General features: G+C 38.7%; 7 protein-coding genes across 11 annotated transcripts; 2 read left to right on the plus strand and 5 right to left on the minus strand.

Annotated features, from left to right (window-relative positions):
• Window positions 1-29,338: 29,338 nt before the first annotated feature.
• DRD5 (dopamine receptor D5) lies at window positions 29,339-31,419 on the minus strand. Its single transcript, XM_058838094.1, has one exon. The coding sequence runs from the start codon at window positions 31,402-31,404 to the stop codon at window positions 29,947-29,949; it is 1,458 nt and encodes a 485-aa protein (XP_058694077.1). The 5' UTR covers window positions 31,405-31,419; the 3' UTR covers window positions 29,339-29,946.
• Window positions 31,420-43,123: 11,704 nt separating this feature from the next.
• On the minus strand, window positions 43,124-56,151 carry OTOP1 (otopetrin 1). Its single transcript, XM_058838714.1, has 6 exons — window positions 55,866-56,151; window positions 50,621-50,757; window positions 47,652-47,710; window positions 45,520-45,650; window positions 43,652-44,598; window positions 43,124-43,294 (listed from the first exon to the last, which is right to left on the minus strand). Exons 1-6 carry the CDS (start codon window positions 56,149-56,151, stop codon window positions 43,124-43,126), a joined length of 1,731 nt encoding a protein of 576 aa, XP_058694697.1.
• Window positions 56,152-58,322: 2,171 nt separating this feature from the next.
• Window positions 58,323-66,035, minus strand: TMEM128 (transmembrane protein 128). Its single transcript, XM_058838974.1, has 5 exons — window positions 65,905-66,035; window positions 64,653-64,794; window positions 62,575-62,736; window positions 61,427-61,535; window positions 58,323-60,061 (listed from the first exon to the last, which is right to left on the minus strand). Exons 1-4 carry the CDS (start codon window positions 66,020-66,022, stop codon window positions 61,436-61,438), a joined length of 522 nt encoding a protein of 173 aa, XP_058694957.1. The 5' UTR covers window positions 66,023-66,035; the 3' UTR covers window positions 58,323-60,061; window positions 61,427-61,435.
• An 8,869-nt stretch (window positions 66,036-74,904) lies between these two features.
• On the minus strand, window positions 74,905-84,156 carry LYAR (Ly1 antibody reactive). Its single transcript, XM_058838353.1, has 9 exons — window positions 84,025-84,156; window positions 83,194-83,351; window positions 82,791-82,905; window positions 80,774-80,881; window positions 79,334-79,417; window positions 77,163-77,499; window positions 76,803-76,907; window positions 75,869-75,954; window positions 74,905-75,552 (listed from the first exon to the last, which is right to left on the minus strand). Exons 2-9 carry the CDS (start codon window positions 83,313-83,315, stop codon window positions 75,418-75,420), a joined length of 1,092 nt encoding a protein of 363 aa, XP_058694336.1. The 5' UTR covers window positions 83,316-83,351; window positions 84,025-84,156; the 3' UTR covers window positions 74,905-75,417.
• Window positions 84,157-84,187: 31 nt separating this feature from the next.
• On the plus strand, window positions 84,188-103,119 carry ZBTB49 (zinc finger and BTB domain containing 49). Of its 2 annotated transcripts, none has more exons than XM_058838350.1 (8): window positions 84,188-84,592; window positions 85,620-85,793; window positions 88,426-89,531; window positions 94,884-94,930; window positions 98,653-98,726; window positions 99,466-99,548; window positions 99,637-99,798; window positions 101,725-103,119. In XM_058838350.1, the coding sequence occupies exons 2-8, from the start codon at window positions 85,642-85,644 to the stop codon at window positions 102,396-102,398; spliced, it is 2,298 nt and encodes a 765-aa protein (XP_058694333.1). In that variant the 5' UTR covers window positions 84,188-84,592; window positions 85,620-85,641; the 3' UTR covers window positions 102,399-103,119. The 2 variants fall into 2 exon arrangements, with proteins under 2 accessions (XP_058694333.1, XP_058694335.1); XM_058838352.1 differs by having other exon boundaries at window positions 84,195-84,247.
• A 16,714-nt stretch (window positions 103,120-119,833) lies between these two features.
• Window positions 119,834-142,894, plus strand: NSG1 (neuronal vesicle trafficking associated 1). Of its 3 annotated transcripts, none has more exons than XM_058838333.1 (5): window positions 119,834-120,081; window positions 120,359-120,598; window positions 124,243-124,359; window positions 135,062-135,172; window positions 140,141-142,894. In XM_058838333.1, the coding sequence occupies exons 2-5, from the start codon at window positions 120,470-120,472 to the stop codon at window positions 140,339-140,341; spliced, it is 558 nt and encodes a 185-aa protein (XP_058694316.1). In that variant the 5' UTR covers window positions 119,834-120,081; window positions 120,359-120,469; the 3' UTR covers window positions 140,342-142,894. The 3 variants fall into 3 exon arrangements, with proteins under 3 accessions (XP_058694316.1, XP_058694317.1, XP_058694318.1); XM_058838334.1 differs by having other exon boundaries at window positions 120,448-120,598; XM_058838335.1 differs by lacking the exon at window positions 135,062-135,172.
• A 226-nt stretch (window positions 142,895-143,120) lies between these two features.
• Window positions 143,121-201,415, minus strand: STX18 (syntaxin 18). 2 transcript variants are annotated; one of them, XM_058838332.1, is made up of 12 exons: window positions 200,827-200,895; window positions 167,086-167,153; window positions 160,806-160,972; window positions 156,844-156,959; window positions 155,679-155,756; window positions 155,509-155,575; window positions 152,857-152,972; window positions 148,328-148,416; window positions 145,990-146,048; window positions 145,197-145,266; window positions 144,537-144,617; window positions 143,121-143,237 (listed from the first exon to the last, which is right to left on the minus strand). In XM_058838332.1, exons 4-12 carry the CDS (start codon window positions 156,950-156,952, stop codon window positions 143,142-143,144), a joined length of 765 nt encoding a protein of 254 aa, XP_058694315.1. In that variant the 5' UTR covers window positions 156,953-156,959; window positions 160,806-160,972; window positions 167,086-167,153; window positions 200,827-200,895; the 3' UTR covers window positions 143,121-143,141. The 2 variants fall into 2 exon arrangements, with proteins under 2 accessions (XP_058694315.1, XP_058694314.1); XM_058838331.1 differs by lacking the exon at window positions 160,806-160,972 and having other exon boundaries at window positions 200,827-201,415.
• Between the last annotated feature and the right edge of the window lie 86,943 nt (window positions 201,416-288,358).

A 288,358-nucleotide genomic window follows, 5' to 3' on the forward strand; every position in this document is an offset into this window, starting at 1 on the left:
ACAATAGAAGTGGGGAAACCCCAGCACTACCTGGAAACTAAGTAAATAAATAAATAAATAAGACTTGAGGAAGGTAGAGACAGAGGAGGGAAAAGAAGGGAGGGGTGGCAATGAGGCCTCCCCACTGAAAGGCTGAAAGATTCTGGTGTACAAAATGCATTACTAGATTCTGGAAGAGTATAATCAACTTACCCCAGACTAAACACTATTCTAATACATGCTGCTTCTTGAAGGTCCTCAATACAAATTATTCTCTAGTTGGATGAAAAGAGTTTTGATGTTTTCCTTTGATGCCTCAAAATAAATTTAAGCAAATTAGCATGTAAGTCTCACATTGTTTAAAAAAACCCCAAAACCCAAGCCCCAAGTTGTTTCCACACAAAAGAGCTTTCATATTAAATTTGAAACATTATGCCTAGTGATAACCATTGGGAGATTGTGTTCTGAACTTTTTTAGCTCTATTAAAAGCTTTGCTACATTTTATTAACTCAGATTTTGCATAGCTGTTACTTGGTAGAAGTTTCAACCTCTTCTCATTGTTCACAGCCTTGGCTAATAAGCATGAGAAATGAATGTTAGTAAGACAGAAAAAAAATTCTAACAATTCAGCAATAGTAGGAGGAGAATCAGCATGTCTGGCAAGCTTGTGTGTTCACTATGAACCAGGACAGCTGCCTCTGTTTACTTAAAACTGTAAAAACTTAATAAGTAAGTAGGTTTTCTAAATATTCAAACTATTTACTAAATGGGGTCAGCTCTGTACTCCAAAGTACTGACTTGAAGAGCTGGAGTCCAAATGGAGTAGGTGACGTTGGCACTCGGGATGTGGGTGGTGCTGAAGAGATGATCACTCTGGAATTCAAAATTGTTCTCAGCTCTAAGACAATTTTTGGTTTAAATTTAGAAGTGACAGAAAATTGTAACACATCATACATGCTTTCACTGTCATTAAGTTACTCAATACTACTTAAAAATCAGATTTTGAAGACAAAGACATTTCTTTTATCTTTCAAATGAAAGACATTGACAATGCTTTCTTTGGTGCAATATTTGATGGCCATTTTTGATCATTTATACCATGAACAGCTTCACTAGGGGAACAGTAGAAAGCTCTTTCCAGCTCCACTTGACAATGCAATGACTTTTAGGTTGCTCATATTTCAGAATCAAAAGAAAAATGCCAAAATAGTCAAATATTAAAGCCATTCACTCTGGAGCTTCACAGCATAGTTCTTGGAGAGGTTTTACCTTTAAATATTGCAGGTGGGATCTGAGATAGGCAATGCTTGGCATTTTACCCTTCCCTGTCATCAAAAGCCAGGATTTCACTCAAAAATCTTTACACAGCACTGAATATTCTCATAAATATTTTTGGTGGTGAGAAAACGATTGATAAGCAACACAAATGAGAACTAATCATAAGGTTAAAAATCAGCAGGACTGGGTCCTTGTTCAGTAAACAGCAGATATTACCAATCTCCCCAGTCTGTGGTCCTACAGATTTATTGTGGAGCTAAGCAGGATACTACTGCTGCCACTTAAGAGGAGTGAAATTCAAACCACCTCTACAAGTTGTTTTCTGCTTTGAGAATATGCTCAGCAGGAATTAGTATAATGGCCAGATTTGCCCTGGGCATTTATCTGTAATATTTTATCTGACCTACATGCACAACTCAGTCAGCCTGTGGTCTGCCCTCCTTAGAGCTGACTGGGTTTGACCAAGCTCCTGCACAGTGTCATTGCTGGCAGCAGGTCACAGATCCACTCTCTCTCCCTCAGCCTGGCAGAAGTGTTTGGTTTAGTCATTTCACAGTTAAAGGACAAAAATCTTACCATTTATTGAGATGATACATCATAAATGCCTAATCTACTCTATGACATTTTGTGATTCATATTTATGAAACTCAATAGTTGCTTTATTGTGTAATTTTTGGTGTTCTCTTTATTTGTATATGTGTTTTTCATAGCAAAAAATCCCACCCTTGCCTCTTCCCTTTAGAAACCTGGGAGATGAGATTCTCTTGCATTAGAAAACAAAACAAAATAAAAATCACACAAAAAAAAAATCTTGTGCAGTATTAATTTAATAAATCATCAAATAACATTATCACAACCCCCTTAAAGTCTATGCTTTTGTCAGGTGGACAGTAGCTAGGGGGCTGTCACAGAAAAAGGAAGAAGCAGCACAAGAGCGAATGTCACAGAAGTTCACAAAGGTGCTGAAGCTGGAAGAGTTCTTCTTCCTCCAGCAGAAGGAGCCAGCTCACCTGCAGGACAGCTCTGGGGGCTGTGAGGCTCCTTCCACATCACCAGGAGGAGCAGGACCACCCTCCCTCACTGCATTCTGCTTATGTTCCCAACAGCTTCCCAGACAAAAAGCAAACTGTGAAAGGCTTGAAATAGCAGCTAAATGCCAGGCTCTGCCAGCTGACCCTTCAACCTAAGGTGCATCCTTAGCACATTAGATTTAACACACAGCATAAGTGCCTGCAAACATTTCTAGCCCAAGGAAAAACCATTTAAATGAAAAAAATTATATGTAACACTCAGACATTGGGTTTTCCTCAGGTTTGATAGCCCAGTGCCAATGACACTGCCATCATATGCCAGTTTGGTTAGACCTCACTGTTACTTGGCAGAGCAAATAGAGTTCTGTCACTGTGGTGACTAATGACTGCATCAGATGTATCCCAGTGCAAAACAGAAGGAAAACATACAGTAGACAGCTAGATATTAGTCAGTTATTCCTTCTATACATTCAGCAGAGTAAGAAGAGTGCTCTTAAAATATCTTCTGCAGTTATGATAGTAGTTGATCTTTTAAAATAATGATTTTCAGATAATTATTCTTTCCAAATGTTTCTTCTGCAATAAATTCAAATCATAGTTATGCACAGAGAGAAACAAGTGCCTCAGACCCAAGGATAGTCTGGCTTAAGGGTCAATAGTGCAGCTATGTGATTCATACCCAAAATTTCATGTGCAGAGGTCTTTTTATTCAAAACAGGGAATGTATACAAAAATATCCTTTCATTTGAATAATTGTATTACAGTTTCTAAATCCTTTCCCAGAATAATGGAAATCATATGCAGCATAGGGGAATAATTATACAAGTTTTTTCATGCAGAGTTTTTTTATTTAGATGATTACATGCATACATATACACACACAAATGCATATAAAATACAACTGTATGTGCTGTACAACACTAAACATTTTTTTTTGTTTCTAATAGCAGTAATTCAGCAAGCTGTATCTCCTTGCACATGTGGATCACATACGATATTGATATTGAAAATTGAATTGCACAAACTGAAGCACTTCTCCAGACCAGTTCAAAGATTTATAAATTATTTATGTATCTGTCAAGAGTTTAGCGATTTGCTTTCTTTAGTTAGAAAGGAGAAGTTCCAGAAATCATCACTGGAATAGTTCTAGTCCTTCAAATTTGAATGCAAATGTATAGAATTAGTGAAGAGGGATTCCAGGTCCCTGCTGCTTTAGCTTTTTCTACATTCACTCTCAGTTATTGATGCAAAATTTGTTATATTTATGTACTTCTGTGAGAGCTGTCCATGCAAATCCAGGGCTAAATAACAATAACAAATACCAATAGGCAAATCATAGTTCTTGCAGAACTTAGAGCATCTTAAAAAGCCACTGAAACTAAGTTTTTGTGAGTTATTTTCAGTCAAGTCCTACACAGAGCATATTCAGAAATTCTCACACAGCTTAACTAGCAGCTTTGAATGCCTCATGAATTTTTATGATCTTGTTAATACTGAAATAGTGGAGTCCTTTCTATATTGCTTAGTTTATATTGGCAGTAGAATGGAGAGTTATATTAATCTATTGATGCCTGCCATCCTTTTCTGTACTCTAGCAAAATGTGCATAGAAAATAACATGATAACACAGATTCAGAGATGTTGGGGCTTGACAACTAAAGCCTGGATTTATACATGACAAGATGGTTCAGGTACAGTAAAACATTTTTAATTAAGTCTCCCAAGCAAAATCCACTGTTTTTGCACAATCTGGAACTGTTCTCCTTGTTTGAATTTGCCAAACAACTTTGCTGCTGCTCAGTCGGTGCTCTCAGCCTGCCTGGCCAGGTCAAAATCCTGCCTTTCAGGGCTTTCAGGGTGTTTTCAGGGCACTGCAAAGGATACAGAGGGGAAAAATCACGTTCTTCAGCCTACACGTTGACTCCAAAATGACACCAAGGTATTGAGAACATCTTTTTTCTTAGTCTCAGCTGCTTCTTTTAAGCACAGTTCTCACAGCACCTTCACTCCCCACATAGTTCCAGCCCACTCTTCATACTATCCATCAATTCCATTTGTTTTCTGCTTTCTATCAGCCTATACACCACTGGTGCAAAAAGCATTTTTCTGGTCTGTGATCCTGCAGGCTTTTGATGAGAATTGTGATTTACACATTTTCACTGCCACTTCAAGCCCACCACATGTGTGTTTGAGCCACTGCTCAGGGCTCGTAGGGAGGTGCAGTTCAGTCCTGCAGGTCACAAACCAAACTGCACTACTGAGAAATGAAACCAATCCACAGAATCCAACAGTTATGGAATCATTTAGGTCGGAAAACCCCTCTAAGACCACCAAGTCCCACTCTTAACCCAGCAGATTCAACACTAAACCTGGTATATCTATCTACATGCCTTTTAAATATCTCCAGGGGTGATGACTCCACTGCTTCCCTAACAACCCTTTGGAACAGGCTGTCCAGGGAAGTGGCTGCATCTCACTTCAGAGATTCTGAGGAAGAAGGCTTTGTGGTGCTGACAGACGTCAGCCTCTGAAGAAATATTGAAAGAACCAGGGCTCAGAATAAAGAAATGCACTACACAGAGAAAAGCCACATATATAAGAGGTTTCTTGAGAAATGGAAGACATAAACTGTGCTCTTGCTGGATTCAACAAGAACTATTGGGGTTGAATTGAAATTTCTTTTTTTTTTTTTTTACCAGCAAGGTCAGCATGGCAGTAGAGTAAATGTCTGTGGGAGATGGGGAAAGTTTTTGTCTTCTTGTACTAAGGAATAAATTGTAGAAAGGTGACTTAGTTGCAATTAATCCCTCTCTAACGAGGCACTAGGCTGCTTCCATTGTTCTCCCTTGGCCATTTGAAACAGTTTTCTGGTGCTCACAGGTTCAAACTTCTGGAATAAATTAGTGGCAACCTGATACAAGGCAGAATAAAACTTTTATCACAACAAGACTATGAGCAGCCAGAAATCACACAGTGAGCAGTAATGTAATGACAATTTCTCTTACTCTTCAAGTGCCCTGAATCCCCCAGCCCTGGCTGGGAGTGAGAAATATGCAGACACAGGTGTTTCTAACTCCACACAGAATAATCTGTGCTTCAGCTCCCCTCATCCTTTTCTCTTTTTCCACACTATAATCAAAGCCTTTCAGTGCAATTTTCCTAACTGACAGAATACAAGAGATAATTGTTGAATCTTTGATTGACTTCACCCAGAAAAGCCTCTCTCCTGTTAATCCATGTATTTGTCTCCAGCAGAAGCATGCTGCACAGATGAGAGGGGTTTTATTTGCTCAGAACTTATTTTACCCTGATTTTTTTTTCTGAGAAACAGAGAAAAAGCCATAGCCATACTGAGTGTATCACTCTGCAAAATGGCTACCTCCTCTCATCTATACATTATTCACAGAGCCAGGGTTTAACTGTGCTACCCCTGGTTGATGGAAAAAGTAAAAAAAAAAAAGGAAATCAATAGGAATGGGGAAAAATTTTAATTACTATCTAAAATTCAAAATGCTACACATATCAGTCTGGAAAGTATCTAGTGATTACACCTGAGCATCACAATATAAAATGCCACAACACTCTGTTTTAAAGCCATGTGGCAAAAAATAAAGTTGCTGCTAAATAATTTTATTCTCTTGGCTCAGCTTTAGTGGAATCAGTGATTTGTGTTCATATTCTAGAGCCAGAGATTCCAGTTTGTGTCATCTGGATGGAACCAGTGGGTGGTGTGAGTGCACTCCTCATTAAGGCAACATGGTTAAATGAAGGAACGAGCTCTACCAAAACCCATTGAGAGCTTTCCAGGTGCCTTGCTAGGCATTGGAACTTGGGAGGCACAAGTTAATCTTCCCAAATGAGTCACAAGAATATACGCTCACACAATACCATGTTGAAAATAAACAGAAAATGTAGTCTCTGCAATGTGTACTCCAATCCCCAACATCTGCTCCACAATAAACAGACACTGCACAGTTGCTGAATATTAGTGCTTTCATCAGCAGAGGTAATCAACGTTGAATAACTATCTACTTCCAGTAGTTACATAATGCTCTACCTTAAATAGCTCTCTTGGAAGAGACACCCTAAGAGGTACATTTTAAAGATCACCTTTCAACAGCATCAGCCAACACTGATGTGACCATGGCTCGATGTGTGCCCCAGGGTCAGCTGTCCCCACGACCTCTCAGCACCTCAGGTGTCACCGTGGCAGTGGCCAACACCACACTACAAGCAGTGGAGTTGTACTGCTGCCAGAGCCAGTGCCACAGGAAAGGGTGAAATGTGCCTGCAGGGAGGCTGGGGAAACTCGGGAACCCATCTGCAGATGCTGCTCATCCTCCTCCGAGAGCAGAGCCGCGGGACTCCCGAGGAGCTGCTTCACCTCCCCTCTTGTCTGCTCAAGGTCATTTTGTCCCCTCAGAGAGGGCACTTGGAGGCATGGGGAGATCTGATGGGTCTTCCCCTTATCAAGATTGTCAGATGAGGCTGAAAGCAGACAGGGAATCTGGCCAAGCCTATCACAGCCAGAGTGCTTCTGAGCAGCAGAAAAAAAACAAATGCAGCTCAGATTGTGGTGGCAGCAGCGGCTTGAGGCAGAAAGGATTCTGCATGGCTCTGTCCACAGCATCCCACCAGGACACACAGTCAGGGGGAGAGGAGACCACTAACATCACATGTAAATTTCACCATAATCATCTCTCAGGCTCTAGAAGCCAGCAATGCAGGTATATTATTACATGCTCAATTGTAAATGACTTTCAAAGCCAGAACCCCCCCCAGTGCCTGTGACCCTTGGGGTGGAAGGGGCCTTCTCTCTCTGTCATGTCTTCCCACTAGTATTGCTAAAACAGGCATTTTGTGGTGCAACAGCAGCAAATCCACTTTATGGCCCATGTCTCATCCTGGGCAATTGCAACTTATCTAAAACATCTGAATGACTGAAGAACTACAGGGGAAAAAAAGCCCAACCAAAACAACTTTGACTGTACAAAGAAAACAGAAGATACTTAAAATCAGGGCAGTGGCCTAAGTTTTACTGCTCATAAAGTCTAAAAGCATTCTTCTAACAGTATAAGAAAAACAAGGGCTAGTTTTAAAATTGCTCCCTCCCACCCAGACCCCAAATCCCACTGCTGGATTCACACTTCTTGTGCTCAGTTCATCCACTGCTCACAGAATGAGACTAGTGACTGGCAATATTTAACTAGCTGGACTTTTTCTTTCAGAAAATACTAGTGATAAAGGACAGGCTTTTCAAGAGACCTTGAAAAACATATGAGCAACAACAGAGGTGGCTAGATTTTGACATAAAATTAGTATGGCAAGTTGGGACATGAGCATCTTTAAAAAGGGCTACTCTGTCAGCACCTGAGCAATGGGAAAAGGTCTGCAAGCAGAGTGGGTTTGAAGTCTGTCTTTTCTAAATTATTCAAAATAGTTTTTAAATGTTATGCTTCGAGTTGGTCTTTAAGGAAGTAATCTCGTGTCAGATTTTTGTAGCAAAGTTCCTGCAGTTATCAACTCTGCCTCATTCAAATTTCTGCCCAGCTGCTCAGTAATCTAATAATCACCTTCCAATTTTTCAGGTTACACAAATTACTTTTAAATAAAAAGATATGACAGACAGGGAGAGAAATGAACCTGAGAATTATCTAAATTATCCTTTCCATGTCTACCTTGACATTGCCTCGCTTTTCAGAGATACCAGGGTTGTTGAAGTCACACCCTTAATCGCTTTGTGCCAGGAATATCAGGCTGGAGAGCTGATAAATGTGTGCAGTTTGAAGATTAAGAAAAATAAGTACTATCAGAACACTGTGGTGATAAGTTTGTGATAGCATTACATTGCCTGCTACCAAAAGCATTGCCACAGCTGTAACCAGGGCTGGATGCAGGGCTTTGTTCCCACAGTCACATTATTAAATTTTAGATCAATGATTAAAAAAAAAACAAAAAGAAAAAAATTTAAAATAGTATTTTCCTGAAGTAAAAATGATCCTCTAAATTCTGGTGAGATTCTAACTGCTATTGTGCCTATGTAAGTTTGCATATATTTGTTCTGGGTGTATATCACTATAATGGTGATAAAGTCCTGGTCTTTTACACCCCTAAAAAGAAATGAAAATTTTATGCTAAGGTGAGATGTGAAAAATTGAAGCTTTTCTGATGGCAAAGAATTTTCATAGGGGGAAAATACTTACAGGCTTTCCAAGGCACTCAGAGACATCCACGAAGGCTGCCCTTAGTCCTGGGGCTGCCTGTCTCCTGCCTGCTACTCAAATTGGGTCCTAGGGAGTCCTTCCCTCCCTTGGCTATAGAGCAGCCGAGAGAATGAGCCCCACCAGGTGAAGGTGAGCATTTTTTTCTGAAACTGTCTCACCAAGGGGTGTTGTGTGGTAAGTGTAGGCCACCACAAGATGACTCAACAGACTTTTTAAAAATTAAGGTGTACAATGGATTAATGTACACATAGACTTTGAACCACCTGGAATAAACTGACCTCCTGGCATTTCCCAGCTACTTCAGATGTAACAGCCAGGTATCTGGAACTGATTTCATTGTAACATTACAGCTGACAGGAAAAAAATGGTCTAGTGGAAGGTACCCCTGCCCACAGGAGTGGGGCTGGAGCTAGGTGACTTTTAAGATTCCTTCCAATCAAAGCCATTCTATGATTCCATGGTTTTTTCCATGTACAGTTTTCTTCGCATAAGTATAGATTTATCCAGATGCCATTTTTTTCTTCCTGGATCTTTTTGTTGATTCTTAATCTTAATCAAGCTCTGTTGATTCTGTTGAAAGCAGACACTAAAGTGTAATGGTAATTACTGCCACTGCAAGCACAGATGATCAAACTATTCAGTGCACAAGATTTCTGGTTTTCAGGAAAAACCATCCCCATCTACTTATGGCATTTATCTAAATGTGCTTTTAAAACAATTTGGCAATGGAATAATTAGTATTGTTTTCACAACTATCAAAATCCTTTTACTATTATCATGTGATTTTCAGTGAGCACCTATAAATAAGCAAGAATGAAATTAGTAAATATTTGAGTGATGTAGGTTTGAATATGGAGACATCTTTATTAATAGAGTTTAAATTTTTGAAATCAGGCCTCATGAACCTATGTTTGTTTGGTCCCTTTTCCTTCCCTCTTCTAATACCATAGGATATGCCTTGTAAGTTTTTAACTAATAATCTCCCCAAAACTGAAACAAATCATAGAAACATAGAATGGTGTGGGTTGGAAAGTACCTTCAAGATCATCAAATTCCAGCCCCCTGCCATGTGCAGGGACACCTTTCACTAGTCCAGGTCTCTCAGAGCCACATCCAACCTGGCCTTGAACACTTCCAGAGATGGGCCATCCACAACTTTTCTGGGCAGCCTGTTCCAGTGTCTCACCATCCTCATGTAAATTTCTTCCTAATATCTAATGTAAACATGATCTCCTACAGCTTAAAATCATTCCACCTTGTGCTATCACTGTATCTATAATGTATTTTAAGGTGTGCCTGAGAGTTAGTGAATTGAAGTTCTGACATCCACACAGCACTGTGCCAACTTCTGGGTCTCTGACATCCTGGCATTTCCAAGCTACTTCAGATGTAACAGCCAGGTATCTGGAACTGATTTCATTTTAACATTATAGCTGACAGGAAAAAACATGTTTTTCTATCATTTCATAAAGTATCTTATAGAATGTAATCAATGTGCACTATGGTCCACAATTTATTAGCTACGAAGACTTGAATTTAACTCCCAAAGCACACACTGTTACTATACAATATAACACAAGTAATTTCTGGAATCATTCTCCTGTCCTTTAGGATTAAATTCAATGTTAGTAAATTCCCCACGTGCCTCAAAACAAAAATTGTGTAAAAGATGGTAAATGTTGCAGTTTGGCCCAAGTCCATTACTAAAATAATAAACAAAGGCGAAATTTATTGTGTATTGGAAACTAGTTTTCAGATCACTTCAGAGAGGACATGAATCTGTTGTGCCAGAAAAGGAGATAAATGTCTCCCTTAATGTATATCTCTCTTTTCACTCCAGCAGAGTAGCAGGTTATATTTAAACTCTAGAGGACACCATCACCTTGCCCCTCTTACTGGCAAAGATATTAACCACTAAATTTGCTCCTAAACAAGTCACTGTTTATTAGTCTCTTGTCCAAAGCCTGACATTCATGAAGGTCTGCACACAAGTCCTGTATAACTCTGCAACTTGCACCTTTCTTGCAGAGCCAGGATTTGTGTTTCAATCAAAATTCTAATAGGTGATGTTCATACCAGGTGCCTCGTCCCTAGTGGGGACCTCCTGCCATACCTCACTGCACACTGGCTGCTCCTCCACACAGTCTTACAGAAAAGCTGCTGGTGGGACCCTCTGCCTCTGCTCCTGGTCCATAGCAGGGGCTCCTCCTGGCTGCACAGCCTCCAGGCACACATCCTTCTGCAAATCCCACGTGGGTCAAGTGGCAACAGAGGTGCACAGAGGAATGGCATTCATCTCAGTGAGATGGTCGAAAAAATAATAATATTCCTTACATTCTCTGACAGTTGAGCCTAGGCCTGTAAATCAAAAGGGAACGTGCCCAGACACACTCTAAATTTACAGCTGTCTAGCTGAATCACTATAGACGTGCCTGGCTCAGTTTTGGCCCATGAGGACCAGCAGCCTCCCAAAAACTTCCCAGGCAGAGGCTGGGAGATGGGATAAGCCAAAGACCATTCCTGATAAAGTTCCTCATTTCTCTGTCATTCCTCACGGGAGATCAATGTGATGAGTTCATGCATCTAGATAATAAGTCAAATTTCCCCACTTTTTGGAGAACATGTTTGTGAGTAACATCATCATATCTCTCAGAAAAATATTATATAAAATCTTCTGGGTTTTTTTATTGGGTTTCTTTTCAATATGGAGCAGGAAAACAGAAAACAAATTCCAGGTTCACACTCATCAATGTTTTCCTATTTGCTGGTCCCTAAAAATTTTCCACTGGCTACAGATTCCTGTAGGACACAAAGCCTGCTGACAGGAAAATTGCTTTTCTTAGACACTTCCACGTACCTTCTGAAATAACAGCTGATGTGCCAATGAGCAGACACAGGGTAAAGCCTGTTGTCCAAGCACAGGACTGCAGTTTGAGGGTGAGGAGAGCTGCCCTTCTGTTGTCTGCATTTTTCATACTGTACTCAAACTCCATAAAAGACAGCTGCCTTAATTCTTTGTGATCATTAAATGGCAGGAGATGACTCATTTTGAGCTAGGAAAAAAAAAAAAAAAAAAACCAAGAAAGAAAATGCCAAAGTTCCCAAGTTCAGCATTCCAAAAATGACTTTTGATTTGACAAGCATGAGTGGAAAGAGCTCTTCACCAGACTTTGAACTGCATCTCTGCTTAGCTCAGGAGCAGCAAAGTACAGGTCAGGCCAGTGAAATACACAACAGAGAGCAAAACAGAAAACTGACAAGGCATTTGCATTCACAGAAGAAAAAGAGAGGAATCATTCTGACATAAACTTAAAAAACCAGATGAGCATTTTGTTTTTAACAGGAATAAAAGAGGGGTGGTACACAATTGTGTCTGTTCCCTAGGAGTAAAGCTTTTGCCATTCTCCAGAATATCTCCAATGGTGCATAAATCAAAATCCGGAAAGCAAAATTAGATGATTCATCTCTGAGATGGGCATCTGTCTTGCTGAGAGCAATGCAGAGCAACCAGTTGCATTCCTGGAGAAGGTATTCTGAGGAAACAGACTTATAAGCAAACTATGACCAGTTGAAGGTGCTGTCTGGCGACAGTGAAGTTTTCTACATGTTATAAGTTTTGGTATCTTTTCAAGCCCTTAATCAAATTATTACATTCATATATTTCTGAAAGCCATGATGTGGAATGATAACCTTTCCAAGAACATTTTCTGATTTGATTTCAGCACCTTGGTAAAGAAAAATTAGCTTTTCTAGAGAGGTAAGTTTGCACTCCTGGGGGAGGTTACACTAGTGCTCAGGTGTGGCAAAATAAAACACCCACATTTTGGGCAGAAACAAACACAGCTTTAAAACAGCAATGCAAAACAGTCTGTTTGTCTGCATACAGTGGGCATGCACTTTCTGTTCACAAGAAGCCAAACAGAACAAGATGTGGAAGAATATAGGAAGATATCTCTAATATCCTAAAACAAGCTAACAGGTTAAAAGTTGTAACTAGAACTATGCAATAAATATAGTTTACTGGCTCTCTGGGCATTTTTGTCTTCACTTACTAATCTATCTTCCATTGTGACCATCATTAACATTTCAAAATGCCAGCAGCTTTCAAAGAACCACTGTGTCTTTCAAAGTGAGTAGCTTAAAAAAAACAAAACTTCCCCAAAGTTCATTAGTAATGCACTGCTGCTGCAGTAGCTGATGCTAGTGCATGATAAGGTGGAAGCATTGTGAACTAGCATCTTTTTATTTTATCTTAAACTAGAGGAACCATCCCATGAAGGCTCACTGCAGGTTAAGGACGGCTGCCCAAGCTAGAGAAGTCAAGTTGAGGGACAGCCCTTCCTGTTGCAGACATAGCAGTGAACAAGAGACCAAAGACAAAGAATTTTTAGACAGCTTCACTAAAGAAAGTTTTGCATGGATGAGAGCAGCTCCAGAGCAAGTGAGTGAATGACATGATGACAACTAGATACACAGATGTATTTTTTCCCAAATACCACAAAAAGCCTGTGATATAGGGAAGGCCAGCAAAATGTGCACAGGAACTAAAAAACAGGAATCCAGTGAACTCTTAGCCTCTCCACAAGCCCTAGCTGAAAATTCATGCAGTTGCACACAACCAAGTGGTATTTTGTAAAACAGAGTGGAGAAAGAAAACCTATTTATAGATGTGTCTTTCGTAAATTGTCTGTTATGGAGCAGGCCTACCTGGTAAGCTAAGTCATGAATTTATGTTTTCTCCATCCTTGGCAGAGCAGCATGTACTGCAATGGCATTTTAATGGCTTTAAACTAAATGAGAGTAGGTTTAGACTAGATGCTAAGATACTTAGAATAAAATCAGTTCCATACCTCTTAGCCATGGCTTGCTTCATTCCAAAGATCTGAAATCCCAAACACAGCTGCAAAAATTTGCATCATATAAAGATTTCATAATGGCCAGTACCTGAGTATAAAATATCCAGGCAGGAAAGCCACACCTGAGCTGCTGTGGTCTAAGGCCACTGAAGGACTTTGTGTCCCCAGGGGAGGGAACACAGCCTGGCCTCCAGGCTGAAGTGCAAAGGAACAGGTATCTGGCTTCCAGCCTGTGGGAGAACTCCACAAAAGTGAAACACAAAAAACCCATGGCATGTGGAAGAGTGCTGTCCAGAGGGGGTGCCAAATACAAGTTCTTGGATTGAAGCTTGGACCTCCATTCTGAACTGTAAGATGGGCGATGAGCTTTCAACCTTTGCAGTCCAGAGACTGAGATCTGCTGGGAACATGTCAAAGAGCTCCTCTGAGCTCATTCCCTTCTGTGTCTCTCACCTGGCATACAAAAACCTGGTTAAAGCACAGCAAGAACACCTGGATTTATTGCTTCACTTTTGTGTGAGACAGGATGTTCAAATTTCAGCTTCGCAGGAGAAATTTAGACAAGGCTGCTAAACATCTCTTCAGCATTTCTTAGGCTTCTGGGGACATGCCCCAGGTGTCTTCTTCATCTTTATCTCTTCAAACTAAAGGGAAAAATGTGTTTTTCTAGCCCTAACTAGGAATTGCTCTATTGCCAGCTCCTCAGTTCAGATCATGACTCAAGCCTGACAATCATGAGACAGAAAAATCACCTTGTAGTCTAGGGGAAGCTAGGATGGTGAAAAAAATTATCAAATTTCATCACTAGTCTCTCTACCTTTCTTTTTCACCTCCCTTTCCCACATAGCTGTGATAACTGTTAACGTGTTTCCTTGCTAATCACACAGAGAGTGAGTTTACTTTTATTCTCTTCAAAAGAAAATTACAGTAATTTTCAATTACTCACTTGATTAGTTTCCTTCTTAGTTTCTTACCTCCAATGTGTGAACATCCTCTCCAATATCCCCCTGTCTTCCTCCACATTCTTCCTTGCCTGCAAGAGAGCCTCCTGGCAATGCCAATCCAACAGCAAGTCCTTCAGCTGAGGGCTCTGCTCTCTCCCATTCCTCCCTCCTTCCCCTCCTCACTGGCCATGGGTATATCCCTAATTTACACTGAAGGAGAAAAGATCCCCCAAGCCACAGCCAGTCCTTTGTTGTCCCAAACAGCAGCTGTACCTGCAGCCATAGGACCAAGGTCAGCGTGATGGCACTCGGGTAAAATGACCAATGCTTGGGATCATTCACAAACCTCAAATTCAGGGCAGCATCCCACAATCACTTCCATTGTTCAGAATTTCCTGCCATGGAACGTGACCTTTTTTTGTCTGTAGAAACCTGAAAAAATAGACATTAATGAAAAATTGATGAGTTTTTCTATCCTGGTTGCTGCTTCTTTTTTTTTTCTTTTCCTTAGAATCAGTGTGGGATTTACCATATATATATATATATATACGTGAGGTGTGTAGTCCACTCTTTGTTTGCACTTCACTGTGAAGCTGCATGATTGTACAAGACATCTGACCCTGCCCTCACCCAGTCCCCTCTGCCCCTGGTACTGCACTAAAACAAGTGATTTACCTCCCCCACTGTTCAGTAAACTCACCCACAATGACGGCTACAGAGTGACCAAGGTAAGGGGAAAACAATGGTGTCATCAGGGGATCAGTAAAAATAGAAATTTGTCTACTTCTGTCAGCCTATGTCATTTTTATCTGAATTAGAAAGAAAATTTTGAAAATAATTTTTTACTTGGATTTGAAATGGGTATCTGAAAATTAGCTTCTATATAAGAACAAATGTAGCTTAATAGAGTGGTGAGTCAAATTGGCAAAAGAAATAGAGAAGATTTCTTTTTGTAACATAATAATAATTCCACTGGCATTAAGTATCTCTCAATGCATGATGGAAGGTAATACTCAGACAAATGTCTGCATCACTGAAGACATAATAATGACCCATAAATTTGGGGCATATTCAAAAACTTGAATTTCATCAGATCATCCGTGCAAACAGCAAATTTTTCAAATCAGCCTTCCTTCATCTTGCTCTTCCCACCTACAAAAGACATCATTCATCAGCTCTTCCCTTTCTCAGTTTCTTTTTCCTCTTTTTAAGGCAAGTTTCCAGTTCTGGCAGGCTGCTGGGCTAAGATTAGATACACTGTGGTACAAGCAGGGAAGTGACAGGGGCCATTCCTGCCCACAAAGAACCAGAAGAGAACAGGTCCCAGAGGCCCATGGTAAGAGGCACTGTGCCCTGCCCACCCCAGCCACAGCTGTCTGAGCCTCAGGATGGGGGGTTCTGCAAGCCCCACGGATTTCATAGAGCTCCCTGGGCCTGGGGCCATTCCACCCAGCTGCAACTGCCCCTAGAAGTCTTGTCTTTAACTTGCATTTTTTTGTGGGGGAGGGAAAGAGCTAGGGGAAACATAATACTGCTGATAGAAATTTCCTAACGATTTGGCAATCAATTGGAAAAATACAAATTACTTTAGATGCACCTGAGTGAAATATTTTTACTTGAATTCTCACATATCAATGTCTTGTTTGCAGTCCGAGTTATTGTGATTTGGGTTGGGAAGGGGGAAGTGAGCTTCTTATCAGATCTCAGCTGTCAGCTGCACCTTGAAATCTGTGGATACGTGACAAGTTCACTTCTGTCATACGTCACCAGCTTTAGAACCAGCTTTGTCCTAAGAAGGATATGGAAATTAAAAACCCACTCAGTTACAAAACTAGTTACTCCTACTAGAGCAGGATGCTGCAGATACTCTTTTGTTGTTGTAGTTACCTCCAAATTTTAACACTGAAAGACACAGTCTTCTGCATTTCAGCTGTGGGAAACAGCAGCTGGCCTTTGCAAGGAGCCTCACACATGTGGCTCCTGCCGCTGCTGCCACTTGCACACCCACCAGTGCCAGGCAGGGGTCCTGTGCTGCACCATCCACAGCCTGTTTTGTCATTAAAACACATTGATTTCCTTCTTCAGCCTAATACTTCTTTTTTCCTCCACTAAATCCTCCAGGCAAGGAGGGAACACTGGCTGAAGAAGGTTTTAATGGCATTTTATCTGCTCAGCACTGACTAGAATAGTTAATGATGCATGGGGACGTTAAATAAAACTTGCCATTTTCTTTCATCCAGCCTTTTACCCCCTAGATGTATAATTTTAAAAATAACTTTAATGTTTTCCCAGATCTGCACAGGGCAAGGTAGTTACTCTCAAAACTTCCATAAGATTGAAAATACTTAGGAAAAGAAGACAAGTCTCTGTTCAATGTTTCTGAGTTGCATCAGTGCATCAAACTCTGTCTGAACCACATTCCCTGCTTCTCCTTTTTTTTGTTTTGTTTTGTTTTGCTTCACTTCTCTTCCCACAGCTTTGTTATCAACTAATCATCCTTTGTTATCAACTAATGAGTCCTAATAATCTATTTCAAATTTACACCTGTGCTTTTACTGAGATTACACATTAAGATGGCATAAAAGTGCCATAATTCACCTCCAAATCAGACCTGCAATATGCACAAGATACCAACATAACTAGGGAGGCAGAACTGTAGTAGGGCACAGGTTCTGCACAAGAACTATGAGAATCATAAACAACTCCATGGTAAAGTGTAACTGAAAGTTTGGAACCATTTATTTTAAAAGCACAGAAACTCACGAATACACCAGACTGGGAGGGTTTGGTCTCTTTGCCATGTGATGTAAGAAATAGGGAAGCAAAAGATGAAACAGATAGGCAGTGAATCAAAAGCTGATAACAGGAACTAATTCTTCCATTTGACATCCTCAGATTTGAAAGGGAAACTGTAGTTGGTGAACTTTTAAGACCAAGCTGTGTATTTACAAAATCTTCAGCAATAGTTAAAACTGTAGAGGAATCACTGCTCATCAAGGCTTCAAGCACAGCACTATTTGTAGCAGGTGGTGATATCTTTTATGACAAACAGAGACTTTCAAGCACACACACGTTGCTTCACTAGATACGGAGGCAAAATACTTCAGACCTGAAGTAGGGGTTTTGTTCCCAGAAATTTGACTGTTATTGTATTGGTTAGACAGAACATATCCTAGCTTTTTGGGGATTTATAATACTCAATGGCAACAGAAATCAGGGATGGAGTATAAAACATCATGCCTCACACACCAGTATTTTAAGAAGAATTTAACAAGGAACAGCTATAGAAAAGGAAATGTCTTCATTTTGAGTTACAGTATTTGAAAGGGTTTGACAAACAATGCACACAACTTACCAAGGGTGACAGCTCCTTTTGTCTGGGATTTCAGTGCAAGATCTTCCTGAAGACATCAGCAACCTCCCTCCCCAGAGGGGGAAAATAATTATTGGCTCTTTTTCAAATGCCTTCAATACCAGACTGGCAGACAGGACATAGACTTACTTAACTCTGGAAGAAGTTGAAACTAACACTTCACCACACCCACGTTAGGGCTTATTAAAAGTTTGACAAGTGACATTTAAGTCACTTTTTGGTGCTTTTCCTCCACCTCTCCCTATAGGAAGAACTTCATGCTGTGGGAGTACAATGATTTATCTTTTATAGGTCGCTCAATGGACTTCATTGATCTTGTAATCACTGGATTTCAACCAGAGGCCAAATACAGAGATATTTTGTATAATCCACCTTCTTAGGTATTTTGTGTTTCTGTATGAAATATTGGCTAAGAGGTGGGAGTGGGAGGAAACAGCTGAGGCTGAAATGAAGCCAGAAAGCAATCCAATTACTGCTTGCTAAGCCTACAATATTTTTTGTTGGGCTTTTTTTTTTTCCCTTAACTTTTTAAGCGTAGGTTTACTTAAAAAGCCTGGACATCTCATCTTTCCTTCTAATCAAATTCAGAGTTTTACCAGTAGGGAGGAAATTAAGCCAGTGGTGTGGACAACATGGTCTGCACAGCACAATAGTCAAGAGGGTAAAAAAGCATTACAATTTCCATTTAACTCTCAGTTTTGGAAAATCAAAAAATGAGTGGAAGTTATGGGATGGGAATACCACACAGATATTTATATGGAGGACTTTAGATCTGGACTGGGCCTTTGGTGGGAACTATAGCTGGGCTAAGCTCGCAAAGGACATTATTTACACCAGGACCCACTGAGCTCTGTCCACTGTGAGAGGAGAGCTGGACAGAGAATTTCTGCTAAAATTAGTTTGGGTATGAGCTGCCCCCGAGACTGTCCTTGAAGGAAGGAGATACCCAGGTGTAGCCAGCTCACAAAAAGCCAGTCTTGCATGTGGTGCTGAGACCACAAATTGTTAAGTCTCTCTGTAGCTATTCACTTTGTGTTATATTTCATCCTTCTTTCCCGTATTATCTTTTTGTGTATGTATGTTCTAACTCACAAAGACGGCGACTGGCCATACTATGTTGGTCATCCTGTAGAGAAGGCAAAAAGGGGGCACATGAGAAGATCCACTGTTCAGAGCCTTGATGGATACAGTCTGAGTCCACAGTGCAGGCAGGTGGTGCAGGTCCCACCACCTCCAAGACAGTCAGAGTCACTTCACTGAAAAGATGAGAGCAGCAGGAACTTCATAACCTGACACAAGCAACACATGAGACCTCCAAGGGCTCAGGAAAGTATGCTCCTCTTTTATCAAAAGAGAACTGATTCTTAAAGTCTGGCTCCAGTACTGGACAGAACAACCCTGATGGACCTTGAATGTTCCATCCTCACTTGAGGCACAGGTCAGTTACAGGTAAGCCAGAAACCCAATTCCAGTCTGGCCTGAGATCACTGCTTGCCAACTAAAGAGAATGCACAAAGAGGTGTTTTCATATGACCTGGAAGCTACTGACTTGAACACAGAATGAGATGTGCAGAATTAAGTGTCCTCAGTTTGGAGCTCCTTTACAAAGAAAAAGAATTTGTGAAGGATAATTCCTAGCAGAGAATCCTATGTAGCTGTTGAACATGAAAGAAGAAACTTCAATTTGAACATTAACAGGCTACCAGAAAACTGGTATGGAGAAACAGTATCTGAATCCAAACTTTTGACTCTCAAGCAGAAGCCTTCCATTGCAACCAATACAGACAGATAAATTTTGATAAAATCTGGACTGAACTAAGGTGCTGGGTTATCCCAAATAACCAGTAATAAAGAAGTGTAAAGGAGTCATCAATTGGCTGATCATGCAATGTGCTCCTGTGGTGCTTGGGGTTTTGGAAAGCAGAGGTGGTGCAGAAAAGTAGAGTTCCCAAAAATAAGACATCTTGGAAAGAAGGGAGCACAGAGAGAAGGAAGATAAGATCTTAGCTAGAGGAAAGATCTGGAAAGTATGCTTCTTCCAGCTACTGATTAGTAGCCCCTAAGGAGATTATCTGACACTTTCAGGACAGTTTATCATATCTGATGAAGTAGAAAAAAAAAACATTTCCTCCTGTAACTAAACAACTGTCTCTAGTGCTTCAGCTAATATGCTTGGAAAGAGAGTAGAGGGAGAAGGAGAGGAAGAGGAGAGACAAATTTAGAATGGCAGTCACCCCTTTTAAATCAGCTTCACCACTGAATGATCTGTCCTAGTAGATTAAAGTTACAAAGTTTGTATTGCTGCCATCACTGTGTTCATTCCATTTGCTTTTATACACAAGGCATTGAAGCATACTATCTCTTAAAAAAGCAACTGAAAGTCAGCTGTGCCTCTTTGAGTCACAAAATAAACCTCTTGGCCCAGAAATGTGAAGTTAAGGGCATCTCTCAGGTTCCCCAAGGCTGCCTGAATGCTGTGCAAAGAGGCACTGATGTAACACAAGCTGTTCTTTGGCCAGGTCAGGCTGGGGAGCACATCATATAGAATGGTCATCATATACATCCATTGGTCCCAGTGCTGCAAAATTCTGCTCCAGGGTGTTTTAATAACCCCTGCACATGAATCAGTGCAGCAGTATGTGGGAGGCAGTGGTTTGCTTCAGCTTACTGTGAGAGAATTTAAAGCAGATGCTGAACCAGGTGATGCTCACAAATGAGAAAGAATGATCCCACCCAATCTAAATTTACAAAGTCGTCCACTTTGTACATACACACTTAAGCTGCATTTAAAATCTTGTCCAACTGGGATCCAGATTCAGCTGCAGCATCTACGGGTGTACATGGGAAAATATATCTGTAACCTAGAAGGTATTAAAGTTCTTATATTTTCATTTATATGGAATTTAGGTGCCTAAGGCACAGTCTTTTTTCCAACAGTCTTGAAAAAAACCTTGCTTCCACACCCAGATGATTTTTAAGGCAATGTTGTCTCCATATGCCTAAAGCTGCACCATCAAGTACACCCCACTGGTCTTCATTTTCGCTGAGACATCTTCCCACCAGCTCTGGCACCTGCAGACCAGGTGTTCCTGCACTGCTCCCACTTGATTTACTGAGCACACTCAGAACCTGACATTTAGCTTGACTCAAAAACATCCAGTAAGGAGAGTTATTTGCAATGTGTATCCACTCTAGGGTTAAGAGATCCTGTTGAAAACAGATTAAGCTTCTGTAACCTCCAAGGAGAGCTCCTGAGCAGCAGGGTGAGCAGGGGCACTGCCTCCTCTTCTCAAACCTGGGGTACGGCTGGGGTGTGCACAGATCTAGGAAGGCAGATTTGAGGTACTGAAATTTACCTGGTGCAGGTCTTTGTGCTAACATGGGAACATATTCAAGCCGAGGTATCATCACCTCTCTTTCAAGCAGTACATCAGCAAAACATTGACATTTTGGAGTTTGCTCTGAAAACCTCTGCAGACTGTTGCCATCACCTGTATATCTTGAAAGATACTAAAAGATTTTTAACAAAAAAAGGACACATTCTGTAAAGATGTAAGACAGCATGAGCATTTCTACTTTATACACTGAAATTTTCCTATTAGATACTACCTGATATATAAATATTTATGTATGAAGTTAAGATTTCTGTCTCTTAGGCCCATTTCCAGCTGTCCCATCACTGTACAAAACTATCTTTATTCAACAGACATAAATAGTAGAACTTGGTACCTCTGTATTTGAAAAAAATATTGCTAATACTTTCATTTAGCAGAAAGCAGAGCCCCCACATCTCTTGTACTTACACATTGGCAGATTTAGGCTTGAGTCACTAAGAGTCACCTCCGTCTCATCATGTTACAAGTCACCACAATGAATATATGCATTTAATACATAGCACCAGATTTTGACTATGTTCCTTATGCACCTTAATTGCATAGATTAAAAAAATCATAGCACAGACACACTGAGGGCCATTCTACCTGAGATTTCAAATAGGCACCTTCAGAAAGTTTCTGAAAGACACACTTGCTTCCAGCAACCCAGCAGAAGCAGCCTCTAGAAAGAAGCCCTTACCACTGTAGAGTGAAAACAGCACCATACAGCACAGCAAAGCCCTCTCTGCTCTCCCCTTCTTGAGACAGCCTTCCTTGCAGGATAATGTAGGGTGCTGCTGTGGAAGTTATTTTCCAAGCTCTACCACAATGGAATAAGTGTGACAGCTCTTCCTCTGCTGCACACAGCAGACAGACACTTGAGTTGCATGTGTTTAATGATAAAACACAATGGCACTACTGAAGTTTTTCAGAGGTGGCAGGAGGGGGTTGCACAGAGCAGTCTGTGGATCCTGGCAGGTGGAAAGGACTCCCAGCCCTTCTATGATGGCTTCCCCATATGAGTCTCACCCATCTCTGTATGGCCTCCCCGAGTCCCATGAGCCCTTAGGGACAGTCCCTGCCCTGGCCCCATCCTGACCCCTTCCCTTTCACCTCCTCACTCCAAAACCTGCTGACCTCTATTATCATCCCTGCCTCAGTCATCAGGCACCATAGCACTTTTTCCTGGTCCCTTGCCTTCTTCAGCCACCACCAAATTTATGGATTGATGGACTCTCATCTGGTTTTTCTAATTCCTCCTTAAATTCTTTCCCTCCCTTCTACCCCACTATTTTCTTTCCCATGCTCAGACAAGAGCTCTGCTATTGCCAGGAATTTCAATCCTGACACTTTTTCCAGTGCTGCTGAGCTGATCCTGGAATTTGCACTTTTATATCTCATTTGACCCATGAAACCCTATCTGCAAATACTATTTTTTAAGAGAATGGAATTATTTGAATTATCAAAGGAATTGTTTAATACAGATAACTCTTCTACCTAAGAAGCCATTTAACATTCAGACACTGTCTTACCTCAGTTGAATGTTTGGAGATTATGCAAAACATTTTATCTTCTGATGAAGCAGAAATTCTTTGCACACTGTGAAGAAGTTTGCATCTTTGTTCAACTGATCCAGAAAGACAAAAGCGTTGTATAATATTCATTGTTGAGAGACCTCCAGAGGTACTTCTAAATCATCTTCTTTTCGTGCTGTCTCAGAATGCTTATAGATAAAGATTGATTAGCAAATCTTTTATAAAACTGTTTTGATTATAAAATAGTTGAAATTTGCAGTGGGATGTTTTATCTAGGAAGACTATGTACTAGTATTTTATTCTTGTAATGAAAGATAATAAAATGTTAATATCTGACTTGCTTCTTCTGGATGAATATGTACATTTTGCATTTGTAGAGAAAAAATATATTTAATTACCCTAGAAATATGATTGAATAGGGTTTTTTTTAATATATATAAAAGAACCTATGCATGAAAGTATATAAAAATCAAATGCATATATTCTTCACAATGAAAATATTCAACATTTATTTCTAGAAAAGCCAAAAAATTAAATATTTTTTAGATAAAACTCCATTACCTCTATGTCTAATACTGATCCATTCTCACCTTGTATTCACAAGCAAAATTCCCATGAGCTTTTAAAAAAATCCATTTACTCTTGTCCTCTAAATTATAGTTTTGGCAAATAATCTTGTGTTAAGAAAGGAAACGCTGCTTGGGAAAAAAACACAACTAGCAACAACAACAAAAAGAGCAAAACCTCTAAGATTCCCTTTGGGCAGAGAAATAATGTAATTTAAGTGTAGCTTGAGGTAGTTCCAGATCTGGTGACAATAAGGTACCTGAGCAGCAAGCCCCATGCCAGGAGCTTCTGCTCACCAAAGGAGATTAATTATATCAAGTCAACAGAGAAAGCAAAAGGTCAAGGCCAAAGGCTAGAAACTTTGATTTTGAATCTTACTGAAAACCTTTCAGATTGGAAAAATGAGGTCAGAGGGTAAAAGCAAGCTGAACTTCCTGGTTAATATTGATTCATGGGACATTTTCAAAACTGCATCAGGTGAGCTGCAGAACGAGCTTCTCCAATTCCTCAGAAGCAGCCAAGCTCAGGCTGTGGTCAAGGCTCATCTCTGCTATGTGACTACCAGGGGCTCTGGAAGAACGATATGAATCTAGAATAAGATTTCTTCAGCTCCATATTGGGCCCCTAAACTATGACCTACATGCAGCTCAGACAGAAAGCCCCGAGCAGCTCTCGTAGCCACATCCGTTCAAGCCACAGCCAGGCACCAGCTATGCCGGAGAGGCCATGTCAAGCAGGTCTCATTTGAAACCACTTTATTCAGAGCATAACCTCAGAAAAGAAAATGTGGTTTCTCTTTTATTTAGCAACCTAAAGCATCTATTGTTTAAAAAGTTCAGATTTCCTGTGCATCACATGGAGGTTTTGAGCACCCATCCTGGGAGCAAGGGGCCTACCAAGGAGCAGGGACTGTGGAGGAGGGTGAGGCTCCTGTGTGTCAGGAATGGCTCCCTGCCCTGCAGTCCCCTGCACTGCCTGCCTGGCACCAGACTGATTTCATGCACACTGAACTCATCTGCACATGCTTTTGCCATTTCTTTCCTTGTTTTCAGACCACCTTTCTACCATGAATCAGTAGATTAATAGTAGAAGATTCAGAGTTTTCCAGCTGCTTCTGGTAGCAATGAGGGCACAGTTCTCAATATAAACAAGTATTTGCTGTTAAGTGCAGGGAATAATTCACAGGAAGAAATTTTTTTCACAGACTGGAATTTTTGTTATGATTACTTCATAGTATTTTATAAATCTCATAAATGTGACTGTGATGGCTATGATATAAAGATTAAGTCCATAAAAGTATTTATCCTCCTTAAATAACTGCTTACTATAAATATTATTGAATGTTATCTCCATTTACAACTAAGAATGGATTTCAACATATAACAATATAAAATCATCTTGTAAATTTTCCATTAAACTAAACTATCCTGGGAGAGACAGCAGGTTCTCTTAAAAAAACAATCCATTATCTGCTTCCGATGATATTATTTATATTTCCACTCTTGACACACCTAATACTATTACTCTTCACTACCATCAACTGCAACAATACCACTGCAAAAATAAACAAAAGGCTGAAGAAAGAGACAAATCTTCAGTGTCCCATTAACAGGAATATCCTCATTTATAGGGGTTTTTTTTTTGTGCACATCATTATTTTTAAACCATAAGTATACCCTTATCTTTAAAAGAATTTAAACTTGGATAGTAGAATTCTGTCAATAAATACATAGTGCACTGTATAGTTGACAAGGCACTCAAAATGCAATAGCTGCTGCTGATCTATGATCAAAGTGGAGATTGTCTGTGTGGACTCCATGAAGTTTCTGAGAAGTTTGAAAAGTCTTCCAAAGTTTGAAAACAAACAGACATCTGAATAAAAAAAATAAAATATTTCTGCATTGCAGCAGGTGAAATGTTTTGTCCAGCGTGCCATGGCTTCATCCACTATCAGAAAATACTAGTGGCAATATTCACAAGAGACAAGGAGAAATAATTTCATTGCTCTGTGACCTAAGCACACATTCATCCCTGAGGTCTTCTGCTGAATTAAATAGACACTGGATATTTTTAAAGATCTTATGAACTCAATTAAACAGTAGTAAAGATGGCCTCAGAGGAAAGAAAAATTTCTGTGTAATTATTAACACATACATTGGTGTGTACCCTGCTTTCTGCGTGACAGTGACAAAAATGGCCTCCTTATTAAGAGTGGCAATTTTGGTACATAGAAACAGCTGAGGAATTTGTGACCTCTCAAACCTCCGGTCTGATGGATGTTCTGAACACTGCCTCCAGTCCTGTCAGTCTTGAATGCTGAGTTGACACATGATTGACTCCTAAATGGTGTAAGATTGCGCTTAGTGACATTGCTACGAGAAGGCCTCCTAATTTTAAAGCCTTTTTGTTACATGTTACAAAAATGCAGGAATTCTCTGTAGGGAGCCTCCCTGCAGACACACATCTGATGTGGCTGGCAAAAGTAAAAAACACAATGAAAGCAAAGCTGTAAAGTACCGGACTTACCAAAATTGCTGCAGTAATTTTTCTCCCTTTGGAAAGTGTTTTGTGTTCACCTCTCAGAAAGACACCTACATTTCTTTAGCTTGTGGGGAAAAGAAACAAACACTATACAACCCAACATCCATTGTTAAAGCCACAGCTTTTAAAAGCTCTTTGAGGGTTTGAAGAGTGAAAGAGTTTACATGGTGTTTGCAGATTTTACATAAAACACAGTACTTTCATGTTCTCCATGTCCCAGCTTCTTAAAAATTAAGATACATTCCCATGTTCTGTTCTTCCAAAGAAGACTTAAAATGACTGGTCTGTAATTACACACAAAGATACACATAAAGCCTTAGAAATACTCTGACCCTCCTTAGGTATGGTGCTATCCAGGACTAACAGATTCAGCTGGCTACGAGGTAATTTAAAAGTGAAACAAATTATAAGGTAAGATTTCAAAAAATAATACAAACCAGAAACTGAAAACAATTTGGGACCTTGAAGATCAGCCACCACTCAGGACTAGATTAAGTTAAAGTCAAATTGTATCAGAAATTTGAATCATTTCGATAGGAAAAAAAAAATTCAGATGAAAGGCACAGAACCATAGGCATAGACAAATTCCAGAGAAACACCACAAGGATATGAGGATTATAAAAACCCACTTGCACTTCCAGTGAACTCCACTCTATATATAAGCAGATGCATTAGTCCTTAAGAAGGAAACCATTAAAAAAGTAGGGCAGCAGTTTCATCTGAGAGAAACAAGTTGGAACAATCCTTTTGGGGATGTTTTCATTAAAACAGGCTGCCGCTTTTTATAGTTCAAGGCAAGATACACATTTCTTTTAAAAGTTTATCTTACTAATTCTGAATACTCTAGCTTTGTCAGTGGCAAGTAATTAAGACATTAAAATGCAGCAAATTGTCCCTATGAGTTAAGAAAATATTTTCTTTCAGATCCATAAGGTCATGCTCTGCTTCCAGCAAAAAAAGTACCTTCTGTCTGTCTTTTGAAGCAGAAATGTTCCCTTTCTGATGCTCCTAGGCTTTGAAAAATGAAGCCCCCTGTCAGACACATATTTCAAGATGAGAGATTACATCATAGAGCCACCATTTACCAAATGAAGTCATGAAATGAAAATTACTAATGGAAAGTGGCAATTTGGCCAGTTTTCTGTACTGCCCTAATCATGCTCACAAAAGCTAGGGGCTGGCTAAAAAACACCTGTTGCTAGTGGACACAGAAGTGTGGATTCAAATCACAGCAGCAAAGGTTTCATCCTAAGAAGGCAGAAGACCTTATTTTGGGGTTTTCAGCCCCTTTTATAAGGTGTTCTGATACAGGCTTAACATAAAGGGAACAACACCTCTCTGGTCCCATTGGTGGAACAAGAGAAAACACTCAGGACATCTGTACAACATTTTTTTGAGAACCAAAAACCTATTTACAAAAAGCAGTCCTTGAGAGAAACATGTTCTCAGGAAACTTTCCTTTGGGAACAGATCAGCCACTGACAGGCTGAAAACTCTCTCAGGCTCAGAAAATCATACCCACAAATGCCTTCCTTCAGATGTAAGATAAAGATTGTTTCTAATATTCTGCACAAAGCCGTTATATAAACCCACCAATGGAGAGGTCTTCTTGCATCCCAGAGCCAGCTCACCCACTCATTCCAGAAATCCAGGCAGGTAAAGCCTCCACAAGGAGAACACTGGTCAAGGTGATCATCTTGCATACACCTACCCCTGTGGCACACCTGCAGGGAGCTGCATCCAAGGCAGCTGTCACAGCCCTGCACAGGGGTCACTGTGAAGCTGAAAGGACACATGGGCAGGTGGGGGACACCCTCTGCTCTGCTGCTCTGTCGCTGGAGCAGGGGAACCACGCAGCACCAGGCTGCACAGCCTGCTGGCACCCAGGTGCTCAGGGAGAGATCATGATTTCCCTTCCCCATTTCCTCAGGCTGCTTCTGATTTAACGTGGAAAAAAATGGATAAAATACAGGCATTGCCCTGGGAGCTGGAATCAGCACCAGGCTCCTGCACCTCTTGCATCTGGATATCGCTGGTTTTTTGCGCAAATCCAGCTGAAAATTATGTACTAGCCTCAACATTAGAGTAGTAACTGGAAAACACAAAAAATCTAAATTCAGGTTGGGATAATTCATTTCTGCACCACCAGAAGCAGTTTCCTTCATTTTGATTTGGGAAAATTATTTTATTCTGCACAAGTTTATCTAACCATCAGGGCTAGAATTGTGGTTAACTGTAACATATAATTGTTTTAGCATAGCAACAGTAACATATTTTACTTGATGTCAAGCCAATAGTCGATTTAACCTGGTAATGGGCATGAGATTTGTTTTTCAAGCTTCCCTAAGTCACAGTCACAATACCCTTCCCTAAGGACAGCTGTAAAGGGATATTACACTGTGATTTCATATCAACAGCAAAGAAAATGTTCAGGTAGATGTCAATCTTCAGTGACAAGCAATTGAAAAGGTAATCTAAGTGATATAACTAATATCAAAGAGTAAATACATAAAACATTGCTTGCAGACCAGATTGCAGCAGAGGCCACCACAAAGGGATTTCAATCACATGCCTCCTGTGCTTCTCCCACCCCAGGTAGTAGAAGATAACCCCCAAACCAGTATTGAAAGTTTGATTTCCAAGCAGGCTCAATACTAAGCCCATAACATTCATAAATTCCAGCATCTGGTTAAATTTCCCCTGAACCATGCAGATCCCACTTTTCCTCCGTGTATCTTACAGGGGCCTTCAGCTCCCAGTTAAGCAGGATGGGGAATCTTAGGGTCAGGGCCATTAGGAGGAAGGGCTGCAGAATCCACACCTTTCATTCAATGTAAATCTGCTCAGCTCATGGCACAGGTATTTCTAAAGGGTAAATTAATTCAAGTGTTGTGAGCCAAAACTTGAAATAAATATTGATATTGCTTTTACAGTCTTTTATCATTTGTTTTGGAAATAGCATCACTTTTTATTTCTGAACTGAAAGCTTACAACTGTTTCTAATATTCCATTTGATGCAAACAATTCAACAGAAACAGAATCAAAAATACTCTTCAGTTTTAAAGATTGCTTTGAAATGTTTAGTATAGTCAAAGTATCTACAGCACCTTTAAATTCCAGTTAATAAGTAACTAAAAAAATACATTAACAGAATTCTTTTCTTTTCTCAGTGTGAATGAGTTCCCTAGCATCTATGCTGGGAAATAATGATTATTAATACTACTTTGAAACATAGTTATTGTTTTTAGACACACCCAGCTCCTAATTCTATCACCAAACTCTTTACATTAATAGCATTTTTTAAAAGTTCAAGTGCAGAATTAGATGGAAAGTTTTAATAGCTTATACATATGTATACTTGATATTCTTGGCTGCAGAAAGGGATAGCATTACAATATTAAAGAAAAACATGTATAAATCTAGCTCTAAGAGCCATATAAACAAGTTCATCTAAGTCAAGAATTCCTTTGAGCCTCACTTTTATTCAAAAACTGTATTTTCTATACAGACTATTTGCTTTTGAATAAGAGGGTTAAGCTGTTAGTCATTCTAACTATTCATATAGAAATGTTAGTTGGAATACTTGTTGTAAACCTTTCAAGGTGACAAATGAAAGATAATAAATTCTTGATCAGCATAACTTTTATTTATTCATCCAGGAACAGAGGATATCATAGGCAACAACGCCGCCTAGGAGAACAAGAATTTCACATAAACTGTTTTGGCAGAAACACGCATTTAAATAATCATCCAAATTACCACCTCACTATCTCTATCTTAAAAAATAAATAAATAAAATCAGAACTAAACAAACAAGAAAATTGAGAAAAAGAAACACAAAATCTGAACAAACAAACAGCCCAGAATTATATTTTTTTATTTAATGCCTATGCCAGCCACATCTCTCCCTGATTTTAGAAGTCATAATACTTAGCAGTGACAATGGCACCTTTCATTCTTAAACACATTATAAACATAAACTGACTGCAATTATACCACAAAATACCTCACCACAGCTAATCAACATGACTGCCTGGTCTGCCCTCAGCCTGGGGGAGTGCTGATTTAAGTTTTTGCTGCCAGCCCCCTGTATGACAATGTCTACATCCTGCAAAGTACTACCCACAGAAGTGAATTTAGCATAAACTGACTGACCAAACTACAGCACATCATCAAGCAGGTTTCTCCACTCAGTGCTAATATTTGCTTTTATAATCCAAGAACTGACCAGACCAGGGCACAATTTAATGTAAACCATTTGGAGTGAAAGGTGTTATCTTGCCTAGCGAAATCTCCCCCTCACAGTCCAGCTCACAGGCAGAGTCAGTGGCAACCTCGTGGTCAGGGGAGATCTGGGACATCCTATCAAAAGGGTCCTCGCGATTTTCCTCACAGTCAACCACATTTGGGATCATGTTAACATAAGCAGTCACTATCTCCTTATGGTAAAGGGTGTCCTGGTTGTAAGAGATAAGCTCATTGCTTATATTAACAGTCTCCACTGCAGTACCAGAGCAAAACTGACCGCATCCCAGGAGGTTGGAGAAAACCTTTCTAAAGTCAGCATTGAAGGCATAGATGATGGGGTTAAGAGAAGAGTTAGCCCAACCAAACCAGACAAAGATATTAAAGGTGGTCTCACTGACGCAGGGGAGGCCAGCGTGGGGGTCACTGGGTGGGCTCTCACAGAAGGGAACCATGCAGTTCAGGATGAAGAATGGCAACCAGCAACAGACAAAGACACCCATGATGACAGACAGCGTCTTTAACACCTTGGTTTCTTTCCTGATGGAGGACTTGAGGCTGGTGTGATGGTGGCAGTCAATGTGGCTGCTCCGGCAGCTCTGTGCATGCTCGGCTGCCCTCTCCAAGGAAGAGATACGACGAATCTGCACCTGGGCAATGCGGTAGATTCGAGTGTAGGTAACTATCATGATAGCCACCGGGATATAAAAACTGATCAAGGAGGAGGAAATAGCATAAGTCCTGTTGAGGCTGGAGTCACAGCTCTCCGATGGTCCAGTGAGGGTATCGTTGCTGCCAGAGGTCCCATCAGAGGGTCTCACTGCTGCTAATGCCACCCAAGTGGTACTCATATCTTCTGCCCAGGTGGTGACTGCACCTGCTGCTGCCCAGGCAGTGCCAAATCCATCTCCAATATCATCAGCAGCAACAACATCCCCACCTTTGTGCCAGTTGAGCTGGACAGGGATGAAGGAGATGAGCACAGACAGTGCCCACGCCACGCTGATCATCACCAGAGCCAGCCGCTGGGTCATCTTCCTCTCGTAGCGGAAAGGGCTGGAGATCGCCCAGTACCTGTCCACACTGATCACGCACAGGTTGAGGATGGAGGCCGTGGAGCACATGATATCAAAGGCCACCCATACGTTGCAGAAAGCCCCAAAGGGCCAGTACCCAGCTACCTCTGCCACCGCCTTCCAGGGCATGACCAGCAGGGCCACCAGTAGGTCCGAGACAGCCAGGGACACGATGAAGATGTTGGTAACCTTGCTCCGCAGGTGCCGGTAGCGGACGATGGCCGCGCACACGAGCACGTTCCCAAAGAGCGTCCAGAGGATGAGCAGAGCCAGCAGGCTGCCCGCCGCCACCTGCGCCGCGCCGGGAGCGCCCGCCGGTCCCCGTGCCTCGCTGGGGGGCCCCGTCGCCGGGGGCAGTGGGCTCCGGCCGCCCCGCAGCATCGCTGGCGGCTCCCGCCGGCGGCGGGGCGGCTCCGGCCGGGATGCGCCGAGCAGCCAGCGCCGCCCCGCCGCCCGGCCCCATGGGGCCGCTGCCCCCCCGCCCCGCCGCCACCCCCGCCGGATGGCCCCGCTCGGCCGCTCAGCGCGCCCCCGGCTCCGGGCTCCGCGCCTCGCCGCTACCGTCGCGCCAGCCCTGCCGGGGTCCCTCTCCCGCGCTCCGGGGGCCCCGCCTGGGGTCCCCGCCCCGCGGCTCAGTGCAAGTATCTCTGCTCGGGATCCCCGCCCCGCGGCTCAGTGCGGATCCCCCCGCTCGAGGTCTCCGCCCCGCGGCTCCTTCCAGGGGTTCCCGCTCCGCGGTTCGGCGCGTCCCCCTGCCCGGGGCTCTGTCCCGCGCACCCCGCCTTGGGTACCCGCCTCGAGTCCTTTCGCTTGCGCTCCGCAGCTCAGCGCTCTCCTCTCTTCCTCAGGCTCCCTCTCCGCGGCTCAGCGCGGACCCTGCCCGTGCCACTCGCTCCGCGCCCGCTTCTTCTGGGCTCGCTCTGCGGCCCCGCACTCCCGGTGGCTCCCGCCCGGGCTGGCGGCTCCGCTCGCCCCGTGCCCGCCCGGGCTCCCAGCGTGGCAGAGCCGCGCTCCCGCCCGTGCTGCCCGCCCGCTCCCGCTGCCCGGGCCGGCCCGCCCGCCCCCGCCGCCCTGTGAGCATGCTCCGCCAACAGGGTCCGGGCCGCCGGGCACCGCGGCTGGCGGGGGACGGGACCGGACGGGACGGAAAGGAAAGGTGCAGCGGTGGAAGCCGCCCTGCCCGCTCCTTCCCTCCCTCCGAAACCGAGTCACCCTCGCAATTCCTCGGTGCCGTCCCCGGCTCAGTGAGGCCGCCCGGCGCAGCACGAGAGAAGAGCGCGGTCCCACGGCAGGGAACGGGGAAATGACCCCCAGCATCCCCGGGGGAAGAGGGGCTGTCCAGGACGGGTACGGACACAGCTCGGCCGGCCTCTCGCTGGGAGCGAACGGGGCTGAAAGGTGCGGTGCGGGGAGCGGGACGGGCTGGGTGTCTTCCACTGGGATTGGAAATAGGTGCCTCCTTACTTGTTCCAATGGCTTCTACTGGATGGCTGAGATACATTACAGGCAGAAAGCCCGGCAACTGAAAATCCGATTCTCTCTCCAGCTGTATGGGATGAATCATCCCTCTCGGTAGGGCTCCAGTACTACGAGAAACAGTCTATGACCGTGAGCATTGCAGGTGTTAATACTCTTGGACTCACCGCGTGCTAATGTCATGCTTGAATTTCTTCAGAGAACATATCTTAGTTATTTCTATTCAAAATATAATTGATTTAGTTCCTCTGAAACTGAACTTCTTTTTAAAACCGTTGCCAGAGATCAAACCCAGTTTTGACTCAGCAGCCTGTTTTGGCACTGAAAGGGGTTGAAGAACTGATGCTCTCCACGGGCCTTCCAGCTGCTTCTCCAGGCAGGTTGGGAAGGACAAGAATCACTATACCTTGCTGGATCCACAGTGACATGAAGAAAGATTAAGTGCCAGAGCTACTAAATACAGAGGGAAAAGAAAAAAAAATAAATTCTGAAACCTTTTAGGTAATTTTATAAAATTGTCACAAGAAAACTGAAGCTTCACTTTAGCTCTCACTTAAGAAATTGGCACTACTTTTCCACATTTAAGCAGAGTTATATTTAATATTGGAGGAAGAATTTAGCTTTTGTCACCACTGAATTCTAAACAGTGTGACTAAAGCTCTGATGCTGAGGCAACGTGTCGCTTGCACAAACTCTGCTTTCCTAAGCAATGCCTCCTACAATTTCTCTAAACGAAGGAGCAGATTGCACAAGTATTTGTGCACGTGTCTGTTGAAGCTGCTAGTCATGGGGATATTTTGTAATGTAGTTAATGGGGATGCTTTATGTCAAAAAGCAACGATCTGATTTGCTTGTTTAGCTTATATTCATTGCTTCAGCAATGTAGAGGCGTGTGCATATGCTCGTGATGTGGTATCTGTATGTATGTGTGTATTCACACGTGTGCTGCCAGTACGCATGAGTTACTTAAACACATGAGCAGGTATCTGTCTCAATAACAAAAGTAGCCCAATAAAACATAGCCTGCTCACAGCTCAGCAGCCCCTTGCCCACACTGGTAGTTTGGTACAAATTAGAAGTGCAGGTGTGCATTATCTCCTGCCAGTTCTGCTGGGTCTGCTGGAGTCAGGCACAGAGGAGGTGCAAGCAGATGGGAAAGATGCCTTAACCCATTGAAACAGAAATTGTAAGAGCTCATTTGTCAGATGTCTAAAGAATGAAGTTTTTCTATGCTTTGTTCTTTACTGTCTGCAATAGGTGGACCCCAAGTGGAGGACTTTCCGAAGTATCCCATTTATTGGCCAAGAATTGCATTTGGCATTCTGAATCCTGTAACTTAGAATTTAGAGGATATAATATCCTTTCCCACCTTTTTAATATTTAGCAATCATTCTTGGTTTCCAGCTGGTGTGAACTGATGTTGTTCACCAAAGCTCCCTGTGGATAAAAGTCCAGCATTGAGCCAGGGGAAGATTTATCACCCAAAGGTGCACCTGTCAATGGGTGCATCAGTGACACAGTCTCCAATGCTGATCCAATGTTTCATGCATGCATGTTCAAAACTTTCTTTCAAAGCAAAGGAATGCATTAGGAGATCAGGAATATTTTCGATAGTAGTAGAAAGAAATACTAGTTTGTGATGGGATGGCATGTGAGACTAAAACCCCCATGCTGACAGAGTCAGTGAGTTGGGAAGAAGCGGAGCAGGAAGGAGCAACAGGACAACTGCTTTGTTCTTTTACCAGATCATTCATAATGCCATCAGGTCAGGGAAACAATCATTTAATGGGGACATTTGTGGTTTGTTATAACATTCCATCCACTGCCATCAAAATTTTTTGAGCCTGAGATAAAAACCTTTCACATTTATAGGTTATTAGCATCCTCTTTTAACTTTCTGTAGGCAGTTTGCATATAAATCTCATTTTAAGAATAGTCCATTAAACCCACAGCTGTCACTTGCTGAGAGATTTGGGGTGGGGTTTTTTCATCCTGAAATCATCTTTGTAATGTCTTTTGTGCTTTTCCTTCAGAGCTTTGCCTCACTTTTCTTCTTTTTATTCACCTGTTAAAATTGCAGTTCTCTCTCACAGCTGGCAGATTGGAAGTAATGGAATTTAACTGCTAGTGCAATGGTTCTGAGCAAAAAAAAATCTTTTCAGTTCCTGATTTTAGAAATGTATGTTTTACTAGCTCTTTCCCTTCATTGCCACTTTTTCTATTTCCACTTCAAAATACAAATACTCATTGTTCTGCCTAATAATATTTATTTTAAAATCATCAATACTCATAAATTCACACAATCTCTCATCTAAGAGATGTCTTTACTTGATGTAAAGAGATAAAAAATAATGCTGAAAGGAAATTAAAATACAGAGACACAGGTGTACCACTGTAGAGGTTTAGGCTATAAAAACCTCCCATTACAGCTAGGCTCTTAAATAGAGAAGAAGAGGTAGTAGTAGAGGTGGAGGAGGCTGGAAGTCACTACACATCAGGCCAGTTTAGCAAAATCACTGCATGTGTTCTGAAGTGTAGAAGGATGCTCAAGTGGAGCTGTATTTAGGAGCATGGCTGAAATATGTTTAAGGTCAGTCAGTTTTACTCATGGACACTGACAGTCTATTGCACAGATGCAGGTGTGTATGTATCCATGTGAGAGCACTGAGGAAGGAGGGAGATAACTGGTATCACAAATTTATGGAGTACAGAAAAATCCATGCAGACTGGGTAGGGTTCTGCTGCTCATGTTTCAAACAAAAATAAATATGAGCAATTGGAAAATGATCAGAAATGAGTTACAGGAATTATGTCTGGGAAACTGCCTCAGCTGAGCAGAGAGCAACAAGAGGGTTAGAACAAGTGATGTCTGACAAGGGGAAAAGTTTTCTATAACAGATGATTTAATATATCAGGTAAAGTTAGAAAAAACTTCAGAGGCTAAAAACTGGATCTATGAGAAATCAGGTAGAACTGGGGTACACATTTTTAACAGTAAGGAGGATTAATGGCTGAAGCAATTGATTTTGGATTTGAATAGATTTGCCATCATTTGCAATCTGAAAGACAAGGCTGAATGCATTTCTCTGAGGCTGTGCCTCAGCTCATCCCTCAGTTCTGTCTTGATTCCCAGGGTACCAAATAATACTGTGTAGTCCATGTTGTGGGAAAAGTAATTTTGGATGGTTACAGTTACTCCTGCTATTAAATCCTATTTAAGTTTTTGTTGATGTGATTAACCATACGTAACAGGATCTGTAATGAGTGTGATATAATTCCTACATCAGCCATTGATCACTCAGGGAAATCATTAAATTATTTATGTTAACAGAAGAAATTTCCACAGCTTTTTTTGGGGGGGGTCATTTGTTTGTTTGTGTTTTGTGTTTGGTTTTAGTTTTGGTTTTTTGGGGAGGTTTGTTTTGTTGGGTTTTTTGTTTGGTTGGTTTTTTTTAAACTAAGCTTCACATCATTTAAACCAATGGTAAAAGATAAAAAGTTAATGATATCCAAGGCCAAGACCAAAGGGAGCAGCATTTTTAAAAATATGATTCCCACTGTACCATCTTAGTTAATTCTGGGGCTTTTGTCTCATAAAATATCTTTTCTTTTTGGATATTCATAATCATGTCTTAAAAATAGCATCATTTTTTCTAATCAAGCAAGAGTTCACATGAATAAAAACTACTTAAGATAAGTCACATTTGAAAGAAATAAAAAGAGGAAAAACCCTGCTTTTTACAATTCAGGAATTTTATTCATATTCTCTGAGTGTGCATGGCCCTATCCCAGGGGAACAACTGCTCTGAGAAAATAAGATGAAAAAGATTATTTTAATTTTCTAATGCTGAACACTTCAAGACTTTTATTTTGTCTTTTGCCAACTATACTATCAAATTGCAAATAAAAATCAGGCAGGCTTAATTCCCCAGGAAGCTGCTGTAATTTTGGATCTGGCTTCAATAGTGTAACAATTTGCCCTGCAGAGTAATTTTAAAACAAATTTATTTTCTGTAGTCTGATTTCTCTCCTTCTTTAACCTACTGTACATTATGAGGATCTATGAATTTTATATTGAATGTGTAAACTACAGACTTTTTTAGTTAAATAATTCTTATTGGAACTTTTACCAGCAACATCATTTATCTTAGGATTTTACCCTCTCCATTAACATAGCATGAGATTATTTCCTACAAGATGAGTAGGAAAACCAAATCCTTCATGGAATCAAACAGTAGTTTCAGCAATGAAATCAGACACTATTGTGAAGACTGTTAAGTCTGATAGAAAAGAGAGGGCTCAGAAAACAGAAGTCAGCAGCTGGGTGTCTGCCTCTCAAGGAACACAGATGATGTCTCATAGGGTCAGACAGTGACTCATCCTTGGGCTTCCCTCCTCCCAGAAGGCAGCTGCTGCAGGGAAGGGAATGGGGTTGGGAAGCAGGACACCCAAACCTCATCTGTTTCACTGGCACTATGGGACACCTGTATCGTTGCAGAAGAGCCTGTTGCAAATGCTGCACAGAAAACTGCAGAGCAAGGTGATTTTACAAATGTGTCAACAGAGCTGATAGAGTTTCTAGTCTGTACTTTTCAGAATTGTGTAAGACCAGCACTATATTTCATAGTTCAGGATTTATTTGGAGAAAGAATTCCAGTTTCAAATTTTTAAACATTAGTGGTAAGGATGAACAACTTACTTTGAGATAAACAGCAATTAACTGGTACTTTTACTTATTCCTGCCTTTTCCCCTGCTTAAGCGGTACTTTGCTCTTTTAGAATCCTTCTGGTTTCTTCTTCAACACACATAACAAGGGTCAAAGGAGTTTCAAGTTCAAGTGGAGTATCCAGCACCCCTGTAGTGCCTTTAAGACCCTCCCATTCTTCTGGCTGATGCACTACAAATAAAAGGCAGGAATACACAGGTTGAAAAGCACATGCTCAAATAAATCAAGGCAAATACCCCAAATTCAGCACAAAGTCAATGTATTGCTGCAGTAGAACAAATTTCACTATTTCAGATGCAGCCAGCTCCTCTTGACGTAGTGAAATTTGGGTTCTTGACTCTTATTGGATTGGAAAGGTTTTCGAAACTGGAGAACAAAGAAAATAAAATTCAAGGTTTAGAGAGAAGAAAGACATTCTGATGCTTGGAAAGTACTTGAGGACACATTCAAAAGTCTGTTTGGCTAATGATACATCTTTTAAAATTATTTCTTGGTTATTAAACTATTAGATTCAAGCAGGCAGTGGTGGAAAACTCTACCTGGGGAGCACTGCAGACATGCTTCTTGTACCTGGGAGAGGAGCATTCAAAAGGAGGAACAAGGAAGGGGTTTCATGTAACCAGGTACCATTAAGATGTTGTTACAAAGCTATTGCTTACTGCATCATTGCTGTTGGTTGCTGCCTTCCTACAAAAGTCATCTGCTGAAGTGAAATTACTAAATTCAGAAAATTATGGACTCAAGTTGGAACCTGACACAATGTGCCTTAGCCTTTGGTATATTAATCATATCTGTGCATTCTTAAAAACATTATAATCTTCAGTTAAGCCTGGTAAATATTTGATAGCACAATAATTTAGAATAAAAAATTATGGTATCCTTGAAAGTCCTGGCCAGCCACTCACTCCCTCCCCCAGAGTGGGATGAAGGAGAGAATCATAACAGTAAAGGTTGTGGGTTGAGGTTAAGACAATTTAACAGGTAATACAAAAGGTGTGTGAGCAAGCAAAGTGAAACCAGGAATTAATTCACCACTTCCCATGGGCAGGAAAGCGTTCAGCCATTCCCAGGAATGTAGGGGTCCATCACAGAAGAGGGACTTGGGAAGATAAATACCACCACTCCAAATGTGTGTCCCCTCCCCCACTGCTTCATCCTTCTTCCCTCTGATTTATGCTCAGCATGAAGCCATGTGGTGTGGGGTATGGTGTGGAATGTCCCTGCCTCAGTTGGGGTCAGCTGTCCTGGCTGTGTCCCCTCCCAGCTCCGTGTGCAGCCCTGGCTCCTCACCGGTGGGGTGGGATTGATGGACAGAAAAGGCCTTGGCTCTGTGGAAGTGCTGCTCAGCAATGGCTAAAATATCCCTGAGCTACCAGCACTGTTTCCAGCACAAACCCCAAACACAGCCCCACAGCAGCTGCTGTGAAGAAAATGGGCTCTAGTCCAGCCAAAACCAGCACATGTGGATAGGAGCCGTTCCTCACTCGGATTAAAATGCTGATGTCATTCATCAGAATTAATGATTCTATGTGTGGTTTTCACAAGATGGCTTTTTAATTCCAGGTGTATTGCAGTGACATTCAAGCAAAGATTTATTGGAAACTAAATGTAAAACACCCACTGCTTTGTTACAAATGAAGTAGAGGAATAGCAGCTGGTTTTCCTGCAATCCCTGTTCTTTAAAACTTTCCACCTACTGCATCCATCTTTATTTGTACTTGGGTATAAATCGTGGTCCATTTGCTTCTGGAAAGAAAATGAAAATTGTTTTGATAAAGATTTTACCAAAGCCTGTATTTTAACCATCAAATTCAGTTCTCTTTTAGGAGAAGAATAGTAGTAGAGGAAGGCAGGAGGGATGCCTTCTGTAAATTTTGCTTTAAATGTCAGCCAAATTAACATTATGGGACATAACACACTTCCTAATTAAAAAACAAACAAACAAAAAACCACAACAAAAACAAACAAACAAAACCCAACAAATATTAATAAAAAATATTCTAATCTACTGACATTGAAGTATCATCAGCTTCAGGATTAAACCTATCCTTTAGAAGCTAATAGAGCCAAACCTCTCTTTTAAAGTTCTCCTTAATAATTGCAGCTGCTTCAATTCTGTTTAAATCCAGATCTTGTTTTATTCATGCATGCATAGAATGAGGCCAAATGCTTGGGGACAGGGGTTCCAAGGGAATAAGTGATCCAATGAGCCATCTGTACACACATCATGCCTAATCAGGGTGAGGTGGGGAAAATAAAAATTATTAGATTGTTAAAATCTTGAAGTTTGTGAATCTTTATTTTATGGATTTTTTGTGAAGATTAATGAATTATTTAAGCTAGTGATAAGAAACATGCAGTTACATTACTTGGGTAATTTCCCTCTCTGCTGTTCTCTGGAGCCATCTATTTCTCTGCATTTATATAGTCCACTCAAAGTCTATGGAACAAAAGTGGTTAATACAACACACAAATATTTCCAGAATTATCAAAATGGGCATTATTTTTTGCATGATTAAAAGAGAAAATTCAAAGTATTGAGAAATACTAGTAAAAGCAATTCACTTCTTTTAGAAGGCCTCAACCATGAGTCTTCAATTTTCTTCTGTCTCAGTGTCATTTACACAAAAAAACCACTTGGAAAATCTGTGGTCATGCAAGCTTGACTCTTCAGGTAAATTGAGGATTGTAGTGCTCTTTTTGCACCTTAGCACCCTTTAATTCTGTGCACATATGAGTTTAAATGTAAGCCAAGCATGCATTATTGAATAGATAGAATTACTTAGGAAAGAAAGGGAAGGAGTGGAAGAACCTAATAAAAGGATGAACATAAGAAAATTAATTTCTGGTTAAGATTATGCAGCAAAAAATCAGAATCCTTTGCATATCAAGTGCATTTAGCTAAAGAAATTCCCTTTTAAAAAGGTCTCTTTTAAAGTAATATTAAATGGGAGCACCTCAGGAGCATATCAATGAGCAGCTGTTAGACCTCTCTCCTGGGTAAGCAGGCTCTCATGCCTCCTGTCACATGCTTGAGCAGATAGGTAGGCAGAAATAGGGTACCTTTGTGCTATTTATTATATTTTCAAACCTGTGAGAAATCAGCATTGTCAATATATACTAGAGGAAAAAAAATTAGAAAAGAGTTGTTTGAGAAAGCCCAGGTTTAGCATTGAGCAGAGAGCTAGAGGTCACACTATGTTAACTGCATTAAACGAAGTATTTTTCCTGGTTCATAAAATCAGTATTTCTTAAAAATTTATATTCTCAAATATTCAGAGCTTCATGACTCACTATTGCTTCAAGAGCAGTTGAGCTGAGAGCTGCTTCCATAAAATACTCCGTATTTGGATGAAACAACATTTTTTGCGAGAAGTCCTGTTGTGAAAACCTCTTAAGCATGTCAGGTCAAAATCAAGTCTCTGGTCCTGAAACAGAACTATTTTAGTCAGCGGGATTTCATCAGTGCAGCTCGGAATAGAATTTGCCCATTAGCATGTTTAAAGCATTTGCTCACTGCCAGAGTGCTACCTTAATTCACTTTCCCGAATAAACTTCAATTTCAGCACTCAAAAGCAATTTAATATTGTGGGAAAATGAAATTATTTCAATCATAATATGAAGAAGCAGAAAGAGCTAAGTAATTGCAAATGAAATATAACTAAATAAAGATGTTATTTATTTTTGAAACTTCCAAATGTGTGCTACGTGTTTGTAATAGAGCATATGGCCCCTTCTTGGCCTTAGGGATTTAGAGCTAGCTCTGCTTTGGCTGAACACAAATGCTGGAAATCAGCTAAAGAACACCAGCTCTAGCTGAAGAATGACATGGGAGCCATCCCACAGGAGCAGGGGAAGAAGAAAGAGGCTTCCTCTAGCCATCTTTATGAGCACCTGAAGGTTGAAATGGACTTTTTGCCCCTATCTAGTGAAATTAATTTTTTTTCTAATACTGGAATTAGCTGTAGAGTTTGTCTGGGACGGCAGATTAAACCTTTATTTCATTATCTTGATGACCCTATTTACTCAAATTGTAGAGAGACAACTGAGTGGTCAGAGCTGGTATTTACGTGGAACTAGGTGAGATCAAGCTACTGAGTTCAAGCAGAAAGATAGAAAATGTTACTGTCCAGAATGAATACAAGAGCCAAGAAAGGTGTTATAAAAGAGCATGACAAGCAACTGTAGGGCCAGCAGAGATTACAGCGATGTAAGATAGTGTATCTTCCTGAAACCACTTAAAATCAACAAACTCAAAGTGCTTTGCAGGAAGACAGGAGTTCTCATGCTCAGTCTCCTGATGCTTCATCTAATTCAGACTTCACCTGAGACTTCAGATGGATACTTCTTTACCTGATCTGGGATCTGCAACAGGTAAAGAAGGTAGTAAAAATTCCTAACCAGGTTATGGCTATGTGTACCACAAAACAGAAATGAAGATTAATTATTATGTGAAGCAATTAGTGAAGCAACCTAACACAATCTGATAATTTATCGAATGGTCTGTGTTTGCCATCTAGTGGTAAAAAGCCGACATTTTTTTTCTGCTGCATGAGGGCAGATACAATTGCAGAAATCTGTCTCAGAACCAAACCTCTCCTGCACGGAAATATTCCTGCTCTCAGGATGATGGAGGTGATATTTGTACGGCTTTTTGTACCGCTGTTCTTTCAGAAACCACGAGCAGAAATTTTTCTGGCCTTGACCCACCAGATTTAGGACTAAGTCATCGACAAATTAGTAAGGATTATACAATAATTAATTGAGCTGTAGCTCCAGTATCCTGGTTACTGCTCCAGCCTTCCGATCTTGCAGGTGCAGATTCTAAGAATATTCAGGCACCCAGCTTTTCACTGCTTACTGTGAGAATTCAAGCAACTCAATATCACAGGGGTTTGAGATTATATTCTTACATCTTGTAAACCACACTTATAAAACTCTCAGCTAAAGACCTTCCAGATTTCTAGAGGCTTCAACTTTGCTTTATAGCATCTCTGTATGAAAACATGATTATTTTCCAACCAGAAGACTGATCTATAATGAAATGAGCAGCTCAATTAAAAATTGTGCAGAGAATACATACCATTCTGGAACTGAAACACCTATACCCAAATATGAGCTATCAGACCAGGTTTTTTCTCTTAAAACATTTTAAGAATATTTGAATAAATAATTAAGTAAAAGGATTAATTTTATTTCTCAATTATGTCATAGTGTAAATACAAGAAAATTAATAGAAATATATTTTATCAGAAAAAATTATATACAGTGTGATATCTAATCATACATGTTACTCACCTGGATTTCTTGCTATCTGTATCTATCCACAACAAAATAATTATATATTGATTTTCATCATTAATAAGGAACTTTAAACTAATTCCCACACCCCAATTATACAGCAAATATTTTTAAGTTTAACTATTAAAAAAAACAAAGCTAGGAATTAAGAGTTGGAGTTTTCCTAGTATCTGTGATTCAAAAGAAGTTCTTCCTGGGATTTTCTGTTCTAAGTCATACAGAATTTTTTGTAAGCCCTTTTCACAAGTCACAATAAATGAGAACAAAGCCATAAAAATTGTATAGAGAACAAATCCCAGTTGACTAAAACAAAGATTAATGAGATTGAATTAACTTTACAATGTAGTGTTAATCATATTAACACTAATATGATTCTGAAAAGTGTATTTATACAATAACACCACATATATAACAAAACATGTGGAAAGAAAAAAAAATTACATGCTATTAGCTATGGTCCCTTCTTTAAAACAAATTATTGAATCTTCTATTTATTGAGCAGCTGCTGCATTCACTCTTTCATTCATCCACTCCCTCAACTGTTATTTATGTAATTAATTATTCAATCAATTGTTCACTGAGGGACCGTATATGATCTATGTTTTACAATTGACCTCAAAGAGCGAGGCAGCTGAATGCATCCGATAGAAAATAGAAAAAGGCATCGCAAGGTTCACAACAATTATCCAGGGTTCAAAGCCAAAAACTATTTCTTCTAGTCCATTGTCATATTCCGGGCGGCACCCGAATGCCGGTGGTATCCACAGCTGCAGGGAAAGAACGCGAGGCCAATATTAATCACCAGCGGTACAAGTCAATAGCCCTTAATGACTGTGACTCCACAAATTGGTTTCAGGAATCCCTAAGAAATCCCTCCCTGTTGCTACTGGGGCACGCTGGTGGAAGAGGGTTTCAGATTCTGCTGCTGCTACAGTTTTTGGACCATTACGGAAAGGAGCCACATTTAAATAAACTTTGTCCCCCAAAAGCATATTCACCTCTTCCAGAAGTAAAAATGACTGTCTACAAACTACAGAACCATGAAATTTTAATATATTCATCAGACTTGAAAGGATGGGAAGCTGTTGGGTATTAACTTGTGAACTACATTCAAAATGTCTTACCGAAAGGTTGCAGAGGAATAAAAATGCAGCGATGTTCTTCAAAATTCTCCTCTTGCTGTTAGTAACTGAGTTTCTACTGTAAAATGAGAAATCTGAGGCTGACTGCATGACCAAACTATTGTCCTGACTCGTTTCTTCTCTGGCAACATCAGCACCATCGTTTTCTCTCCCACAGATGCTGCCCTTAAACAGACAGGGTATGTCACCACTGTCACGAGCAGCTCTGCCATTGTAAACCTCTTTGTACAAGGGGGTGAGGGACAAAGTGCTCCCCCGAGATATGGTCACTATTCGAAGAGTTTTAATGTCGTCATTCACCTTTTCCTGCTCACGGTGGATGGATTCAATGATAAAGAGGTTCTGAATGTATTTCTCAATAATGACCAGAACGGAGTAGGGCAGGTTATACCAAGTGTATTTGGGATGACCTTGGGCACAGATAATGGCGAGGATCGAGCCCCAGGAGAGCAGCCAGGACCCTGCAGCTGTGCCCACCAGCAGTTCTGCATCCAGTTTTCGAGCAGGATTCTTGGAATTATCCAGCGATCTATCTTCCAGTCTGTAGATGAGAAGGGCGACGGTTCCAGCTGTGCACATGAGAGCCAACACAAAGATAGCGTGCAAATAAAACATAGTGAGTGCTAACTCGCTCTTGATTTTTGAACCTCCAATCTGAATTAAATACACGACAACTATGGCTATTGTGCTAGTTAACACGATTAGTCCAAAAATCATTCCAACAGTTATGCCATGGAATTTGAATGGAGTTTTGTTTTGCTGGTGGTGCTCAACTTTACGGCCAATGTTCTTCCACAGGACATAGAGCATTGTGGAGGCGAGGATGTGGTACTCTATATTAAAGGGATATAGGTAATATATTCCTTGAGAAAATATCGAGCAGAGAGTTGTTGTTGTACAATTGCATTGAGGTGCATGATCATCTAGAACTAAAGAAGGAGAGATTAGTTGTGTGCATTATAAAGATTCCTTGGTTTAAGTGAATAAATAAATCATAAAATAATGAAACACGAAAGGTAAGATTTCAGTCAAACAACACCCAGCTACCCACCTAAGAAAAGGCCCCACTTCTCCATGCTTCACTGGAGTTTAAAAGCAGAAGGCATCCCCAGCAGTTGTCACAGAATGGCCTAGGTTGGAAGGCACCTTCAAGGTCATCTGTTTCAAACCTCCCTGATGTGAGCAGGGAACCTTCCTCTAGACTGGGCTGCTCAAAGTCCCATCTAACCTGGCCTTGAACATTTCCAGGGATGGAACATCAACAGCTTCTCTGAACAACATATTCCAGTACCTCAGCACCCTCTGAGTGAAGAGCTTTTTCCTTATATCTTCTTTATTCTAAATGTTTGTAAACTATAGCTTGCACCATCTTACCAATGGAGAAAATGATGCATTATTAGAAGAAAAACACCCGGAGCAAAGTCTTTGTCTTGTAAAACAGCACTAATGGATAACTTCTATCCCTTTAAGCCATCCCACTGAATCCTGCAGGACCACAGGCTACATGTAATGATTCTCCTGGGAAAGATTTTAACACCTCTATGTTAACTTATTACTCTGTGATTTAGTAATAAAATAGCTCCTTAGTGATGTTCCTCAGTGATGTTATTCCTCAAAATAAATATTCTTTAAAAATCTATTTGCTTGGAACTTAGAAGAAAACTACTGCTTTGATCACATATAGTATAATGATCATATAACATTTTAGTATCAGCTAATTACCAGAATGACTGTCTCAGAATGACTATGCTGACATAGTCATGAATGACTCAGCTACATCTTACAGTGACAGCATTTTGCATGAGTGTGCTAGTGCAGGAATTTCAAGATGCACTAATCCTTTTGCTTACCTATAGTTATGTTCCCAAAACCAAGAGTGATTAGTCTTTCCTTATGTTCATTCAACTGATGTTTTGACTCCGTTAACACACCATTTGTCCACAGGAGCAAATTTGTGAAAACAGAATGGATAACACCAAACCTACAAAATAAAGTAACTATTGAAGGAATCTGCACAGACTGTATCATGTGAAATATGTGAAATGAAATGAAATGAAATGAAATGAAATGAAATGAAATGAAATGAAATTAAATTAAATTAAATTAAATTAAATTAAATTAAATGGATTAAATTTCTATGTACAAGCTACATGGCACTATTTATTTGTCGGTGCAGGGAGAGGGTTGAAAAATAATCACCAGTCTCTAAAGATGTTCTGCAGTCACTGAATATCAGACTTCCAAAACCTTACAGAAATGCAATGTATAACATGGCATAATGTATTAAACTATTAACAGGATACTTTTATTATATCTTATATGATGGGTTTTATTCTTTGGGCTTGACAAGCTTCATGTCAGTGATTGAACAGTCTGAACAGGATGAATTTCTTTGCAAACCATATTTCAAAGCCTTCTGCAGTGCTCCTTCATATTCTGTGTCTGATCTTTCTTCACAGACACCACTGCTTTCTCCAACTTCTGGCCCATGCATTTTTATCTCTTGGAGAGAGCTGAAGCTAACAGAGGGCTTTATTCCATTTGAAGTACTGGTACAAATGAGGGTAGGTCTCCGTGCATTTTTGAGACTCCTGGCCTCTGACAGGCCAATTCAGCTTGGTGAAACAGAATGGCATTGGAGAAAGAAATGTATTAATGGTTCTGAACTTCCCAATAAAATCCAGACAAAAAATGTCCTCCATTGCCAAGCAGTCGCTTTTTTGTAGGAGGTTATCTATCTCATTTCTAGGCACAATCCTTTCATGTACTGATGCCAGGTGTCTTCCTGCACCTGAGGCTGTTCATGTTTCTTCAGCAAGAAACAGTTCTTTATTACAACATTGTTCTCAGTGATAAACCTGTTAGTTAGAAATTTTTTTACATCTACTTATAAACAGAGCTGATAGCACCAGCTGACATTGCAAAGCCTTCTGTAATCACTCTCTTCTTGAGCATGGCGTTTGAACACTTACCCAAAAGAGCAGAACAAATGGAAAACCTTCAGCACAGATGATGTTTCTAAGCAAGTTTATTTTACCTCCTATAGAAACTGGTCAGACCATTGATAACTTGAAATAAGTACTTTGAAAATTACCATGTTTGCTTCCTTATGTTCTATGTACAGACAGATTGATACACATTAATCTGCCTTCCCACAAAACCAGAAAAGACATTGGATCTGATTTGCTACATAGGATACCACCAGGGAGGTTGTGCTTCCAAATGCATGTGCACAGCTGCATCTACCGCAGCTGTGAGGTGTGGTTGACATGCCTGAAGGATGGGATGCCAGAAGGACCTGGGTGAGCTCAGGAATTGGCCTTATGAGAACCTTACGATGCTCAAAAAGGCCAAGTGCAAGGTCCTGCACCGAGGTCAGGGCAAGCCCCAGTATCAACATGGGCTGGAAACACTCAAGGCTGGTTTGGATGGACCTCTGAGCAACTGGATCTAGTTGAAGGTATCCCTGCTTATTGCAGAGGGGTTGGACTAAATGACTTTTAAAATTTTCTTCCAACTCAAACTATTCTATGCATCTAAGACCTAGTTTTAAAAAGGTGCTTTCCATAAAATCAATATAAAATACCTCACTTACAATGCATTGACTGCAATGGTTGGTGATACAGGTTCTCTTTCAGTAGGTAAATAAATAAAACATAATATAATGCATAGTTTTAAAACACATACATGATGCTTCCTTCTTAAGTGACTCTGTGGTATCATATATTGCCATTTTCCTCTCTCGTGAGAAAAATGTATGTATTCTATCACTATTTTGTATTTAAAAATACCAGTGCAGGTTAAATAAAGGTAAATGGAGTTACTTTCTATTTAACTATTCTATTTCTTTATACTTAATGCAATCAAGAGGAGAATCAATCTCTATATTTTCACTGTCCCTCATACAATAAAACTTTGGTGTTAAAGCACTGTGCAGACCTACACCTATTAACATGCCAGATGAGGGTCAGATCCACTTTACCTTTCAAGTGTTTTGAAAGACTGGATAACATCCTTGGCATGACACCACAGAAAGTACACCTAAATGGAAGAAAAAAAAAAGAAAGGTCATTACAGTAATGAGCATGTGTTATGCTCAGAAAGGAAAGTGCACATGTAGATATAAATTCCAATTTCTATCTTCTAAATTCTATTCTAATTTTTAAAACTTCTGATAATATAAATGGAGACAGCTCCATCTCCACACATGTGAAAGAGCTCATGATTTCCTGTGCTATTTACAAAGAACCTGAGATTTCTTACATGAAAAATCAGTGGCTTAACAGTAGAAAGTCTAAGTATCACTCACCAAAACACATTTTCCTTCTGTATCTGAAGAGACTTTTATTTCAATGACAAATGAAATAAAGCCACTAGTTGTGGATAGAGGTATGATTGCTGCAGGGCATGGTGATGCTAAGTTTGAATAATTTATGAAATATATTAAATTCTATGGAGGGAAGGAGATTGATGAAAGGATGCCAGACTTGACTAATAAAACAACAGATGCCCAGGAAGCATGAGAAAAGTTTGTACTAACTGCCTGAGAGACAGTCCCTTTAGAAGCACAGCAGTTGCACTCAAGGATAGTGCAGAAAACTCAAACAAGGAATGAAAGAGAGAACAATAATGAGTCAGCAAATCAAGGACAGAGGAATAAAATTAGAACTCTCTGTTTGTGAGAGCATAATGGAGACCTCAGAAAGAGATTGCTGCTGATACAAAACCAAGTGTGGATAGGTTCAAGACGAACTATATCAATATTCCTCAGGGATGTTAGGGTGACACTGGGAGTCTGTTTACTCCCAATAGTTCCAAGGATACTGAACTAGTCCATATGTGAACTATCAGGAGAGAAAGAGTCCTAAGATTTCTCTTAGAAACCTGCCTGTTTTGGTGTTCCAGAAATGGTCTGAAAAGTGACAAAAACTTTGGGTTCTTCAGCAACCAGAGTAACTGGAAGCCCATTTTTCCACAGCATCCATTACTTTAGGATGCCTTCACAGCCATTGTTTCTGAGGCATTCAATGTCTTAATTTGGAAAAAGCTAGGCAAATGCAGCTCTTTATGGCAATAACAATTCCTCTAATGAAGCATTTATCATTGAGAAGAATGGCTGCTGTAAAATCCTAGGTGTAAACACTATAATATTTCATGTAGACTTCAACTGAAATCAAATTGAAATTACTTCAGTCTCTAATGCCATATTCAATTTCCCATCCTGGGATAAATGCAGTAAAATCTGCCAGCAGATCTGAAACCATTTTTTAAAACTTATAAAAACTTCTGAAGATTTGATCAGACACAAGATAGTGGGAAGAAATAGGAAAAGACAGTGAAGAAATAGCATAAAATCCAGTTTTTGCTCATAGAATGCTCATTGCCTCCAGGGGACTTCTGCCTGCAGAAGAACATAATGCACAGCCTGCCCTGGGAGAGCAGGTACTTGTTAGCTCATAGATGGGTGCAGAACATATATATTAATTTCATGGCATGTATCAGGATGCCTCAGAGTAAATGACAACAGAATCTGATATATGTATATATATGGTAGAAAACAAATTATTTGGTTTTTAGATGACACATATTAAGGATGTACTCTGCTGTGATTTCATCCTCTATTTCAAACACATGAGAAGATTTGTCTTAGGTAAGAGGTATCTGGTTAATTACTTTTTAAATTTAACTTTTTCAGTTAATTGCTCAGGCTAGCACTCAAGTGTTCATTATTTTAAGCTCTGTAGATGATAAATTCAGTGAGACTGGGTGATGTAAAATTTAAATTAGAATTCTTGTTGCCTTTGTTGAGCATTTTTATTCACCATTTTTCCACACTCCAGCTCATGATGGCTGGAAACCTTGTCAGCTCTGGGTCACTGGCTGTAATGAAGAATGCTGTGTTCAGATCAGTGGGGCAGAACTCTTAATTCCATTGGTTTGTGTTTCAGAGATGAAATAAAGAAGTTTCAAGACATGGAGGGTGGATATTACAAGAATGTGAAAATAAGATTACTTCAACCAACTCAGAATTTCACCCTCAGAGAAAAGCATAGATGGGGTGAGAGTTTAAATTTCAATGCTTTTTTTTTTTTTAACTGTTGAAGAAAGCAGAAAAATGTAGGTTTTTCAAAAGCTCATTTACATGCAACAACAACTGCTAGGAAAACATTTATTTTCTTTCTGAATGACTTAAACCTCTTGGAAATTTTATAAAAGTGCCTGGCTATGATTGAGCATCTCAGTTGAGTGGCTTTTTCTTTCCTTCTTCCCTACAAACCTGATGACAGGAGTTCAGAGAAGTTAAAGCGAGAAACAATCAGCTCTGGAGGGTCACCACACACTGTAGACCCAAAGCCTCATAACAAACAGGCAGCTGGAATATTTCACAGGATTCACTGACTATATTTGCTACTGTGCAGCCACTGATAAGAACAGCAAAATGCTTCTATAAGGAACATCCACGTTCATTTGTTACAGGAAAGTTGTGCAGGTGTTGTACAACCAGCTAGGAAGGGTTTTGTCCCCTTTAACTCACCAAGCCTACACCTCTAACCACAATGGAACAACAGGTTAGACAGATTGAATTGAAATTGTGCGGCAAGTCCTACATACATAAACAAGGAAATTGTCTTTAGTGAAAATACTCATTTCAGCCTGAAAATTCTGTATGTAATTTCAAGTAAACAAAAAGTCCACCTAACTTCAACTACAGGAAAACATTTTCTTATTATTCTTTCTTTCAAACCCATGTTTAAAACCCATGAATTTTATGGCTAAGAAACGTCAGGCTGCAAATCTTGAATTTACTATACATGCACAAGCATTTAGTCCTCAAAAGTATTCTGTGATATGCTTAGAAATAAAATTAGTGTTATGTCCACTGATGACAAAATTAAATATTTTTTGGTAAGAAACAGAAATTAATACAAAACTGCAACCAGTGACTTTTACCTGTAAGATGGTGTGGACAGCATGTGTAACAGGAAAAATACCTTCAGTTGGTGATAAACAGTTTGAAAAATCAATATAATATCCAATTTTGAAGGAGTCCAGAATTAAAGTAATCACTGCAAATAATGTAATCCCACCTACAAATGAAAAATATATTAGAAAATTTTAAGGTATAGTTATAGTGTCTAGACACTATTTGTAAAATACACAAAAATCTATTTAGGGGAATGAAACTTGATCAGTATCTGTGTTCTTGTTCAGGGAAATAAGACTAGGTGAGTGTTCATGAAGATAATTGACTCCATTAAATAAATGCCTCTCATTTGGACAGCCTCTGCCCAGTAGGATAAGCAAGGTCATCACTGGGCATCCCCTGCACGGCCAGTGAGGAGTCGCCAGCCCTGCAGTGCCCAGGAGTGCCCAGTTCTGGGCAGGGTCAGCTCCCAAGTGACAGTGGCACAGCAGCAGCCAGAGAGAGCACAAATGACTGCTCTCAGCAGCCCCACAGCACTCTGGGCAGTCCTGGGGAGCCGAACAAACACCTTACAGTCTCCCAGCCCAAAAGCTGTGGGGAGTAACACAATCATTTGGTGTGCCCTCCCCATGGCTCAGGGGTCACGCTTTAACTCAGAGACCACAACCACAACAAGATGTATGGTTTGTTCTCCAAGAAAGGAACAAAAGATTAAATTTCAGTATTTATATTTCACACATACACAAAAATATCTTAACATATTAGTCTAAATACTTTGAAACATATTAGTCTAAAAACTTTGAAATATATTTCCCTTTGTTTATTTTGTTTTTGTTGCTGTTGTTATTATTGGTTTAGAACCGTATGACTAAGTACAACTGGCTGCAAGATTACTAAACCAATCTCTAAGGCCCCCATTTCCTTGGTTTTGGTTTGTTTTGAGGGGTTTTTTTTGTGATTTGGTGGGTTTTTTTTTTTCCTTTTTATTTTTTAGGCTTTTATTCCAGCAAATTTCACTGGATTTAAATTGGACTTATTTGAATGAAGACTAGATAAAAATTTATCCATGTACCTTAACCAGACCTTAAAATACAAACCAGCATCTGAATCTTTCTTTACAATTCCTCACAGAGTAAATAACATCACTAGTGTTGACTCTGATGAATATTTATCTTTTATATGAGGCCACAACCTAACTTCCATATAAGTACCATTTGTTCCACTTGACTTGTGGCAGTAAAAATGTAACAAAAATTAAAATTTTATTTAATTAATACCCTATTGTCAAAATTACATTGATAAAAATTAAGTAGAAATTATATAAACACACTGTAATTTTGTTTATTATTTCATTGACCCTTTAAAATTAAACAAAAATAGACTCCAGAAACCTTTTTAATCACAAAGGTATGAATTCCAATAGGATTTTATGGTTTTATTTTACAAACTGTCTATAATAAAAACATTGTCGAGTGTAATTTCTACCAAGAGCTAAAAACTTTTGCTTTTATATTGCAAAATCTAAAACCTCAGCTCTGCATGCATGTGTATAAACCAATAAATTTTTTAAAATTTATTCTTCTTAGGTCAGCTAATTTGTGTTCTAACACACGTAACAGGACTGGAGCCCATGTTTTTAAATAGAGATGCCATTCATTGTGTATGAAAGTAGAATGGTATTATAAGATACAAAATTATAGGCTACTCTTGAGATCAAATTATATGTTTCCTTCCTTATCTAAAGAATGTTAATAATTCTGAAATAAATTAGAATTTCAAGTTCTGATTATATAATTATAAATATAACTGATTATAAATCACTCTGCCTGAGGTAACTAGACATGCTCTGAGAAAAGTGTTAGACTGGCTGACCTTCAGAAGTTCTTTCCTACCTGAATATTTCTAAGATTGATTTTGTGATTTATGTTTTATATAGAAAGTATGCAGGAAACAACCTATTTGTCTGAAATGCATCAGTTTGAGGGATTTCACATGTGTTATGATTGTTTCAATAAGAAGGCAAAAGCTATCTTCTGAAGCAAAAAGATGATAGATTACTGACCTCCAGGGATTAGAAGACTTTATATGACTCTTTTAATTTTAGATTGTTTCATTTATTCAGATGATATTTAGATATTTCTGCAATCACCCAGGTGGCCACACTCCAAGTGTAAACAAAGTGTCCAAATTCAAAATTTGAAAGAGAATGATTGTACTGATTTTCTTCGTCAAAAATCAAAGCACAACCATAATGACCATGCATGTGGTATGTTAATAGTTTTTCTGTCAACTTTTTGTAATGAAAACTTCAGTAGTATGTACTAATACTAAATGGACGCCAGTAATTTCAAGGAAGATAATTCCACTGCATGATTATTTACATTTAAAATTTTAAGAAATGTGAAATTATTGTTCTTGAGTGCTGCTTCATTGTTTTTTCTTTTCAAATGTTCATTGAAACCTGTGTGTCTTAATAGATCAATAATAGGATTTTCAATATTGTTAAGTGCTGGCTCATTTCTTCCTAGCAACCATAAGCAGAACAAAAAAACCCATAATGATACAGTTGCAAAAATACCACTCTCACTTTAAAATATTGTTCAAATAATTGACAATTCAATGCAGGCAGTAAAAAGATACAAGTTGAAGTATGTCAAGAGGTTTGACATTGACCAGTTGTCAATGCTTTAAACACAAATTGTGCTGCTAAAGAATGTGATAAAATAAAGCTGTTTGTGAAGCAAACTGATTTTTGTTTTGAGTTCTCTGGTTCACTTCACTGAACTTCCCTAAAAAATGGTCAGAGAGCTTTTCCTAGCAGGAGAGCATACTTCGGGGAATAACATTTGGAATAAGTCAAGGAAAGACTTTCTAAGGTACCCATGGTTATTTGGGTCAGGATAACTGTGTCGTATTAAAGACACAGCTCTGCCACAAACTTTTCCCACATTCTGACTCTAGGAGTGGTTCTTGGCCAACCATGAAGGTGGGAAGACAACCAAGCTTGAGGGCTCATGCAACTGACACCTTGGTGCAGAAAGGCTCAAGGAAACCTTCCTGTGAGCAGTTCTTGCAAACTGATCATCTGTCCTTCTAGCATTGCTAAACATGTGCAAGGAGTCAGTTATAGGAGGTTTTTGTTAAATCATTCCATTTCAACATTTGTCAGAGCAAAATGGTCTAAGCAGGCAACTGCCACCACTTTTACTAAAATGATATTCACAGTTTGAAAGGAGTCATGAAAATACACTCATTTTACACTGTTTAATACAAGGACATTTGCTCTTACAATTACAGCAAGGAGATGTTCTTCAAAAGTAGCTGATAGAGCTAGTAAAAAATTGCAGGAAACTTTCCATGGAAAAACTCAAACAAAATATGTCTGTCCCACTCCACCCTCTCCTTTCCTTTTTGGACTTTTGATCTTTCAGGTAAAAGATTTCTATGGCAAAAGCACTGATAAAGAGGAGGGCAAGGGGGATCTTGGCAGAGGAATTGTCACCTGAGTTTTTCCTTAGCTCAAATAAGTTTTCTTTTACCAATAGAGGATAAAGGAGTTGTACAGACTTGTTGTAACTACAAGAAACTCCCAAGAATAGGAAAGTGTAGGTCATTCCCTAAGGGCAAATTTGTTGAATTGCAGCCTAGACATCCAAGAGAAGCCATTGGAAGCTACACCACTTGAGAAGCCAGTACAAAGAGCCATCCTGTGCTGGTAAAAGAAATGGATAAGGTAACCTAGTAGTTCAATCCAGGATCTTATTTCTAAGTTTCTGTGTCTCCTTATATTCTGTAGGACAAATGAAATGCTGTGAATGCAGCACCAAAAGAAAGAGGGCAGGGAATTCTGCTGTACTTACCCATGCTAGGCAGTATTTATTCCATATTTAGGAGGGGAAAGCTACCCAATGAGTAACAAAAGCTTAGCTTAGTCCAAGGTAGGATCAAATAAAGCCTTACATGAATTTCAGGCGGTTGTAAGGCACATAATAATGAAAAATGCTTGAGAGACTAATATTGCCTTGAAAAATAGTAAATAATTGAGAGGAACAATTTAACAGTTGGTATGTGAACTACATACATTTCAGAAAAGAGTCTACAGACCATAGCTGTACATTAGATGTTAAAAAAAATAGGCTTCTGTCAGCAATTCGAACAAATGTTAACAGTTGTGAAGAAAATAAATGATACACAAGCACTGAGATTGAGGACAAACTACATTTCCACAGCACAACTTTGCTTTTCAAAATAATCAGGTTTCAGCTGTTCTTGGAATTTTCATTTTGATATTTCATTAGCTGCTGTGAAAATTTAGCTGTTGTCTCATTGTCAGTAGGTAGAAAACATTTTTTGGGAAAGCTGTCATAACATTTCACATAAATACTTACTTTCCAATCTATCATTCACAGTGCTGAGACTGGAAGAGTAATCCCAGTAAATCCCAGTAAAACTGGGATTGTCTATTATCCCTCAAGCACTGATGTAGGCTGTTTGTTTTCCTTGGTGCTTGAAAACACAGCATTCCTGTCACTACGACTCTAAGATGGGCTCCCCAAACACCTTCTCTCAATATACTTTATATCCTCACTCTGGTACGCACCTAACTGCAGATAAAGGCCAGCACATCCCACCACTATCCTTGCAAATTTGTATACTTTTTCTGCAAGCAAATGCTCAGTTTAGATTCCTCATTTAACTGTTTTATGTATTAAGAACAAACTGATCTGGTCAGGCATTTTGTCCTCTTCTACCTAACTCTAGATGTTTTGAAAGCATCACTGTACACATATAAACAGGAATCTCTGATATACATTGGTATAGAGAGCACTTGAAGACCTTTCTGACCGGTACTACTATAAAGTAAATTGTATTATACCATCTGGAAAAGGCGATAATTCCTCCAAAAGAGATGTAAGGCACCAATAAAATTGTCTCTTCCACTAGCTGTATTTAATTTTTCAAGTTTCACCAAACCAGACTGGTAAGGAAGAAAGGCGCCAGAGCTTTCAGCACTATAAATGGCAGGTCAGAAAGTGAGGATGTTTAACAAACAGCTTCCCATTACAATCTCCTAGTATTGTAGTATTATAGACGTATTCAGCTTATGCATATATTTACTTTAGAGTGCACTGCAGCATGTGCATTCAGTTCGTGAATACCAGGATGCCTCCCGGTCGGGATGGAGAGGGTAACAAAGAGGTAGCAGACACAGGTGATGGCACAGATGTTCCTTGTGCGGTACCACCCTTTGTGCCACCGGCCCGTACTTACACTTCAGCCAGCGGGCTCCGGCGTGTGTGTCCTTGTCCCGGATCAGCCTCCTCTGCGTGCAGCTCCTGCAGAGGTACCACAGCATCCACAGCAGCTGGATGAGCATCAGCGTGATGAGGTAGGAGAGCAGGTGGCTCTTGCTGATGCCCACGGCATGCACAGCCCAGGCGAAGGTGAGCAGCAGCCCGGCCAAGAAGAGGTTGATGCCGTACTGGCTGCTGAGGATCTCGGCATTTTTCTGCGGGTAGCTGCCGCCCACCGCAGGGCACCCGGCGGCTTGCTCCATCTCCCCTCCGCCGGCCAGGTGCTGCAAGCGGGCGGCCCCGCTTCCCCCGGGGAGCCCCGAGGCGCTGCTGGCCCGTCCCCCACGGCGGCGGGGGCGGAGCGGGGCCCTGCCCGCCGGCTGCTGAGGTTTTTGCGGGACACTCTTGCCTGAGAGTGACAACAGCTGGGGTCCAGACCAGGGTAAGGAGAAGCCACTCGGACGAAAGTTAGTTTGGAGCCAGCCCTGCCCGGCTGGTTTTGGTGCGAGACATGGGGGTTACGTCGGTGTTGAGAGACCTGCGCGGTGTAACACGTTCTCTGCACGGGAAGATGCGAAAAACACCGAGTGTGGCACAAAACCCCGGCCCGACGGCTGGAAAGCCGAGAACGGCCAAAACCTGGGAGCCGGCGAGGCTGGAGCCTGCCCTGCAGCCAGGGAGCCACCAGCTACTGATGGAGCTCCTTCCACGGTGAGGCAGGGGGATCACCCCCCTGCTTCACACTCTGGGTCCCACAGGCCATCTTCTTTTGGCCAGTCGGTACCTTCATTGGTAGGACAGAGCCTCAGTTTTCAGGAATTCTCTAGACCTTTCAAAAGTGGCAATTTACCCTGTTATTTTTAGAAACTGTTCTTGTTGTCCCGTTCTGACAGCACAGTACTACAGGAATTGCTAGCTGGAGAAGCAACTACTCAGCTCAAAGTAGCAAAACCCTCTGCAGAATTTAGTCCACTTCTTATACATTTGTTTTCCCAATATTTATGCACACTTTCAGTATTGACCCTTTTCTACTTAAATTGAATTCTCTTAACTTAAGGTATTAGGGTACTGAACATAACTTGTAGGCCAAACGCCAAGGTAGACTGGTCCTTGTTCTGGCCAAGCAGGTCTTACATTTTTGCTCTGTATCTGTTGGTTGCATATTGATTACCGAAAACATTGGTTTTTACAGTGAGTGACCCACACCTTGTATGAAACTAAGCCACCAGTTCATCTACAATAAAAATTTTAAAAAAATAAATAAATTGAAAATACATCTATTTTGCTCCACTTCCTTGGCAAAGGAGCAGATTTAAGCTTTTTCTCTTCTGAAGCCAGATATTTATAATAGAGGGGTTTTTCTCATATGACAAAGGGCACTTTTGAACTTACATAAAAGTGTCTGGGGTTCACAAGCCTCTTAAAGAACATGGAAGAAAAATGGCAGAAAGGTGGAATGAGTGAATTCTGGACAATCATCTATTTAGGTAAACATAAAGAAGTAGTAGTTCCTGTCCTTTATTCATTTTGGCCTGTTCTCAAGAAACAGGTATTTTAAGCCATCTGCAAATTTTCCTTTTGAGGAATGCACTTAACAGGAGGGCAGCCCTATGTCTTTGTCTATATGGCCTGATAAGAGAAATAAAAATCAAAAGCGTAACTAGTCAAACAGTCAGGCTTCAATCACCTCTAGGTCACAGCTACATCCATCATTATCAGAAATGGCATTGTGGAAGTGTCAAATCCTACGTCTATTTCATATGATGTAACCTTTAAAGAATAACTAAGGAAGATGCTTCCATTTTACAGAGCTTCGATGTGTAACGGTGATAAATAATCTTCACTACATGGTTACTACGTATTCTACTTCAAATCATCCAAGTGCATCCCTTGTCACCTGTGAAGGAAAGAGATTTGGTGCTGGTACACATCCTCATCCTGAAATGAAGCAATGTAAATGGATACAGAAGACAGCTATGGTGGTCTGAACCAAGAGAATACATTCAAGGAGTTCACAGAAGTGGCACAGAATTGTGTCAGGTTACAACAATTAAAATAAGCATTGTTTTACGTTCTTACCAGATTTGCGACTACTTGCTTTTGAGCATGTAAGTGAATGAGTATTGTGCTGGATACTCAGATCTGTTACTGAAAGACTTTGCTGGACTTTGTACAATGAGCGTATCTACCCGGGATTCTCAGAAAGACGTCAAAGTAGTCAAAGGCAAACAGCTCTCCAGAGGTGAACAGAGTGCTATTACACCTTCAATAAACCCAGCTGAGGGGGCATGAAAGACAAAGATACTCAGAATCACGTACAGTATTTAAAATCTACATGAACATCTATTTTATAGAAGAAGCAGTAAGATGGGGTGGAAGTCTTCAAGAAAGTATAATTAAACAGTTAAACAATTAAATACCGAACAACTATTGATCACTTTTGTACAAAGTTTATTAAGATGTTCAGAAGAATGAATTTGAAAAATCATGTAGCAAATAGTAATTTTAATTCAGATCACAAGGCAACTTAAAACACCTAGAGCATTTATATAGCTGACAAATAAAAATGCAGCTATAAAACCATCCCTGAGCAATACTGCATTTTAAATATTATAATAAAGTTACTCAGATGTACCTGTGTATGCAGACATAAAATTGTTAAAACCTTTTAAAAGATGAAGACCTGAAGCTAAGCAACTTGCACTTTAAAGATGTGAAACATGACAGGTTTTGGCAAACTTAAATATTACATTTAAACAAATCAATACTAACCCTACAAACTGCTTCTAATAGTGCTGAATGCACTTTATTTTGGTTTGTCTGATCCTCTGTATTACATACTATTGGGTCACAACTTTTTTTCGTTAATGGAACAGTAACAGCCAAAGACAATGTGTATCCCTTTCATTACTAAACATTCCATGTATTTAGCAATGGTGTGAATTTGGGAGTCAGAATGAAGAATGCATTATCTTTTGACAGTCCAGACTTTAAGCAACACTCACAAGGAGTAGATTTTAACAGGTTTCAATACACAATTTCTACATTCTCATATTTTCCAAAAGGCATGGGTGGAAAAGTATTTACACAAGGATCTACATAAAGTGTTCTAGAAACTAGATCGTGCCCAGGTCTTCAGATAGTTAAGTAACTCAGTCAACATGAACAGACACCTAATAAAAATAAAATGCTATTTTATTTTCCCAACTGAGTATAACTAGTAGCTTTTAAGTTAATATCAGCATCTTCATTGCTGAGGAAGGAAAATGGCAACTTCATTAACAAGCACTGCTAAGAATGAAAAGTTAATTTACAGAAGAAAAAACAACCTGAATACTGAAAAACATTGCATACATCAAAATAATTTAATGTGTGCTCCAAATTTCTTGTGTAGTGTTAATATTGTTCATTGTATTGCTGATTATTCACAGCTTGATTATCTACCTTTGGCTGTGGACAAACTGTATGAGCACAAGCAGAATTTATTTGTTTAATTGATGGCATTGCCAAATGTCAACCAGCTTTCCCTTACCCCTATCCATACTTTTTTTTTTTTTAAACACTAGCAGATCTGAACTCAAGACATTAGATAATAAAGTATTTCCTACATGGTAACATATATAACAGTAGAAATTTAACAGATCAAGAAATGTCTCCTGTAAGTAAGTTTACAAGTACAAACACAGGTTCCAGATAACAGTATTTTACCTGTCAATTCAAATGGAAAGAATATAGTATTAAAACTCCACAACACTTGATTTAAGTATCACTTACTTCCAAATCAAACAACATGATTTGAGCAGGAAGTTCAATTAGGTGACCTCTGAGGTCCCCAGAGATAATATTTAAAGGTCCCTTTCAACACTAACTACTCTGTGGTGATATTACTTACTACTCATGTGTTTAATATTCAAATATAAATAGAAGCTTTACAAAGCTTTACAAAATGAAAGGCCTCATGTTACTAAGAGATGTAAAACCTATTTATCTTCCAATTAATCACTAATCAGTTGCTTTTTCCTATGGTTATGTCCATTGATTTATAAATCAAGTAGATTAAGAATTACTGTATTAGAGCAAAGAGCCAGTATTAGAAACAACAGAAGTACTGGAATGTAACAAAAGTGACATACACTTTGCAGGATTACAGTTACTTGAGTCCTTCACATGAAGCTGAAAGAAAAGAAAAAAAAAAAACAAACCAAATTTAACAAAAATCTTTGGAGGTTCTATATACTGCACAAGCTGTATCATGTACTAAATGAATTAATGATTTTGGAACACCAAGTAATAACTTGTCCCTAATTATTAGACAAATAATTATTTGACCTAATACAGAATTTTCCTACATAATTCAAGTGTTCAGAAAGAACACAGCTAATGACAGAACCAACAACATAGATACGTTTTTATCACCAAGTGTGACCCACGTTCCCAAAGTAAAGAGGTTCTGAATTAAGTATTGTATTTTTCAGAAGTCAGAGTTTTGTCAGAATAGAAGTTAGTTAATTATCTCCTTAAAAATCAGGTTTCTTGATCTCTCAAAAATAGAAAGGAAAATGCAACAGTGGTGCAGGTTGTTATTAAAAAAAAAATAAATCTGAGTTTCACCATCTCAGCCATTAAACACTTTTTGCCTACAACTGTGTCAGTACAAGAGGCTACACTCTAAGTCCAGCAATCCAACACAGTTTTCTTTTTGCTGCACTCCTAAAAATGCTGAGGGATCTCCTCACCAGGAAGGATTTGTGATGGCAAGTAAAACCAAACAGACTTCCTCCTCATTCCCTTGAGAAGTACAACAAACAAGATCTGCTGAAGGAGTAGCTTCCCTGGATGATATGAGACGCCTGTGATACAGGGGACATCCTTCACCCTATTTACTGAGCTGTATTTGATGTCTTCGTTAGCTTTTTACATTTCACTGGATTCATTTCATAAGTATTTCCTAACCAAAGATGTGGCAGTTATTGAGAATGCATTTTTCAAGTCAACAAAGCAGATGGGCTGGCCTTTGAAGAGTTCCTTTTAGAAAGAACAAAGAACTTCTCATATCTGGCAATTTTCCAAACAACAGGCTGATCTGGGCTGTGCATCACAGAAAATGAAAACAGCACACTTGCAGACAAAGATATGACAAAGATTTTTAATTTAAAAAAATAGAGGAGGCCTTTGCACATGGATGTTGATGTCTTCTCCTCTTCACTATGAGGTCAAGCAGCTTTACTAAGAAGTTCTCCCAGTCTAGGTAAAAGCTGCAAGGTTTTGGCTTGTACATCTCCAAACTATCAATTCTCAGTAATGTTTTTTTTCAACATCTAGAATGGAATTTTAGAGAAGCGCAAAGGATATTCTTCCCCTTTGGATAACTGCAAATTCTCTGGTTACTCTATATGCCACAAAATATCAAAATTCTAAGAATGTACAAAAAACATAGAGAAGGAATCCCTAAATGGCCTCCCAATCCTTAAATGTCTAACAAAGCATTTCCCACAACAAGATAAATACATTTATGCGCTTAAAAATTTAATTATTTACCTGAAGGGCTTATCCCAGGAGTGACACAAGCATCACAACACCCATAAACTGAATGAAGAGCAACACAGGTGTAAAAAATGACCAGACAGGCCACAAGGCAACATTGAAACTGCAAATAAAAGCAGAAAGTATTTGGTAAGTTCAGTTCTCATATTACAGAAACACCAGGCATACAAAGAAACATGTCAAAAGAAGTAAAATTTAAATTACTTAACCTGGAAATACACTTCTTCATTTCTGAAAACAGAACACATCAAGGGTAAAGGGTAAAAATACATTTTACTTTCATAAAATCTGTATCTGAAGCCTTGAAAATGACCTGCTCTTTGATTTTTCCATGGACACACATGGCAGCTGAGAGAAGCCTTCATCTGAACTTTCATCCAGATTTCAGTTAACTGAAGAAACAGAGGGGAAAACCCTTATTTTACAACTGACTTACAAGAATAACAGATTTGACTAATTATAAAACATAGGGAACCTTTATTTTCTTTTATCTTCCTTTTTTCACCATTGCAACAAACACCAACTGATACTCCGGTACAATAGCTAAACAAGAGGAAATCAGTTTTCATGTAGAAAGCAAATAAATATACTGGCACAATGTATGTCATTTTCTTCATCCACATTTGCTCAGCTCCAACTCATATAACCACAGAAGTAAAGCAACTCTCACTAAAAGTACCATTCTCAGATAAAATATAAACCCTTAAAGCTCATATGGCAATAGTCAGAATTCTAACATTTTGTGTATGTTTGCTACTTAGTTTGTTTGATAACGAAGAACTCTGAAAGAAACTGATTGAGCTGAATTTTTTCTCAGATAGGCTGCATCTTTGTCTTAATTTGTAAACTGCACAAGCAGTTGCCATAGGTGAGAAATTTACACTAACAAAGACAACAACTTCAGTTTTCCCCTAAATTTTCAAGACAGAAAAGATCCAGTACTTCTCTAAGTACGCCATACAGTTTCAACTGTTCCAACTCTTGCTTTGTGGATGAAAGTGCAAGAAATTATGCTACATAGAACAGGTATTGTCACTAATACACATAGCAGAATTACAGAAATTATACTTTTTATAAAATGAGACTGTTAACACACAGACTTGCACAGGTTTAGCAGAAGTTTGCACAGTGTTTGAACTTACCAAATTGCTGCTGCTATAAAGGTAGCTGTTGTGATAGGAATCAGTGCAGGGTACTGTTCGTCATAGTCCTGAATTCCACAGTACCACTCAAGATACAGTATGCAGTAAAAGGCAACAGACAAACATGCAGCCAATAAACAAGTGCCACAGGAAAGCCACCAGCTGCAGGAAGAAAAGCACATTAAACCATGTTTAGCACAGTCACATTGCAGTTTGCACAGTAACCTGCAGTCTACAAACAGAACAGGCAATATCTGTTAAATACACAGGTTGTGGCCTAGAGTTCCAGTAGGTTTTACCTTAAATTAATATTACAAAGCACTTTTTGCCCTTCAAAGCTGTCTAATATAAACCACTGAGTTTAATTTTGCAATGAAACATTCCTTTCATATATTGTGCCCTAAAACATGTTGGAAATTCAATGTGACAGATCTTGTCAGGAATCTACTATACCACCACACCAAAACCACTTTGTCACTAATAAAATAAAATAGGCTCCACTGCAACTGTGCTTTTCACTATAAATTAGGCTGGTGATCTTTGTGCAACAGAAATGCTGCAGAATGCTTTAATATGGTTTCAGTTTGTGAACTTCCAAATTTAACAGACAAGAAGCATGGAGATTTTTGTTTGTAACTGCTGAAGAAAACCATGGAGAAATCCAGAATTTTAAACTCAGAATCATAAAAACACAGGGTATGTAATTATTTAAGGAGACACACTTCTGAGCCTCTTTGAGGATACTCTTCAAGATTAGTTCAGACAAGGCAACTTGAGAGGAAGATGCACTTTAATAAAATTTTATCTGAACTTGTATTAACAAATAAAAATTTTGAAAAATTAATTATTACCATAACTTGGTTACTAAATTACAAAGGGTAATCAAGGATCTTCCTATTCAGGTAGCATTTGCTCTGGAATGGTACAGCAAACATAATATGCTACTTTGAAATCTTGTAACTACCAATTGAGGATTCTGCACTAAGAGAATTGTTGCCATGGCCTACCTAGACAAGCAGTGCAGAAAGACAGGGTCCTGACCCCAAATTTTGATTACACCTTGGAGTCACTGGTTTTGCTTTCACAGTCAGGTGTATGAAGAGTGTAACTAGCCTGGGAGAGCAGCTCCTGAGAACCTCACAACACAGAGCAAGGGCCTGTGCAGCTTCCATGTACTGATATAACAATGACAACAGCAATGCTGTTTTAAAAGCACTTCCAGCTGAAGCTATCTAAAAACATTTAACACACATCAATCTCATCGAAAATAATTTAATAGATTAGAAATAAAGATTACTACATTGAAATTATTTCACTAATCTTTTGCTGACCTACTCAAAATCATCTATAGATCTTCTAGAGAAATGAACTTCTGTTTGACCTTTAAGGAAGAATTTCAGGGAATTTCTTGTAAAAATCAAACCAAAATCTAAATACTTCCAGCAAAATAGGCAGCTATTTCTTGGACTTAAATGAAAACTTGAAGGTACAGTATTAAAATGTCTGGTATTAGAGCAAACTTTGCACATACAAAGATGGCTCAGTAAAGTTTATAGAGAAAAAAAAAATTGTAGCAAATTTTAAGCATTGTATTTACTTTAAAATTAGTTCAATAATATCACCTTAGGTGGTCATCTGGTCCAACCTCCCTGCTCAAGCAAGCTTAGCTACTGCCAGTTGCCCAGAAGCATGTCCAGATGGCTTTTGAGTATCTCCAAGGATGGAGACTCCACAACCTACATAAGGCAACCTGTTCTGAGCTCAGTCACCCTCACAGTAAAAAAGTGTTTCCGGATATTCAGAAGGAACCTCCTCCATTTCAGTTTGTGCCCACTGCCTCTGGTCCTGTCCTGGACACCACTGGAAAGAGCTTAGGTCTGTCTTCTTTGCACCCTCCCTTCAGGTATTTACATGCATTGACAAGATGCCTCTGAGCCTTCTCTTCTCCAGGCTGAACAGTCCCAGGTTTCTCTATTCCTACTGCAGATCTTGTTCATCCATGATTTAAAATACAGTGACCAGATGTAACAAACTGAGTATGACTAAAACACACCTTTTTGTAAGAAAAGATACCTTACCTATCTGCTTGCATAGTTTCTTTAATATTTTTTAAAAAATCAAAGTAGTATGTCACAGCTATTGATGCCAAAATCCAGAATGCAGAATGAATATTCAGTCTGTTAAGAGGCCTCATCGTCTTCTCTACAGCTGTAGACTCTTCTGTAAAGGAGAACATAATTATAGCACTAAAGCCAGTCATTAAATGGAGGATGATTATAGTTATGTAAAGCATGATGCTTCATCTTTTTAATTCATTTATCTTGGGAGATTATTCTACACATCATAATACACTTTGTACTACAAATATTCTAAAAAGCTTTGAACATTTACTGAAACAGACTAAGCAAGGTACCCTTTGATAAATGAATAAAGCAGTAACAATCAGCACAATATCTGTATCATTTTAGGAAACAGCTGACTAGATTTTATAAGTGTTAACTAATTTAAACCCTCTGGTGTTATTAAAGCATTTTTATTAATCTAGCATATAGCATTTCAGGTTATTATTTCCAATTACTAATTTATTTGTACCCTTCTTTATGAATTTTAGTATTTGCAAAAATATTGCAGGCATAAATAATTTTCTTTTTCTCAGTTGCAGATAATTCACAAATTTTCAGCTGCAGTTTCAGGAGCTAGCTTGGCTTACACTGCACACTTTCAGCAGGCAAACTACAACTATCATTGTGCAGGAAACCTTCTCTTTTTCCCCTCATTGCCATGTACTGTTTTAGAGAGAGTGAGACATCACAGCAAACAGATGAGAAAGCCTTTTTTTTTTCTTTTTCTTTTTTTTTTTTTTTTTTGTCCGCGACAGTAACCATGTAACACAGTATTTATACACACTGTCCAAAAAGGTGTCAGAGGTGGTTTTGATGTCTCACACTCCGAAGTTTTATCACTAGGAGTTCCTGGTGGCCTGTGTGCCTTCAGCAGTGTTACATGCGCCGACTCCTCCACACGCACCGCCACTAGCCGAGCGTAACCACAGCTCTCCTGGACCTTACAGGCAGCTTTATTTTTCATTTCCTAGATTCCTGCTCATCCTACTGGAGCTTGGGCCTGGAGCATTCGCGTACTTCATCCGCGTCAGGCAGTTCGCGGCTCCAAGCCCCTGGCGTCTCCCACACCCAGCTCGCAGGCAGGAGCGGACACCTGAGGGCAGCCGGGGCCGCGCTCCGCGCCGCTCTACCCGAGGCGGCCCCGCTGCCGTCCCAGCGCCCGCCCGGCGGGGCCTGGCACCGCTCCCCGCGCCCCGGCAGCACCCACCGGCCGTGCCGCCGCTCCGGGCAGGCGGCTGCGGCTGCTGCGGGTCCCGGGGCTCCGGCCCGCGCCGCCCCGGGCGCCGCAGCCTCGGCAGCGCGTCCCCGCCGCCGCCGGGCTCCATGTTGGGCCGCTCCGGCAGTGACGCGGTGGGGCGGGAGCGTGGCGGCCGCGACCGCCCCGGCGTGAGGGGCAGCGGCGGCGGCCGTCGGGCCCAGCGAGCGGCTGGAGCGAGGGCCCGCCGGCACGGGATGCAGGAACAGCTTCGGCAATTGCACTGATCCCCTGGAGACGGGGAGTAGTGCCGTGTACAGCCGAGTGCCGCAGGGAAGGCTGTGGCGCCGAAATTATTCCAGAGGGAAAAAAAAAAAAAATATATATATATATATATATATAGAAACTGTGTGTAGAAATGTTTTCCTCATCTGCCAACCAGATGTTCTCGAGGGCAGATGTTAAGGAAATCTCAATTTTTGTAACACAGACCAGTGGTGTATGTTTAAAAGGATTGGAGCATGGTGCCAATAACACCAAGTTCGTAGGTTCGATCCCCGCAGGGCCGTTCACTCGGGTTGGATTCCATGCTCCTTCTGGGTCCCTCCCAACTCGGAATATTCTGTGATTCTGTGAAATGCAAAGCCCTGGGAGGTTTCCAGAGCCACGGGAATCCTGTAGCACTCGAGACTGCAGCTCGTAACTGGAAATAATAAACATATTTGCAAGATAAACTAGGTAACAGTTAAATAAACTACTAAAATGGTATAATAGATTGTTTCAGTTCTGTAGTTGATTTCTGCATAACTACAGTCACATCAGCATGTTTCTACAAACAAAACCTTGAAACCAATTATATTAACAGGGCTTTCTTGTTTATTCACATGAACAAACTCAAAACTAGTCAATTTTGCTGGCAGATTAACCTTAAGTCTGGTCCTTATAAGAATACTATGGATATTAAGAGTACTGTGAATATCTGTACTGTATCTTCTGGGGTGTGCTCAGTTAATTAATATTAAAAGCCATTAATATGGCTTTAAAAATTGAAAATTGTTACTAACAGTAATGATTCATTAGGTTAATTAGATGACCCATGTGATTGTTACAAAGCCTGTGCTTTCTCAGAGAAAATTGTGTGGTGTAACATTCCGACTAAAGCAAAAATCCTGCTGACTTCAAAGTGGAAGTACCTATCCAATACAGCACCTGTTATGTATAGCCTTTCTTTACAGTGGGATTAAATATAGAAATATTCAATAAAAACTCAGATTATTATAAGGGAGACTAATTTCAGTATGTGTGTTTTACTTACCAAAATCAAATTTACAGTCCTTCTAGCTGTATATAGATCAAAGTTCAAAATTCCAAGTGTTCAATAACCTGATTGTACTTTCTCTCAGAAGGCAAAATATTTTGCATTAAAACAATGATTAGGAGGAAAGAGCAAAATTTTCACTTACCACATGCCTTCTTTGCATATTGTGCAACATTTATCAATAGAAATGCCTAGCAGATAATTCCTCTGTAGTTTTACGTTGAGAAAACAGGAAAATCAAAAAGAATGGAATGTAGGTTGTGGTTAAATAATTATATATTTTATCAGTAAAACCTAAAAAATTTGAGGCTATCCTAAGGGGTGCCTAAACTAACTGGTAGAAACTAATTAGGGTTAAAGCTAAACTTTTTGTGACTTGCACTGTTTTTAAGCAGTTCTAAACCTGCTGATATTTTCCTAAATATACTAATGTTTGTTTTATTAATGAGTGAGATTCTAGGGACAAAGGAAAACAGGGTTCTGGTCATTCTTTATTACTGCTCATTGAATCTGAGTAAATTCAGCCTAAAAGATACAAGAACAGAAAAAAAAAAAATTCTCTGCAGAAAGACAGGCCTTCATTTACATCTGAATTTCATGTGAAGTTGTCATGGTAAGTAGAAATTGTTTTCCTAGCCTCAGAACATGTCTCACATAAGGGCCAACTACACTTCAGTCCTTAGTGACTACAGGGATTATTCTTTATGTAGTTCAGTTGAATATTTTGAAGTTAGCAGCTCATGGAGATCAGAGCTCTGCTTTCTTATCAATGAAATAGAGGTTTCTTTGTTTTATTTCCTTTGAGTGAAATGACTACCTCCGCCTTCACTTTCATCTTAATGATTCAAATAAGAAACAATGGAAATCTTAATGTACTTTCTTTGCAAAAGCTACTCATAGGATATATCTTTGATTTAAACGTAGCAATTAAATAAATATATGTGCTTAGAAAGGTTAAGATCTGTCAGTGTTGTTAAACTGAACACTTCTGTTTACCTACAGAATAGGTATTGTGCAAAGAGCTGAAATAAGAGCTTCCTTCCTGGACTCACTATTGACCTTAGCTGAGACCGCTCATGTTCTGTTTGTAGAGCTGAGATGTTTTCTGTGATCTTTTCACAGAGCTTCTCTGATTCAGAAATTATTAATCTGCCAAAGAATAGATAACGATCAGGAGCTGAACCAAGACTGTCACAATATGAACAACATAATTAACAAAGTATCTAATCAACAGGCCTATTATGGATAATTAATTCTTCCAAATTAACATTTAAGAATCCCTACACAAATGTTAGGAATAATTTTAAAATGTGATGCTTGATGTGATAACTTTAGTTAAAAATCTGTGAAATAAATTAAAGAGTTTGAAGATTCAGGGAAAGAAATGTACAAAGAGCAGAGTTTGCAGCAATTTTTTTGTAATCTATATTCCTGGTCTTTTGCATAATGTGATTAGGTTTTCACATCTTGGGAACTGAATTCAATGCCTTCACATTCTTTTATTTTAAATAGAAATAATGCTTTGTATGTTAGTTGAATGTCTTTAAATATCCAGGTTTTATGGTTATAAGCTGAATTTTTGCAATCTATTTGGATATTTTGAATTTTATTTTCTTGATGCTCACTGAATATTTGCTGCTTAGTGATAAGTTGGTTATATGTTGATTTACAAGTAATTCTTAATGACACACAAGTGTGGTAGCTTTTTGTGTCTCTTGACTGGGTAGATACAAAATTTAGAATTGGAATTGCCAGTTATATTCTCACTTTTAGGAAGTCAAATTAGTTTTCTAGTATTCTAGCCAATATTCATAAAATTTTCCCTGTTACAGAAATCATTAGCTAAATTAGCCCAAATGTTATCTGTTCGCTAAAGACCTGGTTGGAATTTTCTTCATTCCATATCGAAGTAGGGCAGGCTCTTTCTTAATTTTTAGCTGAAGTAGGTTGGATACAATACAGATGTATTTTTTCATTTTGGGGAATGATTGTGCTACGCAGTCTGTGCTTTCTGTTCATGAACTAAGTAATAATAAAGTCAGTAGTAGTCTGCTGCTGATCTTGCACTGTCAGGAGTAAAAGATTGGATGGGAAGATGTTCTCAATCCTTTCGGAACCTTGTCCTTGGACTAAAGTATTGTGCATCCTCTCTTACATTGGGTGAAAAAGTAAATACATTGTCTGATTCATCTAGGCAACAAAAAAGCCTCCAAATAGTACAAACAGTTCCCTTGCTTTCATCTTCCATTCTTTTAACTATTTTAAATTCAATACAATGGAAAAGGACTTAAAAGCACTTGGTGTGAATAACTTTATGAAGATCTGAAAAACAACTGTGGGGTAAAACTCAATTGACTCTGAATGTGGTCAATATACAAACTCCTGAACTCAAGCTGAATTCTCATGCGAGTATTAAATTGCAGTGCAGCCTTGGATTGAACCTTTAGGAAGGAAACAATACATAGTATAGTGTGTTTGATACCAGGAAGGCTCTATATTTAAGCATGCAAGTATTTGAACTTCATGAAGACAAAGAAAGCGGAGAAGAAAAAGGCAGTTTAAAAGGTGAAGAGGGCATTTAGGAGAACAGAAAAAAATGCACAGCATAAAGCTATCTAATTTATCTAGGTATGTTATTCCTCACCTTGAAGGTTGTCAGCAAATTACAAAAAAACATAGCTGATCTGAAGTATTTATTTTATAGAAGACCATCTTAACCCTCAATTATTCTGATTAAAGATGTTAGATAGCTTCAGTGTTTGACATTTGCGTTTTCATAATCAGCAATATGAATATAAGACTGTTCAGTTCATTCCATCTTTAAATGTGCAAACAAAACCAAAATATCCAAATTTATCCAAATATCCAAAAATAATCCTATTTATCTAAAATAAATCTGAATAAACAATTCTCCTGCTATTAGCTAAGTAAATTTTCTTACTCTCTCTCTTCTAAATAATTTGTTGAGTTTAATTTCACTTAACTATGCTTACTTTCTTGAGGGAGTACAATGGCTTTCTAAATGTTTTCCCAAGACTACAGTTTAATGATACAAAGCGCTTGGCAGCAATACTCCAGCTATAATTGTTCTTGACTACTCAATCCCCAGTAGTGGTACATAATACCTCTCAGTTTGAAGATTTGATCTGGTTTTAAAAGCCTGCAAAAATGCAGGGGGTGGTGGAGAGGCAAAAACAAATGGCCAGATGTGGGAGAGTGGGAAAGAACACTTGGGACTTACTGAAACCGATTTCTTTACTTATGAAAAAGTCTGTCCAACCCTGCATCTGTAACAATATGAAAGTTATTTCATACTTAGGGCATTTAGGAACATGCTAAAGTGTGTTTTTTGAATAATAAACATCAGATCTAATTCACACAGGAAAGACTATCAATTGTGGGAATGGGCATTCAAGTGCATCATTCAAAATTTACTGTAGAGGAGTTTTAGTCTCTTTTGGTGTGACACTTCATTTCTATATTGATAGAGGTTAGCATTATTTCAGGCTGTGATAGAATATTGTTTTGGAGATGTCGAGTGTCACCACTGTCTGTGATTTGACTGATGTACTAAAGCAGGGACAAAGCTTCTTGGGCACGTGGAACTCACTGTTAACAAGATTGGAAAGCATAGCAACACCTCACTGCTGTGTATAGTGTGGGATTCAGCTCATTCTGTTTCTGTGGAGTTTTGAAGAAAAAAAAATAAACACAAAAAGAAGCTCTTACACACTTCATTCATGGCAAAGGTTTTCTTTACCATTGTCCTTCACAGTCCATTACCACTTACATATTCTGTAGGGTCAATTTTTCATGTATTTTGAACAGGTATTGTAATTCATTGGATAACAGAATTAGAAGGAAAACTGACTTAAGTGCTAAACTGTCCAAGACAGACAGGAAGAGAACGATGTTTCCTTTATGAAGACCAAATTCAGCAATTTGAATTTTTGGCTGGAGGATGATAGCACAATTCACATTATTGTTCTGGATATATAAATGGGTCTTTAAGAACATCAGCTGAGCTCAAATTTTTTCTTCTAATGGAAAACTTACCCACTGCTAACCTCTGAAACCACTTCAGTTCTGAAAGTTCACTAAAAGAGCTGTAACTGTCAAAGGTATAATACCTGAGCCAGAACTGTAGGAGCAAGAAGCAGAGGAAGCATATTTTCATGGTATAAAGAGAAAGAAAGAACAGTCTAGAAGAAAATCCCGGTCCTGTCTCATCCACAGAAAACGTGAGCCTTTGTCATGTATGGATACTAAACAATATCAATAGGTGTGCATTCCTCCTGGAATTCCTTCTCATCAAGACAAAAGGCCAGCAGAAGACCCAAAAAATCTGAGTATAAAAGTGCACTTTTGTTTGTACATTAATGGCTGGAAGGAGCAAGTTCATTGTGTGGCTACTGCAAGGAACAGAATGAAGGAGTAAACACAGCGTGGTTTGAGCCACCTGCAATGCAGGAGGAATTCTGGTTCTTTTTTATTCGGGTTCTTTGTCACCTAACTGAGATGTAGTGATCTGAATACTTTCAAGTGGATTTCATGCTGCCAGAGAGGAAGATCCCATTATGTTTAAAAGCACCTTTTTTCTAGCAAACCAAATATAGGTGAGTTGAGTTTGACTGCAATTTGGGCTTAATTAGGCTTTTCCGACCAATTTTGTACTAATGCATTCCACACAAATGTTTGAGAAGAGGGGTTTAATGGGAGGGTAGGCATACAGACACCATTTCTGGCTTTCTATAACTTTCACATAATTTCATTAACTATAGAACTACTTCTGTTGGAAGTCAGTATTTTACTTCTTCTGTAGCTCAGACAAGAAGTTGTGTAGCATGAAAAATTACTACTGAGATTCTAATGAGAAGGGCAAAACACACCAAAGACAGGAAAATTCTAAATCTTCTAAAATAAATTTTAAAAGGAAATATTTAAAAAACTATGTGTTTGGAAAGGACTAAGATCTGTGATCTTCAGTCCTGAAGAAAAAAGTCCAATTAAGCAAAAAGCTTGAAGGTTTTTCAGTCTTTGCTGTCTGAAAGCATAAAAGCATGAGGATTCAGGAATAAAAGGAATTACATCTGAGAACTGTGAAGATTACAAGGGGCAAGAGGAACTGTATCTTAAAAGTGCAAGCAAAAGTTACTAGTAAAACTTCCTCTACTCCAAGTGAAATTTAGAATTCAATATAAAGTAACACTTCCTGTAAAAGTACTAATGGGAAACATAATATGCAGCTTTTCTTGGCTGACAGAGCAGAAAAGAAACTTAGAGGACTTATTCCTGTTTCTTTCTTAAAGGCTAATCTGGGAGAAGAAAGAGGTAAATGTTGAATATATTGACTGAGATATCTTGTAACCTGTGAATACAGCTCAATGTACAGAACAATATGCCTTTTTTTCACTTATCTTGCACAAAAAATTTAATATTTGCTCTCTTATTTCCTTAATAAGGGTGAGTGTTACAGACTTAAAAGTTTCCGAATGAAATCGTGTATTGGGTCTCTGTATCCTGTGGTCATCAGCTACGAGCCACTACTCATGTCAGGCTCCAACTACATTGTCCTGATGCAAGTGGATTATAGCACCAGGTGGGAGGATCAGTTTTCACTGGAGAAAGAACAAACTACTCTAATGCACCAGGACAGTGGAGGGCCGAGCACAACAAATAAGTAGCTGTCCTTTGAAGCTTTTTTCTTCCAGTGATTAAAGTGCCTGCTTGGGTGCTTATGCTATACTTATAATGAAAGCCATTAGCTTTAAACAATTTTCTAATTTCTTCCTTCCCCCACCCTGCCACAAAGATATTCGACTTTCAACACACTATTTTTGAAAGGAGAATTTCAACAATAAGTTATAATTATGGAACTATGTTATGCTGTTTAAAAAATCAGTAAAACATATCCTGGATTAAAACAATACTGGTAAATATACTGCTTAATTATTGAATAGAAATTAAGAGAGGGCCTGCTGGTTTTCTGTCTTCTTGAAGGATTCTTAATGATCTGTGAGGGATTATGCCTCCCTCTGAAACAATTACCACCATATTTGTAGTGACTACAATCTGATCAAGACATCATTAGCTGCAAGGAGTAAATTAAAGTCCAGATCTGTTATAAGGGGAAAAGCCAATTTCAGTTCTCTGAATACTTCATTAATTGTCTAATGAAAAAACATCGAAGTCAAGGTTTTTTTCACTGGAGAGCTGTATGTCAATAATGCAGCCATGCATGGATTAGAATAGCACTTGAAGCCTTCTACAATTAGAGGCATAGACTCATTAACCATACTACAGTATTCCCAGGAACATCCAGAAAGAAAAACATGCCTACAAAGCATACTGCTCCCTTCCCCTGCTTTCTGCCAGGTAATACTACTGCAGGAAGGACAGTCATAAGAGGGTAGGTTCTTGTGTAAGACAGAAAAGTTGGAGATATTTTTATCCATGCTGGAGCTTCTCTTGTTCAACATACTCGCAAAATATCTGACAAGTGGACAGAATATGTTTCCAATAACAGGGCTTACTTGCAACAGCCTCCCACCAATGACTGTCAAATAGAGGCATGCATTGGATTCATGTCTGCCAAATCATGAGGGGAAAAAAACCAAACATCAGCTGTTGCTGCTTTACCCTTTACATCGAGAGAAGAATAATTTACAGTATGTATTACTTACTCCACACAGGTACCACTAACCCAACCATGGCAATGCACAGGGGAGTACACCCTTTCAACTTTTAAGAATAATAACAGTTAAAGCAGGAAAGAAAATTACAAGGTCACATCCTACTCTGATAGCTCATCTGCATACTGTTGATTTGATATTCCTTCTTTCCAGCTTTCCATGGTATTTGAACACTTAGCCTGCTGCTTTGCTTCATTCAGTGATCACTGCAGTAAACCCTGAGCATCAGACACCAGAACTCTGCATTGGTAGGAGCCAAGATTCTGGTTATCTGTTAAACTGAATAAACAGAACTGTTGCACAATTTCAACAAACAGCCAACACTTACTGAAGAGATCTTGAATTCATTAGGTGCTTTCTTGCACCCTTTAGAGTAAGACAAATATGCACTCAAAAAAACCGAACCCAGTGTATCACAGTTAATTTTTTAGTATTTATACCTTTAATATATTCAATATTTCTATGAATTCAGACAATTTTACTATTGAGTTTTATAGAAGTGTATCTGCTTGAAATCACTAAGCAATTTTTAAAAACACCATATGACTGACTGCTTTATAATGCTGTTTTTAACAGCCTATGTCATAATAGGAAACTTCCTACATGGAAGTAGTTTTGCATTTAAGTAAAAACCTATAAAACTTGAAGTAACTTTCCCCAGGCAGCTCTGTCCCTTACACAGCTGTAACATTTCTTGCCTAGCTAAATTGTTTTGGTGACAGCAATTCAACAGCCTCTTCAAATTATGTATAATTTGCGGATTTATTATGCAATTATAAAGTGAAAAGATGCATTATATTTAAGGTTGTATTTTAAAGTAATCTATTTCTATTTATGACTAATTTCATCAGTCAGTTTTTAATCCATGTAACCACTTCTATTGAAGTCAGTTGCATTACTAATCAACACTTTCAATGTATAAAAAGTATCAATGCATACAAAATAGCAATGCATACAAGGGTAACTCAGTCTTTAGATTTTCACTGAATGTGCAATATTGCATACATAAATATGACACCTTATTTATTCATTTTACAACACAGAATCAACAGTTTATTAAAGGCTGCATACGCTATCTATGTGCATAAAGTGGGTATCAGTCATATCTTTTTGAATTTGCATAACAAAACATTTATTCCACAGTGGGTTTTTGAATATGAAAATCCTATTTGCTTTGAAAATAGTTCCTGCAAAAAGCCACACAACCCAGGTCCTGAAAAACATTTATGCCTATAAATTATATTCATTACTGGAAGCATTTTAATACAGTACCAGCAATTATTTTCACCTCTTAAAACTTGTACAAAAAATATACATTTTCCGTAAAATCAAAAAATATCTGAAAATGTTCTGTGATAAATCTAAAAAAAGGGGAGGAATCCAGTATTAAAAGTTAAATTCTTCTTTCACATACACTATTTAATGATACCAATGCATAATATCTGTACAGCTGACAGAAGAGTTTGACTCCGTCTGCAAGATTAAAATGCAACAGCTATGAAAAGTAGGAAAACTTTATTTCACAAGTTTCACTTTGTCTTTTAAAACTCTAAATTTGGGATTGTTTTTCACTTTCTTATTGAATATGACTAGGATCTCCTCTTCTGTTTTGTGCTGTTCACCAGCTACTGCATAATATTGAGCTATCACCTGCACAAAGACAAGAGAAATGGATTTTAGTCCTTGAAGATTATTCCATTGTAAGCAATAATACATTTACATTACTGCATTAAAAGTGGCATGAAAGCTATTGTGCTATTATTCCTTTGCAGAACTAGCACTGAATTTCTTGTGTAATTTAGTAAGCAATAAAGAATCTGTCCTTCAACTGACATTCTGTTAATTTATATTCCACTTAAAATGTTGAACTTTGTTTATGCAAGCCAAAATTTTCTGAGTTTCAGCATTATACAAATAAATTCACAAGACCAAAGGCAATTAAAAAAAAAAACATGTTGTAAAGTACCTTTTTTCTTAGTTTTTTAATTGAAATTTCATTGTCTGGAGCCTGTTTCAGAACTGCTTTGATGGTTCCCTTCCAGTTGAATTTACCTAGAAAATAATCAGGTGTACAACATGGTTAGTAAAAGCAGGTATTCTGTGTCTTCTTCTCTACTAATAACCAGCCATCGATCTCCTAATTTTGGAATCAGTTTGCTACAACAGTTGTTAATTTACTGACCCTACAATAGGAGGGTGTCTTATACACAAAGCCTGAATATGTAATGGAATAGAGACAAAGAATCAACACAGCACTTGAACAACAGGGGTCAGAATTGTTTTTACTTAACTTCTGCACTTCAGCTATTAAGTAGAAGCTCTTAAATAATGCAGAAATAGTAAGATTCTGTCTCTTCACACTTAAAGCACAGGCAGTCAAATTTGACCATACCACCTTCAGAGGTCATTAATTGGTGGTTTCCAAATGAATTATCTGTATGTTCAAACAAAGAGTGTGTCAGGTGATAGGCAGAAGTAGGTTTATCTAAGCATAAACTAAGGTTCAATGTCTCTGATGTCAAATTTATGATTCACTGAGTGAAAATGAGGATATGAGAGATACCAAGAGGTCTAAGAGTTGTTACCCTTTTTGTTGTGTTGCCTAAGTGTAGGGCAGCAGGGAAGAGACCCACTGTGGTGAAACCAGTGCTCACTGGAACCAAGCATAGCCAATGGCTGCCAGCACAGCACAAACAACAAATTAGAGAAGTAATGAATTATCAGGTGTTAAGAGTAGCACAGACTACTCTGGAACAGATGTGTATACTGAACATACACACATTTATGTATACTGAGGCACAATTTATTTCATGGCTTCCTACAGAAGCTGTATTTGTATCATGCATTAGGTCTTTTGCAGAGTACTTTTGTAACAATCTAAATCATTCCTTCAAGAATACCTTTATCTGTTCCCACATTTTCTTCATTGTCGTTGATGTTTTCTGTTTCCATGTCTTCTGAAATGCTTTCAGTTTTCATTCTCTTTGTTTTGGTATGAGGTTCCTCTAGAGATGGAATTGGAATATAGACATACACAAGAAAGATTTAAAACTAGAAGTTCTGACTTGACTTAAGTTTTTGTTCTTGTAGTATGAGTTTATATTTGCAAAGTGGTTCCAATTTTATAAAAGAAAAGTGCAATCATTGTTAAAAATAATCTAATGGGCTACTATTGAGCTATTGAGCTATTATTATTGAGCTTTGGAATTAAGAAAAAGCATCTTCAAAACAAATTAGAATATAAGTTATATGATAGATACCTTCTACATGTTTATGTTTGCGTTTCTTTACATTTGTTTCCTCTTCTGCTTCACTGTGATTGCCATTTCCATTTATTTTAAATTCATCCTCCACACTCTCTTTTCCTTTTTTTGACTTTTTACTCTTTTTTACTTCTGCCTGGTTTCCTAATTTTAGATCTTTTTTCTCCTTCTTTTTGTTCTTTTGTCTCTCTTCTTTTCGTTCTCTCTTACTCTTTTTTCTCTCAGTTTTTGCCTCTGTAATTCCATTTTCTTCTGCCTTTGTATTTTCCCCAGTTTCTGCAGACTCTTGCTCTTCCTTCTGTTGTGGTTTGTCTTGTTCTTTTTCATTTGAAATCTTTTGTTGAAAGAAAGATTATTAGCTTTTACATGGGGTTTTTGACATTGCAACATTCCTCTACTAGATCACTGGTAACTGTTCAGAACACTGATATCCTGAAATCAATTAAATTGCTCACATGTGATGTCACCAGTTACCTGAGAAGCAGCACTAGTGAAATAATGTGCCTGATTCTTTTAACTTAAAAGACTAAATGCTAATTCACACCGCAGAAGAAACGTCATCTTACCACATATGTAAATTAGTAGTTGAAGGAAGTGGCTACTGTGTTTTAAATTATTTGCTAAATGCAATTAAGGAAGTGACAACTCTTTAATTTACACAAACAAAAGTAAAGCACATTACAGCATAATGCAGAACTTATCTCCAAATACACAGCCCTTGAATAACAATCTCTTTTGCCATCCACTTCCCTGTCATGGTCAACAAACCGTTATGGCATGATTCTAAGAAAGGCACTCCTGGTTGTTTTAATTATACGTTTCTCAACATATCTGGTTTTCTTTTAACATTCCTGGGCTCATAATGATTTTATTGTAGAATAATTAATATATTAATGAAAAATTTAGTGTTCAATTTAAGCTTTAATTTTAATAATTACAAGTGAAATAGAATTACTGAAATGTTAGTGTAGCTATTTAGAAAAAGAATACATCTCTTTACAAGCAATTTAACACCATCATGTTTTTACAAAGAGTTATTGTAATTAAATTTGAATTCTACTTAAGAATTTCCATTGAGTATATACACTTCAAGGTATGTATTACAAATCACATCTTAAGATCTTTTTCAGGATCCTTAAAGATGAATTGAAATGTTACGTATTTTACTTTAATGCTACGCTCTGTGGACAGTGTAATTGTTTAAATAAAAGGTTTTCAGATTTAAGACTTTTTTAGAAATTAGTTAAAGTCAAGGGAGAACTGCTTATGACTTTAGTGAAGTTGTATCAACTCAGTATTAATGCTCCAGCTAAACAGTGTACTTCAGTGTCCACAGTTTATGTTATGTTCCTATCCTCTAGTCAACGTGCTTTTTTCTTTCCTGGCTCTTATGTTTGGATTCCTCAGAAAAACTGCAAATAAACTTAACTGGAATCATCAAATCAGAAACACAAAGCATCAACAGGGGATTAATGCCAAAGCTATGCCTACACTCTTCCTCAAAAGAATGTGGGGGAAAGCGGGGAGAGCATCTTCACATCAACTGAGAGACGAGAACTTCTCCAACAGCTTTCGAGTAGCAGCAATAGATGCAAACAAACAAAACAACACCCTACCAAAACACGCTAAGCTAGGAACAAAATACCAAAGAATTAGGCACTGACAAAAGGTCAGAGTCCACAATCTGAACAAAGAAGGGAGGAACTTGTGCCACAAACTGGAGGATCTCTCTCCCCACTAACAAAACAGGTAAACCATGTGCTTGTTAATTTCTCACTCCAATACACATAAATTTGAGACCAGTAAACTCTGAAAGATATCTTTTTCCATCTTAGTGTGTGCTAAAAGATTGGAACAAAGACAAAGGCAGTACTTTTTCATTTTTTAATGTACTTGTACCATAAATTAGCCTTCTGCTTATCGTGGCACAATGGTGTCAGCATGTCCAAGTATTCAGTCACAACCTATGCAGCATGAACAACTATTTCAGCAACAGTTTTGTGTTCCACAAATAAACAATTTAGTCAAGAAATGTTACATCATAACAATCTATTGGAACTATGGGAGACAATGTTTCCACTAACATCTACAAACAGCATCTGAATGGTTTTCCTTCAAACACTCTGAAGTGCATTCCCATTCTATAATGTACCTCCAGTTAAACTTACGTTTCCGGTTGCTTCTGAGAAAACATCCCACACCTGATCTTGCAAATTGCTGTCATTAATTCTCAAACTGTTCTTGATCCAATTCTGTGCATAGAAAAAACAGCAATAACTGAAAACATGCATGGATTTTCTTTCTTCATTACCATATAATTGGTTCTTGTTTTTTTTATTTTTAAGAATCTAACCACTGTTTTAACTAAGATCTGCTTAGAGGTTACTCCTATCAATCTCTCAAGCCTCTTTGCTAAATTATTTCACATAATGTCTAGGTAAGAAGGCTACACCATATATCTCAGTTGCCTCACCAACAGCTATCCCCAAGTGGTAAATATATACAAAAGATAATCCTCAAGCTTTTGATACAAATGGCTATGTTAAGGTCCTACCAATCTTCTGATTGTTCCCATGAATTAAAACATTAATGATCTGATCTTATTTATTTGACATATCCTAAATGGATACCTTAGTTTATTACAAAAGAGTATAATTTAAGTAATGTATCACTGCAAACATTTGAAAGTTGTTTGGGTTATTGCAGGTGTTCCTGGTGAAAATATAGCAGTAAATTATGCTGTTCACACTCTGCAAGAGATCAACTTTTAGAAATGTGGAATTCAATGTTAAGTGTAATGTAAGGGTTTTTGTATTGTAATGAAAACCCCAGGAAAGGTGCATTAGTAAACTGGAACACTTAACTCTAAAAACTTTTGGATCTTCCACCACAAGGTATCTTATCAAAAAGAGAGACTTCTGGAAAATACCATTTTTCCTGCTCAGAAGATTAGTTCTGTAGGGAAATATTCTGTTCTTCAGCTTGCTAGCGCAATTTCACCACAGCTCTACTAAGTTCTGTTTGAGTGTTTTGGAAGCAAGCCTGATCTTCTCTCAGCCTCACAATCCGAGGCACAGAACAGAGAGGGGGGTAAAAAGGCCAGTTTGTGAGTAATTATTTACTTTTAATGAAATTCTTTATACACACTAAATTCTCCACATCTATAATTTACTTTAGTGAAGCATGCAGAGCAGAAGATTCTGTCAGAATACTGAATAACAGGAAAACTCAAAGCAGGATCTTGCCTTCAGGAAAAAACGAAGCCAAAGAAATAAGAAACCTTTAAACGTATGTCTAAGAATCTGGACATTCAATAGAAATAGCAACAGCCAAAAAAGAAAGGTACTGAAAACAGAACAAACCTATATATGGAGATAAAGTTTAAAAGGTAAGTCTCTGGCTTCATACCTAATTCAACCAAGAGTCCTTTTAAGCAAATAAATGTATTTTACAACCACTGCCTATTTGAAATTCAGTTATTACACAATCTATATGAATGCCCAAATAAGCAATTTGTCCCACCTTTGTTAAAAGAGAGTGGCACTCCCAATAAAAGTCTATTTTTATGCTCACTGTATGGATTACTGCAAGTCTCTATTAAAACATACCTGAAACTTTACTTTTTTTCTTGGAATGTTATTAAAGACACGCATTTGCTCCAGGATGTTCCGTACTTTAGGGCTTATGTTTGGTTTCTTCATTACTTCATGAATTTTCTGAATGAAGAAAAACAAAATTAAATCAGCAAAGCAGCATAAGGATCAAATGGTACATGTCAGGTGGGCAAGTCTGAAATACACTGGGTAGAAATCACACAGCACCTGCAGCTGGTATAGTCTGCTCATAAGAAGTATTCAAAAAACATAAGAAAAACACTGACCTTTGGTTCGATCATAGTTACATGTGTCAAAGTTATCTGTAGAAACATTTATACCTATGTAGTAAGCAGAGGCAAGCAGCACTGCTCATTGGTGCTTTCTGAGGAATAAATTACAAACTGTGATAAAAACATTTCAAACTATAGTAACCGTATCACAGCTTCATGTATTCATTCAACTGTATGCAGTTTCATTCTTGCAGCATGAAAAAGGCGTGCATTAAGAAAGGCAACTTTTTGGTTTTGGAGTTAATTATGAAAAATCAGGCTCACTTTTGATGCCACAGCTGACATATATTTCTTCTGGCAGCAGTGCCAGCTTCAACATGCATTTATCCCTATATGACAGCTCTGGATATTCCTCTGCTGTGGGTGTCAGCACAAGAGAAGAGAGATTAGACCAGGGCTTCATGGCAGTCCCTGGAACGGCACTGCTGCTTGTGGGGAGAAAAAGGCTCTGGGCTTCCCAATACTTAGAGTGCAGCCACTGGCCACTGTAGAGCCTTCCTCTACTTCCGAAAATCTGATGACTGAAAGGTTTTGTGAATATGTTAAGACTATCAGAAAAAGGTGTCTGGTAATAATCCCTCATCCTTCTACATAGGCATTACTTACTACTGAGGCAGGCTACCAGTGTTCATAAGCAACAGCACTCACATTATGCTGCCTTTACAACTGTCCTCAAACAATGTTCAATCTCCACAAGAGCACTAATCTCTGACTTTAATGGTATTCATCATATGCTTCAATATGTGTGTATCTTAACACCTTGTTAGGATGTGTGCTACATGATAGAAATCAACAATTCCATGCATAAATGTGACCTAATGGGTTTCAAAGATGTGTTTGAGGTCCTTCCAAAAACCTTTGAAGGACAGCCATAAGAGGGTAGGTTCTTGTGTAAGACAGAAAGGGTAGCAGATATTTCTATCCATGCTGGAGCTTCTTCTGTTCAACATACTTACAAAATATCTGACAAGTGAACAGAAAATTTTTCCAATGATATGAAGCTACTCAGGATGAGGACCATGAGGATTCCAGAAAGATCTTAAGAAAATGAGTGACTAGGTAATAAAAACGGTGGAATACATTCAACACAAATTCACATAAAGCAAGAAAAAAAGGAAAAGCAATCCTAATTTCACATCTAAAAAGGCAGGCTTTAGTTGACCATTGGAATTTAGATATAAGATCTCAGGGTTAAAATAGCCAATTCCATGAAAATGCCAACACAATGATCAGCAGCAGTGAAAAAACCACAAAAAAAATCCAAAAGTAGATTAACTGACAAAAAACAGAGAGGAATTAAGGACACAGAAAACATAATGATATGTGGTAAATCTATGCTTCACTCATACATTGAACAGCATTCACAAGAATACAGTAGAGTAGGAAGATTTTTAGAAGACTTACGAAGAACAACTGAGCAGGGTAGGATTTTTGAGCCTTGAACAAAGAATCTTAGATGGGGAGGGATGCCTGACAGAGGTCTACCAGAGCATAAATGGCATGAAAAGAATGGCCAACTGCCAATATCTCTTTGTATGCAGCTAGGAACATTACAGTAAATCTAACCAGTAAAAGATTCAAAACAAAAAACATTTTTCTTACCAGGATAAACACAAAGCTACAAGGAAATGCCAGAAGACAGCAAGGGGTATTGGTAAAAATAGATCTCTGGCTTGAGCCAGTATAGGCTCTTTCCTGTCTTTGATAGTTACAGACAATAGTTACTGTACAAACCATACCTGAATCCACTCCTGCTGTTTAGCATCTCCTTTGCTAGTTTTGGCTTCAAAGCCTTTCCCACCATATTTCTGGTCTTCACTTACACATTTCACGTGTTCCTTATAGTCATCACCCCTGAATACAAAGAGATTTTTAACCACAGGTCACTGAAATGCTTTAGTCTTCAAACTATGCAACACTTTGCTAACCAATAAGCTGAAGTAATAGATGGTTTAAATGAATGGATCATTTAGACCCTGTTACTCTCAATGCTTAAATTATTAAAATGTGATATGCTTAAAGTACATGCTTTTAAGACCACAGACAGCTCTGTCATGCTACAGCTTTCAGTAAAAATTTCTGACTTGCATCTCTTGTATTTGTGACAAGAGTGAGCAAAGCCATTTCCCATCCTTTACATACCAGAAATCCTTGCCACAATCCATGCAAGACAGGCACTGACAGTTTCTGCAGATGTTCACATGCTTTTCAACCTGTGCTTTCTTCACAGCTTCTCCACACGCATTGCATGTGAAAACCACCATGCTGGCGAGCCTCTTCCTTCCCACAGAAGTGCAACTCTAGGAATACAAGAAGAACATCTTAATTCACAGCTTGAAAGAAACACTTGGAGGGCCGAAGCGAAACGCACCGGTGCAAGCACCGACAGACAGGCTGAGCAGCTCGGTGCTGTACGCGCAAGAGCTCGTTTCACCTGATGCCCTCCCTGAGCGCAGGAGAGATCGGGGTTCCGGGAACCAGCAACCCCTGTATCCGCCACCCCAACAGGAACCAGTAACCCCCAACCCAGGGACCAGTAACTCCCGTACCCACCCAAACCGGAGAACCAGTAACCCCCGTACCTGCCACCCCAGCTGGGGAACCGGTAACCCCCGCACCCGCCATCCCAGCCCCAGAGCCGGTGACCCCCATACCCATCACCCGAGCGGAGAGACCAGTACCCCCTGTACCTCCACCCAACCCCGGAACCGGTGACCCCCGTACCGCCCCACGCCGATACCCCGCGCCGGCGGCGTTCGCCGTCCCCCTCCTTTCCCCTGCGAGACCCCGCCACTCCGTCCCGCTGCCCGCAGCTGCACACCCATCTCGGCCGGGCCCCGCCGAGCGGCTACGCTGGACAGTAGCCGGCTGCTGCCGGGCCGTGCCGTGCCCTACCTTGACCTGCCTAGCCCTGCCCTGGTTCTTGCCCTGCCCTGCCCTGCCGCCCCCGCTCCCGCTCCCGCTCCCCCGCACCTCAGCGGCCGCCGCCGCCTCCCGCAGCCGCCCCGCGCGGCACGTGCCGCCCGTCCCGTCCGGCCTCGCCTCCCCGCGCCTGCGCCGCCACCGCCCCCGCAGCGGAAGGGGAAGGGAAGGAAGGGGAAGGGGAAGGGAAGGAAGGGGAAGGGGAAGGGAAGGGGAGGGAGCGGCGGCGGAAGCGGCCGCTGGCGGGGATGGAGCTGGGAGGTGGTCGGAGCCGGTAAGCGCTGGGCTGGGCAGGGCCGGCTCCTGCCTTTCGGCCGCTGTCCCGCCCGTGCCAGGCCGCGCCGCGTTCCCCCGCCCGGGGCTGCGGGGCCGTGTCCCCCGGCACCGGCCGCTCGCCCGCCCTGACCCCGGGCAGAGCCGGCCCCAGCGAGGCAGATCCTCCCTCTGTCCCCTTCTGCGGCACGTCGAGCCCGGCTCCAGCCGGGCGAGGCTGAGAGGAACTTAGCCATAAATAGCGGCTGTGGCGGAGGGGTTCCCCCTGCTCGGGAGCGGCTCCCCGTGCCCGCCGGCCCCGTGAGGAGACACGCACCTGATGGATGAGAGGCAGTTCACTGTCAAAGTAATTGCAGGATGCCGTGGTGGGAGATGCACACAGAGAAAGCAAATTGATGTGCTTTATTTTAAAGCCTGGTCAAAACATGATAAGCATTAATAGAAGAAAAGCACAATATAATAGCCCTTCCATGTAATACAGCAGAAGGCAGGGAATCACAGAGTTACACAGGATAAATTAAAATGCGGAACCCTTATCGTTCCTGAAATTTGAAAATGGGGCGACCACTATCTGGTTATGCTTAGCAGAAGGTGGTTTTCCTACTTCATTCCTTAGAACAGGAAGGTTTTCTTCCTTCATTCCTAGTTAGAAGACTAGAAATTCTGTTTATCCTAATAGTTGGAGTTGTCATGTTTACAAGTGCACAGCGGAGCATTACATCCTTGTTACAAAAAAAAAAAAAAAAGGAAGCATGGAATTCAATGTAAATGTGTTGTGTTCAGATGTGACTTGTCTTTTCAACCTGTTTAGAGGGGATTTTTTTCATTTAGATATTACATTGTATTAAAAACAATACCATGCTAATGTGTCTAATTAATCAGATCCACAGTGGAAATGTATGTAGCTAGAACAGCAACAAATGTCTCAAATAATACTACTACTGTGTTCTCCCTTTTGAGTTAGAGGATGAAGAATCTGAGGTTTTCCTCTACAAAAGCTACTGATTTTGTACATGCAATATGGTTTTTGCATTAGAATCTAATTATTGTGGAAGTTGTTTAAATTGGGGTGCATTTTTTTTTTGTGGTTATGGAGCTCAGTTTATTGGCAGGACCGTTGCATTTCTGTGGATGCTCTTCTTTGTAAGCAAGGCTCTGTTAAAATCAGTATTTCATATCTATACTGCTGTGTATCTGTTGGTGAGTGATACTGTGACTCATCTTTAACCAGAAAAATGTCATTAGCAATCAAATTGCAGGTGTAAACTGAAGTCTGTTTCATTTGAAAGCTAAAATAAATGGCAAAAATGTTCTTAATATTTTAAATAAATTTTGCAATTCAATATTCATCTTAGCATTTTATTTCATTGCAGGTAATTGAAGTGATTTTCTAGCATGGACACTGTTGCTAGCCATAGCTGTCATCTTCTTCAGCAGCTACATGAACAGCGCATTCAGGGGCTTCTCTGTGACTGCATGCTGGTGGTGAAGGGTGTCTGCTTCAAAGCACACAAAAATGTATTAGCTGCTTTCAGTCAATATTTCAGGTATGTGATAGAAAATTCTTTTCTTTAAAATGTTAACTAAATGCTGCTGGCTGAGGTTTTCTCTGAGAAGGGTATTTTTTTCTTTTGGTCACAGACTGAGTTAACTCTTGGGAATGTAAGGAGAAAAGGGAAATTGTGCAGAGATAAAGCTGTGTCAAGTATTCATAGTATGCTCTTTGATTTTGACATTTTTTTTATTTACTTGCTTATCGTGCTTCATATAATGAAACATGGACCTGCATTCACTATTTCACCAGAAAAATATAACTGCTTACAAGGAACATAGCAGAGTATATGAACAGAGCCAGATAAGGGATATAATTGATAAAAAGTTATCCATTTCCAAATAATGGGACTTGTTTCATCAATTATTTTCTAAATAAAATGTGACTATATCAGTTATTAGTAAATCTCTGCTAATTCAGATTCTCAGAGACAACAGCTGTGTTTTAAAGTATACAGGTTACACCATTACACCACATCACTGCGTTCTTTCCCTTCTGTGCTGCCCTCAATTGTGCCCGTGAATTTTGGAGGGTGCTGGATCTCCCAGTTTAGTGTTTTATATTATTTATGAGTAAGCTGTTAGATTGGGCAGTTTTTAGACCTTGTTTTTTGAAACATTTCTAAAGCTTGACTGCTAATTCATTTGTAAGAAACCTATTTTTATGTTATGAACAGGAAAACAAGATAAGAAGTTCCTTTTTCTGCTCTAGTGGTATACTGCTGATGAAGTGCAATTATGCTCAAAGACCAAATTTTTAAAGTAGTCAAAAAGAGCTAAGAGCTCAACTCCTCTTAAAATTCAACAGGATATAAGTGGCTAATTAATTTAGGCTCTCAACCCAGATATATTCATTATAGTTTTGGTTTTAATTTAGATAGAATGGTCTAGATTTATGAAAGAGCTTGAATGTGGGCACTGGCTTCAGAGGATCCCCTGCATTTCTAAAGTTTCAGCATAGACTCACATTTTCTTAAGATTTAGAGCTCGTTGATATCATGCCCACTTTTAAGCAAAACCAAATTTGAGATTTAGCCCAATCCTTGAGGAACCATCAAGTTTGGGGCATTTTTTAGTGTAGGAAAGTGACTATATAAGAGTGACCTGACCCCACTTATTTGTCATTATTTACTGTGGGAGTATCAGGATTTTAATGGACTGGTACAGAGTTCTTGGCTGAGAAGGAGTATGAACCCACTTAATCTAGGACTGCTTGTTCATGTGAAGAGTTGTATCGCTGATACTGAGAGTACTTAATGTTGCAGTGTGTTTCTTGTTAATGGTATGTTCTGTTATTGCCCAAGTTGAACGTTTGGTCCAAATTATCACCCTGCCCAGACCCTCCCACCCCATGTTGTCAATCTACCCTGAGTCTCGTGTCAATCTGTCTTAGGCCACCGCATGCTTGGAATTCCACTTTAGAAATCTGCTAAACTTCGACGCTTGATTAGTCCATGTGACCAAATTTCTCCCCGCTACCTCCCTCATTGGACGATGATTTTGTGAACCCTGCCTTTTACCCTCCCCAGGATATCTCTGATTAGGTGATGCTTTGTACCCTCCCTTTGAACCGCCTCCCTATTTCAGCTGTTGCACGCTTGCATTTTCGGTCTTTTGCCCCCAGGATTCCCCAGAGCAATAAATCCTCTATTATCCCATGCAAAAGACCTCCCTCTCATCCTTGTCTCCTCAGAGCGCAGACTGACAGACAAAAAAGCCGTAGATCGAGTGCTCCAGTCACACCTCGGGTCATCCTGCTCCTGGGGTGTGACCCACTCCTGTCGCAGGCCGAAGTGATAGAGCCAGATAAGCTCCTGGCATTAACTTTACATTTACATTCAATAGTAAGAACTTTTGTGAATTCATTCAGTTTAAAGATTCAGTGACAATTCAGTGGGTATTGGTTGCACTGCTGTTTTAGGATTGTGTACCTGTACTCTTTGTTATTCTTTTACTTGGTACTTATCCAGAACCAGTAAAAAAAAAGTACTTTTTTTGATATGAGAGAATAATTGAAAATAATGCCATCTTCTTGTTTAATATTGCCATCCTCTTGTTGTATTTGTGGAGAAAGAACTAATGCTAAGAACTTTGGTAGGCTTGCTGATGGAGTTCAATGGACAAACTCAGTTGCCAGGGAAGAGTTTAGCTGATTTTGAGGTCTGTCTTCTCCATTTTGCTAGAAAATTTCTTATGTTCTGTTTGATTTGCCACAATGAAAGGAGAAAAACCATTCTGAGTCAACCAGTTCTGCAAATTGTCCATAATACACCTCTGCACCTAATATGTGAAGGACGGTGGATAAGAACCACAAGCATAGGATGTTATTTGAAAACATAGAGAAATGCAGAATTAGTTAGATAAAAGATAAGTTCGATAATGATCCTTTATCTAACTTATTCTTTTACTTTGATTTATACTTCAAGTGCACTAATGTAGGACTAATATATAAGACAAGTAATTGAGCAGTTTTGAGAAATTCATCTTCAAAAACACAGCAATCTAGGTAAGGCTTTAGAGTACAAACTTGTTTCATACCAAGCAGCTTATCTGAAATGCATGTATGTTTTTCTTATTGAAGTGTTTGGGAATTGTGTTTATATTTGAATATTTGCCTTATTTTATCAGGACCCTTTTCCAGAATTCTTCAGGCCAGAAGAATGATGTGTTTCACTTGGACATTAAAAATGTAGGCGGCATAGGCCAGATCCTGGACTTCATGTACACCTCCCACCTGGATCTTAGTCAGGACAATGTACAAGCTATGCTGGACATTGCACAGTGCCTCCAAGTGCAAAATGTGCTGAACATTTGCCACACCTTTTTAAAGTCTTCCACAGCTGTGGAGCAGGCAGCCAGTATGCCGTGTAATAGTGTATTTTCACTGCAGAATGCTTTGGGTTCAGATACCGGCTGTGCTGGTGACGGCTATGGGACAAACCTATTGCCTGAGTGCTCAGCTGACACACAGACTAACAAAGTCTTGGCTGAGCACCACTCACATGCATCACAGTCTGTTAATCTGCACACCCCATCAGGTGATGGACAGAAACCACCACAAGATTCCTTAGATGGCAACTGCACAGAGCTTCCATTTAAACAACCAAGTTACTACTATAAACTACGCAACTTTTACAGCAAACAGTTCTATAAACAAAACGCTTGCTCTGATCACGAGAGAGGAGCAGAACCATCCTTTTCTTACAACACATCCACAGAAATAAACACAGTGGAGAATAATTCTTGCACTGTCAATCACTCTGAGTGTATTCTGGAAACCACTGATCATTTACCATCAAACTTTCTGGTTCAGTCTGCAAGTGAAGCTGCTCCAGACCAAAATGCAGAGAGCACAGTTCTGCAGCCGACCAGACAAATGCGACTGAAAAAGGCAATACACCTCAAAAAGTTAAATTTTCTAAGATCTCAGAAATCTGCAGAGCAGCCGCCTGAGCCCCAAAGAGATGACAGTAGAGTGACAGAAGTAGTTGAACCTGTAAATGAAAGTATCACGGACACGACACATGTTAGAGTTACTGATGAAAAAGAAGCTGAAGATTTAGTGAATTCAGAGAATTTTGAACAAACTGTTGAAGTGGAAAGATCTCGAGGTCCTTTGGAACAAGAAGGACAATCACAGACTCTTCAGTCACAGAAACAATATACTTGTGAGTTATGTGGGAAGGCTTTCAAACATCCAAGCAATTTGGAGCTACATAAAAGGTCTCATACAGGTACAGTTACCAGTTACTTGGTCTGCAGGCCAAATATTTCAATTACAGAGAATATCTTGCAGTGTCTCTTGATTCAGAGATGCTGTTTAAGGGTCTACTTTCAAAAGGCTGTGGTTTGTTTTGTTTTTTTAATGGATAATCATACAGGAATAAAGAACTGTAATACCGAGTTTTGCTGGGAGTTGTAGAAAAGATTTCTCCTATGTATTTGGGGATTTGGCTGCTTTTTCAAAGAAAATTGTGTGAATTTGATGAAAATGACATTTCAATGAAAATTTTGGTTTCTTCCTGCATTTCAATGAGTCATTTCTAGTCAGTTTGTCAGGTGGGCTGGATGTTTGAGCCAGATGACAATAAAAGGTGTAAATGAATAAATGGTACTATAAGTATACTGGAATACCTCTGTTCTCTCTGGTCATATATTCATTGTAAGATACAAGTGATTGGGGCTTGGAAGTAATTTTTTTTTAACCTGTAGAAATATGCCTTATAGCAACTTTAATTGTGTTTACCTTGAGAGTAAGGCTCCTTCAGGCTGCAGAGTAAATGAGAATTTTGAATTAATGTACTTTGTTTTAAAAGTTTACAGGTAATATTTTTAAACCTAACATAGATTTATTTTTAAGTATATTTTTATTGTAGTGGAAAACAAGACCTAGTTTAATTTCAAATTAATTAGTTTGTCTGTTCAATTTAACCAGCATTATTAGATATGCTTCTTTAGAAGAGTTTTTAAGAATTACCTTGTCTAGGCAAGGTAAAAAAATTGATTCGAAGTCCTTGAGATGATATAATTCCTGGTTAAGCTGTTGAATATTTTTTGCTTTTCTTTTTCCTTGTATTAAATATACAAATGCATCTCTCTCAATCTTGTCAAATAAACATCACTTTGGAAATGATCATACACGTATTGGTAATTTGACACATATTGGTAATTTGACACTAAATGTGAAACTCAGACATTAATTTATTTTAACTGATCCTTAGAATTAAAAATTTATTTTTCTATTTTACTCATAGAAAAATCTTTCCAGAATCTGGTAATATGAACATTTTGCATTAGCTTCCTGAAGTTTTCAATTGTTAGCTATAACTGCTTCTGTATGCTCATGTTTCTAATATTTTTTTTTAATTTGTTCCCCTGTGAAAGAGTAGCATATGCCTCTTACCTAGAGCCTCTTTTTTTCTTGTATTTTTTGAATCTTATCTGATTTGAGCTGGTATCATCAGGTATATTTTAATACCCTAGATTTTCAGGAAAATACATGATCAGATAGAAGACAAGAGCATCTAGAAAAGTTCCAGCTAAAGGAGAGACTGCAGTAACATCAGTTTGTGCTAGAGAGACCCCAGGGTTTGGGAATTCTCTAATGCTTTTCACACACCATTTTCTTCCAGTAGTTTTCAAAAACTCCAGATTTGAATGCTAGTTAATAAAGCACTAGCATTCTTCTATGGATGACAAAAGTGTAAGAGCCCAAGTTTAACAAATAATAAGCACATCAATGGATAGAAAAACTGAGGCAAGGATATGAGTAGAAATGCCTGTTTGCTTCCCTGTTATTTTTGGGAATTATTCCCTGTTATTTCCCTTTTATTAATGTTAATTTATTTTTAAATAGCCAGGTAGTGCAAAAAGAGTATTTGGAAAATTGCAGTGGATAGTGAGTAGGATGTTGATACTGGAAAGAGCTGTAGCAGAAGGTACAGGGCACCTCTGTGTTGTTACTGTCAGGTACACTGGTAGTACGTAATGTAAGTGTAGTAGTAATGTAAGTGTATGCTAAAAGCCATTTCTGTTCATCTGCCTCTTCAGAAAGCATAACGGATTACTAGCTAATCCATTTTATTAAAAAACACTAATTTTCTTGAGCTAAGCAAAAGGGTTAGCAGGCATTTAAGTATTACAGTGCTCACTGAAAGCCCTCCCAATATGACTTTGCTGAAGAGATGGAAGAAATGGACATGTCACACTGGAAAACCTGTTTTTAACCCAAAAATGACAATTCTTACACCACAAGTGCTGGGGTGGTCCAGTTGTCAAGAAAAAGCATGTGTGAAATTCTCTGTCCCTGTGCACTAGGAACTGCTAAAGAATTTGCAGGTTAGCATGGGTGCACTGATGAGTTCTCTATATGAAGGCAGCCAAACTGTTCAACAGCCATTGTCCTGGCATGTCTGGCTGTTTGAGTTGTATTGCTTGTGGACATTTAAAGGAATCTCTAAACAGAGAGTACTGCACTGACTTAGGATGATTTTGACTGAATGTTATAATTTGCTCTTTATTATTATATTGACTTGTCTGAAAAAAATGAAGCAAGTCTGTACTTGTGCAGGAACATCCAGTGGTTTTGTTGGGGTATTTTATGTATTTTCAGGGAGCATCTCAAAAGACCAACCCAAAACAAACTTGGACCAATGGAAAAAACTCTTGGCAGGATGGAATGCAACAGGAAGGGAGTAGCACTGCCATGTAATACATTGTTGATCCTCAGCCTTTTCATTCCGAGGTTTGCTTGAGCAACTTCCAGCATTCCTTGCCTTAGTGAGTTTAGCTCCTCACCTTTGCCATCTCATCAGGAGCACCACTTCTGCCTTCATGCCTTTCTCCTCAGGAGCTGACATGACACTGCTTTGATCACTGTTGTGATCACTGTAGTTTATCTTCACCTCTTCTTGCAGAATGTTGAACAAGAAAGGATGCAACAGAATATAGAAAGGACAAGGCAGCACAGGGGTTCAAAAGTGAAGTCCCCTGGGTTAGACACTGTCTGAATTGTATTCAGTTACTACTTTTCTCCAGTTTTTCTGTATTGCTGTTGATCCAGCCATGGGTCCCACTATTGTGTACTTTATCTTCTTGCAGGGTGTTGAACAAGAAGGATACAATCCTGGTACTCCCAGATGAGGTTTTTGGTTTGGAATTTATTGACAGTTGTAGAATCATAGAATAATTTAGATTGGCATGGATCTCCTCAGGTAATCAGCTCCAGTTTCCTGCTCAAGGCACATCAAGTTAGATTGGGTTGTTTTGCTCGTGACCATGCGTAGTGAAAATTTTGGACATCTCCAAACACAGAGTTTCCACAACCTCTCCAGACAATCACTCCCAGCGTCTGACCACCCTCATGGGGTAAAAGATTATGTATCTGATTGGAATTTGTCATGATCAAATTGCATCTGTCACCTCTTGTCCTAAGACTGTGTACCAGGAACAACCTGCTTGCATCTGCCTTCTCAGGCCTTAGGCAGCAATGAGATTTCCTGTTTGCCTTCTTTTCTTAAGGCTCCAGACATGGTCTCACCAGTGATAGGTGAAGAATAGTCTTCAGCTTATTAGTTCAGGTAGTGAGGCTAATTGCTTCTGAGCAATAGATTACTTGATAAGCCCACTGGTTTGGAATTCTATGCAAGTGCAAAATTGTTCTCCAAAAAGGAATTTGATGTTTCTTTTTTAAAAAAAAAACCTTTGTTTTACCTTTATCTTCGGGGGAAAACCTCCAATTCATTACATCGGTGCAGTTAGAATGAGGCTGCATGCAGCCTACAATAATAGTTTGGAGCAATTTGAGCCTCCAATTCCTCACCTCTCCCTCTAGGCATTTCAGAGTGGATTCCTGTTCAAATACTATTCTCTAGGTCTCCTGTAAGTTTTTTTATAGGTAATTTCTGCAAAAATTGCTTACTAGTGTTTTTTGTCCTCCATTTCCTATTATCTTGATGCTTTTATGGCTTTCAGAATCCTTTCAAGTTGCTACAGATCTGGCTCCCTGTTGGTTTCATTTATATTTGTGTTATCAGTATCAGAATTTTTGGTGTTTTGCAAGTTTAAAGCCATAATGAAATCAAGCCTCAGTGCTCTTTATAGTTGAGTGACTTCATAGTTGATTTACTGGTTTCATTATTTTTGTCTTTAATTGAAGGAAAGCTTTCTTAAAACTACCAGATTTCCATTCTTTATTAAGTAGACAAAGTAGATAAAGCCTCAAGCTGTCGGACAAATTGCAAGGTTGCAATCTGTGAAGTAACATAACTGTGTGTTTCCTGTGTTTTAAAATCTAAAGAGAATTGCATTTAGTCCTTGATCCTAAAAAATGTTGGAAGAACTTCATCAGGAGGAAAGGAAAATGGAATTCACACACCTGGATATAATAGATGTTGCTTGTAACACTTCCAAGGATGGAGGAAAAAACTGATGTAGAGAATACTTAATGGAAGAGAAGCCAAGAGGTCTTCTGTAAAGTCAGGAAAATTAAAATTAAAGAAGTAAATAAAAATCTTTAGACAGATTATTTAATCATGACCAAGATGAAACACAGTGTAATGTTGTAAGATCTCTTTTTCCCTTTAGAAATATTCTGTTTTCAAAATCACATGGATTTACACTAGTTTTGTTGCCCTGCACATGTGGGACAGATTGTAAATGTCCTTTAAATGTGCAGTTAGACTCATGAAAGATGATAAGTGTGTGTCATTGAATCAATGGTATTTGAGCATCATTTTTGTTTTCAAAATTCTAAAAGATGCACATAAAATTTTATCAGCAGTGTAGGAAACCAAGAACTAAGATGGGGGAATTAAAAAACACCTTTATGAAATACTGTAGAGGAGAAAAATTACTACAAAAACGTATTTGTCTTAACAGCAAGAGAATTTAAGTGTTGTACAATCACATTCTAGACTGAGAGTCAGGTTGTTTTGGAAAGCTAATGTGGGCTCACCAGTTTTTACTAAAGCTGCCAATCTGTTTTTGGAGATTGAAGGATAACAGTTACATGTATAAATTCAGAATTTTGGAGCAAAATGCTTAGGCAATATTCAGGTACTTCTATATATATAGGATGAGAATTTGAAGGCAAATACATATTTTATGGAAGTGAATGGCTATGTGCTGAGCAGAGATGTATGGTAGACATTAAAATCAGAAAACACAATTCTTCCAAATCAGCTTCCCTTCATTCCTCCTCTTTTATAAGAATGTGTCTCTGTGCAAGTGAAAAATCAGGTGCCCTTCCCATCACTGTTGTTGTTGGACCTTGTCATCTATTCTGTTCCTCCTGGTGATATGATACTCCTTTCATTTCAAATCAAAAGTATTTTCAAAAGATTAAAACCTGCACCAATCCATATCAAAACTCTTCCACTTGTTTTGAAGGATAAATTCTGAACAAGTCTGCTTTAGAAACTTAGTGGTAAAAGCTGTATTTACCTCTTGAATTTCCCCTTAAATACATGGGTAAGTGTCCTTCTGGGGATATTTTTTGCTCTTACATGTTTTAAAAGGAAATGTACCAATTTTATTTATGTTCTACGGCAACTATTAGAAGTTCTGTGTTCTGTTTCTTCTTTTAGGTGAGAAACCTTTTGAATGTAACATTTGTGGGAAACACTTCTCACAGGTGGGAATATTTTATGTATTATGGTACTTTGACTTGAAATGCATCTGTGTTGATTCTAAAAATCATGCATTTAAGATTAGATTTTTTTTTTTTGTTCAAAGACAGAATTCACTTTAGGGATAAATTATTAAAATGTCTTGTTTCAAAATAACACATCGAATGTTTTAGATTTCTTTGATGCATTCCATGTCTTTGATTCTGTCTGCTTTCAGTAGATGTGTTATGTACTTTACCTTCAAATGAATGTTTAAGTGTACAGAGCCACAGCTATATTTGAAATACAAAGAACATTAATTTCCAAACTGTTCTTTTGCTTTATGCTTAGAGGTATGTTGTGACTAGCATTTTTACAATATCTGAAAAAAGTGGAGGTTCAAATTTTATATAATGTTGTATTCACAATACAGTTTCATCTTCCTAAATGGCATAAATTATTAAGTAGATTTGAGTCAGATGAAAAGAATTTGTATCCATATAACTGGGCTCAGTTTCTTTCAGTGAGAATACCACCACATCTCTGAAGTGACAATACTCAACTATGATTAAAAAAGCTTCTGGTGAAACTCCCTACTTACGTACAGGGCCTAAACTTTAGCTGCTTTATTTGCCCTCCAGTGTTTACTTCCTCTTCTGGGTACAACAACTAATTTTGTATTTCTACAAATTTCATGCCTAGTTGTCTCACATTTCCAAAATGTCTATTTACTTTCTGATTTTGTGGTTGAGATGTGCACGTGTAAGTAGAGCAGAGAGTAATCAGGTGCATATTTTTATACTAAGATTACATAATTATTGTCAAAAAGCTTTGGCATTTCTTATGGGTCCTGGTTTAAGAATTGGAGCTATGTGCTTTTTACCTACCCACCCACCACTGGTTGTGCTGCTCTTGCTTCATTTTCACAGCCCACCAGTGGGCCTTGTTTGACCCATGAATCTGATGCCTTTGTGTCCTCCACCTTGTTGCTAAATATGAATATAAGAATGCATCCAATGAAGAATACTGTTTCATCGTGCTTATTGGGCAATTTTCAGAAAAACTGGACCTGCTTTTTAGGCAAAGAAGAGCATTTTCATTAATTTTGATGGCTGAACTTCTAGTTACTAAAAGAAAAACATGGATATTTCAAATTCTGTTAGTAGTATTTTTGGCAAATAAAGTTGGATTCTGTACTACTACAGTGGAGGAAGAGTGCCACACAGAGTGTATGACAGGCATGACAGACTCCTCATGCAATAGTCTTTGTTTGTCTTTAATTACAGAAACAAACAAAACCCCTGACAAAACTGGAAATTTCTGCCTTTTAATGAAACTTCCCTTCCCTCCATGTTAGCTCACTTGCCTGGAGGTGTGGGTAGATAAATATTCGTGGGCAATCCCTACACATCCAGCATAGCGCCAGAGCTTTCAGCCTCTGTGCTGCAGTTCTTCTCTGCTCATAAAGGGGCCTTGTATATTGCTGGGGTACTTGCCTTTGAATCCTGCAAATAAGTAAGATTCCACTCACCAGAAAGTAAGATGCAAGGATAATTATTATCTACTTTTTGCTTAAAATACCATCTCCAATCTTGTCCTTTATCTTCTCTGTCTGAAAGCACAGAAATAGAAACACTTTTCTTATTTAAGCCTTCATGTTCTGTACTTTTGAGACAGTGCAGCTGTTGGGCCTGGTGGGTTGTCTGCTCCTGCTGAATGTAGCTGATGTGCTGTGTGTTGGAATGTGGAGCAGAAAATGAAAGAAGTAGGGGGAAATGTTGAGGGAACTCGTAGTTGGGAATAAACAGCCATAAAAGTCTTTGATTTTTTGAGGAAAACATTCCTTTACTTCCAAGCCTGGATCTTCTCTTACTGCTTGTACACAGCTTGTTGTGATGTGAACCCTCTCTGGCTGGTGATCCAGGATATTGTGTTTTACCTCCTCCTGCAGAGATTCTTTCAGGGACCCACTGCATCAGTTGCTTCACTTTGGAAGCTTGCCACTTACAAAAGGACTAACTCTGGTGTATCTCTCTGGTCTCCAAATTTTTGAGGAGGTCTATGCAACCATTTAGAGGATTCTTCTGAGCTTTTTTTTTTTTTCTTGCACTGAAATGGGGGCAGAAATCACCTTAGGGTTTGTTTTTCATTGGGGTGGCATGTGATGCTTTAACCAAGCATCACATTGTTGTGTGCTAGCTTTAAAGCTTAAGAAAGGATACAAGCTAATGATGTTTTTACCGTGATTTGTCTTAGAACAGTTAGTAACAAGCTTAGCCCTCATTAGAAGGAGAAGACATAGGCTTGTAACAAAGAAACAGATCTACTTGCAGCTTTCTGCAAAATGTCTTTATTCTTACTTAATATATACCTATATTAATATATATACTTATATATTATTAATGTATACCTAATATGCCTTTGAGGGAACTATTTCAAGATAGTTGTTTCTCTTCAAATTCATCCTCTGTCTTTATCTGGAATAACTTTCAAATGCCCATGAAAGTGTTTGTTTGTGACATGGATAGACGTAAAGGTTCTGTCTTTTTTTTTTGTATGTTTTTCTAAAACACACTGTGGCATAAAATTCCTTGTCTTTGAAAAGCAAAAATTATTCCATGGTTTATCTTCTTCCCCAGAAATAAGTACCTAATGCCTCTCTTTGAGTGGATTTCAGTATTAGAAAGTTTGGCCTTAGAGAGCAGTTGTTCAGTCACACCGTTGTCTGAAAAAAATTTATGGGGGTTGAAGAAAGCTCTTTCAGGGTTCAAACATTGATCCATTCGATGCTGTCCTGTGTGTGTGTGTCTGCAGTACTTGAGTTCTGGTACATGATAAGATCTGATTACAGTGATAGATCACAACAGGTAATTTATTATCTAAATGAGCCAGAAGGAATTCGTCTGGGTCTTATTTTTGTTATCTTACTGTGACTGATGAGGACATGATAATCTTTGCATCCCAAATTTTCTTTCCCAATGTAAAGGACTTGATGTTTCCTTAGCCAAATCAAAACCAGGCAGTTATCCATCAAAAAGGTTTAAAAACTGACTGTGGAAGTGTGCACAATGTATGGAACATCTGCAGCTCTTCCACAGGGTGTGTCTTATTGTTTGAGAACTGGACTCAGTGGAGTAGCCATTCACGAGGACCAAGTATTTTCTGTACTTCCTGTTCTGCTTTATTTTTGGTATGAGTAAATAATTTCAGGTTAGGAGCATCTGAGTATTTTATGGATAGAAAAATATTTTCCCTGTTATTTTCTTTTTGTCCACCTGATAGGTGAATTCAGACATGTATTGTTACATATGTGTAACAATATTTTATTTGTAGGACAGGGAAAGTGAAACTAACATGAACTGTATTGCTAGTAAGTTAGTAAATTTTCATTTCACATTCTTTGCATTCTAGATAGTGTAATTTTTATTTATAATTGGATCTGCTTTCAATTATAGGTCTTTCTTTTCTCTTAGCATTTCATTTCAGGCTTCTTGTTTTTTATTTTTTTCCCCTATTTCTCTTCTTGTCAATGGATAATTCCATACATAAACAATTTGATGTTGAAGTGCATGGTAGTCTGTCTTTACTAGATAAGAATTCTTGAGTTCGTACATGCTTTGTAGTCTTCACTGCCTTAGAAGTAAGAATAAGAAAAGCCAGTCTCATAGTTCCCATCATTGTTTTGGTTTTTTTTATCTGCATACAACAGACAAGCTGAATTTAAATGCCTAAATTGCTCTCCCTTCAGGCAGGTAATCTCCAGACACATTTACGACGACATTCTGGTGAGAAGCCGTACATTTGTGAAATCTGTGGGAAGAGGTGAGAATTGTTCATCTTAGTAAAGATAACATGAAAAAAATTCTTCATGTTTTCTCCTAATCTTCATGATAAACTACAGGCCAAGAGCTAAGGCAGCATGCTGTTCAATTTTGTTTAGAAGGTTCTGGGTTTAAATGTGTGCTGATGGGATTAAAATATATAAATGTTTGCAGCTGACTTGCTGTGAGTAAGATAATCATGTCACCAGAGCTTGTGGTCTAAATTTTTTGTGTATTGGTATGTAGATAAGAATAGCATTGAGTATATTTTGTTGTGTTGTATTTATTGTGTTGTATATTGTTGTGTGTATTTTGAACAGTGTGAGTCACAATAAATCATGCAGGTTTGTACCTTTCCCTCACTTTTTTTCATTACTTGGTGATATTTTTATTTTTATTTTTTTTCATTTCATGATATCCTGAAGTATGGGAAATTTGACAAATTTAAGCAATTTATTAGCAATTAAATAATTCTGCTAGCTAACAGGTGACATAAAATACACTAATGCAGGAATAGCATAAAATACAGAGTGAATTAGTAACATTAATGATAAAAATGTTTTTTTGGAAGTTTTTTTTCTGTTTAAAAATGTTTTCTTAGTTGCATCCATTTATCTGTGTTTTAGGTCTTAGTCTTTGTTTAGAACATCAGGCATTCATTCAAGCCAATTTCCATATGATAGTTTAGGGAAATAAGGGCCTTATGAAGACACTAATTTGGTTTCTGTGTTGTGTTGCAGATTTGCTGCTTCTGGTGATGTTCAGCGTCATATAATTATTCATTCTGGAGAAAAACCTCACCTGTGTGATATCTGTGGCAGAGGTGTGTAAGAACCAAAGTTTCTGCCTTGAGTTTTTTGACTGAAAAGTGAGGAGTCGTTTTAATCTCAGAGTCTGTCACATTTTTCTAGGTTTCAGTAACTTCAGTAATTTAAAGGAGCACAAAAAGACGCATACAGCAGATAAAGTATTCACCTGTGATGAATGTGGGAAGTCATTTAATATGCAACGAAAATTGGTAAAGCACAGGATAAGGCACACTGGAGAGAGACCATACAGCTGTTCAGCTTGTGGTAAGGTTCACTGTGCATTGCTTGGTTGTGCCTTTGCTTTTCAAATGATGAGTTAAAGTTCCTCTGTCAACAGAATAACAATTAATCAAAACTGTTTTAAATTGAAGTACCATGTTGTGAAAGTCAGTCACAAAATTTTCTATCTTGCATGCTTAACAGTCTTTCATTTTGTGTAATAAACTCCTTTATTTTTCTCATAAGTTTAAGGAGAATTTCAGTTGAAAATTAAAGAAAATAAGTCAGAGGAATCAACATTGTATGTGGTTGCTAACATATTTGCTAAAGAGCTGCTCATAGTAGCTGCTTCAGAAATAGATTTATTTTCAGAATAGTCCTTTCTGATGGAAAGTTAGGTTTGACATCACTTGGCTATTGATGAGGTCTTTTTTTTTTTCCATTTGCATACCAAATGCATTGATTTTAACTCCATGCACCCACAGAGTCTGATAATAACAACCTTTCATTAGTTTGCTTCAGACTCTGGAATAAAATCAAAACTTGATCAGACCACCCATTTTCAAAATCTGTTAGGTACACCATACTGACAGGAGGTCTGAAAATGGCTTTTGATCAGCTCCAACCTGATCTCACAGGTTGCTTAGCATCCTACACAGTATTTTTTTCTTTGCCATTATGTGCTATTTTGACAGAATTTCATTCATGTTTTGAGGAATTAGCTTTGGAGGAGTGTAGCTTCATATGTTCAAATCCAACTGCAGTATGTTTTATTTGCAGTGTCTTAAGGCACAAGAAAAAGCAAATATTATCAGGAGGCCTTGCATCAGAATGACAAAATAGATACACAGGATACGAAAGTAAAAACAATCAGTTTGTTGCTGTCATTAAACAGCTTGTTTTCATTTTGTCTTGTAGTAGTCTTTTGAATACTTTTGATTTTAGCCAAGTCATCTTATTCTGAAAAGGCAAAAATTGTGCAAAGAGGATCTGATGAAGCATTAAGAAATCATTCACACTATGCACAAAATCCAGATGTATTACTCCAGTAATTTTTAATCTTATCATTACTGCTTAATGGCTGTACTGAAGAGAAATCTGTGCAGCAAAATAAACAGAATGCTGCTGAAAATTGAGGCTTCAGTTTTATTGGGCAGTCATTTAATATGGTTAATTTTAGTTGGTATCTGTCCTCACAAAATAAATGAAATGAAAATCACAAGCTTACTTCTACTATTTTAAAAAATATGAGGGGTCTGATTCATGTGGCAATTCTGGAAATTAATTCTCTCTTTTTCTGCTTGTTCCTGTATAGTTTGCCTTGGTTCAGCCTCAGACTCTTTTCTTAGCAATATAGTGATTGAGCTTATTAGAGTTTGTAGCTTTGAAGATAGACAAGCAGTTGAATATTTTTCTGTATTCTAGTCTTTGCAGCAATAAAAAATTACAGTTCTCACACATTATCTGGCTAGAATATAAAAAAGGACTGCTGCATTACGTTAGCCTAAAGTTAACAAAAAAGCTAACTTTGTCAGCAGTTTGAGAGTAGCTCCTTGGTAATGAACAATCCTTTTCTTTCTATGATGCAGCTCTCACTGGAAGAATATATTTAGAAGCTTATCAGAATACTGTTTTTCCAGACAGACAAATTAAATTGATAGTTTAATTTTTTTTTTTCTCCGTGAAGATTAAGACAAACTGAGAGCACTCACGGCTTTCAAGTACTAATGGATGTTTCTGTCTCTGGAGACAAAAGCTGAACCCATTCATTGGGAAACACCAGTTAGAAAACCAGATCAAGAAGAAGAAACAAGTTAATGGAATTGTAAAAATAGATGGAACTTGTTTGAACCTGTTCTAGATAAATGGTGGGACATATGATACCTTATCGCTTGATAGTTTTTCTGTAATGAAAACATGTTTATTCTTGTGTTGAGAACAATATCTGAATCTGTCACTTGTGCCTTGTAGGGAAATGTTTTGCAGGCTCTGGTGACCTGCGCAGGCACGTGAGGACTCACACTGGGGAGAAGCCCTACACCTGTGAGACGTGTAACAAGTGCTTCACTCGCTCGGCCGTGCTGCGGCGGCACAAGAAGATGCACTGCAAAGCCTCTGAGGAGGGGCCCAACGCACTCGAGGAATTTACTCAAGGGATTGAAACGCCCGACCTTGACAAGTCCCAGAGCTCTGACTCTTTTGGCCCAGAAATGTCAGTTACATTGTTACCGGTGTCTGTTAAATTTCCCGTTCATCCAACTGGAAACTCCACTGAATTTGACAGTTCCGCGGATTCTTACTGTAAGCTGCGGTCAATGATCCAGCACCACGACTCAGCAAACCCGGAGAAACTCGGCGTGGATTCTGCTAAACTCCTGAAAGGCCAGGCACAGGCGGCTCCACCGCCACCCTATGCTTACTCAGACGTCGATGTGGCCGCAGCAGAGGAGCCCCTGCAGTCGGGTGGCGTTGCCATGATCCGCTCCTCCGCGGCGGGCCTGGACGGGCACTGCAGCAGCGAGGCCCTGGGCAGCCGGGCCTCCTCTGCCGCTTACAAGAGTAACGAGGGCCCCTTCTTCTCCAGCATGACCCTCTGGGGCTTGGCGATGAAGACCTTGCAAAATGAAAGCGAGTTGGAGCAATGAGGGCTCAGCTGACTGTATCAAAACTTCTTAGAGGCGTTTCATGCTAATGTGGCTGCAATTGTGCTGCAGCATAGAGAGCTCACAGAAGTTTTTAAGCTGGGTAGCTTGGACACTGGCAGGAATCGAAGTGCTCATTCCCAGAGCCACGTGTAGGCTGCCTTTACTTACACTGCTTCTCAGCAAAGTTTAAATGCACTGTTGGGGACCTTTGTTGTTCTGTGACTGCACTGTGTAGCTCCTGTGTTATTGCCATGATTTATGAAAATTTGCTGCCGACTAAATTTACCATTTAACTTGGAATTTTTTACATGATAATGGAGGAAAGGTTGGCCAGTGTCTAAGTTCATGATATGGGTACAGTTCCAAGTATGGGTCATCAGAGATGTGTGAGGGTGTAGATATGACAGGAGGAAAATGCTTAACCAATCCCTAGTGAACCTGAGTTTCAGTAGTGGCTTTCTTACCAGTAGGGTCATCTGTTTACAGGACCTGAGTATTGTGACATTAAATTTAAATGTTAAATACTGGGCAATATTTGTGATAGTGCAAAGTAACTGTATATCTAGAAACTTTATTTTTTTACAATAAAAGTTTTTTTTAGTATTTTATAAACTATTTTGCACAGCAGATTATTTGTACAATGAAAGCCAAGATCAAGTTGTGAATAAAGGGAAATTGTTTTACATTGCTCAATGTATTTTGTCTTTCTGTGAAGGATTTTCAGTAACAGTTCCATCTATTCCAGGTATCTTTACAATGCTAAAGGGGATGCCATCACAAGAAGAGATGCACTACAAAATAAATGTAAGCAATACACCACTAGGTTGTCTTGTATTTGAATGAATATAAAACATTGGCTAATTAATGGAATAAATAGACTGTTACAGAATAGAAACATTGCTTAGAGGCCTTTTTCTGCATGGGTGCTTTGAACAGTTGCTGCATTTCAAACTGCTTGCTACAGATACTTGACTGTCTGTGGAAAGTTAAAGCTTAGAAAATACAGCATTCTATCTTTTTAAGGTGGTCACCAATTTTTTCCTCCCAATAATTCAAAACTAGTTGTTTGATCTCATTGTATTAACCACAACCAATACCCTACAATTTGGGGCTTCACTTCCTTACTTCCTTTACTTGGTCCCTGTACCTTCCTGAACTGCTTTCAACCTGAGTTAAAATGAGAGAGTGTTTCTGGCCAGAGTACAGCACGCCTTCAGACAAAAGAGGCAGTCCATTATGCTGTCTGTGTGTGTCTCAAAAGATACACATTTCTCTCAATAGTCATTTAATATTATGGAAAACTTTTTTTACTACATTAACAGACCAGTTAAAAAAAAGAAAAATTAGCTGCACTGGAGAGAAAATTGGAATTTTTTTCTTCACCTTTCTTTTCTTGTAGTGCACATGTACTAGAAAACTTTAAAACACTATTTTTCCAGCCAGTGAAGTCAAAACACAGAAGCTTCTGCAGGTTGTGTATGTTAAAAATAGCACATAGTCTAGCTGAACACAGTCCCACACAGACTAAGCAGGGAACACTTTATATATGTGAACCTATATATACTCTCCCCTCATTCTTTGCCTTTTGCATTATTTGCTTTGGAACACTGCAGTTCCCTGTGGGAATGGCCCATGTGCCATTCTACAGTCCAGGTATCACAGTTCTGTCCCTGACCACGTGTGCTCGTGCTCCCACTCACTCTGCTTTCCTTGCACTGCTGCCTGAGGCAAAATGTGGGTATCTGCCAGTCAGTACCTCTGTAGGTTTCCTCTTGTTGGAAACTATTTTTAAATATATTTATCCCAAGAGAAAATAGAAATTTGACTCTGCTCCCACGAGCATTTTGTTACTTGGAAAGGACAAATCTGCAATTTAAGAATTCCTAACTTTTTTGTTGTCTGATTCCACAGTGATTTTGCTTTCTCTGTTATATTTTTGAGGACTCACTATAGGATAAGTTTAAATCAAACCATGTTGCAACATTTGTGCTCTTCTAACAGTGTGTTGGAGGTCTGGAGGAATGTGTAAGACTGTCATGAAGGGAAAGTGGGATAAAAGTTGAGATACTTTTAAACACACAGATTAGGTCAGATCATGGATTAGTATCAGGTGCTTTGTGCTAAGAGGACAGCTCTGTTGTATTAAGGATAATTCTCCTTGCTTGGTAGTATTTCTGTGAGAGTTGTTTCACACCAGAAATGTGAACGTTCTCAAAACTGCTACCAGACTGTGAATGTTGTTTGCAGTTTGGAGGGTTTGTTAAAACACTACGTTGCAATGTGGCATCCTTTAGAAGAAAGTAAAGGGAGGAAACACTGGTAGGAGGAAACTGTTCTGAGTTTGTGCAGCTGGAACCAGAAAAAGAAGGAGTTACAGCACTGGGAAGGAGCACAAAGAACTGTTGTTTCTAGCTGGCTTGAAGGAAAAGCTGAGCAAGAGAGAAAATTCAAAGATTAGTAGGTGGATGGAGTCAGATGGAAGAGAATTAATTTTTATGTATGGAATAAAAAGTTTTGGATTAAGAAGCCCCATCCCTGCCACCACTCTGCAGTGAGAATATCACTGCCTGACTGCAAGAAAATATATATTTGCTGTTGTGTTTCCAAAATCAAATACAATCTGTCATGTCAATTTAGTATTGCCTGAGCTTTTGTCAGGGAGACCTCAGTAGAAAATCACCTTGAAAGAGGATCTTTCCTGTATCCTATTAATTTCCTATGCCAACCTATAGGTCTGTAATGAAGAGGATGTTTGAGTGGGAATAGCAAAAATGGTTTGATAGTCCTAATGCTGCCATAAAGCTGGCACAGCTGGAGAGGAGCAGCTACCCCATGGCTTGGAAGAACAGCTGGAAACTGTGGCACCAGTGCTGAGCCAAAGGTGTTTTACAGGCAGCAGAAACCCATCCATAGCTTTTGCTCACAAATACCCGCAGCCGGGGTCTTGAGGGGGAGAATATTGGTCCTTTGGCTGGTGCCAGACAGTGCACTAGTGCCATTACAGTTGCTGTAAATGACATGCTATTAAAAAAATAAAAGAAATATTTTTGGGAAGAGGATGTTAACCAATCTGGCCTAGTAAAATTGGAAGACTGCTAATTGTTATTTTTTGCAATAATTACCCTGCAGCTCAGAGAAGCTTTTCATCTTGAAAACCTGAATCAGGTTTTTTTTACAGAAGGTGCAGGTGACCACTGAGGGCTTCATTTTGATTTGTTCAGGGCAGACATATCTGTCATTTGACTCCTGAACAATATTTTAAAATATCAAATTAATGTTTTGACTTTGGAAGGCATTACTGTAATTATTTTGATGTATTTTATTGATTAATTTTGATTAGGTTTTTTATTTATTTCTATTAAAAGCATAAAATCTATACAAAAAGTAATGTGCCGTTTTTATGCGAGGTTGTTTACTGTGTGTACATAGGAAAAGGAGACATCATATAATTACATCAAATTTCAAATAACTCCCCTTCCATAAAACCCAGAAACAATCCTCTGCTTGAGACTTGTTTTCTAGTTTAGTTAGAATTCAAAAAGCTGTATAAGGAAGAGGAACTTCACTAGGAAGGACTTACCACTTGTTTATTACCTGTAGCCATTGAGCACAGAGTGTTTTTGTGGTCTAACACCTTATCTGCATTCTCTCACACTCTTTTTAAACCTGGCCTCCTGGATGTTTCTTGAATTCAGAGGTCAGGCTTTAGAACAGAGCACTTGTGCTTTGTTTCCATGGCTTCTTCAGCAAATTCAAATACACTTAATCTCCTGTTGATAACTTTACAGGGAAGTAATTGCTACACATGAAGTATTCCCAAAACATCTAAGTGGCATATACAAGAGCAAGCCAAATTTAAGACAAAATCAGTGTGAAGCAAGTGGAACTGGCCCCATAGGCCATTTGCTTCTGGAATCCACTTTTTTCTTTCCTTGCATTGTCTTCCCCACTGTGGGTAGTTCCATTCATACGTGGACAGCTGCATTCAATTCTTGCTGCTCACTTCATGCCACTTACCCACCCCTCATAATCCAGACCAGAGGTTAACATATTCAAGCTCAGTAAGGAAAAGTGTAGAGGCATATAGGTAAACAGAGTTGTAAAACTTTATAAATTCTCCAGGCTCCATGTTTTGGAGTCTCTGCTGGGATTTTGGATATTTAGCTTTCTATAGCTAAAGAGCTTGTTTGAGAAGTACTATGTTAGATAAACATGGCAAGACATGTAGATGGTCGTGCATGAGAAGAAGGCCCAATAGAAGGCAAATAAACGTGAGCTTTATAGACAGATTCAAAGGAAAAAATGTGATAGCTTGGGAAATGTGTTCTGAGGACAACTGAAGTGCCTTAGATGCAGCTATTTGGTAATTCAGTATGCTAATGACTTCAAAGTGACCTGTGCTGCACTGTGCTGCAAATAGATTCCTTTGTATTGGTACACACAGGCTTGTGCTTTCTGGTCCATAGGTTTATTCATTAATCCTTAATGACATCTATTATCGAATTTGCCTTCTCTAAACAGTTGGTTTCCACCTCTGCTATTAAATCTCCATCCTAGAAAACAGATAAAAACTACCTTTAAAACACAACTTAGGGAAGGCATGAGCTAGCGACTCAGACGTCCTTTTTGCTGAAGACAGTACCCCTACTGTTTAAATATAATTTTTTTTTTTCCTTTTTTGTAGTTGATATTCACATGTGTGTTCAGATCTGACAACAGTTTTGTTCACTTGGTGAGGGAATTTTTCCTGGAAGGTTACAAAAGCCCATTAATAGAAGCGCACAATGCAGTGCTGAGGAGCGTGCATGCATGAACTACAAGTCTGCCAGCTTTTTGTGAAGCTCTGCATGGGGCAGTATAGTGAAATAAAGCCTTTCAGACCCTTTTAATGTAGTTCTGACCTTCCACTCTATATTAAACAGATGACTGGAACCAGAAAGATAGGTCATTGTGATTGCATTTAATATTTGTAAGGACCAAAGCAGCTCTCAGCCTTTGAGGTAGAAGGGAATCATCTTAAGTGTGAAAATGTATCATCACAAGAATGGAGAGGATCAAAGGAAGGCCAGCTGGTGCTCGGACATCTTTTCATAACCTTTATTACAATGCTAGAATACACTAACCTCAATGGGAAGTCCATTCAGTTCATGTATTTCAAATAGATAATCTGTATTCTGGTGAAACAAAGAACATGGAAAAAAGCCCTTGCTAAAAAGGGGGTGGTCGGCACAAATTGCCTATGATTTAATCATTTTGGTTTTCTAAAATCAGCTTAGCTTTTTCAATGCAAATATATGAATTTTTAACATGCTTATTTTAGAAGTGATCAAAAATTTGTAAAATTTAGGTGCAGAGAGTTCTAGCTGATTTTACTAAGTGGTTTACTTCCACTTCAGAATAAATGCCCTCCACATATTCAGTTGCCATGTACAAAAAAAAGACACAGTATTTCAGGAAAAAAAAGGCCAACAGGACATGGAATCATCCAGACAGCATGTATATGTGGAGTTGTGAAAAGGCCAAGATTGAGGCTGACTAGTTTTGACAAATATCCAAAATTTAAGTTTGGGTCTTCAGGGAACATCATATCACATATGTGAAATTAGCAATATCAAAGCAGAAAATCAATGAAGATTGCTTTTTGTTGGTCAGCTGCTACAGTAAAGTCCTGTGCCCACAGGCTGAAGGCTGTGCTACCAGATCCATGCTAAATGGATAGGGAAAAGCAGCGGGGCTGTAGGTACAGACCAGAGGTGGGAACTTCTACCATGAGATTTTTTAGATGGGGAATGCTGTATATCACTAGAACATCAAAGTTCAAACTCAACTGTTAAATTGTTTAGTCATTGCTTTGGGATTTGGATTTCAGACAATCACTTTCTGGATTTGTTCTGTGGATGCAGATTGTGGAAAGTATCCCTTCTACTTGTTGAGCAGGGACTTGCTTCTAGCCAATTATATTTAATTTTTTGACTAAAGATTGACACCAATGTCCAAATTACACTATTTATGAAGTTAGGACTTACCAGGAAATGCAGCAGTCAGTCTCCTAATAATAGCAAATTGCCAAATGGACAAAAGGATATTACCTTTTCCTACCCAGAAAGTGATGCCAGTCATAGCATCAGCTGAAAAACAACTGTAACCCATGGAGCAGATCTGAGGATTCTGAAATTCTGACAGCTCCAGGAGATGCAACTTCATTTTAATTCAGAAGTCATTAAAATAATTCCTAATTTCTAAAGCTCAGAAGAAATGGTATTTAATTTCTTTTTCTCCAAGTAATTTGCATGTCAAATCTCTCCCTCTCTCTCACACATGCTCTCCCCCTCTCTCTCTTGTCAGTGATGTCTCTCTCAGCAGCTGTCTAGTCATGAATCACTCCCGTCATCTGAAGCATATTTTTAACACTTCTGGACGTGCTCTAAAAGCAAATGTTGTTAAGCAAACAATTTGCACTGTTTTTCCATACACTTCCTTCACTTCCCAAAACCTTTCATAATCATGACTTTAAAAGCTGGGTCACAGGGGAATCAGGTACTGGAAAATACAACCTTTTGTACTTGTTAGAGTATCATAATGGTACATCAAGTTCTCATGTAATGCAGATATTGTCTGACTTGCAGAAGACTTGAAGTTGCCTGAAGCTTGAGAATTCAACTTCATTAAGATTCATATAAATGTTGCCTTTGGTTTCACCCATTGTATTCTGCACCCTCTCAAGCTCAAACTTCACTTTGAGTTTAGGAATTGAGAAGACAAAAAGAAAATCACTGTCAAAGCTTAGTTCAGCTGCTGTTACGGTAAAGCAGATTAGATTACGCCATGTTTGCTTCAGAGCACTTACTTTACAGCCTGAAATGGAGAACATAATCATGGAGCTGATAAACTATTTTCCTTGTAATCATGAATTTCAGAGTAACCAGAAAAATTACATTGACCAAAAAGGTTTTGATCTTAAAAGCTTCTCTGTTTTTCTCATCTATTCTTTAACAGAAGGATGCCAGCCCGGGCCTTAGGGCACCAAGGATATTTGCTAAGTGCTTGGGAGGCCTTTGGAACAATCCAGTAATAAGTCAAAGAAGAAGAAAATTTTGTTCTTCTGCCACTGGCTAGTAAGTGATTCTTCTGATAACTTTAATATTTGTCAGGAATACAAGTTTTTGAGCTCCAGATCGAGATCCAAATGGTTACATTGGCACATAGGTGCCAAAAACAGGAATCCTGACTGTGCCCAGCTGGAAAGAACTTTCTTTTTCCAAATAAAATGTGGCTTTTAAATACCCAGGAGCAAGTTATGTTTACTTTTGCAAAGACTAAAAGCAATAACCCTAAAGGATGCTTTTCTCTGAAGTCCTAATGAAGAAGTTATACAAACCATGAGCCATGTCCTCCTACTTCATGTTTGCATCTGGAACTTTCTTGCTGCTTTGATGTCACATCCCTTTGTATTTTAAGTGCTTAGAAGAACCTTTCTGTGACAAAACACTAAATAATACTGGAAGTCTGGAAACTATCTAATGTGCTTCTGATAAGGAGTGCTGTCAAATGTGGACTGTGATGTGGATGAGCACCTTGAGTGCTCTGACTGTCCTGGTATATCATTTCATCTTTCTGAGTAGCCTGGCTGTAGTGGAATCATCAAAGCTTTATTTTAAACAAGGAAGCTTTGTCACCCGCCAGTAATCGTGTCACGACTATTCAGAAGCTTAATTATGATTTGTGCTACTTGCTGTTCTCAAAAATCCTTCCCTTCGAAAACAGGATTAAATCAAACCTACCTTCAAAAGGTGTTAGCCCTTGTTATTGCAAGAAAAACATTACATACTTTAAGTGCCTAGAAATCAGAAGACAAAAAGCATTTCAAAATATCTATGGCCATCTGTAGGTCACACTCACGATGTTTTAGGATATACCCGCATGACTTTTGAATGTATGGTTCATTTCAAACGACAGATTCTTTACCGGTCCCTTATTCCTCCATGAGTATAAGCTGAGCAGTTTCTTTTCTCCCTCGAATCCCCAGAGCCCGGGCCCCTGATGCGCCGCTCCGGGCCAGTGGGCTCAGAGCCCGTTTGCCCGCAGGGTGGCAGTGGAAGCCCGAGCTACAGAGGGGATGGGCTGGGCTGGGCTGGGCTGGGCTGGGATGGGCTGGGCTGGGCTGGGCTGGGCTGGGCTGGGCTGGGCTGGGCTGGGCTGGGCTGGGCTGGGATGGGCTGGGCTGGGCTGGGATGGGCTGGGATGGGCTGGGATGGGCTGGGATGGGCTGGGCTGGGCTGGGATGGGCTGGACTGGACTGCTCGGCTCTGCCCCTCTCTGCTCCTCTCTGCTCCTCTCTGCCCCCCGGGCCGTGCCTCCCTCCCGCGCACCCGCGGCGATCGGGCTGCGGCGTTATCAGCAGGGATAAACCTCCTTCCGTTTGGATAGGAAGAGATAATGCGTTAACTGGTTTGTAATCCGCATCTTTAATGAACTGCAAGGACGTAATTTCTTGCCCTTGGGCGATCCTGCCGAGCAGAGCCGGAGATTGCCGTGTGACACGAGCAGCGCCAGCTCTGTGTTTGTGCTCTGTGAGCGCTCCCGCCCTGCGCCCCGGCCCTTCCCAGCTGTTCCCTGGCTGCACACCGTCACACACAGCAAGCCCTGGCAAACACTGACCCCCGGCAGAGCTCTGTGGGCTCTCGGGACCTCTTACATTGCCTGATACTCTTTTTTACACAATTCCTTAACCATTTCCTTCACGTGGAGTGAAAATGCTCAGCACAACAACGCTGCTCTATTTTGATCTTGCTGGTAGCCCCCTTCTGCCATTCTTTGACTGTATGATGCTCACCTGCCAGCTCACTCCTCATTAACTTTCCCTATAGAGTACGTGTTCAGCATCTACTTCTGGCAAGGATCTGAAAATATTCTACAGCTGCATGTGTTCAGGCTGAAAGGGCAGGGATCGCAGAAGCCAGACAAAGCATAAGCAGTGAGAAGTCTGTGTTCAGAAAAATTAGAGTATGAGTGGGAAATGCAAAATTGAAATTGTTTAGCAATGTCTTCTGCAGAACACGTGAAGAATAGGTCAATACTAATACTAATACTAATACTAATACTAATACTAATAGCTGAAACTATTTCATGTAAGAGTAAGCAGAAATCCTCTTCAGAATTTTACAAAATTGAAACTCTAATAGCAAACTGAAAAGTATGGATTTTGGTCCCTACATGTAATTTCTAAGGATGTCCTGATATGGAGTTTCAATATTTGGCTTTGTGATTTTGGCTGTACAGCTTGGTAATAGATACAGATCAAACACTACCATTAGTTTTACATCTACTTACATATCTGGCAGCAATAAAGGTATCTGTAAGGTGCTGTGAGTCAAACAGGATGACTTTGTCAATAGCACAGCCACGTTTCATTGCTGTACCACTTGTGGTGGGTGCTGGCTGTAACTGGAGTTCCCTGCTGTTAGTGCCTGTGCCACAGCAGAACAGCAGATTGCCAAAAGCGGTACAGGATGTGCCCCTCCTTCTTGCTCCAACAGGGATTTGGCTGCTGTAACATTTTCAGCTCTGTTTAGTTATATTTTTCCGAGGGAATTTTAAGTAAATGTGTTTTAACTGTGTTTATTTTCACATTGTTACTCTGAAAGCACTGTGCTTTCACACAGTAACAATATTCAAAAGTTTTCAGAGTGCACAGCAGCTGATCCACAAGTATTATGCTTGTTTATCATATTGTAAGCACTCAGCTCTCCCAGAACTATGAATTGCTTTATTAGTAGGCAGTTTTATTATACAGATCTGTTCTTCCTTGTCACTGCCAAATATTCCCTTACACTCCTTTTTGATTTTACATATCATAATTTGAGACAGATGAAAACAAGAACAGACTACTGGGGAACAACAAAAATATCCACCTGCTCCTCCACTGAGCTGTTGCTTTATAATCCTACGACTATCTGCAAATTCTTTTGCTTGTATAAGCCAGCTGGATTGAGTTCAGCCAAGTAAAATGCAGTTAGGCAGCTGGGAATTTTTTTAAAATACACCACTTTGGACTTTTCTGTAGGAATTATCACCCGGAGATTCTCACTAAACTACTACTATTAATTAGCTTGGCCATCCCAACACTCTTGAAGAATTGTCCTTTTCCCTCTCTCAAGCCTGAGGCCTGAGTTGCTTTTCTTTTTTGAAAAGAATTCATCTTTTTTTGTAATGGGAAATGGAACAGGGAATTGTTATTTCATCTTTGTCCAGTGCTTTGAGGATGTAAAATATTTTTGGAAGCTGCTTTGTACAATTGCCCATATTCTCCTCAGAGAAGCTAACATAGCATTTGCTCTCCACAGCCTTTAGTGGAGTATTCAAGATCTCTCATCCCTTGTGTCCACAGAGGGCAACTGAATGCCTTTACTGCCAGTTCTGGTTGGACACTGATTCAAGAACACAGTTTATGTGGAGTCTTGGATGTGTTTGGTAGATTTCTTCAGCTGATGTACTTTAATATTTAGCGGGAATCCCGTCTTTCTGGAATTATTCCTCATTTGTCATTCTTATTTTCTGATTTTCAGAGTGTTTTCATTTAGATTAATTCTTTTTCAAATGCGCACCATGTTTAGAGAGTTGATTGATTTAAAATTCATAAGTACTGGATTTAGATTTCTTAGAAAGTAGGGTGCTTAATGCCATCAGTTGCAGTTTCCTAAAGTAACATAAGAAATTCAAATACAGCAGTGATGATGTTGTGCCTTTTACAGAAAACAAATAGGAGGGTTTAAGCTCTTAGATCTCTTGCTGTGAAGTACCAGTAATCCTGTGGTAGTCAACATCTGTCCTGTCTGGATGTAGTTGGTCTTGGGTTTAGTTTTTTTTCAGCTAGCAGGGAAAGAATTATTCCTGTGGCAACCAGATCCTACCGTTTCTTTGAAGTTACTACTGAAATTGCTTGCTACATCCTTTTGTTGTTGTTTCAAAGTATCTCCTGTTGCATGGATTGTCAGTTTAAAGGAATGCAAAATGGGTTACCAGGATAGGAAAAACTCTGCTGTTTTAAAGCTCTAATCTTACAGATGAGTGTGATATACAGCGCAAAGAAGCTGCACTGCATTTCACAGCTTTTCAGTTTTACAGCTCTTAATAACAGGCAGCTGTAAAACCCTTTCCATTCAGAATATAGAACTAATGATATATGTAAATAGGAGTACATTTTTAACCCAAGAGTAGTTTTCTGATATTAGTTAACTAGCTACACTGTTCTACTTCTGCCATTGAGTTATTTTATTTCACAGGGGAATGGTTCAAAGGTGCACCAGGAGAAGTTTCAACTGGACATTAGGAGGCATTTCTCTGCCAAGAGAGTGCCCGAACACCAGAAGAGGCTTCCCAGAGAGGTGGTTGGTGCCCACCACCAGTCTTTAAGAGGCATTTGGACACTGCCCTTAATAACTTGCTTTAACTTTTGCTCAGCCCTGAACAGGTCAGGCAGTAAAACCAGAAGATCAGTTTAGGTCCATTCCAGCTGAAAGGCTCTATTCTATACTGTCCTATACCATTATTCCATTCCCATAATTACCTTGCTCCACCCATCCTGAAAAATATGAATATAATAATAAGCACAGTACCTTGTTTTCTATTAACATCTCTGTTTGCAGTTTTGATTTTCAATGTACCATAATGAAAGCTTTCTAAAAAAAAAAAAAAAATTCAGTGGACAGCTGCTGCAGTCTAGGAACCTAATTCTAATAATACTAACCTAATTCTAATAATTCCTTTCTAAAAGGAATAATTCATCCTTTCAGTAAAGGTGGCTGGCTCATTCATGAGCTGCTTTGCAGGCTCCCTCTTATTTTTCACTTGTTAGTCATCTGGAGTGAGCAGATGTTTTGCACATCCACTCCCTTTTGTCTTTTGACATTTAGATGTCTGTGTAAATAAGCATATTTAGGAATCCTCAAAAAACTGCCATAGTCAATATCAGAATTGCCTAGAGATTTAGGCTCCTCTGTCATTAGGCTGTTTTGGAAAACTTTTCCCATGATGCTACACCCTTTTCCATCCTTTTCAGCATTTCTTCTTGTCACATCTTTAAATACCAAATGTCTTTTTAAAGTGCTGACTTTATATATCAAAAGTGATCTTTAATTTCCTATGCCTCAGATTTTAAGTGCCCAAATAAAGAGAGAATCTTAATGAGCTGGTTTTCTTCCCTTGAACACTGTGAGATTCACCACTAAAGACTGAGATACTCCAAAATCACTTGGTGCTTTAAGCAATTTCAGTCAGTGAATATTGAAGTGAAAGAGAGATCTTAGAACTCCATCACAAGTACAAATTGAATGAAAGAGCACAGACACAAAAGATACAGAGCTCTGAATTTATATGTACATTAGAAAATGTCTGATTGCTTTTTTCCCCCCACTGGCCAAGTTCTATTTGCAAGCTGAAATAAAGCAAGATCAATGCCATGTGCAAAAACTTAAATGGCAGCTTTTGAAAAATTGTCCCATTAACCTGATGAGTTTCTAATTACAGTAAGATATAAGAGCTTTTTTCCTCATCCTATGTAGGATTTTGTCCTAACAGGTTTTTTTTAAAAGCTACCCTGCTGTTAAAATAATTTAACTGCAGTGTTTGAGTATAATTTGTCCTATATTTCTTTTGCTTTCTCTGAGGAGTTACATAACTTTTTCATTTCTAATGAGGTTTCCTAAATATAAATTGTGATGTTATATTATGCACCTCCTTTGGCTGCAAACCAATTAATTTGAAGTGGTTCAAGGCCAAAGAGAAGTCTAGGATCACATTCTAGCATTCCTGGTGAAAGGTTTGTTTATGCACTTTTTTGAAAAAAAAAATAAATGGTTTAGTGGTGAAGTCCAGCTTCTGTTGGAATTGATCTTATCCTTCAAATTCATGTAATACTCTAAATTAACAGAGGATCATTTTGGACTACATGACCTTGTGTTACTTAGATGCTGTTTGAAATCCATTTGTATAATAGCCAAAAAATTACTGTGCTTCTCTAAATCAGGTAACTTTAGCCATTTAAATGACTGTTTAAATCATAAGCAGGATTAACCTGGGAAGAGATCAGTAAAAGATCAACCTCACTTTACCCCTAAAGCTGTGCTTCCTTGTGTTTAAGTATATCCCATCACTGTTGTCTCCCCAAATCCCTCTGCCAGACAGAGCTTTGCCTCCCCTTCATAGGACTGTCACTTTTCTGCCCCAGCTTAGCAAAGAGGTGGGTCTGATATTTGGGAATAACAGGAGGCCTGGAGAACAGTTCATCTGCCTGTAGTGATTCTCCCCTCCCTTCCCCCCCAGACTCAGGGCACTCATCTCCCTGCTGTACTTTGGCACCTTCCCTTCAGCAAGAGATGAACCTGCAGGCCTGCAGATGGTGTGAGGAGGCACAGGACATAATCTGCCTTGCAGCACAATTTATCCCTCCTGCTGCACCTGCAGGCTCAGAGCACTGATTCTCAGAGCAATCCTTCTGGCTTTCACTGCCCTGTATTTTATGTGGGTGAATCACTGATGGTTTTGTCATCATTGGAGAAATGCTGCTCTTGAGAATCTGAGTGCTTAGACCTTGTTCTGTCTCAGCATTATTCCAATGTGTGGATTACATTCTTTCTGAAAAATCTTATTTAGATACCTATGTATGAATTCAGTATGATAACCTAAGGATGCCAGACTTGAAAAATGGTTTGATGTTTTAAAGAATTTCACAACTTTCCAGTGACCATTTCTCAATTATCCCTAAAGAAGAATTCAAACTCATTATTTTCAATAATTTTGGAAATAACAGATATGCATTCTTCAGTATCAATACTTTATTTTCATTCAACAGTTCTACAAATTTGACAGTAAGTGAAAACCACTATTTTTCATATTGCTATTTTCTGTGATCAAGGTATCACTTTTGTTCATGCACAGGTTCACTAATCATTTATCCATTACCCACTTCAGTACAAATGCCACAATTCTAGTGCTGTTCACACATAAGCTTCTCATATATAGAAATCCAAGAATAAAATCCTAAAGACAAAGTTAAGTTTTAGCTTCCCTGCTCTCCCAGTCTGGATTTGTTGGGCAGAGAGAGAGACTGAAGGGGCTGTAGGACTTTAGCACTGCCTGGTGAGGTGAACTCGTGGCTGTATCATGCATGTAGCCATGCAGCTGGCTCTACCTGGCTGGCTTCACCATGCACCTCCTTTGGTACATCACTTAATCCAAGTTTCCTGATTGCTGACAAAGAGTTTAATATAATTTCTGAAGTCTATTTGCTTCCTAAAGTGGATTGGTGAGAATGCTCTTCTTCTTTGGTATTTTAAAGTAACCTCAGATACCAAAGGGTCTGGATGTTTTAGGGAAAATAAACTGCTGGGACATCTGACAAACATCAATAGGTAGTGCTGCTTTCCTTCAGCAGAGTTTGTTCCCTTTCATGAATGCTTATGTTGCACAAGCAATTGCAGCATTGCACTGCATCAGCACTGTTCCTAATCCTGATTTGGAAACATCAACTGTTAACTTGACAAAGCGTGACACATGGCACGCTGAAGTGTTTTCAGCTGCACTCACACAACAAATTGCAATGGCTCCAGAAGAGCCATTTCAGTTGATTGTGTCAGTAAACTACAACCCACAAAGAAAAAGACATGTGGCCAACCTGAATAAAGCATCATCAAATCACAAATAATAGATTAATTGTCACAATTTTGGCCTCATTTTTAGAAAAACTATTCCCCAGGAAAAAAAATCCTGTAATTTCTAGATGTTTTGCTCATGATGAATCAGAAGTCCAGAACATAGCAGTTTACAGTTTACATTTCCTTAATTTCCATATGTAGAGACTGTGTGATGTTTCTGCTTCAAAATGAGGGCTTGGCAAGTGGTGAAAATGTAGGTTGTCCCATGCTATTGATCTTTCTCCAGCTTTTGTGAGACATGGGCCTACTCTTATTTTAAAAAAAGACTTCTGTATCATTTCCTAGACCAAGTGCCAGCAAACACATTACTTCCTTTTTGTTTTTTCATCTCCAGTAGTTACTTCACTGGGAAGTGCTACACCTGCTTGAGGGTGTAGTGCAAATTTTCTGCTTTCATAGTCAGGCTGATGGTACACAGGGTGAATTCTCACTGACACCATTAATGTTTCAGAGTAGGTAAATCAGGGTACAACCTGACTTAATGAGGGTAGCCACTAGGTCATCAGTTCTGTGTGTTGGCTGCTTTTCCTGTTGCCCACATACCCACATGAGCTATCATGTTCCCTCAGAGATAACTAGCAGAGATAAAGATTGCTGGCCATGATACTTCAGTGGCTCGGCAAGGATGTGAGTTATTTGTTAAGCACCTGGAACCCAAGTTACATTGTAGAAGACAGAGGACAATTCCTTCCCCAAATTTAAAATCCCCTGAATAACCATAACAAAATGACTTGCAGCAGGAGCACTGGTGAAAAGCTAGTTTTCTAATCAATTTATTTTCAAATAATGCCTATGCTAATATACACCTTTTTGCCTTGTTAAGGCATCAACTTCTGACTAGGAAACATATTACTTTTGTAAATAAGTTACTTATTTTTTTCTTTTAAAACCATCAGTAGCAAGCTATAGTTGGCTATTTGATATCAGGAATTGAAGCCTTTCAATTTCAAAACTGCTCATTTTACATAGCTGGCAAATAAAGACACTTATAGATATTTGTGTGTGTGTGTACATGCACACAAAAACACAGAGCTTTTTTCTTTTATGACACAATACATAGGGTGACATGCACTTAAAAGGAAAAGGTAAGTTAGCCACTGAGTGTAAGTACTGAGTGGCAACAAGCGTAGTGTCCAGTTGCTTAATAAAAAGGTTTATTCTGAAAGACTAGAGAAGCAGGTAAGACTAGTTGGCATAAGTTCCTGAAAGGCAGATACCATTAAAGAAATGCACAGTGGCAAAGAGAATAATTCACTCTGTAAACAGGCTATCCAAATTTCTCCTTTTCTCTACAACAGACAGAGTAACCTGTGCACATGCTCGCATAACTAAAAAAAATACCTCACCAGCCAACTGGGGAATTTACATCCATTCATCTTAATCCAATACTGATACTTCCTCAGGCACACACTTAATACACAATTGCCCTAAGCTTTTGACCATCTTCAGCCAGACGGGCTCAAATATAAAATCACAAAAGCTAGAGATGAAAGAACCTAGTCATTCAATTTGTTAAACCATTTGATGTGTTATTTGGCTCCCTGTAGTACACTGTCAAATACACTTCTGATCATTGCTTGGACTTTTGATGTCATTTGGATCCTGTATGACTTTGGTTTCACATACTAATGAATGGATTACACTCATCCATCTGTGGGTTATTCATCTATTCTGTTCAAGAACACTTATAAGACAAGGGCTTTCCCAAAATTAAATAAATCAAGTGTTTCTTGTTTTCTGAGAAACCCCTTCATTTCCAGTTACAGGTGCAATTTTCTATGTAACACGAAACCCTTTTTCTTCTACTTAACACACACAAGTATGATTTATGGAATGTTACTCAGGTAAGACAAGCTTATTTTACACTTTATTTACTCAGGACAGAACACTGATGAGATAAATAAATGAGACAGACGTGATGATCCACAGCTGGCGACAGGACTTGCTTTGTGCCACAGCCAGAAGGGGCCTTCAGCATCACAGACCATGGATCTCAGTCAGGAAAACGGGATGCATGTTGGATTGGGCAACTGGAACAAACCAGGCAGAGAGGCTGCTCATGCTGGCATCTGCGAGAAGAGGTTGGTTGGTTTTGAAGCATGAAACTGGCTCTAGGCTGAGCACCTGTCTGCCTCTTCTCCCTCAGAGCTGCCTACCATCCCCGGCACTTGTTGCATCGCCCGCAGCGCTTTCCCTCCCCTGGCTGGGGAGCAATGCACCTGCAAGCCTACCAGAGGAGCGTGCCGGTTGCCTTGGGTTATAGGAGACAGCGCAGTGAATATGAATCACTGGTTTTTTTCCGCCCCGAGCCAGCCGAGCTGTAAGATGTCCTCTCCCCCTCTCTCGGCTGCAAGGCTCCGCAATACCCCTTTGCCCTGGAGTGACGCGAGGCCGGCCCCGACGCTCGCATTCCCCCGCTTTGCGGCGCGGCCAGGGGCCGGGCTCTCACCGCATCTCGCCCCTTCCCCGCGGGAAGGGCCGCAGGGAGCAGAGCCGGCGGCTCGGCCGGCCGCAGCCCGTTTGGCGCAGCTTCTCCGCCCGAGCTACCGCCGCTGCCCTCGCCGGGGCTGCCGGGGCCGGCCGTGCCGGGACAAGCGGCGCCGAGCGGGGCAGGGCGGCGGCTCCCGGCCCGGTTAGCGCCGGGCACGGCGGGGCCCCGCCCGGGGAGGGGCGCGGGGGCCGGGCCGGGCCGGGCCGGGCCGGGGGGGCCGGGCGGGACGCACCGCCCCCTCCACCTGCTGCCGCTGCGCCATCGCCGGCTGGGGGAGCCGCGCCCGCTCGTCCCCGCGGGGCCCCTTTGTGCTGCTGCTCCAGAGCTGCCTCAGCCCGGCGGCGGCTGCGTCACGGCCCCGGCGCTGCGGCCGCCCAGAGCCACCCGCGGAGGGAGAGCCGCCGCCTCGCCCCCCGCTCCGCCATCGCCGCGCGGCCGCGGCCGAACGACGCGCCCTGAGGCAGGGCCGGCAGCCGCGGCGGTGAGTGGCGAGCGCGGCCCTGCCCTGCCGGGAGCCCCGGGGAGGGGAGGGGGCCGGGGATGGGGCTCCGCATCCCGAGCCCTCCGCATGCCGCGGGTGATGCCGCACCGGGCTGACGTGTCGGGGATTTGGGGTGCTGCTTTGCGTGCGCCGGGGTTTGGGGTTTTTTTCATTTTGATAGTAGAAGCTCTGGTGGTCAAGGTTCGAACTTCCCATAATGCTTATACTCTAACCGAGTCGTAGCGAACAACACATTTTTATTTTTTTTTTTTTCCAGAAGGTATTTCGGGTCCCCCGAGGTCTGGGAAAATATCTGGTTTCTGATATTTTGCATTTCTGTGCGTGTCTGCCTGTGTGTGCCAGCAGAAAATCCCTCTATCCTGGAAGAATGGTGAAACTGGGGAATAATTTCAGCGAGAAGAGCACAAAGCAGCCCCTTTTGGAGGATGGATTTGACACCATCCCCCTGATCACACCCCTGGATGTCAATCAGCTCCAGTTCCCACCTCCTGATAAGGTACAGTAGGCTTTAGTTTCCACCCTGGAGAATCACACCCAAATCTCAGGCAAACAACAAAAGAATAGGTTATGGGTAAAGAGCAGCTTAGAAATGACAAAAAATATGGGCTGTTTCAAGGCATGCTTGTTTCCTCTAGGGAAAAACCCAAACAGCTAAGCTCATGAAAATCCATTAATGGTGGTTTGCATTGAAAATCAGTGTGAAATGTTAGCAATAAGCATGTAGAGGTTTCAGTGTTGTTACATGAAACATATACTATACAAATGCAAGTTTCTCTATGCTGTATTGTCATAACCCTTCCTATTTTGTATCTTTCTTTCTTGTATCTGGAAGGTCCTGTGTATTCTCTGTGAATAATACTAATTTTCTCTGTCCAGAAAATGCCCCCCTGCTGGGGGAATAGAGCCTTATTTCTCTGTAAGATGGGCATGGGCATACTAGCAACGGAGGGCACTTCCATTTTCCTTCTGTGCTTCAGTAAGAAACTAATGCTAACCCCAGACAAGCTGAAGCAATGAGATGAGAACGGGCCATTGAGTTTTCTCCTTGGCAATTTATTTTTTTCAAAAACCTCTAAATAGGTGATTCAGATATTCTCTGTAGCTGTAAGGGGTCAGTCCAGTGAGCTGCTTACAGGTTGGAAGGGAAATGTGCTTCCTGCATTCCTCATTAAGTGCTTTGATTATTAGGAATTTAATTTTAAAGATTTAGAAAGGTGATGTGAGAGCCTGTAAATATGTTTATTGTCCTCACAATAAAGAATTCTGTAGGTGCTACTACACGTGAGGCACACAGAAGTAGGGTTTTTCAGGGTTTTCAGTATCCTGTTTTAATAGGATTCTTACTTGTAATTTCCCACATGCATCTGGTAATAAAAAGCTTTGTGGTCTTCATACAGTTTTTATTTTTGGCTTTGTGTCTTCCAGAAGCTGAATTCTTCTTCTGGTTAAACTGGTAACTATACGTTCCTCAAACCTCAATAAAATTCACGTAATCTTAACTTAGGGTAAAGAATTTTAGCTTGTAAAATTTTCCTCAGTAGAGTGATGCTTGTAGGCAATACAAATAAATGTGTGACCTCCATTTTAATTGCTATCAACACCATTCTGTGTTGTGTGGGGTGACCAGTTGGCAGGCATAAATGCAATAAGCCATAACAGCTGTTCAGGAGCCTGAGGGTCCATTTTATGCCCTCAGTTACATGGGTGTAAATCTCGTAGCTGAGGACAAAATCGCACCCTAAGGCTTTAGAACAAGTTAAGCCTTACCGTGTCTGATACATCTGCCAGCTGGTGACAGGATGTAACCGATTACCAAGGAGCAGTGACCAAAGGAATTTGTTCTGTTCCTGCACTGTTAAGCACAAGTCTGAACGAGAGATCTGCATGGTAATAGCTTTAACCTGAGCAGAGCCTCTGTACTGAACCCAGGGGCTTCTGTGCCAGCGCCTCTGCTCCTACTAGAGTGGGGCAGAACTCCTCCCACCCGGATGGCATTTGCCTTGAATGAAAGCAAATGTCCAGCTAAGCTAGAAACTTAAATAAAGGAATATTTGATTGGTTCTTCTACTCTCCACTGTCCAATTGTATATTAGCTTTCTTTTCCTTTTGCAAACATAGAAGGGGAAAATTAAATTTATTGGTCCTGCTGGTGTCCTTCTGTAACTGGTTAGTCATGTCAGTGTCTCTTTACTGGTTGCTAGAGACTCAAAGGCAGGAGCAGAGTGTGTGATGTGAAAAAAAGAAACACTATTAAGAAAAGATTGACACACAGATCAAATTCTCAAGTATGCAGAGACTCATGTATAATGAATAGGAGTACATGCTTCATATAGTTATGCTTATTATTCCCTTGCAAGGCTCCAGCATGGCAGTGAAGCATAACTTCTTGAACAGTAGTGACTACAGCGCTAAGGATTTGATGATTTTGACAGTTTCTAAATTAAAGGGATGAAGTGATTTAAATTCATATTTAGATATGTTAAACAAAAGAAGACATTACATAACCAAGCAGTTAGAACTGTACATTCAGTGTCAGCTGAATGTGATTTGAGTTGCCTGAGATTATGCAACATAAAGGGGGAGGAAGGGAGCAAAAATGTTAAAAAGCATTCCAGAAATCACTGGGCAGTTAACTTCCATGATGCTGTTGAGCAGCTATAACATTAAATAGGTAATTACTGTCTTACTAATTATAGCTGAAAATAGGTAAGTCGTTTTTAAGCCTATGTCCTGAACAAAAATGTGTAATGCTGTGAAAGTGTCTAATAAACTTTATGGTACTGAGTCTAGGTACAGTTACACATTCTAGGTACCATTCAGGAAAGTGAGAAGAAGGGAACCCAAAGCCTGTCATTTCAGTGTCTGGCTACCTGAAGTGTCACCATCTTCAGTTTCAGAAAGATGGAGATTATTTACAAGGGGATGTAGTGACAGCACAAATGGCTTTAAACTTTATTGGTTTAGTATGAGGGTGCTGAGGCCCTGGCACAGGGCCCAGAGAAGCTGAGGCTTCCCCATCCCTGGAGGAGTTGAAGGCCAGGTTGGATGGGGCTCTGAGCAGCCTAGTCTAGTGGAAGGGTTCCCTACCTATGGTATGGGGTTGGAACAAGATAATCTTTAAGGTACCTTCCAACCCAGGCCTTTCTGTGATTAATGTATTTGCTATTAATACTGTGGGCTGTGCTAAAGATAGAATTTGATTCTTAAAAATCTAAAAGAGTAGATGTTTCTTCCTTGGAAAAACAGAGGAAATGGAGCAAATTGTAATAGCACCATCACTACAATAAACTGTACCCTAGCTTGAGAACAGTACTTGGGAAAAGTTTCTGAAAAATGCAGAAGACAAAAATGAGGCAAATAGGTTAGGTATGTGAAAATTTTGTATGATTAGAATGCCTTGGAGAACACTAGAGATACGACTGACGTAATGAATATTTTGGGAATACAGGTAAGGTGCTAAATTGTGTAGCTTGGGGCAGTAGTTCATAGCAAGGAATAAACTGAAGAACCTTGGGTGTTTGAAGAAATCTCATTAACACAAGGTTCATGTGCATCTTGCTGCTTGCAGCTGATAATTCAGAAATTGGATGTTAAAAACAAGAGTGCTAAGGGCCATAGTCTATCACACAGCAAATAGCAACTAGACTACATGGGTTATTTCCCTTTTTTTAAAACTCAAAATCCTGCCATCAAAGAACATGGCATCATCATCTGCAAGAATTTTATGGGTACTCTTCAATAATCTGTTGGTGTCCAGTTTGAGGTCCCATTAATGGAATTTATGGAGCAAATGGAGGTGGCTATTTTCAAACTATACAAAGTGGGGAGGTCCATGATTTGGATTTGACCTATCCATGCCTAGTATAAGAGCATATATCACCACAGATGAAAAAATTGAACCTTTGTGAAACTGTTGCATAACAAGTCTTGCTGTAGGTCCATCAAAACCACTTTGAGAGGTAAGTTGATGATTGATACAATTTAATAATTAGAGCTCTCAAAGAAGAATTGGAAAGTGGGGAGGGGAAGGATGGTGCTAGATATACTTCTAAGCAGATAAAAGAAGAGTTAAAGAATAATTAGGGTTTTTGTGGCCAGCTAAACTGTTAACAGTTTTGTGATTGATTCTTTTCCTTAAAGGTTGTGGTCAAAACAAAAACAGAATATGAACCTGATCGCAAGAAGGGAAAGTTCCGTACTCCGAAAATAGCTGAATTCACAATCAGCATCACTGAAGGGGTTTCAGAAAGATTTAAGGTAAGCAGATGTTAATGACTCAGTTGTGTTTGCAGGAAGTGCTTAGAATCAATTGCTGATTGTAGTCAGAACTGGCTATAACAGAGTGCCTGTTGTGGATATAGGTGGACATGAGAAAAATTAATTCAGTGTTATAATAGTTCAGTATTTAACAATTAGAAGCAAAATCAAATCTTGCAGCATTATTGGTTGTAATCCCTCACTGGCAGATGAATTCCAAAGGCATTTCTGGCAGTGTGGGGGTTTCAGAATGTGGCTTGCCAGGGTGTGTGTGGGCTGCACACCGGGAGTGCTCATGGCATGGATAAAGCTCCTGTTTGTGTTGAAGGACAAGAGCCACCAGAACATTTATTTTCTTTCTGGCTTCTTATTTATCACTGTGGTCAAACCATTCTCTTAAAAGCACTGTCATAGTCCATTATGTATTTTTTATAGTTATATATATGACTTGGCAACCCAGGGATATATACCAGAGCTCCTTCCTGCCAGTTTTCCCGGTCCAATTTAATCTTGCGGTTTGGTGACGCCTGTTACTGTCACATGGCAGTTCAGCAAGAATCTGACTCAGATTCTGTCCACACCCTTATTACTCCCTTCATTAGTCCTATAAGTGGGAGCTTAACTGGTGCAAGGCTTGAGTATCCTTTCTCCCTTTCCCACTAGAGGATGGTTTTTCTTGTTCTATGTAATTAAAGCAAAGCAGGAAAGTTGGCACTTCAGCTCATGCTCCTCTATTCTTTTAACAGTAAGACTGCAGGTTTTTGGTGCTTTTAATTTAGCATCTTACCCAAGGATACCAAAGCATTTTTATGCAGTAGGCAACCACACTCTTCAATGCACAAGCACAAATACTTTTGGAAAGGCTAACATTTAGTATGAGGGGAAAATACAGAATTTCAGTAAAGATGTGGATTGATTCTCTTTCTATTGCACAGTTCTAAACTTTGTCTGCACGATAGGAGTTTCAGGGCACACACAGAGATTTTGGTACTGTTGTGCCTGAGCAGTGCTCTAAAAGCTGCCCAGGCCCATGCTGACCTTCAGAAGTGTGTATGCAGCTCTCAGTGGAATCAGAGCATGCTAAACAAACAAAGTGAAGGCTCAGGGAGGGATTAGACTATATTTGGAAAGGAACTTTGCAGAGTGTTGCTGCGACAAATGTTTTAAGTGCCATTCACCTGGTGGAGTCTTCAGCCATACATTGAAGCATGTAGGTTCCCAGTCAGCTGTGTGGGGAACCACCCCAGACAGAAGAGATGTCATGGGGTGCAGTAGGGTTTTACTGAGGAGGTAAGAAACCTAGTTCCAGCTTTTCCTGTTCCTTGTTTTGGGGCAAGGACATCCCATTCCTCAGGGAAGATGCCACATTCTGACTCACATTCTCTCTTTATTCTCCTGGCACCGTAGTACCAGTCCTTGAGAGTAATCCCCTTCCTCTCAGGTGAGGGTAGGGTAAATGCAAATGGACAGCTCACAACAAGGAGAGCTTATGTCTGGCTGTCTTTGTGTGTGTCCTGGTCACACTAAAGAGATTGGGAAATGCTTACTATGTTGAAAAAGAGAAAGGAGAGGCAGTTTTTAGTTTGAGTGCCCTTATAGGACTTTAGTTCCAAGCAGCTATATTGAGCAGAGCCTATACCTAAACTTTGCACTTATGGTTTAGCAGTAGGGACTAAGGGATTTCATTGCTGAAACATCAAATTGTAGCTAAAGAAGGGTTTTTCATATCTTAGTTACATCTAAAAGGCTTGTGCATCCTTTTGTAATTCTGGGCGGTTTTATCTGTCTTTTTTGGGAGAGCTGAGGAAATGAGACCTTGCTGAAAACAAATAGCTTGCTGTGCTGTTAGGTAGTCTTTTCTAATTTGTGTAGCTGAACAGCTAAAAGCCTGAGGATTTCTGCATTGCATTTTTATATACCTGTGGATGGCATACTTAAATAAAATATCCTTTAGATATTACTTCATGACGATCACTCTGGGATTAATCTCATATTACAGGGTTGCTAGGTTTTGCTGCTAGGTAACTACTGCATCAGAGAGGTTTCTGTAAGATGTGGTATCTCTTGGGAATTGCAGGGTGATTCACATTGTGGCTGTAAGTCTAGGTTTCCAAAGAAGAGTATGGGGATTGATCAGTTAGGAAAATTTTGATTCAGTTTATTGAAAACAATGTTCATGCAGAACATTCACCTCTAAAAATGTCCTTTAATATCTATATAACAATTTTAGAATTGAATTATGCTGCTTGCAATGTTTTTTAAAAAACTGACTAGTTCTCCAGCAGGGATGATTGTTGTATTCACCACTCCCAGTAGTAAATATTACATGAATAGTTGATAACATTTTATAAATATGTAGATGAAAAGTACTGATTGTGTGAGGTTTTCTCCTGGGTCCTTATTAATTGTGAACCATCATGTTAACTTCTGCTGTTTATTTTGAGAGAGCAGAAAGATATTTGTTTGAAAATTAAATATTTGCTATAATTATGAAATGAATTATTTAGCTGGTGAGATATTGACTTTGGCTTGTGTTCATGAAAAAACTTTCAGATGCCATTTTAATGACTTCAGTATGGTACATCACCAATGCACAAGCTTGCCACAAGACACAGCCCAAGTGTTGTGCTAAAAATAAAGCAAGTCAGTCAGGCATATTTACAAATAATTCACATGTGTATTCTTGGATGTACTTCTTAAATAATGACAAAGCAGATTGCATTTCTGGGATTCAGCAGTGCAGATCATCTAAAGCTGTTCTTCTTGAGAAGTTACACATTATAACAAATGAAGTCACTCCAGCATGTGCATATGTCATGTAGATAATTTGGTGTTTTAGCACCTGGTGAATAATCAACTATAAAATGTATTTTTCTGCATTCAATTCACATTATCACAGTTATTATAACAGAGCTGAGAATGTTTTCAAAGAAAACTGCAGGTATAATTTTCCTTTATGAAGCCACATTCTGAATTTAAATCAGAATCTCTCAAAAGAATGTGAAGATTTCCTGATTCTGAGAACCCTGTTGTCTTAATTTATTTTTATGGCACTAACCACACCAAGGAAGATGTGATTTTTTTCACTTAAGATTATATCCCATTGAGAAACAGAAGTCTTGAACAGTGTAGGCTGATGTGGGGAGTTGGTTCTTCACATCTGGAAAGCAACTTTGAACAAGGCAGATTTTTCTCTCTTGTAAAGTATCCACTCTACAGAGTAACAAAGGAGCCTTGTAAATTAGGACATAGGAGGGAGTTAGGGCAGAAGAAAAGTGATGGTCTGAGTTACCCAAGGCCAAGCCTTTGCCTCCCCCATTGTGACAGAGCAATGTTTGTACAACCTCCAGTTGGATTCTGTAGTGGGATGTCTACTCTAGCACCCACTGATTGGGCTACAGCTGGCAGTTGTGTACAAACACACGAATTTTAAAAAAATCTGTTGTAGCAAAGCATGACTTCTGTTTCTAGCTTTGAGAAAACCTCAATAAAGAACATTTAGAGGTATTTTGAAAGCAAAAACTGTTTTTTCATAATAAATTTCAAGCCCTTAAATCAACCCAAGCTGTGATACGCCTTCAGCCTTTGGTTTCTGTTCAAAGGCAGTTCACTTCTTCTGACTTTATCCTTGACATCTCTACATACATCTAACTGCAGAGCCAAAGCCTCAGGCTTATCTCTGTGCTAAGACCATGAAAACTGTGAACTATCAAGTAGTAAGCAGCTGTTGAAATGTCTGTATGAGGTTATGGAAGAGGAATTGAAGCTTCAAGATCAGTTCTTGCAGTTTTTACCTGGTCACTTTAAAACTGCAAAAATGTATGCTACATATATCTAACTGTCCTGGGCTTTTTCCTATCTTAAAAGGTGCATTCTTCAAACTATGTTTCTGCCTCAACACTTTTGTACCTCTTCTTAGTAATGCCAGTAATTATTATTGCTGCAAAAATAATCAGAGAAAAGGAAAACGGTTCTCTCTTTGCTGCTGTGTGATTACTTTGTGTGTTGAGTAGCTCTTTGCTCCCACTTTAAAAGTCTGTTAAGAGCAGGAGATCTCAGCTGATTCCTGTAGAGGTGTCACTTCCTTCAGTAGATTCTGTGTCTGACACTTAGTGCTGGAAGAGTGACAGGTACTTACTGTCATTAGTAGTTCTGTTTCTCCAGTGGAAGTACTCACAGGATTAAAGTTGCTCACAAGTATAAGTGTTTGGCAGGCTTTAAATTTTTGTCATTACTACTTCAAATAAGAAAAAATAAAGGAGGTTGTTCTTCCAATTTAACAATGATGTAAGTAAAGGCACTGCACGGCAAGTGTCACTTTTCCTTTTTTTAATATTTTATATTCTCTGATATGACATTGACAGTTCTGCTAAACTTTTGCTTGAAAGGAATTTTATAGTCAGAGCTGGAAGATTTAAGTAGAGTGGATGCTTAACACAGCTTCCTTGCTATAAGACAGGTGTCCTCTGCCACTATCTCCATTAGAAATCCTTTTACTGGAACAGAACCAGTCACATGGGTGACACAGAAGATGAATTTTTACAATGGAAAAGAGAATCTTTTCTCTTTGAAAAAGAGATTCTTCACAGAAGATGAAGTTTTGGATCTCTCCAGATGCATCACTTAAATAACCTTTCCTCTCCTGTAATAACATTATGCAGCCTTTTTCCTGGCCTCAGTAATATCTTCTGGATTTGTATGGGAAGGTAGTAAGGTTCTTATCTTGGTGCCACAGGGTTTCTTGAACTGCTTCCTCAGATCCCTGCTGTTAAGCAGAATATAGGATGCTGTGTGATAGAAGATGACAGGAACATTGCTGTGAACAGCTGATCCAAGCTGCAGTTCTAGGATCTCAAGGCCAGTGCCTTGTTAACCTGTTTTTGTGTAACTGTGTCCCTCAGGTTTCATTAATCAATTCCCTTGTAGACTGGTCCTGTTGTCTTGCACTGTCGCTGTTAATAAGCTCTGGTTCTGTAGCTTCTCTTCTGTTCCCGTCCTCATGAATCTGTCTGCCTTTTTTGCCTTTTTTGCCTTTTTTGCCTTTTTTGCTGCTACTCCCACTCATCACCAGGTAAGCATCCAAGACAGTTCTCGCCTCTTTGTCATTTCTATTTGAGAAGGACAGTGTTATGATTTCAGCTGCTTTTTCTGTACAATTGGCCCCCAAACGATTGCCCTCTTTGAGCACAAGTTTTGATGGGAATGTTGTGGTGAAGAAGTTGAGTTTAGTAGATGGATACCAGTCATACAGCTAAACATGACATGCAATGTTAGAAATACTCTTCTGAAACAAGGCACCTGGTTGTCTTTTGGAGTCTCTGGTCATTCTGTATATTCCCATAGCAAGCACAGGGCACTGCACCAGGGTGTTCTATGTAATTTGCATTGCTCTGTAAATGAATACGAGTCAAATGTTGCATGTATAGATGTAAATGTTCCTTTTTGCTCTTTCACATTGCCATTTCCCACAAGATGAACATTTCTTAATCCTTGAGTGTGTTATTTCAGACATGTTTTTCATTTAAACTTCCAGAGTCATTCTGAGGTAATAGCAAACAAGGACATAATTTTGCAAAAGCAGTGATAAGTGGAAAGCTGATTTTTGTGTTCTCCAGTATGCTGGTATTGGGCATTGTGTAGCTGGAGATGCAGGATTTTAGTGGAGAGAGGTGAATTGGAGGTCATGGCCATTAGCAAGAAAGTCAATGCAGTGTTCTATGAATTTTTGTCTGTGGGATGTAGCCAGACACAAACTACTGTAATTACAGGCTGTCTGCCTAAAATTCTCTTGTAGTTTAAATTGCATAGCAATAATCTTAATTTCCTGTCCTAAGTGGTTTTACAGAGTTGCTATATTTCACTCCAGAGCATTTCACCCACTTCATTTTACTGGTGAGCAAAACATTAGTTGGCTATAAATCATTTCCTATGAAAGGTGTTCTGTAAATATATGTTTTCACACTTCTTGTTCAGTGCTGGCAGCAAGTCTGTGCGTCGCACTTCACAAACCAATCAGAAATGAAAGTTGTGTTCCCAAGAGGCTGCAGTTCAAATAGATAATGCATAGATGTAGAGCAGAGATGACATGTGACCAAGAGCCAGTGACTGAGCAGTGAAAATCATTGTATATCTTGTTATTAGTTCTTTTAATAACTGGAATGCTCCTACATGGGTTTGTGTGCTGATGGAAGAAAAAGCATGAAGGAAAGCGTGGTGCAGAACAGCACGGTATGAGTGGCTTAATGAAAGAATCTCAGGCAAGGAGGCATTAGACAGATAGAAATGAAGGCAGAGAAGAAATGGATGGCACCCAGGCTTTAGTGGGACAATTTGATAAAATAAACAGCAAAATGGGTGGAACTGAGAGGAGCAAAAAGGGTAGACTTGTGCATGCCTTGAAATACGACCAGGAAAGGGTGTGAAGAGAAGCAGGCAGTGTTGGTGCAGTTGTTGAATTTTGCTGTAGTATTTCAGCTTGATTAAGAAGAGGGGTCCAAGTAAACATTAGTGGAGTGAGGAAGGAGGAGAGTGCAGTAGCCAGACAGAGAAAATATGGCTTGCAATCTTTCACAGTTGAGGCAAAGTAGTGTGGACTGATGGGGAAGATCTGCTAGATCTTATGATAAAGGCCTTTGCACAAGCTGTTTACATGGTAGTGTAGTTGTCAGATATGGTGAGCTTCATTTGTTCAGCTAACTGCTTACAGAGTCTGAAGACAGGTTTTTTTGCTGTGGGTATGCTTAGTTCATTCATTAGTCATCTCTCATTTCGATTACTCTAATGGCTTCTGGCTAGACGTTGTCCTTCTTCTGCTCTTCACTTAGAATCTATTCAAAAATCTGCCACATACATAATATCTTGTCATCTTCTCTGTTCACTTCATTTTGCTGCCAGATCCCCTCAAAACTAACTTTAAATGCCACACTCGAGATGAAAGCAAAATCACACTTTGAATTCCTAGTTAAAAGAAACGGTTGTTTTTCCTATCTTATAGTTACTTCAAGAAAAGTATTTTAAAAGCCCATTGCTCTTGAGCTGTGACAGTCACCTTGGAGTTCTGGAGGATGTATGTGGCAGTGAATGATCACCGTAATTCACAAGACTTCTGCTTGTACTGTGTGGGGTCTTGCATTGCCAGCTGGCTGCCACAAGGAGATTCAAGATTTCCTTCCAGAAGAAGGGGAGTGGTGCTCATGCATGCATTGCAGCTGCTCTTGCCTGAGGAAGAGGGCAAGCTGTAAATAGTGTGTTGGTAAGAAGAGAATAACTGTAGTTTATAGTGAGTGTACAAAGCTGCTTTGGAAGAAAGCAATAAAATGACAACTTTGGGTGTTGGTTGCTTGTGGTCTGAAGAGCTGCTTGTTTCCTTCTCTTTTTTCATGCTTCTATTTCTGAAAAGAATCTGTGTGGAGAGGGCTCAGAAGGTGAGGCACAGAGGTAGGGTTGTACTGTGCTAGTGCAGGGAGAGAAGCTGACTGCCTCAGGTTCAGAAATGAACATGGGGATCTGACCATTGTGGACCATCAGCGGTGGCTTATTATGAGAGTGAAGAAAAACGGCTATTAGAAGAAAGAAATGGATTTTCAGTTTAAAAGGGAGAAGTGGACTGGATTAACAGGTGATGGCAATCACCTTGGAAAGAAGTCCATTGCTAGATTCCATCTATGCCATTTTTATCTGCAACTGTCCTTAAATAGAACTTACTCGTATCCTGAAGGATGGTATGAGAAGGGAGCTTCTCTCCTAATAGGAAGGAGACAAGAGCTTACTTGATTAGGAATTTGCAAATGGAGTGTGATTGCAAATCACTGGAGATAATGAGAGTAAAAATTTACATGTTAATACCAAAATTAGTAACATTAGAAAATACAGTAAGTGAGGGAGAAAAATTCTGTGAGATTTTTGAAGCCGAACCCTTGAGAACTCTTCCCATGGCTTACTGTGTGGCAATGGAAGAACTTGTAAAAGCAGTGAGAACTCACAGCTCTACACTGTCACTGAAAACAGGTCTCAGCAAATCACCCCTGAGGCCATGGCTCTGCAACTTGCCACGCCCCAGCCATCAACACAACACTGGGCTTTTATCTTCTTTTAAAAAAACAGTTATTTCTCAGAGCAGTTTTGAAGCTTTGAAGAATGATCCTGCAGTAATTGTGGGAATACAGTTTTTTGTTACTGTCTTAACATTTAGTCTGAGTTACAAAACAGCTTGTCTCATGTTGTCTCAGTATGTTCCTGGGACCTTATCTATATATCAGAATGGATACAGCTGGGAAATAACATTACAGTTCTACTACTGGCTGCTGGTAGAAGGGCCAGGAAGTACAATTAAAATACTTTGGGACTTGAGGATGTTGTTCAAAACATTTCAAACTCTTAGCTCCTATCTGTGGTGGAGACAAATACGAGCTGAGGGGATCTGTGCCACAGCAGTTCTGCCTGATGCCCGTGTTCTGTGTCACAGGCCTGTGTTCCTAAAGGGAGCAGCCCTTGCTGAAGGCTGTGAGGAGTCAGAAGCCTGATGAAAACCCTAAGTGAAGGGCTGAGCTAGCATGTAAGGCGGTCAGGAATGGGGACGTGTGTGTGTTATGCTGGTTGTTATTAAACTGGACCACAGAGAATGACCAGAAAGGAAGGTGAAAATATACTTTATCTCTTGGATTCATGCAGGACATACTGAGGCATGGGAGATGTAAGGAGAACATACAAGGTTGGCAAGATAGAGTAAGCTATCCATATTTTTTTGTGTACCCAAACAAGTAATAAACTTGGAGAAAGACTAAGTAGATACGAAAATTGTTGTCAATGTGAAGTTTTCAGAGGTTAATTAAGATTTTTTTTTTTTTTGTAATCAGTGACTGTTGAGAAACTGAACATGTTGCTATAACCAGAAAGGTCCTTCACTCCATGTCTCATTTCACTTGTTATTGTTACATTAATATCTACATTTCTCCTGCTAAATTACTTTTTGATCTGAAGTTTTCCTTGCCTCTACTCCACCCTTCCCTTTTTTTGCTTATTTTCTTTATATTAAAAATCCTTGGCTTGACTGAGTCCTTGGCTTCAGCAACACACAGTAAAAAAATGAAACCTTATTTCAGCCAGGAAATATAGCACTTTCTGTTGTCTGCCCATGATGAGATTTGCTTTCACAGGATGAGAAGTCCCTTAAGTTTATTGTTGTCCTGAAATGTCCTAATACTACTGCCATACACAGTTTGCAGTGTTGCAAACTCTGTTAGTTCAGAGGTTTATCAAAAGGGGGCTGTATGGTGTTTGTTTTTACCAAGAGGCAAAGCTACAATTTGTGTTGTTTTTGCTTTTTCAAATACCAGATTATTCTTGTTTCAAGTAATTGACCCTGATTTGCCTAAGTTCTCTTTTCAGGAGGTGTATGTAGCTGGTTTACTTATCTTACTTTAAAATTTAGATCATATTTGATGTAAAATTTAGATCAAATTATCATAGTTTTTTTAAAATGAATCATACAATCTTGCTTGTTTCTGTTTATTAATGTTTCTTATGCTGTAGCACATGCCTGCTTCTTTCTAACTTGCCAAAAAGAAAATTCATCTCTATCTCTCTTACTATGTAATCTCTGTGACCTACTAATTTGTCTATCAGTAGCAGTTTTAGAATAATAAAAACACACATCTGGGATACTCTCCCAGGTAATGAATGCTATTTGCTCAGTTCACACCTTCCACAAAAATGGGTCTGAATTAGAGAACTTTGTACTGTAACTGCTGGACAAAATTTTGTGCTTTTTCTTGTCAATGGGTGATGTAATTCTAAAGTTAATTCTGTCTCGTGACACACCAGAAGGCTGCTGGTGTCCAGCTGCTCAGAGTTTGTACCTGGGAAAGGTTAGCTTGATACCCTGATTTCAGGTTTGTCTTAAGATGTGTCTTGGCCTTCTCTACAGCCCAGGTTCAGGGGCAGAGAGGTACTTAAGGACATGGTGAAAAGCCACACAAGGCTGTAATGGCTTCTCTGTGAGCACTGTGGAAAGAGGTGCCACACAACTCCTGGAGGCCAGCCCAATGTTGAATGTGGTGTATTTCCTTACGGAACTGGCAGTGAACTACTCCTGGACAGGCTCTGTGTGATGAAGTAGTACTGCTTCAGCCTATAAATTAACGAGTATTGAGCAACCAAGAATGCAGACTACTGGTGTAACTATCCCTAAGTTCAGAGCAAGTGCAGCAAACTCTAATCCTAGCAAGAGAGCGCAGACATTACTTTCTCCATGCCCTGAAAGTCACCTCTGCATGACACCTGTGCTAACTTATTATCACCTGACTCCGGACAGGCACAGGGAAAGCAAACATGCTTATCAGCTGACATAGACTTAGACTTAGACTTACATCATCCACATACTGAAAAAACAGCAGACACAAGCTACCTTGGTGTGTCCTGGCCTCATGTGCCTTCAACAGGAATGCAGTCAAAAAAAGCCTTGCAGTACACAGGCAACGGGCCACTGCCCAGATGATCCACTTTCTTCTCTGAGAAGGAAAGGGGAGAAGCACTTATGTGCTGCTTCTCTGTTCTCCCTCAATAATTAAGCAGCTGGTTTTATCCTTTTGCTTGATTTTACTGTAAAGTGCATTCACAGCTGACTTCTGCTGCCTGCAGTAACAAGCAGCAATAGAATAAGCAGTGCATTACTAACATAAGCATGTTTTATATTTTTTTACAGGTAACTGTGCTGGTCCTTTTTGCCCTTGCATTCTTAACGTGTGTCGTATTTCTGGTAGTCTACAAGGTTTACAAGTATGATCATACCTGTCCAGAAGGATTTGTTTTCAAGGTAAATTGTATATCTATTCTAGAAAAACAGTAGAGTATGTAATTCTCTATGTTGTTTTAGGCATAACCTTGATTAAGGAATGCTGTATTGCACAGATTTTGTGTTTCTTTACACAGGTAGGTTAGTGTACTTCCTGCTATGCTTTTGCTTTGTAATTTATAATTGAAGTTGCACTATGGCACAGTATTAATAGTGTTATTTTACTAATGCTTTAAACATTTAAAATATAGCAAAAAGTCTAAACACTGGTGTCTTTCAGACTTACTTCACCTGCAGTTATCTGGACAAACCCCTTATTTATGGGTCATATGGTTTAATGTTGCACGTTCCTCCAAATTACTGTGTCTTAGGAAATAAGAAAATGATAAGATGTGGAGGAAAAAAATCTGGAATACGTGTCAAATAAAAAGTAGAGTGATGTTCTCATTAAGAGTGGTAGAGTTACTTCAGGGTTATTTTTGTAGGAAGAACTTCTTGTTCTAGAACAGTGACCTTCGAGCCCTACTGCCAAAAGTGATGCCAAAAAAGGGAAAACACATTTATTGTAAAAAATACTGGTTCTAACCAAAAGGGAGGCTGGGCTCACTTTATTTGTGTGAGATGGTGGTGCTGGCTCCTTTGCTATGACCTGGGCTGAAAGTCAGAAAATTAACATTGACTTCCCAGTTGTAAATTTAGCAGAGTTGAACTTGGCTGTAATTAGGTAAGAAAAGTAGCAGCGATAATGGCATTCTTCCCTTTAGTTTTTTTAATATTTATTCATGTAATAAATCAGATGGGTACCCAGTACGAATTTCAAAAGGATTTAAGAAGGGATGGTTGCCTCAGCACTCCTCAACAATCCTGTTCAGGATTTTATCTGTCACTTGAAACACATAAATATCTTACAAGAATCTAGTCCAAAATTATAATCAGTGATGCCCTTCTGGATTAATTTAGGCTTGAACATTCAGTTGGTTACTGCTTCCCCTTTGTTCAAGGGCAAAATATACTGTGGCTAGAATACTTGGCTGTAACTCAGGAGATGCAGCTTTTGGTTCTGCTGTTGGTTTTTTGTGTTGTCTCAGACAGGCACTGAAACCCCTCTGTGTTCATGTTGCGGGGGACAATAGGCCTTTTTTTTCCCCCTAAGCTTTCTCTTTGCATTGAGCAGTTTGGAATATGGACTGTCTGTCTTGATGTGATCCTGACTTGACAGGAACATCCAGTTACATGTTCCTGTGTGAGTCTAGTGACAGCCTCTTGCTTCTGCCTCCTTTCTCACCAAGCTGTCCTCTCCTTCGAGCTCCTTTGCAGCTTTCTGGCTTGTGGCTTTTCCTGCCAGTGTCACAAATATTTAAGAACACTTTCTCAGCTATATTTCAGTTGCCCTGTGACCTGAGTCTGGTTGTGTTTCTCCCTTTTGGGTCCTGTGTTTTTGGGACAGAAGTTAGGCAGAATGTCCCATAGCTCCTGCTCTGTTTATAAGGTGCAGCATATACACAGGCTGCATCATGGTTACTCTCCTCATGGTTTTCTTGGAGGTGGTGTTTTGTTTCCAGCTGCTTGATGGCATAATGCCAGGAGACAGCATCTTTCCAGCATCTTTGGTCATGTAACTCTTTTAAGAAAGAGTTCAGCAGGATCAGGATGTTGGCAAATGACACAAGGCCCGAAAACTCCCACTGTTAAGATGACTTTGTATTTATTTGAGTCTTTTTTTGGGAGAGTCCATGATACGTGATGGCATAACTTGGCACAGATGTCCTAGGAAACATGAAGTCTGTCACCTTGTGACCACTGTCTCTGTGGACTGGCTTCTTGTTTCAGGTGGACTCAGCAACATTCTCTGGCCTGGATGTTCCCAGGTTTTAGATGCTGATGTGACTTCTTGGTTAAGGGCAAAGGTGTGCCTGCCTCAGGAAGCTGGTACTGCAGGAATCTCTGCATAAAGGCTGAGCTAACCACAGCTCTGAGTCAGACTCACTCTTCTCTGCTTTGATGCTCTCATACATGGAACAGTTCCAAAGGTTTCTGCTGTACTACGCCTCCAGGGCATGAAGGTGTGCTTAAAAAGGTGCTCCTTTTCCTTTGTACAGCAGTGTTATTTCTGTGCTTGCTTAAGCTTTCTGAGACAGCCTCAGTACTGCTGCTGTGCAGATTGCTTCTCTGGAGCACTCACCAGAACCTACTGGTGAGACTCGCCACAGAAAACCTGAGTGCACTTAGATCCTGAAGAATTTCCCCAGGGTTTCAGTATTTTCTGTACCGTATCTGTTACCCTTCAGCTTTTGTTGCCAAAGCACCTGTGTTCTGACAGACTTGTGGACAGAACAACAAAGTCATTTCAGTGCATTGAAGACCACACCATCATCTGTTAAATTGCGAATTACTGACCCAGCAAAGTTAACGTGACAGAAGACACTATTTATAAGTGAATACCACTGGGGTCTTCATGTCAAAGGAACAAAAGGAATCATCTTAATTCAACCAGAAACAGACTGGAAACCAGGGCTTTCTCTGGCATCAAAGGCCATAGCCTGTAACTAATTTCCAAAATAGAAGGGTTATGAAAAAAAGACTGGCAAAGTCACTCTGGAGCATCCCAGTTTCTCCTCATGGCCTTCCTTCTTCTCTCACCTGGGAACCATGGAAACAAATAAAAAGGATGGAAATAAATGTTCTACATAGCTGAAAAGTGTCAGGGAAGTGGCAGGGTAAGAATCAGCAGCAGTTCCCATCACTCAGTCACTGAGTGCTGCATGGCTTGCCTTGACTGGGAACTAAGCCAAGAGGCTGTCCTTAGGCAATACACAAGGGGCAGTGAGTAAATGAGAAGTTTTCCCATCTCTTCTAGAAGCATGAAATCCCAGGAGCAAAAATGCAGTCAAGAGGGAAACTGATGTGTTTCTTTAGTCTCTTCTGTCAGATGTTTTTTGCATATTTATGACTACAAGTTCCCCCCTCCCCCCACACAAAATACCCAAAACCCTTACTGAGTAATTTTTGCCTGCTACAAAGCAAATGGCTTCTGAAGGCAACACGAGATTCTGTAGCTTTTTTCCAGACTGTCGGTAATCTTGGCTTGTCTTCAGCTGTAATAATTATATTTACTTGAATTTCCTTGGCAGATTTCATTAGTTCAATGGATTGTGTTCCTTTCCCCACTTTAAATATTTAGAATTGTGATTACATCCCATGACTGAGTGAAATACTCACCACAAATATGTCTGTGTGCTTCTTAGTCATTTTATCACATCAGAAGTAGTATCAGTTATCCCAGATAAAACATGGATAATACTTCCAGAAGATGACATGGTTGATGTATATGAATATGCATGTCCAATAGCTCAATTCCATATTCCTGGATTATGTTTTTATGATCTAGGTCCCAGTCTTGCAGCTGGCAAATACATTGCCTGTGACCATGGGAAAGCCTCTGTTGACTTACAGTGTGGAACAGACACAGGTGCTGTTTAGCCAGGGCTGAATCCCATCTGCTTTGTGGTGCTACTGTAACAAAACTGTGAGGGACACTTGCCCCGGCTGTTGCCTTGACAAAAGATTACTGATAAATGGAACCAGGGTGGCTGTGGAAACTCTGGGCACTCCTGTGAGTCTGACACACTTTGAGGCTTCTGTCACACCCGCGGTTCGAGCTGCTGAGGTGCTGACTGTGGGAGGGCTGTTGTCTTGTGACAGCGAGGCATCTTGGAGCCATCACATGTGCCAAGTGATTGAATTCATCAGGGGCAGGCAGGTTCTAAGACTACCTGTGGGCCTCTTGTTTTGGCAAGTATTCCTTTATTCTTTCATACCTTCTGATGAGTACAGTAGCAGTTCAAAGCTGCTGTGCTGTAGTATTACAAATTTTGGTCCTCTGGTTCTGAAGGCAAGAAGACTGAATATTCTATTTGTTTTTAAAACAGCCAGAGTAGAAATGAGTAAACAACCTTCTCCTCAAGCTGCAGCTACTTCTAGCTTACAAGTCAATTCAGTTTCTCAGGTGACTGCCTTAAAATGTTGAAGTATAATGCAAGACTGCCTGGACTGGCCAGTGTGGCAATAGAGACCCCAAGACCTTCTGGGGCAAAACCTGGAGGTCACAGTATATGTCTAAGTAACTTTTCTTCAGTGCAATGAGCTGCTCTGTAGGCTCTTCCTGCACTGTGACTGGAAGAGTTCCTGGATGATACCGGCAACAAACAATACCTGCAACTGCACAGGCACATTCACTTCGGCTTTTAAGATGACAGCAAAATGGATTTGACTTTTATTTTATTCTCTAAATAATCTATTTCACTTTCCTAAGATCTGAGCATCTAGTAGGTTCTATTTAGTGCTCTTGCAGTCTTGGAAATGATATAATGTAGTCTCACAGCTCCAGAGAGCTTTTTAAAAGCCTGCTGTTGGCTACATCTTTCTGACAATTGGGAGTGAAGTACTTTGTATGTGTTTGCACATACGCTTGGCCACCCACGGAGTTTTCCCTATAATGTGTGAGCTGCTGGGCTGTAAAACTGTTCATACCTTGGCACCAATATATCTGTATTAATTCCTGTCCCTCAGACTGCAAACGCCAGGGTAAATTGCCTGAAGTTAATCTAACAGTAGGATATGGACAGCTGTAATTATAAACCAAACAGCTGGAATTTGGTGGGCTGGAATAAACAGCAAAATGTGGCTGGAACTGAAGATTGAATACTTCTAAAAATAATTTTAGGCAAGCACATTTCTTGTATGTTAATTATTCTGGCATATATACCCAGATTGGTCTTCCCTGGCAAATGCACAAGTAGTTTAAGGATTGCAGGGAAGAACATTTTGAACACAGTAGGACAATACTGTAGTTAATTACTGTATGTTGCATCTTTAGTCACAAAGTGACTATTGGCTTCGACTAAAAGGAAAAGGATAAAAAACCCCTAACCTGCTTCATGTGTGTGGGGGGCCTGTATCTGAAATCTAAGCAATGGATTTTCTTTTCAGAATAATCAGTGCATTCCAGCTGGGTTGGAAAACTACTACTCTGAACAAGACTCCAGTGCTCGAGGGAAATTTTACACAGTCATAAACCACTACAACCTGGCCAAACAAACCATCACGCGCTCCGTGTCCCCGTGGATGACAGTACTGTCAGAAGAGAAACTGTCTGAACAGGAGACTGAAGCTGCTGAGAAATCAGCTTAGTATGATAAGCTAATTATTAAAACTATGTCATTTGAAGGTAACTAAGGGACTTCAAGGAACTTTTCATTAAATATAATTATGGATAATTTAGAGGTTACTCATGTTTATGGTGTAACTGCTTCTGTTTGCTGATACTGCTTTGCAAAAAAAAAAAAAGAAAAAAACTGAAAACAAAAATTTGCTGCAGAACATTCATGGGCATAACCCCAGGTGCATATCAGCATTGCTGTAGAGCTTTGACACCATTTTCAATGTTAAAAAAAAATCCAATGTTAGATATGTTCTTGCAGTTTATTGGATACTGATAGATTTTGTCACTGGATTTTCAGGACTTGGACCTTAGATAAATCATGTGTTCTGTTGTCTGAACAGATACTGAATTTATTAAGTTTTTGAATTCTTTGTCATTTTGCAAACTGAAACACCCCAGCCATAACTAGAGTGATCTCTTGTTTAGCTGAAAGCTGTAAGTGATGTTTAGGTTGGGCTCAAGCAAGAATGATAGTCAGCACTGACATCGCGGCGTAATGTAATGACTTGTATGGAGAAAGAATCTGTCAGGTCACATTTTTCCTTACATTTCCTTTACTGTTTTTTGTGATAATGAAGTTCTCTGCAACAAGGCATGCTCAATGTTTTCTTATTGCTGTCAACAGGATTTAACTGCATTTCCACTGTGGCTTTAGCATCTTGGTAAGGATGTGCACTGAAACACAAACTAGATATTATGGAACACAGGCAGTTTTAGTGGTGGGTGTTGAGGATAGTGTAAAAAATACACAGTTCAGGATGTTCTAATGAGAAATTACATCTTTTGATCATACTAAAGAGGCAGAAAGCCTGTTCACAGTACATGTAGTCCACTATGTCATTTGTTGGATACAGCTGAAGGAGTAATGTCTAAATTTCCTCCTGTATGACATTCACATTTCCCCTTTTTATAAGTTAGAAAGAACTTTCTGTTTATGTATGGCTTGCAGTTGATACTTTTTAAAACATGGAGCATCACAAGTGAAACAGTAGCCTATTAGATACCACAACTGGCTGTTAGAGCTCCATGAGAAAGGGAGTGAAGAGTAGAACTGTTTGTGTATGGCTTGGGAGGGGAAAAGACATAGAAGAACATAGTATGGTGGATGCACGTTAAAGTTCCATTGTAATTACAAACTTACCTATTCTTTGTGTGAAATCATGTTTTCATTTTTATTATAAATCTTAAATATACATTATATAAAGACATCTTATTAATTTAACATACAAAAGTGTGTGAAGCATCTGAGCAAGTTGCCTTTTTTTTCATGTAACTTGAATGGGACAAGGGAGAGTGGACATGTCAAAAGTTCCTTTTTTTTGGTAGAGTCTGTACAAAAATTAAGGGAAAACATCAGTATAGGCTGTTTCTCAAGCTCTGTAGTAGAATAAATGTGGTCAGCTCTATGTCTGTTTTTCTCCAGCAGAAGCCTGTCATCCCAATACAGCAAAAATAACCATTATGACTCAATGCTCTAAATTCGATAGGAAATGTGCATTACACAGTGCAGCTGTAAAAGGCTTTTTATTAAGTCATCATGGTATGTGGAATGCCTAAGAAGCAATAAACTACGTGCCAAATTTTTCTTTGCATTTAAAAATATCAAGTTTATGTTAAGATCTTTAAACCATACCTTGTTTGCATTTCCTAACAGGCATCTGCTTTACTGAATATAATTAATTCACATGAAACTTTTGACATTTTCACTCTGTGCAGAGTAAAGAATAAGAATGATGCCTATTGCATAAAATGTATAGAAATATACATTCAGAAGAGAGATGGGAAAACACACACATTTCATATCTATGTACTTGTAGAGAACATTCAGATTTTACAAGATGGAAAGGTCTGTTTCCCAAGACTGTCCTAAATAGAAATGATTCACGATACATATCCTCCCCTTAAATTTAGGACAATAAAAACTTTAATGCATAAGTAAATACTGATGAGAAACAACTTCTTTTTCTCCTCATAACAATAAAATTAGTAAGCCTTACAATCTAGGAGAAACAGATTGTTTATGCTTCTTGAAGTCAAAATCATTTTCCCTCTAATTTATCAGGAGGGAGTTTATTGAGTCTTATTTAGACTTGATTTTGAGACCTTTTTTTAGTTAACAAATTGCTCCCAGTTTTGGTAGTTTGAAGAGTTTAATTGTCTATCCTTTGGCTTTGTTCCAGCATCCCAGAACATCTGTTTCACTGCACAATCTGTTTGCGTTGTATTCTCTCTTTTCACTTACAAGTAAAGCTCTTTTGTTGACTCATTATTATTAGTACCATTAGATCAAGCTGATTTCTGAGTTAAGTAGTTTCACAGGATTAGAAGTAAAGGTCATTTATGTGCAAAGTGATCACTGTGTGTACTGAAGTGGTGTGATGAAATAAAACGCCTGAGACAGTGTAGATGCTTTTGCACAGTAACGGTTTTCTCTTGCTCTGGGATGGGAGCTGGACTTTCCACAGGACAGGTTGGTGGCTGTGGCATAACCAGTACTGTTGTTTTTTCTTTTGTTAGCTCTGCTCCAGTTCGTTGCTTTCTTCACAGCCTTTTATGTTCTTCAGAGGATAAGCATGGTTTTATGTTTGATACAGGGATTTAAAATGAATGTACTAATGGATATGTGCACACACTTATTTTTTGGAAAATATTTCCATCATAGAGGTATGAGAAAAATCCATAAAATGCGTTGGTATGCTGTTATACCTCCCTCCACTAAAAAAAGTTGGGACATTTACAAACAGAGCATGGAGCCAATAATATGTTTAATTAATTGTCATACCAGTCCAGGAAAAGCAAGGAGAATGAACACATCACAAGGAAGAAGAGGATCCATACTCTAAATCCAGCATTGTTTTTGATGGCCTGTGAGGGAAAAATTATCCCTGTTACCATACCAGTAAATACAGTTTTAACAGTGGCAACCCAAAATGTCTATGGCATCACCCTTCCCTCCCACAAGAGCAACAACAAAATTTGCCCTTAATTTCAGGTGAGTACAGGTCAGGTTGGCTGTACCTCTTTTTATTTATCACACAAATCACAATCAAAATCTTATAATTGCACATTTGGAAAAAAAAGTAAAAAACATTGAAATCCCAAGATCTCATGCAAACACTAGGAACTGTATCAGAAAGTACATGCTTCAAAGTGAGTTCCAAAAGTGAAATTCCTTGATTAAAAGTAATCAGGCCTTCTTTCTAATAAAGATCTGACTTGAAACAAATTAAAAAACAGTAAAACCAAACAACAAACAAACAAATAAGAAAAATCCCTGACACCTGTGGAGATAACTCAGTCACTTATTTCAGTCTCAGAGCAAGTATTTTTCTTGGCTTCTCCTTTACAAAACTGAGACCAGCAGGGCACTTGTTTTTTGTTCTCATTTTTTAGTTACACATGGAATTTTTTTTTTACATGATACAAACATTAATGTGTGTAACAAAGTGTTTTATGTTACCACCTATCACAACTATTTCTCAGGGTGGTTTAGGACGCTTAATTCTACCTAAAAATGTGAAAAGTGAAGCAAAATACAGCTCTGGTTCTTGCCATGTATGGTGCACTTCACAGAAGAGCAGAGCAGTGGATAACTCATCCTTGAGATAACTTTTCTGTGTGCTCTCAGGAAGGAAAAGGAAGTGAGCCATTGACTCAGTAGCCTAATTTAGGAATTCAATTTTTATTGAAATCTAAGTTCCCAAAAGAAAATATCCTTTCCTTCTAACTAGTAAAAGACTGGAAAGATTTGTCTACTAGGAGCATGCAAAGGTGTTCAGGTAAAGTCTCTTCTTCTAACACTCAGCATTCTGTTTCAACCATTTCAACACTGTCTTATATTGGTAGTCTGCAATTTCTACCCCTCCCTTTTTTCAGAAAACTTCACAGGTGCTTAAATGCAAGCCAGGTGACCTTCATGTTTAAAAAACTGCTGAGGCCAAGTAGATTTCTGCAGTCCTGTGTTGCTATTCAGATCATGCTTAGCAAGTGTGAACTGCTGAGAAGCTCAGCTATCTTGAACAGTTTCCCCAAACCCCTAACCTGACACCCAACACCTGCTGCATCAGTCCCGTGGGTGAGCTCGCACATGCTGTTTTAAAGCAACACCTGGAAAAAACTGAAAGTTAAGAGAAATGAGTCTAAAACACAACTTCAAGATATTACCTCTCTTATGTCTTCATTGCCTTCTTTTATATTCTCTGTTGCACCCACAACTAATTGGTGGATATTGTCAATATCAGTTTCCTGTTAAAAAAAAATAAATAAAATTGAGAAATAGTAATGAATGTTACAAAAAAACCCTTCCAAGGACTTGGAGAACAAGCAGAACTCAAAAGTAAAATAAAATCTGGTATTATCAACATCTTTGTTTCATCGATGCAAAGGCAGAGAGTAAGACATTTAAGTTGTAATTTCTTTATCAGTGATTTTACAAACCTGAATGGAAACCACCAAGACCAGTAGGAAGTCTCCCATTTATCTAGAGTCAAATCTAACCTGTCTGATTTTTCCCAGCTCTTCTGGAAGAGGTGCCAACATTTCCAGAAAGGATGCTGTTAAATAACAGCATTTAACAGGACACCAGTTCTGAGGCAGAGGGATCATTCTAACACGTATCTCTTATTTTCCATTCCTGGTACATACTAGTAAGTAACAACAGTAAATATCATGATTTTGAATTTGAAAAACAAACAATAATATTCTCCTTCACATTTCTATCGAAGATTCGTTAATTTTATGTACACAAGTTGGCAGTCAAGACTAAAATACCCCCAAGAAAATCTTCAAGTGATATTTGCTGCTGTAGTATTAAATTATACTAACCTGTTGCAAGACTTTCTCAGTGAATATCTCTTGTAATCTGGAGATTTCCACCACTTTTCCTTCAATTTGTCTTGGCAAAGAACAGAAATACTCCATTAGAAACTAGTGCAAACATGTCTTGCTGCTGCAGATTCAGACCCTCCAGTCCAGTAAGTGGCTGCTCGGGAGACCCCTGCTCCGTCAGCTGTCCGTGAGGCAGCAATAGCCTGGGACTAGGGCTTGGACCGTGCCTGTCTGGAAGACAACTAGCCCACAGTGAAGCCCTGGGAAAGGCACCCCAGAAGTGCTCAGTGAGCAGCTTTCACTGCCAAGTTTCACCAGTCTCCCTTCTTTCATTTCATATAGTAACATCCAAGCTGGGCCTTAAGCAGTTGATTTTGACACACCGTTTTCATATGCTACTCTGGTGTGTGCAGTTCACCTTGCCTAGGACTGATATCCAAAAATCAATTTCTAGCTTGAGTAGCTGTCTGGGTGTTCTGCACAGCTGGGGAGAGTGAGTGGCACCACTGCCTGTCTCTGCATGGGGTCAGCAATGACACCTCCCCTACTGCTATCTGAATATCCAGCAGACAAAACCATAGATAAGGGAGAAATATAACTAGTGCTACCATTCCTACACTGTGGGACAGCACATAGTTCCTTTCCTGGGCACTGGTGTTTTGTCCCAGCTCCTCCCACACCACTAGAGCAGGAGCAGGCAGGTGTCCTGCAGCCAATGCCCTGCACAAGGGGCTGACTGGGGCATGGGACCAGCACAGGCCACCATCTGTCAAGTAACAGAAAATTGTACCTGACTTCATCGAAGAGATTGTTCATTTCACCAACAAGTCTCTGGTTCTCCTGTTCAAACTGGAAAAAGGGTAGAAGGAAATGACACACAGAATTTATAGATTTAATTTCCCAGAAGTGAGTCGGGGAATTTCAGTCTACCTGAAATGACATGTATGTGTTTGAAGAAGGGTTAACAGTAAATCTCACAGAGAAAGGTTTAGTCTTCTGACATGGGCAATTTCTATAATGAAGAATGAAGAAAAGTTTTTTTATTTCTTTTACTATCCAGATTTCCTTTAACATTGAGATTCATTTTGTACTAGAGGCTCACTGTCTACTTCATTGGTAAGAACAGCCTTTTCTCTTAGGTTAAAGGATTTCAGACTCTAAGAGGAAGGTTACTGGGCACTGCCACCTTCACTGTGGGGTAGAGGTCTCAGGGAAGGTGTCCAGCTTCATGGATTGAAGAGGAACAGAAAGCAACATACTACACAGTTCCATGAAGTCCCATTGATTTCCGCTCTGAAGATCCAATGCCTTAGTCAAATAAAATAATATCAGTGTTGCAATACATTCAAGTGTCATAGTCACTACTGTCTGTAGTGACACCACCTACAGAATAGAGCATTTTTGAAAATATAATCGCCTAAAATACAGGGATATTTACTTCCCAGCGGATGACTAAAGATGCTTCATCACTGCACTGCTTTACATTTATGACTGTTGTATGTCTGGTTCTGGTGGAGTCAACTCACAACAAAGCCAAGGCACAGAGCAATGAAATAGAGCCACGAGATTTAGTGCTGTGATTATTGGTTGGTCCTTGAGTGACTAAGTGGGGCCACCATGCTGCAATTGTTTTTTCTGATTTCTCCAAGGATATCTGTACAAATATTCAACATTAGAAATTCCTTATTTTGCTGCCTTAAAAAACTGAGATGGTAACTAATTGAGAAGACGAATTTTCAGTGAAGAAACAGTGAATGACTTTAATCCTTCACAAGTAGCACAAATCCACTTAAGAAAGTATTCTTTAAAAAGCCCCTATGATATTTAAAACCTTCCATTAGCACAGATTGCCTTTTAAACTGCTAAACAATCTTTGCAACTTGAAATCATGGCTGATGGAGCACTTGCAGACAGCAGTTAAGATATGCTAAAACAGTCAATTGAACAAAGGGTTTGAGCACTGAACACATCATATACCAGTGCGTCACAAAGGGATTTACATGATGGGAACATAAAACCAAGCTCTAGCAATCAGTGTAGCTCAGCGATTTATGGCTTATTGAAGTAGCCTCTTTTATGACAGTGAAATATTCTGTTAGCAAAGTATGGCATAAGGTGATAAACTGCTTAATATATGACTAAAAATCCAAGGTGCTCAAGAACAATATGAGAGCATACAAAACAGTCTCTGAAGAACATCTTCTCTTTAACAAGCCATATCATAATTATGTGCAACTTACTCATCTCTGACTGGAAGAATGATGTGCACTGTGTCTGGGAACACCTCAAATCACTGCCAAGGAAGCTTCACAAAGTCACTGCTGCAGCCCTTTGCCCTGCAAAGCTGACTGTTCTGGTATCTGCACAGCTACTGATTGAAATCGGTTTTTCTTTCTTTATATAAACCCAAGACAGCATGTGCTAATGTAGAGAGGTTTTTTAAGAATTTTGAGCTATGTTCAAAAGGATAAATTTTAGGAATATCAAAAAATCTGACAGGCTGTCAGCAATCACGCCTATGTCAGAAATTTCCTATTCAAATGTAAGCAGAATTGGATCAATCTATAAACGTGCTGATAGCAGGGAAATGCAAAAATGTTAAAATTCATGAAATACTGTTGTGACAGATACCTTGTAACTATTCCTTCCTGGAAACCAATCTGATTTTGATAAAAAAATAAAAAGAAATAAAATTAAGTATAACTTCACAGTAATAGTTAAATAGTACAACTATTTGTGTTCTAGAAACTGTCCAAGAAAAAAGGGTAAACACTTTATTCTTTCAGAAGTTTCATCATTCCTCTGAAGTTGCCTTGACTTCTGTTGTTTCCTGACTAAGCAAAGCAATTAGTAACTGTAATGGTAGAAAACAATTTTAATTTCAATTGTTGAAAGATAATTTTTATTAATTTCATGTCTCCATGTAAATATTTTGTAGCATTTTTAAATATTAGCTGCTACCAGAAGAACCATGACGTAACAAGCAAAAAGGGTATCTTATTGCAGCATTATTAACATAAAATGCTAATAGTTAATTTAGGTGAATCTGTCCTTTTTTTTTTTCTCCACACACAAGAATACAGCAGAAAATACAATAAAACAGACAATTAGACACAGGATAAACATACCATTTGTATTTCTTCAGGTGACAGCTCATCTTCACCTCTGCCATCCCCCCATAATCCAAGGTTACTTTGGGCATCGGGCAGATTCCTGTCTGTAGAAGAACCACCAAACACTTGAGACACTGACTAGTACAGGGTACAGAATAGTGCAGTCAAAATAATTTTTCATCCATGTTAGACTGATGATGACATTGTGGTATCTCCTTTGTCAGTTACTGAGATTCACCCTGTATTTACAGCACAAAATTACATCAATAACCTTTAATTTCCAAACTGGGCCAAAACTCTTCATGTAGGTTTAATTTTGGGAACTAAAGAGAGTTGCATTAACATACTGACAGAGAAGGATGTAAAACAACTCATAATGCACTAAGAATTTTTAGGGCACAAAGTACTGTAGCAGTTGTCTTTTAACAGATAAAAACATGCAATTTTCAAAATGACAGTCTAAATGCAAAGTATTATCTTCCGGTGAGACTTGACAGAACCACCAGCTCCTCCTTTCAGGAACTAAGAGAGAATCTCAAGGATGTTTTGAGCAAAGCTCACAGACAAACTCAATTTTGTCATGCTGTTTAAACTTCTTATTACAATGCAAATCCCACACCACACTGTGCAAGAGGTCTTCCTGCATATAACAGGAATCAGCTCCAACCCCACAAATTAACCATAACACATCAAAGCTGCTTCATTCATTTCAGTAGTATTTCCCCTTTGATTAAAGCTACTCATCTGCATAAATCTTTGTATGAGTCGGACATAAAAGATCTTGAAGGGCTATTTCTGGGATATTCCCTTCTGGAAGATTTAATTTTAGGCTTAATTATATACTTCTGAATATAGAGGAAGTTAGAATGGGAGAGAAAAAAAACGTGCTACAGGAATCTACTGTTTCTGAAGCTGTTCTAGCATCAGCATTTAAAAACCTTGTAAGAGTGCAGCCTTGAGAGAGCCTCTCTTCTCCCCACTGGCTGTAACAATCTTACAAAACCCAAGACAGATCTGTACCACCCCAGAATGGATCAACCCTCAACCTGCTTTGATGCATCAGATGCAGGTTGCAAAATAAAACACAGAAAGATGTAGTTTTTGCCTTTTCATACATTTCAGACTTCCTATTTATTCCAGTCAATCTTTTAAGAATTCATGTGTATTTTAGTTTGTTTTGTTAGAACTTCCTAGACATCATTTTTTTTCAATTGCTTAAGCAGAACTGATGCATCATCATTCAGAAACTGACTTGTCTTGGGAAGCCTCTGAAAGGAGTAGTCCTATTTATAAACACATACATGAAAAGAGACAGAAGGAGAAATCTTCCCTTTTATCCTTCATGATAGTATTTGTGCAAACTCTTGAAAACATTAATATTGTAAAAGAGTATTGTGTGTGTGTCTCCTTTATAAACTTTTTTTTGGCCTCCCAACAACCTAACCAGGATACATAAACAATGACAATGTTAAAAATGAGGGATGTGGATTAGGTATACAATAAAGTTTAACAAAAACAAACCCAAACCAAAAAACAGATTAGTTCTTTCCTATGAGTTGTAAAATATAAACCAAATAATCTCTTTAAAGATTGTTTAGAAAGCATCCATCTATTTTTTTCCATGGGATATTATCACTATTTCAAATCTACTTTACGGAAACACAAAACTTACTTGTTTAGGTAATCAATATATTTACATTGTATCAAAATTACAATAAATTATTTACTGTATTCAAATAAAATAGCTAGTTAAGGAGAAAAAAAAAAAAAAAGAAAAACCCTATTTTATCCCACAGGAACCAATTAGTTTCAGGCCCTACCAGCACTGTTAAAATACAACATCTGTATCCAATGTGATGGCTAATAAGCAAATATACTTATGGTAAGAGGTAAGCAAGAAACACGTATCTCCCCAGGGTTCCTCCTGTCACCGTGGTATGTTTTGGGCTTTCTGCAGCTTTCAAGGAGCTGACATTAATGCTTTTCTGCAATTCAACCAGCAAAAGCCAAACTACATTTCTAGTTCAGAAGGAGAAGTAGTTAACTCATGAGAGAGATAAAATAATGATGAAATCCTCTGAACCTTTTTCCACACTGAGACAGCTGCTAAGCTTGTGGACCGGTTAAAAAGCTACTCATTCTTTACATTTATTTCCATAAACTAAATGTCAAATTTGTAACAAGCAAATAAATACTGCCAGTATATAGAAGCACTCTCCAGAGAAACTGTTTTCTTACCATGAGGCATGTCTACTACAATTCTAATGTAAACAGGTGCTTTGCCTCAAAACAAAGGTAAACACATTTTGCTTTGGTTTCTGCCAAAAAAACAGACAAAACCCAAGTTGTGCTTCAGCACACCAAGCAGAACATTCAGCTGTTCATCACAGTGTTCAAATTAAGGACATGACCACAAGCTGCCCTCAAAAGTATCTTTACAGATGAGATTTAAGCCAAGGGACCCAGGCATGCTGCTGATGGCTAATTCATTAAAACAAATTATCACCATTCTCTAAGCCATCGATAACCTGAGGATGAAACAGCTTATTTCAAAATGCAAAGACTTCTCTGGCTTCCTAAAAACCTGAAAGTTACTTGGAAAAAAAAGTATAAATCAAAGGCTGCAAGATTTAAACTGAGTTTCTTGTTTCCTAGTCATCTTGTTCATGTTATTTTCACACTTTGACAACCACCTACCAGCAAAGTCACAAGGCTGATTTCTACAAGCAGCAGCAACCAGCACTTATCCTTATGTGAGAAATCACAGGCTGTGTGAATTTGCATACTGTTCCAGACAGATTTATTTTGATATACAAGTTCCATAGTTTTCTCGAAGTCTAGTCAGCAACCCCCTGTAAGCACTGCAGCAGCACAACTTGTGTGGCAGGAGCCCTACTTTCTCATAAAAATTACAGCAAAAACTCATGAAAGTGAGAACTGGAGTAATCAAAATTAATGTGCAATAAAATAGCTGCATTTCTATTTACTGCAGTGGTTTGCTGTGTCCAAGGTAACCAAGGAACAGTATTTTCCATGCTGTGGCACAGGTTTTTGGAGCTAAAAATTGTAATGACACTATGTGGTGGGAGTGTACACTTCCAGAGATTGCAGGGATATTTGGTAGCAAGGGAAGAGCACAGGGCAATGAAGATGCTACTATGCTGCTGCTTCTCCAGTGGCACCAGCTCACAGCTGTGAAACACTGATAACAGGTTAAGGTGAAATTCATCTATGTGCCTGTGTGCTGCATCACTTATGCCACACTATGAAGAGGTAAGCACTAGAAACAGCACATAATCAAAACCTGTACTTCGATAAATTCAGTGTCAGGGGGAAAAAAAGAGGCAGACTGATAGAGCAGCAGAAGTACAAACTGGTTAGGAAGATAAGCAAAGCCATTATCAGAAAATGAAGTCATTCACATATGGTGAGGTAATTCAGTGTTAGAAACTTCATCCAGAAGTGGAACACCCACTTCACATGAATCCACCCTCTGTATGGCCCTGGAGTCACCTAACAGTGGCACTATACTCTTAGCAAAAATCACTAAAGAAACATCTTCATCAGAATAATATGGCTAACCACTGCATTTGTTCTATCCTGATGAAGTATTATCCCAATGTAATGTAATTAGAAGGAAAAAAAATCCTCCTGTTAATCACAGGGTACCTTGGTCTCCTTTAAACAACACAAGTAGGAGATCTTAAACCACAGAAAGCAATCTCAGAATCACAGAAACAAGATTTCTCTTTAGGCATGAAACTTGAAATTATCTGCATAGTGGTGGTACTCCAAAAGGCACTCTGCTCCAAAGCTCTGCCAGCATGCACATCCCAGAACAGGCTGAAATGGCTAAGAGAATTGAATTGGCTTCTATCCTTCAGCCTGAGAAGCAGGCAACCAGGAATGAGAACCAATGCCCACAAATCCCATCAAGATCTGCACCATCTGAAATGACCCCAAGGTCAGAGATATTGCTTTGGACTTCTGGCTATCTCCTGCCCACTGAAAAATGAGATGCAACCCTCCCAGCAGGGCAACTTAATGCTGTCAAGAAGAAAGCCTCAAAACTACTGGATCTGACCAGCCAATAACCTCCTCTGTGTGAGCATGTTACACCTTAGAGTTCCTGCTGTAGCAGTGTCCAACCCAAGGTCCCTGTGCTTAAAAACTACAGAATGTTCCCAGAGAGTTGTTGACCTACTTTCTAATTCCTTGCATTCAGTGAAAGGAATATGGAAAAAGCAGACAAATTTCAGAAGATATGATATTGATAAAAATAAATGAAAAGAGCTCATAAAGAGGTTATTAAGAGGATGAAAAATTCAGCATAGCATATGACTTGTTTACTTGGCATGTCAAAAAGTTTAAGATTCTGCTTCCTCAGTCTCACAATATCCTTCACAGAAGCCTGATCAGCTCAAGGAAGATGAAAATGGAAAACATGCCAGTCACAGGAATTTGCCCTTCTAAAGTGAAGGAAGTACTATCAACTGGATGGGCCTTGCCAAAAAAAGCAAAACATAACTACATCTTATTCTTACCTTTGCTTTCCTCAGCACAAAGTTTTTCTTCAGAATCCTCTAAAGGACTCTGTGAAGATTTTTCAGTGGAAAGAGGTGCTTTGGACACATTGCTCTGCTCAGGTTCAAGTCTGGACCTAGAAGTACAAGAGCCTATGATGTAACTGACACTACACAGATGTATTTCTCTAAAATGAAAACAACCACGGATTACTAAATTCAATACTTTAACTCTTGCAAACTTCATATTAAAGATTTTCCAGGCAAGATACAAAATGTACTTAGCAACTGTCACTGAAATATTATTACAAAGGCAAAGAAAGCATGAATAGTATTCCTGCACCACATGCTCAGTGTTGAGAACATTGAAGGCTACAGAATAAAAATACTGATACTTTAAACTTCCTTTCAAAAATCCAGCGTATTAATATTTTTTTTTAAAAGCCAACATTTAGGTCATACTGAAAAAATTTTAGTAGCAGTGGCCAAGCCTACTTCTTTATTTTTTTCAAATAATAATGATAGCTTTACTTTATATTTTCAATTATCATAAAGGAAAATCAATAGAATTATCTTTCTTATACTACTTCTAAGTCCCTATTAGGTAATTTTAATACAAAGGCAATGCAAAACACGAGAAGCTTATTCAATGATTAAATATTAAGTACTTGTCAAGTATGTTTCAGGTTGAAAATTATTGCTAATGTATTTTTTTCCAGTAAATTTCTGTGGTTTATTGCTGTCTGCAATGAATTCTGTAACTGTTACATAGCAAGCAGTTAAATGTTGTAATGCTGTTGGAGAAGGTAAAGAACCAAAAATCCAAAACCCAAGGGGTGGAATCACCTGCTGTGCCAGGTGATTCCACCCTACCCTCTCAAATCACTTACCACTTCCTACCCTCTCAAACATAATCAACAGTTAATCTCATTATGATTTTCAATTCTCCCCTGTGCCTAACAGAAGGTGTTGCTTTTTGTAACACCTTCTTTGCATTATGTCTAAATTCTAACCCACAATTAGAAAATTCTGTGAAAAACAGAATATAATGCACTTGTCATCACTGAGTGATCACTATTTAACAAGAAAAAACAGTAGCAGGGAACTTTTTTTAGTTATAAAACCTCTGCTTTTGGTAATTTTACAGAGAAAAATTCTCTCATGTCCTCCCTCTCAAATTTGCCTAATAATAATAATAAAAACCAAAACTTATCTACATATCTGTGCAGTTCAAGTGGTAGTATTAATACTAATAAAACACCAATTCCCCAAGTAACAAAAATATCAGCTTGATTTGAATAATGGCATACATAACACACAAAATCTTCTCATGGAAAAAGAAGTTTAAAATTGAAATGAAATATAATCTTGAATACCAATAAACATTAAAATTGAAAACCACAACAAAGTACCTTTACAGAAAAAAATGCTTGTGTTTCTATTTCTCAGCTTTTCTTTCTGCAAAACTAGTCCTAACCAGCAGAATCTTTTAATCAAAAAATGTGTGTGAATACATAAAGGCAACTTCTGTAAAAAAATCATAACACTCAGGCAATTTGTTGAAGAACTTAGGGTAATTATCAGTATAAAAGGAAACATGATGAAATATATTTCTATGGCCAAGTTTTCAGTATTGTGTGATATCCATATATTTTAAATTGACTAAACTGCAGGAAAGAGGAGCTGCACTAGGATTAATTTATTTCTAAAGAAACATATTCCTTAATTGTATTGTCCTTACTGTGCACCTTTTAGGAATACAGGAAACTTTCAATTTAAAATGAACAAAGTGTCTGGGATGCACTGTTTAAAGGATGCCTAGTTCTTTTAATAGAGGGTACACGTTCTTATCACATAAAGCATCTGCTGAAATCCTCAGGAAAATTACAAATCAATGATACTAGATTCTAGAACTATTTTTTTTTTTTAATTAAAATATAGATAATGGACCTTGAAGTTCCTATTCAAATAATAAGGAGTGAGAAGACATGGAAAGCCTCTCAGGTGTTAAATACATTGCAAACCTGCTCACTTTCCCTATCATTCTCACAACTGGGAGTATGCAGAAAAAGAAAGAGAAGAAGTACTGAGTTTGAAACTTGACTGAAAAAAAAATCCCATCAGACCAAAAAGGCAGCAAGCACACTATCTTGTATGTCTCTTAGACATTTTCAGCTCTACAACAGCAGCCTTAACAAATGCCACTACAGGAAGTGGAAGCTCTTGTTTCAGTTCAGAAGTTAGATTCTAGTTTTTTATGTTTATCATGTTTCTGCTTGCCATGAACACCTGCCATCTCAAGTAGTATTTATTAAAAACACAGTCACTTGTTTAGCAGAAAGATAGGACCTTTAAAAAAAAGCAAAAAAAATATTTTGGTGAATTTGTAGAAGTCAAATAGGTTTTTAAATCCACATTTTAATGATTTGGTGCTTTTATCCTTTACCTAAACGAGAACTACAACAGTATAATGGCACTCTGCCACTTTCAGCCTTGACTTCACATGCCTGAAGAGTAAAGAGCCCTGGAATGCACGTGTTGACAGCAGAAGTTGCTCATCCAACCACAAACTTCCATTAAAACAAAATCCTCAGAATCTAAACATGAACAATAGTTTTGTTGAATGTCCTACAAGTGAAAGGCACAGTTAAACTATTTTTTGACGCTACTCACAGTCTCTTCTTGTCTATCACTTGCTTAACTCGGATGGCTCTTTGTTCAGAATACAGCTTGCACACTCCTGTTCAAGGCAGCAGTAAACAAAATTTCAGGTTAAAAGAGCAAGATTCCTTTATTGGAAAATGCAATCATCCATTTGTAACTATTCAGTAAACACTAAGTACTTTTTAAGTAATCTTCAATGAAGTCCAAGACAGCTGTTCTGTGCTCCTTCACCTGAGCAGACTGGACACCCTTGTGTGCTGAAATACAAAAGAAAAATATAAAACCATCTTTTAAGTTTTTTACTGAATTCCACAACAGTTTGCACTTTCAGTTGATATGCAAGTTATATTCAAAAGCCTGGTTACATTTTATATATTTTATATATTAGTGTTTACTTTAAACATAGCTATATTTAAATATATATTCTCTAAAACAGCAAGTCATTACAACAAACCAAAAACTGAAAATAACTAGTGTCCTATAGTATTTTCATATATCTGCCAGAATTCTATTATGTAATTTAAACTCTAAACAGGAATAGGCAACATCTAGCTAAGAACAGCAAACAGATCTAGAGATTTAACATGCTTAAATTATTGAACTTGTTCAAATTTTCCCGTGTACAGACTATGTGGAAATTTTGGGGATTTATTGTGTCAAACATCCTTTTAATTCACATATATAGATATTTTTCATTTTTATACTATGCAGTTTCCATGCATGACTGACATTCAGTGATACTGAATAATGCTACAACCATGTTTAGATGGCATTTTAAAGCTGATGAAAATCTTCTGTATATCAATAAAATTGAGATGCAGCAAGTCAGCTTGAAAATAGCAACACAGAAATTCTCTCTCTACCACTTTCACAAGATAGTATAGTAAAGGTATGATCCCACATTCAAGTTGTCAAAAACACTTACCAGGACTCTGTTAAAGTTAATTATCTCAAATTTGGAAGTATTATACCTGTAAATACCTTACAGGTACACAAACTAGCAGAAGACAAGCATCAAATACAGAGGGCTTTGGTTTAGGCCTCTGTGCCACATTGCTGAATTACCACTCAAGTAGCAAATATTTAAGACTATTTTTTTACACTTATTAACTGGTGTATTTGAACACATAAACAAAAGTCTGTGTTCTGGCTTCTCTTTCCACTATCATTAAAGAAAATGGAATTAATGTACTGGAATTACTGAACTATATAATCAGCCAATGGGATTACACCAAAGCAAACAAAAAAGCAACGAGACTTCCCCAGTCTTTTTGCTAAAGCATTCAGCACTACCTTAGCCTTTATCAACAACTAAAAAAAACATGCAAGAGCTGCTTAGTTTACCTTCTGTTCTGAGCTGATGAATGGCATCTGCACACGTTCTCATAAACACCTGGGCATCTTGATCTATCTGGTCACGCTCTGTATCCGTCATTCTCACAAATTCAGACATAATATGGCTGAGAAACAAGACAAACTTGTCACTTAAAAAATCCCCAACATAAAATCCACACCTTAGACCTTCTTCTGACTCACCATCTTTGTGAGAACATTTCTGCAACATTGATTTTCACAGAAAAAGTAATAAGAAGTACAGTAACTACCGCTGATAAAATGCCACTCCTATAAAGTTGGGAGGCTTTTTTTAGAACACTTTTACTAGTAAAGTAGGTAGAAAAAGCAGTATCTCCTATCATCTTGTACATAACCAAACACAGAGCAGATAAGGAGAAAATACAACTAGAAAATATATCATTGCTCTTGGTACTTCTTCCAAAAAAGTGTCCTAAAAACACAAAACCAAATAAGATAACGGAATAGCTCCAATACTGAAAGAAGTACAAAAAAAGGAACTTATTTTACTTAAATATGTTTTCATTATCCTAATAACAGTGCTTCACTTTTAAAGTAGCTGTACTATTAAACTGTGAATTCAAACTAGAGGAAGAATACTGGAAAATAATGCACAATTTTAGTATAAAATTAATTGCAATATTTATTAAAACCTGTTCCCACTGTTTATTTCTATTTTAGATTATACATTACACATTTAATATTTTCTAATGCTAATATATCCTTTATTTGCTAAATTAATATAAATGGAGGCCTGTCCTTAAAATATTAATTCACTGTAGGTAACCAGCAGAAAAGCATAATGTATAAAGTTATTTAACAATGTTTCCACAGGCACAGGTGACAGGATGATAAAATGCTATGACCAAAAAAAAAGTCCATTTTGGGTTTCCTGATGATGTAGTGATCACAGCCTATTATATCTGCTTTTTAAAAAAGGAAAGAAAACCTTAACTCATACCTACATTTTAAATTTTTATTTTTATATGTGAGAATTTCCTCATGTGTAATGCAACTACATTAATGCAGTAATACAAGTCAAGAGAGAGGATCTTCAATATTTAGCCTGATATCCTTAAAGATCTCTTACACTCTTCACTGCAATAATGCCAAAGCTCCCCTGTGTCTGCTGCAATCCCAGTGCAGGAATGCCCACAGTCCCATCTCATCAATTCATCCTACACAAACCCAGCAGCTCCTTCCTTCATCATCAATGTACTGCAAGCAGGTCCACATCTCCACAAAGCTTTAAATATACTCTAAAGTCTTTGAGTATTATACCAAAATCTCTTCATTCCCATCTCATGTTACTGGTTTTACATTTAAAAAACAGCATATAGTTCATCTGGCTTGAAAATTAGTTTCTGCTTATTGGTCAGCTAGTACACAAGCACACATTAACAAGCAAACAGTAAGACAAACTAATTTTTCTTAATAGAAGTAATATTCTATATTTTACATGTTTGTTTCCAAAACTGCCATGTATTTGACATCTAAATATCAGAGATTTTCCCCCCTCTGGTTAAAACTACTCCAAATGTCATAAAATTATTCTTTATTCATTAGAGAAAATCAGCCATATGTAGTGTTTCCATTTATCTTTTAGCAGCTGCATTGCTCTCCTTTGTTCAGGACAGACAGGTTTCATAAATTTGTGGCAAAATCCCTATCACAGCCATAATCAGTGTTTTTCTAAGCTGTAACTCTAAATCACACTTTGTGAGAAAGCAGCTTCTGAATGATGAAATATTTGAAATTGCCTGATTTTAGAAATAGGTGATAAGAGAGGATTTCCCCAACTTGGCTGACACAATGAGAGTCACAAATCCAAGGTAAGATAACTCATATTGTTAAATATATTGGGTCAGACCTCTCCCCTAGTTCCTCTGCACAGCTTGTATAGGTATTTTTGTTGCTAGTCTGTTGGATAAGCAAGTTCTAAGCACATGTAAAGCCAGGAAATCCATTCCTACATCATCCATCTCCACACAGGCCAAGACAGAAGGGGACCATTAAGACCATCTGGTATGGTACAATTCATAATATCATTCAGTGAGCTCAGCCTAGAGAGTTACTTCAGCATTTTGGGGCACAGAGATTTAGGTGGGAAATAAGGATGGGGTAACAGCTGTATCATGGCTCCTTGACAAAAAAAATTCTACTCTTCTATTTCAGATTACAATAATAAATTCTGGCTGGTCTGCTACTGAACAGGATATAAAGTTCTTGTACTTGTAAGTCTAGCTTCTTGTTCCCTTCCTAGCTTTGCAGTATTTGCAGAGCCCTACACTTTCTGTGCACTTTTAAACATAAGAAGGCAAAATAAAGATTACAAAACACAAACCAGAATATTCTTTGAAATCAGACTTAGAAATAAATACGAAAAAACTTGCCTCAGGAACACTTCATTTTTTTATTAACAGTTTAACTAGCGGTAGTCTAGTGATACACTGAGGATAATTACAACAGCTTTTTAACATTGGGAACCAAGTTGTTAAGTTTCTTTTCCTAGTTGCTTATAGAAAAACAGGGTAGATCAAATTCTTAAATAGGAGTTTCACAGCTTCAAAGCTAGCAAAATGCAGCTTAATTCAGTAAACAAGAAACAGAATACTTTTCCTTTTATAACTGCTTACAGCTTACATAGTGTCTGGTACCAGTGCTTTTGAACTTGAGCTGGTCAAGCCACTCAGAGGGAAGGATACCTGAAACCCAACCTCCTTGGGAAGGCAAGAATGGAGTCATACAATCACATCCCATTATGTCAGAACACATATGGCATCCACTAGTACTAACAGGGTACTGAAGTCCCCACTGCACTCCCCAGTAAATCTGCACATGAAGATTATACTGAAAATTCATTTAATCACCATCCTCTACCAGAAGAGAAACCATTAATTAAAATAAAACAGGCCAAAGAAAACCAAAACCACATAAAAACATCAAACAAAAACCAACACAACAGAAAAAAAAATCTAGCTGTGTCTTGTATGTCAGAGATACAAATGCATGCTCAGAAGTGCAGTGGCAGTATCACAGCAGTGGACTGTTCATCACTAAATCAAGAAGGGCTAAGAAAATCAGGTTTTTCAGAAGCCATCAGAATAATTAGCCAAGACATACACAGATAAAGAATGGAGAAAGGAAGAAAATAAATTCCTCTGAACTTTCATCCTTGCCAATATGAGAGCAACTCATAAGAAACTTGGGCTAGAAGGCAACTTGGTTTATTTGTCATTTTTAACAGTGGGTGAAGAGTACAATGAAGACAGTGACCATCAAGTAGGCAGATTTCACCAGTCTAGAAAAATGAGTAGGTCAAATTGGAAAGAAAATGTAAACCTAAAAAAGGAATAGACAAGAATTCAGATGAACTAGTAGTTTTCATATAGAAATTACATTATGATAATTTGCAATTCTGCCCTTAATGAAAAGGAAGAATAGGCAATACAGTGAGAGATGAACTGAGCTTTGCTGAGCTCAAACAGAAAGATCAGAATACAAAGTGCAAATTAGTTCTGATTTCTATTGAAAAGTCTAAAGGAACACAGCATGCAGGGACACAGAAAAGGATCAAGCACAGGATGAGACACAACTGGGAAGGGATGCCAGTGACAGCAAGAGATTGCTCTGCAAACATTACTGTAAGAAACACTTAAGAATGTGGTCTTGGCTTGTTACTAAAGAGAGAAGTAAAATTATATGCATTGTATGAATTAATTCTAGATGTTTATTGCTTTGGTATTTTTTGCACTAACTTTCATCATTAATGTCACCTGAAAACTGCAGTTACTATTCCTTTTAGCTTACTGCTTTTAAATCACCTGGGCCAAATTTAATATCTCTGTCATTTTAAAAAGATTGTAATTCTTTGTTGATATTACCATCAGGCTGCTGAGTGAACAGTGTGTGAGAGAGAGAGCTATGTGAACCAGGTCATAGCACAAGTGTACCTGAAGGTGCAGTGGCTCCTGGGACAACACTGAAGGTAAACTTGGTGAAGTGCATATCCCTCCTATCTGTGTGACAAAGCTGTGCTCTTGAACGGAACTAACCGACTTCCAAAAAAGCCCAGGGTGTATGCACAGTCATACAGTGGGCACAGACAGGAGACCAAGCCCTGGAATAAAATGGGAAATGCATCAAATGACAAGATGTCCTCACTGCCAAGAACAAGGAGAGAATAAGCAAATGACAGATTGATAAAAAGAAAAAGGTTAGCAACTCTCTTTGAAAATAGGGTTAAAGGGACAAAAAAAGCACAGAACACTTGTAGACTACTCACTCTAGAAAAAAAAATTAGGAATAAATAAGTAATATTTAAGCACTTAGGAAAGAACAGAAAGATTACCAGTACCCAAGATGTATCAGTAGTACGTCACAGGCAGTGTAATTTACTGCTGGGATGCAGTAACAGATCTTTACTGTTGGATAGATGAAAAGCAATCACTGCTGTGTTTTGGTATGGCTGTTGTTACCATCCCACATAACATTTTCATAAGCTACCAATGAATAAATGGGTTAAAAGAAATAAGCACCATATGAATGTGAAACTGCAAAGTTGAACTCAGGGGTAGTTACATACCAAAACAGAAGGAAACACTGTTTGTGTTTCACAGGATTTTGTCCCAAATCTGATGCTATTTAATATTTTCATTAATAATTCAGCAGAATGGACTATATACTTACTAAACGTTCAGATGTATAAAGTTAAGCAAATTAAAACCATATCAAGAGAACAAGACTTGAATTCAAAACAATATTGCTTGGAGAAATGACACAAAGAATTTGAATATGGAATGGTCAGAAGCTGTTTGCTGCAGCAAGAACAATTATCTGAACCCACAGAGAATGGGGAACTACTGATTAGGGAACAGTTCTTCAGAAAGTCATCTGGGATCATATTGTATCATAAACCAAACACAACAACAACATGTTGTTGCATAAAAAAATCATCATTACAATGGGATACTTTATTCTAGTAACATGGATAGCATGGATAGGGGAACAGGAAAAAGCAGAATGAGAATATGAAATCTTCACAGAAAGAAGTATTTAAAAGCAAGGAAAACACTAGTCATTCTCTTTTTGGATGTTGCAGCCATGGTCCTTCCAGCCTAACATTTCTATGATCCTATTTTGCTGGCAAAGAGCAAGGAAGCAAAGCCAACGTTACACTAGCTTTTAGAATTAGTAATTCTGCTGTTACATAAAATATCTTCTGCTTACTAATCCAATGAAGGTAACAAATCTAGAAGAAAAAACTGATTTTCCTCCAACAGTGCATTACAAAAGAGAGAGAAGTAATAAGCAGAAATAAATCAGTTGTAAAATAGTAGAGATTTTCCCAACTTACCACCTGCAGATCCTGCCTTGCAAATCCACACAGAAATGCTCCCATGTGTTAAGTGAACATACGAGTGTGTATAACCTTAGCCGCAAATACAGCAGACACATTTTTCCCTTTGGGCATCTAGTATATTTTAAATTGTTTGATTTTTTACTTAGTTAAGTCTTACGCCTTTTAATTTACTCCCTTTTTCCATAGAAATGCTGTCTGACATAAATCCAAGCTAAAAGGTCCTCAATTCAAATGAGAAAACATTCCATAACAACTTTTACGTGTTTTTCTTTTGGTTTTTTTTTAATTTTAGACTTATGGTGTGAAAGCCTCAGGCACTAGAATAGGCAATACAGGCATACTCGAACTAGCATTTTCAGTTTTGTAAAATATTGGTGAGATATTCAAGAGTGCTACTATAAAAAATTACTATTTTTGAAATATGACATACTAATTCAGTGTAATTTAAAAAAAAAAAAAAAAGATAAATAATTTGAAAATAATTCCCTGGAGAACAGAAAAATATACTCCTCTGGGAATGAAGTCTTTATAGATCACCTACATGTTTTACCATCTCAATACAACAAAGCAGGCCTTACTTCTTGTAAAAATGTGACTAAGTCAAGAAAAGAATGCAGCCTGGAGTACAGGAGTCTGTAAAACACTATTTTTAGAGTCCTTTAATGGCTACTTCTTTTATTGTTAAATACAAAGAAACACTCTCCACAAAACGCTGTGTAAGCATTCAATTATTTTCTATTAAGTGGCAGATGCTGTAACTGATTTATTGCCTTGAGACAGAGATAGATAAATGCTAGGGCAAGAGGCATAATTACTGGGCACTAACATTACTTTTCAAGACAGAAAGATAATTTGTTAATAATTTTTTCCAAGGTATATTATTTGCAATTAACAACAAATGTTCAAGCACTTAACTGTACAGAAGGACCACAGAAGCATGTAATGAAGATACATCAAAAGCCACCCCCATCAAAAGCAGCCTTTCTGGTGGAAAAAAGTGACATTTCTATTCAGAAGTCATCTACACTACATTGATCAACTACATAAGTATCTCTGCAGTTGCAAAACACAATTAATTGGATGTCTAATAATTCCAGATGGAAAGCTCTTCTCTCAAGTATTTTTCTTATAAGTATGAGGTGTTCTGTGATAAAAATCTAGAATTCTCACAATTCCTTTCCAATTAAACATTCTCATTAGAACAGTAGGAATAATGACTGGAATTAAAATACCTAAACCTTTCTTCAGAGAAACTGAAGGCTGTGAAGGAATCCCAAGAGGATCATTTCAAATTTCCAGGTGTTAGGGCACTACAACTAGTTCCTTGAAGTATATTTAACACAAACATATGAATTACCTTGGTGGTTCAGTGATCAAAAACATGAAGGAGTTGATGATGAAAAGCAAAGGCACAAGTTGTTCAGGGATGAGACATGAGACAAGTTAGCAAAGACTGAAGATGGGATCTTCTCCTAACACAGTGTGAAAGGCAGTGCAGGAAAGCACTACAGAAAATGGACTAAGAAGAATACAGAATGTGTAGCAGTCAATATATTAAGAATGGGACCTCATCTGAAATCCTCATCTGAAAGGAGTTATTGCTTAGTAAGAAAAAATTAAAAAGTATACACATCTTGTTAACAACTTCAGGACTTCAGACTGTCTTCTCCTTTCCAGGAAAAGTGATTAACTTGTGTGCACTGGTTTTGCTTGGGATAGAATTAATTTTCTTCCCAGCAGCAAGAATAGGGTTTGTGTTTTGGATTTGTGTTAGAAACAGTGCTGATAACTCAGGGATGTTTTTGTTATTGCTGGGCAGGGCTTACACAGAACCAAGGCCTTTCCTGCTCTGCATCCCACCCCACCAGGGAGGAGGCTGCAGGTGCACAAGGAACTGAGAGGGAACACATCCAGGACAGCTGACCCCAAATGACCACATGGATATTCCAGATCATATGGCTTCATGCTCAGCACATACAGCTGGGGAAAGAAAAGAGGAAGGGGGGAGCATTTGGAATGATGGCATTTGTCTTCCCAAGTCATTGTTAATTGTGATGGAGCCCTACTTTCCTGGGGATGGCTGAACATCTGCCTGCCCACGGTGAATAATTTCCTTGCTTTTCTAGATATGTGGCTTTTTCTTTCCTTATTAAATTCCCTTTATCTCAACTCATGAGTTTTCTCACTTTCACTCTTCTGATTTTCTCCCCCATCCCACTATGGGGGCATTGAGTCTACAGAGCCACTCGCTCACTAATAAATTCCTTATCACGGAAGGCAAAAACCCTACCTGTAAGAGAAAGGAAATAAATCCTAATAAACAGGAAAGGATAAAGGTGCAGTGGCCTGTACACCAGCAAGCTTAGATCACTACATCAAGAATTTCAGGTGTTTTGCCACTTAGATATTTTGTAGGTAATAGTCAAATCAAGAAGAAGGTGAATAAACAACTACTAAGTCAGTTTAGGTATTTTCGTTCTGTAGTTAAAGTTTGATAAAACAGGTCAGGGCCTTGGTTTCAAATAACCACTCTTCCAACTGACTTTCTCATTGCTAAAAATTTTCCTCTAAAAATGAATTAAAGACATCTCCTCTGCAGAAGGATATTTCATGTATGCCAAAAATAAAAACTCCATTATTAAAGAATCCATAGTCTTCGAAGGTAAGGTCCAAGAAGCAATCAAGAACCTGGTTGTAACACATTATGAAGAAGTTTTAAAAGGCACACCATAAAACAAATTGGTAACTCAAAAGCTCAATTTCACCAATGCATTGTCCTATAGCTGGGAGAACAAACAGCAGTACTGACAAAATACAGAGTAGTAATTCTTTTAATGAAATTTGACATCTCCAATATAAATTTCAGCACAGCCTTTTAGTATTAAATTGTTCAAAAGCTGTCCCCATTACTTAAGTATTGAAGAGCTGTTAAAACTGCTGTCTTGTGTGAGACATTTGCTAAGACTGCAAGACTGACAGCACACATGCTGTGATGCTCTTTGCATCCATGAAGCAGAACAGCACAAGTAACCTAATATGGAATTTGACATTTTTATGTCAAATTAAACAAACAATTTAAGTTTGACCATTAAGAACAGAATCAATTGCAATTATAGATGAGATATGCAGAATTATTTTATGGTTTAATAAAGGAAATTACACTTCTTTGCTCTCCTTAATTAAGACTTGGGTAGGGGGAGAGGAAGGTGAAAAGTACTGGGAATTACCATGATAACTTGTTGCAACTTGTTTACATGAAGAACATTAAAAATTTATGGAAATCAAAATAACCTAGACACACTTTTACTCTAACCACTTCCATTGTATGCACAGTACTGTTAATAAAATACAAACACTACCCAAAATTTAATCGCTGCTGACTGCTCTTACTGGAATTATTTGCAGTTTCTCAACCTCTGCACACACAAAGTTTTCATACAGTACACCCAGTTTTGCCAGTATTAAACTGCTGGCTCCACCTAGTGTTGTTCATGCCCTATTCCAAGAGGCACTGAAAAGCAGAGAGCCAGTCATAACACAGAGCTGTGCACTACTTCTGCTTGCTCCTTGGAAAAGCATCCCTCATCCACCTCACAAAACTGTGCATACCCAGAGCAGCATTTTCACCAGCACTGACTGAAGACCTCCCATGGCCTCTCACTTAGCCAAAAGAAGCCACCTTCCTTAACTCTTGTGGAGACAAAAAAGGGTGCCAGAAGTCCTCTGATAACTTACTCAGAACATATTTTGATTCCATTGATGAGGTAGTATTGCTATCACTGTGACAGACCCTTTCAGGATTAGAGATGTTTCTCAGAAAAACTGTTCCTCCAATATGGACTGAGCCTAAGGAATAGGAGATGGCTCATCTCTCTTTTTCTGGGAAAAGAATATCTGGATAGCACTTCTATTTGGTATCTAGGAAGCTTTTAACACAAAATGATTTTAGGCTGCATTTTATCTACCTTGATTGAAGCAACAGCTCAGCTTCAGTCAGGGTTGTGTCAGAACTGGAATGCAGACAGGGCTGATTCACCAGTTTGCATGTAACAAAGTTTCACTACAGAACAAATTTTACAGTTCTTAAATGCTACAATGATTTGTACTCAGTTCACCAAAATACAAGCTGCACTAACATTCAGATCTTATGATAACTTGACTTAGTATCTGCAGACCAGAAGATACTATTTTTTTCTTACAAACACCAACTTGTAAATTTGTATTTTAATCTTCTAGAAGTCCTACTATTAAAGTTACCTACAGGTAAACAGGTAACAGTAGTTTTGAATGCTTCCTAGTGGCTGAAGAGAACCAAAACTTTCTTCACACAATAATAACTACCACAGTCTTTGTCACAGAAAAACGAATCTTGTGCTGCTGTCCTCTAGCACCATGCTCTCACTGAATTCCTTCACCTGGAATTCACATTTTAGAGCCTGAAGAGTTTGCATCATTGTCCTCCAGGACCTGCTGATGCTACTGGACTTTATACTTTGGCCTGACAGGTATGTTTAGTATCAGAGAGTAAAAGGGGAAACCTGGATCACCCTGCTGTCCCAGGAACCCCTTCAGAAACTTACTCTGCAGGTCCCTAAAACGTGTGCGACTTTGACTGTCAGGCTGCTCTCTTTCCGACCTCACTCCTAAGAGCCAGAAATCATCTTCCAATTCTGAGTCTCATTTTATTCAGGCACCCTGTTTCCTTGTGACAGCACTATTCTTTCATCTTATAGTGGTTTACAGTAAGCCAATTAATAACAATCTCTGTTTTGGTTTCAGTCATTATGCCTACAGGTTTTAACGCTGTTCACTTCATAAACGTTAAATAAATAAAAAATAGATAAACCCATTTAAATACAGTGCACACTTACCTGTAAGCATTAATATAATCCTTTCTGTGTTGTAGAAGAAAATCTTTCAGCTTTCCAATATGAGAAATCTAAATGAATAGAAATCATAATTAAATTTCAGATAACAATTTATTTTATGTTTTAAGTTTAGTATTCTACACTTCCAACATGAATTCATAAATTTCTTACTATATCATTAAATAGAATAATAAAATTTATTCCTTTTTACTACAATTTTCAGATTTTCCAAGCAATCAATACATAAAAACAATCTAAAAAAGATCTGTTGTACTGAAGTCCAGCTTGGAGAACAGCAGTAAAAATACACGTCTTCTACCCAAAAAGCATAAACTAAATGATAAATATAACTATAATACTAAATGTTAAAAATATTAAACATGGTAACACAAAACATTATCTAAATTCTCAATCCAGAATTTAATGACTCCAGAATTTAATGTACATTTTGGAAATAAATTCATTTTGGAAGACCACACAAGAAATTTTTCAATTCTTTACTGACAGGTATACAGGTATACATATTAAATTCAGCTATCAAAACTCATATGGCAAGGTACTTACCCTCTCCCTTCTACTTCTCCCATAATACAGTGACCAGTTTGTGCCCAAACTAAAGTAGTATCTCTGCTGATAATCATTAGTAATCTTTGCCAGATCATACATCCCAATTAAATTACCATTTCTGAATTTCCACTTCATTCTGGGTAACTTTTACTATAAATCACTTTATTTTCTTTTTAAAGAAATCTTTACAAAGATCTTTTGGAAAGCCAAAAAAAAAAAATCTGAAACAACTTCTGCAAACTTCAGTCTGATTTAAAAGATTTGGTGTAGCATAAGACACTGATTATTTTAGAGAATGGAGGAACTACAGAAGTGTATTTTCATTCACCAGAGAAATGAGAAGTAAATGTAAAGGGAAAAGGGAACAGAATTCTATACATTAGCAGTATATATTTTCCAATACAACTTTTAAAACTATATTCTCAAAGAGTAATTAATAATTCAGTGTAGACAAAGCATGCAAGGAATTTTACAAAATGAAAGTTGGTTTTGTTTACAATAAATACAGTTTACTCCATGTATCTGGGAAAAAGTATCAGAAACTGTTCAAGTCTTAAAATCCCATTTTCATGCAAATGATCTTTGCAATTAAACAAACAAACAAAAAAACATAGAGAGAGAACATAGAATAGTTTGGATAAATAGAAGATTAATTCCCCCAATTATTTTTTTTTTAAAAGCAGCTCTTTGAGAAAAAGCGCAAGGAAAAAACGTACTTAGTAAGACCACAATAAATTGTACAACTCAAGATAAGTGTTTCCTTGTGCAAATAAATAAGCCTCCATTTCCATATTATTATTATTTGTTGTTTCAGTTTTACTCTAATTCATCATATTGGATAAGGATTTTCCCAGTCTTCATGTTTAAAGTTTTCTGTGTGATTAACCCAGGAAAATTCATCCCATTCATAGCAAACTGAGCTCTGTCAGTACCTTCAGGAGTTTCCCAAAATGTGTTAGCACCATTACACACAGGGAGGGAAATACTGCAATTGCTACAAGACCAATTGCTACAAGGGTAAGCTAAGCCATTCTACAGATGTTCCTTCTCATCGCCACCTGAACTTACTATTTGTACAGTAATCTCCTTCTCAGCTCAGATTTGGTATATCATCAAATTTGCTTAATAGATAAATGAAGCTTGACTATGAAAGCAAAACATCTAAAACAGTTATACAGTGTTCCAGTGGAACAACAATTAATAGGCAGAAAGAACTACTACAGAGGACAAAATGAATGTGAAATAAGAAACATTTCAAAACATTTACATTAATGCACAAGAAAATACTAAACTAGAATATAGATAAGCAAAATTTTGTAAGCAATAAATCTTAATATTACTGCAATAGCTACAATTTAGGAGTGATTAACAAGCAGAAAGAATCAGAATGACAAGCAAGAGCACTGTCTTACAGTAATTAATTCATCTAGTCACAAAGAGCATTCTATTTAGGCTAAAATTGTCATCATGTGTTTGAATTGCACTGACCCCACTTTGCCTCTCCTTCATTTGTAAAGCTATTTTCATGAATTTAGAATGACACCATTATGCCCATACTCACATCAGGCTCTTAGTTCCCAAGATTTGCATCAGAAGTGAGACTTCTTGTTTAAGTTTCCCTCAAATTCTAACAGCATCTTCTGCAATCCCGCACTGCAGATATTTCTTTTGCCTTTTGTTACCATGTACTACTGGCATAGCTTTGAACTCAGTTTGTCATAACCACATGAACAAAATTAACTTTTGTTATTAAAAAGACGGTCTCACTAGTATGAAAGTGAGGAAATTTTAATTTTATTTTAAAAAATTGGTTGGTGTTTTGTATGATGTTTGACTTTTTTGTAGACACAAACTATCCCTCATTATACAAACATAAATCTTGACAGTATCTCCAGTGTTACCAACTTGCAATTATTCTGGGGTTATCAGAGACCCACCATACACTCTTTACAAAGTTATCAAGCTTCAGCCTGAAGGGAATAAGGCTTCTCCCTATTACAACTGAGTGGTTTTATTAGAATCCTATTGCTCTTATTATTGTTAAGTTCTTGTCTAACTCCCGGTTTTACTGATTACCAACATCTATACATCACTTCTGGCTTCAGAATGGTCCTTTCCCTTAAAAATTCTGCTTCCCTGCATGTGTGTTTGACTTTACTGTCAGTAATTCTATCTATCTATCTATCTATCTATCTATCTATCTATCTATCTATCTATCTATCTATCTATCTATCTATCTATCGTAGCCCAGACAAATAACCCAAATCTTTTATTTCCTTCTCACAAAGCAGTTCTGAATTTGTGGAACCCACAGCTTTCCTCTGCATTTGTTCCAGTTTGTATGCATCCACTTCCAATGCAAATGACTAGAAAGGCATTTACTGGTATTGGTTGCTTTTTAACTATTTCTGCTGGAAACACCTTTTTTTGTACTATTTTTTCTAGATCCCAGTATGTATATTGCTTTTACCCCACTGGTGCATGGCTTTTTCCTTAGTAATTTATTCTAGAGCCCATGACTAAACCGTTCCTCATCTATCACATAATCACATGACAAATCCACACTTTTTGCTAGTTTTCTTTTCATTAAGATAGCTAAGGAATGTTTTAACTTTAAGAGGGTTTTAATACCATTAGCTACTCATTGTGAATTTGGCCAAATCTAACTTTATCTCTGTAAAAAAAGTCTTCCCTTCTGCACCAGTTTTCTTGGCCAGTCTATCTTTCTCATCCTGCTTTCCACTGCCTCTAGGGTAAGTTTTTGTATCTTCTCTAATTAATCTTTCAAGTAGATCTAGTAGAATTTTAAATCCCACTTGCATTTCAGCACACCCATTTTTCCACTCCATTTACCCATCCATCATAACTGCAACTTCCAATTTGCTCTACATGCCTGCTTTCAAAACATTTATACCATCAGTTCACACAGGTGTCAAAAGGATAGATGAGAGCAATTTGAAGAAGCACAAACACATCTGAGTATTTGCCTCTTGTCATGGTTCTCGCTCTTTGCATCTGAAAATTGACTTTTTCTGAAAGCCTGGAGCAGAGAAATAAGCCTTTCCTTCAACCCTGAAATAAAGAAATTATTTCCTTTCTTCCCCCTTACCCCCGCAGAGTTAGGAGGGCTTACAGAAAAGCCCTTTGTAGTTGTAGCACTCTTGCACTACACAACTAAACTTATCTTACAGGGAAGAACACTCCTGAGTTTCCAGGTAACTGTCATTTCTAAGGGAATCAGGGGAATAAAATACATTTCCTCATAATATTGTGAGTTATATCATTACAGCAACAGCATCTTCTTGGGTTTCTGTTCACTACCAGAATATGGTGCCTCATGTTCCTTCTAACAATGAAGGCCACTCGGCAAACTCCAAGCTCTCCCTCTTCTCTTCCCATTCCCACTGGCACTCCCTTAAGGGTTAATACCACACCCCAAAACACTGAAATTACTTTTTTTTTTAAATGACTCTTCTGGAAAGAACTGGTTTCTTTCATTTCAGCTTCACAAATACCTGTATCAGCATAAGGGAGAGCAGGAGCTGAACAGCACCAGTAAGGAACTTCCTACAAGATGCATCTGCCATGAATAGATAAGATATATTTAATTACAACCTAAAAAATTCATCATGATAACCTCCTAAGCTCAGGTCCTGAATCTATATTGGTGTTATTTAAATACCCCCAAGTGTAGTTCTGATCATGGAAACCCAATTGATTCTCTACAGTGAAGCAGCACCAGTTTGCCACTATGTGGCAAACAAAAGCATCAACATCATGCAAGTGAAAAACACTATAACTTTTTATAACTATAAAACACTTACCTTTTTTTAAGTTATTTTAGGTTCCAGTTTGCACTTGATCCTCACTGTAAACTACCTCTTTAATACATATATCTGTGTTTTATTCCCACTATAGATTTTTTAAACCACTCTTATTAAAACATAAAAGCAATTATTGCATCTAATGCAGGTCTGACACAAAAGGAAGCTGTGAATGGCTGCCATCTGCTACCACAGGTGGCATGCACAGCTCTATTTATACTAGGGGCCTGCACTAGAAATGGTAGATGCTCCTCTGCTTAGAGATTTTTGTGATGATTTCAGAGCAGGCTAAGTTGTTTAAAAAGATGAGAAACAGGAAAGCATTGCCTCCAAAGCAGCATCTTGACGAGATGCTGACACTTTAGAACGAAGATGCTGACTACGCTTCCTTCAGTCTCTTGGCAATACATACAGCACTTCTTTCCATTCCCAACAAAGAATTGATCACTCATGAAACAGTAGGGTCCAATTTGCATGCATTTAACCCACTGCAAGAAGCAGCAGCATTGTTTACAATTAAAATGATTGGAGCAGGTTCCCGTGACATATTGTAGAGAGAATTCAACCATGCTGAATAGTCATTTCCATTGAACAAATATAGCATTTTATCAAATTTACTCTTCCATCAGAACAATGCACAACTATTTCCTACCATATAAAATCGACTGTTACACTTTGCTCTGTATTGCCGCTCTGAATTTTTTAAAAGGATGTACTTTGTTAAAAGAATTACTTGAAACCAAAACATAATAGGAAGGCTTTTGTAAAAGTTGAGAGAGACACGGTATTTACTGTTGATTCAGCAGCACTAACAAGCACTGCTGACTATAGTGCCATAGTAACCCTAAAAACAGGGGGGAAAAAAACCCTAAACAAAATTTTACATTTAATTTTCCAATATGTTTGAAAAACATTATCTCCAATGTCTTACCTAAACAGATTCCATCTACAGATTCATTAAAAGGTGACTATATTCTACAAGCCCCTTTGCAAGAAGTGGAAAACTTAATATTGCTTTAATATTAGTATCTAGACACCTATTATGTTTTCAATTCCAAACATATAGTCAAGCTGAACATTCCCATTGCCTATTTCAAAAGAATTTCTCAGTTTCAGTAAGACATCAGTTTATGAACAGGAACTGCATGTTTCTACCAAAAAAGTAGTCTCACTTCTAGGAGGAAATACCGTAATTAGTGCAAGAACATAAACTTGTTTTTCCAGTGTCTAAATCATATTAAGGAAAAATTACAACAAAAAAAATACAAAAAAAAAAGGGGGAAATTTTTCATGGTTAGTGCATGTAATGAAGATAAGCGTTTTGACTTCCAGAAGTCTGGAGTAAAACCCAAACAGTATAGATACTATAAATGGAAGCACAATTTATATTAAATAAATTTTAAAATAAGAGTTTTGCCTCTTACCTGAACTATTTCAGTTAAAACCTAGTTAGAAACGTTTTGATGCAGAAATTACTCCTATAGTGACCTCTTCCAGTACAAACTACCTTTGACTAGATATATGAACTTTTTAAAACTACAACACAAGACAGGCCAGGTTCCACACTGGTCATATTTTACCTAGGTTGTATTTTAAACACTGTCAGCCCATTGAATCAACACAGGCTCTTGCTGGATGTTGCTAAGAACTGACAAGATTTTTGCTTTTACAGTACTGTTACTTGGATCCTACATTTCAGAACTGGAACTTTCAAAAGACGAAATTATGTAATTCGCTAGTACAGTGACATGTAACACAGATTAAATAAATTAAATTAAACTAAAGTTTGAATCAGGAGCCGGAACTCTGAATTTAATCGTGTGAAGACTGCTCTTTAAAGGATTTGCGGGCGAGTTCCCAGCAGGCCATGAGGTGGAGCTGTGTCCCCAGGATTGAGGGAGGGACGCACTGGCTGCCTCCACACATCAACCGGCCAGTTTGCAGCTGATTTGTCTCTTGAGGGGATACATTTGGTTTAGGTTTCCCCAGCAAACGTGAAAGTTTCTAAAATAGGTCACGCAGATCAATTGCTCTCGTAACCTGAGACCCAAAAGAGCAAATAATATCTAAACTGTGGCGTGGGGGTGGCCCGGAGCTGGAAGCGGGGAGCAGGAGGCGAGGAGACAGCCAGCCTGGCTACCTCTAATCTCAGGAAAATTGTGACTTTGTTCAGTTTCTGTTTTACATCAGCATATATGTTATAGCAAGGGCCAGAAAAACATTTTTTTATTGCATTTTATTAGTAATCTTGCATTTGATGCAAAGGAATTAAACAAGAATGGGGGACCTCATGTTACCAAAATGTGTGGTATATGGGACAAGAACGTGCAAAACTGAATTAATTTAATTAAAAGCCATGAAAAGGAAGAGTGAGGCTACTTGAAACTTCAAGGTAAAGATGGGACAACATTTTAAAAATATTTGGAAGATGTTTAATATTATCAGTATTTTTCTAATTTAAAACACTTTTTAAAAAAATAAAATGAAAACAAAATTTTAAGGAATCATTGCAGAAGATTTCATTTGTCAGTTGTGGAATACTGGAAGTTAAAACCTGTCTGCAGAATACCACAGGCAGCATTTGGCGCACATTAAGAAATCTTTAAACTGCAGTAAGAAGCAAAGCCAATTTCCTGACACTTGGACTGGAGTAGAGAACACTTTATTTTGCTTAATATCAAACTTTCAAAAAGGAAAAAGTAAAAAAGCATAGTCTTGTACATTTAAAAAAAGCAAAAAACAAAACCAGTTGGCTCTAAACAATTTTTTAATTTTTCTTTTGTTCTTGCTTTACTTAATATATTTTTATATATACTGTGGTTCAAAAATTGTTTCACTGATTTATGTTACTGTCAGTTTACATTTAAATACTTTGCCTCTAACATGCACCTTCGATCTGCATTTGGTTATTTTTATTTTTTATTCATTGTTAATTACCCACAATAGGAAATTTTGTAGCCAATAACTCACTCACTATCAGCCTAGAAGCCTAACATTTTATCTTACTATGCTTTCCATAAAAATAATCCAGAATTAGTGTAAGATTCAGTCGAATATATCAAGAAAAAATGATTCTTGCAATTTTGTGACACAACTGCTAACATTTGTCATTCAAATCTCTTCTAATAAGAGTCAAACAAAAGTAAAATCCAAGAGATCAAAAACTCCAGTTTCCCACTGAGAACAATAAAGACTGAAAGTACCCAGTATTATCACTAGGTTTCACTGGAGTGTTATTTGGGGCTGATAAATGTTTTTAAAAGGTGTAATGATATTGACAGCAAACTCCACCTGTACAGAAAAAATACTTTGAAGACACTGATTTTTATTTTCTTTTTAGGATATTATCCTCAAATATACTGTATATCCTTAAAACTGTTTTTAATGCTTTGTACTTCCAGCATTTGTAAACTGAAGGGAAATAAAGTCTCATTTTTAGGGTAATTACTCAAAAATACTCAATTTGAACTCTGAACCAGAAAAAAGCAAAACACATAGACTTTAAGCTAGAGCTCTGCATTAATGTTGTCACGGTTTCCTTAGCTCTTGTGGGAACACACTGGTTTGATACCATCACATACAGAAGTCTATCCAGATATTCTGAAAATGGTCTGTAGACAGTCAATGAGTTAACCTGAAAAAGTTAACAGTAGGTTTCTTACAACGTAGCATCGTGCTAAATGGTTTTAGTAATTAGTTTTCATTTACTGTCAGCAGCAACAAATACTTTCAATTAAAAAAAAGAGTACAACATCTGATTTTAATAAAACTTACTATTTCCCTTTTTCTTGTTTATTGTCAAACTCTAATCATAACTTTCTTTCACATTTATATTTTTACACAATCATCCAAAACCTCATTGACTAAAATATATACCCCACAACAATTGTGTGGGATGTTTTGGTTGAGAGACACAAGGAAATTGGTCAAAAGACGTATTTGCAATAACTGGCCTTTACCACTGCTGTTGAAAATGCTCCATTTACAACCTTTCAGTAAATGCATTCAACGTTGCTTGTGTCTTTCTGTAAGAGATATTTTCCTTGTCCCTTGTTCTCAGTCTGAGCTCATTTTAGTACTACGTTTTCTTGGCTGAAAAATGTTCTGTAATATAAAGAGAGACGTCCAGTCTCATTTAACAGATACTCAATAATAAATGGTTACTCTTCCTAACCATTATTATTATACCTTTTGATTTTCTGAAAGGTTTTTGCGGTGCAATTCAGAGAGTTCCATGCTCAAGTGCTTCACTTCGGGACCAAGCTGAATCTGTTTCAGCGTAAGCCATTGCAGAGCACCGCAGGAGCCGGGCCCGGGGCAGGGGCCGAGCCCGGGGCTGGGGCTGAGACCGGGACTGAGCCTGGGGCCGGGGCTGAGACCGGGACTGAGCCTGGGGCCGGGGCTGAGACCGGGACTGAGCCTGGGGCCGAGACCGGGACTGAGCCTGGGGCCGGGGCTGAGACCGGGACTGAGCCTGGGGCCGGGGCTGAGACCGGGACTGAGCCTGGGGCCGGGGCTGAGACCGGGACTGAGCCTGGGGCCGAGGCCGGGGCTGAGACCGGGACTGAGCCTGGGGCCGGGGCTGAGACCGGGACTGAGCCTGGGGCCGGGACCGAGCCTGATGCCGGAGCCGGGGCCGGGGCCGAGACCGGGACTGAGCCTGATGCCGGAGCCGGGGCCGGGGCCGGGGCTGAGACCGGGGCAGGGGCCGAGCCCGAGCCCGGAGCAGGGGCCGAGGCGCCGCCGCGGCCGCGCTCTCTGAAGCCGCGGGCAGAGCTGAGCCTCACTCAGGCTCCGCAGTCCCTCTGCCAGGGCCTTCCCACTCAGAACTCTACATTACCGATGTATTTACATTCATACACCCACACTGATATAGAACACGAACCAACACAACACCTATTCTGTCTCAAAAATAGTATTCAGAGGGGCAAGTATTTCCTTGGATTTTCATCACTGGTACAATAATGTTCATAATGCAAAAATGCTTCTACTACGTTTCATCACCTTAATTTGTATTACATAGACTGAATATTACTTTAGTGATTGTTCTAGCATTTATACCAAATAAGTTTCTCCCCCTCTAAAGCACCAACACCCAGTCAGAAATGAGATGCTTATGAATCCTTATGTAAAGAACATGTATAGATCAGGCACAAAAGCAATAAATAAATATACTGGAAATAAGCCAATTCTGTACACATTAAAATTTTAATCCAAGTGCTTTATGGTATCAGCATAAAAATTAAGACAAAGGGCCCTTCTGCCCCCTCTTCTCATGTAACAAGAAACCCCAAGAGCTGGATCCTCTGCCCTAAATGGTAGGAACTTCCTGGGCCCTGGCAACCGTAAGTCCTTCCACACCTGATGCCAAGCGACTCACTGAGAGGCACCCAAATCCTCAGGAAACCCAGACACAGCTTCCCCATCAGGCACACACATCTCTGCCCCACTTCAAATACTCTGCTTCACTGCCTTTTCTGAGCAAACCACTACTCCTTTGTTACAGCACCTAGGAAATAGAACCATACAAAAAAATACCTCCTCCATCCCCAGGGAAAATAACTCTTCTCTACTAGTCCTTATAACAGCAAACTGAGGTGAGGAAAAATATAGTCACAAAAAAAAATAATAAATAAATAAATAAGGATAATCCTTTTAATATCTCTTGGACCAGAGAGGAATACTAACAGTCAATCTGAAATCCAAACATTAGCCAATTCACTTCATCTTGTCCCTTTTTGAGAAATGCGTGTCTTAAAAATTGTTATCAAGGCAAACCATATCAGGGTCTCAACTCTACAAGGGCTAGAAATTTATGAGAGCACAAGTGGGACTAAAAGCACCAGAACAGTGACACCTTATCTTGTTCCCACTGGAGACTCTTCTGACCTTACCAAAGTCCAAGAGAAGAATCTCTTCCTCTAGAGCACACTGCCCTTCCATATTTCTATCAAGTTAGCTACCATGACCAAATGACCATTATACTCCCACGATAACAAATGAAGTGTCCATAAAAAGTATCTCTGAACCCCAGGATTTGCTCATGACAAGAAGTTTTTCATGCTGGTTTTCATCTAGGGGTATTTGCCAGCTGTTTTGCCTATGAAAAAATGCCCCCACCATGGGAAGAATAATTTCTATGAGAAAAAAATAGTCACATAAAAATTTCTCTCTAGAAAGTGCTTGCAGAATTTGTGAGGAGAAAGTTTTAGCTGTAATTAAAAGGGAAATCAATGCTATTCTCTCACATCTGAGTAATACTGACAATTCAAATGTATTATTTTTAATCACTGAAAGCAGAAATCCCTGACAAGATTTCAAGTTGTGAAGTAAGGCACTTTTCCTTCCTTACTTTTTCTCAGCCATGAATCTCAGTAAGATTTTTTAAATGTCCACTTCCTGTAATTTTGGTAATTTTAGACTATAATAATTTTTACATTTTTATGATGCCTTTGGGGTATCATTACAAATATTTTTTAAGCATTTAAACTTAGAAAAATAAAATTAAGTAATAGCTTCTCTTGAGGAGAGACTGTCAGTCCTGTTTTGAATAAACAATCCCTTTTAAAGGCAATCTAGAGATTTATATCCGCTGTAACCATAGAAATTAATCTAGAGTTTAAACAAAATAGAGTAAAACATAATTTATTTAATGAAAATCAGAACAGTGCTATTGCAAATGAAAGTTAGGTTTCTGTTTTTTTAATTCAACAGCCAGCTCTGTATGCAATTGTAAGATTTTACTTGATGGGCTACTTCTTACAACTTAATCATACTCATTTAACCAATTTTAACAAAGTATTCAGATATCTGAGTTTTAATTTTGCTTGGTATAAATGCCAATCACTAAAAAAAGAGAAGCTAAGGATTTTCAGATTTAAAAAGCTACAATAAATATATGAAACATTTTTAATGATAGGAGCAATCATGAGAAACTGCTTTGACATTGCAAAGCCAACAGGAACACAGCACAAAAATTTTTATGAGTTTCTCATATAAAAAGTTTGGGAATAGCAGAGAAGAATAAAAATGAACAAACTGGCAAGCATTTTATATGTCAACATAGCTAAAAAAAATGTTCAGAAATAGTGGTTCCTATAGTCCAAGTATTTACAAGTTTGCCTGAAACATTCCAGCATGCTGACCCTCAACAAAAATTGTGCTACATAAAGAAATTCAAGGTTAAACTAATTAAGTATTTACAAGTCAGTTAAGTAAGAGTTAAAAGAGCAACAGCATTTGTTTCAAAAGGCAAGGAAAAGAAGTTTACATGAGGAAACACTGATGTGCTTTACAAAGTAACATCAAAACAAAAAACACAGCCCAAAATCTAGAAAAAAATTCACATCACAATAGACTGAAATAGTTTTTTGTGTGAACATCTGTCATAGCCACATAGAATTATGAAAAATACTGAAGTAACAGTAGAAGGAAACTATCAAAAAATACAGTTTAACAGATGATTTCTCCAGTTCCTGTATGTTTTACAATAAACTATTCTGTGATACTTTTGGTGGTTGTATAAGTCACCATATAAGCCTTCTTTGACCATATCAATACAAAATAATCCAACTGTATCAGGAAAATAATAAAAATAAATAATAAAGTTGAACTTTATTTACAACTGTGAACTCAATTATTCTATTATACAATGACAGAAACATTACCAAACAAGAAAGAAAAAAGAAATAAGCTGCTGAAAAGCCAAAAGTTTCTAGTAAGACAGTAACTGTTCACAAGCCAAAGTACAAACTCTGAAAACCTCAAGAGATACGAGCTTCTGGTCTCCTCTTCTTAACTCAGTCTGTAGGAGAGAACGATCTAGGAGACTCAGCTAAACAAAGGCTCACATGGACATAACAAAGCCTAGCTCGTAATACAAATGCCAAAAGACACTCATTGGAGTCAACTTTGCAAGACACCTCAAAATACAACAATCTGTTTCTGTCTCCTAATTAACTGACCTGTATCCTGTAACTGGCTACCATTGCCTGCAACATATTACTAATTTCTTAGTGTTTTATCTATCTCTAGGAAGTCTCAAATTCATAGGAACCCACAACTTCACATAATAGGTGGCTTTTTGATGGTACACATCCACAGAAAACACACCATGCATAAATAGGGAGAGATACAGAAACAAACAAGAACTAAGGCAAAACCAAAACACACAAGAAAATGAAGTAAAAGGTTTGGCTGTAATAAAATGAAATAGCATCAATACTGAGACATAACCCCACTGGATACTGCTGCATTAAGTCTGAGGTTCCAATCAGTAGTCAACTCCAAAGGACTTCCAAGAAGAGAGGGCTGTGAACTACAGCATTATCCTCATGGCTACTCAGGAAAGGAACATGGTCTCCGTTCTGAAATTACAAAGTGCCCAGCCAGCTGTGAGACAATCTTAGGAAACAAGATGGTGGCAGAGTCTCTGATATTTATTTGAATTTATTGTTATGTATTTATTGACAGATTCCTGTTCACCAGGGCTTTGCAGTGGGAACTGAATGGGCTATCCAGCACCTTAAGTACACTGAGATAAGTTCACAGAAACCACCAGTGCAATAAAAAGATTGTGCTTACTCTACAAACTCTGATGAATCAGAAGAGCTTCAGAAGACAAAAATCTATTAGAATACTTACTTTGCAAAACGAATTTGTATTCTTATTTTACCTGAAATACGCTCTGGTAGAGAGAATAAAACACTGACTACTTTCCTTCATCCAACTTTTTATTTTATAGGCAACGTCAAAGTCTTTCAACAGTTTGGGGTACACACATTTCATAGATGCTACCATTTTCATAGAGACCTTCATTTCACAACTTTCTGCTGATATACATATGGCTGTTGCCATATGTATATCATACGGCCATTGCTGTAGAATGTCAGGCAAGAAGGAACTATCAAGCAACTAAACCATCACTATGTCAACAAGTAAACACATACAAACTGTCCAGGAGCTTACAGATTAAGCTGTAAAACTTCCTAAAATGCTTTGTGTTAATACTCTGTGTATATCAAACAGTTTCACTGTATCTCACCAATCCATACACAGTGAAAAAGTCAATGTTACCTCCATCTTTTGTCATAACAACTAGATTGCCCAGGTTGGGTTGCAGTAGCTAAATGCTACTGCATTGTCTGGGCAAAAACAGAACAACTGGATGAAAAATACTTGTGTTTCAGCACACAAGCATAGGGAGAACTTGGAGTATCACTTGTAAGACGGATACTGGTTTGTGTACAATTTTCACTCAAGGTTAGACTAAAATGCTACTGCAATTTGCCACAATGTTTCACAGCTCTTAGGTGAATTAGTGAATAGACTCTTAAGTCAAGGACAGAAGTGATAGTACATTTTCCAGTTTCTATTTGGGTTATGAACAGCTGATTTAACAAATGTCACACCACTGCTCCACAGCTCTGCTCTGCACTCCAGATGACTCAGTATTATTGAAACACATTTCATCAGCATTTTAGTATTCTGCTCATGTACTGGCATGAGCTTAGGAAGAGAGAAAGATAAACATGAAGTACCTCCCTGCTGAGGATGTATCACATTAGCAACTTTAAGATGAAAATGCTAAGGCTATGAAGCACAATTAGAACACAAAAACTTAATAGTAGTAAGAGACTTTACCATACTGGTCGGGATTAAGTGGTCAATGTCAAGCAGACATCTGACTGTATGGATGAATGGAACAGGAACTGGTAAAGCTCCTTGTGGCACAAGGGTGGAAAAATAAGAGAAACATTGAAAAGTGCAGGAAGGGAAGAATTGCAGATTGAAAGGGTAATAGAGGCAGAAGGGCATGGTCTGAGGAAAAGAGTGAAAAAACATGAAAAGTAAGGTATATCCAAGCTAAAACAGTAATTATAATTACAGTGCAAATGAGAGATGGATATCAGAGACGTAAGAGCCTAGCACATATTGGAAGAACAGGACCCTTGTTTAGGGTAATAAACCAAAACAAAAGCAAAAAAACCCAAACCCCACACTTAAAGGGGAAAGAAACAAATTCCCAGACCAATTTTTAAATCTCTTTGGATGTAAAATATTCTCCTTGAAAGTGTTCAAAATAGCCTGAACAAAACACTTAATGCTATATATAAGCTAGCAAGGAGAGGGTTAACCTGACCTCATGTTTTAATAACATGTACTACTCCTTGGCACATCAACATTAGAACCAGAGCATTCCAAAATTACAATTTTCCCCGCAGAAACACACAACAATTTCAAATGCCTGGAGCTCTAATGTCATACAAATGGAAAAGCATACTGTTGAACACAGTGGTGTTGAATGCAGCGGTGCCTGAAACCTTAAAGTCAGGATAGCTAAACTAGTTTGAAGATATTTAATCTTTTTTTCCTGAATGTTCTTCAGACCCCTACAGAGCAACTCAGATGTGGTTCCTGCATAAGCAACTCAAGTGTCTGTCTGACTACAGCATCAATGAGCATGGAAGAGACAAAAATGAGTAAGGATAGAGAAACAAAGAGAAGGAAAATAAACCCCAGCGTCTAAATAAAAAGCTTTACTCACATAATTTTGTTTAGTTCTATCTTGTTGCACTGTATCAAATTGGCTGTATTATGACTCCTTACATAGCTTAAGTAACTCAACATGATTTTTCTTTTATTTAAAATGATTTGAAGAATTTGCACTTTAGAAAGCTTTTTAAAAGCGTAACTGTAATGACGGCAAACATAGTTTTATTGCTTAATTAGTTGCCATTATTAATACTAATTAATGTCACAAATGAAGTCAAGAAAAGGAAAAAGTCCATAAAGCAGTAGCTGGACAAGACTGGAAAAAAAGACAAATTGTTTATAAAGATTAAGCTTCACGGATGGAGCTTTGAATTCCTTTGTCTTATACAATAAATCAGCAACAAGAGGAAAAAGCCTCCCTTCTACTGCAGAAAGTAAAACGACTGACTAGGTATTTGTGGGCAACCAAATTATCCTTCTTGTGTTTAACAGTTTCTTCTCACTTAAATGAACAAGTGTCTACTAATTCTGTAATGTACAGAAAATATGCCAAAAATCAAGAAATAACTATAGTAACAAAGGAGTCAAATGGAGCATAAATTCAAGAAATCAGTGACACTAAAACTGTGACAGATTTCAACAGAAACCTATGACAAAAAATACACAGAACAAGAAAGAAAAGCACATGTCAAAAATGTAAGAGTTGGAAGGAACAAATGAAGGCAAAAGAAAGTTACGTCTTTTAAATAAGTGAAACGGGAAGAAAATAGGGTGACTCCCAAAGAACCACAATTTTTTTCAAAAGTTTATACCAGGGATTATAATAAAGTTAATATCCCCTTTAGTTTTAAAAATTATATTACAAGGGAAATTTAATGCATTTCCTTGAACAGAGGCAGCTAAAAGATGCATGCTCTCTGCTGGGTTTGGAGCGCCTGCTCTGAGGCAGGGGACACGTACAATTACAGGAGCTGACTCAAGTGATTTGGTTTGAAAACAGCCGACACACAAATATCCACTGAAGCACAAAGGATAAATGCTTTCACTTTCAACATTTCTCTTTCCATTAAACTAAAAACACAGTTGTTTTTTTAGTACCGCTTTTATCTTACTCTACAAATACAATACAGTATATGCAATGCACACAGCAGAATATTTATCGGGCAGTGTCAGAATGCAACTGAAAATTAACAGTAGTTTCTTGCAACAGTCATAAAACAAAGTCCTTTGTCTAATAAGCAAAGAGATTGAACTGAACCAACCAACCTTCACTTGGGAAAAACACTTGATGTGGTCATGAAAAATCTTGAGACTACGAAATAGTCTTTTTTCCCTGTAACACAAATTCTGTCTACAGCAGCCAGCACAATTCTTAAGTTACTGTTAGTACCCTTAGAATTTGGGGTCAGTAGTGTCACTACCCTTTAGAATTAAAATTATTCAGATCCCAATAAACACAGTGCTGAATCTAGACTTCTCATTTCAGGTAACCTGCAGGCTACAGGTACTGACTTAGTTTACTCCCAGAATATACTCATTTCAGCTCTTGGTCTTAAATGCTTTCATTTCTGAAGTTCTGTACAATACTGAAGCTGTGTACAACAAAATGGAGCACAGGAAGCAGATTCCACATCCTGGTCATAGCAGATTTTTCCTATGAAGCTGAAACACAGAATTATTAAAAATTCAGAAACTTAGATCAACCATCCCTACTTTCCATTGCAGTATGATGGTACATTCTATGGCAGCATAAACTTCAATTGAATTTCTAGGTGAATTTTATTTCTTATGGTCATAATGGTAAGGAGGAAGAAAAAAAAAAGGGCTAGGGGACTTACTGGAAGCAGATTATGATCATATCTTCTATGATAAATCTAATAATACAAATACGACTGTGCAACAGATAATGACATTTGCTATTAGCAACAGCTGAAAGGTCTTCTTGGCTCCTGATGTGGAGTTAAGGCAGGGAGAAATAAAGAACTTCCCAATGCTTTTGTAAATAGGATTTTGACGAAGGACTGAAATTTCAAATTGCATTTCCTAACTTTTGAGTGCATGACAGTCCCTCTTTTTTGAGAGGGAAAAAAAAAACCAAAACAACAAGACAAACTGATGTTATATACTACTACATTTCCTGATAAAATACTATTATAAATTTTGCTTTAAAATTATGATTATTAATATCATTTTATACATCTGCATATTACATCTTCAGTATCATTCATCCAGCAAACTACTATACACTAAAAAACCAAACCAACCAAGCAAACCAACCAACCAACCAAATACCTCCCACCCAAAAAAATATGCCAAAAGAGAAATATTAGAGATCTTTTCCCATGATTACAAAATATGGAGACAAAATACATTCCAAGCAGTCTCTTGGGCTTCAGCTTTATGGTCAATGCAACATGTATTAGATCATTTTTTTCCTCAAGTGTTACAAGGAAAGCCAATTAAACATCAAAAGACTCCTGCTTGTCATGTCAAATTTACTACTTACTGGAACAGTGTGCCTTATTCATCAAATACGTGTTGACTTGGAAGTCATCATGAACCACATTCTTAACTAATTACAGCAACTGCTACAAAATACTGATTATTATTAAGAATAAGTAAGTTAAACTAAATGCACTAATTATCATAGGTTTCACTTGCCAAGAAATGCCATTCTATCTATCAAAAGCATACTGCACAATTAAAAGTTAAAAATAAAGCATTTATTCTGTCCTTAATCATCGCTCCTCCACTGCTACCCAAGAGATAGGAAATGTTCTCCTGTAACAACCCCAGTGCTGGGTTCTGAAACTACACAGATTTGCTGCAAAGAGCGCCTGCCAAGAGAAGGCTGCTCAGAGCTGTCCTATAAGGAATAACAACACCATGTTGGAAAAGTTATGTCAGACAGTGAAAGCAGCACAAGATTCCTCTCAGTAAGATGTCTATTATATTATATATTATGTGGCTTGTTCTGCTTGTGGGATAATATCAAAAGAGGCCTAGGCTTCAACTTGGTGGTCAGAGTGGTAACTTACACCAACTGCTATGACTTGCAGCTGTGTATGTATTCTCTAACATTGCCTGTGTGACTGAATGGATAGTTTACTTGCTTTAACTGAAATAAATTAATAAAATAATTGAAAATCTATTTTCAGCCCAGTTTCTAATCTGTGTCAATTACTGGTACTATTGCCATCAGGTAGCTGGGGTTCATTTTTCTAAAAGAGCCAAAGCCATCAAAGGCGAGTGTTTTAATCTGAATATTAAATATATGGATATAAGCACAGACATTAAATTACATAATTTTGTTCAGATTATTTAATAATTTCATTGTGGCAATATTAAAAATTCGAAAGAGCTGTTTAATCCACTTTCTTAAAATTTAAAAATTATTTATACAGTAAACTCTTAGGATTTGGTGCCATTTTATTAACTTCACGGGAATAAAAAATGTCACCATAAACACTAAGTCAACAAATAAAAACCTTCATGTTCCAGCAACCAGGTAGCAAAATAAATCCTTTAAAAACTATCAAATGATGCTAAAAATAAAATTACATATAAATTCAAGTTTTAGACTGTGGTCAATTGAGGTCTAGACAAAACCCTATGTTTGTTCACTGCCTAGTCTCCAGTCTGCTCCAAGTTTGAAAAGGTAATTGAACTCAGTCTATAATTACTGGATTAGATACAGATGGGCTCTGTACATTTCAGGGGAGGAAAGAACTGTTTTGATTCATTTTATGATTGCCTGTAAGGTCAGACTTTTCAAAATGTACTTTCATCTGTTAAATAGTTTCTCAAAGTCCCAGGGGGACATCTTCAATAACTGATGTTTTAAGCAATTTGAGTCTATCAGATCCAGTCTTTGAATGTAATATGCTGTCCATTTTCTAGAATTATAAATGTGCATGTAGGTTAATTGCTACAACTCAGAGAGAGTTTAAAAACTACATTTTTTCAGAAAATTGCTAGTTTTATCCAACAACTGTTATGCATAAATATTTTCAGAATTATTTTGGTTTAGGATACAGCATATCTTTGGAAATACAAATAAGTGACACAAATTAGAAATGTCCTTACTCATAATGCCTTCCCATTTGGGGAATGCTCTCTTAGGATCCAAGTGAACAATATTTGAATAGTCTCAACTAAATCCCTTCATTTCTCGCAAAACAAAAAAAAGCCAACAACAAAAAACAAAAAAAGAGAAAGAAACATACCTTAATAAAAAATCCTTAAGAACACTTGAGAAGACTTCTTTTTCCATAATCTCTAATTTGAGCCTTCATCGTCACTCTCAGTCAAGATAAAATGTGGAACCAACAACGAGCAAGAATTAAACTTTCACTCAGCTAAGAATTTTTTGCACAGCATTTTCTTCAATTAAATCAACCATAACTCTGTTTCAGTACAACCAGGATTTCATCTTGCATCATTCAATGTCTTGCTTAGTTAACAGTTCAAACGCTCTGCAAAGGGAATCTAGCTCTGCTCTCAGTTAGGGACTCACAGAGCTGCTGTAATAGCAATTTAAAGCAGAAAACACACCATGCAATCAAAAGGCAATAGAATAGTTCAGTTCACAGTCTTAAGAGGTAGGAAACTTAATTCCAAACAACTTACTATTCAAGAGTTTCGGTTTCTTTGTATTACAACAATCCTCTTCCTTATAAAATTCCAATAGAAAAGATTTTTTTGTTAAAACATACATATGTGTTTAATCAACAACAATATCTCACTGGCAACAGTATCAGCATCAGTCAAACAAGTTATTTTTGTAGGATCCAAATCTAGACATCTATAGAGTTGTTCTGACAGAGCCTTAGTATTCAAACACCAGCAGTAAGGATAATTTGAACTATGTTAATATAATCTCTGTCTCCAAGTGGGCATGAAAAAGCATGTTATCTCATGGAATATCCATTATTAATATTTTATTCATATTATTTCAAAGTCATCCACAAGAGGGACAAAACCTGAAGGCAGAACCAACCAGCACAAAACCCCAGCAGAAAGACACAGTCTAATAACCAAATTATTTGTATGCCTGCTCACACAGAAGATCCTGGCCATCATCATCAGGCTGCACAGAATCCCACCACAACTTATAAGGTTTTTCACCAAAAAAAGAAACTACTTCTGCTTCATTTTAAGAAGTGATTGATACAAATCAGCTTGCTCAAGACAGTTCAATCCATAAAATGCCTGCAAGCAGACTACGGGATTCCGCAATAGTAGCTCTTTTTTAAATGTAGGAGCATCAGTAGCAACCATGTATAAGCAAACAAAAGTTGTCTTTGAAACTATGCAATTTTACTCAAAAGATAAAATCCATTAATATTTGCATTATCTTCTTCCCCTACATCTCTAATAGATACTTTTAAATGTACTTCTTTAAAACTGAAACAATACTCTTATACAGGATTTGCATGAGGCGCATGTGCTTAATTCAGTAAAATAAGTCCCAATCTTTACTTAAAAGCTATATAGGAAAGGCTTCTTCTCCTTCATTGTAAGCAACAAAAATACACATGCTGTATTTTCCCTAAAAAATAAAACTGTAAGTATTTCAAGTGTATTGTGGGAACCCACAAACTATTATTGAAACTACTGTAACTTTTTAGACAATAAATTGTGAAGAAATGGTCAAGTTAGTGAAACAGGCAAGCTATAGCACCACACGTTCTGTATGCAGCAAATAAATAAATATAAGAAATTACACTAGGCCACACCTTAGGCCAGCTAATTCTCTTGATAGTTTTCCCTTTTTCTTCACATTTTCACTGTCTGTAATAAGTATTTTCCTGTATTTGCTGTAAAGTTCTTTACATCATAGTCAAGCCCATAAGAAACAGTATCTGAGCTCTTGCAAGTATTTCCCATCTATACTTCAATGGATTCCACAATGAGCTAAAAATCTGGGAAGTGAAAGCAACATCATCAAGAAAAATAAAGTGTATTCTTACAAGCTAGTCTCACTCATGTTGTATCATTGTGTCTTTACACAATCTTTTTAAAAAAAAGGAAAGATATCCTATTCATGTATATTAAACGGAGTCAGTATGCAGACTGCAGCGATGTGGCACTATTTAATCAACAATCACCTGATATTGATTCCTTCAGTCCTAAAAAAAAATTATAGAAAAATATATATAATTTAACCTTATAATTTAACTTTGTATATCACTCATTTTCTGAAATCTGTGGAGAAGAAATATGACTGTAAAAAAAAATTTAAAAAGCGGTTGCTTACTTCACAGCAACAAACGTCTGTGATAGATTAAGCACTCTGTGAAGTCAAATACAACTATTTTATTTTAGAAATACTCTCGCAAGATTTGTTTCCTGTAAGTTCATTTATTATAAAAAATGAAGAGAGAACATTCATACATTTACACCATCCAAGGTCAGACTGATCAGAGTCACAGGCCACTGGAGCAGTAGTCTGGCATCTGGAAAACCAGTATCCAATTCCTTGCTTTGGTATGAAGCAGTGTCCCATATGTAGAAAGGAATTCCAGAGCCATCCCTATGCATTAACTGCTGCATTACTTGTTGAGCACTGTATGTATTTTGAAATACATGCATTTGACTTAAGTGATTCCAAGTGATGCAGAATTTACCAAATCAAAGGATCAGCTGAATCACACCTCAAATAATGCGTACTACTTCCAGTACTGTATCTTATTTTGCTGTTCATAGGATCCATGAAGAAATCAGACTTTTTTACTTATGATCATATGTTGTAACAAAATAAGGTTAAAGGATTTCTCACTACAAGGTAGATTTTTTCAGGCTTCAGATCATTTTTGTAGCTCTTTCTATTTTAAAAAAACCCCAAACCCAACAAAGCAACATCCCACCACTATCACACTTCTGGAAAAGGTTGGTATCAGAACTGGACACAACATTCTGTCATTTTAATAGTGCTATACACTTTCTTTTTAATTGATAATTCTCTCTATGTTTCATTAAATGCACATCTTATAAAAAATTAAGTGCCATTATTTTGTTATTGGCTTCTATGTGCAATATTTACTAGGAGCCAAGAAGGCCAAATTATGCCCCACCACACCCACAACCAGAACCAATAAATGCCACCCTTAGATATGCAAAAGTAATATCATGCCCAAGAAATACATATATGTATTTCATATATGTACAGTTGCATACATGTAATAATTTTTCTATATAATTGAATGAGTAAATTTAATTTAAGCCTACACAAAGCAATACTTTCCCTCAAACATCACAGCAGAAACTGCAAGCCAGCATCACACTGTCCAGCTGAATAGACCCAAAGAAAATAACATATAACAAAGACAACTGAAGAAAGCAGAATTTTAAATTAATCAAAAATTTGTAGCTGTCACTTGAAAACCAGTATGCAACAAGGTTCTGAAAGAAGAATATCCCATGAACACACACATCTGTTTAATATTACAAGCAAACTGTCAGCATTGTAAGTGAAGATTTAATTTAATATTTTTTCTTTCTTGATGTTTTACCTTTAGTCAATTCCTTGTGAGAGTATCAGCTTTCTGTAAGAAACTGTTAGATATAAAGAAATGTTATTGTAGCATGTTTATAAAATCATAGTTCGAGAACTTTTTATTTTTGTAAGGCCTGACCACAACTTAATTATCTGCAGGACATTCCAAGCTCACAATTGCAAGCTCCAGTTCCCAAGCAATTTTAAACAATATCTACTGTACAGGACATACAGCACTGCAAATGCCACAACATGGTAGTTTTTCGAGAAGCCACCATTAGAGCCGCTAGACATGGTTTTTATTTTCAATAAATATATTTCTCTACTAATCATTAAACGGTTTTCATCACCACTACATGTTTGTCTTTCATGCCTGCTTGCTATCAGTGTTTATTTTAATGTGAGTGAATTGGTCATAAAAAAAGCAGATACCATGTATAACATGCCGTATGTTACACACAAAGCATCCTAAGAGCAGTATATTCTTCTACAGCTCAAGCAATGTTTTCCTTCTTTTTCAGGAAAGAAAGCAGGAAAAAAGACTTGTTAAATTGGAGATTAGGGAAAAGTGAGACCAATAGCTCAGCCAAAACCTCTCAAAGGAAGGCTATTGTAAAGACAGAGAAATCTTGGAAGCCCTGGAAATTCAAATTTGTTTTTCAAAACATCCAAATCACCTGAAAATAGTCAAGAAAAAAATATCCATCATGCAATAACACCTGGATTTTACCCATCAGTCTGAAAACCAGCAGATAAATAAGACTTTTATAGCAACTCAGAACTCCAAAAATCTGTTTTCCTCCCCAAAACACCAAACACCTTGTTTTCAACCCATTACTGAAAAACTCCTCTGTTTTCTTACCCTTTTGATCAACTCTCCCCTCTTGTGGAGGTTGATGACTCTGGCTGCTCTGCACTCACAGGCACACTGCCACCACAGAGCCAGTGAGGAGTCCCCAGTGCACTCCTGGTGGGCTCCCGTACAACCTGATGCTCCCTTCGCACCTCCTCTTTTACCTGACACGTCTCAGGTGTGTATTTTATTCCAGAAAGCCCCGTCCTGCAGCAAGATTACTTCTGGTCTTCTAAATATAGTGAGATTTAACTTCCACCTTGACTAAACACTGGAGGCCTTATGTTCTTTAACCATAAATAAAAAATAAAAAATAAAAATATCACAGAATAACCGTATTAAAATTATAGTTATTCTAGTTAGGCTATTAGAATAATACTTCATACTAGAGGTTCAATAAATTTAGGAGTAAAACCAAGATTCCTTCTCTTTATTTTCCACCATTAATCAACATAACATTTGAGAACTTATAGACATCCCCATAGAACCTTCACATACATTCACTTGAAATCCACTCTTTCTACTCAACTGAAAAATTCAAGAGGTGGGAAACACCAGTCAGTTGCATCTATGGAAATTTCCCCACAGAAATGAAATATTCAATTTAGAACTGCTGAAATTACATCCATATTCGAAACTGTTTAAAAGTCTACAAAAAAAAAGGAAACATCCAGTGTGATATGGCAAGCAATCCATTAATAGTGAAAATCAAAGACTGAAAGGAAGTTGGATTACATTTAATTGTATTTGGTTTTCATTCTGCTTTTCAAACGCTGGACAATACCTGCAGAAATGGAATAGATGCAAATTTGAGTCGATGCAGCACATGCACTTTTCCACAGGTCTCACCAGCCTCCATCAAAGAGAAGGCAGAGTCAGAATGAAAGGGTAAAAAGGGACAACAAACACCTGAGCACTACAAAATATGCTTTTTTGCCCTACAGAACGTTTTGACACACCACCCTGAAGCCAGGAAACTCTCACTTTTCAAGAAAGTATCCATCATTTAACATTTTATGCAATTATACCACAGTGTAATATTTTCAACACTAAAGAACATTTTCCTTGAATTACTGGAAATGATTCATACCTCCAATTTTCACCCTTTAATTGCTCTCATTGCTAAAGCTATCACACCAGGTTTTAATATCTGCCAGTCTGAAAAATATTTTCAAGTACAGTGGACTGAAATTTCAAAGACCGAGTATATAATTACATAATCTTTCAATGAAAAATTGTATCCTTTTGTCTATGGTGAAACCCACAAAAACTTAAACGACTCATTACCAAAAAATCACAAGTTATCAGCGCAACATTACAACAATAACTAACCCTGATGACCAAAATGAGTCTCAATTAGCAAAAACACAAGTGTGAGTCCAAGAACATCCCTCTCTACCTAAATGAAGAAGCAGAATACACCATGCACACAGAAAGAACTGCAGGGTGCTGGGAAGAGTCACAGATAAAACATTCTCTGGGCTGCTATCTACCAAACTTGTTCTATTTTCAAAAAAGCAGAGGAGGAGAATAATCAGATGCCTTAAAGTTACTAACTTACAGAGAAATCAGCTTTATTTTGGCCTCAGTATTAATAGCTGGATAAGAAATCCCACAGCTACATCTCTTAACAAATCACACTGATATTATTTTGAGTTTGCTTACTTTTATGTTCATTTCTGTCCCAAACAAGAGATAATATTTCAAAGTACATAAATATGGAGCCCAAAGCTTGTAGCAATGGCAGAGCATCAAGTACTCAAAACAATGAGCTGTTCTTGCTTCAAAATCTTTGATAGAGAACTCAGAGAAACAGCAAAAAGTATAAATTCACTAACTCAGTTAAATTCACTAAACTGAAAATATTAAATTCCATCTTTTTTCTCCATTCTTCTACTTCCTCTCTTCCCTGTTTAGATGAACTATATCACAGCCTCATAAACTTCCTGATATTCATTCTTTTTACTCATATTTCTACTTCTAATGTTAGACTGCCTCTTCTACAACCTTGATCCTTCCACTTACTTCCGGATATGCCTGCACACTTTCTATTGTCTATCTTTTCCACTGTGTCTCTCCAGCTTTTCAGACACCTTAAGGCCCATCACCTTGCCCCATAGTCCATTTTTTCCTTCAGATGTTATGCTAATGTAAACTATGTTTAAGAAAAGAAGGAAGCTACCTATGATAAATCTCAGCTTTCTTCCACTTTCACTGCTCTACAAACTTCCACAAACATTACCCTTATTTGTGGCAGGATGAAAAAACAAGAACTGGCAAAAGGTGTCATCTTAAGGGAATATCACAGCCAAGAAAGAGTTCATAGTTACCAGCTGTAGGATGTAACAGTTCCTCTAACTCCAAGCCAGGAACGAACCTCCCACAACCAGCCTAGAAGGAGGTGAGGTGAGGACGAAGACAACATCCTCAGAATGGGAACTGCAGTGTTACATACTTTTGGACTCCTCAGCACCACATGAGGTCCAGTTAGTCAAAACAAAATTAACAGGCAACTAAGGAAAGTTGTCTCTCAAGCCAACTTTCAATCCTGCTGCTCTGCTAAATTCAGAAAATAACTCACATGGAGTTGAAAATATACTTTAAAACAAACAAACAAAGCAGGGGAAACAATGACATTTGTACAGACATTTCCCAAAATGCAGGAGTTCATACTTTTCCCCAAGGCCAAACAATACCCTCCTCACTGTTTCTGAAGTGATTTTTGCTAAAACCAGAAGCATCACATGGGGAACATTAGTGATTTGGCATTTAGTCCTAATGTACCAAATAGCATTTCATTCTTCTTCAAGTTGTTTTGGGTTTTTTTTTTCCCAATCTTTACTCTGCTATTTCCTTAACCAGCTTTTTACATGTTTCTCATCTACTAATTGAAATTACCATCTTTCCCTTCCACCTCTCAGACTAAACTTCTCTAACAAGGATGAAGGAAATGAGAAGTAAAACCAATAAATGCTCATAATAAAAAACTAACATTAACTGTAATTTGCACAGGGGAAGAGATAAATCTGGGATATAAGACAGCAGAACGTTGTAACCCCCTATTTGAAAAAGTGCAATTTAAAATTATATTTTCAGCTTACAACATGGGGGAGGGAAACCCATGCACATGTAAATGAGTACAAAATGCAACATCATCAGTGAGGTAAAGAATGACTGTTCATAACTGTTCATGGGAGAAGTCAGAATTAATCCTAATGACCTCAGAAATGGGTCCAATTTAAGAGAACTTATCTCTCATTAAAACCTAAGTGAACTGAAATATCACTCACTGTCTAAAATCTGGCACAGTCATTCATTTCTAATAAAGACTCTAAATTTGGCTACACCATAAACAGTATATATTTTCCCTGCATTCAAATATTCTCTCATGGGAGTTATTCCTATGTAATCAATAGAGTCAAAAAATTGTATTAAATAACCTTATTAAATCAGGTTATAATTTTTCAGTTGAGTATAAAACCAAAACCATTAAAGCACACAACTTAAACCATTTTTGGCCATTCCCCTCTTGCACTGGTAAGTATCAGCTATTCAATTACAACAGAAGCAGTTCACTACATGACCATGCAGTCTTTGGTGCTCTGCCTCTGTTCACCACAATGGTACCACTCTTGGATATGAAAGTTTTAAGGATTAAGTCCCTTTCAGTTCTGTTTTAGACCTGGAGAATACATGTCCCATCCCATAAAAAATAATACAGCAAACTGACTATTTCATTATTTTGGGTATTTTCCAGTCTTTTGAAAAGCTCATATATAATCTGACTCATTCTGAAGTCACCAACCTGAATTTGACTCAGAACCAGCATCATAGTAATTACTCTACATGCCAGTAAAACATTTACTATTTGGCATTTTTATTTTTCTATACCTTTTACTTTTAGAACAAGGATGGTGCTACTCCCTGCATCAGCACATTGGTACCTGCCAAACACTGAAGTTTTATCTAAAACCAGTATGCAGTGGAAAAGCCTGTGGACCTCCCAGTCTGCAAGTCAACTTTTTTCTTATCATATTAGAATTGTAATAAGCATGAGGAATCCTGTGTTTGAAATCTAGTTCTCTAGATTTCATCTACTCATATTTTTCAAACTTTATTTGTAAACACCTAGAAATTTTCCAGTAAGGATCTTGTCTTTCTCTATTACCACTGTGTACATTACACAATTTCAGTGGCTAAATTTTATTATTAGTACCTTTTCAAACAATCCTGCACACTCTGAAAGGGTCCAGAAAGTACATATGTTTAAAAACACTCCCTTTTAGTTTGTCAACAATTACATCATGTTATTCAAGGTGGTCTTCTATAGCCAGTTTGGGGTACCAGCTCCTGGTTTGGGCATTCCCTGTGCCTTTTTTAGGCTTTATTAAATGCAGTGACAGTGGCAATGAATAAACTGTAACACCATATACAAACACTCATTTTTCTGTCCTGGGGGAATGCTCTAAACACCAATCTGTACAGGATATACAAAGATGTGCAGGAATATCTCAAATCTGGTACCAAAGACAAAACACCAGCTCTCCATCATTTCTAGTAGCACTGCTATTTGAAATTATCCCTTAGGCTGCATTCCAAACAATGAAATAAGTTGTATTTTCACAGGTACACATGAAAAGCTGTTTTACATAGAGTATGTAAAATTAAAAAATAAAATAAAATTAGAAAGTCAGCAGTGACCTAAGGGTAACCAAAGCAATGTACTACGAAAGTCAAGTGGCCTTGTAATTAAAAGGTTTGCTTAAAATTTATATTCAATGCCATTTGTTCTGGCTCTTGCAAGAACTAGTTTTGGAGACAAGTTTTATGTGGGGATTTTTCCTCCTCATTACACATTTGTACAGAGCAGCTGAACATATTTTTTGTGTGAATATTGGCCTATTGTACCAGGTTTTTTTTGAAGAATCACTTAATCATCCTACAGAATCCATACACAGAACTTATATGAATAACAGATGTTGCAGCCTCATGAATCTGGCGTCCTTATGTGTTCAACAGCTTCAAACATAGACATTTGATCATTCTGAAATTTCTCATTTAAAGATTTAGAAGCATTTAACTTTTCAAATTTTCCGTTCTCAAGGATATTTCTTCAGCTATGCCTGATATTGTTTCTGAATAATTCATGCTCCAACTCTTCAGTTTTTGGCTTTTCACAAAGCCTTAAAGAAGAGAATTTCCCAAAGCAAAACAGATTTTATTCATGACTGCAATTAAATCCACCATGAAATGCTGCTTGACCATTAATTTATATTTATTTCTGTTTATAGGCCGTATCAGCCTTGATTCCTCTCTTCTAACACATATTGAACAGTCAGCAATCATAAAAAGTTCTTGTTCCTTCAGTATTTTCAAATATCTACAAAATATATTTGACAGATGATATTCCCAATTGCTCATATTTGCCATAAAAAAAGTAAAAGGAAGGCCTAAAGAGTCAGATTTCCTAATACTGTCCTAAAACAGAAGCTCAAATGCCACATACTTTGCAAAACCAACAATCTTTTAAAACATCCAAAACAATAGATTTAAGGCATTGTAAAGCTGTGAACCAGTGCCACATAAACTGGAGCTCTGAACTGCTTATGTTTGACACTTATGTTGAGCACTTACTGCAAACCCATTTTTTTTACTTAAATACTTTTGCTCTAATCTTTAAAATTCTTCAATCATTTAGCTTAATCCCAAACCTGACACCATACCAAGGAACAAACGTATTGGATTTGTGTGGCACGGTTTTGGTAGTGGGGGGCTACAGAGATGGTTTCTGTGAGAAGCTGCCAGAATCTCCCCCATGTCCATAGAGCCAAAGCCAGCTGGCTCCAGGACAGACACACCACTGGCCAAGGAAGAGCACAGAGCAACAGGGGCTGTGCCTCTGGGACAACAGAGTTAAGAAAGGGGAGAAAAAGTGCTACTGCACAGCAGTAACTGCAGCAGGAGAGAGGAATGAGTGGAACAGCTCTGCAGACACCAAGGTCAGTGCTCCAGGTGCTGAAGCAGATTCCTCTGCAGTTCCTGGTGCAGACCAGGCAAGGCAGCTGTGCCCCTGCAGCCCATGAAGACTCCATGGTGGAGCAGGTGTGACCCCATGGGAAGTTTGCACAGTCTCCTGGCAGAACCTGTGGAGAGAGAAGCCCACACTAGCCCAGTTTTGCTGGCAGGAACCCATGAGCAATCCACACTGGAGCAGTTCACAGAGAACTACCTCCTGTGGAAGGGACACCCCTCTGGATCAGGGGAACAGTGTGAGCAGCCCTCCCTTGCTGGGGAAGGAGCAGCGGAGACAGCGTGTGAGCAACTGACTGCAGCCTCCACTCCCTGTCCCCCTGTTCCACTGGTGGGAAGGAAATAGAGAACTGGGAGTGAAGCTCAGCCTAGGAAGATGGGAGGAGTGGGGGAAAAATGTTTTTAAACCTTTGGTTTATTTCTCATCATCATCCTCTTCTGATTTGATTAGTACTATATTAAACTCATTTGCCCCAATTCAAGTCAGTCTTGCCTATGACCCAGCTGCTGAGAGATCACTCCCTGTTCTCACCTTGAACCATGAGCCCTCCATTCTATTTCCTCTCCCTTGCCCAGATGAGGAGGGCAGAGTGATGAGTGATAGAGCAGCTTTGGTGGGTACCTGGCATCCAGGATCACACTGCTACAACTACGTAAGCCTATATAAAAGTATGAAGAAATGCAAACTTTAATATCCCTGGATATTGTATTTTAAACAACCATGTCACTGTAAGGTGTAAGATAAAGAAAATGTTTTGTTTTCATTCCCTAAAAAGCATTAATATACACATAATGAATTCTAAGTCTTTTATAAATTGTAAGTAATAATAAGTCTGTCACTGTAACTGTAGCCTTCCTGTAGCTACAGGATCCTGTTGAACCTTAACAATAACTTCTTACCTGGTCCTAGTCAATATGCAGCTGGTGAAGAGATTGAGAGGTGCCAAAAATGTTCACCATAGAAAAGCGTAAGTCACATTACATATCACAGAGCCCAATGGTTGTACAATGGCAGCTGACAGACCAAAAAAACCCCAAACCAAATAAACAGTGGTGGGTCAATGCCAGGGCAAAGAAAATACTTTCAACAGCTCAGAGCCATAACAATTTATCTTTGATATATATGGATGGAACAGTTTTATCACAGTTTAATAACATCACCAACAACACCAGTCTCTGCAACTAACATTACCATGGATATAGATGAGCTCATAACATCCTTGTGTTAAGAACTTAATCTCAAATACAAAAACCTTCATCAGCTCCCCAGAGACTGCAGCAACACAGTATACCTGAGCATATAATAGCCAACTTCAAAAAATATGAATTAACACAGAATGCTGAAGTATTTTCCTGCAATTAACACAAAACACTAAGAGCACACATCTCTAAACCAGCTTCCCCTCATAATATTGATTCAAGTCAAAACTCTTATATTCTACATTATCTGTGCCTCCTTCAATCCCCCTAAAAAAAACGTTAAGTTTGATAATGTAAAATAGGAATTTACAACTTTATCTCCCCGGTGCAATGAACCTTTATTATAAACACAGAAGCTGTGTAGGATTACTGGTTACAATTTTGTCAGCTTCTTCTCCAAACCACTAAGCACTTTCAATCTTCCCTCTTCAACATCACTTAGAGACTGTATAAAAAGAAGTAAAAACTCAAAAAAGTCTCCACAGCCCTTGGGTCCTACAGCAAAACTCACAGTCCTTCAGGGGCAAAAAGGAGAATGAAAACATTCAATGCATGACAGTTATATAGCTTAATACACTTCAGAAAAGTGCTCAAGCACATTAATTATGTGATACAAACCCTCTCTGGGATGGGCTAGAGAGATCTCTGATCCTACAGCTGAGCACCTGCCCAGTCCCACACTCCAGCTGTGCTACAGCTGTGAGCAGCTGGCTGCTATTCCTGGAGCTTGGAGCACAGGCAGCATCGGCACAGCTCTACCTGCAAGGCTATGCAAACCCACACAGAATACAATGTTGAAAGGAGCAGGTCTCTGTGTAGACTCTATTATTTTACTATGTCCATATTTTCATGTCAGACTGAGAACTTGCACTAAGGACTTTGGGCTTCTTTAGTCTGAAGAAAAGGAAGTTGAGGGGCAACCTCACTGCTCTACACTTTCTTGAGGAGAGGACATGAAGAAGGAAGTGCCAGTCTTTTCCCTCTGGTATCCAGGAACAGGATGACTGGGAATGGTTCGAAGCTGTGCCAGGGGAGGCTTAGACTGGACATTAGGAAGTATTTTATAATGAGCGGGTGATCAAACACCAGAAGAGGCTTCCCAGGGAAGTGGTTGGTGCCCCAAGCCCATCAGTGTTCAAGGGGCATTTGGACAATGCCCTTAATAACTTGCTTTAACTTTTGCTCAGCCCTGAAGAGGTCAGGCAGCGGTAGTAGATGATGGCTGTAGGTCCTGTCCAACTGAAATATTCTATTCTACAACCAAGTAAGGCATAAAGAAAGTGGTGACTAAGTGTAGCTTCACTATTATCCTATACGGATTCTGACCAGTGTTGTTCATTAAAACTTTTATAGACAACACTAGCTAGATATTTGATACCTTCCTCAGATTAAAAAAATAAATAAAAAGCCAGTGACAAGAATTCACTAGCTTTTGGAGAGTTTTTAAAAAAGAAACACATTAAGGAACTAATGCATCTGTCAAAAATTACATTTCCAAGCCAAGGTGCATAGTCTTGGCTGAAGCAGTTAAACTTCTATTCAAGGCTGTAATAAAGTATTTGAAAGAGGGTTTGACACATACATAATCAAACTGAACTGTACTTGGCTGAAACAAACAGGTATAATCATAATTTATTTCACATTATTTATAAAGCTTATTCTTCTAGCTGCAGTTTCAATGTCTCATTCACACACTACAATTATGTTCTGTGGTCTGGTGCGCTGTTGGCTCGCTGTCACAAAGGTACAGGAATTATGAAGCAAGGCCAGTCCACCTTGCTCCTTCTCACTGGCCAGCTGTCAACACGCACCATTTCAGCTTTTGCTTCTTCTCCAAAGTCATTGTTTATATAAGTGCCATTAATTGAAACCATAGTCCCCCTCAGACAGTTCAGCTCATCCCCATTGGCATTAGCTGTTTACTTCACCTGATGCTCTTACAAATTAAACAAGAAACTTTTCTCCACGCCTTTGTCCTTCTTTCTGTTGTCTGGACAGTGCACAGAAGAAACTCCAAAACAGTGGGGACTTCAGAGAAAAAAATGGGATCACCAGGAAACAGCAGCTGTGAACAGGGGGAAGCCAAAGAACCAGGGCAGGAAAAAAAGGACATGGCTATTGCATGCTCTCACTGCACAGGACTACAGCAGGGCAAGAAGATGGAAGTGAGGGTAGGCTTGAGTATGAATAGAACTTTAAAAAAGAAAACCAAACTTGGGAAGAGGCAAAAACCTCTGATAGTAGGAAGGGGGAGCAAAGACTAGAAGGGAGGAAGAGGTTGGTATGAACCCAGTCTGAGACTGTAAATTATTTGAAATAGAGACACGGAAACTGAGGAGGAATCAAAATGCAGACAGAGATAATACTGGTGGCAGTGGGGCAAAAGGCTCGGTCAGAGGGAACAAACAAATCTTTGGTTATGAGTATCTAGAATGGAACCTAAAAACCTCCGACTTCCTGCTTCCTCTGCTACTATAAACCACTTGAGCATTATTATTTAGTCCCAAACTTGCATATCCATTCTGTAAGTCTGCCTTCTCAGAATTCCTTAGTTTTTCAAAACACAGTCCAGTGCTTTATCAAAGATATGTTATTCAAATCCTGGTTTTGACTCAGTATGGAAGAAAACAATATGCAACAAAATTGTTTTTACAGAACGACTGTGAGCTGAGGAGTGCTGTTAATGCTGATCAGCTTTCACCTCTGTAATTCCTTAACTTTTCAGTGTTTGTCTTTTCAACTCTTAAAACGTTCCGATTACCTTTGTACATGTAATCTGCCTGGGGCTGGCACTCAACTGCCACACCGTGTGACAGGGGAAGCAGCCAAGCCAAAGGCAGCATGTAGGGAGCAGCACAGCAAACGCTGCCGAACGCGTGTGCTACGGCAGCGTTCTGTTACGTGGCAGCCGGCAGGAGGAAACCCCCGTGCGCACGCAGGCACGGCCCGGAGCGGCGGCGGATCCGCACGGACACACCCGCAGTCCCGGCAGGAGGGGCCGCGGCCGGCAGAGCCCCCCGGGGGAAGCCGGAACGCGGCGGGCTCGGAGCCGGCCCCAGCCGCCGCGGCAGCGCCGGGCCCCGGCTCTCACGCCGCGCTCCCAGCCCACACCCGTGTGGGAAAGCGCTGCCCCGGGGCTCTCTGCGGGCGACTCCGGGGCCCGCTCGCTCCCCCCGGGGACGCTCCGAGGCGGCGGTGAGGGGCGGGTTGCCCGCCCGGGCGGAGCCGCTGCCGGCGGCCCCGGCTGCCCCTCGCCCTCCCCCCGGGGCCGCACTCACCACCTCCCGCGCCCGGCTGGTGAAGTCGCTTTTGGAGCGGGCGGTGCCCCGCTTGAGCAGCTCGTCCCTCGCGCTGTCCCCCGTCGTCGCCACCCCCAGCGCCTTGTTGCGGGTCTTCACGGTCTTCACGCTGGCCTTAAAGAGCAGGGTGATGTCCACCGCCATGGCGGCCGCCGGTGCCGCCGCGCGCCCTTCCCCGCGCAACGCGGCCCCGCGCGGCGCGTTCCGGCTGCGGGGAGGGGCGGGCAGGCCGCGGCGGCGCGGGAGCGGCTGTGCCGGGCTGGGGCCAGCCCGGGGAAACAGAGCCCTGCGAGGGAAGCCGTGGGGTGGGATGGGGTGGGATGGGGTGGGACAGAGTGGGAGCCGGGACCCGGCGCAGCCTGCACTATGTAAACGCTGTACGGAAAATAGAACGTGTGTGGTGTAACGACCACCCGCTAAGGAGTGCTGTCAGGTGTCGCCAAGCGGTGCTGGTGCAAGGCAGGTTAATTTAGAGTTGATTAATACATATTAACAGATCTGCCCTGTGGTCCGGGGTAGGGGCTGTTGTGAGACTCCCCTAGGAAATGCCCTCCCGTATGGTCAGGCACTGATCTCCGTGGTGACGGGGACAAGACCCGAGGGAATGGCCTGAAGTTGTGTCGGGGAGGTTTAGGTGGGATATTAGAAAAAGGTTCTTCACCCACAGAGTGTTGGATACTGGCACAGGCCCCCCAGGGAAGCAGTCACAGCAGAGCTCAAGAAGAGTTTGGACACTGCTCTCAGCACGCGGTGTGACTCTTGGGGGTGTAATAAATTATGGTTGTATTAAAAATTCGGAGTATATAAGAAAGATATGTTTTGTAGAAACAAAACAAAATATAAAGCATGGAAAAGCCTCTCCCCCCAAGTGGGATGAGGCTTTCTGCCGAGGGGTTGCTGATTACCAGCAACGCCCAAGATAACTAACCAAAACCGGCCCATCAACCCAAACAAACACACAGGACACGGACCATCAGGAAAACAATGACACTGGCTCGGGAAATTATCTACCTCCGGATCCAAGCAACGCCCTGCGGATTCCAGTGGGTAGAGAAACTGATCAATCGAAAAAGACAAGTTCCAAAAGAAAAGCTTCGCCAGACTCAAACATCTCTGTGTCGAAGAAGCAATCAGGGAAAACAAAGGAGGAAACCCGGCCAAGATATTCATCGGCACCAACCCGGATTCCACCACCCTGTCATGAAAAACTTAACTTTGCAACACACAGAGTCTCCTTTGCATGAGAGGAGACTCTGGCCGGACACAAAAATAATATCATCATTCTAGGGCAGGAAATCCATTCACTGGACAATCAAGGACACTTGGTGAATGGAACTTGCCTGGAATTTTGGCCTGAGGACTTAAAAATCCTATAAAACCCCAATCCTGAGGCTGCTCAGAGGTGGATTTGGGAAACCTATACCTCCGGTGTAGACCCCTGTCCACCCAGCGCTGCGCTGTTCTTTTTATTGTGGGTTTTTATCGCTGTTTCTGTTTATTATTGTTTATTAATAAATTTCTCTTTGATTTTATCCCAAAATTGCCTTTGCATTTATAACAGATTGGTGCCGTGACTCGGATCGGAAAAACTGTGGGAGAACCTCGCTATCCAGGGGGGTACCCCCGCTGATTTCAGCGGCCTGGGAAGCCGAGAACCTCCGCAGTTCACTCCGACACCCGAACCAAATTTAGGCTGAGGTAAAAACCACAATAAAAGAGAAATACGGATCCAGGAAGAGCTCGGGAAAAGAAGCCGCGGCTTGGTAGCTCATAAAAAGTCAGTTGTGCACGAAGACATCCTCGCAGGAAAATTGCTGTAAGTACTGCAAGGTTGAGCGGAGTGATTGGGCAAGCGTGTGTGAGACGTGATCTGATCACGGAGCGAGAGCGGACTCCAAAGCCGCGGTTCCATCCTCCCGCGAGGGAATTGGCCGGCCACGGAGGAAGCGAGTCGGGGTGAGAGGACTCTCTCTACACGTTTGTAAAGCCTGGGGCCAAAGGGGTGCTCTGGGGGACTGGTCACGAAGGGCTGGAAGAGGAAGAGGACGTCCAGTAGAGCTCGGGAAAGAGTAAACTCTTCTAGCAATCAGGACCCAGGAGAGGTCCGGAGGAGAGATCAAAGCGCTAAGAAAAACCCCGGAACAGCAATCCGAGAAGGTGAGTATTAGCAGACTTTTTGACTCTCAAACTACAAACACAACGCAGAATACTAGGTAAGACTTTTGTTTTTTTCCTTCACCATGGGACAGAAAAAGAGTAAAGTGCAAAAACCAGTAGACACGAGAAACCCTTCCATAGAAACGAAGGAATTGTTAGACATCCCACCAGAAAGTCCTTTGGGTTGGTTGTTAAAAGAGTGGGAAAATTGCCCTGAAAGGAAAAGGAAGTCCAAGGCAAAAATGATCTACTATTGTGCCGAGGTTTGGGGTGGACAGAAACTGAGACCCCATCTCACTTGGCCAATATTAGGAACATTTGAAAAGTGGACGTGCAATGAGTTACTCTCGTATGTAGAGAGCAAGGTTCCCTCGGACTCCGAGGAACCGGAATATGCCCGACTCTGGCTAAAGGCCAGAGTAGGACTATTTCCGATCAAACTAAAAGATGAAACAAAAACAGAAACCTGGGAGCCCCTGGATCATTTACCTCCTCCATACCACGGGCCTGCAGGGTCTCCCGTGGTGGACCAAGTGGTGCCATCAGCTCCCACGAGCCAGCTGGCACAACCAAGTGAAGCACACACATCACGAACAGGGGAACCGGCGCCAGCAGTGGTTCCGGTGGCCCCTCCCCTGGCTCCTCCTGTGGGAACCGCGACCGCTGCGGTTTCCCAAGAAACCATGGTAGCGCAAAATAGGGGATCTCCGTATCCCCCATTGCCCGTCCCGTTGCCGCAGCCAGATCCCCCAACTTTGGAAAGGGGGATCCTTCATAATAACCTAGCGGCAACTGATTTTTCATCAGCAATAAAGGAACAAACCCTCAAAAACCCCTATTCCCCCCCCTCAAGCAGGACTCGGTTTAAGTCTAGACAGATGAGTGAGGAATGGGAAGAGAATGAGAGTAGGCACAGAATGTTCCCTCTCAGGGAAGTGCCTACTGCTCCAGGAGTGATTGGATTTGTGAATGTACCCCTAAATTCAGGGGATGTGCGGGCATTTAAGAAAGAGATGGGAAGATTGTTGGATGATCCGTTTGGAGTGGCAGAAAGGTTGGATGAATTTTTAGGCAGTAGCATTTATACCTATGAAGATCTCATGGCTATCTTGAGATCTCTGTTTAGTCAAGAGGAAAGAGAAATGATTAAACAAGCTGGTATCAGGGAGTGGGAGCGGCGAAACCCTCAGGGAACGCCAGGCACTCAAAAGTGGCCGAGCGTAAGCCCGAGTTGGAACGCCCAAACGGAGGATGGTAGAAGGAGCATGAATGATTTAAGGAATATAATTGTGCAAGGAATAAGGGAAGCGGTTCCCCGGGGCCAAAATATTAGTAAGGTGTTTGGGGAATGTCAGGGGAAAGAGGAATCCCCCACCGAGTGGTTGGAAAGATTACGGCGAAGTCTGCAGATCTATTCTGGGACGGACCCTAGTTCTCCGGTAGGAGAAGTGTTACTTAAAACACAGTTCGTGGCGAAATCATGGGAGGATATTAGAAAGAAATTGGAAAAGATTGAAGGGTGGCAGGAGAAAGGTCTCCAAGAGCTTCTGAGGGAAGCTCAAAAGATTTACATGAGGAGAGAAGACGAGAAACAGAAACTTCAGGCCAAAATACTGGTGGCCGCAGTAAAAGAAGCTCAGAAACAAGAACAGGCACACGGCAAGTTTAAAACAGCGCCGAAAAAGCCGCAGGAGCCACAGAAGAATGGCTCCGCCCCGCGGAGAGATCCCCCAGAATGTTTTTACTGTAAGAAAGTAGGACACATACAAAGGAATTGCCACCAGAAAATAAAAGATGAAAAGGTATTTCAAGAAGATTAGGGAGGTCTTGGGCTCTTTCAGATGGGGATGATAACAGCAAAAGAGCCCTTGATAAAATTAAAAGTAGGTCCCCATCGCGAGGAAATAGAATTTTTGGTGGACACGGGAGCTGAGAGAAGCACCCTGCAAAAATTACCACGGGGATGCGTGGTAAGTAAGGAAAAGGTAGTGGTAATCGGTGCGAAGGGAGATCCCTTCAAAGTTTCTGTAATTAAAAATGTGGAAATAGAGTCTGAAAATAAAATATGCCTAGGAAATTTGTTATTAGTAGAAGAAGCCGATTACAATTTGTTAGGAAGAGATATGATTGTCTCATTGGGTATAAACATTGTCGTAAAGAATTCTGAATTAGTAATAAAGATATTCCATTTGACTCCAAAAGATGAAAAGGAAATCGATCCCAAAGTGTGGCATTCAAAAGGGGAGGTGGGGAAATTAGATATTACCCCCATCAAAATTGAAATAGAAAACCCAGAGGACCCGATAAGGGTAAAACAATACCCCATCCCGATAGAAGGGAAAAGGGGTCTGAAACTAGTAATTGATGACCTCCTTAGAGGAGGTACCCTCGAACCCTGCATGTCTCAACAGAACACCCCCATCCTGGCAGTGAAGAAAGCGGATGGGAGCTTCCGACTGGTGCAGGATCTCAGGGCAGTAAATGCTAGAACCCGAACCAGGTTTCCGGTAGTGGCAAATCCTTATACTTTACTTAACAGACTCTCACCCGAGGATGTATGGTATAGTGTAATTGATTTAAAAGACGCATTTTGGACTTGTCCTTTGGATGAAGGGAGTAGGAACTTCTTTGCCTTTCAATGGGAGGATCCGGACACAAACAGAAATCAACAGTTAAGGTGGACGGTCCTCCCACAGGGGTTTGTGGAATCACCCAATTTATTTGGACAGGCATTGGAACAATTACTTACTGAATTCATTCCAGAAGAAGGGACAAAGCTCTTACAATATGTAGATGATTTATTAATTGCTGGAACCATGGAGGAAAAGGTCAGAAAAAGTACAATTTCATTATTGAATTTTCTGGGGAAAAAGGGGTTGAAAGTATCAAAATCCAAACTGCAGTTCACGGAGCCCGAGGTAAAATATCTGGGACATTGGATTTCTCAGGGGAAAAAGATGCTAGATCCTGACAGAGTGGCCGGGATTCTGGTGCTCCCAGCCCCAAAAACGAAAAGACAAATCAGGCAATTTTTAGGGCTCCTGGGATATTGCAGACAGTGGATTGAAGGATACAGTGAAAAAGTAAAATTTTTGTATGAGAGATTAAACACAGATAGAGTAAAATGGACCACACAGGATGAAAGCAAGTTTCAGGAATTGAAAACTGCACTTATAACTGCTCCTGTTCTAACCTTGCCAGACACAAATAAAGAATTCCAGCTATTTGTTGATGTAAGTGGACAAACAGCCCAAGGAGTTCTGACCCAGGAGTGGGCAGAAAAGAAGAAGCCCATAGGATTTTTATCAAAAATCCTAGATCCAGTCAGTCGAGGGTGGCCCACTTGCTTGCAAGCAATTGTTGCAGTAGCTCTGTTAGTCGGGGAAGCAAAAAAGATAACTTTTGGAGCCTCTTTGACAGTCTACACCCCACACGATGTAAGAACTATCTTACAACAAAAAGCCGAGAAATGGCTAACTGATTCGAGGCTTCTGAAATATGAAGCCATGCTAATTAGTTCGCCGGGCCTCGAGTTGAGGACAACTACTGTCCAAAACCCGGCGCAGTTTTTGTTTGGGGAACCAACAGGTGAGCTGTTGCATAATTGCATTGAAGCAGTGGAATTGCAAACTAAGGTAAGACCAGATCTGGAAGATCAAGAGTTAGAGGGGGGAGAAAAATGGTTTATTGATGGTTCATCAAAAATGGTAGAAGGAAAAAGAAAGTCAGGTTATGCCATCATAGATGGTAAGACCGAACAAATCATAGAATCAGGTCCTTTGCAAGCATGTTGGTCGGCTCAAGCCTGTGAACTGTTTGCACTCTTAAGAGCCCTCAAAGGCCTGAAGGGAAAAAGGGGAACTATTTTCACCGATTCGAAGTATGCATTTGGGGTAGTGCATACTTTTGGAAAAATATGGGAAGAAAGAGGTTTAATAAACACCAAGGGAAAAAGATTAATACATGGAGAAATAATTAAACAAATCTTAGAAGCTATCAGGGAGCCCCAGGAGATATCAGTAGTCCATGTAAAAGGACACCAAACTGGGTGGCGGTTTCACACCAGGGGAAACAATCTAGCGGACAAAGAGGCGAAACGAGCTGCGTTACTGGCGGTAAGTATTCCCGAGATCAGTCCCAAAGAAACCCCAGAAGTGTCCGTGCTTCCTTCAGAGAAGGAGCAAGAAGATTTCCAGAAGGTAGGTGGATATTTTAAAGAAAATAAATGGTGGTTGCCAGACGGGAGGGAGCTGGTTCCAAAAAGTATAGCGAGAGGAATACTCAGGAGATTGCATGAACAAACCCACTGGGGAACCCGGGCACTGGCTGAACAATTTTTAAAATTTTTCGGATGTAAAGGAATTTTTGAACTTGCCAAGCAAGAGGTACAGGGGTGCGTGATATGCCAGAAAGTAAATCGTGCCAATTCAAAACAAACAAATTGGGGTGGCCGGCCACTTTCGTATAGGCCATTCGAGAGAATCCAGGTAGATTTCACGGAACTACCAAAGATTGGGAGAAATAGATATTTATTAGTGATAGTGGATAAACTGACACATTGGGTCGAGGCATTTCCCAGAGCAAAGGCTACGGCCCAAACCGTATCTAAAATTCTACTAGAGGAAATAATTCCTAGATATGGGATAGTAGACCATATCGATTCTGATCAAGGGACTCACTTCACTTCCAAAATCATCAAACAACTGTCAGATGCATTGGGAATCAGATGGCAATATCACACCCCCTGGCACCCTCAAAGCTCGGGACAAGTGGAGAGGATGAATCAAACCTTAAAGTCACAATTATCCAAATTAATAATCGAAACAAAAATGACTTGGATCCGATGTCTTCCTTTAGCTTTGTTAAACATCCGGACCATGCCTCATTCTGAAACCGGTTTATCCCCTTTTGAAATGCTATATGGAATGCCATATAGGCATGGGATGCCGGTGGCACACCCTCAAATAGAGGATGTGCAATTACAACCTTATCTCATTTCTATAAATAAAAATCTACAGGAACTCCGGAAAAAGGGATTGATTCCTCAGAGCACAACATTGGGATTTCCAGTTCACAAAATCCAGCCGGGCGACAAAGTATTGATTAAAGTGTGGAGGGAACTTCCCCTCAGTCCGCATTGGGAAGGTCCCTTCCTCGTTCTCCTGACCACGGACACTGCTGTACGAACGGCCGAGAAAGGGTGGACACACTTTTCTCGGGCCAAGAAGGTTCCGGATTGCCAAGCCCCCGAGTGGAAGATCACCACCCCGCCAGGAGATTTGAAAATCAAGCTCCGAAGGCACAACAAATGAACAATAGCGAGAAGATAAGTTGTAATATCCGCGATTGTTATTGTTTCCCGTTTATACATTTTAAGTGCGCTTATTGTAAGCAGATTTGGGTAACTCATTGCATAAGGGGTTATAAACCAAGGGGGTTGTGCACTAGGTGCTACGAAAAAGAGCTAGACCAGACCAATCGATTCCTGATACTTGCGACTCGAGCGGGCCTTTTGGAACTTGACTCTCCGGAGTGGTTCCTGTTTTACCAAAAAGGATTAAGGGGTCAGCTTGATTGCAAAGCAGACCCCTTGGAAATTGAGTGCCGAAGGACCATAAAAGTACCTTGTAGATTTGAACCAGTTAAAGCCTCTCGGTGGGCAACCTTCAAGCGGAGGTTTGCCATCAGGACATCAAGGGCCCCTGAAGACAGTCCTTGCTGCCGGGAAGATGGTTATCCCCGCCGTATACTTTTGTACGGGCGGAGGGAATGGCAGAGGGATGCAATTGTGGGGAATCCTGATGTCCCTGAGCCTAGTCATGTACTCGATCAAGAAAATAGAGGCCGAGGCCCCCCTAGGGGAGGCTCCCCAGGGGAAGTGTGAGCAGTGTCAGACTGCCCCAGAAAGCGAGCTCATGACCAAGTGCCCTTCGGAACTACAGGCAGGTATTTGTTGGTTAAACGGCACTCAGCTTGAATTATGTAAATCAGAAAGGAAAATCTGGTGCTCAAACTCGGGAGCAAGTATCAAGGAAAAACCTATTCGGAACTTGGAAGGAATAGGGGCTGCTGAGACCCACTTCCGAAACAAAAGAGAAATAAAGGGAATTCCCCCAATCGAGGTCTGTGGACAGTGTAATAAGACTGTCTGGATTGGGGGAAAGAAGCATTCGACGTTTTTGGCATACCACCGAGTTAACCCTACCTGCTACAATGAAGCAAGCTTAAAACCGTGCATGATGGGGGGAAAGCTGTACTGGGAAGGGAAAAATGTAAAACACGAGACAAGGCTGACATTCAATAATGAACCTATAATTTTGGAATTATTGAAGTCAGACGATGAGAACTCGTGTCTTCAATTCGACCCAGTGTTTTGCTTTTCAAAGGATGAAAAGGGATTGGATCCAGAAAGTAAAATAAAGCAAATAGCTATAGATTTAAAACGGAAAGAAATGGAAAATAAAAAGAAAAGGCTGGAGCAAGAGAGGTTAAACTCTCTCAGCGAACAATATGAATTATTAGAGAAACAATACGATAATTGGAAATTACCCAGCCCTAACCAAAACTTGTTTGTTGACTTAATGCAGGAAATAGCCACTGAATTAGGTATATCCAACTGCTGGATATGCGGTGGTTTAAAATCAGCAGAGAGGTGGCCATGGAAAGGAGAGGGATTGACCCCGGAACAAATATTAAAAGGGACAGAATTAAAATTCTCAAAAACTACCCGGAGGCCAGAGGGATGGGTCATAGATGACCGAATAATTGGAACGTTTTGCATTAGCCGGGAGGGAAAAGAGTTTACCGATTTGGTAGGATACACTCCGTGTGTAAATACACTCACGGTAAACTCAGAAAAGAAAACAAAAATCTGGCACCCGGAATCGCCCGAAGGATATTGGATCTCCTATCGGGAAAACAATTGTGAATGGGTAGAGACTATTGGATTGTGTTGGAACAAGAAACCGGGGGCCAATCCCTTCCATGTTTTCATAGGCCTGAGGGATTATTGGGAGGATCCGGCAAAAACTAATAAAAACTGGGAAGCTCCCGATGGAATTTACTGGATATGCGGGAAAAAGGCATACAGTGAATTACCTCGGAAGTGGAAAGGGTCATGCACACTGGGACTAATTCGGCCGTTTTTCTTCACCCTACCAAAAGATGAGAGTAAATCCCTAGGGGCTCCCCTCTTTGAAACTTTAGCTCGACAAAAGAGGGATCTAAAAAAGATATTACCGATAGCAGGAGGGAGCCAGAAATGGAACGAGGAAGAATGGCCGGCCGAGAGAATCATACAATACTATGGTCCGGCCACCTGGGCGAATGATGGCAGTTGGGGTTATAGAACCCCCATTTATCTTCTGAATCGGCTCATTCGACTGCAAGCGGTAATGGAGGTAGTTTCCAATCACACCTCAGAAGCCCTGGAACTCCTAGCAAGGCAACATTCTCAAATGAGGGCCTTTGTTTACCAGAACAGACTAGCCCTCGATTACTTGCTAGCTGAGGAGGGAGGGGTGTGCGGGAGATTCAATGAATCGGAGTGTTGCATGGAAATAGATGATTATGGCGAAACTATAAAGGGACTAGCTGCAGAAATCAAGAAAGTGGCACATGTGCCCGTTCAAAAATGGAATTCTATTCTACAAGCCTCTTGGTGGGATCAAATTTTCGGTCAAGGGGCTTGGTGGAAAAAGCTAGTGTTCTTTATAGGATGTTCAATAGCCGGAATCATCTTTTTACCTTGTTTAATTCCTTGCCTGATTAGGCTAATACAATCTGTAGTGCAAGGAATGCAAATTGCCGCCCTCCCAATAGATCCAGAAAAATCACAAGATAAAAGTGCCCTTCTTTCTAAATTGCTGGTTTTAGAAGAAGAGAAAGAGAGTAATAAGGCATTAAGGGCCTTAGAAAAATTTGAAAACGAACATATGCTGACCACCAAAATTGACAATTAGACAAAGAAAAATGATGATGGAAAAAGAATAAGAAAAGGATACTTTTCTTTAAAAAGAGTGTAAAATAACGAATTTTTAAATGTGATAAATTATTAGGTGGGGGACTGTAATAAATTATGGTTGTATTAAAAATTCGGAGTATATAAGAAAGATATGTTTTGTAGAAACAAAACAAAATATAAAGCATGGAAAAGCCTCTCCCCCCAAGTGGGATGAGGCTTTCTGCCGAGGGGTTGCTGATTACCAGCAACGCCCAAGATAACTAACCAAAACCGGCCCATCAACCCAAACAAACACACAGGACACGGACCATCAGGAAAACAATGACACTGGCTCGGGAAATTATCTACCTCCGGATCCAAGCAACGCCCTGCGGATTCCAGTGGGTAGAGAAACTGATCAATCGAAAAAGACAAGTTCCAAAAGAAAAGCTTCGCCAGACTCAAACATCTCTGTGTCGAAGAAGCAATCAGGGAAAACAAAGGAGGAAACCCGGCCAAGATATTCATCGGCACCAACCCGGATTCCACCACCCTGTCATGAAAAACTTAACTTTGCAACACACAGAGTCTCCTTTGCATGAGAGGAGACTCTGGCCGGACACAAAAATAATATCATCATTCTAGGGCAGGAAATCCATTCACTGGACAATCAAGGACACTTGGTGAATGGAACTTGCCTGGAATTTTGGCCTGAGGACTTAAAAATCCTATAAAACCCCAATCCTGAGGCTGCTCAGAGGTGGATTTGGGAAACCTATACCTCCGGTGTAGACCCCTGTCCACCCAGCGCTGCGCTGTTCTTTTTATTGTGGGTTTTTATCGCTGTTTCTGTTTATTATTGTTTATTAATAAATTTCTCTTTGATTTTATCCCAAAATTGCCTTTGCATTTATAACAGGGGTGTCCTGTGCAGGACCAGGAGTTGGACCCGATGATCCTTGTGGGTCCCTTCCAACACAGAATATTCTGTATTTCTGTGCTTCCGTGTGTGTCCCATGACCATACCCCTGTGTAGGCAGAGCAACCTTGTTACAGCTGGATGATTTGCTCTCCTGAAGAGAAGGGCGGCTTCCCAGGTCCCCTGATCTGCTGCCATCCTGCGCTGGGACAGTGTCACATCAGTACCTGCAAGATGTTTCACAATGTTTGTAATCTGATTCCGGAATAAACTTTGTGAAATAACCTTTGTTATTGAGGCAACTTTACTATCGTATTCTGTGCAGTGGTCTACCTACATGAGGTTGCATGGCACAGAGGGGAAAGCTTTTGATCGAGTTACTAGTGGTGGTGTTTATAGAAATATGCCAGTGCATACATATGTGCCAAAAATGCTCTGGCATCCAGCAGACACCACGTAGTTTTCAGCTGTCCTTTCACTGACCAGAAACACATTAATTCCCTGACACAGTCTCCAAAGAACACAATTTCAAAATCCTACCTCACCTAGGACTGAAACTTAATCAACCAGAGCTATTTTTCCTATCTACTCCAGGGTATCAGGCTTTCTTCTCATGTTGACTACTACTCTGCTTTCAGTTTAATTCCCATCAATTCAGCCTCAACTGGATATTAGTGGTTCCTTCATATTGTAATTAGCATTCATTCATACTTCGTTATTATTGTTCGATTTAAAATTGTGTTTTTATTGTGGTACACATACATATTTCTAATTAAAGGAATAAACTGTCTTAAGTCTCTGTCCTCGGTGCTGGATTTACCATGAGAATATATTTAAGGTATTAAATAAGTGAACAATGAAGGAGATTAAAGTTGTCATTCCAGGAATGCCAGCAGTACCTGACTGAACCCCTAAGATTAAGAAATTCAGTATAATGATACTTCAGCAAAGGACATGTTTAATAAATGTGAAGCACACACATAGTAAATCAGATCCTTTCAGGTATGTTTCCTAATATTGATGGATTTTCTTTTCCTTACATTACCAAAACCTGAGCAGTCACATTAAAAAACTTTCAGGAATGACTTGATCATGCTGACATCCTCAGTCCTAAACTCCTTGAAGACACTTCTGAGACATGTTCATGAATGCTACCTGTTGAGGTAATTCTCATGTGCTGTGGTTCTGCCATCCTTATCATAACTAATAACTCGTTCCACATACACATTCTTTCACAGGCACCTGCACAGGTTAGTTTTTGTCAGTAGAAATAAGAAGGCCACATCTTGGTGCATGGTAGTACGCTCCTGAAAGTGTAGGTGATAGCATTAACCTGTGGTTCTGTACACATTCAACTACATGGTCTGTTCCAATATTTAATGAAGCAAAGTTTTACGCTCTCTTATTCTCATTTAAGTGGCCATTGGATAAGAATGCACAGTTTTTCCTATTAGAGTGCTGCTATTTTTACATTTAAACTGTAGAAATATGAAAGCTATTTTGAAATTTTGAACTTCCCCTTTCCTTCCTGCTTTTAGAAAAAAACAATGTATTGGTGCCTGTGTCACATAATAGTTTATTTTCTAATGAGATTTAGATTCTTTAAAATAACTTGAATACTCTATATATATTTTGACCAAAAAAAGAAATCTACAGTTCATTAAAACAGAGTAAATTTTAACAGACGTACTAGGTTTACCTCCTAATTTTGCAAAGATTTATACACATATTAAACTACTTTGGATACTCCCACTGAGGTCAATGGAACCTCAAAAGGCACATACAATTAAGCACATAACTCTTTTACTAGATTGGGACCTAAGCTGGAAATTCTTTGGGAACAAGATCATGTCTTTATTTCTACTTTAACTTATTTATTTGTGTTTTATGCATGTGACCAATTGTTACTGAAAACCACCCCAAAACAGTAACAGTAATATTACACAAGCAATTTTGAACCTCAGCAATCTTCAGACTTCCATTTCAGCCCAAGGAAGTAAACAGAGACACATTTTAGAAGAAACAGAGTATTAAAATTCCATATAGCTGATCTCATCTGTCAGAAATAGACTGAATAGTTCATCTGGCAAAAGAAAAAGTTTAAGTACCTTTCTAAAGTGAAAGAAGGTTGCTCAAATGGTCTAACTCATTAGGTATATAATACCCAGGGTCTCTGCTGTAGAGATAGATAGCTTTGAAGATTACAACTGCTTTAAAATCAGTTGCTAAGAACTGGTGCCCAGAGCTTTCATTTGAACTTGATCCAAACTTCCTGTATACAGTAACTGCATCTCCTCAGTAGTCATTTGCACTTCCACAGCTACCTCCTTTTAAAAGCTTAGAGCTTACATTGGAGCAGATAGGTTTCAATAGTACATGCTGGAGCTTCCTGTAATTGCTAAAAACACTCACCTTGAAATTTAAGATTTTAAGGTTGGAGTAAAATTCCAAGAACACGCACAAAGCGCTACAGTCCCACCACAAGCAATGCAGGTGAATTGGTGAGATGCACGCACTCTGTGCTCTGTTGTGCCCCAGCAGGAGCATGTCTGGAAGAGAAGAAATTAGGACATTACAAACTACAACAGTTCTGTGTGCAGTGTGAGGACAGCAAGCTGATCATCAGGTCTCAATATACCTACATGCTTAACAGGCAGTCCTAGGAAAATCTGCCAGTGAAAAGAAGTTCATATTTCCCTGTGATTATCAATCAATTGCCCATTAAAGTGCCCATTAAAGAGGGGCTGGTGCGGTTGTCTCAGAGACAGGTAATTCCTCAAATTGTAATTTCCTTTGGTGTGAAAGACAAACAAAAGGGATAAAGCTCCTGAGCTTCCTCCCAATGTTACAAAAGTCCTAGTTTGGCACAGGCAATAGAAAACTACATGTGGTCCATTTTATACATTTTTCATTTTTTTCTGGCATAAACCCAGTGACTGTTTATGTGATGGAAGTGTTGCAAACTGAAGAGAGTATCAAGAGGAAGGCAATTTGCTCACAGTGCACATTTGTAACCAAGACAAATCAAAAAGGGACAACTCCATTTGATGACAGTTTGGACTTTTAAGCCAATAGCGTGCATACTTACCGGCTTACACTCAAAGTGAATACGACTTTGTGGATGTCCAGAGAAATCTTTAGTGTGTAAAAGTGGGGCTGGAAGACAGTAAAACCTGTACAAGGGAAGTATGGTCACTTCATTGAAACAAAGTTTTGTGGAAAGAATGGATATGAATTGCAGCTTTTGTTGTCTATGGCCACAAATATTGACTGCTAGAAAACAGTTCAGTTGGCAGGAGAGTGATTTTCCATTGCTAACAACAGGCAAAACAGCTTCCATGTTAACAACATGCAAAAGTGATGGTAGGGTGGCCCTTACAAAAGGATGGGTAAAACAAAAATGCAAAAAGGGTAGAAAAAATAAAATGTAGAAAGAACCTACTTAAGGAATTATTGTAAAGGAGAAGAGGGGAGAAAATGGAAAGTGCTTTTCTGAAGTTATTTACAGACAATGATAGGAGAAAGGGAGTTATGAAATCTGGACCATTTTTTTCAATTTTCTCATAAGAAACTCAAATCCTGCTGTGTACATAACAAACCATCCAACATGATGGTTGGATGGGCATTGAATTGATGTTATTTTAAGTGCTTTGAAAGTAAAAGAGGAAAAATCAAATTGGAATTTTAATTATGTTTCAGTTGATGTAAACAGCAGTGACCAACTGATATGTCAGGGAAACAATGTCTTTCTTAATGCCTGAGTGCTTCCCACATTTATAGGGTCAGAAATAACAATAAGCCAAATCAAAGAAATTTCCATTGCTGGGATTTGAGTCAGGCCCAGAACACGTCACTAGAAATCCTACAAGGTCTTTGCCAAACCCACAAAGGACTGGAGTAATTCCATAGCTCCATTTGGACATTTCTGAGGTTGGGCAATGGTTCTCTATCTGCTGGATATCATGCAGATTCGCAGGAGAGTGGCTTGTCACAGTTGCCTTTACAGCAACTAAGAGCATCAGTAAAAACAGCAAATTAATTCACATTCACAGTACTCAAAATTAAGTTCTATTTAATTCTAGTACTTATGACTTAAGCTTCTGTATATTCTCCCAATATTTGCTTGGTTTTATTAAAGTAAGCTTTAATTTTATTACAAGTAAGCTCCCTGACCCTTTTCATGGCTCAGTTGCCCAAATCACTAGTGTGGGTACAAGGGGATGGATGGGAATAAAAAGCTTGTGGAAGAAAGGGTAGGAAGGTACAGCAACAGCCCCAGCTCAGGCTGGTTTATTCTGTCAGTGAACAAACACTAAAACACAAACCAGCAGAAACAAACTAGGCAGAGTAGCCTTACAGAGAATAATTCTATCCTCATTTGTTTGGTAACTCCACAAAGCCAGTGGAAGAATCATAGAAATAAAGTGTTTGACTATTTTTGTTTATCTTGGTAAGAGCAGGAGTTGAACTAGATGTAAATAGGTGTTGGAGCACTTTTGGCAGGTTTGTAGCCTGCATAGCAGCTCTGTATAGAGATGCCTGAGCTGGCTCCAAGCAGACTAGCATGTCCACAGCACACTGGATTCAGTGCCCTCGTTGGTTTCTGCCAAAGTGTAATCATATCCCTTTTCAGCTTAGACTTGTACAAAGGCATTATTATTGCAATATGGAATGTACCTTACCCGACAGGGTCTTAGAGCCAACCCCATTTTTTTCATGTTGATGACTGAGAGTCAGTGACCTGGTTTTCCTGGTCATTTTCTCTTTTCCAATTGATGAACCTGCAGTTTAGAGTAGAAATCTTTCTTGTTAGTCCCTAGAGGAAAAGAAGGAAATAATTGATACTCTAAATCATCTCAAAGTTGGCACAGAGTATCAGCTCATTCTCTAGTCACCTCTACAGCCAGCAGTCCTTTTGGCACATATGCTTTTCATTCTAAGGGACATCTGTGGTGCATGAGGGGCATCTTATTCTTTCAGTGCCTGTTTTCACAAATGGGTTTAGATCAGACCTTTAGCCCCGAGTGGGAATCCTTGGGGATTAGTTTAATATAATCTTCCTTATCACGACGATTCCCGTGATAAAAATGTCATATACCAAAATGAAATGATTCAATACTTCCTTGAGAACACTGGAGGGAGCTCACAGAAAGAGACAGGAAAAAAAGAGAAAAGGTGGCAAGAAAAAGAAGTTGTTTCAGTTCTGTGAAAAGTTATGTGAATATTTACACTTACAGATTGCATTTCATTTCAATACATGTACAAATGTAGGAAATAGGTATTTTTCCTTATATTAAATTCTGGTGATTTTTCCTCTGTATCCTGGCATCATTGTAACTTTCTATTTTGAACGTGTTTACTCAAAAAACATGCTTAAGAGGCCTTTTCTTTTTCATTTAAATTATGTTTATTTGAGTTCTCTTGTTTCTATTCACTTGGCTTCATGCTCTGCAGTCTGATATTTAATCTAAAATGAGGGAGAGGGACTTTGGCAAACTGTAGTTATACATCCCCTAGGAAAATACCATCATCTTCAGTGAACACAATATAATGAGGAGGTGTCCTATTACATAATTGGGGAGGCATTGTCTTTTATATGCATTCTGGCTCATTTTTCACACTAAATTAATCTTAATAAACATCTGCTTTGAGTAAAGAGAGTTTTGTGATATTTCAACCATGACCTCTCTGGAAGTCCAAATGATTTTGCTTTATGTTTCAGACTGGAGTATTCTTTCGAAACATTTCCCTTTACTATATGATAATCAGTGTGTTAACATGAGCTGATTAATCCCATCAGTCAACACTGATACCATGGCTCTTGTGCCCTTTCCCTAATAGACTCCTGGTTACAAAATCACTGGCTTCTTAAATAAAGTCGGGGGAAATCCTGCAGATTATGGAGGTCAAAATTGACAATCACAGTGGTCCACTCCAGCATATAATCTACGAATCTATAACTCAAACTGGAAGAACTACAAATAATGGTACAATAGCAGTAAATGAAGAAATAAAACTAGCTGTTTTTAAGAGAGATCTTGATATATTCATGAAAAGAGGTATATAAACTGGTTGTCTGCAATAGCTGGAGCAACGTTTTGGTGGCTCTGTAGCACTTCCAGATCTATTTTACTGTGTTTCAATTGCTCATCAGCTTGCTCTCATTTTTAATATTTGTTTTATAACAGTTTTTGATACAGTTACTAGAATAACAAATTAAAGATGGATTTTAGCTTTTTAAAGAAAGACTCTCTTTCATTTCAGATGACAGACTGAATTGAGGCCTATGAATAATGCTTGTGTTGACCTGCCAGAATATGTCTTCGCAGCAATGAATTCTCAAATACCCAGGCTGAGCTTATTCATTTTGAAGTCAATGGGAGGGAAGGCAATACAGCCCAGTGCTGAATCAGGCTGCATTTTAGCATAATAGCTATCATATAGTGTTCTTTTTTTTTTTTTTTTTTTTAGATAAGAAAATACTTTGCAAAAGCCACATTTGGTGTTCTGTGCATGACTTTTGCTATAGAGTTTATCTGCTCAAAATCCTAGTGCCATAGAGCATGCATCAAAAAAAAAAAAAAAATGTTCAAAATGTGTTGCAGAGTTCCAGAGTTCCAGTTCTTTCCTGTCCTAGTAGTTTGTAAGATTGAACAGAGTTGCAGCTCAGGGAAGAGCTCAACTGAATGAATATGGGGTATGGAGACATTTCCAAGAAAAGTAGGAAGTGGGTTTGGTAATTTATTCGGTAACACACTAAGGATCTGGTCCAATTAAAACAATGGGTAAAGTTTACACTGGCTCAGAGGGAATAAATACAAAGCAAAACATTTTAAAAGCAAGCTTCTTACTCCAGAGATACATCTCAGATGAGACAAAAGGAGTTTCCTATTCCTTTTTATCATTACCAGTTTCATGACTCTTTTTAACAAGACTGAGACTGGGAAAAGGATTGTAGACCATCATGTCTTGGCTAAATTTCATCTCCTACCTTAATTTCTTCCCGTAGTTTTCATTATTTATAGTGGTGCTAGATTTTACTACCCCTCCTGCATTTTCCTCAAAATGTACTTGCCTTCCACTAACAGGTGACTGGCTCCTGGTATGTTTCACTGCCTTATGGAAAGACTTATGCAATTTTATAGATATCTGTGAAACACTTAGAGCTTTTCAAGCCTTTTGCTTGAAAAAGACCTTGGAGATGCTAGTTTAAATTCGTAATCACTGGAAATCTCAATATGTAAACCGAAAGATTAAAGCAAGAAGTATCTATATTAGAAGCAGAAGTATCTATATTGTTAAAGGTGAATATTTCCTGTGCTATTTCCTTGTCTGCTCGCTGGCAAGGCAGCAGCAGGTTGCTCAGGCAGTGCGAGCAGCAGACGCGCAGCCCCGGCTGCAGTTCCATGTTCTCTCAGGGTGATGCAGGTTCGGGCTGGTGCTGACAGACCCGTCCTGCCTGCGGCTGGCCCTGGCAGCCCGTGTGCCCCTGTGCTGTCATTACCGCTTGTGTGGCTGCCCAGCCAAGCGCAGCGCCTCGCCTTTTCTGGAGGTTTGTGTTTCCATCAGGATGGCTTGCTCGCCAGCGCGAGTGCCAGCAGGTTTAATGCAGCGAGAGCGCATAAGCAGAGGCGACTGGGAGGTTAGGACTCCCTTTTCCAGCAATGACCCCGTGCAAGGGTGATGTGAGCTGAGAGAGAAACCATACCTGTGGAATTTAAAGACTACTGATTATGGCTGCCCTTGTTTCTGGGTATCTAATTTAAGATATTTTTAGAACATGTGAAGATAAAAATCCTCTGATAACCAGATGCCTTTAAGGTTCTCAAATGTTGCTCACACACACACCAAAAAAAAAAAAAAAAAAAAAAATCTGAAAATCTTGGCTACAATTCTTTTTTCTTAGGGCTTTATCTCTAGGGAAATCTTTCAGACATGGATTATTTGGTTGTTACCTGTATGGAGCTGAGTATCAAAACCCTCTACTATATGAGATGCTATAATACAAATATGATATAACAAAATAAAACTAAATTAATATTCTAAGGTTAGTATCAAATGAGTGGATTGCAAAGATACATTAAAAGTCCCATTCGTTTTGTTTTTTAAAAAAATCAGAAACTTTTCTGAAAATTAGGAAAGTTTTAAAAGAAAAGTTAGAAAAGAAAATTTAGAAAGATACACCTTGCAGTGTTTCATGTCATGTGAATTTTAACATCTCTGCCTATAATTCAAACTTTGAATCAAGATTACTTGAGTGGATATCAGCCATCATGCATCATCAAACCCTTTTATTCAATTCACTGTCTCCTTTCCTTTACAATTCATTATTGCTTGCAACATACATGCTTAAACTTGCAACTGTAATTAATTTGTCAGCACATTTCCATTAACTAATCACAAATTATCAGCTTCAATTCTATAAGTCTGACTACAGGTAAGTTTTCCCTTCATCCAACACACTTTAGAGCTCAAATGGAGATTTTGAATGTGATTACAAGCGATAAGATATGTAATGACAGCAACATTTTGTGCTTGAAAGGGTATTTTTAGACTTCTATGCTCGTGAATGCATTTGTGTAGAACTAAATCATTATGAAACCATATATGGTGTGCATACAGTCCAATGCATATGCCTATGGAGCTGTACAGTGATTTTAAAAAACATGTTTAGCAACTTTATTGCTTAACAATTAACTTGAAACATATGAACTATAAATATGTAAGTTAAGAGAATTTTAAAGAATATTTCCTGGAGGAGAAATGTAACTGTGGATTAGAATTTTCCTTGGAGAAGGGTATTACTTTAGTGTGGGTAGGGTGGTCTTTCCCAGCTGATTCACGAGGTAAGAAGTAACATGAAGTTCCTCCACAGCTCAAAACCACTTTTGGAAAGTCCTGATGTGGCATTGCTGGAGAAGTCTGGTTCTCTGGGGTACTTTGTGCACAGAGGTGAAGAGGCTCTAGGTCTGTAGGGAACAGCTTCAATGCATGGAAAACTCTTGTGTTATTCACAGCTGCCACTGAGGGAGCTGAGCAGAGCTGAGTTTGTTTGACTGCCACAAGAGTGAGAGCAGGGCACTGGCAGACAGTCATGTGTGTTTCCAGTTTTGTGAATTCAGGAACCTCAGATAACCTGTGTGATCACTGGCAACTTAGGAGTGCTGATGGACACATGCCTCTAAAGCCCACTTACTAATTCTGTGAAGTATTGTCTTTCTCATACTCTCTAGCAAAATAAATTAACTTCTTCTGGTGCATCCAGTTTCAAATAGTGTTAGGTTGGGCTAATTGCTGATATTAGTTATAGCAAAGAGATTGAAGGCATAGGTTTTCATGTCAGCATGAAGCAAGTGTTACCAGACATCACTTACTGGAGAATGCTGTCTCAAAACAAAACTTAAAATGAGAAAACTCTAAAGCCTTTCCATAGGTACATCTGTTATATTCATACACAAAAGAAAAGGCTATTTTCTCTGTACTTTCATATCCAAATGATTGCACTTTTCTCACTGACTTGAAGAAAGGAACAGGCAGATATAAAGCTAGTAAAATATGAAAATATGATTGGTTTTATCTGAAAGAGGCCTCGTTCTGTAGTTTTTGAAATGGCAGCAATAATCTTGCTCTTAGTTTCAAAGGGCAGGTTTACTTTTATGAAAATTTCTGTTTCTCATTTGCTTTATTGAATTACTTCCTTATTTACATGACAGGTTTTACAAGCAAAATAGTTGACTACAAAATATTAACATTTGACAGCTTCTAATTAAAACAGTTTAAATTCTGAACCCACTTTAGTTTTTTCACCACCTTTCACCACGAAAGTGACTTCAGATTTGCCCCAAAATAATTTTAGATTGTTACATTCAAATTGTTAAGCATGCTAGCTACATTTCATACATATGTTTTCACATATATTTAATTTGTACTTATAAGTCAAATTGGTGCAATCCTGCAGATTCCCAGTCTTTGTGAGTTGATTTTGAAGCAATGTCCATGGTCAACTCCTGTCAAAATTTAGCTAAATTAGTAAAGGATTGTCAAATCATCGCAACCCTTTTATACTGAGACAGCCATATTAGCACAAACATGGTCATAGACTATTTGTTCACACTTGACCGAATTTATGACAGCTTAACTATTTTCAAAAGAAAATGTTTTTATGATAACATAACTGCATGCAGATTAAGGGATTATAGCAGTTTAATTTGTCTTTTTGTTTGTTTGTTGCTGTCTTTTTACAAATTATTGATTTGGTCAAATTGTTGGGTGCAAAAATTGAGTGTAGATCAGGCCTCAGATCATGCTCTTATTAGCAAACCAAACACTGGTTTTGTTTTTGTTGCTGACGTTGTTTGTTTTCATTGCTGTCTGAATGAGCCTTTTATGGTCTCTGACTCTGCCTGGCTGACTGCACCCGATTGTATTTAATTACATTTACTCAGTAGTTTTAGCCGGGATCCCCGGCCATTACCTATCAAGTCCAATAGCTATTATTTAAGTCCAATGACTCAGAATCAGAGAATTTATCTTTTACACAGTTATTGCCTAAACATCCAGCATAAACACGCAGAGATCTGGAGGACTTGTTCTGACTGTGCTGATTAAAGGCAAAGAGCAAGATGGATGGAGTCAGTTGTGATCAGCAGGCTACAGCGTCCTGCTGCGCTCCAGTCTCTGCCATTGTGCGGGGCTCTGGGTACCAGACTTGCCGTGGTCCTCTCAGGTCTAAAAGGAAAGCTGGCTTTGTTTGCCTGTAAGCATCTGCAAACTGTTCTGACACATGATCTACCCTCTCAGCAAGGCCACTCATTAGGCTGATTATCACTTCAAAGTTTGTATTATCATCCATCTCTAAAGGCAATTAGGAATGGGTGGCTTTGAGTATCAGACACTGGGTGACACTAAGTGACTCATCTTTATTGATTCTTTTGTGAGCAGAGACAGTGATTGAGATGATAGGATTGCAGCCTACCTGCCCCTTTGACTGGTAAATACTGAAGAAAAACGGTGTGTAATTAACTGACAGTTAATATAGGTTCTGTTTAGTGTTCAGAAAGCACAATAGTGGAAGCTGCCCAAAAGGAACAAAGTAATGAAACTCCTTTGACAAGTTAAACTCTAAAGCCAACTGTGTAATTATCTGACAGTTAAAGGGGGGAGGGGAGGGCCGGGCTCAGTATTTATGAGACCAAAGGAATTCCTGCGCCTGAACAATGGGGACAGATACTGACAATAATCATAACAGCTACACAAAATATTTGTTTGTGCAAGCCTGCCTTTCAAGTGAATAATGATCGGTTTAGGGGTCACAGGAAGCTTTGCAGTTTTGGAGCGTCGATTCTCCAGATTCCCGGGGCCGGGGCCAGTGCCCGGGGCTGAAGCTGGGGCAGGGCTGGGGCTGGGGCAGGGCTGGGGCTGGAGCAGGGCTGGGGCTGGAGCTGGGGCAGAGCTGGGGCTGGGGCACATCTGGGGCTGGAGCTGGGGCTGGGGCAGAACTGGGGCTGGGGCAGAGCTGGGGCTGGAGCAGGGCTGGGGCTGGAGCTGGGGCAGAGCTGGGGCTGGGGCTGGGACAGAACTGGGGCTGGAGCTAGGGCTGGGGCTGGAGCTGGGGCAGAGCTGGGGCTGGAGCAGGGCTGGGGCTGGAGCTGGGGCAGAGCTGGGGCTGGAGCTGGGGCTGGGACTGGGGCTGGGGCAGAGCTGGGGCTGGGGCAGAACTGCGGCTGGAGCTGGGGCTGGAGCTGGAGCTGGAGCTGGAGCTGGAGCTGGGCCAGACTTGGGGCTGGGGCAGAACTGGGGCTGGAGCTGGGGCAGAACTGGGGCTGGGGCAGAGCTGGGGCTGGGGTAGCCCTGGGGCTGGGGCTGGGGCTGGGGTAGCGCTGGGGCTGGGCTAGGGCTGGGACAGGGCTGGAGCTGAGCTCAGTGCTGCCAGGGCTGTGAGACATAAATCAGATTAACGAAACCACTGCTGGGAAAGTCAGACCAGCACGAAAGGACCACAGCCTGGGCTGCTTGAAGAAATGTATTGCCAAAACTTGATTCACCATGGCTGGCATTTGTGTATGATGTCCCACTAACAAGCTTTTCACTTTTCCAGCATAGCTATAAACATTCCTGTTTACACAGTGACGCAAACATGTCAGAACAAGCCTTCTGTCAATTACCACCGAGGAAATCTAGGGTCTCACTCACTGGTCCTCTGCTGCAACACGATAAACTGTTCTCAATTACACTCTCCCACGATGCAATGTTCACGGTAGGAGTTGCCCACCTGGCATCATTTTGAAATCTGCATGAGGATCACAGTAAACAACGAAGAAAATGTCCAATTTATGTTCAAGTTTGACTCACATTATTTTGGAAAATTATATACTCTGTCGTTTTCCTCCTGGATGTTTTAAGGAGAGAGCCACTGACTCTTAAAGTTCACAAGGAAGGAGTCTAATTACTGAAACGAGTCCTTGGTAGGTATTGAAGTCTTAAAGAGATGATCACGGTATTGTAAATTTTAGAGTAGATCCTTTCAGAGTCTTTAAGGTGGCAATTTTTGGATTGAAGGCTGTTTAATATAACTTGTTATTTCATCACCCTGCAAGTATGGGGACTTCTGTTTTAATATTGTATAAATTGTCAATGTGTATGTAATGCTTTATGGTTGTCACCTGAGAACCACAAAGTACATGCCAGACTAAATAAGCCAGAGAATGTCTCCATGAGATGGGCAAAAAAAGGAAATGAAAGCCCTGCAAATTTTAAAAAGTATATGCATATACAGCATATAAATGAAGATGAAGTATCTTGTTGAAAGAATACTGCTACATCTTTTTCTTTCCCCTTGTCTTCTGTTAACTTCCCATTGACCTCTTCCTTTCTAGAGAGAAGACTTTGGGGACACATAGCAATGATGGCTAGGCCTTCTCATTTGGGCTGTCGTTGATGTAAATGATTTCCTGACAGATAGCACTGATCACACCTTGTTGGACATGCGCACAGCAAGGAAGAAAAATTATCTGTGGAGTTTGTGGGCTTCAGTGAAGGCCCAGGCAAGGAAAGAACTGGGATGACATAGGGAACTGTGAGGCTAGGCATGGGAGGGAAGGTAACTTGATGGAGGATTCAGTTAAATGGGGTGGTCAAATCTTCAAGCAGTATCAGTAACTTGTGCCAGCGGGAGACCAGCAAATCTGTGTGGACAGAGGCATGTACAGGTTATCTACTTTTTGTCATCATGGTAAATAATGAGCTGAATATGGTATAGCTGGAAAATCTCTAGATGTGTCAGCAGAGGACTAGGCAAACACAAGGAAAATATTGCAAGTGTATGTGGTCTTTCTGAAACTGCTGCAGAAGGAGAATATTGTACTAGGTTTGGATACTCGTTTTGCTGAAGGAAAATTCTGACAAGGTAGAAGTATAGAAAACAGCTATAAAGATGTGTGAATGACTAAAAATCCTAATTATTTATCTATGAGAACCTTAAGACCATTCAAAATCATCCATTTAGCAGAGATAGTTTAATATCTCAGACAAATACTTAACAAGAATCAACATCTTGAAACCAAAAGTGTCAGATCCAAAAAAAAAAAAAATAAATCATACATTTAAAAAAAAAGTACCATTGAAAGATGTTACACAAGAGTGTAAGGTTACATAGGGGTGATGAGGCTTGGGTTTTGGTTTTAAATCCTCAAGTCTGTCATAATTAAGAAACAGGCCAGAGGGAATGGAAGAAGGGTGCCACTACAAAATTGTAGCTTGTAGGATGATGAAGGGGCATTGACTAGATAACTGTGTTTTTCCTTCAGCATTTATTTTTTATGAGAGAGTGAAGTAAAGAGGAGCTGAGGAGAGACTGAGAAGTGGAAAGATGCAGATACAGCAGCTTGCAGATTCTGCTGAAGCACAACAGATCTCTGGAATCCTGGCCCTGGCGCTGTTGGCCTGCTGTGCCTTTGGCAAGTCATGATGTCTTGCAAGGATTTTAATTCCCCAGGCACCCTGTGATTATCTTATCTACTTGAAATGAAGTCGTAAGAGTGCTGCTTCTGAAAAAAAGCAGTTGAACTCTCACAAACAGGTTTTATTGCAATACAGAAAGAGAACAAGACCAGAGAACTTTAATGGGTCTCACTTCCAAATCACATCCCAGTCAAGTTTCTGAGTCTTCTTGCAAAAAATTTAGGATAAATTTGAAAGACTTGCATTGTTACAGCAATAAATCAGCTGAGAAATGCAGAGTATAACAGAAAGCAATAGCAGGCACTGGAAGAATTGTCATGAGGCAACAGTGTGACAAAGGAACTGACTATGTTAGCTGTAATTGTGTTAGATTATTTTATTCCTCACAAGATATTTTCTTATTACAATACAGAGGCATTTCAAATTCACATGATCTAAAGAATTTGTTTTGGACATGCTGTTATAGCTACTCTTTTCCACAAAGTGCACAGAAAAGTCAGACAAGAGGAAGAGAAAGCTTCAAGAACAATGTTTGGTAATTCATTTTGACCTTCACTACTGATTTGTAAGTGCATTCTACTTTCTCTCTCACTTTTACCTTCTTTCCAATTTAATCTGATCCAAACAAATTATACATGAACAGTCATTTTCATTTGGGTCTTGTTCACCGAGATACTTAGCAAACAATCAACTGACGAACAAGATAAGGACAGCAAAAGAAAGCTAAGCTTTTGTTTAGATAGTGGGATCACAGATAAAGACCTAAGCAGGCCTGCATAAACTCAAGAAGCAGTGATATTATCTTTGAAGCTGTGGCACTGTGGTCGCATTTACTTGCTGTACGTGCTCATGAAAGCTAATTTAAAAATGATTGGAAATTGCACAGTCCAAATTTTTTTTTATTCCTTTTGGTTCAGATAAAGGTTTATAATTTGCTTTTGAGCCTTTCTGGCTTTAGTCTGAAAAAAGCAAAGCAAAAGAACCAACCCTCCCCCACTACCAAATGATGATAGAAATCATCATCTGAATTGACAGGACAAGAGGAAACAGAAAAAAAAACCCAGCATTACAGTATGGAAGCTAATCTCATTAGGACTCAGTTTTATTAGTGGTGTTGTAGAACTGGTACCATGACTATAAATGTAGCACAAATTCTATGAAAACAACAAAACACAGCAATAGGAAAAAAGGTTTGTTTTCGAGTCAAATATTTCAAAGCACTTAATGAACATTAGCAAAATAAGCTTCATAACTTCCCTGTGGTAGGAAAGATTAAACCCTGTTCACGGATGGGCAAACTGAGTTACAAAGAGCTCAGGTGAGCGGCCTGAGGTGAAGCAGCAGATCCTGCAGGGTGGAGAATGGAACCCTGGCCTCCTGACACAGCCTTTATTCCCTAACCACAGGACCCTTCTACAACTGTTGATGTAAAGGAAGGGACTCTAGATTAAACCCATAGGAAACTGCAGTCTCTGAAGACATTTCCTTGGCACTTTTCTCTAGCACTGCAGTCATACATTATTGTTTTGGGAAAGCATGGTCTCATTTAAAATGCATTGAAAACTGTAACTATTCATTTGTTCTGTGAGAACATACCTATATACAGTTAGAATACAACCAGATATTTCACTTGATGAATGAAACAAATATTTCATTTGATGAATATGAGCTTCACTAGCAGGTTTTGCTAAGAAGATATATTTGAATATTGTTCTGACATGTATACAATATATATTTGCAAAAAAGCATTGATGGAATATATGTTTTGTTATAAATATGTCCTCAAATTATATTTAAATATGGATCTTAGGATTTTTTATAAAATATGAACAACTTAAAACTTGAACCTGCAGATTCTCCATGTCAGAGAAACAGTTTTTTTATAAAGTTTTTTGTGGTGGCTTTCTGTATCTGAAGAATTGTTTCTTTCTTTTAGTTTGTGTCATACAGAAGCTTTAAACCACCACTTCTGCAATTATCATTGTGCAATGAAAAAGCTAATTTTCCTATAGACAATCTAAAGAGTTGATATACATGCCAAGAACTATACTGATTGAAGCCTTATGCTAACTGCAAACAGTCCCAGCCAAGGCACTGTTTGTGGACACAGGTGTTCACTTGCTTTTTAAAGATCTATGAAAAGTGATGTACTTGTCTGCTCTTTTACCTCTTCAGAAGATCAAAGCAGAAGAAAATGTAAAACTTTCCCAATGTTTTGTGCCACAGAACTCAAGGATGGAAAGGTGAAATTTGGCTGCCGGGGAGCAGAACGGTGTGATTGATCAATATAACACAAGAACAGAGAGGCAAGGAAAAGGAAAAGTTTAAGGTATTCTGAGGGGAATAAGGTGTGAATGTGGCGCAGTGGAATGAGAGAAACTAACAAAAGGATTTCATTTAAAGTAAAGACTGTAACAGCCATGTTTTAAACAGGCAGGTGGTATTAGATGGGGACAGGAAAGGAAGAAGAGAATCGACTGTACATTAGAAAAGTCAAATATCAAGGGAGGAGGCAAAGGGCAATTTGAGCCATCAGAGAAAGTCATGCTGTGGAAATATTAGAGGGAAAGCAGTAATTTGGAAGTTTGCAACAAAGGACAGGGATGAGCTGAAGAAGAAATGAAATTTCAAAGGAAAGAAAAAGTTCCTAAATCAGATCTAGATCTGGCTCCAGGTTTCACACATCCTCTAGAGTTTTGCTGAGCTTACAAAGGGAGGAGCCATTAAAGACTGGATTCAGATTCAGTCACACTAAAGATACAAGATTTTGGTTTGACACCCTCTTAAAAGCAAGCCCCATATAAAACAGCTTGGAGTTAGGTCTCTATAGAGGCCAAAATATAGAGTATTATGGTGATTGATATTTGTTTGGGAGTCAAATTTGTTCTGCATGAAAAAGCCAGGGAAAGGGTTCCTCTTCTCTGATTCACTGAACAGAAGGTAATTGAAAGATCTCTTTATGGCAGGATTTACAACCCCGGAGCCTCAGTCGTTTTGAGCTAAATAATAATGCATTTGCATCGTAAGTGTATCTAATTTGAATTTCGCTTCCTGCCTAAACACTTTGAAAAGATGCATGCCTTGAGGTGTCTGCCTGAATAAAATTCCTCTGGAACTAAGGCTAACAAATAAAGTATGTCGTGGTGTGTTAGAATCTGCTCTGCCCTGGAGAATAGCTCTCCTGATAAACTGTCTGATTTATAATGACAACTGCTCCCACTGTTGTATACAAGTATACCTTACAGTAATGGGGTATTAAAGAGGCTTTCATGTGAAGCAAATATTTAGCTTTGAAGTCAGTGGGAGCTGAAAGGGCCCAGCACCTCACAGGATTAGTCCCTTGGGAATTAACCTTTTCACCTTACTATAGAAGAAGGATGAAATTTTAAGACAGGATTTTCAGGGTGTGAGCCTGCAAAGTAATAGGAAGGATGAGAATTCATAACAGTGAATTACCTTCAACTGACACTGGGATAGCTCTATAAGACTGCATGACTTTCTCAGCACTTTATCCCTGCTAAGACTTACACAGAATTAGTTTTCATGGAAAACGTAGACTATGGTCCTTTGTCATAAGCTTGATCACATACAAGCTTCAGGAGGGGCCTGTATGTTGTTTAAGTTGCTGTATTGACTAACTCATCAGCACCACTCCAAAACCAAGAGCAGTTTTTATGTTTTCCTGTGAGAAACTTTCCATCTGCTTTTTGGCTTATGTTCAGTGTTTGGATTAGTGAAAGTGACCATGGAAATCCAACACATTCTGCAGTTTCTCGGTCAAAAGTGAACACATTTTTTTCCAGGTATTCTTTTGTTGATGATTATATTAAAAGTGACTTGTAAATTGGCTGTTGTGAAACAAACAGAATCTGCCATTGAGGGAAAAGACAAACTGCTTATAATTAGTTCTGGCAGCTGGAGGATGGCACTCCTGCTGTTTCTGCTGCTGGCACTGTCAAGTACATCATGTCACAATGCATGAATTATCTGAGGTCAGCTCTTCAACACACCCAAATTGCTACCAATTATTAATTAATTAGTATCATTATGGGACTGCCTTAAGGGCCATATCAGTCCCCTTGAAACAAATAAAGTGACTAGGAAAGAAAAGGCAGTAGAAGTGATTAGTGGTGAGTAAAAAAGTAACACTAAGGACATCACGAGTCTAATCTTGCAAGATACTTACTGATCCCCACCTGATCTCCAATGCTCTCTTCATCACGCCCAAATGCATTTGAATTACACAGGAATATAAATCACCTGCTACATGTTATTGTATTTTTCATGACTAAAATTTTGCTATTTAAACATTGCAGTTCAACTGTGTTCTTTTATCTTGCTTTACCTGCTCTTCCTCTGAATGCTTCACCTACCATACTTTAGGAGCTGTGTCTCGTAAGATGTGTAGTTCTAATGCTAAAGGGTGCTGTAACTAACATTTTGTCATCTGTCTTCTGAAATAATCTGGACAACTTAATACTGCAAAGCTTCCAGTGCAATGCAAAATTTAAATAACTTAGAATGGGGTTTAAAAGAAAAAATGCAATGAAAGGGGAAGAAAGATGCAGTTTATTATCTGGTGATTACAGGTTAAGAATGTGTGAGACAGAAAGTTGCTAATTCTATCTGAGTTCCACTTTAGGAGTCAAATTCCCTGTTTATGGAATACGCAGCATTTACTGCAGTCATTGTAACTGCACAAATTAATGTATATCTAAAGCACATGCCTCCTGCCATGACATTGGATTCAGCAAAGTAAAGGTTGTGTAAACTTTGTCAGACTGTGATGGCTTAGTATCATCCAAGTTTTCCAGAAGTCTTCAGTCATTGTAAAGTGCTAATTTTAAAACTTTTAAAAATATGAGGTGATGATGACTAAAAGTATAGTGAGTCAGGCAATATGGGACCAGAGAAATGCAGAGACTCTGTGGTTATATGCTGATTGTATGCTCCCTCTCTACAGAAAAGTAAGTCTGATAAAATGTCCATTCAATTGATGTAGAATGAAGATTAAAACAAATTTAATTGATGAACATTAATAAGGAGTCAGCAGATAGTTCTTTAGCTCAAGTAAGAGTTAAATGTATTTTTAGGAGACATGCACCAGGATTTTTTTCCTGGAAATATGTTGCAATCTAAACCACAGAAAACAGTTATTTGTAACTTTTTCATTTTTCTAGACTTCATCACTGGAATATCCAAGAACCAGATCTTCAGATAAATTCAGCACCCACCTAGACAGGAAAGTTTACAGGAAGTGAGACTTACATTTCAAATGGTCTTGGCACACAGCAGATCCCAGAGTAGAGCTCATGGGGAGGGATTTTCTTCTGCCAAGTGGTGCTGAATTCTTGAAGATCAGCCACCTATTTTGGCACAGAAAGAGTTCACATCTTCCTAAAACACTTCCTAAGAGCCTCAATTCTGCATATGGGAGTAAGCTGTTTAGAAGTTAGAGCAAGGCACTAGGCGACTGTCATCTCTGTTTTTAGGTCTTTTTGCATGTTTTGCCACAGAACTTCATTGACAACGCTGTGCTGTTCTGTTTTAAATACTTTCCATAATGTTTCTAGGAAATAAGTGAGGCAAAAGAGCTAATCTCAGACATGAGTGATTTAAGCCATGGGTGTTCATTATTGCTTCAAAGCAGCTGTCTCAGTGAGGCTTTAAAAAAATATATTGCCACTATTATATGTAATTGCTGTATAATTGTATTTTGGGTCCATAATGAATGAGAAGGTTTATCAACACATACTCTTTCTTCAAATGCACCACAATTGTGATGAATATAGTAATAAGCAAAGAATGCCAAAGAAGAAAGGAGAAAAGAGTTCTGAGAGAATAAGGAAAAAAAAAAGGAATTTTTCCAACTGAGAAAAGACAATTTCCTGTGTGGATTCCAGTTCTCAAAAATTTGTTCTGCTTTATCGTGTCCTTAAAAATGTGGCTCTTCTAATGCATGCAATAGCGAAAATATCAATCTTACTATTTATTCCCTCCATCCCCAAATCCACCTCCTCTGTTGGTTTATAATTAAATTATTACTTTTTAATTTGAATGATGTTTTTGTTTAGATAGGATAGTAAGGATTGAGTCAGGACTTCATCATATGGCCTGCTAAAGTCAGTAAATAAAAGGGCCTAATATATAATTTTGCCATTCTTCTATCCAGTTTTGCTCTTCCAGTTTTCAATTTAATTGCTCTTCAGTTATAGTTGTGCCCTAGTATGCATTTCCAGGGAGCAGTTAGACTTAAAAATGTGTGATTTGACCTGACTATTAAGAATTATATCACCTGAGACATTCATGACAAAGAAGTGTCCCAGTGGCTGTAGTTACTGTAATATGAAACAATATCTTCTATAAAAAATTAACTAATTAAAGAACATAGAGTTTCTGTGCTACATTTGATTTTTTTTTTCTGAAATACATGTGTGAGCAGTTCAGAAGGTACCCTCCATCAGCAAAATTGCACTGTCATTTGTTCATATGCACATATTAGACAAAAAAGACTAGATGTTCCTGAGAATTGGTTGACATCAGGTTTAAAACTACAATTTCAGCACAGTCTTCTCAAAAAATCTGATCTCCAGTAGGATGAAAGAAAGCTACTTTCCCCAGCACTTTCAGTGGAAGAACACATTCTGTTGTGAGTTTACCCACAACACAAAAGGGTTTTCTACAACCACCTGTTGCTTAAAACAGTCTTAAAGAGATTTTCATTATGTTGTGACAAACACCACAAGAGAATCAAGAATTTTTTGGTGATTTTTGTAGAATCTGGACATTCATGATAAACTGTTCTTAATAGACTATCATATTTGCCTTATGGTGTTATTTTACTGAGAGTGCAAACAACTCTCCTAGTCTTTCCTGCAAATTAGGATTCTTTTTCCTCAGGTTTCCATTGTTTAGCTCTCTGAAGAAACCATTTAATCTTTATCCCCACTTTTGGGAGACATTTCTGGAACAGCCTTTGGACACCTGTGTGATGCAGAATGTGCCAAACTGCACCTCACAGTGATCACCTATGGATGAGCACACTCAGGGCACTCAGGGATTCATGGCCAATTCCTTCAGACAGAGATGGACTAAGGAAAGAGCCTTACACATTCCTGTGGTTTCCATGTGACTCATCAGGCATGCTTTGTCTTCCACAGCACTGTGTACATTGTACCACAAATAACAGATCCAGACATGAGAGGTACCCTGCTACTGATAAAACCAATATTAAATTACTTTCAGAGAAGACAAAAGAAGACTCACAAGAAACATAATTCAAGTGCTGATTTATTTTTTTTCCTGCCTCAGATGCAGTGAAGCCAACTTATCAGAACCAGTATGAGGTCTGCCTTTTTTTTCAACCCACAACTGAGTGGAAATTAAAAATATGTGATAACTTTCAGAAAATAGTAACTAGTAGGTAAAATAGCATTTCTTTCAGATTAGTTTTACCACTAGCAGGACTATGTCAAGACTATGGTTTGAGGCCTCAAATTATATTTCATTAAGTTGGTTTTTGAAAGACAGTAGGAATGGAAATATTGCCACGGTCTCTGCTCATTGCAAAGGGAAATGTTTTGTATTTGAGCATTTTTCAGTGCTGTGAGCCCAGCTAACCCTCTACGAGTTCCTGAGAACTAGATTATGAACCAGCCAGAAAATAGCTATAAAAAAAAGTAAAACGGATCTCTCTGGTTTTTGTTTGCCTTTAACTCAAGTGGAAGGTAATAATAAGAAAATTGGATTAAAAAATGTTTTGGTCTCAATGCTGGCATCTGTGCTCCTTGTACGGGCACGCACTAAATTGTACCTGCCCCAAAATCTTCAGACCACAGTCACCCTACAGAAGCTCTTGAAACAATTCTCAGTGCTCTCACAGGGAATGGTACCAACCACATTGACACCTGGAACGTTAATTCTTTGAGGCCTTTCAAACTCCTTTTTGGGTGTCTACAGACAAAGAGATTAATAAAAAGGATCTGCAACTGTGACCCAACTGCTGCACAGAGACAAAACACATCTGTGTTCTTCTCTCCCCTTCAAATTAATAAGGTTAATTTGGAAGGAAAACCATGGAGTCCAGAAATATCTGTCAAGTAGTTATGAAGATACTAGGATTTATTAATAGAACTGGCTCATTTTCTTACCACGAAGTTTCTTATCAGAAAGATAAGAAATATTTATCAGAAAGATAATAACATTTTTTTGATCAGTCTGGAATTTTTTAATGAGAAAATGGTTGATTTAAAGGTTTTTATATTTCAATTAGAAATGTTTTACACCTTTTTTTGAAAAAAAAAAAAAGATAAATTCAACTTCAGTGTTATTTCCTGAAAAAAAATAAATCTGTTGCTAGTTGCTAGTAATGTATAGATTTTTTTTCCCCTGTAAATACATGAATACTATGTTGACAATCTCCCTATAAACATTTATCCTTTTCTTATTTACACTGTCACACAAAAGTATTGGGACTGACAGCTCTTAAATCTGAAAAGGATTCAGCAATGCAGGCTCAGACACATTTCTGAAATGCCAAGAAGATGAAATGCAGCCACATCCTGTTGAGTATCACTGGGTAGTAATGACACAGTACAAAAACTTGAGACAATGTATCCCTATTAATTTACCTCTTTGGCCAGGTTATCTTTGTTTGGTGCAAATTGCCATATGGAACCTCTAAACTCTTGCCTGACTATGAGCAGATGCTAGATATGCTCCTGTTATTTTATTCAAAGGTAATTCTGAATATTTTTTGAAAAGATTCTTTCAGGTCCTACTCATTACCAAAATGCAGCTCTCAGTCATCAAATTCAAAATAATTATCTATTGATAATGAAATGTAATGCATTTTACTGATGTGGCTGAACCAGAACAGTCCAACTAAGAATGACTGAGTTTGGTTTTGGTTTTCTTTTTTCACAAAGTGAGACTGAATCAACTATTTTCTAAAGAAAATGAATACATGATAATGGTTTGCCACCAGAGGTTTTCTTAGAGAATTTTTAAAGTTCTTTGAATTTTCACTTGTCCCATTTCTCCCTGACTGGAGATTTATCTTTTGAGTAGTGTTCTGTCAACCTTGTCCCCTTCTCAGCCACAGTGCCAAACAATCTGTAAGTCACGCGAGAGCAAACCTGTTTGAGCCCTAGGGCCTGATGGCCTCCCAGCTGAAGTCATGAGAGTCTGTTAATTGATTTCAAAGGGAGCTGGATGAAGTCCCAGTGTCAGATGTAACTGTTTGGAGAGTTTTGGGGTGATACGGTCTGGGTAAGCAGCTAAACATTTGATTCATTATCTGAACCCAATTGAATTGCCAATGCAGAAGGTTCATCCATCATTTCTTTCTGCTATCCAAGTTCAGAGCTCAGGGATTTATCTGCTCCTCTTTCATCAGTGAATCACATAACTAGCATGATTATTTCAAGCAATGCAGAAGCAGAACACTCCCCAGTGCTTCAGTGAAGTCACTTGGAATACAGTGGATAGAGGATACTGTTAAAGGGGTACTGAGCACATCTGACATGAAAGGAACCACCGATTTTTCCTCTGGTTTAGCTGAACAGTCTGTGCTGTCTAATATCACCTCAGCAGTCTTGGCTGAGTATTTAAGCAAGAAGCTTCAGACAATCCCTAGCCTGAATCCCTTGGAGTCTGGAAAAGTTCAGACTAGTAAGTTTTCTCTCCAGGTCTTGGCATTTATACACAAGAACTTTTCTAGCAAAGGAAGTTCTGAATCCTGTTGCCCCAGTTTTAGTAGCTGGATGAAGGAAGGACTATGTTTAATTGACACAATTGGTACTTTCTAATGAATTTTATGTGTTTGAAGCAGTTTAGGTCACCTTTAACCACAACTGTGTAATACACAAGGACACTGTTTCAACTTCAGAGCTCAAGAGTCTTTGGGGACTGGGGGGTCCTGGAGTTTTTTGGGTTGGACAAGCCAACAATCTAGTGAGGCCAGAGTCCCCATCCCCTGCCTCCCTGCCTTCAAAGCATCTGTGGTACTCTTACACTGCAATTTCCTCCTCCATAATCTGACAATGACAGTGTAGCCATGGGACTTTTTCTTTCTTTCCTGTCCCCTTTCTTGATGGTTCTTTCAGCTTTAAGGCTGCTACACCGTTGTCAGAAGTCTGGCTTCAATGGTCTGAAGGGAGACAGATACTGATAAATTTCCTTTTGATCTCTGCTCTGCAAAACCACTCAGTCAGGAAAAAATAGAAGGGTCTGTGTGCGTAGGGGTTGGAGGATGTGAAAGGCAAAAAGCACCCTCTCATGCCACAGTGAGTATAACTCCCACTTCACATCGGATCTGAAAGATGAATATAAAGAGTTTTGTATACATTTTGCAAATCAGGACAATGCACTGTAAGAAAATGAAGCCAATGAGTAAAATGAGGATAATGATACTGATCTCTTTTCTAAAGTGCTCTGAGATCAGTTGATGAAAAGGACAGTACAAGAGCTAGGTATTATTATAGTTAGATCATTGCAATTGCCTTTCTCAAAACCCTTATCTTTTTGTTGCATATTCATCAAGATCAGTGTTGAAAGGTTACAGTTTATAACAACTACTTTGTTATACTATAAATGTGGCTGAAAAAGAACTTTTTTCATGGGGCTGCAGAAATTTGCACATATCATTTGAGGATACATATATAGAGCTGCAGTAGGTGTCACTCAACTTTCTGTATTTGCCTCTGTATAAGGCTGGATGAAGACAATGTCCCAGTGATCTGAACACTGTCAAGTGGAAAACACTATATATAAACACCAAAATGTTAACTGTGATTCTGCCTAGACAAACTGTCATGAGCTTGTGGGCACAATCCAGGAGCCACACCACTGCATTAAGGAGCCCCATTCCCAAAACTCTCTCTACCTCTGAGCAAACATGACTGCTGAGACACCACGTTGCACTGACACAAACCAGCTCTCTGACAGAGCAGGCTTGGAGGAGTCCATTCCAGAAGCAGGGCAGGGCACAGTCCTGTCTGTTTGGTCTGTGAAAGCATATTCATGTTCTTTGCCCAGTGGAACTCAGCATTGGTAGAACTGATCCTCATTTGTCAGAACTAGCAGAGGTGTAAAACTTACAGATGAACAAAAAATGTAGGATTTTTTGCTCCAGTAGGATTACTAATGCACCAAAGGGTGTCTCAACATGAACTAAGATCCAAGGAAATGACACAAAATATTGATACAAATCCCAGATTAGCTTCTTTACCCCACAGCTACTGGGAGACAGTAATTGCACACAGAGTATATACAGACGATTATACAAACAAATTTAGAATTGAAAGTACAAAGGAATAACTAAGGCAATTGAAAAGGATTCTTCCTGACAGAAATACATTATGCATTCTTTAACATATCACAATATATTAGACTTTACAAGATAGATTTTAGTTAAAATGTACTAATAAAGAGTGACAGCAAAATACTTGTTATAGAATGTGCGAGTGAAACTAACAGAGCTCTTACTTATGGTTTAGCAAGGGCTGTACTACATTATTTACAGTTTATAATGAAGTCTGTGATGTGCCTTTTATTGAGGACACCACAAAATCACATGACCTAATCATATAGCCACAAGTGAGTCTTCCAAATGCACACAGACAGCAAAGCCTAAAGCTGCATGCAAAGGTTCTGGCTGGGTTTCTGACAGGTTCTGCAGTGGAGCACAGAGAGTGCTAATAAAGGACTTCTGCTACTTTTGTATCTCTTACTGCATAAAAAATATCTTGCTTACAACTTTAAAATGAAGATATCCCAATGTCTCAATGTAAATGTTGCATTTTCAATAATCTGTAAAAAAACCTTTATGTTTTTGAGTGAAAGAGTTTTTCCAGAGATTTACAAAGCCAAAATACAAAACCAGTTTTATTATCTGTTGGGATTTTACAGACCATGAAGCAAAATCCATAGTAGATGCATCTGCATACAATTATTGAAAGAAATACATGTTTAATTGATATTTTATTTGCACTGAGATGAACTTACTGCTTATTTATAATATTTTTAAGAGGTCATGCAAGCCCTCCATGTAGGCAAACAGGAGTTTCCAGATTCAAAACAGAATCCAAATAAAAATAGTGAAGCAGTTTTGCTTAACTTGGAACATGCATAGAAATATGTGTATGGAGAAAAAGCTTCAAATTAAGGAGTGGAGCAAATTTCAGCAATAACTGAAGACATGAAAGGAACTAATACTCATGTATGCCTTAGGAAAAGTCCACAGAGTGTATTATTGCTTGGGTACTGACTTGGGGAAAGCATTATTTCTGGCAGCTTCAAGCCTGATGTTTTCAAGAAAGAAGTAATTTCTTTCTGAGAAATAAACCTTTTCAGAAATAAAGAAAAATAAACATCAAAGAATATTTACCCCATCAATTTCTCCATCCCCTGGGAATAACCTATGAGATCTCAAATTATGGTTAGTTGCTGAGATCAAAAAGAGTAACCATATGTTTCTCACTATTGCTAATTACAAAGAAGACTAAATTACTGAAAAAGGCCTTAAATTTAAACAATTCCAATAAAAATAAGAGCTGGTTTATTGACAATTATGTGCTTTTAGGTACAGATGAAATTCAGTTAAGCCTTTAAGGTATGGCTGTTACTAACAAAATCAAGTGGTGCCTTAGTCATGGATTGAGACTCCACTGTGGGAAGAGTTCTGTGAAGTTTGAATAAACCCCACAGTCCTGCCTCAAAAATCATCTAAGGATAAGACAAAGGAACAGATGTAGACAAATGAGTTCAAGGAAACTTTAGGTAATGTCAAATTAATTCAAAAGTAGAGATAAAGGTCTATGTAGACCAGTAATCTAGCATTTCATCCACAGAGATCGAGGGAAGAGGAGTCTGACTGTAAACAGTCTGACTACAGTCATCCTATCAATGTTTGTCAATAGCATTGGTCAATGCTCACAAGCATAATGAAGAAAGCTGGAAGGGGAATGAAGATCTGTGTTTTAGAATTAGTGAATATAAGCTGCTGAGAGCACCATTATGTTTCTGTTAATATCTGTGAGCCAAAGATGGACACTGAGGGAGAGACACTAAGCAGGATAAGGATACATCATCTAAAGGTTTAAAAAGACCTTGGCAATCAATGCTTTGGTAGAATTTGGCTTTGGATGGAACCAGAGAAAAGAAGTTCAAATTTTCATTCAGTGAACCTGTAAATTAGGGGGTAAATAGGGGACTTGCTGGAGAGACAATGGTGAGATAAAGTGAAGCAGGATTGTACTGAAAGGGCAAAGTGACAAAATCTATAGGAGGAGTAAAGGACAAAATGGAAGAGTGAGATGAAGGGATGGGACTGCTGAAGAAAGCAGAGCTCTGAGGAGAGAGCTGCTACAGCATCCCTGGCTCAAGGGTAAAGGAAAACGGGGGATAAGAGAAAGCAAGACAAAGCAGAAGTCTTTGCTGACTTCCTCTCCAAAGATTTTAATGAGATGCCATCTGAGTAGTGAGGTAAGTGGATAGAGGAAAATGGGGAGCTTAAGGAGTAAGTCAGAGATGTGGGAAAAAAAAATTACTGGAGTTAAGTAGATTTTCTCTGAACAGTGTTAGGGAAATGGCAAAACTGGGAGAGAAAACACATCTGTGATACAGGAAGGCTTCCAAACCCCCAAGTCACACTGTGCTGTGCAAGATCAGGAAGAGAGGAAAGGAGCAGTGGGAGTGAGTTAGAGTTCTGCTGTCAGGGAAGGGATAAAAACAAAATGAAGAGTGGAAGACAGGGAATAACAGAGGCAGGAGTTACCAGATCAGAGAGAGAAGGGAATAGACTGTGAGCAGAGAGCTGTGAGCTTGCTAGTTAGGTTTACAGATTGTTCTGGCCTCAGCTCAAGAAGTGGTTTATTTCTGCGAAGCTAATGACAAAGTCCTATCAATGCAGTCCATCAGACCTTTAATTAACTTTCCCTGAACACCAAGTCCCAGGCATGATTTCTGTGCCACCTTTAGGAGGTCAAAGTTAAAGAACAATAGTTTGGTAAATGGCCATTTGACACTGTTTTGCCTGGTCCAAAAATGTATCAAGTAATATAGTTGAGCTTAAATTTGGAAGAAAAATTCTTTCTTACATCAAAACTTTATAGAAACACAGCAAAGAAAACATGCTTTAATAATAAACATATAATTAAAACCACTTGAAACACATGTATGTGTTTTATTAGTGACTAAAATCAATGGTATGTTGCAATTTAGTTATGCGGGCTGATTTAGTATCATGTTATGTACCAGTTACATAGACATGTGCTATGGGCTTAGTCATAAAAGTGTGGAATGTACCACTAACAAATTCAATTTTTTGCCCTTAACTACTCACAAAACTCCTCTTCTTCTAAAGGGAAACCACACAACATCTCTCATAAAGGGCTCAGTCAAAAGGAAAGCCAAAATAAAGACAGTCCTTAACGGCCCACTGGACCCTCACTAAAACTATGTATTTTGGGGGAAAAAACAAAGAAAAGGAAAAGTAGTTAGGAAAGTTCACCCCCCTCCTTAGAAGAAATTGCTGTTCTCAACAGAGTTCAAATATTGCAATGGGATATCCGTGTCATTTGGAAAAGCTGAATGTGTGAGTGTCTAAGAAAAAATGCTGATGGTTACTTTTCCTGTCATTCTGGTTAAAGAATCAAAGCACATGGCTGGCTCAATAGCACATTAAGGATTTCACTTTTTAGCTTTGTATTGGAAAATATCTTTTCAAGTAACTCATTTATTAGGGCAGACAACTGAAGAAATAGGTCTTTATTTGGAATGCAATGTCACTAATGCCAAGAAAATTAAAGCTAAGGCATTTTTTCAGATACAAGCCCAAATGCCCAGCCTTGGCATGCTGCCCTAGGAATCCTTCATGTGCCACGCTGCCTCATGGGAATTGTAGCTCAAGTGACTCAAGCCTGGTACTCCTTCACTGGCTGAACATCCATTATAAATGTCCTTGAATGCCCTGTGTCAGACAGTCCCTCTTGCACAGCGAGCCAGAAAGGAGATGTGACCTTGTTACATCGGGGACCTGACTTCAGAGGAGAAAAAGACCTCTGAATTTTAACACTACTGAAGCATTATGTCAAATATATGCTAACATCAAATTGATCCCAAAATGAAAGGTATGGCTAGAAGAGACCTTCTAGCTGTCTGTATACTGCTCCAACAGCATTTTATATAAAAGCATTGAATGCTTCAGACATGATCAAATACTGAGATTAAACTGGATTCTTAATTCTACAGTGATTGCATACTGGTCACAGGCCTTATCTTTCCCTGTAGTCCACCTCTCTCCATGGGGGAAATCAAGCTGTAAATTTTTGAGCAGTGTGTGAAAGAAGAATTACTTTTATTTTGCTTTAAAATGCATTTGTAAATTACAGATCCAATAGCTATGACAAATAAATTGCACAGGAAGGGAACACATGGAAGCTACTCATCCAGCTGCTGCTGGCTTTTGGTGGAAAGTAAGTGATCCAGTGCTATCCATGCATTTGAAGATCTATGGTGTCATCAGTTATTAAAATTTGCTCTGAGACTGGCCTACATACTTCATCTAATTCTAAACCACACTGCAAAATTCTGTATTTACCTGAGAAATGTCAGACTTGCTCTCCTAAATTATTTATGATAAATAGGCTTCTTCTAGTAAATGTTTGCACCAATGCAACCACATAAAATTTTAAATATTGTAATTAATTTTAATATATCTGGTAAATTTCTAATAAAGGCAAGGCATTATACTTCCTCAAATCCACTTAAATTGGGGCTTCCTCAAAGAAATACAGGTGGTATATCTGAAGAAGCTTATAAATCATTCTTGCTCTGATGTGAATAATATGGACCCCTTTCCTGTAAGTATAACCTCTGTGGAGGCAGTGTATGAATTAGAGCATAAGGAGAGTCAAAACTTAGAATATTTTGATTTAATGTATACCAACGTGTGAGATGTGCTAACAAGGCAGAGTGTAAATAAAGCATATTTAGCTTTCCCTGTGCAAAACATCTGAACTTAATCCCACAGGAAGATTGTAAGGAAGCTCAGGGCCTGTAGCATTCCTGGGGGAAAGGAATAACATGAGTTGTTAGAACTGTGTTATAAATGTTGTATTGCTGGTTTATTGCTTATTTAGGTGAAGGAAGAGGTGCCCCTAAGCACTAAAAAAATTTGGCAGTCCCCTGTGAAGCAGTTGGAGTGTAACCTGTGTAGTATTGGCTCTTTTCAAAATGCAAGTATTATTCTCCTCTTAAAGGGCAAGGCCTCATTTTTTCCTTGAGATGATCATGTTTCAGGGAATGCCAGGAGGAAAATAACAACACCAACAATGACATATCCTGATCAGTAATTTTTTACAGGCATAAATAAATGTACTTAAATAAATGTGTTACCATGAAAGTTAGTTTCTTGAACTTCAGAAATCAATTGAGCTTAGAAGATTCATCAAGTTATGCTTGTTATTTTGTTTGATGTTTGGTGCCCAAATCATGGAATATGCTTAGAAGTTTTACTTAGGCAGCATTTAGTCAAATTTTAACAAGCATTTTGCAATGCAGCATCCATGGGAAGGATTGAATCCCAGAATATCTCACCTTTCTGCTCTTCAAGCCTTTCACTACCAGTTTCTGGGATGTAATGGTTTCCAGTAAGAGCGATAAGGAAAGACATTTCCTATCTCACAGCAGAAGGAAATGAGACAACCAGGAGTTATGATCTAAAGCTGTGTTACAAGAAAACTTCATCATGTGCTGCTTGAGAGACAAAGGACTGAAATCTAAGGCAGTGGAGATGGTGTCCTCCAGCTCAAGCAACACCTCCTGTGCATTATCTCATCTCTCTTTGCCAGCAGTAAGATGGAGCAAGAAATAATAAAAGCATTCTCTAACCCCTATCAAACAATATCAAAACACCTATCACAGTTTAATTTAACTTAACTCTTTCTGAGGCACCATGAACAGGATTCTTTCCTCCAGCAGAGCTGTGGGGCAGTAGTCTGCAGCCAAAAAGGAGTAGTAACAGTTCGGCACATCCTACTGTAGCTGTGCCTGCCCCAGGCTCCTGAATCCCCCATGAATTGCTCCATCTGCTTCTTTTGAGGTGCATCTTCTCTGTCTTTTTATAGGAGCTGTTTAAAAAAAAAAAAATTACTAGGTATAAATCCTGAACTTTTTTATTTCGTATCCCCAATACTGACTAATTTAATGTGGGTTACTCTCCTCCTTGTTGTGTACATGAATTACAACTTCATTAAAATTGGTGCAAATATCCCACTGAGAAGTTTTGATTTTGATTGACATTGATGAAAATCACATGACAGGAAATCCCTGATGAACTCTAGTTGTCACCTTTACTTCACAGGCACTGGGGATTAATAATGACTCAAAAGCATACTAGCCCATAGGCTGCCTTCAGGATGCTACCAGATGAACATTTTTTAAATTACTTTTGTAACATGAAAGGAGCTGGACTTAACACTCATTCACAGTGTACCTTCTACTAAATTAACCCAATGGTAAACAAGTTTCTATTAATTAATAAGATCTAAAACTCCCAAGCTATCTCAAATGGTACACTATAAATCCTATACATTCCATAGAATAATTGGGGCTTACTTTTATATAAATAGCTTTATGAACCTAAGGTGATGAGCAACAGTATGAGCTAGGGTGTGAGTCTGGGCATCAGAGCATTGAAGATGAAACAGTTTTACACTAACAATGAGAGAGAACAATCAAGCACTGCAAAGCTTGGAGGGTTATCTTGTGCTGAAACTTGGATAGATTTGAAAAGGACTTTAATATTATGAACTGCAGTAGTAGGTTTTGACAAACCAATAATTCCTCAATACTTGTGGCATAGAAATGAAAATAACAGAAAATCCTTAAATGAAAAAAATAATAGTATCAAATTAAAATGAAATTGATTCTATAACCCATGATTACTATTCTGCAAAAATACTTTCAAAGATTCTACAAGTCAGACTAACATCCATTTTGATTTGAATCAAAGCACATTTTAGTAATAATGAGTATGTGTATAAACATCATAGTGAAATAATTTTTTATATGAAAACACTGATTAACTATTTGACATCTGAAGTGCCATGGTCGTTGATATGGTTTTGTTTATATTTCACACCAAAGAAAATTTGCCAGGATTTCTGCACCTGGATTTTATGATGTTTGTCTTTTTAATGGCTGTATATAGAACTGATTCCAGTTCTTGAGATTCTGGCTAAACGTAATTAGCTTAAGTGCTTAGAAGATGAAAGTTTATTTGCTTTATACTGGATTAAAGTGTAAGTAGCAAAGGTAGCATGAACAGACTGTGTAAATTACCTCCAGCTATTCAAGTTTCAGAGATCTACATGCCAGCAAAGGACAGTGGTGGCCAGAAAGTCTAGGGATGTTTGAATTTATTAAATTTGCTCTAAGAAAACATTAAATATGTTCATGGACTAAAAAGGTTAAATGAAACCACAACTTGTATAATGATTTGTCTGATCATATTTCTTCTCAGAAAAGTTATCACACATGTATATCATACATTGGTGCTTCCAGTTTGAGCAGCATTATAGCTGCATAAACTTACTCCCAGATTTCTCTCACCTTCTGCAATGAAGAATCCAGCATAATTCCCACCATCATAAGAGTTGAAGGGTAAGAGGAGGGAAATGCTCAGGTGTTTGCTAATACTAAATGGACCCAGACACTGGCAACCTGATTTTGCTTTTTATGAATCATATGTTAAAGTGCTAAATGAAAATAAGATTAAAATGATCAAATGCCAAAGCAGTTCCACATGGGAAAGATCACTGTTGATCATTAGATGTGAAAAATATACAGTAAGATAAACCCCAACCTTGTAAGCAGAAACTACTGGCAGATGGAACACTTATCTTTTCAAAAGAGTTAAACAAGCATGCTTGGATGTTATTCTTTACTTGCAAAAGCAAATTACTTTATTTTTAACATGCTGGAATTCATGTAAAACACACAGTGTATGGTAACTGCTTTGATCTCTCTGTAGTGCTATTAAATCTTGGCTAATTTATAACTTGATTTGTTTTCTCCCCACTTTTGTATTAGAATAACCTGCAACTTTTACATCATACCAATTGACAAGTAATGTGACTACCAGAATCCTCTGGTTTGCTCTCCTTCTGAACATCTACATAGACTTCTTTTTCCCATTGAGGTAGGATGCTGCTAATGCTCAAGGGTAAGAATTTGCTGCCTTTGACTCAGTTCTTTTGTGTTTTTCTTTTTAACCTGGAGTTGAATGCAATTGAAAATGTGTGGACTCAAATAAAGAACCTGTTTCAAAGTTCACCTTTTCTGAACACAAACATTTTTAAACATACCACATTTCAATTCTTGATGAGTGTGATGAACAAACTAGATGAGATTCTATTGATGATCCAAGTTGGAAGATAAATTTTTTAGCTCTTAAAGCAACAGTCAGCATATATTTTTATCAAATATTATATTTGATCAAATATTATTTTGATAAGATATTAACAATGAAAATAATAAAAACGTAAACATGAGAGTGAGATACATTAAAGAGTATTTTTGTATGACTTAATTTTTAGAGAATTGTGTGTAATTATAGCTGCCATGTGTAAGAATATGGTAGTATCAGACTTCTTGGTTTCTTAAGCTGCATCAAAATATAATTCCTCTTTGACACACTTTGATTACATCTATAGCAATAAATAAAACAGGCTTCATGGTTAAATATTGGCACACAGCTCACACCTTCATGACTGAATTCTTTTGGTATCAGGAAGCCAAATCCAGGCTCTGTGTTGATAATGTTCATTGCTCCCAATGCAGTTTGGAAGATGAGGATTTTTTTTGTCACAGACTAAAATTGTCCTGGGAATTGTGCTAAACATTTAACATCGTGGCTGATCACATATAACTGCAGCCTGGGCCTGTGTTTGATTCACGAACACAGATAGAATTCTGTAGTTTTCATTGCAAAAAGAATGGGTACTCAAGAATTTGTCAATCCTCTACTCTAAGGATTCAGCACAGTCCATGGACAATAGTAATTAAACTATTTAAAAATTAAGAAATGTAATGTTAACTTTCTGGGTGTTACATTGAACTGCAGATGAAGAAGTATGAATACCCAAGTTGCTCCTAATTTTTCTCCACTTTTCATATTTTAGAGCTATTTTAGGGTGTGTTCTCAGAAGATGAAAGAGGCTGGGTAGTGTTTTGCATATTTTCTGTGGTTACTATGGACTATCTTCTGTGCTTCTCTGTTAAATTAATGGCACCAGGGCAACCTCATTAACCACTTTCAAGCTCCATGTTTTCCCAAGAACTGTTTCACAATGAAAACCATGAAAGCTCATGAAGATGAAAGGCCCTACAACGTTATTGTTTCATATGTAAAAAATGGGAAGAAGCTCAGAGATTTGGAGCTAAAAGTAGCTTGTTGTGTCAAGTACCTTTCTGTGGCTTATGCAGTAAAAAATCTGCAGGTAAATTCCAGGTGTCGTATTTTACCCCTCTTTCCAGCTGCTGTAGAAAATACACAGAATAACTTGAGATCAAACATTTATTAAAATGTGACCACATCACTCACATGATGCTGACCACTGGCCTGGATTCTGCTGAAACCTGTGAGAGTGAACACTGCACACCCCCAGGTTGCTCTAAGACAGAAAAAAGAAAATCAGAGTTTACTGTCCCATGGGGAGGATGAAGCAGTAAATAGTAAACATAATTAGTACAAATGTTAGTGATAAAATCCTTCCCCTGTAGGAATCAATGGGAAAAGCATGCTTTAGGAGACAGGGTTTCAGGAGACATTTTTTTTCCACTAAGACATTCTATATCTTATGTAATAACAGTTACTGATTTCTGAAAAATTATATAATGTTTTCTGAACAATTATATAATGAAATAACTACTGTATTTGTTATCTTCACCCTTGGAAAGCACTTTTATATTTCAAAAAATGCAGGGTTTTTTTCAGTGCTGGTGTATGCCTATTTTTCACAAAAGGTTGTCACAAGAAGCAGAAAGAAAAAAGTATTAATAGAACTGCATGTGAGGCTCACACTTAAAATGCCTGATGATCATCATTATATTTACTAGATGGAATTAATTTTCTGATTTTGGAAGGCAGACATTTGGTGGAAAATTATAGATCTGTTTTATCTGCAAGCAACAACCAGAAGTGAAGAAGGTGCAGAAGAGTGGAAGGTGAAGTCTCTCTGTCCCCTGAAGAGGTGGAAGTTGCAAGACATGCCATAGATGACTAGCAGAAAGGTCCTGAGAAGGTGAAAAATAAGAGAAATAAAACTTTTACACTAAGGGGCTCCCATACCTATGTCTCATGTTTAATAGAAAGAAGGAAGAAATATATGGTGTAAAAATCAATGCAATATATACACAAAATAAACACAAAAATATACTATGAAGCTGTTGGCCTCTAATCCACATTTTGTGTACAGCTGAGTCCCTTCAGTATTTCCCTTATACTGTGGATTTATGCACAGCACTTTTTAGCAGACCAGGGTCTGTCTAGGCTGGTAAAAATGGCATTTTTTTTACCCACACATATATTTCCTTTCAGAAGTTAATTGAATTTTTAAAGTACATTTTATTTGAATCAACAGATCAAAACCAGAAATCATATTCAGAATGTTGTGTAATATTTATAGAGATTCAGAATAATGACTACAACAGTATAGAAAAGAAAACATTTGCTGAAAATAGTTTTAGAAGAGCAGAATCCTAGAATCATAAAATAGTTTGGATTGGAAGAGACTGTAAGATCAAATAGTTCCAACCTCCTGCCATGGGCAGGGAGACTTCCCAGTAGACCAGGCTGTTCAGAGCCCCATCCAACCTGGCCTTGAACACTGCCAGGGATGGGGCAGCCACACCAGCTGCTGCAGTTATTTCTGCAGAGAACACGAACTTCAAAAGCATAAAACAGGCAACATCCACAAAAAAAAGATGTAACAAAATTACAGCAGATGGTATTTCATCCTTTGGGTTTCAGATCTACCCGATATCCATGGTGGTCTGGGTGTAGTCTCACATCTCATGTTTGCTTTGAGATGTCATAGGAATGATCTACTAAAGGGACCTTTTTCTGCTCATAACTTGATATTTCCTCCTGTGCCAGTTCAAGCAACTACCCAATGACCTAGAGAGGGAACTGACATATTTATTTTTTAATCCAGTGATGGGATTTTCTGATGCTGCAAAGCTTTTTAGTTGTACATGAGGTGTCTGGCCCAGGTACACTTAGGTGCAATGTCAGCATAAGGGATGATGTGAGAACATATTATGGAGATTGCTATTGGGCTTTTTGACAGCATCTCCTTTCAGATGAAATGAAAGCATTTATAAGACTGGGATCTGAGGTTTGTTGTACTCAAAGCTCTGCATCCTCTGGAATGACCGGTCACATTCCCTTCCTGACCATTTGCTTTTTTTCACTTCTTTGTGACAGCTCTAGCAGAGTATGAGATGGTTCAGTGAACTGATACAAGAGAAATTTATTTTTTTTTTTTCTTTTTCCATTGGAACAGCAAATTAACTAATACTCTTCTAACTCACACATAGATCACTTGGTTGTTAGGCAAGTGACATGGCAGGGAGCATATGAAAGAACAACTGCAAGAGTAGAACAACCCTGTGTGAGGGTTGCAAGCGCAATTTCATGACATTAGATGTAACTTCAAACTACACTAGCATAATCAAACTCTCAACTCAAAATGTATATGTCATTTAATTTCAGCCTTATGTAGTTGTTTCCTGCCAATTTAGACAAACATCTTACTTAAATTATTTCTTCTAGATAATTTTGAAATAGTAGAACACATTCAAATAAATCCCTGATGATTCTACCACCCATCCTTAGGTTTATATTGCAGTAATTGCTCTTAAATATGAGAGCTGTTAACACTGAGAATTCCTGATTTTTTTTCTTTACAATGGCAACTGGAAACTCGAATCAAGGAAACAGGATAGATTCTGCATGAGTAGGTAGTATATGGAGTTTACCATGAAGATAAGATTGAATAAAACAGCAGATTATATGATTCCTTAAGACTTCAGTCTTTCAAGTCTTTTCTTCTTCTCAAATCATGTTTGCAAGAGCTGTGAATCTTCATTACAGAAGTTAGGGAGACTACAAAACCATTTACTGATCTCTATGGAACAGAAGATGATAACAGGATTCTTTGGCAAAAAAGTTTTCTGTGGAAGAATTCTTCTGCAGAAGAACTTCAGTCTATCAGGGAGAATGTCTTTATAAAGAGAAAGATTTTAACTCATATTTTAAAATCAACTATATTCTAATCCCCAAATTGGTTTATGCTAACCTGACACATTGGTTTTCCCATTTATCTGGTATTCATCAGATAAGTCCTCATATCCATCTGTATTGGTTGCTCAGTCTTAGCTGAGATGTGGTAATTCACTGCTGAAAACAGAAAGGAACAGCTTCTTAAAGAATTTACTTAACCTGATATTACCTTCAGTTCTTAAAAGTAATTTAACCTGTCAGGTTTGTCTTGGCTTTGAAAAAACAATCTTCATACAACAAATGGTTTAAGAGATGCTGATTTGCAGATAGTAGCTGCTCACTGAGAAATGTGGCATGCTCTGTGGTGTTTACAAGGCTGTTTAAGACAAGATCAAACCAAGAGGTGAGTTGAAATCTCTGCTAAGGAGAAAGCTTTAAACTTAGCCATTTGTTATTTGAAATAGAATAAATTATCCCTACAGTCACAACTGCAGTGGAGAGTTGTAGGAAACTCTTGTGCATGGCCTCTCAGCAGCTGGGTCTTAAACAAAATCTCAGCTCCCAAATGCCTGGGCCATGGCTCTGCTCCACTGCCACTGCAGTTGCTACAGCTTCATGAGATCAGCATTCTGACTGCAGGCCTTCCTTGCCCCCCTCAGCAATGTGTGTGTGTCTCTAGCTTAGTCATCTCATAGACTGCCTGGTAACAAAGGACATCAAAGGGTTTCTTCAAAGTCAGAGCATTTGTTGAAAATACAAGCTAGGTAGGAAAAGCCATGCAGAGCTAACCTCATAGACAGAGTGATGCAGGAGCATCCCAGAGTGAAGTGTTCTGCAGGCTGAGAGAAGCTGGAGGAAAGAGCACCCACTCCATGATGTTTCAGGAGAGCTGTAGATTCATAGCAGTATAGCTACAGCAGCAATAATGCATCCAAGGTAGATGGAATTTATTGCATGAAATGACTGTAGTTTTTCACTAGCCATGGAGGAAGTCTGGGTAAGTGGTACAGGCCAGACTCTCACCTTAAGGCAGCTACATTTAGGTAAAATAAATCCCATCAGCAGTTTCTCACTTCCTCCAGGGAGCTGAGTGATGTTGCTAAACTGGGATAAACTCATAGCCCATAGTCAGAAAAAAAGCTTCTGAGTACATGAGCTTCAACTAAATAAAACAAACACAATTATTCAATGACTACTCCAGTCTTTACTGCATAGTAAATAAGTGATAGTTATATGTGTAATAACTATGTAGCTAGTAAGCAAAACAAGCTCAGCCACCACTTCAGAAAAAATATCGTTTTACTGTCTGCCTCTTAGCTTAATTTTAATATTCATATTCCTGCCTTCTAGGGATATATTTTAAGCTTTACTATCACCCTGAGAGCTTTCCCAGTGAGTAGAAATAATTGTGGGCTTCATGGAAAAAATGTATTTATAAACAAAGTATTAATTTTAATACTGTTTTGTGAATGCCTGAATAATTATACTGAATGGACTAGAAACCGCCAGAAGGCAGGGGCAATCTTGGTCTCAGACAGGGCTTTGTTGCAGCATGAAATATTGAATAGGCTCAGGTTTTGGGTATAACAACTTTTTCAACAATATTGTATGCCTCTGTGAGCATTCAATAAAAAATATCCCAAAACCTGATGCCCAGTGTCCTGCCAGAGGAAGCAATAAACACACCATGGAAGACTCGTGCAGACACTTGTAGTGTAGATCATATCCTAGCTTAGAGCACATTATATTGTTTTCCATAATCAGAAAAGAAGGATTTCAAATATTGTTTAGTTGTCAAAAAGTGCTGAAGGGAACAGAAAATGAGCGCCATGAACACAGCAAATCATTACTCATACAGTCATTGCTCTTCCTATTATGCAATTGCTTGTTAAATGCTTCTGCCAAAATTAGATATTTCCTATATAGTGCAGTGAATTGTGTTTCCTTATTTAGAGCTTGACTGATTTTGCTCATCCCCCCTATAGTGTTGAGATACCACTTGGCTTTGTTTTTTGTTTAGTCCTCATTCAGCAAAGCATTAAAGCAGGCATCACAATCAACTTCATATCAGGATGTAGATAGTGCCATTTGTCTAAATTTCAATGGATTGAGGCTGAATTTCTGGTGGCACAGACTGAACCATACTGAATTGCCAACTGCGTTGAAAAAGATTATGACAAAAAAGGAAATCTATACAAATGCTCTTGCTAATGGCTGCCATTATCATCCTCACTTTCTTCAACGGGAGGCAGTGTTCTGTTGTATCCACTACTATCACAGCTCACCTCTCATGTCTGACTGCAAGACTGCAATCACCCCTCTTGGCTGCAGCACGGCCTGGGAGCACTGGGTGAGTTAAACCTTTTGGTTTTACCTTTTGCTGCAGTTGACTGTGACTCCACAAATGCAGGTATTGCTACAGCACATCATGTCTAGGTTGCCAGGCTTAGGTACAAAACGTTTATCTGCAACACTTTTATGCATAAATCTTTCAATAATTTGTCCTAAAAGTTCCACCTTTAATTTCTGCCTTTTCAAAGTGTGATGCTTGGTCATTAGTCATTCAACACTGAAAACAAGCAAGGATAGCACTCAATATTATAAAATGCAAAACACAGTGTTTGTTGTTGATGATCCCACTCTTTAAATAGCACCCCACTGATTTGTGGGTATCTTGGCTTCCAACTGCATTCCAAACCTCAGGCTGTTGATAACCTTTTATCTCTGTTCTTATCAACATTTACTACTGAGTGGCTTGAAGGAATAGATATCACAATCAAAGGGTGGTGCCTTTCCCTAGATACTGATCAAAGGCATTTATTGACAGACCAATTTGTAGTAACATATGGAAAACTAACCTATTTAGACCACAGACAAGGTAATTCCAAGATAAAGACACATAAACTGCAATGTTGCCTGCTAGAACTTACTTTTTGTGTTCTGCTAGAACACTTTTGTGTTCTGCTTTGAGAACTGTGCCTGGTGAAATATACTCTGTTATCAAATTCCAGTAACACTGTAATACTAGGAAACATGTACAACAATTAAATACTGTGATAAACTGTTGAGATTTTTATTTAAAAGCAAATATTCATATTATACATGAAGATATACCTACTGAGCTCAAAAGTTCATAAATTTCCTTGTATATCCTACTGCTAGTGTATTAAATTCAATTGAAGCAAAGTATTTTTAATATGATGTATAAATCTCTTGAAAAATGAGTTTTTCCATTGATATAGGCTGATAGCTACTAATTTTAGAAATCAATTACTTGATATTCCCTCATAAAAAACTAAATTAAGATGACATTAGACCCAAGAAAACAATTAATTCAAGAAAAAATAATTTTCAGATTTGTTTCAATTACTTCAAATTCAAAGCTGGAAATTATGATTAAACTTAGAAGATACATACTCATTAAGGTATTCAACAGAGATTAAGGCTCTCACACATCTTTAACTCTGTGGTAATTATAGGAATATAATTAAAGCATTTTATATTTATATTTAATTTTTAAAAGAAGATGATATTCTCCAATCCCATGTTTTCACTACTTGTGGTACAAGGGAAAGACAGAGTTAAAGTTAGGTGCCAGACTGCCCTAATCTTAATATGTTTGGATTACCATTATGTGTAACCAGACTCAAAGAAAACACTGACACTGATGCTAAATTTCTTGTAGAACCAACCAGTTTTAAACAAATTATGTCTAAATTAAGAAAATGTACTCACCAGGAGACTTAAAAAGACTGACCCTGTGCTCCAAAATTGTTCTGTAAGTACAGGGTGGATTTGCTGGATAATCCACTCTCTGCTTTGGGTTCACAGCAACTGAACCTTTGTGACAGAGGGACAGCAACTTCTCCACAGTGGAAACAGCACCAGCTTGCCCTGGCCTGGGTGAGTTATTGCACATGGACACACAGGGCATGCAGGGAACTGAGGATCACCAAAGTGTCTCTGCTTGCTTCAGGGACTCTAGGCTAGGCCTGTGAGCAGGGACACTCATTTGTCTAAAGGTCATACACTCTACACAGCACAAGGGAAAAAATGCAGGGTAAAGGGAGGATTCCCATCAGCCCTTCATGCAAGGAAGCTGCCTCCAGGATTCCTCTGCCACCAGTCCTTCCCTGTGTCCTTTGGCTTAAGGGCCCATGTGAATTCAACATGGCTGTTGATGTGAAGTGCAGTTTAGCAACATTAAATTAGGCCAAAATGGCACAGGAAACGCCTTCTGCAAATCAAAGCTTTCTGAGGGCAAGCCTCTGGCTGCCTAAGTAAAGAAAAAAGTCTGCCTGATGCCTTCCCAGCAAATTGCAATATGAGGGCTTTGCAGCCTCTAACACCTGCAAGAAAAGCAGTTCCTTTTAAAGAATTTTTAAAGAAAAGTTTAATACCAGTATTTAAAAATTATTTTAGCTGAGTCTGTTGGCATTCTTGCATACTGCTGGTACTTTCCCAAATAGCAGGGACTGTTTGTTCCATTAGCAAAATGTATAGCAGAGAGCATGACTTCCTCCCCGGTCAGCTTCCACAAAACCCGACTGAAGCGATGTCCAGCCTTCACGTGCTCTCCTTGCTTTATACTCTGTATCTCATTTTGCTTCTTTCTGGGTTAATGCTTTTATTTTGCATTTTCATTTAAAATGGAATGCACTTCCAAGCAGCATTTTGTAACAGCCCAACTAGTTTTGAAACTTGACAGAAGTTGTGATCATACTGCATTTTGCCAAAGACTAAAAGCAGTATGAGAATGAAATTAAAGCTATGGATAAAGAGTGAGCTTAAAAGGCAATATAAAATGGAATAAATATGGACAGATGAACACAAGATAAAAATCTCTTTCTAACTCCTTACCAGTTGGCAGTTTTTACAGTAATTACAGTGTTATAGAAATTCCTGATTTAAACTTTTCACCGAAGATTAAAACCCCAGTTTGCACTGACTTATGAAAATAATTTCAGTTGTTATTAGCAGACTTTAATTGCACCAATATGCTTTTCACTGCTTAAAAAGTCCTTTGTTCTTTACAGATAGTGATACAAAGGTAACAGCAATACTTCAGCGGCTTTTATTGCTTGGATGCAAAATAGGAGTTCTTAAGCTTTAAAAATCTCTTCTCTCAGAGATACCATCTTTTGCCTGGAGGTAAAGGAATTAGGGGATATTTACATGATTTAAGGTTAATTTTATAGCATATTATGTTCCCTCTCTGCCCTGGAATCAAATACTAGAGGATTTGATTTAAAAAAAAATGTAAATACTGGTAAAATGTAATAAAACTATTGTTTGTATGGGAAACCTCCACGCTAATCTGCAATAAATGTGCAATATTGGAATTGTGTAACTTGGTGGTCAGCAACAGGAAAAACAACAATAGCTGTGGGAAGCTAAGTACACATGATAATGCATATATAATTCATAATAGATACTTGAAACAAAGTAAGAAATTACATTTTAACTTTATTGTTTAGGTGACAGCAAAAAATAAAACAGTCATAAAAACATTATGATAGATACTAATGAGACTAGTAATCAGATTAGTAAAATCTGATGAATCTAGCAGTTTGATCAAAACCACTGAACTCATAATTTCTAAAGATAATTACCAAATCAAGCATTTCACCTATGAATTCCTGAAATACTCAGCAACATTTTGGTGATGAAAATGTTCAGTCTGTACAGAGTTGAACAGTTGTTTCTTCTCTCTGAAGATAATGTTTAGCTCAAGGCAATTGCGGAGAAAGACCAGGCTGCCAATGCATGGAACTGCCGGGAGATGTGGATGGGAAACAACGCAATCTACTGAAAAAGAAAAAGCACAGTTACAGATCCTTGAGAATAAAGCCCTGTGATAAATGTTTGGATCAGTTAGAGAGAGATGTGTTGAGAGAACTATTGAACAAGGAAATGTGGGAGGTCTATGAGAAGCCAAATGCAGTGAATGGAGTGAAATCCCAGTGACCTGAGTGGGCAGAGTATGTGGTTAGGATGATGGAAGACAGACCAGCAAGGCTTATTTTGGACAGCCATCGCTAGGAGTTTCAATGCTCAGGCCAATGAAGAACGTGGAAAGATTATATTGAGTAAGACCTAATTGCTCGTAATATGAATCACCATCAAAGGGAAAAATATGCATTTGGCTACAAGAGGTAGAAGAAAATCTGCCAAAGACATTTTTGGGTCTACAGAGCTGAGGGATAATAACACACAGATTCTAGGATATTTCCCATCTTTTGCTTTGGAATGAATTCACAGAGAAATGATTGCCTTCACTCTTGCTGGAACTTCTCTAAGAATATTCTCAAAGAAAGTTTTGAGGATAACAGCAATAAAATGGCCAGTGGTTGTCTATTCAGAGCTGAACTCTTCCATGAGTGCTTAGGAATGATGCAGGAGGGGGATTGCATGTAGAGACAGAGAGGGGTCATTTTGTGACAAACAAAACATGAAACATTCTACAGCAGCATAAACAGTAAAAGGATGCCTGAGATTTCGTACATTTAATGTTCATTACGTTAAAACTGTTAACGACATTCTGGACAAGAAGAATCACATAAGTGACCGTATATCTCAATAGGGAAAACTCAGGTCCAAGTGCTTCAAAACTCCACTATTAGGAGTAGGGTTTTCTTTTTTTTTAACATTTTTTTTTATCTTTTTTTTTTTTTTAATACAGTGGGGCAGACCACACTTGCAGAAGAATTCATATGAGTAAGGATTTCTAAGAACTAAGACTGGTACAATAATCTTGAGAAATGACGGAGATATGTCTTGTTTGTCCTTAGTCAAAAATTGAAATGAATTGGGACTTAATAAAGAATTGCCAAGGCCTGATAGATTTGTCTGAAACATATTTGCCCTTGTATGCATTTTCTCAGAATTTCATCACAAGCAGGTATTCTTCACATGGTTAGAAGCTGAAAATGAAATGACATCTTGCAATGGATAACATGGAGCAGTTACTTGTTTTAAGTTTAGATTTGTCTGTCTAGTTTTGAGTCTCCCAATACGTAATTGTCTCCTATTTATTCCAACCAACCTCCTATTTCTGTCATGTACTTCCATGATGTAGCAAAGGATTTTGTAACATTTTTTGTAACAGAAAATGTTACATAAGTAACATTTTTTTCAAAAAAATAGTTGCACCCACTTTGTCAAATGAGACTAGTGCATGACCAATAGTGCCACCAGTATTTAAATGAGCGAGTTTGCATCAGAGTAGTTTGTGGATCAGATTTTAAATAAACCTCAAGTATGCAAGCTATAAAAACCTGTGCCAAAGCAACTCTTACTTTTGCTTTAAAATTCTTGTACTTAATATTAATGCTTTCAAGCCACAGGCAGTAAAACTTTAACAAAATATACTGCACTTTCTGAGTGGTCAGATTTCCAGGCAAAATGTGAAGTTGACACTCTTCATGCAAAATTTCTAGGCTGGTGTTTAAACAGCAACAAAACCTGTTAAAAGCAACTCCTTTTCTTTAGTGAAACTTGACATACCATTTTCTGCATTAAAATTCTGTAATCTATGCTTGCTGCCCAACAAAATATCCTTTCACATTTGTCTACGTTGGGCTTCTACAATAACTTTTTTTGTTAAATATAGAATACACTTGAAAATGCAAGTGTCTTGTATCCCCAAAGAGCAGCTGAGATTTCTCTGCAAGGAAAAGCATTTTTAGAACCTCAGGATTCCTTCTATCAAGGTGACTTTATAACAGCAAAACATATTTGCACATTGAAAGTTGATTTTTTACAAAAATCTTTGCATGATATTTGACCTTGTTTTTACAGTCAAAGTTGGGATATGCAATACAGTCTTTAAAGTGTCACTAAGCATTGCTGTAAGGGACTTGTCAACTAAAGAGCAGATTTCTCCTCCCACTGCCGAGCAAAATGTGCCGTTTTCAGATCAAACACAAGAGGGGGCGTTTAGATGATGTTGTGTCCATTCTTTAAATGCTGCTCTATAAATTCTGTGTAAAACACTGGGCATGAGTCATGTATTTCTAGCTTTTGGCTCTCATTCTCACTGAGTTCCTACCAGTGTCATCTCATAACTTGGCAGTTAAATGACACTGTTTTTGCTTTGGTGCACGATGCTCTAGTTAATTTCCTCTACATGAAAGCTGATACAAGACAATGTATATTTGATTTTACTTCATACCCACACTCACACTATAGACACATGCACCAGATCTTCATGAACTGCAAGAAAACGCTCCTAATTTCACAGCCCACAGATGAAATCAAACTAGCAGTTAAATTATTCCACACCCCATTTACAGTCATTGATCAATTTTTCCTGTCAACCCCAACTATTTCCCTTCTGTCACCCGCAAGCCACACACTCCCACCTCGGTTCAGAGTCACCACCATACAGACTTGTACTTTAAACAACATTTATGGGTTATAAGTTCCTACATTACAATGATTACTCTAGGGTTGGTGTGGCTTTCGTGAATTACACTTTAAGCAATTCTGCATGTGGTTTTCTGTTGGGATGTTTAAGAAAGTGAGATACAGTGAAAAATCATAGATGCAAGTTTTATTTCTCTAATATTCATGGAAATGTCTCAATAGTTGATCTATGTTTAAGTGATTTTTTCTACATTTCTTACTTCTTTTATGAGGAAGTTGCAGAATTGGAACTTGCCAAAGTGCTTTGATGTGTTGCACTTATGGATGGAGTTATGGCTGCTGTGGCCAGGATGAGAGTGGGAATATATGGGCTGTAGGAGAGGTTACAGAATCCAAGGAGAGGGTCCAATTCATAGAGTATGTTTGGAGAGAACAGAACTAGTTCTTGTCCTTTTATGGGGTGTAAACTCCAGCCACCGTAGCTAAATTTTACTCTAGGGGTTTTACTGTCCTTGGATTTTCTTGAGTGAGAAAATTTGATTATTTTAAAAGTGATGCAGCTCTGCTGACAGTTACTCACTACACAACTACTGTCACTGATGAGCTGTTATCTAAGTCAGTATTGAATCCTGTATTTGAGTATTTGAATTCTTCAAAATGCCCCGAGGTCTGCTGTCTTTCATTCTCCCTACAACTTTGAAATTATAAGGAATATCTGCATTTTCAAACTATGAGATACTGTTATTTCTTGTTGCAAACCAGACCATCTGGCCCACTGTGAGGTACAGGACAAGAAAGGATCGTGCACTGACCTGCACTTGGATGGCCTGATATTTTGTGGAACTCTTAACTTTAAAGTGACCTTACTTAACAAATGTATTTGGTTACTGGGTAGCAGAAAATACCAGCCTATGCAAACAACCTGAGTCTCCTCAGAAGTGGTGGATGTGGAAGGATGTGTGTACTGTGCAAACTATTCATGCTCATGACCAATTTGGTTTGGCTTTCTGCACTGGTTTGTTTCAAACTTTGGCTAAGCACAGTATTGAGAGGTGCACACTCACTCTTGCTGCCATGCAGTGCTGTTTTTCCCACGTTCAGGTACCCTGCAGATGCACACAGGGGTGACCAGGAGCAGCCACAGATGGCTAGATGAGACTAGTAAAGAAACTGGCAGTATGAATACTTGTAAGGAATTGGTCAGGCATGAAAATGAAAAAGAGGAGTAGTCGACAGGTGAACAGACTGCACTGAGGAACCTTACTTTAAAATTAGTTAAGCTATTGTAATTGAATGTAGAGATTAATCATGCATGCACTGGGCTTTTACTTTTGTAGAACAAAATCAGGTAAAATAAACAGCCTCAGGATACTAGAATTTTGCTCTGAAATCTACAATGGTATACAATTGTAACTAATATAGCTTTTCCTTTTAAACCTTTATCATCTTTTGGTGTTAGAATCAGGATTCTGGACCTGATTCACTACAGTTCCTACTGTGCGACATCAGTTTTTGTAAAATTATTTTTTAAAAATCAAAATGTTCTGTTTTCTTTCATAATGGATAAACTGCAATGCAGTGAGACGTATGGATATCTCTGTACACATGACTTAGAGAGAAAATAGTCTAAGAACTCTTCAGTGAATAAAATAAATTTTTAAAGTAATGTTTTCTAGACCCAAAGAAATCATAATACACAAACGATTCAGAAAATTACTCTGAAATTCTTTATCCATCCATGTATATTTTTATAATGTGATTTGGAGAGAAGCATCTCTAATTGGCAGTTGTCTTATTCCCCTCATCAAATACAACCTTTGGCTGATACACGAAGGTCAGAAAATTCTCACAGTTTCAAATATTTTCCTGCAAATAAAGATTCTCTGAAACAAAAAGCTGAGGTCTCGTAGTAGTCCCAAATACTTTTGTTTTCAGGTAAACTGATGGCTTCTTATACTATTCTACCCACTTTAACCACTTGTACACTTGCCTTGAAAATTCAGGTTTTCAACTCATAGTTGTACTTAGGAAATCTATCAAATACATCACCTGCTTAAAAAGCAATGGATTTTGTCAGCAACTTCTCTGTTGATACTTGATAGCCATTTCTACTTCTGAATTACTTCCTTTGAGCTCATGGAAGATGTGGTCCTGACATTTCATCCCCTCTTTGACTTGAGCTTTTTGGGTGAAAAGGAATTATTAAATTGCTGTCTATAACATGTTTTCAAAGTCACTACAATTTGTCTTTAGATCTATTTTTAAGAGCTGCAGAGGTGTCACCCAGAAAGTATGTTTCACTAGTAGTGAGAGTGGGCATAAGCTGTAGCAGCCAAATCTTTTCAATACAATAGGGAAATTTTAACAAGGGTCACCTGAGATCCTTCTTTCGCTCCTTTTTCAAAGCTCTCTGTGTTAAGTATTTTGCCTAAACATGTGTTTTCTTTTGGGTAAAGGCACAGCTTTGTCTAAAGGGTAAGGCACTAGTAAAGCATGCTGTTCCCTGGTATGACCCAAAATGATGACATGATGCTTGCAGAGCATTCAGAGCTAGACAGTTCTGAACAAAGCAGACATTTGAGGAAACAGCATGTGCCGTGAATCTTTGGGCTGGTAAGTATAATAACAAACACTGCAGGCAAAGTTGGTGGAAAAGGAAAATAAATTAATCTGTCCTCAGTCTAGTCTGGAGGTGGCTCAGCTGTGGAGCTCTGCAGTCAGAGCCTGTCTGTGGCAGTTGATGGTGAAGTTGTCACATTGGAGGGATTGCAGCTGTGCTGAGACAGTTACCAGACTGCATGCTCCCTACAGGAGTTGTTCTAGTCTGTAAAACGTCTCTAGCTGTATTTCATATGGTCAGATTCTGAGTGGGGGATATTTCTTAATCATTATTTTTTTCCCCCTCAAGTTCATAGCCAGAAAATTCTTCATTCGCATTGACATGAAACATTCCTTTCAACAGTGGATATTCATTGAAATCAGCCTACAGGAACGTGGTCTTCAGCTGGACAAAACACAATTAAATGTCTTGGAAGGACTACAGTCTGAAAAATTATTTTCCTTTGATTACATAAAATTGCTGTTTCCTCTAACAGCTAAATAGCAGAGGAAGCTTTGGGCTATGGAGGTGCTGGTGCAACCAAGTCTAATGTTTGGACAATTTCTTCTGCTTATTTAAAAATAGACACAGTTGAATCAGTTCTTTGCCTCATTAACTTTCCTTTGACAAAATTTACTTGACATACTCTGCTTAGTGTTGTGCTTTTCCCCTCTTATAAACTTTTATTTCAGACTCATCAGGGGTTTTATGAGTGTGGGACATTAAAGCAAGCACATTTACAGTTTCATCCTCCCATTGAGACACTGCGGGCCTTAGTTTTTATAACTCCAGTCTTAATTTCCTCTGAATGTCTCATAAGGCTGGATAGTAGATTCTTTTGAAACTGTTCTTTTATAGAGGAGAAGCAGACTAAATGATCTATGAATCCTATCTCTACTTCAAAATATATCTTCACTTGAAAGTCTGTGCACTTATGGACATTTTCCTGAGAATGTTTTTGATTTATTCATGAGTGTTGTGCATTACAAATAAGTACACAACGTCAGTAAGCAATTTTTCCAATTACGTCCATGGAATTGTTTGGCATATAGGAAATTATAACCAAGTTTTTGTTAGTTTGCTTGCCAGGGTCAATGTGGTGAAGATGGACACTTTTTTTCTGGGTACTATATCTATGAAATCCTGAGTTCTATCAGCTATGACAGAATGGTATTGTGAACCACAATTAATTTCCTTTACAATAGTGTGGATAACTTCACGGCTCATTAGACTGATGATTTCATTCTGAATTGTTGGACTTGTGTAATCTTGTTTTCTCTTCAGCTAGCTTCCCAGGGTCTCATTGTCATTGCTGTGAAGCTTCAGTAATTCAATAAAATTCTCCTCATCAATCTGATGGCCATGAATTACCAAGCCTTTTCTACTCCAGTAATGTACGATATTATTTTGTACAGTGAGCAAAAGTGATTTCCAAGCTAATATTCTAGCTTTCTTTATCCTTCAGACATGCTGGAAAATGTGGTATTTGATATTCCAATCAAACAAAAATGATTTGGTAACAATGTAAACAAACTTTGGCTAGGAAGCATAGACAAATGGTGGAACTCTGGCACAGATGTGGATTTCTCTTCCTCCCCTCCATCACTACTGGCTTCATTCCTTCTGCTGTTACTTGTGTCAAGTGGTACAGCTGTGACATCAGAGGTAAGGCATCACTGCTCAGCTAACCCACTATGGATGGTCAAGTCTCAGCAAAGGACTTAAACAGTTATGGAGATGTACAAGTCACTGAAGAATAAATGTAAAAAGTATTTTATGAATATTTTTTGTAAGATAATGGTTACAGCCATTTCTGGAAATTGGAAGTTTGAAGATTTTTTTGCTTGCCTAAGTCTGCCAAGATACAATGTCATAATATTATTCTGGAGCTATACCAGAATATGATACTTTCATGAATGACATTAAAGTGGCTTGTATTCAGATGTTTCCATCTCCAAGAAAACAACATGAAAGATAAAGGGAAGGGTGAGAAAAAGGGAGAACCAGAAGACACAATATTCAATATGAAGAATGGAAAATCAAATGTATACTGTGGTTCACTGTTGTTAAACATTCAGCTGAGAGGATGTGTGAGTTTTTATTTCACAGATCTCATCAGAAACACTGAACTGCAATTGGTACCTGGAGCTACAAGCCTGTCACATGTAGTTTTGTTAGAAATGGTAGGTCTGCTAGTGTATGTATATTTTAAATTAGAAGTTGGGAATGACTTGCCATAGTTCTTTCATTTGTGTCTCAGTGTGTCTCAGTTCTCACCTATGAATGGGCATTAATTTATCATTACCACAGCAACTTTTAACAAAGAAAAATACATCAGAGATTAAAAATACTCAAATATTGTAGTGAGGGGCTGCCTTACATGCTAGGGAACAAGTCTAAAACCAACACCTCATTTCACTGTCATTTATGAAGAACATAATAAAATAAATGCTTAATTACAAAAAAATGATTTGATAATATTTCAACTAAAACATCTTCTTATATGATTCAAATTGTACAGGATTATGAAGATAATTTCAATTTCAATGTTTTATGTTCTGACAAATTTGTATCCAAGCATCACCTGTCTTTCACTGTCGTGTTTAAATATTGAAGAGCTTCCAGGAGGAGCTGGTCAAAAAAGAAATAATGACTGAGGAGTAAGAAGGGTTTGGGACACACACTCTAAGCTTTTATGTCATAGAGCAGATCCTGAAAATATAGTCTATAATGCATAAATAAACTGCACTATAGATACCTGATATCTAGAATATTTCTACATTGTGCTGTGTTGAGTAATTGTGACTGTTTCTCAAATTTATATATTAAACATATAAATATATTACTGCATTTTCGTATTTAAATTCATATTCAATTCATACTGTATTTGCATATTTGAAGAACTGAACAAAATAATAATACCTATTGAGAGTAAACTTTCTATTTATAGACTTTATTGGCAATTAAATTCTAAATATATACAAAAATCCAACAAGCCATAGAGTGTAATTTGTATATTAAAGTGTAATTGTAGCATTTTTTTATATGTATCAGCTAAACTGCCCTTGTTTAACTATTACTTTGAACCATATCCAGTGTATACAGTGGCAACAACAACATGGCACCATCAAGTTTATTAGAGCACCTGAATTCTTCCAAACTCGTTATCCCTGCCCCAAAAACTATGAGTATACAGCCAATGGCTTTATTGTCACCAAGACACAAATAGACAACACAGAGCTGACTGGGTTAATGGAGGCTGGTTAATTAGAAGATATCTACACATTGCCAATATCTTCTCAGTGCTGCCGTGATGTGGTCTATGACCACTAACTGTAATGTTCTACATGAAGGTGTGTACAAGGTGCTCTCATGGAAGCTAACAGGAGTTTGGGAATTATAGCACATCCTGAGGATGGCTGCCCAGCAGAATGTAAAAGGACTTTTTTATTGTTTATTTATTGCCCAGGAAATTGCTGGTATTTTAAAAGTATATACCCAAAAAATTTCTTCCGTTTACGTTTCATTGTGTGAAAAATCCATCACAGGTTTTTTCTTTGTCATAACAGGGAAGAGACTGAGATTTACTGAAGATTTATGGGAAACGTTTATATGCCAAAATTCAGCAAAAAAGATATATCTGTATATATATATATATATATATATATATATATATATATATATATATGTATCTATATTAGATCTTTTGTAATTATTGAAGCTAAGTCTTACAAAAATCATGCTCCAACACAGTACATTTTATTTACTGGAAATCCAAATATTTCAGGGCATAAGATTTCTCAAAGGGCAGTACAGGTCACCTGTGTTTCCTCATAGAAAACTGTATTTAAGGTAATATTCAACACTAATTTCTGGGTGAAGTTTAAATGCTTTTGCCTTACAAATCTTGTAGTGCTTAGTTTGTGATTGCCTGAGAAGCTGCCTCCTTGTTGTCCATGGATAGTCTTACTCAACTGCCAGCTACAGTGCTCCTCCCACAGGGAAGAGTTCAGGTATTTCTGAGCATCTTGGCTTACTATACAACAATTAAGCCATTGGCTACAGGCTGTTTTCCAAATCTTTTTGGCAGCTGCCTGTTCCTCCTTTGGTGCAGGCACAGCAGTCATAAGTAATGATTTGTGCCCCAAGGGAAGCCCTCCAGGCTGTAGATGAGCAGCCCCTTGATATCAGATCTCCCTTCCTGTTAACTGTGGTAGGCAGTGGTCTGGGGAGTGATGGGAAGCTTAGCAGGATGGCTCTCAGGTTGGGCTTGAAAAAAGGTAGAGAAAAATTTGAACATGTTTACAGAAAATTTCTCTCCCAACAAGGGAGAAATCATCTTGTACATGTCCCAAATAATGAGAAATCATTATTTGGGACATGTACAAGACAGTTTACATGATGAGAGGTGGTAAGAGACCTTTGGGTACTGCACAGAAATTATAAGAGTGATGGAGTATGTCAGGAAGGCCTTTGTAACTAAGGTAAAGCACCTATCTTGGATCTTATATGTTCTCAGTTCTCAGTTCTCAGTTGGAACAAACTGAGAGATGCCACGGGATATGTAACATGACCAGTGTGACAAACAGGAACTTTTTGTTGACATGTATGAGGCAAAACTGTATCTGTTACAGTAAAAATAATCCAGATGTTACGTAAGAACTTGGATGAGAAGTTATCAGTGTAGTTGTGTCTAAGAGACAGCTAAGACATGTTAGGTGGCTAGTTCATGCTGGGGTGGTCTGAGCCACACCTACTCTATCACTGAACTTCAACCAAACTCCAGCAAAATCCACCCCCAATTGCTGTTAATAACAGAACTGGATCAGACTGTGGGTTCCAAGCTACACATGTACAAGCACTGCCTTAGTAGGTCTTCTGTAACTACTAAAACAAAATGTGATACAGTGGAGTATTTCAGCAGAGACATCATTGCTATTAGCCACAATTTGTAACACCCATAGCCCTACCAGAGGCATTTATACTGGCTTTTGGAAAATTTACATCCACCAGGGAACATGTAAACAGTACAAGTCAGCCTGAGCAGTAAGAGATAAAATTCCAAAGCTTGGATGATTTAAAAGTCTTTGATGTTCTACATGAATAGAATATATGTGGAGACCAAGTACACACTCTCCAAATTTGATTCAATAAAACTGAAACTCTCTGCCTTGCCCTTGGCCTCATAGTACACCCCACATTAAAACCATTCAATAAAATTTGATATGTTGCCAAATGTTGCCTGCCTGAAGATTAAACTGCTTAAGTTTTCAATTACCTATGATATAATACAACAAAGACACATGAGTAATGTCCTTAACCCTCTGGCTGAGCAATCAAAAAAAAAAAAAAAAAAAAAAATCTATTTACACTAGAGAAAAGCCTGAATAAAGAGATGGGCTTTGCACTGTGCCCCGAAGGTCCACAGAGAGGAACTTGGGCTGCATGTGTAGCTTTCTAGTATAACAATGTCAGTTTGGGGACTGATTTTAAACATATATAACCCTTGACTGATGCACTTCCATCAGTCTGATCTTAATAGATCAGGCTCTAGATCAATTTCAATGCAAGTGTAACTTGGTGATGAATAAACATGGAGGGGCATGTCTGCAATGTATTCTGCTGCAGAGATATCTGGGCTAACTCTATCTTACAGAAGTCAACAGTTGTAGCTTTATTTGGATGGAATTGAGCATCCTAGGGATGGTTATAGTAGGTCAACCACAGAACTGTGATAACGTGGCTTGGATGCTTCTGGGTTTCAACATCTGCTTTAAGCTATTGCTGCATTGTGCTCTGCGGGCAAATCTGAACACTCAGAATTGATTGGTTGATCTTATTGTAGTTCTGTCTTACAGAATACAGGTTCCCACTGTTAGATCCCCGTAGATCTGATCCTTAAAGTAACGCGAATAATTTTCTTTCTGTTTCTCCTTACTCCATAGGAAGGCTAGATGATTTGTTCAGCTGAAAAAATTCACGCTGTAGATACATTATTTCAGATTAATCCTACTTTTGATGTTTAAGAGTAATAAAGTAAAAATAAGACCTTAATTTCAAAATAGTTGCATAGTCATCTCTAGGACAGCATCATTAAAGTAAGCAGAGCTAGTTAAACAAAGTACTACCATTTCCACATGCAGAAGACGCAGCTCCAACTGCTGTTGTAATATGGGCATGAAAACTCCAGAGCTGGAAAGTCTGGTGAGAATTTGATGTCCTCATCTGCAGTTAAAATGTGACTAAATCATTTGTTCTCAGCTATTCTCAAAAGGCTTGCACCAGTGCATGAGAGAAAGTGTGTCTCAGGTAGTTAAGTCTCAGGTCATGTAAGACTCTCAAACTGAAAACAGTGTGGTAATTTGCCCTGTCAAGGGAAGCAGTAACTAATGCACCAGTGCAGCGTGTTTCTTCTGACCAGTCTGACTGAAGGAGCGGGTCACTGCATCTGCACCAGCTGGAGCTTCTGAGTGACTTGCAGGAGCATAATATGTTTAGCAAGCAGCATGGTAATCTAATCAGTGAATGGAAAAGCATGACTGTAGGCAAAATGTGGCAGAATAGGAAGAACTTATAGTTAAAAAGGCAAACAAAGTAAACTTCCCTCGGTATCTTTGAACCTGCATTTTTTTTAATCTGTTTCCAGGGATTGTAATTAATTTGTTTGCTGTGTTATAAATCTCACTGCCAGACATCTTAGTGCCATATCAACAGAAATCTGGAGTAGCACTGTATTTTACCAGTTGTAAACTCCTGCATTGTAAATCGCTGCTTCAATGTGAGTAGAAGAAATGTGCGAAAGCCTCTGGTCCTGTCTGCAGCCAACTGCAATCTGCAGCCCTTGCTTTGGCAAGGATTTAAAAGCAGCTCAGGCTGCAGTCATGCACTGAGACTGAACTTTGTACATTTTCAAAGCCACAAACAGTTTCTATTTAAGATGTCTGAAGTAGCAAGCTGATGTCCTGAGGAAAAAGACTAGCCTTTTATGCAGTGGATTTTCTTGAACAGTCCTTTTAAGTGACTCTGTTATGAGAACATTTGAATACTTTAATGCAGAGCATGACACTAAAATATGGTATGAAATTAGAGTAGATGTAAAATTAATTTATTAATTATATTAACTAATATTTAGCTATAATATATCTTGGGTGAAGATGGTAGACTCTGCCCTAAAGGGCTCTTATTTACCTTTTATCATAATAGGTCTAATAGAAAAAACAACATTGACAATAATGTAGTGTGTGTCTTACATGAAATCCCATTATCCATCTCTTCTGCTAGAGAGTGAAAAAAAAGCAACTCTGCTGAGTTTTAATACATTAAATTCAGTTCATTTTTATTTTTTAGTCATTTGTAGCAAATCAGAACCTCTTCTAAAGTGTTGGACCAACCTCCATGCTTGATTACACTGGTAAAAATTTGAAATTATTGCTTTGAAATCAGAGAAACTTCAATGAATGGAATTTGACACATACAAAATGTGTTTTGGGCCATTACCTTTTTGTAGCAAAGGGAAGCTTCATATAGCGTCCATCTAAATTCCTAAATAATTATACAAATTTCAAAGGAAGACAATATTTGGTATATATTGGATCAAACTTATGGTATAAACTATTTACATCAAAGGCAATACTAACTATTGTTTTAAAGAAAAGTGAAAGAATCTGTGCAAAGAAGAGGTATGGAATAACCTGCCACAAGGGTAGAAACATGGGGAAATACAGGAAAAGACTATATATATATAAAATGAAAGAGAATAATACAGCAAATGCATGCAAGGAAATTAACTCCCTTTTCTAAAATTAGTTGAAAATGCATCTCTGCTATATAAAATATCAAGGGTTATCTCTTTTATTAAATATTTAGAGTAAAATCTCTATTTAAAAAAAAATGCTGGGTACTTCTTTTGCATCCAATGAATATTCATTGGGAAGTTCATTGGTGGGTGCCTATTCAAAACTGAAAGATCAAAAGGGAACTGTGTCAATTTTGTCCTTTTCTGGGTTGACTGCTATTTTTTGATGTAATAAATTGCCAATTTTAGAAGGGTAAAGAACAGAAATGGAAACGAGTATGCCTTTCAGGAGACTTTTGACTGTGCCGTTATGAATAGTCCCCAAACAAACAGCTTGTTGCAAGCCATTCACACAGTAGATAGACATCCAATTGTTAGCCATGCAAATAGCCATATCCAATGGTCAGACAGCTGTTAGCTGGCTCTTAGAATGATTGGTAACCAGGCTGTTGTAGAACTTACTCCTGTCTACAGGCTGCTGGGTCTCATCTTTTTCTAAAATCTTATTAATAAATTGAACACGTTTTATGGGATCACCGATTTCTATTGCCTCCCTTCTCACTGCTTCTCACAGTAACAAGTAGAGGACAAAAACAAAAAAAGAGCAAATAGGAAAATGTTTATGGGCTATCTTTATAAACCAGTGTTTTATCCTCATAGGGATATTGTAGGTAAAAGTCTTTTTGTACAATCACTGCAACACTTTTATACTTTTAAGTGAAAGTATGTCATGCAGGCACACACAAACACAGAAGATACACTCACACATGATTCTTATATGCTAATACAGCTTTTTCTTAGTCTCAAAGTCATATTCTGAAAATGCATACACTGGGAGCAAATTTACACTTTTAAAAGTTAATGAAAACAGACATTAGTACACAGTAAAGCCTTTAGTAGGTGTTTAGTAGGTGTAGGTGTGTAGAACAGGCAATTGTGCACTCTTTTGAGTGGATAGTTTTCCACGTCTCTATGAAGTTTTACATGTTGCAACAAAAACCTGTCTAATGTAAATAACTAAAATTCTTCAGATTAATTGAAAACAATATGGAAGTTGAAAGCTCACAACACATCATGCTCCTGGCAGTGCTCAGAACTGCCCAGCTGTGGTACATGGACTGCCCTTGCTGTTTGCAGGATTTGATCCATAAGCCAAATGGTAACTGATAGCAGGAGGAGGAGGGTTTCTTTCATTTTAATTCAGAAATTTTGGATGTTTTGGTAAATGATACTCATTTAACAAAATTGTGGTGCCTGGGTTTAGGCAACACTGTTCATGGCTTCTCCTACCTGTTCTTTTAGACTGTCATGACCTTACAGATGAGGCCTCCATGTGCTGCCTCTTCACTCTTGTTTCCATTGCATCAGACTGCTGGTGTCTCTCGAGTCCTCACATTGCCACCTCCCCTTCCTGCTCTGGCAAAACCCAAATGTGTTGGCTCAACTCCCCTAATTCCCCAAAGACAAACATATATCTGCAATGTGTCTCTTCCTCAGATCTCTCACTTCTGGAGGAGCAATGCAAATGTTCCTGAAAAAGCTCTTATGGAGCCAACACAGCTTCAGTAAAATGTAGCTCCTTGATTCTGTACTGAATGTTGTAATGATATCATTGCCAAAACCCACAGCACTCAGCAGGAACCACAACACAAAGGTTAGTGGTGACACGGGTGTGTTAAATTAGATTTCCTTTTCTTCATAACATTCTGAGCCCCTGCTCTCTGCTACCTGAGCACTTGAACTGCAAAGTTTTGAACTGAGATGGAGCCCCGCTGTGCATCTTTTAAAATTGCTGGTTGATATGAATAATGGAAGCAAAAAGCTAGAGCACAACTAAATAATGTTCTGAGTTGGGATACTCAGTTTAGAACGTATAAATCAAGATCTGAATCCTGCAAATGATTACTGAAGATGGTTTTTGGATTCAGAATTAACTGTAAGAGTATGCAGATATGTAATCCCATCACAGTATGTTTCTTACCTACAGAGTTATGTCTCCTATTTATATATATTTTCTCAGTTTCTCCTCATATTTTTCTGGCCCAATGACATTTTAATTATGCCAAAGAAATAAAAACATAAACAGAAAAATAGAAGACACACACATACACCCATCTCATGCCCTTCTTGAGGCATTGTTTACTATCAAAGGACATCACTCAGTGGGAGAATAGAGTTTCTTTCTAGAAGGTAGGCAACTCAGCAGTTTTCCTGTATCAGAATGAATATTCAAACCAGACCATGTCCATGGCCTCTCAGATCTCCCAGTGGAATGTAAACAGGATTGAAGTACTCATGTCAATGGGTTGCAGTAGGTAGCAAAGGTTAGGTACTGCATTACATGTCATCCTGATACCTAAGTCCATTTAAGGATGACTCTCTGGGTAGCTGTTTTCCATATCTAAAATTAGGACAATTACTCTGCTGTACCTCACAGACCTGTTAGAGGTTAAAGATCATGACAGTAACCGAATGATTAAAATGAGATCTAGGATTACATACCATTCCCCTAAAAATATGAGCAGTTATGGCACAATTCAGAAGAACTGGAATTGCTGGCATTTGTCACTGAACTACTTTCTGAACATCAGGGATGTATGCATTTAGGAGCTTTGTGGTGAGAACTCCAAACATACTTAGAGACTAATAGGTTTTCCCTCTCACCTAATATATGGAACTAATAATCAGTGTTCATCTTTTATTTTCCGTAACTGTTTGGAATCTAGCAAATGCTTCCTCAATTTCATTTACCTAAAAATATCCATTAATCAAAGTCCCCTAGCTGGTATTTTCTACGTCCTCCAGATTTCTTGACTGTATATCTTTTATGAATCACCTCAAAACCTGCTTTAATACTCCCTACAAAGTATCTGATTTTCCTGTTGCCGGATGTGAGTTCATTAGGTGAAAGTTACCATGAAACAATTTAATGGGAGCTTCGATCTCATTGTTTTTACTAAGTATTATTTATGCATCCAGTGCCCCAGGTGTCTGTGGAGCTTAACAGGCAATTTAAAAAAAAAAAAAAAAAAAGCCATAGCCCAATTAACTAAAACAGTAACTATTAAAAAAAGGTGCAAGTGTTTGGGAAAAGGGCGAGATGACAGGAATTATTGCATGATTGAAAGGTCACAAATATGCTTACTGTTAGAGAAGAAACTTGCCTGTTTACAGAAAACTGAAATGGAAAAGCTGGAACAAAGACTGTAGCGCTTAGCACTGGGTGCCTAACTGGAAGCTAAGGGCTTTGGAGAGAGATCTGAAAAAGGGAGAATCATTGTGCTGGGATAAGAAGCATGAAGCAAACAAAAGCATGTGTCCTCTGTGAAACAAAGAGGGTAACGGAAATAGAATCTGTTGGGCTGCTGGGAGGAAACAGGGTAAGTCAATAGGGGGGTTCAGGCAAACCTTTCCTTGGAAAGTGAGGATGAGAGACTATTTGCTAACACTCCTTGCTGTGCTTGAAGCTGCACACTACACAGAGGACATTGTCCAAGCCACAAAATAATTTGCTATCTGAAAAGCTGATAGTTTGGTTTTATCCACCATGCTTCTTGCAACTTCCTTTGCCAAACTGCAGCTATGCCAAAGCTTAAGAACAGGCTGACTTCCAGTAAGAAATTGCTAGACTACTGAGGTGAGATCTAGAGCACAATTCACTAATTTCATCACTGCAGTAACTGTGCATAGTAATTAAAGTTTTGGATAGAATTTATTACCCTTTTGCTTGACTTTGATAAGGGGCCCTTGGAGAGACTTTTTCTCTTGAGTGAAGAGGTATAAGAGTGAGGATTCTGTGCCACTTTTCTGAACAAACCAGCACTTCGAATTTTGAAGATGCAGCTTGTCCAAATATTTCTCTCACCTTTACTGTGCATTTATCTTTTTATGCAAATTGTATGTTTGATGTCATGGGGAATTTACACAACTCTCCATTTCAAATGTCTTGGTAGCAATAGCAGAAATGGTGTCAGATCTTCAGCTACTGGAAGTTAAAAGTACTTCTCTTTATTATAATTACCTTGCTTAACAGCAGTTGAAAATGTGGTTTCTGCCTTGATTCTCTAGAATATGGCATTTTATTAGTTTCACGTATATGTTCTATAATGATCTCTCAATTCTGACTTTTAATTGAAACATCAGCACTAAAGTTCAATTACTGCATCAGCTAATCTAAACCAAGAAGGACTTTTAAGGTTACATTTTTCTCACAGTGACAAAGCATAGTAAGTATTCCTGTTGCTGCACCTATGCTGCCTATTGTGTCAACTATATTTCCTCATATTCATCAGTGTTTTAGTTAAATTGACAATGGAAAAATAAAGCAGTTCCTTGATTTTGGCTGCATACTCTAGTTAGTAAGATACATTCCCTGGTAAATGGATTTGAAGGATGCAGGTGTAGACTGATCCTTCATGACAAAGGTGCTGCTTCTAAAATCCTGTGTCCAGAAGTAGATGGCTGCAGGCCAGTATCCCCGCGTAACTTCCTGGATACAAGGAAAAGCAAACCAGCCATCTCCTTTATTTTAAATATACCTCTCTTTTTCTAAGTAGAACCATTAGTTTTTATCGATAGCACTAATGCTTTGCATTTAGACCAAATTACAATAGGAAAGGAGATGCTTAAGGGTAACTGGGTGATGAAAGGACTACATTAGAGTACAAGTCCAAGGGCTGCTGTTTCCTATTTGTAATGCTGAATCCACATGCAAGTCATATTTAAGCTATAAACGGTGGCGCCTAGGGAGTATACACTCAGATTGCCTTGAGAAACTGAATACTTTTATCAAATCACCAGATGGACTTGTGTTCAAAAAACACTCTTGAACAACGTGGCTTTTCTACCGTCACCTTTAGATAATCAAGTTCTCAGTAACCTATACAACTTAATTAACATGTTGCTCTGATCTTTTATGATTTTACATAGAGATGCCTAATACATATAATTTCAGACCACAGATAATTTCACACACCATACATAATTTCAGCTAGCCTCCATTGATCTCCCTTGTTTTAATAATCACAGATATTGTACAGTTCCAATACCTTCAATTTCTAACTCAGAGAACTGTGAGACTATACCATCCATTTTCTTTCATGACAGAAATCTCATTTGCAGTTGGGAAAGTTTTATCATTTGATGCTATGAAGTTTTAGCCTCCATAACATAGTTTGGGCAGTGGTTTTGAGGAAATTTCAAAATAAAGAGACAGGTCCTGTTAAAGGGAACAAGCACACAGAGTGATTTTCATCATGGCAATAGAAAGAGGCAGGTTTTTGATTCTCAGGATGTTTCAACAAGGCAATGGTCTGTTTGGGTGAAACAATTTTCATCATAGTAGGAGGAGCACAGATAAACATGAAGATGTTATTGAATAGACTTCAAACCATAGCAGCTGCATGGAGTTCTGTTAACTCAGATGTCATTATTTGCAAAATAAAAGGGAAGATATAGTTTTCTGAAACAAGAGAAGAAGAATAGTAAGGATACATGAGTTTAATTACCTCCATGTCTGTATGTATATGTGAGGAATATGTCAAATGATCAAGAGGAATGATACAGCATCTGACAATGATTACAGCTTTAGGGCCATAATGAAAATTCTGATGGGTGGATTGTGAAGTGAAATCTAAGTTCAGCTGTAAGAAAGAAATCTACAGAAAGATTAGATGCCCTTAGTGTCATAACTAAAAACAAGCTCAGTGCTATAACCTGACAATGCAAGTCAAATATAAGCTATAAAGCTGAATGTAAAGCTGAAAATAATCAGCAATAAATGCAAAATCTGAAGGTATCTGAAAACTGAATATCCTTATATCTGTATATCCTTAGTAAATGTTTTATACCTCTTGTATGCTATTTTTGCACCAGTCTATCAAAGTATCCAGAGAAACGTGGCCACAGCCACAGCTGAAACAATTTAAATATCAGGGTAGTTACAAATATGACCAAATCTGAACTGAAGAGTGTGCATAAGACCTGAGCCACTGTAGGCTGAAACAAATTCCACTCTCCATGAAGATGAAAAATTTGAAAATAGTGATTATCTACGGTCAGATACAGATGAATATGGACCGTGATAGGGAGAAGAGGGACAGGGAAGGAGAAGTAAGTGCAGTCTAACAGAAGATAATTTAAAGCTTACAGATGGGAAGACAAAGTTTTCTTCTTAGAGGGATTCAGAAGAAAATACTTGGCTTTTACAAATACATGAGAAGGAGCGTTTATTTCTAAATGAAGTGAGGATAAGAATAGGTCATAATCTTCCCAACATCAGCAATTAAAGTCAGCTCCCTTGATAGATAATAAGAATAAAACCCACTGAGAATGGAAGTGCTGTGAATTTTAAATTATTCCTTGAAAATAATAAAGAAAACATAAATGAAAATGAAAAAAGGTGGCAATAAAACTCCCAACATTAGCCTAACGTTGCTCACTTTAAGCCAAGGATAAAAATAACACTGATTTTGACAGCGTTTGGGTTAGGTTAGTGCTGACTTTTTAAAAAAAATTCCTCTCTCAGAGGATAGCTGAATTATCCACCACAATTTCTCGAGGAAGAGTAATTCTTGCCAGATGAGTTTATTTGTTTTGTTTTGTTTTCTTTATGGGAAAGCATAACAAAATTAGTAGATGATGAGAAAAGTGGGGGAGGATACTGTTGTCTTGGTGGAACGGTCAGTGCAGTTCCCCAGTCACTGCTGAGTTTGGCAGCTCAGTGCTGCTCTGGCTGCCCAGGGGCTGTGAGCCAGACATGGCACTTACCTGAAGCAAGGCACATGGTGGTTTTGTAGAGGGATGGGGTGACAGTTCTGAAGCCAGCTAACCTTCCTGAAATTTATTCACACATAGAACAGACATTTCAACACAGTTCTGCCTTTATGCCAAGGTTTTGTGCAGCACCTGCTGTGCTGTGGGCACTTACCAACAAGTGATGCTACTGCTGAAGGAGTAGGTGCTGCTGGAGACTGAAAGGCTAGAAATACAAGCAAAACACCCATTTGCCATGAGAATGTGATACTGCTATCCAGTAACTTGAGCATACTTCATTCCTGTACTTGCTGGGAGTTCTGCTTATTCTGTTATTGAAATAATACTGAGTGAACTGGACATCTGAGTTTCTAAGGCAGTATGTCAGCCAAAAGAAGAAATAACTAAACTCAAACTGTTAGAGAAATAGCAATATTTGATAACGAATACAGCAATAAGCCCCTGTGAGATTATAGGACTATTAAACTTCATGAAACTGCATTGTCAAAAAGATGAATCATCTTCATGAAGCACAAAGGAAAGAAGAATGATAAATGAATTAGTGGCATATAGGCTACATTTTACAGAATGTAAATGTGCCAAGGAAATTATTTTTTTATACTGGCATGCCATGGATTGGATATCTTACAGAAATAATTGTGAAGCAATTTTGTTGTTATATTTGTTGTACTTTTGTTAACTATTTGTCTTTTTACCTAACAAGATGCAAGATACCAACTCAACTGAAAAAAAAAAAAGCAACCCCAAAACCTAAAACATTCCCTTGGAATAAAGAAATATCTAGAAAACAACATGCTGAATGCCAAAGATTCAGTTAAATCAAGAATTAACAGTTTTCTTTCTGATGATGAAATGAGAAAGGGAAATCCCTCATATTTACCTTTGAGCTTGAGTAAATTCACATTCTCTAGGATTTTTTCTGCTTTTTGTCTTTGTTTTGTCTGCTGCAAAGGGCAAAAAGGCAAAAGAATTCCATGTGCAACAGGAATTCTCTGTGTTCTATTGGGTTGTAAGATTTTTCCAGAACTTGATGGGGTGAGGGACTTTACACATGACAGTAGCTGGTTCAAGTCACTGAGAGAATCTCAAAGGGTGTCTCTGTGCTGCATTAGCTATGCCCAGATTTTTATTCATTGTGGGTTCAGTTGTATTCATACTGCTTAATCCAACCCTGAGTTTCTCTCCTTGGCAACTTCGCTTCTTTGCTCCAGGTCTAAGCCAAAGTGTGAGACAACTTATAGGAGCAGTATGGATGGCTGGGGAATTTGGTCTTGCATGCTGGCTTGAGCCATAAACCAGCATGGCTGTATAGACTTACCAATAAAGATCAGTATTATGATGCCAGTGAGTATCTGGGGATGCTGAGCCAAATGACCTCATAGAGGACTGAGTCCTGACACCACAGATTTAGAAATAATTGCCAATATTATACAAAACACACAAATAGAGCAACCTTTTTCCCACATATATTTATGCTTCAGCCATGACAGGAATGGCTTAGTAACTTCTGAAGGCAAGACTGTTAGTCAGATTTAATTTCCCCTCATCTCATCATTCACTAATTAAGAGTATTCCCTGTTCTTGTGACTTTTATCATGGTCATGATATTTGATACTTCTCTGCAAAGCCCCTGTTTTGGAATCATGTGATTACATCAGACAAAAAAATTCCAGTCCTTAAAACCGGGTTTGTGGTGTTTTGTTTTGTTTGTTTTTAAAAAGAAAAGCTATAAACCAAAACAACAAATATAAAGCCCCCAAATTCTTAGTTTTCTAAGCATCATTATTTCTGTGGCCTGACATGACTTTAACATCTGAGGTTAACAATATGAAGTTAATGTCATGTACAAAATAAACAAACAAGATGACTTTGTCCCCTAAGGAACCCAAACAAATTACTTTACAATTTGGTAACTACCAACTGAATTTTGATCTGAACCAAGGACATCTATTTACTCCTAGTCTTTTCTTCTACCTTTTCATTTCTAATTAACTCTTCCATTGAAACTGTTTCCTTCTTTAAGCAGTCCTCAAAATAACCCATCTTGTTGATGTTACATGGTATTTTCCATGAAAACAAAAAGAAATATTCAATACAGACAAATGTTTAAAAGGGTAGTTTAAAATATTTTATGGTGAGAAATATTTGAAACTTTTCTTGTTGGCTAGGAGTATGCAGTTTCTAAGCCAAGTGTCAATTCTGGATTATATAGTCAAACTCTCACTAATATGAAAGACATGAAGGTCTTTGGGAACTCTATAGCCCATCGAGTTGTTTTCTGAACAGACTGCCACTATGCTTTGTTACACAATTACTTTTAGTGATTCACCTTTTTAATGAGAGCAGAAGGGAAACAGCAAAGAAAACATTTTTCTAAAATGTTTTCAGAAAGGCCCACTGGAATTTGAAATGGGTCTTATTTGGTGTACTTTGCATAATTTGTTACACTAAATATGAAACAGATTTCAACTGCAGCTGCAGTGCATGTGTTATTCAGAAAAGCTCAGGTCTCCCAGAACACAACCATTGGCTTATTCAGGGTTTGTCAAAACTGTGTCTCTGGGCAGAATGACACTGAGTAAAACATGATGGCACATCCACTGAGGATTCACACAGCATTTGCTTTTGGGAAACTGCATAGTTACTTCATGTTAAAAGTACTGAAGGAGGGATCTGCTAATATTTTACCTTTCTGTCAGATCAGCATTATTATTATCACATGGGGACATATGCAGTGAGATAAACACTGTCCTGTGCAGGGGATTTCCCTGTTATATCCAGCCACAGCCACTGCTCTATCTCTGCAAAGCTCCTCTGTAGTCAAGTAATGCCATGTGAACTTCAGTTTGAGCCAGTGAAATGGCTTCAATTAAGCATTACACTTCTCAGGTGCAAATGGTGACTTGCAATGTGCCTGTTGTCTTTGTCAATGTGGTTTGAATTTACGACTCTAACTAGAAAAGTAACTAGAAATTGAATTGCTGTGTTGATGACAGCTTCCCAACATTCAGTGCTTGCCTTCTGAAGTGGAGGGTGATGATTGGTGACTGCAAGCACAACCCTGAGATACCAATCACAGCTGCTTCATGAGTGCATATATAAGCAAACATACATATATATATAGCTGTATCTGCAATTACACCTTAACAGTGAAAATCATAATCACACATGATCTGTGATTGAAACAATTCTCTAATTACAAATATAGATTTAATTAAATGATAATAAAAAGAAGAGAAGCTTTATAATACAGCTATTACAAAGAAGGAGGTGCATTTTATCTCTGTGTTTTAATCTCAACAGCAGGATTCAGTAATAGATCAAGATGAATCTGCACTACCCCAATGTAAGCACATGATAAAAGAAGTAGACTCATGACACTTCTCATTGTTAAGGTGTCAAATATTTCATGCTATAAAAGCCCAGCTTTAGTTGGCCATTGGTTTAAGGTTAATTTCTGAGCAAAGTTTCCCTGTGATTTCCTCTGCAACAGCTCTTGCTCCATTACATACACCAATGCTCCTGTGCACAGGAGGTACATAGGAATTATTAATACAATCCTTTTCTAGATTCAAGATATACAACAGATAAAAATTTAACAATGGTTGACTCAAGCTTGAGACATGATTTCATAACTGCTTCATTCATGTTCTTTAAACTTCTATAAAGTTTACTGGTTAAAATCTGCAAAGAGTCTTGTTCTGAATGGATTTGTATAAGATCCATTATTTGATCTACTACTATGACACAACTTGGGGCTTCACAGTACTTGAACCTACAATCTTCCTTAAGTAAAAGGTGGAACTCAGCAGCTGGAACTAGTAATTGGCGACTGACTAGTAAGGAATTGGCTGAGCTGATAGGAAAGAACATATTATTTTTGTTGACGAGGCTCTATTTTGTGAAGCATGAACTGGCATGCAGTTCGAGATGTAAATCTAAGGGCAGAAGATTTTGTGGAACTTTGCTATGCCTTTTTCCTCGGTGTTTTTGGGAAAATAAGTATCCCACCATCTGAGAAATATTTAGGTAAGGCCTGATCTTACACCAAAAGAATTCAATAATAATACTCCTGAGCAAAATCAGAATTTTAATTTCCAAGCCAAACCACTGATTTCGTGAAACACCTTCATCTCTTCTCCTGCTGGCAGTTGTTCTCCTCTTAACCTCCCTTTGTCCTTAAACCATCACAAAGAGTTTCAGACAGCATTATGGAAAATGACCTAGCTACTGCCAGGTAGGACCAAATACATGCAAATCAGGATTCAGTCACCTAGATCCTAAGATCCCTAGAGGGTCTAGCAGAAGGGAAGCATTTAAAATGTTAAGTCTTCAGCAAAATAATGAAGATGTAGCTCCTATATGTAACTCTCCATAGTTGCATTCTTCCCACATCTAATGACACAACTTGTCAAATGTCAAGAGGGAAGACCTGTGAAGAAAGAGAGTCAAGTACACAAATGATTGTTGCATAATTATTCTCCATTTAAAAACTAGGTCTTTGATTCTTATTTGTGATTATTTTTAATGTTTTTCACATGTGAAGTATCTTTGATCAGTGGTCCTTATAAAAACATGAGTCTGAACTTGGAACATCAGAAGTAGTCTTTGAGTAAGAAAGGATGAGGTGATGAGAAACAAAAGTATTTATGAGACTCTTAAAGCCAGACACTGTCTGTCACTTCATGCTAGTCCCCAGTGTCATGAAAATAGTAGGGCTCTGACTGCCTAGGGAGAGGAAGAGACTCAGTAAATAAAAAATAGAAATATTGCTTACTAAGCGTAATTGAAAGTTTTCTTTCAAGGCATAGAGTATAACAGAGGTTTAGAGATTTACAGTATCATGAAAATGTAAATGTTTACATTTGTATGCAATAAAGTCTACTTTTCTCTTGTTTTTCTTAATTAAAACTTACAAGCTGCAGAGTGTGGCTGAGCGTTTCCTGTCTACCAATCCCAAAAAGCTTTTAGTTGCTCAGAAGAAAGAGCCAAATTTACCTCATTTGTGCTGCTCTGTTATTATGGTAGAATCACCTATCACATTTGTTCCTTGCAAAAGAACTGAAGGCAGTGCTATGTCTAATGAATGCATAATAAAAGGAACTGATTTTAAAGACATTAATATCTCAGCTTGTTTCCTCTGACTTGGTACCTTTCTAAAAATTTGGTGGATAATTTAGTTGTTTCCCGTCTACATAGTAAAAACGAGATAACTCTAGAAAATGAATTATTCCTTCCTAAAATAGTTAAGGTGACTTACCTCCTGCAAATGCTCACCTATTTCCATAGATTCTATTAGCATCATGATTAAGTACCTAACATTTAAATTTCAAATTCAAATAGCTCTTGATTAGTAATAAACAGAATTATGACAATGATGTGGAGAAGTAATGGGCAAATCACTGCCTTCAGCAGAGAGTTCTGCTAAAGACAATGCCTTCACTGACTTCAAAATCATTATGTGCCTTCTAGCTTTACTACCAGGTACAAGGTGTCAGGATAATCAAGAAGAACACAAGTTTTACAGAGTTGGGTGTCTGCAGTTATAGTCAGTAGCATTTTCACTTGAAGTAAATGGAAGTACATTAGTATAAAACCTTGTGGAAGCAAAGAGAAATTAAGAAATGGGATCTGATCCAAAACTCACTGAAACCCATGCAAACCTTTCTCTGATCCACTGAACCTTGGATCAAGCTCCTAGTTCCTTGTATAACAGCAATAGTCCTGCTTCTTAGCTGCCAACATTTCTGCAGTGGTTGCGCTCCACTGCACCTAGGAGGGTATTGAAAGAATGCTGCTCTGCTGAATGTATCTGTACAAAAAAAATCCACCATTTCTGTGGACATTTTCTCTCTCTCTTTACAATATAAAAAGAGGGCTAAGTTGGGTATTACAGCAACTGTGACTATGACATGTCTTTTTGTCTGTCTCTTTTATGTTTCTAACACCATATGTCACTATGCAGTAGAAACGATCAAGCTGCCATTCCAAATAAGAGAGCAATTGGTCCTTCCTTGTGGTTTTAATATCCAAGGATCAGTTCACCTCTCCTGGTTTTAAGAGTTTTTAAAAATGAAATAAGATACTGGTAGCTCTATGAAGAGGAGTTCTACATTTCCTTTACATTTATATTTAGGATTTGTCTTCTCTTTTTTTCATCAAATTTATCATTGCCTTATTTCATGACCTTACTGTAAAGCTTGAAGTTCAGAAAATAGAGACTACTTTTATTCTAAATTGATGTTGACCTAGTTTGAGTTCAATGTGCAGGCTAAAATATGCAATAATGCAAAAAGCTGGCATCAGCTATAGGAACAAATAAAACATTTATTTTCTCTTAAGGCTTGGAGAAGATAATAGAACACAAAAAGAACTAGAAATTTCAATGGTTTAATGTTGTTTCAATGGTGAGTTTAAGTATAAAAGAATCTCTGAGGCTCTTCAGGATGTGCCAACAGGTCAAAGCACTTTCCAGTTGCTCTAACTACTTCTTAATAAAGTCGAACTGTTTGAGGATTTGACAAGTCCCACGGGTCAAGAAACACATATTAAACAGCCTTAGAGAATTTTTCTCTTTCAGTATTGAACCAATATTGTATGACATAAAGAGTGGTCCTCGATTCTCCTCTCTGCCATACAGAGATCTCTTTCAATGTCTGTTCTGAGTGTGAGGGTAGAAGGACATTCCATTTTTGACATAAATCCCACTCAGTTCCAAACTGAGAGGGAAAAAAAAAAAAAAAAGAAAGAGTATCTGTGAGGAAAGAGAGTTAAAAAAGAGGAAGAGAAGGGAAATGGAAAAGAGCAAGAATACTGAAAGAACAAGGACAGGAACCAAGTGAAGGAAAATTTTTTTTCTTATTTTTCGTGCTTTCAGTATTAATTTCTCCCTTCTTTTTCTTTCATTCTCCAGTTGCATTGTTTCACCTATTGGAATCTCTTTTCCTGCTCTGTAATCTCTCTCACTTTTTTCAGTTAATTATTACTCATTTTACATAAATCCCTTAAAACTACTGTATATGATGTTTTAAATACTTGTTAGTTAAATCCAAAGACACCAACATGATGTGTACTGTTTTAATGGGAGAGACTATATTTTCCAATTTTCTATCATCTCCATCAGCAAAAGGCAGTAGAGATCTATCAGGCTGTCATCTGACGAACTTCATCTCATCTCCAAACCTGTGTGTCACTCAACAATCATCTCAGCAGCCACAGAACCCCTAATTTGACCAAACTCTCATACCCAGAGGCAGGGTTAAAACAGAGACTGAGAAGTTTACTATTACCAGTACAAGTATTTACTTTATGAAGTAGCTGGGTAAGTCAAATAATTCCTCTTTCTTGCCACATCTCTTTTTCTCAACCATATTATTTTGATTACATTCAATATTTTAGATAAATTTCCTTTTTTTCTCTTTTGCTATCAACATTTTTTGATATGTTTTTAAAAATTATGTTTTTACTGATTTTAACATTTCAAGGGATTCTTCTTCCTCTAAATAGAATAATTTTCTCGCTATCAATGTTTTCCTGTTCCATTTTCTCCAACATCCTCAGTGAATAGCCCTGACATCAAACAAAATTCCTTTGAAGTCATTTTGCTCTGCCAGTCACTAAGAAAGACCTAATTTCTGACCCTAAGTGATTTTTATGCAGTTATGTGTCCTTTACCATTTGGCTGAACCAAATGCTGCTTTTTTATATATATATAGAATCACAGAATCACTAAGGTCAGAAAAGACCTCCAGGATCATTGAGTCCAACCTTTGAAAACAGCCCTGTCAGCTAAATCATAGCACAAAATGCCAATTATGTCCATATGTATAATTACATTCACGGGCCCTGCACTCATTCCTTTCCCTAAATTCTGATGCAAGAATTGGTATGTCAAGGGGACTAAAACCAGGTGAATGTCGGAGTGGATGATCTAATTTTTTTCAGTTTTAAAATCTGAGAATAAGTTGCAACAGATAGAAAAAAAATTAATTTACCCTTTTGTTTTGGTTTGGTTTTCTTGCTGGAGGAGGGCAGAATGTAGACATGTACAGTACACATGTAAGATTATTTGTTGAGCTAGATTTAAAATAGATGGATTTTAAGAGGCATGCTTAGAAGGATCCTGAAAGCACTGGTAATTCATAGTTCTTTCAATTTTTACCTTTTGATATTTTGAATAAATTTATATTGCAAAGTAGCTGATTTTGGCTGATGCAACACTTTTCTACTATCATCAAATCCTGGAAAACAATGTCATGTTTTGAAACCACTTTTTGTCTATTGGATGCAAACCCTGCTAAACTGTACTGTAAATGAGCCATTTCCATTGGATAATATCTGCCTAAAGAATGGAACTATATCATAATGTAATTTCTTTCAGTCTATGTGCTGTAACGCTGATTATGATAATGTTAATATGCTTTTCCTTTTTTCACTATCAACATCAAGGATTTCTGTCTGAGGTCTATGTCTGAGGCTTGTTACATGGACAGGAATTTGCCCATTCAAGTTATGTTTCTCTTAATTTGTACAATTTCAGTCAATAAATTACTTCTGTAATTAACTATAGGCTAAAGATCAGGGACACATCCAATCTACAATGCTGTTAATTGTATTCAAGGCAGAACATGATGAAGGATGCTCACAACTACATAAAAAGATAGTTATATGATAAACATTTAGAAAGTTTAAATTGTTGTTTTCGGGTTAGGCTTTATGTCCTGAACAACTTTGCATCAGATTATAGGACAGAACATAGCTTGTTAAGATAAATGACTGTTAGTAGTGTTACACATGAATCATGCACTAAGAACATGGCAAAGTAACTTTTAGAGGTATCATTCCACTACTGTGTCGTCTATGAATGGATCAATTGGCCTGATTACATATTGTATGCATCAAGATGGATTTACACTATGATTATATCGAGCTGCCCTTCTATGTGACCTCAATGCAACTGCAATAACACAAATTGCATTCATCCTGAATAACTATAAAGTTTGTGGTTTCATAATAGCTAATTATTAGAAATTACCAGTGAGCAAGACATCAGCTGCTGAGAGCCTTATGCTTACTTATCTTACTGTACTCGAGCTGCTGAGTCTGTTTATGTTAAAGATGTCACTTTTAAAAGCAACTGTTCTTTATCTCTCTGAAAACAAAATCATTACATTCATTTCCCCCATAAGAATGTAACTTTATGTTTCTCCCTATGTCACAAACAACCACTTTTTCACACCTTTTCAAGCCTGATTCCCCCCCAGTTCCTGACAGTTTGCTCTTACATCTCCCAAAGCAAGCTGCAAATACAACCCCAGAAAGCTGTATTTTATTTTGACCTGTTCCTCTTTTCCTTTGGAAAAAAACCTGAAGAACAGACAAGCAAGTGTAATATATTACCTCTGGTGGCTTAGCTGGACAGCAGCAGGAGCTTGTAATAAGGATGTGGTAATACACCACAAGGAATCTGTAGACTCGTAAAACTTGACCTTATAAATCTCTACGTTTATCAATTCCATACAGCAGCCACTCCCTGTGGTGGAAGTCTCAGACCAATAAACCTGCAGTTGATAACCATACAATTTATCCTCAATTTTTCCCTCCTGGCCAGCAAATCATGCTACATTATTAATGTCTGTAAAAAATTGAAATGTCACTTTAAAATAAAGATACCATCTGATTCTTGTCATTACTTTGCATATAATTAAGAAACTAAGCAAGCAAGTTTACAGTGATAGCCAGGAGTCCCAAATTTTTTCTTGTTCATGTTTCTTTGTTTACAGTTCCTACACTCTCACCTGAAAACTGCTTTCCTGGTTTTGTTTCATTGGAGTTTTTTGGGGTTTTTTTTGTTTGTTTGTTTGGTTGGTTTTTTTAAATTAATGTATCTTCCTGTAGTAGATTACTCCTTTCTCTAGATAGTAAATCCTTCTAGAAACAAGAAAAGATATTTCTGCTGCAGGCACATCTACACTACTTTGCTGGGCAGAGGTGTGTCATGGACACCCAGCACCTTCTGGGAGCTCACTTCATGTAGAGGGGACACAGACTTCATGCTAAAGACCATAGGCTGATTTTCATTTGAACACAATGTTTCTTCACCTGATTCTATCTTTGCCTGTTAAAAGTGCCTGAATAAACTCATCAGTCGTTAATCTCATATGATTTCCTTCATACAGCACTTCACACTCTGGATATACTTAGTGATGTGCAGCAAGAATGATTTCAGATTAATTCTGATTTTCAATAAGAAAACTGATTAAGATTTACCCCCCAAAAAGAGAATCAAAATAAATTCAAGATATCCTGATTTATTCTCTGATGCAGTGTTTTATCTTGGAGCCACCAGCTGTAAGAAGGTGATGCAGCCTTCAAACCTGCATGCCTTATATTAAGTATGAAATTTGAAGTCGTAAACAGATTTTGCCTTACTATATTTTGCAGGAAAATAACATTTCTTCTACGAAAACTGTTGCCAGAATTATAAAACTGAACTAGCTGCTCATTTGATCTGCATGTTGTCATGAAGCAGATCCTAGTTCATTGGACAATATCCCATATTTGCTGCCTGAGGAATATGTAGCCAAGGAGAAAACAGAAATGTATGTTGCCTCACCAACACTTTAGTGCACTTTAAGGAGAAAAAGGAAATATGCTGCTCTGAACAATAAAGAAATGTAGTTTATTTTCTCCTAGATGAAACAGAAGAAAAAGAAGGAACAGAGAATGATTATTCAACAGATAAAAAATTACTGTGATTTTGGTTACAGATGCACTCACACACCTACTCTTATTAAAATCAAGACACAGCTCATAAATAAATTTCAGAGAATTCACTATATTTAGAGCTTGATTTTATATTAAAGGAAACTTTGTTCCACATGCATGAACAAAGGCACACCAGACCAATAGTCACTCGGATTGCCAGAACATTAAACAAGACAATGCATTTGGAAGAAAATGTTTTGAGGGAAAACAAAATGGAAAAAAATTAAAAGTCCAAACATGCTTGAATTTCCTTTCAGATTATTCCCATTCTTTTTGCTTAGGAAGGAAAACTCTTCTATTTTCATAAAATCAGTTCACCTCGAATATGTAGTCACCAGAAAGAAGAACGAAAGGAGTAATAATGACAGATTCACATAAGAGCTTTTTCCCCAGTATTATATTTTCCCTAAAGACAATGTAGAAAAATAAAACTAGAAAGACTCCTTTCTCCTGTAGCTGTGGAGTTTTAATTTTTTTTCAGGAATTCTTTCCCTTCAGTATGAATTTTTAGCAAAGAAGAAATTATATTCTAATCTTCTAATAATTTGTTAATTTAAAAATATGTTTTTAAAGATATGTTAATAAATTTACAAGTCCTCTTGCAAAAACAATCCTGGAATACCCTGGCTCCTTCAGTTACAGGCAATTATTCCAACAGACTTTACCACAGGGTAAAATTTTTCTCAAAGTCTTTTCAGATACACCACCATACATAGCATAAAATGGTTGATAGAAGCAGCAATTTTGATGGATCTCACAAATTATTTTGTACTGCAACAAGTACTGCATTTCAGAAATTGCATTCAAAAATTGAATGGTTACTAGATTTTTAAAATATTCTATTCTATTCTATTCTATTCTATTCTATTCTATTCTATTCTATTCTATTCTATTCTATTCTATTCTATTCTATTCTATTCTATTCTATTCTATTCTATTCTATTCTATTCTATTCTATTCTACCCTTTATCGAGATCAGCATAAAAGTTAGCCAGTATCTGAAATGCTTATTGAAGCTAGTATATTTTTTGTTACATATAAGGAAATGATAAATTGCAAACTGGATCTGATTCTGCAGTGACCACTAACCACAGAAGTTACATCTCTTCTTCATTTTATAGAAAGTCAATCTGCCAGTCCTTCAGAAAGTAATCCTGCCTCATCAAACCAGTTCCAGGGAAGAATTTCATGTCCAATTATTTGAATGACTGGGATTATGTATGTAAGATGCTCAACTTCAAATGCTTGTCATCATGATATAATTTTTTGCCAGTCAATTCATGCAAAATATGTCTACATCACATAAGGGAGAACACTGAAAAGATTCTTTGGGTGCTACCAGCTAGCTCACCTACAAGGATTATTCTCCTTAGCCAAGTGCCTGGCAAATTAGGTGAGATTGTTTTTCTGCCTGAGCTGGTTTATGCAGAAACAGTCCAGGTATCAGCCCACAATGCTCAACAGACGTTGCAGTGCTCAGGTCAGCTGTCACAGATCCATCTCTGGCACCTCTACATCGCCTTGTGGTCAGATTGAAGCAGCATAATCACTCAAATATTTAAGCAGTCCTACTCTTTGGCAGGGCTTTATGCCCTCCTGAGTCACACTTTGTTCTCTGCACTTCTGCAAAAGCAGTCAGTGTAGAGTGCTACCATTCCCCTGAGAGGGGCACTAAGGCCCTGCAGCAGCTTGTGCAGGTCCTCAGGAGAGTGTACGAGTTCAGGCTGCTGAGGTTAATTAGTTCCCATAGGGTGAAGAGCCAGAGGAAGAAATTTGGCAACCACTCTTTCCTGAAAAGTTCCATACCACTGTAGCTGCAGCCTTATTTACAGACAGTCCCAGTCTCAGTTTTTGCTCTGGAACCTCTCCAGTCCCCTGAATTTCACCAGGGCCTGTCTACAGAGGAAAACCACTGAAATAGTTATGGTAGTATGGCCACTCAGGGATAGTCTAATCCTGCAGAAAAGTGAGTTAATCCTGGAACAATCACTACTTTTCCAAATAAGAGTCACCATTCTAGAAAGAAACCCCTTATTCCAGTAGAGAGTTCACATGGGGAGTTATTTCACTAAAAAAAGTGATCAGTAGACCATAGGAGCAACCTCAAAATGTCACATCTAGAGAAATAAAACCTCTAAAAGATCTGGAGATTTTTTTTCTTGTAATGCAGTTCATATTTTGATTTCTGCATTAGATACTTTCTTAACAGATCTTGTAGTGAGATTGGGACATAATTATGCATATTTTTTGTGTAGTAAATTAAAAAAAAAATCCTACTCAAAAGTGAAAATGTCCAAGATTTTGTTTCTTCTTATAGACCTATTCTCCACAAGTAAGAAGGCAAAGCTTTCCTTGCCTATCATCATCTTCTGAGTTAATTGGTATATGTGTCAGGCTCTGTTTTTTACAAAGGACTCCACAAAATATAAGAATTACTCAGTATAGATCAAGCTGCACATGGACAAGGAAGCAGAGCTGCCTGGTAGACAGAGCAGTGGGCTGCTGTTCTGGAAACAGATCCTATTTCTGGTCTCATTAAGTGCTGCACAGGCTTTAATAATTGCATTTGAAATGTACTCAAAGACCTCATGTGGGATGCACAGACTGGGTGTATCTGTGCAATTTGTACATTCAGCAAATCTTAAATAAAATATACATGAAATATTTTTAGTTCTGGTTGTCTTTCCCTGTGTCTGTAATCATTAGACACTTTCCTATTATATTGTTTCCCGTAATAACAACTGGCAAGTGCTTCAAGGTACCCTGAGCATTCTCAAAGCAGGACATTTGGTTCATTTATGTTTGTGTAATGGAGATTATAGTAAATCATGACGTTCTCAAATAATAACAACAGCAGAATCACTATTTGTGCAATCTCTTGGTTACCAGTTATAGTAAATACTATTTCCAAGTAATTTTGTTGATAAAATTAATATATTTGT

This window comes from Poecile atricapillus, chromosome 4 (assembly GCF_030490865.1).
Source record: "Poecile atricapillus isolate bPoeAtr1 chromosome 4, bPoeAtr1.hap1, whole genome shotgun sequence".
Taxonomy (NCBI): domain Eukaryota; kingdom Metazoa; phylum Chordata; class Aves; order Passeriformes; family Paridae; genus Poecile; species Poecile atricapillus.

What these genes read in the sequence shown, in the direction of transcription:
- OTOP1 (XM_058838714.1), bottom strand. Translation starts at nt 56,151, where the DNA reads ATGGAGCAAGCCGCCGGGTGCCCTGCGGTGGGCGGCAGCTACCCGCAG. An exon ending in TCTTTCAAAACACTTGAAAG is followed by an intron (nt 45,651 to 47,651) that starts GTAAAGTGGATC and finishes TTTATTTTGTAG; the next exon opens with GTTTGGTGTTATCCATTCTG. An exon ending in TATTCCTCTGCAACCTTTCG is followed by an intron (nt 43,295 to 43,651) that starts GTAAGACATTTT and finishes CTTTCCCTGCAG; the next exon opens with CTGTGGATACCACCGGCATT.
- DRD5 (XM_058838094.1), bottom strand. Translation starts at nt 31,404, where the DNA reads ATGCTGCGGGGCGGCCGGAGCCCACTGCCCCCGGCGACGGGGCCCCCC.
- ZBTB49 (XM_058838350.1), top strand. Translation starts at nt 85,642, where the DNA reads ATGGACACTGTTGCTAGCCATAGCTGTCATCTTCTTCAGCAGCTACAT. An exon ending in GCTTTCAGTCAATATTTCAG is followed by an intron (nt 85,794 to 88,425) that starts GTATGTGATAGA and finishes TTATTTTATCAG; the next exon opens with GACCCTTTTCCAGAATTCTT. An exon ending in GTGTGATATCTGTGGCAGAG is followed by an intron (nt 99,549 to 99,636) that starts GTGTGTAAGAAC and finishes ACATTTTTCTAG; the next exon opens with GTTTCAGTAACTTCAGTAAT.
- STX18 (XM_058838331.1), bottom strand. Translation starts at nt 200,991, where the DNA reads ATGGCGGTGGACATCACCCTGCTCTTTAAGGCCAGCGTGAAGACCGTG. An exon ending in TCATCAGCTCAGAACAGAAG is followed by an intron (nt 155,757 to 156,843) that starts GTAAACTAAGCA and finishes TTTGTATTTCAG; the next exon opens with CACACAAGGGTGTCCAGTCT. An exon ending in TTGTGCTGAGGAAAGCAAAG is followed by an intron (nt 148,417 to 152,856) that starts GTAAGAATAAGA and finishes GTTCTTCTACAG; the next exon opens with ACAGGAATCTGCCCGATGCC.
- LYAR (XM_058838353.1), bottom strand. Translation starts at nt 83,315, where the DNA reads ATGGTGGTTTTCACATGCAATGCGTGTGGAGAAGCTGTGAAGAAAGCA. An exon ending in TCTCAGAAGCAACCGGAAAC is followed by an intron (nt 77,500 to 79,333) that starts GTAAGTTTAACT and finishes TTTCAACAAAAG; the next exon opens with ATTTCAAATGAAAAAGAACA. An exon ending in CAAACATAAACATGTAGAAG is followed by an intron (nt 76,908 to 77,162) that starts GTATCTATCATA and finishes TTCCATCTCTAG; the next exon opens with AGGAACCTCATACCAAAACA.
- NSG1 (XM_058838333.1), top strand. Translation starts at nt 120,470, where the DNA reads ATGGTGAAACTGGGGAATAATTTCAGCGAGAAGAGCACAAAGCAGCCC. An exon ending in AGTTCCCACCTCCTGATAAG is followed by an intron (nt 120,599 to 124,242) that starts GTACAGTAGGCT and finishes TTTTCCTTAAAG; the next exon opens with GTTGTGGTCAAAACAAAAAC. An exon ending in GGGTTTCAGAAAGATTTAAG is followed by an intron (nt 124,360 to 135,061) that starts GTAAGCAGATGT and finishes ATTTTTTTACAG; the next exon opens with GTAACTGTGCTGGTCCTTTT.
- TMEM128 (XM_058838974.1), bottom strand. Translation starts at nt 66,022, where the DNA reads ATGGAGCCCGGCGGCGGCGGGGACGCGCTGCCGAGGCTGCGGCGCCCG. An exon ending in CCGGAGCGGCGGCACGGCCG is followed by an intron (nt 64,795 to 65,904) that starts GTGGGTGCTGCC and finishes TCTCCTTTACAG; the next exon opens with AAGAGTCTACAGCTGTAGAG. An exon ending in TTTATAGCAGCAGCAATTTG is followed by an intron (nt 61,536 to 62,574) that starts GTAAGTTCAAAC and finishes TTTTATTTGCAG; the next exon opens with TTTCAATGTTGCCTTGTGGC.